A 288,358-nucleotide genomic window follows, 5' to 3' on the forward strand; every position below is an offset into this window, starting at 1 on the left:
GCATTCTTTTATCTTAGAAAACCTTGGTTACCAACAAGACACCACTGATGTCTAGAAGGGCTGGGAAAAGATACTAATGAATCAGGATCCTTCAGGCAAGTTAAGAGGGCTTGCCTGCTTTGGGTGACAAGGAATGAGTGCTGGATGAATCTGGGATAGAAGAGAAGTTTGTCAGGCTGAACACAGAATCCTAGGGGAGGCCAGGGTCTGACCATCAGTCTCTGCCTTTGTGTAGGTGGTACAATCAATGAGCTACATTTGTTTGTTTCTGTTTAAAAATCCAGAGACAGCTAAACTTTGAGTTTAGTTTTAATTAAACTACCAAAGAACTAGCAAAGAGCTTGCTATGCAAGTTAGTTTGCTCTGGGTAGGCTGCCAGAGTGATACTCAGGAGTTTGGGGTTCAAGTGCTATTTATGTAGGAAAATGTGCTAACCCGGTTTCTCCTGCCATCCAGCCCCTCATCCCAGTTCTGGCCACCCGCTGTTTCTCCCAATTCTAATCTGCATTCCTATAGCCTACTTCCAGTTTTCTTACCCAGCTGGTCCTTGTCTTTGTCCCTGGACTGTGTGTCTGAGTCTTCATCTTACCCTAATCAATCCCAATCCCAATCCCAATCCATTCTCAGTTTCCCCTCCCAAGGTCCTCATTGCAATTTTCATTCCCAAACTCATTGCCCAGCCAGTCCCAGTATCCACTCCTCAGGCTCCCAGTCTAAGCTAAGTCTTTCCCCGACACTCATTCCACAAACTCCATTATCTCCATCCAGCTCCCGGGCAGTCTCTTTCTCTCTCCTGCTTTGTCTTTGTCCCTACCTCTATTGGTCTGTCCAGCCACAATTTATCCCTAACCCTCCAGCTCTCAGTTCTAGTTCATCTAGTACACCTACTTCTTTCCAACTCCTAGTCTTTCTCACCCAATTCTTTGAATCAGTCTACCCTTCTCAACTCCAAGTCAAGTTGCTTACCGCTCTGCTTTCCCACCAACCTCCTCCCTCAGGGTAATGTTACCTATTACACTTATTACCTATTACCATATTAAGGGGACTTAAAACATAAGCACCATCACATTAGAGCTCATTAACTCATGCTAAGTGCCCTATGAGGATTGCAAAGTTATGGCACTTCAAGTGAGGTTTAACTCTGGGTCATGCTACCTAGCCCATGTTAAGGTAACTTCAGTTACTGCATAGAGCTAAAAAGAACAATCTGCAGTCCTCCAGATGCACCCATCCCAGCCCTCCACATCCCTGCTCCCCCCCACCCTCAAAGGAGGGATAGAGCATCCCTGCTCACCAGCCCTGCAAGTCAGAACTGTGCAGGCGAGAATGGTATTAACTCCTTAACGTGTAACTGCTCACAACATGGGCTACCTTTAATATTTTCGAGCATTCCACAGATTTAGTATAATTTAAGTGTAATATGTAACTTCAACCCTGTATTACCTGGGCACCAGCAAGAGGAGCATTGATATCACAGAAGAGACAACCATCATGCTTTGGATTCCTCTGTCTGGTGCTACAGGAATTTCTGACAGATTGGCAAAGCATTTGCAAAATGTATGTGAAAGGAATGAGCGTGTTCAGTACAAAATGGATCTTCAGAGACTTTAGCCGCCAAACTCTAACAAATGTACACTCAGCATTTGTGAAGTGAGATATTCAAAGGTTTTTTTAGTATCAGAAAATCTTAATGCCATCTCTGCCCATAAGGATGAGTTATTCGGAAAAAAATAAATCTGGTGCTTTCATTTAGTCTCTTAGGACACAAAACAACCATGAAATCAAAAGGCAACATATTTATTGTCACAAAATATAACTGAGGCAAAATTTCAGTGGAAATCTATAAATATCTTATCATTTAATATGAATAATGGAAGAGATTTTTCCCCCAACCCTTATCCTTGTTCTAGCCCCTTTATGAGGTAAAGGTAAAGAGGCCAAGACATTGTAAAAGTCAGTGAAATCTCTGGATAACACCCCCAGATCAGGATGTGAGGACAATAGCTACAGGTAGTGCTTCTCACAGGACCGAGACCAGGGGAGTAAAAGGATACAGGGGGTCACATCTGAACAGGATGAAACAATATCTTGAGGGCATGGTGCCTATTTCTGATAGATATTTGAAGAGTCTGTCTTTGTCTTAGAATCTGGCAACATTGTATGGCTCATCATGTCAATAGGGTGTCTTTGAACTGAATTAAATAGAATAACTAGTGCTGTAAAGCATGTCAGGCATGCAACGGCAACTGTGGAGTTTCTGGGCAGCTGAAGAATGCTATGATAACTAGATAGCCAGGAGCTATTCCTGACTGTGAAGCAGAAGTGAACTGGAAGAGCACAAAGGTAGCTTAACACCAACAAATGTATAAAACTCTGGTTTATGTCCCTGAACATATCATTAACCGCTTTTGTTTAGCAAGAAACTTCCCTGACATCCATGTCATTGCAGATGTATAAGTTATGATGTCTGCATAGCTCCTTTTATTACACTCTGATACTACACTAATTAAGGAAAGAGTTAGGATTAGACAGACCATTAGTCTGATCTGTGTACCAATATTCTTATTGTATATGAAGATTATTCTTCTAAACAGGAATATCTCAGACTTCAGAACAAACCTTTTTGCATGTTCTGTTAGGAAACATTAAAAAAGTATGTTACAGACTCTTCATCACTAAATGATAACATCTAAACAATACTTCACTCCTTAACACACCAATTGGCTACTAATTGGCTACTAACGACCCACAATAAATATAACATTTCGAGTAATACTAGCTATTAATAGCTTCTAATTTGATTAGTGAATTAGTCCAGAACATATTATTCAGAAATATTTACTAAATATTTTGAATAAGTAAATTTCAGGGTCTGGATTGTTTGCAAACTCTGGTTTAATTTTTTATATTCCTCATTTTTTCTGTGTGTTTGCGGACATAAATCACGTTACTGTCAATCTTGAATGGATTATGAAACCGTTGGAAAAAGGAAAATAAAACCTGAAGACTAGATGATAAACCGTGGCGTGAACTTTAGAAGATTTTTGTAAATCAATAACATTTTCATGAATGAAAAGCGGTAACAATTAACATTAATGTAGCAAAGAGAATGAAGTGGAAGCTGATTTTTCACTCTAATAGAGCACTTCCCCCATAGACTGAACAGGTATCAATTACTTTGCAATTAATTCTGTTAAGTAAATGATCAACATCAGTAAACCCAGCTACTTTCAACTTCCTATCTAATTTTAATTACGCCACAACAAATGAAGTTAGCCAGAGAACAGCATGAAAAATGCATAGGCAACATTGTACATAGTGCAAAATAATGTGAAAAAAATGGTTTCACATTTTCCACATGGGCATTCTCTAAATGAATAAGAGGAAAATAATGATGTGTAAATTAAAAATGAGTGAACAGATTTTACCCTGTTAACTTTTCAACCTTTGTAACGTTTACTTTGTCTATTACTAGAACATTAATGGCAAATTTGTTTGCTTACTGGAATCAAAAATTTATTGAGAATACATACAGAAAAGTAACCACACAAATAGTATACCCAATAACCTGCTCATGGAAAAAGGCTCGGGGATTTCACAATTTTGTTTTTACTATTGGGCATCATCTACAGGCAAAGCTGAACTGAAGAAAGTTATGTGAGGTCAGTGTCCCACGTATAGAAGATTTTGTTTTTCTGTCCCAATAAATCTTTGTTAGAACGTCCCTTTAAACATCTCCAACCTAAAACAGCAGAAAACAAAATTGAAAAGGAAAAGAAAGAAAAGAAAAAGATCAAATAAACATGTATTATGCATAGAGGTTATACACATTTATATCAGTTATATTTACAAGTATACCACTTCAAACATGTATAGACAGAGTCCTTTCTGAGTACAAGACTGTGTCCATTTATTTGTCAGACAAATTAAATGGTAAGTGTACAAATATACTAAAATAAAATGCAAGTAGCTGTTTGAGAAAATGTCACAAAGATAAGTAGCATGGGATGTGTGAGAATTAATATTATAGCTAAATCTATATTGTTTTTGGAAACAATAACTGTTTTTTATATCTTTCTAAACATCTCCTCGGCCATCTGATCCAACCTGTTTGACACTGCCTGACTGCTGCTGTCCTTCTCCTATTGAAAGTCTGGTGAATGGAATGATTTTCATGGAAGTTTTCTTCAGGGAATACCACTTATTATGCCAGGTTGCCCAGATAATACCATTATCAGTTCCAGAATCTTTCTCTGAGTACCTGCCACCTGAAATGACAGTTGCAGCAGATTATTTAACTGGTTAATGAAATAAGTTATATTCACATAACTATATCACGTGACATATCTGACAGCGATAAACTGGATTTAACATGTATCATTGGCTACATCTCTCCAGTAATCTAGGTTCCTAAAATTTATTCTATTACTCCTAACCTGTGGCTATCTTAAAACAGTTGCCTTTGTAAAAAAATATATATATATAGATATAGATATACATATACACACATGTAAAATAAATAAATTAAAATATCCATGCCTGTCTTCATAATTTAAATCTGTTGTAAAAATATGAACTTAAATACATATAAAAATTAGTATCTAAAGAATATTCTACCTGGATAATATTTGCCATTGAGGTGTCCAGCATGACATCTATTCATCCACCATCCAGATCCATCCTGTTCAGCACAATTTCCTTCATACCTATCATTGTCATTGTCAAATGTACTGAACTGCATGGCATTATGGGATGTAAAAGCCTTGTCACCTGGTTGCATTCCAAAATCAACCCCATCAAAGGCATCCCCAGCATCACCACCAATATAGTAGCCATAGGTCATTCGGAACTTGTCATTTTCAGTTCCCACTTTGAACATGGCATAGTCAGCAGTCCTGTTAAAAAATGGTAGTGAAATTGTGTACAATGGATTCTCAAATCATGAACATTTAGGGAGAGGCATCAGAACTTTAGAGATCGTAAATGAATAACTCCACCTTTTAATTAAAATGATGTTTTCTTGCTTGAAGACAATGCATTACATTAATGAATCATAATGATCCTTTATATACCTGCACAACAATGGACAGCCAAAGAGAGATATTGTAGGCTGTCTCATTGGCATGTAAGTATTGCGTTGCAGTAGTGTTCAGGATGTCTGTATTAGATACATAATCAGTCAGACATTATCTATATTGATATAAAGTGGGAGAGCAAAATACTCCTAGAAGGAAAAATGGCTTGCATCACCCAGGACCTGTCTCACTGTCTGGAGGAGAAAATTGTGACAATGACAGTCTCTGATTTTCCTCATGTAGCTATCTCAGGGGATGTTGAGGGTAGTTTGGCATTCTAACCTAGGGGAAAATGGGCACAACCTAAATGTTCCATCTGGGACTAGGAGAAAACTGAAGAGCAGCTTGGAATTTTCAGGAGCATATACAGCAACTTTTTTGAGGTAGGATTATACTGCCATCATGTTTCTAGGCATTTTTTTAAAAGAAGGCAGTTCCATAAAGAGAGTAGTTTGATTAATAAATCAGATCAGTTTACTAATTTTTCAGAATTCTGTACAAACTGATTCCAGAGTATGATCTGGGAAAGGAAGCAAATGTCTGTGATTGTTTCAGTAAAATCAAGGCAGATTATAGAGTGGATTTGAAGTTGGAAATTTTAGAAAATTTTTGTGAAATACCTTTTTTGGCCATCCCAGTCCTCCAGTTCTATTCTTAAGGCATATGGAATAGGAGACTGATGGGTTATTACATTAATCTTTTCATTGCCCAGCCAGAACTCTGTTTGGTCATCTGGTGACAAGTGTCCAAATCCTTCTTTGTACTGAACCCAATTTTTGTTGAAATCCTCACTCCCATCAAGTCTCTGGAAAAGAAATAGCCTTAACCAAAGCCTTCTATGTCTTATTTAAAGAACCAACATTATCTGATTAGGATTATTTATGACACTAATTTATAAATAACATACTCTCTGGAACACTGTCCATCCATTGCCAAGTGTGTCAATCTCACAATAGACAAGGAACTGCTCTTTAGCTTTTAGAGGTTTGATGAAGTAAAGACCGCTTTTTCTGACACCTTTGTTTGCAATATCTTGGCAATCTGCAATAAACAATATACCCATTAGCATTACTGTATTACTACAGTCGTTCTTCTTTTAAACATGGATCTAAATATATCTGATACAATAATAATTTTCTTGCGTCTTTTTCATATAATGATTAGAGTGATCTTAGCCTAAATCCTTTTATTCTTATTCTCAGAAGTCTTACTGAGGTTCATGGAACATACATAGACTGAGCACACTTTTACGCCTAGTAAGAACTCAGTTGAATGTAAAATGTGATCTTTATTTTAGTTTCTGAGCTATAGCAAGGGCATTTTGTAGGCTAATTAAAAATACATTTTTTTCTTGAAAGGAAGGACTGGCAGGCTGAGCAGAAATATTATACCTCTGTAAAGGCACAGTCTTCTTCCACAAAAGTCTGTAAATGTAAGGTATACTGAGATAGTCATTTGGAGCTACACAGGGCAAAAACGTGCAAAGACCTGTCCAATAGGCACTTACATGTAGTGCACAGAACTAATTCTTCTATTGAATAAAACACAAAGCACCCTAATTAAGAATCACCTGTATGCCTCTACTTAGCTTTGCAGACTCCAGACGGAAGCACTAAAATGTCTGCAGACTATGCTTAAAGTAACCATTTTTGTAAGCTGCACAAGAAACATTTTCTGTACCTTTTCCAGTTGCTTCCAGTATTTGGACAGTGTCTTTGCATGGTTCAAGACATTTCACTTCAAGCTGTACAATCTTTTCTTTCAGTTGTGTGATCTTATTATTATTTAAAATATACATATCTGTCAACTGCCTGGAGATAAAATATAACATTTGCTTATTACATCAGTTGTTTCTTATTGAAAATGATACATTTTTCCTTGGAAACATCTTACTCATTGAACAGGCCTGTCTAAAAGGTGCGGTTTAATTTGATATTGGAACAGTCCTTTAAAGGCAAGAGACTCTTTTAAATATTTTTGGTTAAAATGTGGTAACTGGCCACAGCCCTTCACTGGGGACAGTGGAGAGTTGCAGCATTCCACTAAAAGGTCAAACACTCTGCCTCCCAGATGTACCCATTTCCATGAAAAGGGGAATAGTTTGTCACAGTCAGCATTTGGCTGGTGAATAAGATGAGGGAGCCATGGTTTTACTTACTCCTCATCTCTCTGTCTCTGCCCCCTACTTTGTAATAGTCTTAACCTGTTCTGGAGTGAGAGCAACTGGGTAAAGTCTCTGTACTGCCCTAAGCTCAAGGACATATATGCTGGGAAGCCTTTGAGCAGGCTGTACAAAAGCAGATAGGCCCCTTCCTCGCTTTCATTGCCCTTCTATGCAGTTGTATAAGGGCCAGCCATGGCCTAATCCTTGGTAAATACCTGTTGGATATCCCTATATATAAACTTGTTTTCTTGAATTTTCGTTTTGTTTTATTGAATTTGTGTAGGACTGAAATGTTATTTACCCTGCCAATTGCAAAGCTTATTTTCTTGCAACTCTCTTGGTGCTTCAGTGTCCTGGGAAATATACTTTCTTACCTCTTTTGTTCTATCTGGTACTCAGTTCTACCAGGGAAGAAGCATTCTGGTCTTGATCTAACAGAATACTTAAGCACATGCCTAACCTGAACCAATTTAACCTGACAAGTCTTTCTTCTTGTGTTAAAACAGCTTGGCTGAGATAAAGTACAATTAAACATAATAGAAACCCTGTCTTTTAAGGTTTGGAGGACACTTAAACATGTCTTATGTTTGCAACTCTTCTCTCAAATATATAAGAGTATATTCATGCAGTTATAGCTTGATATCGGTTTGAAATCTCCTAGTAAAATTAGGTGACACAAATGCATTTAAAATGAAAAATTACATCAGCAGTTATAAAATCTAGACTTGCTGTATACAAACCAATTGTGAAAAGTAATATTTATATGGCTAAAGTCATTCCTGCTATAATGTTATACGTCAATGATTTGGGTTTGATAATATAGATATTAATTATAATTCACCTATTGGTAAAATGTGGCAGGCTAATTATGAGTTCAGTTTATTGAACAGTATGGACTTATGGATGATTATCATTCAGCTTAATATTTATTTGGGATTTCCACCACTGAAACAGAGAGCAGAATTTAGTTCATGTTTAAAGAAAATTGACCAGTTGATTAAACAAGCATTTGATAAGTTCTCTGTTACAGAACAGATTCATGCTACTAAAATCTTTTAAGTTAAACTGAAAAATTTGTAATGACTTTTACTAAAAATTGTTTAAAAACAATACTCAAACTCTGTCATATTTTTAGAGACTGATTTTGCATTCCATGCACAACCCATAGGATGTACAGGGAGTTTCCAAAGAATGCACGATGATGTCCTAATTGTGGTTTGCAAAGCAGTTATGAATACTACTACTATCTTATAATAATATAAGCTTATCTTTATCTTTATAAGCATGGAAAAAGAACTTAATGACAGCTGATAAAAGAAAGTAAATAACTGCTGTGCATTGTTAGGTGATAGCAGAGAAAAATACCTACTGTATAACATCTTCATTATTTACAATAGTTGCTTCATATCTTATAAATTCTTCAACTATTTTCCTGGATTTTTTAATTAAATCATCAATCAAATCTGTAGAAGAAGCAAACATGTAGAAAATAATAATGCAATTAATTGTAAAAATAAGGAAGCTACATGAATACCCTTTTTTTCTAATTCTATCGTTCTTTTTATATTCTTACTTGGATGAACCTGTTTTTCTTCTGGGTAGATGTTGCGAATATGGTGGATCACCTGTTCTGTTACTACAGTGCTGTTATCAATTTGCTGCAAGAGTTTTTCAATGGTTTGAAGATCCCGATCCACAGAATTGTGATAGTCACTCAAGAAGTCTGCAATGCCACATGTGGTTGGGCAATAGCTACCCTGTAGGGAAAAGAATAATGAAATGTGTTCATCATCATTATCAGAAACACCTAGGGCTAAGTCTACTATGAGGCAAAACAGGTCAGCCAATGTTTGGGGGAAGAAAACATCTAGTCAGGATTTAACTAGGCAACTGTGGACAAATGTTACAAATAGAAGCATGTTTTTCCCTTTGCTGCAGCATCTGAAGCTACAAGACACAGTACTCTCGTACTGAATATAAGTATGTGCTATTATTAATAATTGGTTTTATAGCACATTAGAGAACAATGTATGCTTTTATAACATAATACAGTTTAATAAGAATTTAAAATAATGCACCTTAAAATAATTTTACAAATAATAATATGTATCAACAGTAATGTACAAGAGAAGAATCATAAATCTACTTACAAATCGTTCATCTAAGATGCAGCAATTATCTTGGGTAGGTGGATACTGAGGGGGAGAAACAACAATGTTATTTTAAGCAATTTTTCTTCTCGTACTTTTCAACACTATTATTTTCTAATAGTAAGTTTGTAGTTTCACTTACTCCTGTGCAAGAGGAAAAGAGTAAGGACAGGAGAGACACAGTAGCCCAGTTGTGCAACATCAGTCCCATTGCGTCTATACTAATGTGTGCTCCCCGCTGGTTTGTGCAGCCTGTGGCTGAAGGGACTCTATCCCTGTGAGCAGGGTAAGACTGAGACAGCCAGCTTTATGGGCCACTGGAATCTGATCTTGCTTGCTACACACCACTGGGGTTTAAGGGGCAGGCCAGGGGGTGGGAACAGCAATGCAATAGTTTGGGGTGGGGCTACTGTGTGGGAGAACAGCCGCTCAATAACTTTATGGTGGATTTCTAGAATTTTTACACCAGCATCTGCTCCTCCCTGTTTTAGCAGCAGTTTGCCATTCACCCATGCCACCCCCTTTGTATCCAGGCTGTTCTTAGGGTCTGTAGAAAGGTAAAGAGAAGCATGAAGCAACCATGTCCCGTAACACAAAAGTAAACTAATACATGCCTGAACAGTACTGAAATGGTACCTGAGATGAGTTGATTAGCTCAAGGACAAGCCGCAGTAATTCTTAAAGATGACCGGTAAATGTTAGAGATGACAATAATTTAACAAATAACAATGAAACCTCACTCTTATCAGCAGATCTCAAAGTGCTTCAGAAGGGAGGTATCATTATTTCTATTGTACATATTGAGGAAACAGAGGCACAGGGCAGTGACACGACTTGCCTGAACTCATCCCTGGAAGACAATGACAGTAGAGAACAGGGACACTCAGCTCTACTACAGATTTCCGATTTAAACATCATTTTATCTATTTGTGCCTCAGTTTTCCAAAATAATAGCAACAATGTGTCCTTTTGCAAACATCATCTCTGTTGCTCCAAGTACATCTCTCTTCTTTTTTGCCAGTCTCATCTATTTGGGTTACAGGCTCTTTGACCAAGGCTAATTTTTTACTTTGTGTTCCTAAAATGGCTAACATAATGGGGCCCTTATTTCAACTGAAGTCTCTAACAATATTTGACCAGTGAATAAATGGCAGAGAGAAGGTGGCGTATTAACTGGGAAAAGAAACACTAAGTTCTGTTACTGGCCTACTATATATATATATATATCATTAAAATGGAGATAATGATGCCTACCTCCTTTGTGCTTTGAAGTCTATGGACAAAAACATAAGATAGAAGCTTGATATTATTTTTGCTATGGCCTGAAACGTGAAGGTTTATAACCCCTATATTTTGTGCTCTTTAATATAATCATAGGAAAGAAAATATCTAATCTTTTTTTGTATCCTCATAAACTCTATGCTAACTGGTTGTATCTTCATAAACTCCAGCTCACAGGTTTTAGAAGGACATCGCACTATGACATAGGTGGTTGTTTCTCTTTCCCAAATACACACAGCTGAATATATATAGCTAAAAGCCAAACAACAGTTGTGATGTATTCCCCTAATTGCTAGTATAGAAGCGGTCAGGCCACTAGCAGCTATAGCTTATGAAGAAAAGTCATTGTTTACAGTCTCCCATAATTCTTTCTGTTGTTACTTTGTAATCTCTGATGACTTACTGGAATAAGGAGAATACAGAAAACAGAACATCCATAGCTATGGAAAGCACAGATAACAATAGACACAGATAGCAAGAGTAGTTCAATGACTAGGCAATAAGCCTAGATACATCTTGTGAAATAACTAGATAATCTCTAGTCATAACTATATATTCTAAAACAGTGATTCTCAACCCTAGGGTGCCTTGAGATACTTTTAGGGGGGCTATGGCGGGGCTGCACAATGTTAGCACTGTTAGGTATGCAAACATTATTCACAAGATGAACCCAGAGTTTTTACATAGTAATCCACAGTGTTAAAAACATTTTGACCTGTTGTGATCTAAGTTCTTTGAACTAGAAGAATTGCTCTATTAGTTTTAGATTAAATATATCCTTCCCTTCTGACATTCTACCCAGCTCGCAACTCCCCCAAGAAGCCCTCCATGACAGAGAATGGGAGATATTATTTTGTCTTTCATATGTTCTAGGCATAAGTTTCAGGGTACAGAAAATATTTCAAGGGTCTGGACTGCTGATGAAAACTGTTAGAGGCAAGGTTCAATGGAAGACAAGGATAGTCACAGCTATGGAAGGATTTCCATATTAGGTGAGGGATTAAATAGGTTGGGACTTTTCAGCTTGCAAAAAAGACACTTGAGACATGACAGTTTACAAAATATTAAATGGTACACAGAAAGTAAATGGTGATTCATTATTTACTCTCTGTCTCTAGTACCTCTCACAATACTACAACTAGGGGCCATAACATGAAACTCTTAGGTAGCAGGTTCAAACCTAACAAAAAGAGGTTGGTTTTCATACAGTATACATTTAAACTGTGGAACTCATTGCCACAGGATTTTGTGAAAGTTGGAAGCTTAACTTAGTTCAAAATGGGATTGGACTAGTTCTTGGAGGAAAGATCCACTGGAAGATATTGAATATGGTAGACAGTAGTGCAGCCTCTGAATCATAACTTTCAAACTTATCAATGCTGGAAGCTTCAATGGTAAAGGAGCAGGGAATGGGAAATTCTGGACATGATGTATTCACCTCCCCACTCAACATCTACCCTGCCACTGAGAGAGGCAGGATATGGGGTTAGATAAAACTTTTGGTCTAATCCAATAAACAACATTTCTTTTGTGCTTATGTAAGAGTTATTACTTTAAAATATTTGTTACCTGAAAATGTTTTTCAGGATATAATGCAACACTTCTTAAGGAAGTAACTTTTAACTGCTACCCCACTAAGAAAGCAGTCATTATTGTAATTTGATGCTCATAGGCAATTTGGTTGATTGAATTCAGAAACAATATGATTGTCAAAATAATTCCTACTGAAGACATTTGAAAAACAAATTTTCAGTGAAAACCTTGCATTTCCTCACAATTATACAATTAGTATATGGAGCTATACTCTATTGAAGGATGAATTTCATACTTTTTGTAGGAGTATTATATATATGGGGTTTTTTAATAGTGCTATTTTGCAGCTCCCAGTTTATTCCTTAAATATTTACAACTCATTACTTACCATATTTTGCAGCCATTTATGTAGTCATGCTATACCCCTGAATAATTAGCTCCGTTGTATTTATGTCTCCTATACTATTTCTCCTGAGCTGTCATTTTGTATAAACCTGGAAATGATTATTCCTCCTGGTTTTTCACTTGTTCGAGATCTGACATTGTGCATATTTAGCACAAAGGCTATTTAGTGGGTTTTCCTCCTGTACATGTCTCTTTCTGTTAGCTCTGGATATATGAAAATTGATCTGTTTACAGAATTAATATTTTCTTAGGGAACGGATGATTCATGTTTTTAGAAATCTATTTGTGCTCGAGTGGGTCCCTAAAATGACTTGGCTGTATTGATTTTTTGAGCAATTTTACCTTTCCTGTGGTTTATTTACTGATTTGCCAAGACATGATGAATGATTGATATAATGGAGATAAACAAAATGTATTTTCAAATTCAGACTACCTTTTTTATGACAGCAGAGGTGAAAACTATTTAAAAAAGGCTAGCTAATTTAGTTCAAAAGATTAACAGATAAAACCAAAATTTAGTTCAAAAGATTAACAGATAAAACCAAATTCCCCCCCGCCTCCTTATTTGTTAGGTAAACATTGTTTTTTTTCAGTAAATAAGTCCTTGAAAAGCTATCCAGCATTTTCCCATTAGCAATGTAAAAACTTTATATTTAGAAAACAAAACAAAACCAGGAAATGCAGCAATGTTTGTCAAGTAGTTACTGAAAGTGAGGACTTTTAAAAATTCTCTTGGAAAAATAAATGTTTCTACTTATTTATCTATCTTAGATTTATTAATTTGATCTCTATTCATTGCAACTGCCTGTTGGAAAATGCCTATTGATGTAGGTTCCCAGCTAACATAGTAGCGAATGCTCGAAAATGGTCCTCAGAGCTGAATATGAAGAAGCAGTGTTATTTTCTGGCTACTTTGGGGACATATTCTGATCTAACTTTCATCGATATAAATCTAGAGAACACCACTGAGGTCAACAGCATTATTTCAGATTCTTATTTTAAAACAGATGTCAGATCCCAGCCTTTCACTGACACACCTTGCTTCTGATCTCAAGGCAGTGCAGCTTGAATAATTTATTCTTTATTTCATTGAAAATTTGAAAAATCAAAAATCAAATAAAGCAAAAATGTTTTGGATCAACCAAAGGCTAATATTTTTAACAATTGTGGATTAATTGAAAGCTATTCATTTTGAATCAAATGAAACTTTATTTGACAACATATGACATAAGACAATTGGATATGAAAGATTAAATTCACAAGGAGACTTAGTTGTCATTTACAAAACATAAAATGTCGTAGTAGCTATGGCCCAGTGGTTTGGGCTACCAGCTAGGGCAGGAGTGTGAGGTTTTAATCCTTTTTCTGCTGATTCTGGGTAGGGACTCAACTCTAGATTTTCTAACTTCTATGTGAGTGGAATGTAGGGTATTTTAGGATGGATGCCATTTTTTCCTGTAGATGCTGTTCCCTTTTTCATAAAATAAATACATATTCAGTGGATTTAAGAAATCATATAACTCTTGTTTGGTGGTCAGAGCATGAAGATGGTATGCTCCAATGGATAATTAATTATTTTGTTAATTATTTTGTTAAGTATTTTGTTAATTTATATACAAGGTGGAAAGGCCTCCCTCTGTTTCAGGCAGATAAGTGATTTCTACCTCCTAGCTGAGAACTTTAATAAGAAACAGGAAAATTCTGCCTTCTTCTTAGTTTGTGAATGGCAGCACTTTGTTGCTGTAGAACAAATAAAAATACTTCATTTTAGAAATTCCAAAATAAGCCATATTTACATTCCCAAATTCTTTTGTATTTTGTTGAATTTTTGTTTTGTTGTAATGAAATTAAATGGAATAGATTTTGTCATCCCCAACCTAACTGTTTTGATATAACTTATTCACCAAAAAAGGTTACCTGCTTTCCTATATCATCTCTGATGTCTACTGTTCCTGTTTGGAGCACTAATAATTTATAATGAAAAAAATGCATAATTTAAATTGCCAGGTTGAAAATAGGAAGGGAAATGGAAACGTTTGTGAAAAAAGTATATGTGGCCAGACAAAAAGACAAGAAAGGTGACCAGAAAATTCCCTGCCATTTTAAGTATTGTGTAGCATTCAAATTCTAATTTTTGTGTGCTACAAAACAATTTGTTTGAATTGCTACTTGGTTTAGAAATAACCAGGGGAAAGTGAAAATGGAAAAAGAGGTTTTTGTGTCATTTCACCAATGTACACTTTCTCTTTCAATATGTAAATCTGGGGAAAGAAGTAAAGGGCAAAATTTCTTGGCCAATTCAGTAGACCATTCCCTGAAGCAGATATACCTCTTCAAACTGCCTGCAAAAAAATATGAATCTACAAAAAAATCAACTGTCAGCTTGGTTCCAAGTGGTAATGTAAAATATTTTTATTTCTTACTAGTAAAGAATTGTTCCCTACCTTCATGTCACAAATAGAGCCATTTACTATATGATATTGGTGCTCTTCTACTCAAATTCAGGTGGGAAATTTTCATATTTCTTTCAAAAAAAATTAAGAAAAGTGTGGAAGTTATTAATATAAGCATACAACTTATGTTGGGCGTATTTTTGAGACATTTTATAAGGTATTTAGCTGCATTAAAGTTATAAACATTGCTACTAAAAGATACTGTAAAATCTCCTGGGACAGTATTTTTGTGTAAGTATACATGATGTATAACATAAGATAATACACTAGTCTTTCTGCAGGGTTAATATTCTTTAAAGAGATTCTCAAGGTGTAAAAAGGTTTAAAAATGTTAAAATACTATTATTTTAACTTACATATTTATTAGGAAAGAAATCATTGCAATTGAATATGTCTTTCTGTATTCTAAATCATTCATTTTCATAGCAAGAAATACTTCTAAGATAAGTTACTTCATTATTGTAAGGTCTTTAATAGACTTTGTGGAGTTGAACCTAATGTGTTATAAATTATCATAATTCTATGAGTAAGAACCTATGTAAATCATGGTGTTGTGGTTTTTGAGGAACTGAAAAATGGCAATCTCTTCAATAGTTGCGAAAAATGATACTGGCCATGATTTCCCAGAAAATCAACCAAACAATTTAATAAAGATAAAATGCTGGCTGTCTAGTGGAAGTCAGCAGCCCTTGATCCATTGCAGGCCAAATTTGCAGCCTGGCTAGGAGAGAAAGGTGGCAGCTGACAGGGCAGCATGAAGGGTAGCAGCCAAGATGGCAGCTGCCCCCTCATGCCCCTCTGCCAATCAGGGCTGAGGGGTGGGGCTGCATGGAGGGCAGCTAGAAGTCAAGATGGCAGATGCTCCTCGTTCCTTCTTCATCTGGGGCATCTCCACCAATCAGCACCAGGGTGCAAGGCTGCCACAAAATGACTGCAAAATCAGCTCTTTGGGCCATGACCAAGCCACGAAAATTGTTTCCTCTCTCCACCAGTTAGATAGGTCCTTGTCGGGAGTAGGTCCATTATGGCCTTGTCCCTCTCCTACCCAACACATTACCAGAGTATATCATCAGTGTGAAGTCAGTGCTGCTACTGCTGATTTCCAATGTTGTGCCCTTGTCTGCCATGCCTTTGTATCTTTCAGTGTTGGGAGCTGGTTATGTTAGCTGATGGGGTTCTGGCCTTTCCCTTGGAGGACTCCATCCTGGGGCACTGCCGTCCCTTACATCCCACCCTCACCATGTCCTGAATGTTACACATCTGGGTCATCGTGCCCCACAATTGCATGTCAAACACTGTGAATAGTCACCTTCTCGTAGGTTATTGGGATGACCACATATGCAGCTGTCTTAGCTGGATTATGTAAATAAATATGAAGACTTTAAACTCTGTACCCCTCTACTGGGCTCAACTCACTAAGCCCAAATTCTTCCCAAAATTAACTCACTAAGGATCAGTTGCTTCGTAAGTTGAAAATCAACTCATCCATTCATTCAACATACAAAACGCAATCAACCTTAATTAGTTCATTAAGGGTCCAAAGTCCAATCAGCTCAAATCAATTTGAAACTCCATAGACAAGCACTACTACCCTCATGGTGAACCTGAGCATAATTACCTCATGGGGAAGTCTCATGCCCTAAATCACATGGAAATTTCTGCAGAAGAACCATTCCTCTCCTTAAATCAATTTCAACCACTCCTGGGTTCATCCACTGGAGCAAGCAGGAATTTTTGACCAGGGTATCCAATCACTTTGGAATTCCTTTAACCATCAAAACCACATTAGTTAATTTAGCAGATTTACCTGTAGTTCAGACCTTCCTTGCAAGATGAGCCTTCCAGCTATGCTGTTGGGAGTCCTGTCTTTCACTTCAGGGATCTGGGGTCCTTTTACCAAGTCAGCATGGCAGCTTGTTGGCATTGGCTCCAGCTTTAGTCTTCACTGCTTGAACGCTTACTTGGTCAGATAACTTGGACTCAATGGAGCTGTGCTCCTGTGTTCTTACAGTGGTCCTCCAACCATTCCTGCGGGCTGTCTCGCTCTTGCTGCCCGTGTCTAGCCATGGGTCAATAGAGATTGGAGAGCCCTCCTGCATTTCCCTCTCTGGGAAACTATGGTCTTTCCTTCCCTGCCCCTTTCCAGGGCTAGAAGTAGCTGGTTCAGGGCTTCTACGGCCAATCTGAAGGGCTGCAGAACCACTATGGGATGCTTACTGCATCTGCTGCATTTTCCATCATACCTGCAGTGAATATTAGTTGATTACAGTCTCTGGAGTTTCATCTGTGCACTGCCTTTCTCCCCTCATAGTCCCTATTTATGAGTTTTTTATTTGTCCATGATGGGCATGTAATTAGGTAGCTCCCAGGTCAGTGTGTAGCCTACTGTGCATGTATGTATGCATACATCTACACTACAGGGGTAATGAAATCACAACGTGTGCACAAGTGCTAAAAAAGTCTATTTATACAGCAGGAAAAGTGCCTTTAAGTGCACAAAGTATAAAAGAATTGTGTGCAAGGAGGCTTCACATCACTTGGGCAACAAGTGGGCATGCTACTGGTGAGTTCTTTGAAGCATTCTTCACTTCTGACCTGGGTCCATTTAATGTCACTTGTGTTCTCTGAGCTGGTTGCTTTTCCTCCAGATGCTAGTTCTTAGTCTTGCCGTCCTTGCAATGGTTTTAGTTGAATATGTAGACAAACTGAAGTTAATAGGATGTGAAATTGCATGTTAACTGTTTCTGTTTTAAATGAAGTATGAATGAAAAGGGATGTTACATCATTTTACAATTATTCTTCATTCTTTAAATCCCTATGTGCACTATAGGGGTCACAATGCTACAGTAATGGTTTGCTGTGCAAATCACATTTAGTTTGTATATACCCAACTAATCAAAAAGTACTAGAAGAAGGAAATAGGTTTTTACAGAAATGATACTGTTCCATTTTTAAATTGGAAGAATGTACCTCTCAACTGTAAGTGTATTTTGTTGCTGGTTCCTTTATTGTTGGATTATTACTTAAAAACATCTAATTTTTAAAATTAAAATGTAAAGTAAAGAAACAAAATGTTTACATATGAAAATGCAATACCTTATTTTTAGTATTAGCAATTCAGAAGAACTGGGCCATTTGGAAATCTGAAAAAATTCTTTAGATCCTTGCACATCTGATTACTGACAAGTCTTGTCAACTGGCCACATTCAGGATGGAAAAACTATATTTTGCTACATCAAAAATATCTTATAACAATATATGACATGTTTGTGTGTTTGCTAAATCAAGTACTCATATTTGCTAAGGATCTTGTAATGCCGCATAAGGGCATACTGCTGAGATTATATTGTATATGCCTAATACTATAATATAGGTAAAGGTTCTCACAACATAATCTTTAATGAAGCTTTGTGAGACTTTATGATATGGGCCTGATTCTCTAGTGTTTGCAAAGATTCACACAAAATAATGATTAACAGGAGCTTAGTGAGACTGTGTTGTAAGGGTCTGATTTTACAGAGTTTGTAAAGGATCTTACAACACAAGCCCTTAATGCAGATTACTGAGATGGTATTGTATAGGCCTGAACCCACAGTATTTCAGTATCAGAAATCATAGAGAAGTCAGGCTGGAAGGGACCTCCATAGGTCATCGAGTCTAACCGCCTGCCTGAGACAGGATCATCCCTATCCAAACTATCCTATACAAATCCATAATATAATCTCTTAGTAAAACTACTGTGCACCCTGACACAACACAAGACCTAATACCCTAAGCTGCTACAGGTAAAGCAAGGGAACCACAGCAGTCAATGTCCTGTTTCTGTAAATGTACACTCAAGCAATTCCAAGTACAGAGAAAAACAAAATGCTAAATTTACTGAAGAAAAATGCCTCTTAATCATGAGGCTAAAGAAATGTTAGAGGCCAAGTTTTCTTCTTTATGGAACTCAATTAAGGCCCAATCTTTTGCTGGTGTAATCAGAGCTCCATTACTTTTATTCTGATGTAGAAGAGGGGTTGACAACCTTTTACAAACCGCTGGTCAGAACAACCCAGCTCCACATGGGCCAGGTGGGTTTGGTGGTGTTTATCAATGGGAAAGGATTTTTGTTTGCTCCCCAGCAGTAGTGCACGCACAGACCATGGAGAATTATGCCAAGATCAGGTATCTGCAAATTGCATTTATGCTGACACTTCTCCCCACTCCCCACAGATGCAGCAAAGGCACAGCTAGAAGCTGTCAAGCTGGAAGCTGCACCCATGATGCAGCCAGGGAGAGTGGACACAGGAAAAGCCCCCTGCTGCTGCTGAATTGTTGAAACCACCTGGCTATGGGTGGGAGCTGGGAAGGCAGAAAGTTATAGCAGCAACGTGGGTACAACTGAAAGCTGCTTAGCTCCAGCTCAGCTCCTTGGCTGCCTGGCCCTCCAGACCAGATCCCATGGCTCTGGGGGCTGGATTGGCCCTCAGGCCATATGTTGCCAACCCCAATTTAAAGTCTGGTCAACAGAATGGCAAAATCCATAATTCACAGTCTTAATTCTTAGGAAACAATTATTTAAATTTCATGTATTAAATGAGTACAACTCCTGTCATTCTCTATTACAATAATAATTGAATATGATTCTACAATTTAGATATCCATAAGAAAACCATAACATCCAGGTGAAGCACCACAGATATGAAAGATAAGAGCCTAAGGGTTGCATCACCATCAATGCAAGTGCATCCTAGTGCAATTAACAAGAGTTCCAGCATGAAGCAAAGCCAGCTACATACATGACATTTTGATCTCTACTGCAGAAGAACAGATTAGGTTTAGGTGTCACTCTGTGTACTACAAGGACAGTACATCTTACTTAACTAAACACTGTCAGTTTAAGCAGCTTGTCATACACGGGCTATGTTCCCATATCCGTACTCTGATAAATATAGTCACTGTTTAAACCATTCTACTCTCAGAGCCGCACATTTAAAAAAAAATTGAGTCATCTCTTTATTTACGGTGCTGATAGCATACTTCATGATAAGCTGTTGCTTGTCAGAGATTCCACACCCCCCACATCCATGGAGGTGAGGGGGAGAAACATGGAGAACTCATGTTCATTGTTATCAATAACCTGTTTTTAAAAGTCCCCTCACGCTCTTCATTCTTACCATCTGTCAATTCATGTAACAAACAATATTAGTATTTTTCTTTAAATATGATTAAAGTCCAAAGAAATTGAGAGAATATACGTTTAATAACAAAATAACTGTTATATAAACCAAAATGGTCAATATAGTTTATGCTTACAAAAGATTGAGCATCTTATTGCTTTGTTATAGCTGAGGTTTGTCTAGGGTACTAAGCATGTAACAGTGTTGAATTTGGGTGTGTTAATGTTCCTATACAAAACAGTCTTGAGAACAATTTCAACATTGGTATGGACTTTTTAATATATGGTAGCTTAGTTTTTATTTTGTTTTAACGTGCTATATTTCAAATTCTGTCTCATATTGATTTACAAAGAACATTTAGACAGTTGATTCATTTAGAAGGGGTTAGTTCTTAGACTATCTTCAAAAGAGAGATTGCAGTGTATACTTTACCTTGAGTGGAAGAGCAGTGAACTCCATTTGTTAAACACAAATGTTCACTAATTTGCAAGGGTAAGATAAATAATAAATTCAAATATTTGCTGAATATTTTGTAATTACTTGAGGCCAGAGTCTACAATAAACTACTATTTGTTAATAACTACTGATATAGTGGTCTAAGATAGGAACAGGCTGATAGCACTAAAGGAAGACAGCAACATTTACTGCGTATGATACTGAAAATTAGGTTTGTGGAACAACTTTCAGCAGTCAACAGAGATGAATGTTGCAAGCTTAACAAGAATCCCAGAAAAACAAGCTGAAGATGTTTTCTTATACTTTCTTCAATAAGGAACACTGACTATCCTTTTTTAAAAAAAATCAAGATTTAGGTTTCCTTTTTCTGATCCAAGTGATTAGCAGATTGTTTCTAGTAGAAGGTAAATTGCTGATGGAGTTAGGCATTTTTATGCACTCCTGTTTATTTACAAAGATTATACAAAGTCCTATTTCCCTGGGTGCAGAAGGAATCAAACCAAAGTAGACAGCTGCTTTGCTCACAGTTCCAAGCCTCTTTCAGCCAGTACTATACCCAAAAGCTATCTTTCCCCCAAAGCTTCCATGTCTGTGCTTTGCTCATTCTCTGTGTCCTGCTGTGTTTCTGCTGCTTCTCACACACAAAAATAGATGGTTCCACCAATCAGTAGCCTAGCCTTTGCTTTTGCTTCATCAGTATCCAGGAAAACTTAGTGGATTCCATGATTAAGCTTCCATTGAAGCCTTGACATGTGCATGTATTTTGAATAATGGATCCTATTATTTTCCCCCTAAATTTCAAAGGAGCTAAAATTAACATAGTGATTTTAATAGTAGTAACTTAAGTAGTGATTTTTATGGAAAATAATATTTGGGTAGAATCTTCAGTGAATGACAAACCAGGGAATCATCATACATAACGGATGCTGCAATGTTGTCAGTTGTGTACAGCATTATGTAATAATATTGCTTTAACTTCATGTATTTTAGGACATGAAGTTATTGTCTTGATGTTTCTAGATATTTCATGTTTATAAATGCCTCTATATTTCTGTTAGATAGCTTTTGAAATACCAAAAGTTGAACCTGTTGAAACAGCTGGGGATTTTTACTATGATCTGTACCAATTATTCTATAGTTTCTCTATTCCGCAACAGTCAATCTATAATTTATATACTGTAGTATTTCTTGTGAACTACTATTGCAGACAGGGTAAATTTTTTACTGATTTTCATGACAAAAGTTATTTACAAAGTTATTGCAACTAACATGGAGATTTCACTGTTTATTGTTGTTGACTTCTGTGGAGCTCAGTCAGTGGTGGTATGAAGTGCAAGCCACACGAAGATAAATACAGGAGTGGCTCTAATTGATAAAAGACTGACTCTGAAAAGATGAAAGCAAATATGAACATGAGTCACTATAAACAAATCAGTGAAACCGTTTTGAAGATATACGTCAATGTGTTTCGATTTATAGACAAAAAATAGAGAAGTTTTTAAGTGTGAGAAAAACAATATTTCTTATAAATTATGCAGCATGAAAGTAGCATGCTTATTGACTATCCCAGAAAATATCTTTTAGCCAAATAGATTTTTCTCTCTCAAAAGTTAGTGGGAAAGGTGGTCCATATTTTAATTTAGAATAAAACCTGTGTTTTAGCTGGTAGAGCCAATGGCTATTGACTCCTGTTAGACATGAGTGATGTTGACCCATGCTGTTTGACTATAACTACAAATAGAGGTATGTCTCTTACCACTACCAGCACTTGCATGTGTTATATATCACTGCTATTTTCCTAACCAAGCAGTTACTATTGGGCTTCAAAAATAGCCATGTAGCACCATCTAATGTCTTCTATGTGCAGTGTTACTTCTTCTGAAGTTTTAAGTCAGGAGTGTCAGACGTACAGTCCACAGGCTGGATCTGGCCTGTGGAGTCATGTCCTGGGCCTGTGGGTCTCCAACAGGGGACAGGAATTTCGGGATAGGGTGATCAGGGACAGGGCCCACCATGCAAATCTGAAGCATAAAGCCTTATTGACCATACAGGTCAGTGGCAAGAGGTGATCAACAGTTGCACTGATCCCTGCAGCTCCCTGACACTGCACACACTGCTGCCACGAAGGCACCTGGATCCAAACCATGAGTAGCCCTGTGCTCCAAATTTGGCTCAAGAAGCTGGCTTTCATACCCCTGTCTTAAGTGATTCATGTAAAGACTCAAATCCTGAATCTGAAATGGGGTAATGTTTCCCTTGTCCTGCATGAAAACATCTCTTAAGTAGCTTAAAAATTGTAAACAAACATGCTAATCTATAGCAGCTGAAAGTTCAGTGGTTGTCCAAGCTGCATGCCAGTTACAATCCAAACCAGTATACTTGTCGCAAAGACAATGCCTTTTTGAAGGGCATTATTTTCAAAATGAAACTTTTCATGCAGCACTATGATGTGGCTCAATTCTCAAACTAGGGATTATGATCCCAGTTTGGGCTGTGGCACTTACAGTTGAATTTGTAAGCTCGATGGCAATTCAACTAGAAAAGTCAGGCCTGCATTGGAAGTAGGGTTATAAATCATCTAAAGGAGTAGTTGCAAGCCCCGGAAGATGGAGAACAACTAAACTAGTGGCTTGGGCACAGAACTGGGAGTCAGGAGACCACAATTCTGCTCCTTCAGAACCATAACCTTTTAGCCCATTACTTCAACTCTACCCTCACATATCAGAAACAATCTGATCCTGACTTGAATAACTGACAGTTACTGGTATAACAAGGATGCAGCTTTCTGAGGCTGAGTAAAGATTTTGTAAGTCATGATATAGTAGATGGTGCAACACAGCCATCTATTGGCCAGGATAGTGAATACAATATTAACATCCTCCACTTGGGTTAAGCGTACATTTTAAATTCCAGAAAGTCTCATTCTTGGTGTGGTATCCTGACCTATTAAAATCTGTGGGAGTTTTGCCATTGATTTCAGTGGGGACAGAATGTCATCCCTGATTATTTTCATATTCTATGAAATTAGTGCATTTTAGTTTTAGTGACTAGCCTTTCTCTTCGGTATTTCTCAGCCACAGATGCGAATAACTTTTAAGGTGAATAAACTCTTGTTAGATCCTCAGATAATTATAGTGTGTCAGATAATAGCCAAGACCAAACACTACATCTGAATATGGCCACAAGGTCTGTGACCTTTTCTATCTAATGTAGACTTCATTACAATATCCATGCATTTCTCACCACTACACTAAATGGTTGCAATGTGTTCTACTTTGGAATATGACTGTCTGTATTGCTGAGTGGCTGGCAAGTTTGTATCAAAATGGTGGTTTTTCAGGGTGAACTTTCATTACTAAATATAATAACATGCTATGATCATATAGACACTTAGCTTTTTTGATTTCTGGTCTGATTTCCCAGACTGCATCTTTTCATCTCAGTCATCTAATGGTCCCACTGGGTGTGTCTACATAAGATGCTTTACTGCACAGTAGACCAATTTACTGCTAAGTAAGCATCACTGTCTACATGTGCAGATGCGTACTGAGCAGTAAACTGGCCTCCTCTGTGTTTAATTAGCTACTAGTCAGGCAGCAGAAGCCCACCCCAGCAGGTTTCAAAGTTGTCCTGCTGCTAGGGTGTGCTCTGAGTTCAGACCCCGGGCTGGGACAATGTTCCCTTGCCCTGCCAGCTCCTGAGGGCAAGAAGCAATATCCCAGCCACCGGTCCACTCATGGAGCTGGGGCTGGGAGTTCCCAGGGAGAGCTCCGTGCATAGCCTGGAGCTTGCTGGGACCTGGCCCTGGTCCTGGGACACTTCTCAGCCAGGCCTAGGTTGCGCAGAGAGGTCCCAGACCTGCACCCCAATCCTCCAGTGGGGCAGCTAGCAGCAAGTAGGACATGGGTGGGACAGCTCCCGACTGCCCCTGGCTGGGGGAGAGATTCCCCATTCAGCTGGGTGCTCGCTGCTAGCTGCCCCACCAGTGGATCGGAGTAGGAGGCTGGGACCTGCCCCTCCCCTACAGCGTTTTCCCAGAGCTGTGGGGGACTCTTCCCAGCTTCATTCCCCAGATCAGGGCACAGGACTGGGAAACAGATGTGAGGGAGAGATGTAGACTGGGGGTGGCTGGGACCTGCCTTAGATGGAGACAGATCTTGGCCAGCCATGCAGAAGCCCTGCTGAGCACAGAGCTTGTTCCCATGTGCACAGGGCAGGAGAACTCTGCAGCAGCAGCTCTTCCATCCCATTCACATTAAGACCTCTCCCAATGTACACGGGGCCAGGAAGCAGCGGTCTTCCTGCCAGCCCCTGGGCTAGCACCCAGGAGGAGCCTGGAACTCCCCCTGGCTGCTGCAGGGAGCAGAGCAGGATGGCAGCAAATCTGCTCCCAAGAGGGAGCACATGTAGACATGGTCCCCAGTAAGCTTACTGTGCTGTATTCTTACTATGCAATAAGCCGACTTCAAATGAATTGCACATGTAGACATGCCCACTGACTATGGCGGGCTTCCTACTACCAGTGTACTGGAAAAGATGTATTAGGTTCTACGCCTTTGGCAAAATGATCCTCCATTTTTTCCTCTGACCAATCTTCATTATAGTTTTACATTTACTTTGTCAAGAGTTTGTTTTCCTTATTTGAGCATGACTAACATTTTTCAAATATTTTTAAGGTTTTATACACCAATATAAATTACTCCTGAATTACACAATTACAGAGCGATCTGATTGTAGCTATGCAGACTAGGCACTATTACTGTACTTCACCATAAGGTGCTGGAAAAACAGGTAATAGCCTTCCTGCATGCAGGAAACAACTACCTCAGGAGACATGACACATGCCATTATAATAGCGGGTCTCTGTTATCTTGCTGCTATTTTGTTATTGTATTTGCTCTAGTTGCCATTTTAAGTTGTTCTGCTTTCCTTGCTGTAGACTGCCTGAGCCTTTCTTGGGAAGGGCAGCATATACATCACATAACTTAATTGTATGCCAAGTTCAGTATAAAGCTGAACTTTGTCTCTGCTCCTTATTTATACTGGTGTCAATGTGTTGGATATAAACCCCGAATCTGGAAGGAAAGAACTGTTGTGATAGACAGTCTTGTGGGGTTAAGGCTTAAGTACCTGATAATGAGTTGAAACAACTAAGTCCATCCAAATTAGTAAAACTCCTGCTTGTGTACTAAGAAGTATGCAGAACACTGGCAGTTAAGAGTCTGCAGTTACCACTGGCACTGGAGTTTGTTTTATGCTACATTTTCCATTATCGTTCTATAAAAGGGCTCAATGTGGCGTTTTTGAGGTTTCTAATATTACCACTTTTTTCCATTTTAAACTGTAGTGGCTGGTACTGAATAATCAAGAACAAATGCATGCCTTTTCCCCTTAAAAATAATTTTCAGCAAGGAAAATTTTGAACCTTAGAAAATCAACTGTGCAATTAAGTTCTAAGAGTCAGGTATAATTACATATTTTCCACCTTTCCTCAGTTGTGTAGTTTCGTAGAGGCATGTTATATAGCCTCTTAGATCTCCATCAGGTTTTCAAACACATTATAAATAATTTTAAAGACATTTTAATTTAAATATTTTCCACATGGCAATGTTGTACTCCAATAAAAACAAGTTCTCATCATTATTTCCTTGCAATTGTTTTTCAGCTTCACTACCAACCAAGACACAAAATAAATCACTTTTCTTAATATTTCATGGCCTGGCATAAATTTATTTATTCCATTTATATGCGGTCCTTTAACAAAAGCTCAGGGTGGCTCACAATAAGAAAAGAGAAAATGTAAAGTTTAGGAAAAAAAGTTGATTTTAAGGTTGACCTTTTTTATACATGTGTTCAGGAAGTGGGGAGGGAGGCACTTTAAGTGGAGTGGCTCTGAAAGCCATTCTCATTAAAATGCCCTGAGCAAGCTTTAGCTAAAATGCTTCTGCCACCATTTTTAAGTGTGGGGACGCTGATACATGAGACGCTGGAGTCTGTTGGAGTGCAGTCATTACCATGCTTCAGCAGACTCGTTTAATGGAGCCTGCTCTGACGCGCTGTACTTACAGCGCATCAGAGCAGCTTTGCTGCTTATGTATAGGGGCCTGTGGTTTCTGCATTGGACTAGGGTGACAGTGCTTTGGAGTCAGTTATTGTCATAGCATAGCTTCCCATGACTTTAGACAAATTAGCTGGGGTTTTGTTTACACAGGGCATTAATCAAGAATATCTATCCTGTTTTCAATTAACACCCATTGCTTAAGTTCTCTATGCAAACAAACCCTCTCTCAGTTTACCATCTGCAAATAGGGAACATCACCTAGAGGGGGGAGCTAATACAAACTTTTATTTCTGAAGGGCACAAATATTACACTGGATAGCAGAAAAAACAGATTTTTTACAGTAATATTTTTTCCATTCACTTGCATTATTAAAAAATTAAGTATATTACTGTGTTTGTGCATGGAAACTGGGAAGTGAAACTAACTGAAGAAATGTGAAACAGGCTAGTTATCCAAGGGCCGTAAACTGCTTGGCTAATACAGCCCACACAGAGCTGAGCACTCTCTCAAAAATCTTCCAAGATTTCAAAGTTGTTCTGGAACAAACCCAAGACAAGGTCTTCTATAAAACCCTTGCATGCAAGTGACCTAGCATGTGGGAGACCAAGGTTCAAAACCCTGCTTTAATAAACATTTAATTATTTGTACTTAATGGTAACATTAAGGAAAACCCTTCTTGAAGTGGTCACTAGCCTGAGGCTTGGGCCCATTAGAAGTCCTATATTCAAATCCCTGTGTTGCCTACTTCAGGACAGGGGTTGAGCCCAGACAGGTGGCAGAAATGAGAGAAAAATCCTCTCATTTAGACCAGTTACAGCCTACAGCTGAGAAACCTTTCCTGTGAAATCTGGCACCCAGTCCCACAAAAAATGTTGGTTTCAAGAAATCAGTCTTTTTGGAAACAAGATTCCCAATCAAACCCATTCCTTTATTCCCTCCCCATGACCAGTATACTTGGGGAATGCTTTAGCACAGTGGTGTTCAAACACATGGCCCTGCCAGCTGGTTGAGTCAAGTGGGGCTGGTCTATGGGCTGAATCCCTCAGAGCGCTCAGGTTGGTTCCTAAACGGCCCAGCCGCACCCTGTGCTGCCTTGGCTCAGTAAACCCAGTGCAGGACTATGCCCCTAAATTGGGCTCCACAAGTCCAGCCCAGGCCCATGCCCCTCGAGTCTAGGCTAGGATGGGTGCCCTTAGGTTGGGCCCACAAGTCCAGCCCAGGCCTGTACCCCTAGGCTGGGCCCCGTACTGCCTCAGCCTGGCATAGGGTGGCCATCTCAGAGGACAGCCCGGTTGTCCTCTATTGATATGAAACCGGACAGCTTTATGTCCTCTATTTTCTCTCTTCAAGAGAAAAATCTAGGACACAGAGGTATGGGGTTTCGTATTAACACAGGACAGACCAGCAGAACACCTGACTGTCCTCCGAGGGCCACCCTAGGCCCTGGCAGGAGCAGACCCCAATGCCTCAGCCCGGCCCTGCGCGCCCACAGTGGGCCCCCCGCCGCCTCGGCCTGGGCCGCACCTCGGGGCGCCCCATGTGGCGGCCCGCTACCCGGCTCCTCTCGGGTCTGGAAATGTGGCAGCAGGGCAGCGGCGATGGAGGAGCCTGTGCAGAGCCTCGGGGCGCCCCACTGGCTGGACGGCGGAGCGCGCTCCAGAGGGAGCTGAGGTGCAGGCCAGCAGCAGGGAGCCGCGGCCGAGCAGCCCGCGCTGGGGAGGCGGATCGAGCCCGCGGCTGAGTCACCGCCCCCCTCTCCGCCCCCGGAGCCCAGCCCGGCCTGGCCTGGCCCCGGCCCCAGCCCCAGCCCCGCCAGCGGCGGAAACACCATGAGCCGCGCCGCGCTGCTGGGGCTCCGCGGGCTGCGGGCTCCGGGCCGCCGCGCCTGGAGCGCGCAGACCGCCGGGGCCTGCCCACCGTCGCCGCCCGCCGCTGTGAGGATCGGCTGCGCCTCGGGCTTCTGGGGAGACACGGCGGCCTCAGGTAGGGCCGGGGCCTGTGGGCAGCGCTCGCGGCCGCCCTCTGCCGGGCTCGTGCCTCGGGGGCCGCGCCCCGAGGGGCTTGGGACGCTGCGGAGCGGCAATGCCAGGTCTTAAATATAGAAATGATCCTGTTGGCTGGTCCAAATGACCGATTTGCTGAAAAAAAAATCCAACCCAACTCTGGTGCACTGAAAAAGTGTGCAGATAAGTACGTAAAGAAGTCGGCCTCTGATTTACTTTTGGTTGCTCCTCGCTCTTAACTGGGCAGGGAGTGACAATGGGGTCATCCAAGTTGAAGCATCTTTTTTGGGGCAAGCAGTCATAAGAAAGGGTTGGTAGCAAACACAAAAGTTGGATTATTGCTTCTCAGCCCTTTGCAGGCTAAGATTTAGCAGGGGCGTCCGGATCCCAAGATCTCCGGGCTGCACATAGAATGCTTGCCAATGGATTTGGGAGTCATTGGGGATGCATGGGGGGTGCATGCGGGTGCATGTGCACCCGTTGAGATTGGCTGTGCAAACCCCGGGAGCTCCAGCCGTAAAACTGGAAGTGCCACCGGAAATGCATTTCCAGTTTTGCCACTGGCTTGGGGATTGTCTGCTGGGGAATGCCCCCTCCAGTCAGTGATCAGCTACTATCCCCCCCACAGCAATCTGGTGCCCCCCAGACAGGAGGCACCAGTCGCCCATGTTGGGAGTACAAGCAACCCCCACATAATGCTGTTTCGCTTAACACTATTTCATGACAACATTCATTTTAAATTGATACCTGATCCCACTTAGTGCTCAGCACATTTTGCTATATAACATTCACAGTCGCCATCGTGGGTCTTTAAAAACACTTGCAGTGACCATCTTGGGTCATCAAATACTTTTGGTTTTGCTTAATGCTCATTTTTTCAGGAACCAATGAAGAGCGCTAACTGGGGGTAGCCTGTATTTGAAGTGCCAGGGTGAGAGCCTGGGGTGGAGGATGTTTGTGGGTTGTAGCGCCATACATGGTGCTTAGAACGATTGAGTTCTGCGTGCTTGATCGATGTAGTTTTTGAAACAGCTGAGTTTCCTATGATTTGGAACTGATTTGGCTGATTTGACCTGGAACACAAACTATATTAATTAAAAAAAAAACCCCAAACCCAAAAGTTAGCTAAAATGCTCTGAGAGTGACTTGGGTTTTGCATACGCTGCATCAATTAACTGTCTTAAAAACAGTCATAGGTTTTTGAACACTTTTACTGTTATTCATCAGACATTGCACAAGCATTGCAGTTATCATACCAGTAGGATAATTATTGTACACCTGGTAACACTGCGGTGGAGCGGCACACATGCTGCACGGTCTAGGGGCTGCACGGGAATCCTCGCTATCACCGACACTCTGGCCCCGGTGGCCCCCAGCTCTGGTGTTACTTTGCAAAGCAAAGGAGCGACAGCCAAGCACTACCTTTCCCCAGTGTTTCCCCAGTGGTGCCTTGAGGCTGGGAACCCACTAGCCTGTCCAGATCAGTAACTTCCCCCTGGCAGTCCAGCCCTGCCTAACAGAAGCCCTTGGATTCATCTTTCACCAAGTGGTTGTGTTTGGTGTCCTTTTTCCACCACCAGAAATAAACCTAAGTGCCACTGGGTCAGATTAATAGCAGTGTTGCCAACTCTCATGATTTTTGGTGTTGTTCTTAAAGTCTATGCTTCAGGAATGTGAAAAACTTATAAAAGAAAGCTAATTTTTTCCCCATCCCTAAAATGTAGACTTTAAGAACAATGCCAAAAATCAAGAGAGTTGGCAATACTGCACTAATCCATCTGGCTCAGTAGCCTGGCTTCACCTGTGGCGAGGACCAGGGTCTCCTGTGGACAAGCCTGTATACCACCCTGGTCCCACTAGCTGCCAGGGACCTCAGGTGGTGGCTTTTCCACAGAGCCATGGCACAGGCATGTATCTGGCATGCTTCATAGATGCCCCCAACACCTGTCCCTTCTGCCAGAAGAGAGACACCCTGACTCATGCCTGCCTGGAGTTCACCAGGCTGCAGCCCCTTCACTACTTCCTTCAGAACCTGCTGCTGAGGGTCTAGCTGCACTTCTCCCTACACCCTTTTCTTTATGTACTCTGCAGCCCCACCACATCTCCGGATCTGTTGGTCAACCTCCTTCTGGCCCTGGCCAAGCTGGCTGTGGGGCCAAGATCCTGTCTCTGGGCAGATAATCACTGGGCAGTGTCCAGTGGCTCTCTGGCCTCACTTGGGGACCATGGGGTGCTGTCCGGTGTGCTCTGCTCCATGACACACTAGTGTCACCCCTTGGCACACTAGTTTTAAATCTCTCACCCTCATTCCTGTCCCTGTTTTGTCTTTTGTTGTCCCAAGCATTCTGTTGTTGCCTATCAAGTGGCCTCCCTTCATAAGGGAGTAGGGTGGTCATCATAGAGGTCAGTCCAGTTGTCCTCTGTCCTCTATTGATACGAAAACGGATGCCTTTATGTCCTCTATTTTTCTCTTTAAGAGGACAGAGTAGCAGAAAGCGGGAATGTCCTCTGTGATGGCTACTCTATAAGGGAGGTATATAGTGTTCCCTTGTGGGCATTGGTCCAGGGACAACAAACAGATCTGGCCCTAGCCAAGATTGCAATCTGTGTGACCAGGTAGAAGCCTCTGCCCTGGGGGATCCCCAGGGGCTTTGGGGCTATTTTTCTGTCCCTTGTCCATTCACATCTCTGGGCAAAGTTTTACTGAGTCATGTCCACTGGCTCCCTGGACTCATTTGAGAGCCAGAGTGCATTATCTGGTATACTTTGCTTGATGTCCCCCTTTGTGCGCTTGCTTTGAACCTTTGACCTTCACTCCTGTCCTTGTTTTCTTCTTTAGTTGTCCCCTATAATCACTTGATGTGCATATAGTGGCCTCCTGGATTAAGGGGGGCTTTTAGTTTTATTTGGTGGACAATGGCCCATTCTCCCAATGCTCATCAAATAGGCCATTTCCACCCATGACAGAAGTAGATGCTAGAGGGAGAGCGAGATGGAGCTAGAGGGATCTCCTCTAAGGCAGTGGTCTCCAAACTTTTTTGATCGTGCACCCCTATCAGTAAAAATTTTTTGAGCGCACCCCCCCAATATATGTATACACATAGAAATAGAAATAGAAGTTCTAATATTTTCTTCTCGCACCTCAATGGATTGTCTTGTGCACGCCCTGGGGTGCGTGCACCCCACTTTGGAGACCACTGCTCTAAGGGTCTCAACATTTTTAGATACAAGGCAACTGAGGTAGACTCCAGGAACCTCTCTGAAAATACTAGCTCTTAGTTTTCACTACTTTTTGGCTACAGAAAAATAATAGAGCAGTTTTTCTTTCAGAAAGAACTCAGAATGGCTGCACCTAGGGATTTCTATTTGCAGTCTCTGGGATTATTTTATGAATCTCATTTGCACACCTAAGAGTGCTAACATTGTGTGGCACCCCCTGACACCCTTGAAAGGATTGCAAGGCACCCTGAGAACCACTGCTTTATTCATTACTCTCCCTGGTATCCCCCATTATTGGTTCAGAGTAAAGGTGTCAGGAGAAAGATCTCCAACTGTTCTTTTCAACAGCTAAGTAGTGGCAATAGCATTGCATGAAGCATTACCCAATAACAGCAGTATCTAGGCCCAGTTCTACAAACACACATGTATGTCAGGGCTTGACTTTCACAATAGTGTTACTGATCTCAGTGGGGCAGCTTACAGGAGGAAATTAAAAGGCAGGGTTGATTTGCATCTTATGGACTAATGCACATACACATAGGGTTGGATTAATCCTTTAGTGGCCCTTAGGCAAACAAAGTTGTAGGCTCTCACTTAATACTATATATTTATATTACTTTTTTCACTTTATATATAAAGTAAGCCAAACTGGGCCCATTCTTCACTTGGGGCCCTAGACATGTTCCTTGTTTGCCTGTGTGTTAATTCGGGCCTTTATACACACATGCTTTCTTGGGCTGAAGATTACTCGGTCATATGCACAAGATTTGGCTCCACAATTCTCATGGTTATATTGTTGTTTTAGGTTTTGAAGTATCACTTCCTGATTTGAATTTTTTCTTTTATACAATGACTTTTACAGTAGAAGTTGACTTACCAGATAATGGTGATTTAATTTTTTTTTCTATTAGTTCCTCAGCTTCTCTATGGAGGAAAGCTTGATTTTCTGGTGTTTGATTATCTCTCTGAAATTACCATGTCACTGTTAACTGCTGCGAAAGCCAAATCTCCAGTAAGTAACTTTAAATAATGAAATGTAATGAGAGACAGAAATTAGAAGAATTGTCCGATTTATAGCATGATTTATTTTGCTTAGTTTTATATTTCTCCATGTTTCGGGCATTAAAATATCATTAAGTTAAAGTATCATAGCAATGTGATACATGTTTTAAGACACAATCTTTCCAGTTATTCAGAGATTCAGGATATAGAACGGTAAAGCTTTGTCAGCCAAACATTACAATATAGACTTCAGCATACATTTATGGGAGACTGCATATGTGAGTAGCAAGTTGTAGGGTTGGATATTTAGTGTCCATGGAAAATAGGAAGTATTTCACATTGCAAAATTTCAGTCTTCATGATTTGCATTTTAGTTTGATGCATCTATCAGACTTGTTTAGAATTATTGCATATTTATTTATTCGTTAGATTTATATCCCACCATATCCAAAAGGATCAGAGCAGCTTATAATAAACAACTACCCCACAGACAGGATTCCCCAAACAGCACCCTGAAATTCCATTTTTATACTAAGAAATAGCAGCAGTTGCAGTTTGTTAGAAAACTGCTGTAAGCTACACAAGAGAAGGGGAATTTATCTCAAGTTTCATTATGGTTTCTATTTAGTTTATTATTATTATTCCATAAATTGTTGTCATTTCTAAATATTCAAAAATGTATTGTCATATAAAGGAGGAATAAGAAATCTTTCATCATTTATATAACAATGTATGGGGATGATTTTGCTAAATGTTACATGTTTTCATTATTCCAGTACTTGCTCATTCCCTCACAGGGTCAAGCCTATTTCTATCAACAGGTGTTTTTTTACTACTCTAAATGGAAACAGCATGGAATCATTAAGTTCTAATCCTGATGAGGTTTATGTACATGCATAATTTTAGTCACATGAGTAGCCCTGTCAAAAACAAACTCCTCATCCCTCCCTCCAAAAAGCATTGTGGATTGATTCAAGTTTAGTGTTAAAAATAATACATCCAATTTCATGCAGAACCTCTTGTTGAATTGCTGGTTTTGAAATGTCTATCTCATATTGTAAACATGTAGTACTGAGAAGTGATTGCATCATTTTTTCCTGAATGATTCAACAGACTAATTAAAATAGTTCTATTTAATAACTTTATTAGATTCCTGTGAAGTTTTATTCATGACAACTTGTCTGATATTTATTTCAACCTATGTATTATTGATTTAGGAATTTTTGTATTTCTGAGAAAAATCGATTTTTTTCAGGTTTCACTTAAAATGAAATCCATCATTTTTAATTATACAGTGACATAGTTTCTATAAAATGTGCTGTTTTTCATTCTTTCTCAGATGTAAGAGCCAATAAAAGAAAAGGGTGGATTTAGCCAAAATAATATTCTTGAAAATAAATTGTGTAACATTTTATTATTTCCAGGATTTGGGTTACACACCTGATTTTATTTTGACTGCAATGGCTCCCTATATAAAGGATATTCATAAGAAAGGTATGCCTTCACACACAGACACATAGAAAATTGAAAAACTTAATTTGCAATTTCTTTTTCTCCTTAGATGCATTTCTGTGTAGCTTCACTGTTAACTATTTATAAAGTTGAGTCAGAAATAGTTTTGCTATGTCACGACAGTTTTTGTGATTTCCAAATTTTTGTATCATCCCTATTCAGGATAAAAATATTATAAAGTTCATGAACATACAGCCTGAAAATTAAAATGGTAATTGATTCATTATACTGTTTTGTTCTGATTTTTTTTAAACATTTTTTATGATCAGTTACATTTGTAGCTGCCAAATGGAACTTTTAAAAAAGCCTTCGATCTAGTATCCTACAGTCACCTCTTGGCTAAATTGGCTAACTGCGGCCTCAACCTCACCACAATCCTCTGGCTGGGGAACTGGCTCTGCGGTAGGACCCAGAGGGTGGTGGTCGATGGGAGCCAATCGTCTTGGTGCGCTGTGACCAGTGGGGTCCCTCAAGGCTCTGTCCTAGGGCCTATACTATTTAACATCTTCATAAATGATGTGGACATTGGTGTCAGAAACAGACTGGCCAAGTTTGCCAACGACACCAAACTCTGGGGTAAAGCATCCACACATGAGGACAGGAGGGTGATCCAGGCAGATCTTGACAGGCTCATGAAATGGGCGGATAAGAACCTGATGGTGTTCAACACCGAAAAATGCAAGGTTCTTCACCTTGGGAGGAAAAACCTGCAGCCCGCTTATAGGCTCGGTAGTGCTATGCTGGTTAGCACTACAGATGAAAGGGACTTGGGGGTCAGGATTGACCACAAGATGAACATGAGCCTTCAGTGTGATGCTGCAGCTAGTAAAGCGGGCAAAATGCTGGCTTGCATCCATAGATGCTTCTCAAGCAAATCCCGAGACGTCATTCTCCCGTTGTACTCAGCCTTGGTGAGGTCGCAGCTGGAGTACTGTGTCCAGTTTTGGGCTCCCCAATTCTAAAAGGTTGTGGAGAAGCTTGAGAGGGTGCAGAGGAGAGCCACGCGCATGATCAGAGGTCAGGAAAACAGACCTTATGATGAGAAGCTGAGAGTCATGGGGCTCTTCAGCCTGGAAAAGCACAGGCTCGGGGTGATCTTGTGGCCACCTATAAGTTTATTAGGGGTGCTCATCAGGAACTGGTGGAACATCCGTTCACCAGAGTGCCCTAATGGATGACAAGATCGAATGGCCACAAACTCTGCCACGACCGATTCAGGCTGGACATAAGAAAGAACTTCTTCACTGTCTGAGCCCCCAAGTTTTGGAATAAACTGCCGGCAGAGGTGGTTCAAGCACCCACTTTGAATGCCTTCAAGACACATTTGGATGTTTATCTTGCTGGGATCCTATGATCCCTGCTGACTTCTTACCCCTGGGGCGGGGGGCTGGACTCGATGATCCTCTGAGGTCCCTTCCAGCCCTAATGTCTATGAAATCTATGAAATATTGAACATATTGATATATTTTGTTTTTAACAATTGCAGAATTTTCTGCCAAAAATATTTCCTTATGAAATTTTTAAAATGACCTTTTTCCTATTAACAGTTCTAGTTTCAACTAATGTTTCATTGAAAAATTCAAAATCAGTTCTCATTGTTTAGATTAATAGTACTTTATTCCTGACAAACTTAGACTGCTTAATGTACGAGTATTTTGCCAGACAGCATCTCTGCATGACACACTAAAGCTGAAATATGAGAATAAAAAACTATAACGCTATATTTTTCCTTAGCTCATCATACAATTACAAACTATGCTAGAGTAACTAGTTGTTTCTGCTAAAATGATCTTGGTGAAATATAGATTTCTAATTATTAATAGGCTTTGAATTTACACCAGTGAGAACTCTTGTTTAATTCTTTAGGAGTAGAAATGGTAGCACAACAGGATAGTTCATCACTTTTGGAAGCTTTTCTTTAGAAATATTAAGCTGGGAAAAGTAAGACTACGAATGCCCCTCCTCATCCCCACCCCTCCCCTAGACCTTACATTCTGAAGAACTTGTGATTGCTATGGAAGTGGTTGTGATATAAACTACTCTGTGAATGTGCCTACATGACATATTTACTGCGCGGTTGGCTAATTACCTGCACAGTAAATCTTGCGGTGTCTACACGTATGCCCCTTTTAGGCTAGAGTAAACTAATTTACTCTTTAGCAGGATAGTACTTGTAAAAACTATTCACAGCAGTACACATGTATAACTCCACAGCAAGGCAAATGTAGATGCTGGAGGGGCTGGCTGGGGCACAAGGGTGCTTCATTGTGGGGGCTGCCTGCTGGCTAGACCCACACTGAAGCTTCTTCATGTCCCAGCCCCATCTGCAGCACATTTTGCTGGTGGGGGAAGGGGAGGTAGGGAGGCAACCCTGGGCTGGCAAGCTGAACCCCAGACCCCCCTGCCAGCCAGAGCCGTTCTACCCTGGCTCCACGTGCTGTGCTGTGCTGTGCATGAATAAACTGCAGAGCTTGTTGCTCTGGAGTTAATTGCTCCCAGGTGCACATTCAAACAGCATGCCCAGGAGCAATTAACTCCAGAGCAATAAACTTTGTAGTTTATTCATGCACCATAATTACATGTGTAGATGCGCTCCATTTTGGCTCAATATAACCCATTTAATCACAGTCTAAATGAAATTGGTATTTTTAATACACTTTTATAATTAAAATTGATGAGATGCCTGAGAGTATGCAGAGATGAATCCTATGTTTCAGGATGTTTTTGCGGGGTTTTTATGTGAATGATGGTTTTAACTCTAAACTCTTTGTCTTGCTCAGGCGTTCGTGTGGTTAGCAATGCTGGTGGAGTGAATCCACTTGCATGTGCTGCTGCCCTCCAAGATGTGGCAAAGAGAGCCGATGTTGATTTGAAAATAGCTGTTGTTGCTGGAGATGATCTAATGGGCGAGGTATTTTACTGATATGTTTTATGGCTCACTAAGAGTGTGGTGAGTTTGACTGGCTTTTTATGCTGCACAAAGGTGACATTTATTATAGGTGGTATTATTTAGCACCTTGCTTTATCTAACTCCTTACTCATATTATTGGAAGGTATTTGATAATTATTACTTGTTTTTATCTAATCTTTTATTATATTGGAAAATCATTTCTAACCTTAATCTATTTTGTATTTGTCATGCACAAAAGTTACATGTATATTATGTGAATCAGATTGTACTCAAAGGAACTAGACATAACTGCTTCCATAATTGCTGACAATGATCATGTTTTCCATTTGTTACTCTGACGGCATTGTAAGAACCCAGTCATGATTAGTGTTTCAGTTCTTTAACAAAACCAACTCACTTTAATACAGACAAACAATAACATGAATGAGCCTAGAAGCTCATACCTTTGAGCAGGAATTCTATCTTAACTTCTGTCTGTAGTTCAACTCAGTTTTTCTAAGGATACTAGTTCCCATTTGATCATCTTAAAAAATAGCATTTTTTGTGAGATGAGGAAAATGTTTAGAAATTAGATACAACAGAAATTCAAATGTCCTGTTCAAAATTCAGAAACACATCCTGTTTTTCCTAGTTATTTGTAAATGATAAAACATAAATGCTACATAATGATGAATGTTGGGCATTAAGAAGGAATGCTTTTTGTAGATCAAATGTTTTAAAAGAAAAGTTTAATAATAAAGTCCAATGGTAAAACCTAGCCCTACTGAAATACAGAGATGTTCTGTTATCTATTTTTATGGGTCAAGAATTCACCCTGCATATACTCCAACTCAAAGCTGGCCTGTGGATAGTTGTGTGTGGCATGGAGACTTTCTGGGGAATCCTCCCCCTTGCCTCTGGCAGTGTGTCATGCTACTGTTGTTGTTTTGAAGATGCCTTTGATGGCACGTAACCTGGCCTGCCTCAGATCTTGTGATACTGGGTTCAGCAGAATGGAACAGATGCAACCTCAGATGCATCATTTCTATAAGCACTGTATGGCAGAGCCATATCCATTTGTATATCAGAGAGAATCTTGCTGCCATGGAGAAAGCAGGATATAGCTTTCAGTCAGTGGTTCCCAAAATGTGGTCTAGCGAGTATGGTCTGCAGATTACACTTTTCCCCCTCGCCTTTTAATTATAAATATGATCATAAGAATAGTCCACAAGAAATTCTGAAGTTTTACAGGGGCCCTTTGACCTCTGTGGTTAAATCCAGACCCTGCTCAAGTCTGAGTTTTGCCATGGACCTCAGTTGCATCGATATGTCACCTGTGGTATGTTGCTGAGGTGACTGTCGTGATTGCAGTTTGGATATTTCTAATCTGCAGTCAGCATTTTAGCTTACCTAAATTGTTGTTAGTTCATGATTCAAATAAGTAAAACACAATTATGTAGGAATATTTTTATTGTTCAAACCTTGTGATTGTGACCCAAGAGAAATTCTCCCACAGTTCATGAACTGTCAGCTGTTGACTCCAAACTGAACTGATATTGAGACAAGGGAGGTAGCACCTTAGCTTCCCTTCTAGCTTCTTTGCTAGCCTTAGGCTTTCTGGCTTCACAGGCACCATGATCGAGCAGAGGTACTTCTTTAAAAATGATTTCATTTTGTTCAGTTTTAAAGGTTTTAAGGACATTTGAAGAAATTCTAACATAATCAGTTGATAAGTTATTTGGGCTTATCACAGCTGAATTAAATAGGACACTGATGTTGAAGGGGACATCTACGTGGCACAAAGCCGTGTCATTTGAAGATTCTCCAAGCTAGCTGTGAATGTGCTAGTTTGTGTACTGAAGCTCACTTAATGCAAGATAGTGTTGTGCAGAGTTAACTAGTCCAGGCTCCGTGCTGTCCTAACATGGCTTTTAGTTCTGGAGCTTCTGGTTCTGGTTCTAGTAGTAAATGCCAAGCTACCTCGAATATCTCTGTGCAGGGAGGCTTTGCACTGTGTAGATATATACAGAATCTCTTTTCTCTGTCTGCACAAAAGCTCTAAGGAAACAGTTTGAATCTTTCATTGGATAGTATGTGTTAACCCAGTTTACATGTTGCTTTGTATTTAACAGCAATGCATTGCCTGGAGTAACTATAAGATGGGCATTTTGTTGTTGTTTGATGTTTATTAAAGGATTTATATTAAATGCCATAAAATATTAATAGATTTGGATGTTTTAACAGAAAGATAACCTAAAAGGAGCTGGTATTGTGGATATGGAGAGTGGGAAGCCATTTCCTGAGGGTATTCACAGCATGAATGCATATCTTGGGTGAGATACTTTAACAAGTTTTTTGTATGGTATTGATTATGTCTGCTAATTTCATTTAGATTATTTTAGTTTTAAAGTTAAATGATTTAATGTAAGATTTCTTTATATATGTTTTCCATATTTAAAACAACCTCCAAAATCAGATTTATTGTCTTTCTGGTTAGTAAATATTTTAGGATAGCGCTTTACCTGTTGTGATATTTTTTTGGGCTCATATCTTCCACTATTCTTCCTCAAATTTTAGTTCAACCCAAAATAAGTGTAGAATTTAGTATATAAAAGGTATGCACCACTACACCTCCTTAAGCCATGTTTTTTAAAGTAAATGGCAATTAATTCTTTCCTTTGTGCTTTATTTAATGCTGTTGACATGTTAGGCACATTCTGAACATTCCTACTTGATTAGACCCCTTAGGGACATAGTTGTGAAGAAGTCTAGTTTGTAAGTCCCATGCAACCTTAGCCAGGAGCTAGGTGCTGAGTTATTCCATCCAGCCAAGAAGGCTGTTGCACTTGAGCATGTGCAAGTAGCAGAACAATAGACATCTAAGTAACTTTATAAGTGAAAACTCAGCCACCTCTAGATTCTCAGGTGCTTAAGCAGTTAGGCTGGATTTTTGTGCGGTGCTCAGTTGGACTTAGGTGCTTACATTTCAGCTAAGTTACACTAATATTTTTAGGCACTTATATGTATTTGGCATCTATTTGGGGGGTGGATTTTACCTTAAGTTTTTATTTTATTTTTTTTTCTTGCAAGTACTGTTTTTTTCTGTTTTGAGTCTTGACAGACAAAAGTCTGTTTTGGGGGAGGAGTATTTTTGGTTTAATTTTCAGAGTAAACAAAATATAATGTAATTTACACAGAAGTTAGGGGCTTGATCCTTGTTTGCTTGGTAAATGCTGTGGTCTAGGTCATGAAGGTTAGGGTATATTGTAAATGATCACTCCTGGTCTTTAAATATTTGAACCCAATGTAACAGAAACAGAAGAGACTACATCTATATTATTTTTATTATTTTTTTCTGGTGAAAGCTGCTAAAGTTTTAACCCTGAGTATCTGTCCTAACAGGACAGGTATAATGTAAACTGCAGTACTATTTCCCATATAGGTCCACCAATTTACCTCTATGTCTTGTAGGATTAACTGCAGTAGAGTAGTTAGAGTTCAGGTTTCTCAGCTATTCCCCAAGAAAATGTCACTCTAGTCATATATGTTTTTAAAAAAAATCTGCCCACAATTAAGTATGGGAGAAGCAAGGGGTTTTTGGAGATATTTTTTATTGGATCAACTGTAAAGCTGGGAGAGATAAGAGACATGCCCTTCCTCAGGTCTGGGAAAGAAGCAGGTGCAGCTATATAACAAATAAAACAATGGCTTCTATTTAATTCCAGATGTAAATTAAGACAGTTACTTAAAGCAGGGGTGTTCAACCCCTGGTCCATGGGCCAGATCTGGCCTCCAGCACCTTTTCATCCATGTAGGTCTGGTTTGCAGGGTGGTTTGGGACCTGATCCTAGCACATTAGGCTTGGTGGAAGCAGCAGTGGGGCTCTAGAGCCTGGTCTTGGCATATAGACCCAGGCAGAGGTGGTATAGGTGTCACAGGGGCATGGAGGTGCCCTGTGACTTAAAGGATAAGAGGAGAGTTGTCAATCAGCAGAGCAGCACAGCTGCGGGTTGCTGTGGCAACCAGCCGGTAAGGTGACCGGAAGGGGGCAGGGCCGGGCCCGTTATAACAGCTCAGGCTGGAGCCCGTGGGGCAGCTCCCCTCCGGCCACTGCACAAGCAGGAGCTCTGCAGCGGAGAGCTGAGCAGCAGAGCCTATGGTGGCAGTCTGACCACTGCAATGATGCGAGGGGAGAGGGAGAGACCTGAGAAAGATATTGGTGAGAGCCGGCGTTGCGTGTGGTTTGTGTTATAAGCCGGTGGGCTTTTTGCTTGTGTTGTAGCCGCGTGGCTCACGGCTTGTTATGGTTACACCGGAGGACTGGGTGAGGCTGTAGGGATGTGAGGAGGCCTCACGGGGGCTCCCCAGCAGCTTGGGGGTACGCGGTGCTCAGTGGGGCACAGCGAGTGGTGCCAGTGGGGCATAGCAGTTTGCGCTGGAGAGGCGCGGCAAAGGCCCCAGAGGGGGCAACGGGCGCGAGAGGCGCGGCAAAGGCCCCACAGGGGGCAACGGGCGTGAGAGGTGTGGCAAAGGCCCCAGAGGGGGCAACGGGCGCGGGAGGCGCGGCAGAGGCCCTAGGTGGGCCACATATTCGATCAAGCCACTCCAAGGCGGGCGGCAGGTTTCATTGACAGGCACCCAAGACAGGTGCAGGTTAAAGAGTGGTCTGGAGGGTCCCCGTACCAGCAGGGGAGCCCTAGGGACCAGAGGGGCCAGGTAAGGCTCCGGCCGCCTGAGCCTTACAGGACACACTTGATGTTAGGGTCATCATCGACAGAACTTTGAAGGGGCCAGGTAGGGCTCCGGCCACCTGAGCCTACCGAGACACACTTAGTTGGACAACCATCATTGGCAGGGGTCAGCAGGGGCCAGATAGGGCTTAGGCCGCCTGAGCCCAGTTGATATAGAGAGTTAATCCAGGTAAGGGGGCCAAGCCCGGGGGGGCGCCAGAGAAGGGGCGCGGATTGCGGGTTAGGCCCAGGGCGCCAGAGAAGGGGCGCTGATTACGGGTTAAGCCCAGGAGCGCCAGAGAAGGGGCGCTGATTACGGGTTAAGCCCAGGGATGCCAGAGAAGGGGCGCAGATTGCGGGTTAGGCCCAGGGGCACCAGAGAAGGGTCGCTGGTTACGGGTTAAGCCCAGAGATGCCAGAGAAGGGGCGCTGGTTGTAGGCCAGCCCAGAGGGTGCCAGTAGGGCGCAGGACCAGACAACGTCCAGGAAGACATCCAGGAAGAGCGGCAAGGCTTGGGGCGTGCTATAAGGGGAGGTCGGAGGCATGCACTGCCCATAAGGCTGGGGTGAGAGCACCCCATTTTGGAACAGAGGTAATACCAGCACAGTGTTATAGGTGCAAGTAGGCAGCTTCTCATACTGAACCTAAGATCAAAGACATGGCGGGCGAGTTGAGGGTGCTGGATTGCCTAATTGGCACGGCAGGGGGGCGCTAGCGAGTACACAGCCGCTCATAGGTTCCCACTCCATGACAATAGGGTTGTGCAGGGCCTGAGCCTGGCACATGGAGCTTGGTGGAGGTGGTATGAGCCCCTGGGTCTGATCCCTGCACATGAGGGTGAGTGGAAGCAGTGTAAAACCCAGTGGGTAGAAGAGTGTGTTTATTCTGTGAAAAGTGTTTTTCTACTGATGATTGTATGTTTCTGTCCTTTATCATTTTTTTCTGTGTAAGTTCATTCTGGAGCTGTTTAGTTTCACCCACATAGATTCCATGAGACACTAGGTTTATTGGATGAAATTATATCACATTCTGGGATAGATGTGTAGGATCTGGGGCTTCTGATAGTTCTGGTGTTGGAAATGTTGATTGTAGTGGCAATGGAAATGTGTTGATAGTTTTTGCATTTATTGTTAAGGCAGGATTGTATTCCACTTGATATCTGTATGTCAGCTGGGGTTGGACAGGGTTTGGAGGTTGTTTGGAAACAAGAAGCAGATGAGTTGGGAATATTTCTCTCAAAGTCTGAATCTCTTCAAGTATAGGCCGTAATGGAAGAGCTTTCTTATAAATACCCACGTGAGAAGATATGTGACAACCATGGGTTTATGGTCAGCAGAGGTTTTCTTTTTGCATTGTAATTGGTTATTGTGGTGTATTTAAGAGGCTTGTTCACAGATGTGGCCTTTTTCTCAGTTTCAGTGTCCTTGCTGGGTAAAGGCAGTTTTTAAGTTAGTGAAGTGGATGTCAGAGGTGTTTTCCTCAGAGCAGATGCAGTGGTATCTGAAGGCTTGGCTATAGATTACAGCTTGCTTAATGTGTTTGGGATGATTGCAAGTTTTTCAGATGCAAGTGTAGTGGTCTGTGGGGTGTTTTTTTGCATATACTAGTTTATAGGGTGCTATCCAAACTATGGATTGTGGTGACTAGAAAGTTGATTAGTGTAGGAATATTCCAGAGAGAATTTGATACAAGTTGTCTGAGCTGTGGTGGAAACAAATTATAGAATTTGAGATGTACAATTCAGATGATTAAAATGTCATCTATGTAATGGAGGTGTAGTACATGTTTGATGGTGCAGTTTTCTAAAATCTCTGTTCAGTGTGGTTAATGGAGGGGTTGTCATGTGGAGGTGGGGAGAGGCATGTACCCGTAGTTGTGCTCATGATTTGGAGGAATTGTCAGTTGTTGCAAGTAAAGCTGTGGGTGAGAGTGAAGTGCAGGATTTGTCCAATATGTTGTGGTAAAAGGAGAGTTTTATTCTTAGAACTCTGTTAGGATATAGTGTTCTTTCCTAGTGATTTGTGAGTACAAAAACTGCCTGTCTAGTGAGCTTCCCTCCACTTAACATGAAACAAAGGAGTAAGTTAGATATAGCCCCAAACAAGCAAAAGTTAAATTGAGTGTTGGGCAAAAGTCAGTAATGCAATGAAGGGTGGTGTGCACGGCTGTGCCCAACACGGTTTGGTTGCTGGGATGAAGCACTCACGTCTATTGAACGCCAATTCTTAGGGCCAGACCACTTGACTTCCTCTCACTCAGGCTCGTAGGGAATACCCTCCAACTCACCAGTTACCTCTTGATCTTTTTAGAAGAAAGGGAGGAGCCTTGGCTATTTATTTTTTTGCTCTCATGAGTATGTTGAGTTGCTGGTCCTCAGGGCTTCTCCTCCCTTTACACCCCATCCATGCACCAGCCAGATCTGGCAGGATTACCAAGCTGCCAATCATCTGGTAAAAGGATAACACAGCTAATGGGTTACTTAATTAGCCATGCTTTTTTACGGCTTGTAGTTTCGACCAGTTGAGAAGGGACTTGATAGTGGGCTACCGCTATATCAGAGGAGTGCATCAAGAGCTCAGTGAACAACTGTTTACTAGGGGACCCCTAGGGAAGACCAGGACCAATGGATACAAACTCCTGGAAGGCCGCTTCAGGCTTAATACCAGCAGAAATTCCTTCACAGTCACGGTGTCCAGACAGTAGAATAAACTCCCTCCAGAAGTGGTGCAGTCACCTATCCCAGAGGTTTTCAAGAGGAGACTGGACAGTCACCTTGCTGGGGTCACTTGACCCCTGTTGTCTTCCTGCTTAGAGCGGGGTGAGGGGGGAGCTGGACCTGATGATCTGTGAGGTCCCTTCAAGCCCCTAACAATCTATGAATCTATGAAAATCCACTTCCAGCATTGTCTTAAGTCCCCCACCTGGAGGCACCTAGGTCTGTTCCACCCTTGGGTGATGACACTTTAGTCAATTGTAGCATAGCTGCTATCTCCTATTGACTTATTTTATGGGGTCCACTGGCTAGACAGTCTATACCTGAGCTCTGCACAGAGTGCCCGGGGTCTTTCCCCTCTTAGTATAGCCTGACAGTGTCGACCCCTTTTGCTGGCCCCAAGGCACACTGATCAATTATGTCCCCTTTTTCTTCAGTATTCTAAGGGATTACCAGCCCAGACTTAATGCTTCAGCCCCCAATAAAGTTCTTTTAGCTTTCAGTATCCATGACCGGTGGGTTCAGTCTCGAATGCCTTTAACCCAAGCAAAGAAAAAAATCGCCATAACCTTTTTTAGCTTGAAGTTCATTTGATATTTGTATCTTCACTATTAAGATGATTTAGTGTGTTTTAAATATGTTTTTAATTTGTCTTCTGGCAAAAAGGGGCCTAGGTTTATTCATGATGATTTAAGGAAAACACTTTAAGAAAAGCACCTGGCTAAATTTTTCAAACTGTCCATTCCAAAGGGAGACATTGTGATCCAGGCCAAGTACAGACATTACACATAAACTGGTTTAAGTGATGGCAGATTGATCTAAACCTGTAACATACTGCAGCACAGGTACCACAGATGGTATAGGCAGCTTGTGTGTGTATCTATAATGTAGTAGGTTAGGGAAGGAATAGGCAGCACAACGCCAGATAGGGCCGGAAGCAGAAAGAAAAAGCATCAGATCAGACAGGGAGCACACAGCAAGAAGAAGGATGAATGGCAGATCGGGTAAGAGAATGGGATTGGAGTGTCACTGCGAGGCATGCCTGTCAAATTCTGATGCGCTTGTCAAAAAGGTTGGTGCTCACTGAACTAGATGATCTGCATTATTTTGGAAAGTGATATAATGGAGGATGCTTTGAGTGATAGAACATTAAAGCTATGACATCCAATTATTTGTTACAATGTATTTTAAAATCTATTATTTGGGGGGCAAATGTAGATTAAGAACTCAGACTATTTTTGTTTTTTCATTTCTTTTTATAATGTTAGAGCAAGACCAATAAGCAGAGCTCTTGACCTTGGAGCTGATATTGTTGTGACTGGCCGATGTGTTGACAGCAGTATTGTATTAGGACCACTCATTCATTCTGTAAGTATGGACTAATTTTAATAAATAATCTTAATGCTGTTTTCATAGTATTGTGAACACATCTAAAAATATTTAGTAACCATGTACTTTTTAATTTAGTACATGCATTTTGATAAAAATAGTGAGGTCATATAGCTTTTGGGCCATTATTTGACATTAAATTAATTCACCATTGGGTACATGACATTTTTTCCAGCTTCATTTAATACATAAATTACAGTGTTCTTACTGCAAGTTTAGAAGTCAGTTGGAAACTTTCTTGTCCCATGTGGGATTCATTGATCGAATAATGTGTTTTAGTTGAAGTACTTAAATAGCAACTTGGTGAAATCCAGGTTCCATTGATATCCCCTGAGAAATTTGCCATTGTCTTCAGTAGAGTCCAGATTTCTTCCTTGCTCTTTTCTCTATTTAAATTGTAACATATAAGGTTGAAACAAAAATTTCCATTTACCACAAGGGGGCGCTAATAGTTTATTTATTTATAACATACTCATGAATTCTTGTACTGGTCTATTTTCTATCAGTCAGCAATTTTATTTTATTAAGTTGAGCTTTTATGCAACATGCCATAGATTGTTCAAATTTCAAGAAATAACACAAGGCAGGATGTATGGTTTTTTGAATATTTGAATAGCTTATATATCTTTATGACCACACACCCTGGAATGTTTAATTTTCTTATTGATGCACAGTAAAATAGTGCTAGGTTTGTGTGAATATATATTTTAAAAATAGTTCATTTTAAAGTTTACTGCATTTTTGACCCCATGCTTAGAAAATATTTCCTAATGTCTAGCTAGACTTTCCATTTCAGGTTTAAGTCATTACTACTTGTTGTTCTATTCATAACAGACTTAAGTGCATTATTAACTCTAAAGTAGTCTGTGTCTTAGTTGGGCATCTGCTATTGTCTTTTCTATTAATTCTAAATGAGAAACAATGAATAGTTCATGTTATGTTAAAATTTGATTGATAAATGCGCTAGCCCGGTAAAAAAATACCAAAGCCATGCCAGTTTTTAAGGAAGATTGTCAGTAGCCTTCTCACTAGCAATTTTGAAAGGTTAGAAATAATGTATTGACTTAAGTGGCATGGCAGGAAATATATGCTAGACAGTATTATTATTTATGCCTTTAATACACTCAAGTTCTGAGGTGGGCTAGTCATTGATAATTCAAAGGCAAAACTTTAAATTCTTACTGTTTTTACACGGGTGCGTAAGACTGAGGAAGATTAATATAGTATTTTGGCAAAATAGTTCTTTGTAGCCACAGTTATATAGGGACGGTTGTAACCTCCATTAACCAATGAGATGGTTTTATGGTTTATTGTAGAAATCTAATTTAAATGGTTTATTACTCAGAATATCCAGTGAATTTTCTTTTGTGTACATATATGTGTAAAATTTGTGTGTGTATGTGCATAATGTAGTTGTATTTTCTTTTAGTTTGGCTGGAACAGGGATGAGTTTGACTTATTAGCAGCTGGCAGGTAAGTAATAGGTATTAGAAATGTATAAACTCATTATCAGTTAAAATAAAGTGAAGGCAAGTGAACGTCAATAGATAAAATACCTGGGAGCTCATATTACTCAATACCTTTGTTTGAATGCTGCAGTTTACTAATAGAGGTCTTAAAAATATATGCAGTTTTGAAACCTGAATTTTATTTAAAAAAAAATGTAAGAAATGAACACAAGAAAGTTTATACATAATGTTTTTCTGTCTCTTTTATGATAAAAAGAAGTATAGCGTGTAAAGTTAGGTTCAGGAATTACTGGATTCAGTCTGATGAACTTGTGTTATGAAAGAAGTCAAAGTAAGTAATCAGAATGTCCCTTGCAGTTTAAGAAAAACACATGGTACTCTTATATGATGATCTCAGTGAACCTATTAACATTATTTTTGAACTCTTTATTGCTTAAGAGGTAAATATGGAGGGTGACTCTAGCTCCATTAAAGTCAGCTGCTGTTGACCACTGGTTGCAGTTAGACCACTATTTTATCTGTAATCCTTTTCTATATAATGATATCCTAGATACAAAAAATAGGGTTAGTTTATTTTTGAGACACATAGTACATACTCACTAATGAAGAATACTATCCCTTTAGGGTGCAATCCTTTGAATCAGGGCTGTCCAGCTGGCCCCCAAAGTGTTAGCATGCAGCCTATGGGCTTTGGCCTGGCTGCCTCTCTGCTCCTCACCGTCCATCCCCTCCTTTGCCAAGTGCGGTCAAGAGAGGGATGGAGCAGGCTTATAGGGGTGTGCAAAGCCAGCGGTATTTGATTTGGATTTGGATTCGGCCCAATTTGGGGGACAGTGATTCGATTTGCTGATTCGGATCACTGTCCTGATTTTGATTCGGCAGAATCCGAACCTGCAGATTCGATTCTGATTTGGAGAATCAGTGATTTGGCCATAGACGCAGCTTTATATGTTTTTTCTATATAGCTCAAGGTACCAGGCACGGCTTGTGAGTATTGAGATGGTGGGGCAGATGGAACGTCCAGCAAGAGCACAGGGGGCAGGGGGAGCCCACACGGCCAGCGGCAGACCGGGAAGTGGATTGGAAATACTTCTGGTCCACTTCCAGGTCTGCTGCTAAGTACTCAGGGCCCCCCCCCCCCCCCCCACACAACTCCCTGGCTTGGTGATCAGCTGCAGGGGGACCCCGGGTGCCCCACCAGATCCAGGAGGCACCAGTCACTGACTGGTCCACTTCCGGGTCTGTCACCGAGCGTGTGGCGGACCCCACTGTGCTCCCGTGGGACGCTCCATCTGCCCCACCATCTTAGCGTTCACAAGCCATGCCTAGTACCTCGAGGTATGTAGAAAAAACATATAAAACTGTGTCTATGGCCTAATCATCAAATCTTTCTGAATCAAATCAGAGGCTTCCAATTTGATTCAGAGAGATTAATTGGTCTCCTGATTTGATTCAGAGATTTGGCTGCTGAATCAGGCCAAATCTCCGAATTGAATCAGCGACTGAAGCATTGCACAGCCCTACTGGCCTGCTCACGCTGTGTGCAGCAGGGGGAGTGCAGGGCAGCCCACATGGTAGGAGGGATTTGAGGGGAGGTGCCCTCTTGCCCATGTAGCATGCAGTCCCCTGAGTCTGTGGTATGCTTGGTGTGCAGCCCTACCAGGTCTGTTGCCCCTGCCTGCCCAGAAGTTGGACAGCTGTGCTTTAAACAATAATGTTGTTGGGGTTTCTTCATTTAGTTATTAACAGCATGATAGATACAAATATTGTGTTCAGGCTAAGGTTTTCAAAAGCGAGTACTGATTTTTGGGTGCTAAGCTTGAGACGCATTAAAGGAGCCTGATTTTGAGGAAGTCTTGATTTTTCTTTTCCTCTGAAGATCAAGTCTCTTAAGGTTTCTTACACTGGACATTCAAGCTCCTTAGTTAGCTTTATAAATACTGATTTACATCTATCAAACAGCATCAGAGGTTAAGATTAAGGAGAGGGTCTAAAGGTTTTTCCTTATGTTACTTAACTGCTGAAATTGTACTATTATATTTTTAGATTGGTGACAGCTTGTTATTCATCATATTTAGTCACTAAAGTCTGTTTTGTTTTCTAGTCTTGCAGGCCATCTCATTGAATGCGGTGCTCAGAGTACAGGTGGAATATTCACAGACTGGCATGCTGTACCAGACTGGTAGGGAGCTGTGTCAATAGCATAAACGTGTGTGTGTTGGAGTGACCAAAGAAAAATAGCCACTGAGTCCAAGTTTTCTGCTGTTTCTGTGTTCAGAGTTTTCTACCCCATGTCCTCTATTCTTTTGGTCTTCTAATATTTTTCCATTTCAAGACACTCTTGTAAAATATTAGTCTTCCTTACTGCCCTAATCTATCCTGATTATCTAGAGCTCACTGTGCTCCAATGGAGTCTTATTGCTGATTACAATAGTGGGCATTATCTGCCCATTTGTTGTTCTGTGCATTTTTTTTTCTATTTTTTTATTTTTTACTTTTTGGAAAGAACTGATATCATTCTTTTTGTCTTCATGCTTGATACTGGTAAGTTAGACATTATTTTGCCTATCCCTCAGTTGAATCACCAAGACTTTTTCCGCTATGAAATCCATTTTAGTACTGAGAGTAGTGTCTTTGCTATGGCTTTTGAACTCCTATAGCTTTTATGTAGGAAATGACACTAACCACATCAAAAGAAATATTCAGCATCTTGTCAGATCTTCTTTTCTCAGACAGTTGTTATTCAGATATGTCTTCCTACACCTCAGGATCCTATTTATTATCATGACTACTTAAAAATCAAATGAAAGAGTTTACTTTGATTCTATCATACCTGCTAGGCATCGAAGTGTACTCAGGTGCCTAAGTGTGATTCTGTTCAATTCTATTTGAGTCCCTGAAAATGCAGTAATAGATCTACTTTCATTATACCCCATCTGTTGAGAATGAGTTAGGACATGAAAACAGTGAGGAGAAGCAACACTTGCCCACCTTTTGTACTGACAGTTTTCCAGGGACTTGAGCACAGTGGAATAGGCTCATACTTAGGCACCTAAGTCCACTTATGTGTCTAATAGGTGGGAGAGAATTTGACCTTTAGGGTTCTTGGTAGCAGGACATAAGGCTGATATAGCCTTGCAGGACACGTTGGGAAATTTGGTCGTCACACCAGACGACAAAGCTAACATGTTTAACAATTTCTTTGCCTCTGTCTTTCTAAGTAGGGACCAGAACAGCCACCTCCCTGCTGGGCCCCCCTCGGGCCCCAGGGGAGGCACACCTGGGCCAAAGGTTAGCGAGGAACTAGTTAGGGAGCTTCTGGAGGGGCTGGACGTATTCAAGTCAGCCGGCCCAGACGATCTCCACCCTAGAGTCCTAAAGGGATTAGCCGAGGTCATTGCAGGACCCCTGGCACAGCTTTATGAGCACTCGTGGTGCTCTGGTGTGGTCCCAGAGGACTGGAAGAGGGCCAACGTGGTCCCCATCTTCAAAAAGGGGAGGAAGGAGGACCCAGGAGACTATAGGCCAGTTAGTCTTACCTCGATCCTAGGCAAGCTGTTTGAGAAAATTATGCTGGCACACATCCATGAGGGGCCAGCAGGGGACTGCATGCTTAGGAGCAACCAACATGGGTTCATCAGTGGCAGGTCCTGTCAGACCAACCTGGTGGCCTTCTACAATCAGATTACCAGATCATTAGATGCAGGGGTAGCAGTGAACATAGTCTTCCTGGACTTCCGGAAGGCATTCGACACTGTCTCTCATCCTGTTCTCATTAAGAAACTGGGGGACTGTGGTATCGACACAGTCAATTGGGTCGCCAACTGGCTGGAGGGCCGCACCCAGAGGGTGGTAGTGGATGGGTCCTTCTCAGCCTGGAAGGACGTGGGCAGTGGGGTTCCGCAGGGCTCGGTCCTCGGGCCCGCACTCTTCAACATCTCCATCAGCGATTTGGATGAGGGGGTAAAAAGCACCCTGTTCAAATTTGCTGATGACACTAAGGTGTGGGGGGATGTGGACACACTAGAAGGAAGCATCAGGCTACAATCAGACCTAGACAGGTTACAAAGGTGGGCGGATGTGAATAGGATGGGATTCAACACAGACAAATGCAAGGTGATGCACCTGGGGAGGAACAACCGGCACCATACCTACAGGTTGGGGAACTCCCCTCTTGTCAGCATGGAGGCGGAAAAGGATCTTGGAGTCATAACTGACTCCAAGATGAACATGGGCCGGCAGTGTGGGGATGCAGTCAGGAAGGCCAACCGTACCTTGTCATGCATCCACAGATGCATCTCGAGCAGGTCCAAAGAGGTGATCCTCCCCCTCTATGCGGCACTGGTCAGGCCGCAGTTGGAGTACTGCGTCCAGTTCTGGGCGCCGCACTTCAAGAGGGGTGTGGACAGCATGGAGAGGGTCCAGAGGACAGCCACTCGCATGATCAGGGGACAGCAGGGCAGGCCCTATGAGGAGAGGCTACGGGACCTGAACCTGTTCAGCCTCCACAAGAGAAGGCTGAGGGGGGATCTAGTGGCCTGTTATAAACTAGTCAGGGGGGATCAGCAGGCACTGGAGGAGTCACTATTCCCCTGTGCACTGCCAGGAGTGACCAGGAATAACAGTCACAAGCTGGCAGAGGGCAGGTTTAGGCTAGATATCAGGAAGTGCTACTTCACAGTCAGGGCAGCTAGGATCTGGAACCAACTTCCAAGAGAAGTGGTGCTAGCTCCTACCCTGGGGGTTTTTAAGAGGAGGTTGGATGAACATCTTGCTGGGGTCGTTTGACCCCAGTATTATTTCCTGCCATGGCAGGGGGTCGGACTAGATGATCTACTCAGGTCCCTTCTGACCCTAGAAACTATGAAACTATATTTATAGGCATATCCCCTCGATGACTATATCAAACTGTACTTTGAAACTGCTGTAACAGGGCACCATCCCCAGGGTGGTTGAAAACCCCTGGAGGCACTCCAGAGTCTCCTTTATTCTGATTTACTTCTGGAAACAGTCTCCCCTTCACTATCCTGCCATGTCTTGATGGTTCTTCTGGTTCTCAAATGGGAGGTTGCCCCAGGGCTTTCCTTACCTTGTCTTCACTCCAAAGAACACCAAGATGTGAGGATCTCCTCTCTTAGTGTAGGGGTGCTACAGGCTAATTCCATGGCTCCATAGCATCCCTACACTGTGCCCCATGCCTTGCAGATGTTACTGTTGTCACTGTTGGGGCTTCGGCCTCCCTAGCCTCTTTTCCCTTACTTTAGCTAGGCCATGTAGCTTTGTCCCACTGCATTGGGCCTGGCTTTAAAGCTTTAGCTCACATTTACACCAGGCCCCAGGTCCCTGTGTGGCTGCTGCCTAGCATTCTCTCTCTGCTCACTTTGGGCTCAGTAACTGCCTGAGCCTTGAGCCTGCCACTAGCAGGGCTCAAGGCTATCACATGTCTCTCAGGCATTAATGGAACCTCCAAAAACCTCCCCTTATTGTTCCAACCCAAACCGCTGGTTTAAACTATAACAGGAACGCTAAGCCCCTGGGCTATAACAAAGAAGAAAAATTAATACAGGCACCATGACTACTTACCCCATGTCTCTTTCTCTCTGGGTTGCTCTGTCCTGTGCCCCAGCCTGTAGAGCTGTTTTCTTTCAGTCTCTGGGACATTCAGGAGCCCACAATCAGCCACAGCCTGGGCTGGCTGTCCCCCAGCTGGCTCAACCCAGGGCTTATATAGCTGTGGCCTGAGCTCTTTCCTGGTCATGTGATAGCCCCCAGTCAGCTGACCAGGCTGCAGGTCTACCCTTTAACACCTGCTCTGCTGGCAAGCTATGCTCTGTAATCTCTGTTCTTAAAGGGGCTGCCCCACTTCCTAGTAACAGGGCTAGAGTTCCCTGTCACACTGCTTAAAAACTCCATACGACTGGGATTCCAGAAGAGCAATTTGTTTTATGAAATAAGGAGCAAAAAAAAGTATGTTTTCTCATAAAAATGCTGGTTAATTCTTTGTTTCTGTGAGGATCTGATATCATATGACAGAACTGTGTGGTTTAATTCAAATAGGTTTATAATATGTAACACTACATTAAATATACATGTACATAAACTGTATTAAAGGAAAATTAGCTTAAATCTACGTGTGGGTCGGTTTACCTTATGTATAATGTGTGTGTGTGGGTGGGTTTATTAACAAAACTGTGTACAATGTGTCATGGTAGTTAAAGTCAGGATGTTATTGTCATACTGGTGCTGATTGCATTTCCTTATGGAGTCCAACTCCCTGCACTGATGCAGGATTTGCTGTTCCTTAACCAGTCATTCTTCAGTGACATTTCTGGTTATTACAGTAATGATTAAAATGCAGTCACATTATCTTTGCTGTCAGTACATCACCAGCAAGTTTGCAAGGTTCACTGAAAGATGCAACAGCAGCTGGCAGATATGATTATACATCCTATAGTATAATTCTTACCTAGTATAGAAGAAACTAACTTTTTAACAGCTTTTTGAAAATGACTTGTATAATTTTGGCTCAACAAAGTCCTGGCTGGAATGATCTAGTTGGGGATGGTCCTGCTTTGAGTAGGGGGTTAAACTAGATGACCTCCTGAGATCCCTTTCAACCCTAATTTTCTATGATTCTAATTAAATTAAACATAATGTCTGTGCAATGCTGAATTATCTGCAATCAACTACCAAAACTCAGGAAATATAAGGGACCTCTATGTTGCCAGTAAGACATGATTTCTGTGTACATCTGCATGCGCCTTCATAGTTAATGCAAAAACCTCTCCAGAAAACCTCTATCAGAATTTTACCGCTTGGACTTGAGTTGTTAGAGCCCTTATCTTATTTTCTCTGTAGACTATACAGTAGGGCTGGGTACAAACATTAAATTTATTGTGCGTTAAGTGCACATAAAGTGATTTACAGCAGTAACAGACCAGACACATAAAACACTTTAAAAATGGAAGATCCTGCTCTAAATTAACCCTGGATGGATGTGGCATTAGACTAAAGCCCTTTAGGTTAGAGCACTTAATTGAATATCTGTACTATATCTCATCTTGAGTCAAAGTAGGTTGCATTCCCCCGATATCCCAAAGGCCCCTCTCTCTGGGCAGCTTGCTAGCTTCAACTGGTGCTCATCTCCTCTGGCTTAGCAAGACTTAAACCTGCCTCCATGCTGTCCCAGAGAGGAGACAGAAAAGGCTCTATCTTTCTACACAGCCAGTCAGGGAGTGGGGAAATAGAGCCTCTGTGCCATGCATTCTCCCCCGCTCCCCTGCAGATTGCTGGATTGGGGCTCCTTCCCCTCACTCCCAGTTGCCAGTGTGACGAAAAGCCAGGCCAGGCAGTCTCGTGCTGTAGCTGTCAAGAGCCTGGGGCAGGTGAGGAGTGGGAGCCCCCATGCTGCGTGGTGCCCCCAGATTGCTAGGTAGAGTCTTCAGGGGGGTCAGGCCGGATCTGCACAGTGGGGGTTCTACCCACCCAGGCCCAGTTCCCAGTGCAGGTAAAAGTTGGGCCAGGTAGTATCATGCTGCAGCTGCCAAGAGGCTGGGGTGGGTGGGGGAAGGGAGCCCCCCATGCCATGTGCCCCTGCCCCCCCAGATAGCTGAGTTGGGTCTTGGGGAGAGGGGACTGAGCCTGGTCCATGTGGTAGGGGGCTCCCTCCCCTCTGCCCCAGCTTCTTGACAGCTGCAGCCAGCAGCTGCAGCATGAAAGTGCCTGGCTCAGCTTTTGGCCATTCCAGGAGCTGGGAGTGGTGGGAAGGCGCCGTCTTGCTGAAAAGAACCAGTCTAGCCCCACCTGAGACCCAACCCAGCAATGGGAGGTGCTGCATGGCATGGGGGCTCGCTTCCCCACTTCCCCTGCAGCCACTGCTGACAGTCACCAGCTAATGGAGTGTGGGGCTTGGGAGAGGGGCTGCTCCAGCAGCTTTCTGGGGTTCATGTGGGAGTACCCCTCACCTGCGGGCCTTGGCCAGCACGGGCAGGCTCCACACTGAACAGTGAAAACAGAGAATTGCTCCATCTCTAACTTATAGCACTTTAAGTAAAACATGATGGTTAGAACATTTTCCCAAGGAGCTTTTTGAACATCCGTACTTAGCTTACATGGCAATCTCTCTCTCTTTCTTACAAACACACAATCAGGCACATAAAAAAATGGATTTGCTTCCAAGTTTGCATGTCATATTCTTATAGTATAGTTGGGCAATCTATACCCTGTCAACTCCTGAGAACAGAACATCCAAACGTATTGTTGAGAAGGAGTGAAAGGCATGAATTTGCCTAATCTGTAAACAAAAACAAAGCTGGAAGTTGTAGATCAAGATTTAGACCTACAAGCCTCTTGTTGATTGTTTAAATATATACAGCAAGCTTGAACATATGTAAACAAAGCTATTTAATTTAAACTTAGTAAAGCCACCGAAATCAGAGTTAAAGTCATCATTCTATCCTAAGTTATATTATGATATTTGCTTTAGCATTACAATAGAGCACTGGATGTGATACAGTTGTCCATGTGAAGCTTTACACTTTTATGAAAAATCTGTTACTAGCTGCAGTTGGAGACAATGTGATCTTATTTGGCTGCATAGAAGAGGGCTGAAATAAAGTAGTTCTTACAATTTTAATGTGGGTCTTTTGTAGCAGATGAATGCTTTGCTGTGCAAACTTACCCTTCTCTTAATAGTTCTTCTGTTTTTTATGAGCTGTTGAGAGTAATACAAAGTATTGAGGCAGTGCCCTAATTTTGAATTGTAAATTTATAAGCTGTTCTAATCGATTGAGGTTGGATTTCATTTTGTTGTTGTCTCGTTCATTATTGGTTTGCAGTGAATACAGGCACCAATAATTACACCATTCCTTTTATATAATTATGGCTTTATATTTAGTCAGAAATTCACTGACTGGTGTTGAGATATTTTTAGCAAACTGTTCTAGAGAGTGTTTTATGCTGTTACTGAACTCTTTGATACTATTAGCACTCCTGTTTAACATATTATGCACCATTGAAAGCAGGACTATATCCTGAAACAAAGGGAACTATTATGGTAGCAACATACTGAAGATGTACATTCCATGTGTCTGTTTCATTTAACCAAGGCAGTCCTGTTCCTGATTATTTGGTGGCTAGAAAATATTTGAAGAGCAAAACTAAATCCAGGAAAGAATTAAGTAAATCTAATTAGGAGAGTAATTACTTTGAGATGCTGATAATTACTGCCACTTTGCCCTAAGTCAAGAAGTTAAGATTAGTATGTAGCTCTTTTGGCCATAACCATACTCATCACAAATCATGGAGAGTCAAAGAGCAGTCAGTAGTTGCTGAGGGCTGTCTGCACTATCAGAGCCTGCTTACAGCTATAAAGGCAGAGACCCTCTCATGAAAACAAAGCATAGGCCAAAAGGAGGAGTTTTCCTGCTTGTGTATCTGTGTCATCTCCCCAGGCAGCATGAGCTAAGCTGATGTAAGCAGCCGTTCGTCAGTGTAGCTGAATCTACACCAGGGGTTTTACTGGTGATGTTGTATCAGTTGGGAGGGTGGGTATGGATTTTTTCACTTCTAGCTGCCAACAGAATTTTGCAGTGTAGACCTCAAATGTTATATCTTTCACAGAACACTTTTTAGTCTAGTCATGGATCCTGCTGTAAATGGACTTGTGACAGATGTCCAAAGATCAGGCTTTTTTGACTAGCTGTGGTCTACTGGGGCCACAGTGCACTGAATGCCACTTTATACTCATGTAGAATAGCAGAAAGGGAATTGACCCATGACCTTGGTTCCTTTCTTACTTCACACTACTCTCTTTAGACACTCTACCAATCATTTTTTTCAGTCAGATTTCTGAAGAAAACTTACCTTTACATGGCAGAACATTGAAGGATATTTCCTTTTAAAAAAAGGAAAAAAAGAGAATTATTTTTACCTTCCTGAGGGCTCATCTATTGTTGGTACTGCTTGGGATAGAATCCAAACCTAATTCACTGATGTACATTTTTTCTGGGGCTGGTAAGCCATATGTAAGTGTATACACATAAATACATTTGCCAGACTTCGCGGAGTACTCCAACTGTGGGTCAGTCTCCTCTCCAGTGAAATACGGTAGAATCTGGATCATTTGTTTCTGAGTGGTTTGCAACTTGCTTAATTCACAGCAGGTTTCTGAATTAAAAATAAGCCATTACTGTGGCTCCTTCTCTCTGCAGCTGAAGCAGTCTAGTGGTTCTGTGCACCTGATTAGAAAAAGTCACCCTTTGAAATTCAATTCATAGCAAAGAGCTTGGGTCACCTCCGCAGTCTGTACAGCTGTTTGCTCTGGCTGTCTATATCCCCAGGTACTTTGTAAATGCACACTTTCATGTAAAATAGATGGGTTCCACTGTATAAAATGAACCAGGAGGTTGTGGTTCCTCCTCATATCATTGCAAAACTGAGATAGTGGAAGCAACCCAAACACTTGCATGGAGAGGTATCATTTTCTGCTTTCTCCTGGTGAACACTTTAATCAATGACAGAACACTTTAATCAATGACATGTCAGGGACAAATAAGAAAATCCCACCTGTGCCACCTACAGATTAAGGGACTTAGTTTAAAGATGAAAAGCTTCATATCAGCTGGGTGGAGTTTAGAGCTATTAGAATAGCTTGCAGGAGGTCAGATGCCAATGGATCAGAGTTTGCAGGAGGTCAGATGCCACTGGTATTTATGGATGAAACCAGTACTTCAGGACACTGTTCAGCTTATGCAACTGGAACTCAGCATTCTCATCATCATGAGGGGAGAGTGTTCCACTGCCTGCCAGTCACCTACAGTGGGATCTAAACTGACAAAAATTTGAAGAAAGAACAAACAGTAACTTTATAGTATAAATATTGTTCTTTGAGATGTTTATAGTTAATGTAGCTCTCATAACCACTCTCTAGCCCTTTATAGCTGCTATAATTTTTGAATTGCCAGGGACTTAAGGGTGACTATAGCCATCCTGGCATTTGTGCCCTCCTGTGGTTCAAGAGGAGGCATAGAGTGCATTAGGCCTTTGCAAATAGAGAAGTATTCAGTTCGGATTTGAATTCGGCTGATTCAGAGGACAGTGATTCGATTTGGAGATTCGGATCACTGTCCCGGATTGATTTGGCTGAATCGGCTTTGGAAGATTAGGTGCTGATTCAGAGAGATTCAGTTATTTGGCCATAGACTATAATGGGGAATCATTGAAATACCTATAACTTTGTCATTTTATGGCAGATTTGGATAAAAACTGCAGGAATGGTAGCCTCTTCTGAGGGCATGAAGTCTGCCAAGTTTAAAGGAGATAAATGCAGGGGTTTATGGGAAACTACACCTCTAGGCGCTGACAAGCAAAACTCATGAAATGTGTGACTTTGTGTGTGTGTTAAGGCACAGTGGGATGAAATTTTGCAGGGATGGTAGCTGTTTTTATGTCCCTCCCCAGAGCACTGTAATTGGAAGGGAACTCAGGGAAAGTCACTGGCCAGCTACAGATGTCAGTCTTGCCCGCCCTGCTCCCTGTCCCTCTTTTCAGTTTCTGTTCCCCTGAAAGACTGCCTTCTGAGTCTCCAAATTTTTTTCCAAAACTTTTCTGAATCGATTTGGAGGCTCTGAATTTATTTGGATGGTTTTTTTGGTCTCCCGATTCAGTTCGTACTCCATGATTCAGCCTCCAAATCGGGCTGAATCTTCTCCGAATCGAATCGGCCACTGAAGCTTTGCACACCCCTGGAGTGCACAAATGACCCTCTTTGGAGCTGCTAGTCAAAATAATCTGATCCTATGTACATAATGCATGTGCACGCTTGCAGTGAATCCACACTAACTACAAGGTCTCAAAGGCCAACAATCACTCTGTAAGGAAACTAACTGTTCTTTTTGGAGGGTTTTTGGAATGTGCTAGTTAGTATTTTCTAACTAACATTCTAAAACAAGTTTTGGACAAAGTAGGTTGTGCTTTATTAAGGTTAGCTTGTTAAGTTGAAGTTAGTAGGGAGCTTAAGCTTCCTTAGCTAGTATGCTCTAACAAAGAACTTGCCATGTCTCTACTAGTTTTAGAATGTATCAGAACATGTCCTCTAACATGTTCTTAAAGAATACCTTTAACCTTCTACAAGATGCATCTCCTTTCATTTCTTGCTAGCCGAAATGCCTGATAGGAGAGAAATGGATGAAGTTCTGGCCACAGTAGGTTTTTTTGGATTTTGTTTCTGATGTTTTGTTTCATTCAAGCTACCAGACACCATCTCAATTTTACAATAAAAATATTGAGAAAATACATGTGTGAGGCAAGGATTTCTTGCCTCTTACATCCCTATCCGTGATATTTTTATTGGACCAAGTACATAGTTGGTATAGAGTCAGACAAGCTTTCACATGCCAGACATTCTTCATCAGGTCTGAGGAGCGAAAGCCAGCACAGAATAGTTTTTGTCAGGTCTGAAGAGAAGAATGTCTTGCATATGAAACCTTGTCTAATTCTATCTCAACTATGCAGTTGGTCCAGTAAAAGGTATCACTGTAGAAAATCCTTGCCTGTTGTATAATTCATGACCATTGCAACTACAACATCAGTACAAATTTTATATAATAGACACAAATATTTTTAAGATGCCTTCTTGTAAATCTAGAACATATATAGTGACTTAATATTATCTCATTCAACACAAGACTTATGAGACAATCAACAATTCATGCCACAATTTCATCCAAAAATTTGTCTGCTTTTTCAAAACTTATTTATGCTATTTGCTTCTGTTGTGGACTTTGGCTGTTTCCATATTTGAGCGAATTGTTATGTCAAGAAATTGCAATTGTTTCCTTTAAATTTAACCTCCAACCTCTTGTTTTAAAATTGCTTCATCAAATAGCATTACTGAAATCATATTAACTTCCCTTCAGAATTTTGTGTATTGCTATATAATGCTTCCTTCTGTGAGATTTTTCTTGTAATCAAACTATAGTTTTAGGCCAAAGTAATTCTCTTAATAATGGGTATACTATGAACCTTGGACTCCATCATTATAGCTGTCCTTTGGCAAAGTTCAATTACACCACAGACACTGAGTATTTCCTTTGCTATACCAATGAGGATTGCAACAGTTTGCTAAACTGGGTAATGCCAGATCATTGCATCTTGGGTGATAAACATCTGCAATCTGGATTTTTACTAATTCAGTCTGCCAGGGCCTGGAGCAAGTGAGGGTCATTTTTCATGTAGCAGTGTTGGCCAGGGAGGGGAATGACCAAAGTGCCAGAACAGGTCAAACCCAGGGCAACTTCTCTGCTAGGGCTTTGTGAGCTGTGACCACAATTTTAAGTTACTGTCCCATGATAGAAACCCAAGGCAGGGGGGCAGTGGATCAGTCTAATTATTTTCTTGCAATGAATCCCCAGAGTTTAGTCTGTAAAAGGACAAGGGTTTACTCTGTAATAGGGCTGGATAGAAAACAAGAATTCCATTTCATTTCATGAAAAAATTTTGAAATTTTGACATTTGGTTTAATTCTCATGCAGATAAAAATGAGACCTTTTGCATGTTTTTCATAAAACAGCAGAGAGAGAGTCACAGAATAGCAACTGCTAACCATAGATGTTGAAGAAACATTTATGTCTCTGCTCTAGATCAGGTAGAGCAGAGTGAATGTGTGTCTCTTTCTCTTTACTAAATTAGAAATCCCAGAACTAGAAAAACCTTTCATTGAAAAATTCCTGCAGAGCTGTAGTTTGTATCACTTTGTGAAATTGGGGATGACTAAGCTCATATTCTCTTTACCACCCTTTTATCCATTATAAGTGCTTATATATCACAAAAATATTTCCAGTGTTTTTTTTGAAAACCAGGCATATTTCTGATCATGCCACTGTAACCCAATGATGTTATGTATCACAAGCTAGGAATATCTCATTGCCCAGATATGACCACATCAATTTTGGTGACACACCTTACAATTTGTTGATTTATGAACTTATTTAAATATTTCTCCATAGGTTTTTATCTGTTGTACCAAGTTTGCTTGTACTCTTCTATGTGCTTTCTTTGTCTGTTGTACGAGCTTGCATTAATTGTGTCCATCTCAGTGTGTTTTTTAATAGATTTCAAATGTTTTGATGTACTCTATTGCCTTCTACAGATCTTTACTTCTTAATTTCTTCTGCCCCAGGTCTGCCTTGTGGTCAGCATACCATATTTTCTTGCATACCACATGCCTGCAAATAATTCACACACCATGTTTTGGGAAGGCAGAATGAAAAAAAAAAAGGACTTCTCTAGAGTTATGGCTGCATAAAGCAGGGACAGAACCCAAACTTCAGCTTGCACAACATCCCTTTCCTATTCAGGTAAAACCTTTTCACAGTTGGAATTGGCAGCAGCTTGGCTGCTCAGCCAAAAGCTGAGGCTAACTGTGGATGAAGACTGGAGTCCATGGTTGTATCTAGGATTTTGAGAAATGCCAAAACAGCTTGCAGGGCTGTGAAATTGGAGAAGAGAGAATAGGGCTAGCAAACAGGCAACAACATTTCTGAACAAAGGATTGCTTGATCTGGATTAGTGGAATGTCAAGACTATTAAAAAGGGGATAGGGACATTAACACCCGTGGAGTGAAGAGCTATTAGCAGGAATCCAGTAGATAATAATGAGCCATCAAGTCAATTGACTGAATCAGTGTTGTCTGAATATAAGTGCATTGCTGCTAGGCAGTTGGTTTTGAACTTCAGGCAGAGCACTGTATGTGTGGAAGCATTATTGTTAAAGCATAGTTCCCACGGAGCGCTGAGTACCAGTATGCTTTTAGAACATCTCTGCAAGGAGATAAGATACCTGTCTCACTGTTTCCATATATTATGTATTACAGTGTATTCTGTTACAGTCTAGCAAATGATTGCACATGAGGACACTTCTTTAGTTTCTTTCTTTTTTCTTTTTAAAATAACCTGAGAAATTCCATTAATTAATGTGTTTAAAAGGAAATTGAAGTTGCCAAGTGAAACACTCAAAGTTCCGAAATACTTATTTCTGTAGACTTTAGAGACATACTACATTTTCCCTTGGTCTAGTTATTGAAGTCAAATAAGCTTTTCTGGTATTTATTTTCACTACTATTCCATATCCATATCTTGACATTTTGTTTTTAATAGCCAACAAAAACTTCTATCATCATACACACTTGATTCAACCTCTTACCAGCAGAGTTTGTGACCAGTGAAAACCCTTTAGTACATTGCCTGGGAACTAAACAGATTCAGTTAACTTATATTGGAATCAGGAATGAAAATGTGGCTCAATTTAAAAAAAAAAGAGTTTCTTCTAAGCAACCTGCGTTTAGGTAGAATGTCTGCCCCTCAACTTCAGAGACTCACACTGAATGACATAAGCAATTAAATTTAAACAAAAAATGCAACCATTCCAAGTATTGCTGCTGGGCCTGGTAAGTGTTGTGTCTATTATAAGGAGACTTGCACCCACAACTAGAGTAAGGATTCTGGCTGACAGGATTTCTTAACTGATTCCTGCACTGCCCCTTTTATTCTGGGAGCTATGCTGGGTCTGACTAACAGGCAATAATCCCTCTTAAAGGAAGTGAACACTTATATTTTGAAGAATTAGATTTGCATGGGTGCTTTGAGAAGGCTAGATCCAACCTTCAGGAAGGGTGTTTAATATCTCTGTTTTATGTCATTTATTGTATTCAGTACAGAGAGGCAGCATGGTATAATGATGTGGGGCAATGCACTAGTAGCCAAGAACTCCCTAGTTCTAGTCCACCCTCTCTCACTGACTTGTTTCATGGCCTTGGGCAGTCACTTTGTCTTCCTGGGCCTGTTCCCTACTTGTAAAACTGGGCTGCTACCTCAAAGACCAGATAATGAAACATCTTTCCTATTTGTCCTCTTATATTACCCTATTTTCCAAATGTGGTACAATGTTAAACTTCCTGATCTGTAACTGCAGTTTGTCTCTTAATCCTTTTTCTAAATAATGGAGTTATGTTTGTAGCTTCCCATTGCTAAGGAATCTCTCCAGGCTCCCATGAACTTTACATATGTCAATTAAGAGGTCATTGGTTTCTTCGCTTACTTCCTTTAAAATGTTGTGTCTATATATTATCCAGACTTTGTCCATCTAACCTTTTTGCAACCAGTTTTGTTATATGTACAATACACTACCCATATTAGAGCCAGAGTATAAAAATAAAATGAACAAACTGTTTTAAGGATGCACTTAGGGCCTTGATGATCACTGGCTTCAGTGGGAATGCTCATACCCACACCACTTAGCATTAGACCTTTAGAAAGACTTGGGGGAAGAGAGGGTGGGCTGCGGCTAGTTAGTTGCTTTAATTCTATCATTTACTCTTTTCCTGTCTTTGGAAAATTTTACTTGGGCAGATCTCCACCTTCTTGTGGCCTTTTTAAAAGTTATAAAAGCTTTGCTTTAATTTCCGATATCTTTTTGATCACTGCTTCTACTCAGAAAAGTTATTTAAAACAAAAAAGAGCATTTAAAACGAGTTAAGTAGGTCTTTAGATTTCCTCCAGATACCCATGAAGAGCCCACTGCACTTCAGCAGTGATGGCACTGTATCTGTTAACGCCTTTTGTTTATTTCTTGGTATTTCCCTGTGCAATTAGATTGTGTTGTTCTTTGTCAGAGTGCTTTCCCCCCCCCCCTTGCTTTGCATCACATTTCTCTTCCCTTTCGAGTTTTATAATCTTATAGGGCAGAATTTTGTCTTAGTAATTGCTTTAAATATCTTCTGTTTTCTGTTATTACTTTTACAATGTGCAGAGAATTGCTTTAATGGCTTGAATTAATGCTTTGTCTCCAAGATCTTTCAGTTTATCTTTTACTGCTATAGAATTACTTCTCTCTATCTTACAGTCTTGGTTTTCCCTCTTCTTTCCATTTTAACTGGTCTACCATAGTAGTCAGTGTCTTCCCAGTCAAGCTGTATGTCCAGTTCTTCATCTCCATTTTCTTTGGTCAAAAGGTCACATCCTTCATCTCCATTTTATTTCTACTGTGTATTTTCATGAGTCTCTATTACTTTACTACTTTTCCTACATCTCTAACCACTTGTTTAGCATCTCTGTCTATGGCTTTTTTTTCACCCCTCTTATAGTTAAAGTGGGTGTCTGTTAGGGTTCTGTTTCCAGTTTCATCAAAATTGTATTGCTAAGCAATAAATAAGATTATTAAATGAGTATGTGTTCTTATTATCTTAGCTAGTTTTATTCTGTGCAGTGTATTCAATGTTTACCTGAACTTGTGTGTAAGAAAATCCTCTGATGTGTTCTGACTGTTACTAGTTATTGATATTTTGTCATTATCATAAAGAGGCTGATGGCAGTTGCTACATGTTAATTGATTAATGATACTTTTTTCCCCTCTTACTCTGAACATTGACCTTTTTAATGTTTTAATTCTTTAGGCATAACATGGGGTTTCCCATAGTTGAATTTTCTTCTGATGGACACTTTATTATATCCAAGCCACCAGACACAGGAGGCCTAGTCTCTTTCGGTACTGTGGCTGAACAATTGGTGTATGAAATTGGCAACCCTCAACGTTATCTCTTACCAGATGTCACATGTGACTTTTCTCAAGTGTCCATTACTGAAATTCCAGGTTAGTGCTGCTGCAAAAAGAGGACCCTCATTTTGAGTATAAAAACAGTCAATAACAGTTTTATGTTGGCATACTAAGGTACTTAACATAGTTTCCACATTTTCTCTACAACTTTATTTAAGTCTGTTCTTTTGAAACACAGTTCTACCACACAAGGATTCACTTTATACCTATTTTTTTAAATTTATATCAACCCATTAAACCTGCTCCTTGACTAGCCCATATTTTATCATAATTTATTTTCTTAAAATAAATATAACACTCTCACTAGGTCTATAAACCGTCTATTTCTGCAGGACTTTAATATTTTTCGATGCGTTATTGTGAAAATATTCTTTCAGATTTCATTGAAGTTTAATTCCAGTTCACCTTCCTTTTGTTATTGATCCGCTTGTTGTCTCTCTCTCTCATACACACACACTCACACACAGACACTCACACGGACATACACGAACACACACACAGATGCAAGCAGGTATAGGAAGTCACTACTGAGGGCATGATAAAGGTTACATGATAAAGGTTTGTTTTCAATCCACTTGACTGAGTCACCTTAAAAGGAGTCATAGCTCAATTTAAAAAAAACCTATGTATATAACTACCCTCTAAAATATTATCAACTATGAACTATGTCAACAGAAGCAGAAATATTATGTTCACTCTAGCTTTACTTTTAAGTCCAAATCTGAATGTCAGACTACAAGATTAAAAGCCTGGATAAACAACCTAGTTAAACTTCTTTAAGTAATTTGTCTTTTTAATTGTATTTCCCATCTATCGTTGAAGGTTTTTTCTACAGCTTATTCACTATAGCATTTTGAACATTATAAAATTCCAAAGGTTACATTTTAAGAATAAGGTTAACTTAAAATTATACAACATAATCAAATGACAGAATGTCTGATAAGGCCAACTTGCTTCTTTTAGTAACTTTTTTATTTAAAAAAATAGAACCCTAACCTTCCAATGAACTTTTAGCTTGTAAATGACCCAATATGACACATTTGAACTTAAAATGAACTTTCACATGAACTTTCAGTTATTCATTCTAGAAATATAACAGATGTAAAATAGGCAGATTTCTTAAATATTTTTAGTTTGAAGTTCTTTGACACATCTACCAGGAGGAACAGGGAAGGCCAGCTATTTTTTCTGTTTACATTGCTCATTTTATTGTACCACAGTGTTAGTTACAACACATACAATTCAGGTTTGAACTAAAAGGTTCTGCGTTGTTTTTGTTGATAGATATTGTGGGTTTTTTTCTTTACCTGGTATAAAAAACCTGCAGATATTTAGTCTGATTACAGAGATACTGTTTTATAATAGAAGGGAGGCAAATAATTTAAACCAGCCTTTCTGAAGGACCATTGTTATTATTTTGAAAGTGATGATTAAGATGATTATTCAAATACAATTGTTCTTCCAGACATGTTAGAAGAAGTTTTATCTTTTTTTACCTTAATCCTCTGTTTGTAGAAAGTCTTTAACTATTCTGCTAAACAACTTTATGCACCTATTTGGTAGAGCTGAGCTGCACCTTATTTACATATGCATAAGTTTCCATTATTGTGTTTGATTTAATACTGGTGTGAGGTTAGGGACAGAAGTTACACATGAACCAGTTTAAGTGAACTGAAACAGAACAGAAGTTCATTGCCTATAAGCCACTTTCAAAATGGCCAAAACCAGTGTAAGATAAACCTCATTGGTTGTAGTATCAGACTTAACTGATTTAGGTCAGACTAGTTTATGGAACTTCTGTTTTATATCCCTTCCCAATTCAAGTTAATTCACAGTCCCCCAGCATCCCAGAATGCTTTGTAATCCCGAGATGTGCTGTCTGCTCCAGTATTGCAAAACTAAGGCACTAAAGCCTCTGCTTCCTGCCAGCCTGGTGGGATGTGGGAGGGCAAGGGAACAGATCTCAAGACCCCCTACCCCCCAAATCCCACTGTCTGTACAGGACAAAGGGAAGGAAAGCCCCAGCAGTGGGAGCTTATTGTCCTTGCAGCAACCGGCAAGCAGCTCGCTGGCCTAGGATCAGCTCAGCCCTGCCCCCTCTCCAGCCCCTGGCTGTGAGAGGCAGGGGTTTGGGGGGAAACACACCAGCTCAGCTGAGCACTGGCTTCCCCAGCTGGGGTCTGCCCAGTGCTGGTGGGGGGAAGCCCCACTGGGGCTTTTCACTCCCCTACAGCCTGGCTTGCCAGGCTGGAATGGGCTCATAACCACCCCTTCCCCAGCCCCCCTGCCTTTGAGAGGTAGGGGAGAAGGGAGGGGAATTCACGCTCTCCCTGGCCCCCCAGCATCTGCCTGGCATGAGGCAGTGAAAGCCCCTACCAGGGGCTTTTCATAGCCCGGTGAGCCAAGTGGGGAACAGTTCCACTCCCTCCTGGTGAGGAGGCAGGACTGAGCTAATCCCAGCCTGACTTGCTGGGTTGTGGCATTATGAAAAGTCTCCAGTGGGGGCTTACTACCCCATACTAGGCAGACCCCGCTGTGGGGGTTTGTGCCAGGCTGAGCCACCTTCCCCTCCCCACCCCTCCAGTTTCTCATAGGGGTGGGCCTGAGCACATGCCAATTTGGTGTGCCATTGGGCTGGATTTAGCTCTTAGGCAGCTGGCCATGATGGGTGGTGCATGTGAGCACTCCCCCAGGCTCCTGGCCTTGGCTAGTTCAGGCTTCTGTCTCTCTTGGCCACCCAAACACTGAACATCAGTTCAGTTTGTTATCAGGTCAAACTATGCAGCTTTAAAAAATCTGCAGCTTTTCAGCTGATTCTGTCCTGGGCTTTTTGAACCTCTGTACTTAGCCCTGAAGTCAGTGGGAGCTTAGCCATTATAATGGTTCAGTAGGAGATCAAGCCCTAATACGTGGCAGTGTTTTGTCAAACTTCTTGTTGATGTTCCTGTGTTCAGTGTCAAGTTCATTATTTTTCCTGAAATGTGCTCTCTAGACTATTAGTAGCAAAAGATTAGAGCTAATTTGGATCCACAATTACACAACTTTCCTCCCAGCTCTATCCATGTTTTATACAATTTCCCTAAACAGACTTCCATACTCTTCTAGAGTTTATTTCTTAAGCAGCTCAGCCATCTTCACCCAATCAGGTGTATGGCAATCAGTTGTGAGGTGTTTTGTTACCTGTGGCTTCACTTTCAAATCACTTTCAGTCAAGGCGACTGAGGAGGCGTGTCCTCAGTCCCAAAGATCCAAGAATTTTATCTTAATACACCCTTTGTAAATATTTTATGCATCAGATATAAACAGCCCAATAGGTTACACCTGTGATTTATTGAGAATTATACTTATGTGTTTCATCTCCTGCTATCAAGTAGGAGACAACAATTGCTCAGAGTCCTAAGGCCATTTTGTATATTAAGCAGTCAAACTCTGTTTCTGTTAACCATTACAGGCATTGAAGGTGGAGCAGTGAAAGTTCATGGAGCAAAAGGATCACCTCCTTCAACATTTTATAAGGTATTATTTTTATTGTATTGATAATGATATAGTATGAAGTGCACTTGATGTGAGAAATTTGATATTTTGGAGGAAGAGGATATACCATCTTCAGGTAAAACTCTTATTTTTTCATTTTTTGAGAAATAGATATAACTAAGGTTAATTTATAAGCCTTTGAGGAAGACCATAATGCAACATGGTAGTGTAGGCTAACATTGCATTTTAAATAAAAATGCTGTTTTTAGTCCCAGTGTCTTGTTTAATGAGGGCTTTCAGTCATTTTTAATTACACACACATCTACTCCTGCTTCAGTGTAAAAAGTTAATTTGATGATTCTTGGAAATAAAATTCTGTGTACATAATACACAGGGGGACTGTTAAAAAGAATGAATTAATGTTTGAATAGGTTTTTGAGATTCCTGCTTAGAAAATGCTACGTAACTGCAATTATTTATTTATTTATTACTGTAATCTACCAGTGGCGCTTGGAAGGGTACAATTTTGGGGCAATTGTATCAAAGTGCATACAGGGCTTAATCTTATTCCCATATAAACCAATGGGAAAACTTCAGGTGACTTTCATGAAAGCAAGGTTGGTCCTATAAATTAAAACTCTTGGTGAAGTTTGACCACAGCTGAGGTTATATGACTGAATTCATTTTGAAAAATACTTTTTTTTTAGAAAACAGTTATAATGTAAAAAAGCACATAGTATTGTTTGTAAAATGGTACTGCTTATACACATTTTTAAAGTACATCAAGCACATTTTAATTTTCTGTCAATTTGAAAGAAGAATGTATTAATTTTAAAGTATGACAACTATATAACATTTATTTCAGATTTTAAAAAGAATATTGTATTCAGAGTAGAGAAGGTATAGTTTTGGCCATAGTGACTGCAGTGTAGAAAACAAAGAAATCTTTAAAATCATTAATTTTGAGTATATTTTAAATTAATGAATATCCCTATTTCATGTTTCTCAGTTACTCATACACTTTTCAAGTTTTTCATTTGTTATATTCCTAATAATAATTTTGTTAGCTTTATGATGGAACGTTTTGTTGTTCTTAACCATCAGTAATTTAGCAATGTAATCAGTAACTAATTTTTTCCACAATATCACTTAGTTAAAAATGCCTTGAATTCATAATATGTATGTATGTATATAATTTCAGTTGTTTGTACAAAATATCGTGTTCTGCCCTTCATGTTTTCAGTCTCTTGCATATTAAATAAGAACTTCAAGAAGCACAATGTTAAAATAACAACTTCCACTTGTGTTATGTGGTCTGTACTTGGGAGAGCAAGTCTTTTTGAGATCTGGAAAAAAATGGGTTTTGATCACTGGGAATACCTTTAAAAATAATAATTGAGAGGATTTTGAAATAATTTTTCAAAATTAGAGCTAACTGGTCCTAATTGTGGGCTAACCATTTCCTATTTAGGAAAAAAAAAGAATTTAAAAAATAAAACACATTCTAAAGATTCTGGACTGGCTGTATTTTATTTAATACAAAGTTAATGTCAAAATTGTACTGAAGTTCCTCATCATAACTACTACTTTAAGCTGTGCATTTTTTCTTTCAAACCAAGGAACATTTTATAAAATCTGGAAGATTTTTTTGTAGTAGAATGTGCTTTATAGATATTTTTTCTTTTTTGAACTTTTTTTTTTGACAGTGTTCTTCAGCAGTCTTCTTAAGGTCCAGTTATCACTACTAAAGTTTCATCTCTTCACTTTTACACCTATTTAGCCAAAGCTAAAAGTATCAACGACTAATAAAATATGCAGCAATGAAGCCCCATATTAACAAATGAGTTACAATAAATCTCAATTAATTCCAGCCATATCTACCGTACAGGTACATAGCTCCAGATAGCCAGTTAAATTAAGAAACAAATAAAAATATACATAAATCAAAAAGACAGTGCATATTTAACCCTTTTTTCTCATATAGAGTATGTTACTTTTCAAGACAATATAGTAAGAATAATAATTCTACAGATCTCAAATATTAAGAGACATGTTTAGAATATATACTATAACTAAAATAATAGTCTGAAATGTCAATATTATGTTAGTAAAATTTCCTCACATATTTTTTTCAGTTCTATAGAACATTGTTTACTCAGGTGCTAAGTTAACATATGGATGGATGGATAGATATTTTGTATGCATCTGCGTGTGCACGCGCGTGCACTCACACACACACACACACACACACACACGTAGCTTGGACTTTTATTATAAGATGTATGAAAAAGAACCCAATATATACATTTTGACTAAGTGATGATTGGATGTGCATGATAACAAAGAAGGCGCATACCACATGCAGAGAAAAAAATTCTGCTTCTTTTCCTTCTGGATGTATTGGTAATTACTGCCTGTTGACCTTTTAGAGTAAATCAGGGGCAAATCCCTCATTTTTATAACCTTTTATCACTAGGTAAATGCCACTTACCTTGATGGTTACAGAGCTACAGCTGTCTGCCCAATAGGTGGGCCGAAGGCAGTGGAAAAAGGAAGGCGAACAGCAGAAAGCATTCTGAAAAGGTTAGTATACAATACAGATTCACTTTATTTTGCCTTTTAAACATAAAATCAAAATAAATTGGTAAACTGTACTAATAAGATGGCAGTTGCATCAATCTAAGAGGATGCCTAGAAGATGGAATTATTTAAAATGGTTGGAGATATCAAGACATAAATTGTGTAATTTAGAACCTGTTTTTCTTTTACCAAACTCATTATAGAGCTATGAAATATCAGTAACATTATTTATCAAAAAACAGGCAATAGGGCAAGAAGTTAGATGTGTTTGTTTAGGCTGGTGGTGGTGCTCAATCTTTTTACTCGATGGGCTGGATGGGTAGTGCCAGATCTAACCGTGGGCCAGATGATGGTTCTGATCCAGCACCTGGGGCCAGCATGGCAGCCACTATCCAGCCATGGTGGGAGGAGGTCAGCCTGGACTGAGCCTAGCTCAGGAGGGGGAAAAGGAGCTCCACTTAGCCCTGTAAGGTAGAAAAGGGGGCATGGTTCAGTCCCAACCCAGCCCCACAGGGGGAAGAGGGTGTGGCCCATCCACACAGGGGGAAGGAGATACTGTCTGGCTCCGCAGGGCACACGGGGTTTGGGAGTTTGGCACTATATTAATGGCTTCCTATGGCCAAGTTTCTGGACCCATGGGGAGCCCTGTGGTACTGATGCAGTGGCTCTGTGGGTTGCATTTGGCCTACAAGCTGGAGGTAGAGCATTCCTGGTTTAGATAACCTTACTGGCCAAGGCATATGTTGAAAGTTAAGTCAATAGTGATGCTTATCTACTTTTGACTAATGACCAGTTTCTAGCTGTAAGGCAGCGTGGCAGCCTTGCTATCCATTTCAGCAGCTCAGTGTATTTCATCTATTTTATTTATTCAGGTATAAAAATTGAACTGTAAGTGCCCGTCCAGGGCTTTGAGTGCCTGATCCATATATTTAAATGCTGCAGCATAATATACCACCCATGAATATATCCATTTCTACTTCAGCCCTCATATTCCTCAACAGCTTTGACAAAGAGAACCTCTGTTTTTTATAGGCTAAAACCAACACGCTGAATTCCATCCAGTATATTATTGGAAGCCAGTGCAATTCCCAAAGCATTGAGCTAATGTGCTCCTGATATACAGCTCCTCTCAATAAACTGTCTTCAGCATCTCTTCAAATTCAGCTTGTGACATATATAATTATTATTCTTCATTCCTTTTCTTTATTCCTTCCTTCCTTCCTCTCCATTGTTCAAAATGAATAATTAAAAAAATGTGTAAAGAAGTAGCCATTTAAAGCACCCTTTAATGTGCCTCAAGAAGTTAGTTTTAAAACATTTAATGCATTTGCTGCATTCTAGTGCATTGTAAAAGCTCGAAATGTACTCTTTAAGATTACCTGTATGTTGTAAGTACACCAAGTAAGAGAAGATTTCGGCAATCCTCAGAAAAGGGAACAGATTCCATTAAAATCAAGAACTTTCCCACAATAAGCAGTGGTGAATGGTTTAAAACTCTGGTTGAATGAGAAATTAAGCTAGCCACAACAAGGAATTTAGACAGGAAATCAGGATAGTTATAATACCCTTTTACACAGGTTCTCTGTACAGCATAAGTGATTTTAGTGCTAAAAAAAACTGCAAGTCTGGTCAGGGATGAGTCAGGGTTCCCAGCTGAAACTGCTAAGGACTAAAATTGACGCACCAAATATATTTTAAATTTTCATGTCTACAGTTAGTTTTATATGTTATATTTAACTTGTCTTTGGGAATGTGCTACGTTCTGTTGCTCAGCACATCTGACCACTTTTATTTTGGTGTTTAGATATAAGGTTTGATACCTAATTTTAGGCATCAGTTTCAATTTTCACTAACAATAAGTGGAAAAGAAAAATATCTTACTGTCCCCGACGGGCCTTCATAGATCTCTACTAGTAGTCTGGCTCTCCGTTTTGGTGACCACCCTCTTCACCGAGTGTTGGTGTTACTGGGTTTGGTTGTATTCCCGCTTCGCCAACCCCGCTTCTCGCCTGCCACGACTTTGCTGTTATCCCAGTGAGGCGGGGCTAGTTCACAGGTCCCTCGGTGTCTCAGGTCAGCCTCGTCGGTTACATACGGGGTTCCTGCCACCCCTACACCCCAGCCTCACACCACCTGTGGCCTCCACATCCCTGCGCCTGTTCAGTGATGTTCCTGCAGACTTCTATAATGGCCTTCCCCGCCTGTATAGGTGTCTCAGCCCTACTGCAATAGATAATCTCCACCACCGATCTGTCACCCTACACCATAAGCTGCGTACTTCCTCAAAGTGACCCTTCTATATGTACTCCCTCCCTGACTTATCACCAGCACCCTCTGATAGTGCCCAGGAGTAATGCCTCCTGGATGGATATTTCGTGCTGTCCCCTTATTCTTCGATCGATGCCTTCTGTTCTCGGCGGTGATCCCGCCCCAATCTTTCTCTCATGCCAGGTGATCCTTCAGCCTCACACCCCTCTTTGGTGCTTCCCGCACCCACTGCCTCGGCACTTACTTCCTGTGGCTCGGAATCCTCCTGGGTGGCCTTGATCCTTCGTTGCTCACCCGATCTGGTGCCTCGGGCTCTATCTGCTGGTGATCCAGCCGTTTTGCCTCTTCTCTGGGCTGCCGGACTCTCCAGCATTCCAGCTCTTCAGCGTCCGTCCCGCTGGGCTAACAGCAGGGACGGCTCTAACAGCCATTTGCTTCCCTCTCCATCCGCTGCCTCTGGAGCAGCAGCTGCCATTTTTAAATCCCCCGGCCGGCGTCTGATGTCACCATCAGCTGCTGGCCGCAGCTGTACATAGACGTGGCTAACGAGCCGCACGGGCTCTCCCTCCATTGCGGCGTCTCTCTTGTCCCACAGTGTACGTGTAGATGCTGACCCAGTTGCCTGGAGCATGAGCGTGTTTCAGTGTGGGGGCTGCCGGCTGGCTAACCTCTCAGTGGAAAAAACTTGTGCCCCAGCCAGCCCCTCTGCAGCACATTGTAAGTCTTCTTGGCTTCCTCGGGTCCCGGGACACTTACCTAAATATAATTTAACTTAATTTTATCTATTTAAGGTAATCTTACCTATATAATTTAATATTAAATTCCTTTATTCTGGTGCCATATAGATACGTCATTGAATATAGACAGAAAGTGTCTTTTAAACTGCTCCATGGGTATGAAAGATTCTATCAGTCCAAACATAATTTCCATGGTTGAATTGGTAAAATCTCTTAAAACAGTGGAAGGAGGTGAGAGTACCAGATACTGTGATGCTCTTCAAGTGCATTGACCTCATCTGTCTGATGTATTGAAGAGGCACTGAAGCTATTAAATGGAAACTGTGGGCGTTTTATATGTTTTTTAAAGTCTCTTGTATGGTATGCTCAAAAAATTGACATTTTTTCTCTCTCTAATAATGCTGCCTTTTTCTCATATTGTCAAAGTTTTATAATGTATTACAATTTCAATGGAGGTGGAGTTTACATGACTATTTCTGTTTTATTTAAATACTGATTGTACACCAGTATAATTGAATATGTCAAGCTTTTTGGAAAGGATTAAGTATCTCTTTTCCAAGCTGTGCAAAAACTAAGAATTATAGGTCCAGTAATGATATATTATTTTGAAGACACTAAAAGCTGTCTTATGCAATTGTCCATGTCATTAGGTGAAACTGTAGAATGATTTGTTGAACATCATTGAATGAGCTTTAGAGTAAGTGTCCTGTGGTCATTTTAAAATGCACTGTGGCTTAATGCGCATAATCATGAGCCATTTGAATTAGAGCGTCTGTCAAAAAGCCACTCTAATTAAAATGCCCCACCGCCATTGCCAACACATGTATAGGCAGCTTCCTAAGTGTCTAAATCCACATAAGTACCTAATTGGTGGAATAAGAGCAGGCCTTTAGAGTCAAGCAGTCAGGACAAATTTTGGAAATACCTCACTTGACAGTGGGCACATCTACTCATTGGCTCCATAGTAAATGTCTCGTTTCTACATGTGCAGCCCTATTAGGCTGCAGGAAACTAATTAATTCCACAGCAAGGTAGTATTTGTGAATACAAGTACTACCCTGCTGTGGAATTTTTCAAGCACAGCAGTGTACGTGTAGATGCTGACCCAGCTGCCTGGGGCATGAGCGTGTTTCAGTGTGGGGGCTGCCTGCTGGCTAACCCCTCAGTGGAAAAAACTTGTGCCCCAGCCAGCCCCTCTGCAGCACATTGAGCTGAGTTGGAGCAGCTCTGGATCTCTTAGGCCTCCTGTCAGCTGGTGCTGGTCCAACCTGGCTCAATGTGTTGTGGTCTCAGGTGCACATTCAAATAGTACACTTAGAAGCAATAAGCTGGGGTTAATTGGGGTTAATTGCTTCAAATTAATTGCGTGTGTAGATGTGCCCATGTATAGCTGTATCATTTGAATTGTATGTGTAGATGCATCATTTGAAATATGGTATAGCAATGTATTTGTTCAATGAGAGGTATTTAAATCCAAACTTACATAAAATTCAGAGTTTACATCCATGGGCTGTACTGGGATATTGCATATCATTCTTATGAAGTAGTTGGCTAATAAATAATTTTTTGCAGGACTCGCCTTATTTTCAGTCAACTTGGGTATGAAGATTACAGTGCAGTTAACATACAGATTTTAGGTTCCGAAGAGACATATGGACCGCATGCAAAAAAGCATATAGATGGTGTAAGTATTAATCATTTTAAAAACTGCATTAGTCACTTTGAATCTTTATGTGTTCTCTTTTCTAACTGTAAAAGAAGTTATTGGAGGAAATTTCAGAGCTGCTATCATGTAAAAATGTATGTTTTTTTTTTTTATAGAGGTGGTTAGCCATGTTAGTTGGAAGCCAGGCACCGGGTAGTACAGGGTGGAACCTTGTGAGGCATGGGCCTCACACAGGGATTCATTTCTAGTGGCGGAAAGGTTCCATTTCCACCGCTAGAAATGATTCTGAAAGAGGGAACAGTACAGCTGTTCAGCTGGCAACTGCCCTCTCTCACTTGCTCCTGGTGTCTTCTTGAGACTTGGATGGTCCTAGTGTTGGGTAAGTTTGGAGAGTCCCCTAGTGTGGAGAGTGGGGGAGGACTTTGCCCAACTGTTCAGCCTGCTTAGCTCCTGGGCATTGGGAACTGAACAGAGTGAGTGGCACCATAAGTCTCCACACTGCTCACCTGACCACTTGCTGGAGTGTGCAGCACTAAACCCTGGTTTGAGGAGCTGGCAGGTAGCAGTGGGTGGCTGCTCTTCTTCTCCCGTTCTATAGAAGAATCAGGATCAGATGCCTCCAGCACATTCTCCAGGCAGGGGTGACCCTAGTCTCCAAAGGTACAGGAGTCCTTCCTTGATGTTTGATTCTTCTTGGTCCCTGGGAGGAGTCAAACAAAGTGTACAGGCAGTTGTTCTCCTGAAAGAAACTCGCCTCAGGGCACCTTCTACCTGGTAGGACTTGGGTTACTTTTCTCCTAAAAGTGCCATTTTTGTTCTGGGAGAGACTATGTATGTGAATGCCTGTACATGCATGGTTTCTACCAGGGGAGCTGTAATTCTCCTGGTATAAATGTAACACCTGTATGTAGCCATGAGCTTTCATAGGCAACAACCAACTTTGTCAAGTGCTAGGAATAGACTGATGCTGGGAATGCAAAATTAAGACTACTTGTGCAACTACAGTTAGCCTCCCTTGTGAGTATGCATTTTGTTAGTCTTAAATTACATGTTCATATTATGTACCACAACACTTGCATACAGATATAAATGGGATGCGTTGTTTGGCAACACCGTGTCTGTAATCTCTTTTTTTTAAATTGATATGTGAAAGTCTAAAAAAAAAAGGAGTAAATCTTTGTATTTCCTATTATACATTTGTAGTACAACTTGTTACAAAATGGTAGCATCTAACTTTTTTTTGTCAGCTGTAAAATTTTATAAAGCAGCAAGGTATATGTCAGACAACACTCAGTTCTATGAATCTAGCGAGAAGACCTGCACTTTAAAATTGCTAAATAAGTACAGCTGGTGAGCTGTTTATGAACTGTTAATTTTTACGGAAGAAATTAATGAATTTATCATTGCATCTGTTAATTTAAATGCTTGGATTTAATGTCCTTCTGCAGTGTAGTTCCCTCCCCACTGAACTAGCTTTATAATGGTTTTACAGCTGTCCAATAATTTTGTTTCCCAGGATCATACATAGTCTACTTTAATCTGATTTTTTTAAATACACAGAAAACTGTATTAAAAGAACCTGATCAGGGTTGTGAAGTCAAGCATTCGAAAGTTATGAAATTTCAAGGAACTTTAGTTAGGACACTGTACATATACATTTTGTTGCAGTTTTGAAATGCATGATTGCATACTATTTTATTAAACAACATTCACCTGAAAAGAGCTACTTGATAGTTTGTGTTATGCCCATTGTTAATTGATGTCTTCCCGCCCATTGTTAATTGATGTCTTCCCCCACTATTTACTGTGTGCCAGGAGTTTTAAACCTTTTTAACAAGTGTACCCCTTTTGTCTCAAAGTTTCAGCTCATGTACCCCTTTATATTTTTTTCTTGTTTTTAATGTTATCTATTATGTTCTTGGCTGCTGCTGCCCGCCTTGAGTGCAGCCCCAGGAAGAGCCCAGCACTGCCCCAGCCCCAGCCCGCAGCGGCAGCCCACCATTGCCCTGCACGCAGATCTGGGGGCACATGCTCCCCATGACCCCCCTGGTGTGTGCAGCGGCAGGAGCTGCCACACTGCCCCCTCCTGCCTGTAGCCCCCAGACAAGCTGCTCTCAGCTCCATCCCATGCCCTGCCCTGGCGGTACAGCACCTGCCCCAGCCCCACCCCCACTCCCTTCCTCGCTGCAGGGGCCTCAGCCTGCTTCCCACCACTCCCCTTCCCTTACAGACTTACTAGCCGGACCCAGCTGCTCTCCAGGCTGCCGGGCTGTGTACATGCACAGGGCATTTATTGGCCATGTCAGCCAAAAAAAGACAATTGCCGATACTTGTACATGCATTCTGTGTACCCTCTATGACCTTTTTAAGTACCCCTACGGGTAAATGTACCCCCGGTTGACAACCATTTCTGTATGCTATTCAAATTCTTCAGTTTCCTCATGGATTTTTTGATTATACTTATCATTGTAAGAAATTAATGCTTCAAATCATTAATTTATATTCACAAACCTCCTGTCCCACAAGAGGAAATAATTATTCTTATTTTACAGATGGTAACTGAGGTACAGAAAGTATATGATCAGGTGTCCATTAGTTCTGAGAACCAAATTTGAAATTGATTTTTTTCGGAGAGATTAGCATTATATAATGTGTACATATTTATAGTTCCTATTGACTTCATTATCCTCTGGGAGTACTCACTACTTCTGCAAATAGGACAGCAGTGGCTCGAGTCAGCCTCCCAGAAAAGGAGGTTCACACTATTTCTCACCATAAGTGAGAAGTTTGGTTTGGACAGCATGCCTTGCATCATGTGGCAACTCCTAGGCAGAGTTAAAAAAAAACCCCAAGCCAACTTTCCTAAATTGCTGACACTACAAAACTGGTTTTGTTTTATATTCCCTTGGCTCATTCACTAACATCTTACAACATCTCAAACAATATGACTGTACACCTTTATTCTTCCCTTAAACACAGTCTATCATGCATTCAGAAGCAGGGGTTGTGTTTTAAAAAATTTTTGATCAAGTCAAGTGTATTATAATGCATTCATGCAAAGTGTCTGAACTGAGGTTGCTTATGCAACTGCAGATCTGGTATTTTCTAAAATTGAAGTCCTTTATTTTGCAACATTAGTAATGCTCATTTACCATCCTTCTTTCTGTGAAATCTCCATGGTTTTTGAACACCGCCCCCCCAAAGAAATATATCAAATTCATTCTTAGGACAGTAGATGGTCATCAACATGGTTCATCCACAGGGTTTGAACCTTTAGATTTGACCTTTAGATCACTTGATAGGCATCTGTGCTGTGATATCAGTATTTGTTTGTCATTCTCCATCCTCTTTGGATAAGTACTGGAGGGAAATAAATATTTTGCTCCTCCTCTTCCATCTCCCAAAGTCCTTATCCCAATCTGCATCTTTACCCCCTCAGGTCCAGATCTTAGTTCCCCTGCCTTTAATCGGGCAGCTTCCTCCTCAAAGCTGCCAGGATCCAGCAAGGGGAGCAGGCACTGAAAGCACAGCATAAACAAAGCCGTGGCACACGTTCCATTTAGGACATATATTGTGCCAAAAAACTGACTCATTAAATACTTTACAATATTTTAGGAAGTTTCAAAAAGATTTTACCAAGTTTTGGACATGAATCTGAGTGTTTCTTCTTAAGAATATTATTTGAGGTAAAAATTGAATTCCAAAGGACAAGGCAGGAAACTATACAATTTTTTGAAGTTTGGGGAATATCCAACATTTGTTTTCAGGGGGTGCATCTACACGTGCTGAACTGTACAGTAGACTAATTTGCTGTGGTATAAAGTGTCACAGTCTACACATGTGACTCTATTAGACTGCTACAAACTAATTTTCAGCCTGTTAAGGTCGTACTTTTGGGAACAGTACTTCTTACAGTGGCAAAAATAGCCTTGCCTAAATGCACATGTGAACACTGACCCAGGCATACATTGTACCCAGGCTGCAAGGGGCCAGAGCCCTGCCTGCTGCCTAGCTGCACAGCTCTGCATGTGAAGCACTCTTCGGCCCCAGCCACCTCCTCTGCTGCCCAGTGCTATGACCCAGAGCTCAGAGCTGACCCGTTGAGCCTGCTGCCAGCCTGGGGCTGCTCCACCTTAGCTCAAACTGCTGTGATCCCAAGTGGACATGTAGATGCTGTGCCTGGGAGCCATTAACTTTTGTACAGTTAGCCTCATCTTAATGGCACATGTAGATGCACCCAGGATAACTGAAGAAAAGAATTAGAAAATCTTTTAACAAAAAGATGGATGAGAATTATGTTACTGCTTTGTATTAGTACATAGTTGGTGTGTCTAAACACGCACTTTACGGTGCAGTAGACTAATTTACTGCACAGTAAAGCATCACCATTTACACATGCACAGCATTTGGGCCAGTGTAGACTAACTTATAGTACCATAAGATAGTGCTGTCAGACAGAGGTATTGTCTGATGGTGGAGTATATTACTATGCTTAAATGTATATGTAGACAGTGACATCAGAATTAGATTACTCCAGCTCAAATTGCACGAGAGTTTATCCAGTTGCATTAATTGCATGCATAGACATGCCCAGTGGTTGTCTTTTTATAGAGTTTCAGCTGCGGTAATGACAGTTCATCTTTGGAAGATTCCTTATGTTTAAATGTACTAGAGCTATGCATATTAAGTAAACCTTTACTTATGACTATTGAATTCATTATTTATAATATTTGGAAACAGGGTCCCCGGGAAGTGGTTATCTGGCTTGCTGTACACCATAAGCAGAAAAAGGCTGTGGAAATCTTCTCAAAAGAGATTGCACCAGCTGGAACTGGAATGGGTAAATAGTCCCATCTCTTTCTCTAAGTATCTGGCTCTTACTTTTATTTTGATCATTAATATTAAGGTAGCGCTTATAATATGTGCCTCATTGTGTTGATTGTGGCAGGCCACTTGGGGTGCCTACCACTTTAAGAAATTAGGCAGCCTGCAAAGCTGCCAGCAGCTGTGGACCACAAAAGAGTGGGACCATGCATGTCCGGAGACCCAGAGAGGGGCCAGGAGAGATTGGGTCTATGCAGGTCCAGAGGCCCAGAGAGGGCCCAAGGGCTTAGAGTGTGAGAGGACGAATGAACCCACAAGTAGAGTGTCTGAGGAAAGCTGGGATCAGGGCTAGTGCCCAAGGCTGCACCCAGGAGTAGCCAGGATGAGTGAAGTGCCCAGGTGTGGGCAGAGAGAAGCCACAACCAGAAGTAGTTATGATGAGCAAAGTGCCTGGGTTGTGGATAGAGAGTGCCACACCTGGGAGTAGCCAGGATGGGTGAAGGGCCTGAGGTTGGGGAGAGGGTCACACCTGGGAGTAGCCATAAGAGGCAAAGTGCCAAGGTATGGACAGCAAAAGCCAGCTCAAGAGTGAACTGTAACACCTGTAGGGCTGAAAGGGAGAGTGGGACTAGAAGGGTCCAGAGGCCCAGCAAAAGGCTGGGGAATAGTGTGAGGCCCAGTGAAGGGTCAGAGGCCTAGAGAGAGGCCAGGAAAAGCGGAAGACGAAAAGTGTCCCAGAGGAAACCAAAGGGGTCTGTCAGCCTGGAGAGGGACCGGGAGAGAAACCGAAGGGCCTGACAGCCCAGGGAGGGCTTGTGCAAGAGACCGAGGGGTCTGAAGGCCCAGAGAGGGGATGACTGAGGCCAAAGGGCCGGAGGGTCCAGAGAAGGGCTGTGTGAGTATCAAGGAGGAACATCAATGGACATCTGCAAGGCCTGGGATGTGGTGTAGGGGCAAAACGGAGCCATGCAATTGGCCCACAAGGCCTTTACCACCAACCTGGTGTTCATTACGATAAGACCAGAGCAGCCTCCCACACTCTTTTTGACAATTAACATCAAGGCATGGTGGGTGAGGGCAGGGCAGACTGCCTGTAGAACAGGGTACAAGTAATTTTTTTGTCTCCAGGGGCTTTATGGCCACCCCTGGAGATAGATCATGGTGTGACAGAGTACTTTGTAAACCCAAAGTTAATATGCTTACATGTTTTAGTTAAAGTGAGGTCTAAGACACTGACAAATTTATAGATGTTTATTTTGTTTGGAGTCACCTTTTCCTCCCCTGATGCTTCTCAGCCTTCACTGTTGCTACTTTCTTTTCTTGCTTTCATCAGCTTTTTAATGTCCTTGAACACACTAATTAAGGTGATGGCTTTATTCTGCTTCATTAAATTACTAAAATGACTAATATTACTAAAACGACTAATTTGTTAATTTACATAATTATATTTGATGATGTGCTGTTGCCTTCAGGGCTAGTGCCCAAGGCTGCACCCAGGAGTAGCCAGGATGGGTGAAGTGCCCAGGTGTGGGCAGAGAGAAGCCACAACCAGAAGTAGTTATGATGAGCAAAGTGCCTGGGTTGTGGATAGAGAGTGCCACACCTGGGAGTAGCCAGGATGGGTGAAGGGCCTGAGGTTGGGAAGAGGGTCACACCTGGGAGTAGCCATGAGAGGCAAAGTGCCAAGGTTCTGAATGAATTAGTCTGTAACACCCCTGACAGATGCTACATTTAAAGTGTGATTATGGAGCAATGCAGTAAAGTGTGTTCATGCAGCAATAAATTGCAACATGCTGTATGTTCAGACAATTTATCATGTGATACCCAGTTGCAAAAATGGCAATCCAGCAACAAAGTCTAAATGTAGACTATTGTCTTGTTTGTATTGCACTTTAATTTGAACGCATAGCATGTTATACACAGGGGCCAGTGTTTGGCCAGGTCCTTCAGCATCCCAGGGTGGACTGCTTTTTCCCCCAGCCCTTTTTCCTGCAAGGGACTCTCTATGACTCATGCTAAACTCTGCTGCCTGAACTCTGCTGCCTCAGGACATGCTTTTCTTGCACACAATAGGAGTACGTTGGGGGTAGAGGAAAAGCATATACACAAAAGTATGTTTATAAGGTGTCTTGGAAGAGTTTTAGATCTGCTGCTTTCATCTCCCCAGGTTTGCACAGGTATCCCCTGCTTTGCAAAAAGGTCAGGGGAGCTCAGCTGGTGAGCTCAGAGCTCACTTTTCATTAGCAGCATACCTGCAGGTGTGGGAGAGGGGCTGACAGCCCCTGCCAGCAGCTCTGCAAGTGCTTTTGTTGGTGAGCTCTGGCAGAGCAGGTTCCCAGGGAACTTTTTTCTCCTTTGGATAGCTTGCCCTGTGAACATGAAGCAGGTTGTGTGGAATAACAGTTTCCATTGCCTGATGGAAATAACATCTGCCAGCGGCTGAAGGTGCCACCCTGCTCTGCTATCTGTATGGCTTCAGATTAATGAAGCTAACCACCTCTTTCTACCATAATTATATTTCGCTAGCAAAACTGCATCACATATTACCATTTTTCTAATGAAATAACATTAATGTCTTCAGGACCTGTGTAACCTTTAGGATGGTGAAAGGTTTCTACTAAGCAACAAGCATTTGAAATTAAAACAGCCTTTTGTGAGTGGCTATATACTTCTAATTTGTTTAATATGGTGTGGCATCTGTTTGCTTGTGGGATCACAATTTTATCTTGTAATTTAGCATTTGCTGCATTGGTAGTAATGACAATGTATGAATGATTCCTTATTTATACTGCTTGAACATCCAAACTGAATTCCTGGTCCTACACTTGGATCTATCCTAAAGGCTGCTCTCTCTTTGACTGTGAGATTATATCTAGTGTGGCACATGTCTAACATAAGGCTGATCAGCTAACATATGAATGTAATATGATTCTATGGTGCAGGGATATAGGTTGTAGCCATGTTGGTCTAAGAACATAGGCAGACCAGGTTCTTTGGGTAAATCTGATATATTTTATTAAACCAACTCAAATATGGAAAAAAAATTTTTAGCAAGTTTTCTTCTTTGCAAGCTTTTGAGTACAAATACCCTTCGTTAGGCTGAGGAAGCATCTGCAGTTGGTCTGTGCGATTCCATGATGGAATGAATAGTGAAGAAGCCAGAAGCTGGTATGCATGCAAGAAGGCCAGTCAGTGAAGATGTCAATTGAGGAGTCAATGGATGAGAGAGAGGTTGCGGGGGGCAAAGGGGATGTAGCTGGTAAATAGTAGAGAGGTACCTGGGGAGTCAGATGTTAAGCAGGTTATAATGTGTTATGAATCCAGTATCTATATTTAGTCCATGATTTTTTGTATCCAAGTAGGTTGATGGAATGAAGTTCGTAAGATTTTCTGTGAAAGGTGTTTTGTAAATTCCCTATGAGAAGTAGAACTGAGAGATTGGAGAGAGAGTGTTTTTTTTTGTGAGAAATGTGCCCCCACAAGTAATTGTGTATTCTTATCTTTGATAGATTTCTGATGTGTATTCATTCTGGTATGCAGCTGTTGTTTGGTCTCTCCTGCATATTTTCCATCAGGTCATTTGGTGCATTGATGAGATATATTACGTTTCTGGAGGTCCAGGAATGCTGATGGTTCTGAGGTGAGGTGGTGGAGATGTACCAGGTTTCCTTGCGAACCTCATCACCAGAAGGAAACTTCCTCAGACCCAGAACACAACAAATGGATCCAGACCGTGCCATACCAAGAAATGTAAAACTTGCCAACATATTTCCACCACCCCCACAATTACTACACCCCACAACAGAACCATCAGCATTCCCGGATCTTACACCAGCATTCCTGGATTATCAGTACACTACCGTCCACTAACAAAGTTCAGCTCTGTGGCCAGTTTTCGCTAGCTAAAACTGGTTTGCTGCCCAACTGAAGTGTCTCCCAGTTGCCCTAGAAACCAGTAAAGTGAAAAAAAAACACATATGCCTGGTAGAAGTTAATAGCAGGTCTTTGTAAAATATTATTAATTTATACAAGAAAAAATACATACCAGCTATACTGTGAGCATAAAGAAGTACAGAGAGTCTGTATTTGAGAATTTGTTCTGAAAGTGTATTGAGCCTATTTTAAGTGCTGTTCAGGAAAAATATCATATACTAAGATAGCTCATGTTACCCCTGTAATTTAATTTAAATCAACTGGTATTCGCTTCCTGTCCTAATGTTTCATAAAGGTTGTCTGGTTTCTGGTAAACCAAATGCTAGCCACAGCCAACCTCAGAAGTACTGTACTTACTTGCATACCCCATGCATCTTTCCCCACAAAATTAGCCCTACAAGTTTGGGGTGCATGTTTTAAACAAGAAAGACAATTTTTCTGTCCAGGATAGAAGCATAGAGATGCTATAATGGCTGCTGCTTCTCTTCCTTCTATCCCTGCTGGTGAGCCAGATGGAAGGAGAGGTGGAAGGAGTCCTCGGCAGCAACTACAGTATTAACTCTTTCACAGCTCCTGCTGAATTAGCAATAACTTTTGGCTGAAGAACAAAAATCTGCTGTTAATTCAGCAGCAACTGAGCAGCCATCAGTGGTGAAAGAACAGGTTAGGGACTGTTTAGAAAAGAAAAGCTGGACATATTTAAGTCCATGGGCCCAGATGGGATGCATCTGAGGGTGCTGAGGGAGCTGGCTGATGAGATTGCAGAGCCACTGGCCATCATCTTGGAAAACTCAAGGAGATCAGGAGAGGTCCCAGATGATTGGAAAAGGGCAAACATAGTGCCCATATATAAGAAAGGGAAAAAGAAGGATCCAAGGAACTACCTACAGACCACTCAGCCTCACCTCAGTCCCTGGAAAAATCATGGAGCAGATCCTCAAGAAATCCATTACTAAGTGCTTGGAGGAGGAAAAGAAGGTGACTGGGAACTATCAGCATAGTTTCACAAAAGGCAAGTCATGCCTGACGAACCTGATTACCTTCTATGATGATGTGGCTGGCTGTGTGGGTGTGGGGAAACCTGTGGAAGTGACATACCTTGCTGTTAGCAAGGCTTTTGATAGGGTCTCCCACAACATTCTCACAGGCAAGCTAAGGAAGTATGGGCTGGATGAATGGACTGTAGGGTGGATAGAAAAATAGCTGCAGCATCATGCTCAGAGGGTAGTAATCCATGGCTTGATGTCTAGTTCACAACCGGGATCAAGTGTAGTGCCCCAGGGGTCAGTCCTAGGGCTGGTTTTGTTCAATGTCTTCATCAACAACCTGAAAGATGGCATACAGTGCACCCTCAGCAAGTTTGCAGATGACACCAAGCTGAGGGGAGTAGTAGATATGCTAGAGGGTAGGGCTAGGATTCAGAGTGACCTAGACAAATTGGAAGATTGGGCCAAAAGAAATCTCATGAGGTTCAAGAAGGACAAGTATAAAGGCCTGAACTTAGGATGGAACAACCCCATGTACCAGTACAGGCTGGGGGCTGTCTGGCTGAGCAGAAGAGGACCTGGGGGTTACAGTGGACAAGAAGCTGAATATAATCCAACAGTATGACCTTGTTGCAAAGAAGGCTAATGACATACTGGGCTGTATTGATAGGTGTGTTGCCAGTACGTCAAGGGAAGTGATTATTCCCCTCTATTCAACACTGATGAGGCCAAATCTGGAGTACTGTGTTCAGTTTTGGGTCCCCACTACAGAAAGGATGTGAACAAATTGGAGAGAGTCCAGCAGAGGGCAACAAAAATGGTAAGAGGACTGAGGGACGTGACTTATAAGGAGAGGCTGAGGAAAATGGACTTATTCAGTCTTGAGAAGAAGACTGAGAGGGGATTTAATACTACCTGAAGTGGGGTTGGAAAGAGGATGCAGCTAGCAAGGGATGGGCAAAATGTGGCCCACCAGGCCATTCTATCCAGCCTGCGGGGCCCCTAAAACATTTAGAAAATTAATATTTATCTGCCCCTGGCTGCCTGTCATGCAGCCCTTGATGGCTTGCCAAAACTCAGCGGCCCTCCACCCGAAATAATTGCCCTCCCCTGAAAACTGTTCTCAGTGGTAGCAGATAACAGAAGGAGCAACAGTCTCAAGTTGCAGCAAGGGAAGTTTAGGCTAGGTATTAGGAAGCATTTTCTCACTAGGAGGGTAGTAAAACACTGGAACAGGTTACCCAGAGAGGTTGTAGAATCTCTATCCTTAGAGGTTTTTGGGACCTGGCTTGAAAAAGCCTTGACTGGGATGATTTAGTTGGGGATGGTCCTGCTTTGAGAAGTTGGTTGAACTAGATGACCTCCTGAGGTCCCTTCCAGCCCTAATTTTGTGTGATTCCATGCCTGTGAGAGGGTAAAAAGTACAGCTTTGGCCTGAGCAGGAAAGAAGGGGGAATAAGTTGAAGAGTAGGCTCTGTCTCTGCTCCATGCAGCCATGAATCTGGAAAAATACTTTTTTTTTAATCCTACCTTCCCCAGACAAGATGTGTATCTTATTTGTGGACATGTGGTATGTTAGAAAATGTATTATTGCATTTCAGAAGTGGGCAGAGGATTCCTTTAAATGTTGTAGTGTTTTCTAAAATGTTGCAGAGAATCTTGCTCTCTAGCTTTAAAGTAATATGATAATTTAGAAAACTTGCTGAGGATCTCTTACTCTTTCTTTCTCATCTAAACATTAAAGTCTGATAGTGGTTCAGTTTCTATAATACAGTTACAGTATCATAGAGTATGAGGTCAGAAAGGATCATTAGAGCACTTTACTTGAATTGTGACTTTTTAAATTGATATTGTACCCATTAGGCAGCTAACTTGTTTTATTTTGGGTTTAATCAGGATTTTCATGTTCAGTAGAGAATTTTAAGATTTTATTTTAAGTAATTTAGAGCTTGGCCAGCTTATCTCTGGGGCATAGACCTTTTTACATATTTGCTCAGTTTTGCACCTCTTTAGTATAACTTGGTTTAGATCGTATTTACATAATACATGGCTTTTAAAAATATAATTATTTGAGTTAACACCAAACCTTTCTACTTTCAAGAAATATTTAGCAGTTAATTTGACATTTTACTTTTGTCTGTTTTGTAGTTGAAGGGTTAATACTATCTTGGTTTTTCAGTGCATTAGATGTTATATATTTATGTGCACATATGAATATACAGTACAGTTTCTTTTTGCCCTTACAGTTGTGAAGAGATAGACTTAATCTAGAGTTTGTTGATTTTAAAGTTATGTTTATAGAGGCAGGGGTCAGTGAATGGTTACAGCCTGAAAATTATAACTTCTTTTTCTACCAGTTGAAACACAGTTATGCTAGACTAATAAGCGATATTTGTTTATATAATTAGAGAGCATTTTAAGTATTAAGGATTTTTCATTTATTTAGAGATGCAATTTTCTTACAGAGAGATTTTTGTTATTAAAATAGTATTTTGACTATAAATAACTTAATAACATTTTTAAAACTATAATTTTTAAACAAGAATTCATAGTGGTAATTGACGTGGAGTCATTCTTTTGTTTTGTTATTTCAAATAAGATATCCATTGTTTAATGGAATGAACATGTATTCAATTAGTATCTTAGCATTCAGCAGTATAATATAGCTGATTGGTACATAAGTTATGTTCTAAATATGGTTCTTGCTTTAAAGGAAGAAAGGCTGATTGGATCTTAAAACAAGTCCATGAGACTTGAAGTTCATGCATTTGTGTAATTCTTTCCAAATTATTAATCTGAGTCTCTTAATATATAAGACACCTATTGTATAAGTGAACCCTGTTTGAAAGCTGCAGACTTGGGGTTTTATATTTTTCAGTTTCTTCCTTTCACACAATTCTTAGAGAATATAAAAAGCTAAAATGCTGAATTACTCGGGATGGCAGTGTGAGAATAGTGTATATAATTTTCAAGATCCTTGATGCTAACATGAGCCATAAGTGGCCAATTCATCCATGGTAGGTAGCCAGCCAGCCTCCTAGGTGGTTTTAATACCAGAACTCTTGGAGAAGAAACAGGCAGGTATGTTTGTATTTAAAATCAGAGGAAGCGGTAGGCAGTATGAGTGAATGATCAGCTTGGTGTACTGGTCTTATTTTTCAAAAGAACCATCTGAACCTCTAAAATTTTCAGTGGTAATTATGCGCCTAGGAACTTTGCTGTTGTATTATCTGAAGAACTAGAGGTAAACTGTTTTTGAGAACAGTATAAATTTGGGATTGCCTGGAGGTACCCAAACATAAAGAACATTTATTAATCCTCTTTCCAAGTAGAGGTGTAAGGCATGATTTTTGACCGTCTAACCTAACAAACTTTCCTGGTGTATATTTATAGAAGCACATTATACCAAAGGCTGTTTCCAAACTCAAAGTCCATATCCTTAATAATGCTAAAATCATTTATTATTTGAGAAGGATATTTCTAAATTTAAGTATGCTTTGTACTTATGCCATCTGTGAACATTTTGTCAGGCTATTTGATGCAATACTGTATTCCAAGTGCCAGTACATAAGTGGGGAAATTACGAGGTAGACTTTTATGTCATTTTACATTGCATGTGCATCTGAACTTCATGTGTATAGAGAAAGGGCTAGTGGTGGGACCTTAAGTGTTCACTTTTTATCATAGGGGCGTAGGTTGTAGCCGTGTTGGTCTAAAGACATAGGAAGACAAGGTTCTTTGGATGAATCTGATATCTTTTTATTAGACCAACTTCAATAGTTTGAAAAAAAAATTTAGCAAGCTTTTGGGTTTAACTGAAAGCTTGCTAATTTTTCCCCCCAACTATTGAAGTTGGTCTAATAAAAGATATCAGATTCACCCAAAGAACCTTGTTTGCCACTTTTTATAATGAGTGCTTTAGGGTATCTATAGGACTAAGACAGCTATGTGCTTCACCAACAGTATTTACATTAAACTCTCATTGGACTAAACTAATGTAGACCAGAACCCAAATCTTTCTTCTCCCATATGAACAGCTTAATCACCCTCTTTTTTCCTTTGCCCCAGTTAATTTTTCTTTTTGAAAGTGGCAGAAATTTAAAAGGAGGGGAAGAGAGTGCTATCACAGAGTGCTCCTTGTCTTTTATGGCAGCAGGAGAGCAATGGCTATAGCAGTGAATCCAAGGAAATCTTACAATTTTGGATGCCTTTCCTTATGAGAGATTACTGAAAATGGCAACAAATATGAATCCTTTCGGCCCCAAAATTAAAAAAGGAAAAATCATCAGAGTACTTTGGTCTGAGTTGAAATTTTGTCTCATTTATATTTTTGTCATGTTTAAAGAAGAAACTTTGGCAAACAGCGAATACTGACTGCTTTTTTGATAGTAACAAGTGTTCAAAAAGGAAAAAAATGCATTGGAGTGTTTCCCTTATTTAATTATGCATCTAGTCACTGTGCCCTCTGCTGTATTTATTAACATAATTGTTTTTTTCTTTTTGTTCTTTCTGCTGGCATTTATTACTTTATGTGTTGTGTGTGCTTGTGTAGATGACAGTACTTCCCACACAAAGTACCTTTCCTCCGTAGATCTCAGAATGCTTTGCAAATATGAACTAATTAAGCTTCACACTATCTAAGAAAATGGGAAAGTGTCATCACTGTTTTACAGATGGCTTTTCAATGTAACACAGGGAAGCAATGCAACACTAACAAGTTGAAATCAAAATTTAAATACTTGTTGCCTTGTTCTAATATTAAATATAGTAGTCCTTTTTACACAAGATAATACACTGGTGATAATAACATAAATGGCAGGAGGTGGTGCTGGTACTAATGCCTCTGGCTAAAATTGCTTGAAACTTGCATTGTAAAATTCTGTTTCTAGTGGTTTATAACTTGGCTAAGTATTATAAACCACTCAGATCAGAATTTCCCAAGCTGGGTATTGCCTGAGGCTGGATTTTTGGAGGTTTTTCAACTAATATGCTTCAGACATTTCAGAGAATGAAGTTAGGGAGAAATATGTTACAGTCATTGTCATGAACCCTGTTGTTTTGGAGGTTCGCACTGTCATGAATGTTTTCTTGTGTTTTTATACTGATACGGCATGTGTGGTCTCATTGGAAAGCCCACATTGTGCATTATCCATTTATGTTACTGTTACTGCTGTATAGATTATGTTGTACTGTCTATGCATAGCTTTATAATTTTGGACATGTTTCAGCCGAGGAACTGAGGCATGCACACTTAAAGGCAATGCCACTCCCAAACACAGGCAGAAAGAGACCTTCTTAGGTTGGGCACCCAAGGCCTTGTCTGCCTGAACTGAGCAAATCAACTGTATAGCAAAGACATCTGAGAGAGAGGGTGCATCAAGTCTTGGAACACCAGGTGTCTGAGGGAGAAATTTCTGGAGGATGCTGCTGACTCATGAGTAATTAGAATAATTTTGAGAGAGGGCTGGCTATGGAGGCTTTTTAAGAGTCTAACTGTGGGAGAATTGTGGTCTTTGAATCTCAGGTTTTGGAGGTTCAGGGTCTCCAGTGGTCAGTCCGGACTCTGGAAATACTGGCAGGTCTCTTGGGAAGACTAATGTGTAGCCAGATGAGAGGGTAAGAAACTGTTCTTATCTTGTTTTATGTCTTCAAGACTGTGGTCAAGTTTTCTTATGTAATTCTTTTCTTCTGTATAATAAATGGTTTTGTGGTTTGTCTCCTTTCCAGTTGCCTGTGAAAGGAGTGATCTCTAAGCAAGTGATACTCCAGGATAACCTTTTCTACAGAAAGAGGGGCCTAACATTTCTTTTACAACCCAAAGGGGAAGCCACCTAGGGCTGGCCAAGATTTACCTTGCTGGAGCTGTGAGGTCCAGTATTGGGGCAGTAGAACCGAGCCTGCAGGAATAAGGAATTATCTCAGGGCAAACTTGGTCTGTTCTGTGGGATGAGCTCTGGAACAACAGGGAGAAATTTGAGACTCTGGGGTCCCTTGCAGATGGGTCTGTGACACTCAAATATATTACTGTCATATAGTTGAGAAGCTGTAGAGTGTTCTTCTTGCCTTGCAACTGAGACTGGAGACATGTCCCTAATGTTAGGGGTGTTCTTTTTTTACTATCTGACTATTTGTGTGCCTTCATAATCCCATTTTCTAATTTATAAGTACTTGACTTTGTAACCGTAATAGCCAGTAATATAGTTCTTTGAATTTAATATATAAAGATTGATTTAGGACTAATAAAAAATATGGATACCTGTAAGAGGAGAAAGTATTTGATCTTTGGGTCAGCATGTAATTACTGAAATAATTTTTTGTTGTATTATGATTTTATATTGTTTGATAATGTGTAAAGAGAGACAATAGTATAAAATATGTGTTGCATAAGTGCCTACTGATTTGGAATTGAGACTGGAATTCCATATGAAAGAGGCAGTGTTAAAGAAGATGATACAGGGCATGTCTACATGTGCCGACTGAAGGTGCCTTAGCCCAAATTAAGGCACATTAAGGGCTCATGTCTTAATGTGCCTTTAAAATGGTGATTTAAGGCTATTTCTCCCCAAATTTGATACCTGCAAAAGCGATGATGTTAAACAAGAGGTTTATATAAGCTGAAGTGCATTAACGCATCTGTAAACACATTAAGGCGCATTAACGCTGTGTATGGACTGACTTGGGACTAACTTTAGTCCCACATCAGTCTGTGTGCATGGCATTAATGCACTTTAACATGTGCACATGTAGTCACTAGTCTAAATTGTCTTAATGCACATTAACTGTAGGCATGCTTAAATGCATGTGTAGGCATGCCCACAGTGTTGCTTATGTTTTGGAATCTGCTTAAGTGTATGCATTGCTTAGCTGTGTAAAAGTTGAAGGTGTTAGATCTGTAAGAGATACTGGGGAGCGGCACCTTTTAAAAAACCCTGTTGGGTAAACCATGATTATGAAGTCAGTGAGCACACTCTACAGACCTAATTTCTTACATTTTCTATCTCTGGGCTGTCCAGCTTCTGGGCAGCTGGGGGCCACAGACTCTGGAATCCACATGCTGCAGGGGCCACAGACCCAGTGACTGTCTACTGTGCTCACCATGCAGGGAGCCTGGTTCTCCTCCTTTCCCAGCCACACCCCCCTGTAGAGGCTCTGTCATGCCCCCCACTGGTTGTAGACAGTGGGAAGTGTCTTGCCTTCCTCTCTCCCATTTTGCAGCACAGACAACCTGGCTCCCCCCTGCCATGTACACAGACCAGCTCCCTTCTTTGCCATGAACAGTTTGGGCACTCCAGCTGCTGGGACAGGAGCAACTGTGGGGGAGTGCAGGGAGCGGCAGCCAGGTGGGAGCTCACAGGCTGTATGTTAACCCTTCAGGAACTGTATGCGGTGCATGGGCTGCCAGTTGGACAACTCTGTTTTGCTGAATGTTTATTTTCTAATCTTAAGTTTTTTCTATAAAGAACATTTGCAAATAGAAATTTGATTCACAAGTAGTGCTACGAAAACATAATTTCAATATTTTTAAATCCAGTGAAAAAATTGAACTTACAGCCTCTGAAGGTGGTATTGAAGAAACACCGATTTCTTACTCATTTTTGCTCTTTGGAAGGAAAATTCAGTTGAGCATTATATTTAATTTGTGACTATGGTTGGAGAAGGACTTGAAGATCTGAAGGAGAAGCAGGTACTTGTTGCCTGAAACTGTCTTTAATATTTCTTCCAGCTATACAGTTAGTCCAATAAAAGATATCACCAATACACCCTTGTATCTTTCATATTTCCGGGACCATCATAGCTATAAGAACACTCTAGTCTTAATGTATACTTTAGATGAATTTTAGTTGTTTAATTGTTTGGGATTGCAATGAGGCTATCCTAATAAAGTTGAAGAGATAACGTTAAACAAGAAATATATATTATAAAGACAAAACAAATGTTCTTATCTGTATTACTGTAAAAACATAAGAGCATTCATCTTGAAAAATTGAATTATTGAAGTCTAGGTCACTTTTATCATTTGTTTTATGGCTTTTTATTTCTCTCTGCTTTGAAAATGAAAATAATTTGTTTTACTTTTTATTACAACTTGTCCCCATAAATTTAAATATGGTATTACAAAATTTCAGTTACAAAAATGCTAGGGTATGTTTAAATATAAATAAGATTTTTTTAAAAAACATTTTAAGTTTTCTAAATATTTTTATAATATTACTTAATTTTTTTAAATATACTTTTTAAAATTTAATGAAGCTATATTATTTGGTCCTACTAAAGACTGAATTATTTTTTAGGGCCAGATTCTTGCTTTCATTATGGCTGCCATTTTTTTGGTATCTTAAGATTGCATTGGGAATTGGTCTGTGCCAAGCTGGTGTGACCTGCATAATATAGGTCATAGAAATTCACAGGCCATAATAATTCCTGCACTAAATTCAATATCTATTGGTTAAGGTTTTATGACAAAGAGGGAAAGCCAGGTTTCTAGCTTTCATTGAAAACATTTTTATTTACTTATTTTAAGTTAGAGTCGTACCATTTATATAATTTGAGATTTTTTAAAATAAAACTGAATTATGCAAATGACAGTAATTTCAGAATTCACCAGGGTGCAGAGTACACTGGTATGTTTTAGTTTAGTAAAGGGTCAGTAGTTAACAAACATTTTTCTAAAGCAAAAACCATGTGCTGACCCTTTTTTCACATTAAAATGACCGGAGTTTGACACCAAAATGACAGCTGGTTAATACAACTTGAGATTTTAAAGTGCTTGTGTATATGTAAATATTATGACTGATCTTATAAACGTGTTGGAAGACACTTCAAGAAATGTCCTAGTTGTAACAGTTTACTCCAGTCCCCATTTTGTTTGAGGATATCATTAAAGAAGATGTTTTATCTGTTGGATTCAGAGGAAATGAATAGAATAATTAAGAACAAATAATTGATCTCAGTAAACAAAGATTATACTTACGTGCTTGTAATGTACACTATTTTCATAAGTGCAGTTCAGTGCAGAACACTGGATTTCAGATTCTTGTAGCTTGATAACTTAAAAAATTAATACTTCAAAACTAAATACTGTAACTACATTGTTATACAGTTCCCTGAAGTGTGCTGCAAATACATTGATAACACTTGGTTCAGTCACTTCAACTCTAAGGGAAACATGGAGGAGGAGGAATGCCAACTCAATTAGCAGGGCAAGAGAAAGGGAATTTTTAAAGAATAAATATGTGATGTGAAATTTTAACTGTACAAACTTTTTCAATTATATGTTTTTCTAATTATTAAAAACTTTTTGATGGTGATTTTTACTCTGAAAGTATTTTACAGAATAATGCAATTATCTAGCACCTACCATTTCAGTATCATGAAATATTTTGTTGCAAGATAGATTTGTATGAAGAGCATGTTGTTTGTGCCATAAGTTTTATAATGACTAATAAGATTAAAGAGGGTGCATTTTCATGAGATGTTTACTAGAGAGCTGCCTAATTAGCTATGCAGTAAAGTTTCTGTGACTACATTTGTGGCTCTATTAGGTTGCAGGAAACTAATAACTCCGCTGCAGGTTAGTACTTGTATTTACAAGTGGTAAATCCCGTGGTGGAGTCGTTTAGTGAAGTGTTTCTCAACCAGTGGGGCACGAAGTTTGTGTAGGTGGGACTTCAACTCATTGCCAGATTGAAAAAATCAGTTGTTTATACTTCAAATAAATTTCATAGATTTCATAGACATTAGGGCTGGAAGGGACCTCGGAAGATCATCGAGTCCAGCCCCGTGCCCAAAGGGCAGGAAGTCAGCTGGGGTCATAGGATCCCAGCAAGATAAGCATCCAATTTGCTCTTGAAGGTGTTCAATGTATGTACTTGAACCACCTCTAATGGCAGGCTGTTCCAGACCTTGGGGGCTCAGACAGTAAAAAAATTCTTCCTTATGTCCAGCCTGAAATGGTCTTGCAGTAGTTTATGATCATTTGACCTCGCCATCCCTCTGGGCGCTCTGGTGAACAAACATTCCCCCAGATACTGGTGATCACCCCTGATAAACTTATAGGTGGTCATCAGATCACCTCAGATATCTCAACTGATATCTCACACAGTTCAATTTTGTGGGGTTTTGTGTTTATCATGGTGAGACCAGGGTGTCACAGGATGGGGCCCCCAGGGATGGCTGTGATACCCCCAGGGCTCCTTGACCATGCCAGTCCTGCCCAATGGGCACCCTCTTTCTCTCCTACCACATCTTGTTGGTAATTACTATGAATAGGGAGGCTGCCCTTGAGTTTACATTGGCCACGGTCCTGATGGACCTCACTGAACCCTGGGGGTTTTTGGACCCCTTTTGGGTCTTGCACAAAAATGGTTGCCTCACAGGGCACCTTCAGCCTTATGGGCTAGATGCGTGGCTCCAAAACCACCCCTTTATCACGCTCCCCTGGCGCTGGGCTCGCCGCAGCCCCTTCGTCTCCACACCCCCCTGGCACTGGGCCCTCCACAGCCCCTTCATCACCACACCCCCCTGGTGCTGGGGTCCCCACACTGTAGTGGGCCCCCAGTGAGGCTTCTTCCTTCCCCAATAGCCTCAGCTTGATCCATCGGTATTATAAAACAGCAACCAAAAACATGAGCCCTTGGGCTATAACAGAACACAAAAAGTTCAGGACTTTGTCGCTTTAAAAGAGTCAAACTTCTTCTCCAGCACTAAGTGTCTAGTAGGTAAAGGTACCTGGTGAGCTTCTGGAGCCCCATTAGTTCTAAGTGTAGCATATCTGGCAACTGCAGCATCTCTGGGCAATTTGTCCCTGGAGGCTCCTTTCCCTTTGGCTGCTGGCAGGTAACTGTCTCTTTAGTCCCAGCCCTGGAGTTTGTGTGCCCAGGTCCCGGCCTCTTCCAGTCAGCTGACTGGCTGCAGGTGCAGGCTAATTTCCTCCTTAGGCCTGCTGCCACAGTAACCTGCACCTGTGGGTTCCTGCCTGACTGCTCGGGCCCTCTTTCTGGGCAGTTTCTGCCCTTAAAGGAGCAGGGACCTTAGTGCCCTGCGACACAGGGTTTTTTTACAAGATGGTTGGTGGGATGTAAGGTACCGAAGGTTGAGAACCTCTGCTTTAGTGCACAGCAGCATGTGTAGACACTGAGAGGGCTGCTGGGACACTAGAGTGCTTCAATGTCAGGGCTGCCTGCCAGCTAGCCCCACACTGGAGTACCTTCATGCCTCAGTCATCCCCTCTACTGGACGTTGAGCTGGGTTGGAGCAACCCCAGCCAGCAGGCTGAGCCCGGGGCTTTCTGCCAGCCAGAGCTGCTCTGACCCAGCGCAATGTGCAGTGATCCTGGGCACACATGGAAACATTGTACCCAGAAGCAGTAAACTCCAGTGTGAACTGTGCCGTAGTTTATTGCGTCACATTAATAGCATATGTAGACACACCCAGAGAGTATGAACTAGAGGCAGTAAGCCAAAATAAGACAGATGAAATATGATATATAAAACAGGGTTTGAACAGGTTAAAATAGTCTGTTGTATAGAATTTATAAGTCTCAGGTTTCTTAGGCGGCCATAAAACATACCTAGCAACTGTTTGATGTAGCTAACATGCAGGCAGTTCATAATATAACAATTGGCAAAGTGCCCATCGAGAATGATGGGTGAGCAGTGGGGATGGAGCACCACCACCCACCTCCCCACGCTGCCACTGCTCTGCATCCGGTCATGCTCAACTCCCCCCTCCCTCCACCCCCACTCTCTGTGTCCAGCCCCATGCACCCCCCCCCACACCTGACACACACCCACCTAACCACACGCCACACCCACACACCACATACCCACTAAACCACACATCACACACACACCTATGTGCCCCCCCACACACAGGTGCATGCCACACACTCAGCCACATGCCTCACACACCCACCCACAGGCCACCAAGCCACATGCCACACACACACAGCCACACACCACACCCATCCAGACACCCACCCCCCAGCCCTTCTGATGATAGCAGCAGGCCACCATGACACCCCTCCCCTTACCACCCCCCGGACCAGCTCCTTGCATGGCACCCTGTGACCATGCACCCCACCCTCCCCCCCAGCCAGCGCATCTCACATCCACAGCTGGCAGTCACTTCCCATAGGAGGATGGGGGTGTGGCCACAAGGTACCTCATGGGGAGCAGGTGTGGGGAGCACAGCCCACTCCGCAGCCACATGCTGCAGTCAGGAGGCACTACCTGTGTGCCATGCCCCAATGCACACTCTATGGCCGCAGCCAGCCACACACCCCCAGCTGCATGCCACCCACACCTAGCCAGCCACATGCCCCATGCACCCACCCAGCCAGCCACACGCCCTACCCGCCCACACACTCACCCAGCCACATGCCACACACACACTGAGTCACACGCCACACACACTCACCCAGTCACACTATACCCTCCCATCCCCATACACCCACCCAGCTACGCGCCACACCCACCCAGCCACACACACACAACACCCAGCCACAGCCTGCATACTGCACACGCTCAGCCACATGCCACCCACACACCCAACATCACTGCCTGGCTCAGCCCGTCCTGTGGCAGGACACCGTGCCACTGTCAAAGCAGAAGCAGCGAGGTGGAGAGCAGGGGTGGAGTGGAGGCCGCAGCTGCAGTTGCAGCCACTGCTGCCCCTTGCATAGACCAGGGGCCATGTGCCCACCTGGGCTGCCCAGTGCCACCTCTGGAGGAGCAGCTGAGCTCCGAGTGTCCCATGGCCTAGCCCAGCTGGGGCTGCATTCACTGTGATTGGGGCCTCAGCCGGACTGGGTCCTGGGGCCATCAGAGCCTGGTGGCTCATGAAGGGGCGTATCACCAGTGAGTGCAGGTCCCCCTCCTCTGGCTCCCCCGCAGTGTGCACAGTGGCAGGAACCACCCGCCCCTGGCTCTGGAGGAGCCAATAGGCTCCCATGGCCCCACAGCCCGGTCTGGTCTGAGCACAGCCTGCCCCCCACTGAGATCAGCCTGGTGCAGCCTCAGCCCCAGTGCCCCCCCAGCCCTTCCGGTGATGGCAGAGGGCCACCATGACACCCCTCCCCTTACCACCCCCCACACCAGCTCCTTGCATGGCACCCTGTAGCCACACACCCTGCCTTCCAACCCCCCCCCCGCCCAGCACATCTCACATCCACAGCTGGCAGTCACTTACTACAAGAGGATGGGGGTGTGGCCACAGGGTGCCAGATGGGGAGCAGGCGTGGGGGGCACAGCCCACTCCACAGCCACATGCTGCAGTCAGGTGGCATTACCTGTGCGCCCCCTATGCCAGCTCCCCATGCACCCGTGTGCCATGCCCTACTGCATGCTCCATAGCTATAATCAACAGGTGATCCCCATATGGGGTGGGGGGGCATGGCACCTGGCTGGACAGAGTCATGCGGGGAGCAGGTGTGGGGGGTGTGCCCTGCCCCATGGCCATATGCTGCCTGTACACCCCACACCCGCTCCCTGTGCAGCCCCCACATGGCCTCAAGCCACACCCCCTGCCCCAGAGCACATTTTGGTCCCCACCACCTCCGCCTCACTTGCCTGTGTGTCTGCCTGTCAATAAGGCTCTGAGTGGCACATGTGCAGTTGGCCCGGAGCATTATGGATAGACAGACACACAGCCAGAAGTGCTATGGTTTTTATTATATTAGAGTGGTGGAGGAGGCTGTAGGGGTTAATAACTAGAGAGTTATCCAAATGGAAGATGGGTTCTAGGCTCTCCTTATCCTGAGGGGACTTACATGTGCACACATCTTTCACTACCAAAAAAAGTGCCTTACATTCACCAGGATATATGCTTATCTTGATGGGGTTCCCTCTTTTCTTCTTTTGGAAATTGTCCACTGAGCCACAAAGGATGCATAATTAATGGGGACAGAAGGAAAGTAAGCAAGAAGAAATATAGCTCAGTAGGCTAGTCAGAAGGGCGTCCCCTCTGAGGGGTCTTGGCCCTGGTTCCAATACCGTGATGATAATCATGTCTTTTTTCAGGTCTGTATGTGGGTAAAGTCCTACTCAATATAAACTGTCATTTAAGGAGATTGTGTTGTGTATTTTTTTCACCCACTTTGTCTCCGTGAGAATAATTAAAAATAGGGCTGGATGGAACCTCAGGAAGTCATTTAGTCCAATCCCATGCTTGAGGCAAGATCATCCCTGTCTGAACCATCCCAGAAAAAATGTTTGTCTAACCTGTCCTTAAAACTTCTACTGCCTGAGATTCCACAACCTCTTGAGGTAACTGGTTCTCACATAACCTTCACAGCTAGAAGATCTTTCTAATATCTAACCTCCATCTCCCATGTTGTAATTTAAGTCATTACTTCTTGTCTTGTCCTGTTCTCAGGAAACGGAGAACAAATTGATCACCATCTTCTTCATAATAATTTTTTGTATATGAAAAAGCTATCAAATCCTCCACCCCTGTTTTTCTCTTCCTTAGACTAATTCTGATTCTTCTGACTTCCTCATATATCATGTTTTCTAGACTGTAACGGTGGGCCTCTATTCCCTGTTATTTTGAGTAAGAAGGAAGGCAGCATTAAGTGGCTCCAAGAATGCTGGCAGTTAAATTGTGTGTTTAATGTGCTGGCAGTTAAAGGTGAAGCCAGAGCCTAGCTATCCAGACCTGTGCTCTGTGGCCAGCCTGGCTCTGTGCAGCAGGATTGCCGCTGGTGCAGCCCTGGGAGGCCCCCAGGTAAGTCTTCTGGGGCCAGCCCAGTGCTAGTGCACCACCACAAGCTGTCCCTGGGGAACCAAATGTCCATGCATGTCTCGACATGACCCTAGAAGCAACTGGTGTTTCAAACTGAATCTAATCTAAAAATCCTACAAGCTCCCTTTTGGAAGCAGATAGGGATGTGAGATGTGCTAGTATTTCTCTAAATTTTCTACAGAAAGATATTATATGAAGACCTGGTTGAAATGCAGTGCCATCTCAATTAAATCAGTTTAGCAATGTTGTAACAGGGGGCTCTCTCAAGACCGGTCTACCAACAGCCAGTCCACCTGTTTCTGGGCCAACTGCCCGCCTTCTTGTCTGCCATGCTTTTTTGATATATAATTAAATTTTCTTAATTAGGCAGGAGGCTGCCCATTTCTTTCGTTGATGCCATGGGGTGCTATCTATGGATCTGTTTGTCCCCTACACTGCAGCCCAAGCCTCACAGATAGTATCCACAGTTGTTAATGTCACCAGCCCCACTCTGGGCCCCAATATTCTCTGGTCTAGACCCCTACAAGATCCCTCCACTCAGGCAGCTTATTCCACCCTCATTCTGGGCTGCCTAGCTTCCTGAACTATTTCCCCTTTCGGGTGTGGTCCCCCCAGAACCTTTGGCCACATAGGCCCTGGCCTCACCTCCAAGGCCAGTCCGAAACCCCAGCCGTCAGCTCTGGGCATCCTTCATGGTGCGTCCCTGGCCCTTTTGGTGCTTCCGGTCCTGGTCCCAGCATTCACCAGTCAAGGGTTTTCAAGTCAAGTCTATGAGCCTCTAGCTCCCTCTCTAACTTGGCCCTTCTATGGTGTAACCCACCCGGTTGTGGGAGCTGGGGTTATTAAGACAGCCTGACCCACCTTTCACCAGGCATTTCCTGGGGGCTCCTGCACTACTGGGAGCCTCACCAGGCCACTAGGCCACCCATCCCCAGCAGGGTGCAGTTTTAAGTCATGGCCAGGACCAGGAGCCTCCAAACCATAACCTTAAGCTCCTGCCCTTACCTCCAGGATGTTGCATGCAGCCAGTGTTACTGTCTGGCTTGCCAGCAGTGAGCTGTTCTGTTTATATAGGCAGCCAGAGATCTAAAATGGCCTCTGCAATCAAGCACCTGCTGGCTGCTTGGCTCAGTTCTTAAAGGGGCAGGCACCAACAGTGCCCTGCCACAAATACATTTATATTGCTTTTTCCAAATCTTTAATAGCCCTATTTTTTCATGCTTTACTGATCAGTTGCAGATAGAACTGACCAGTAAAACTATTCTCAGTGGTATATATCTGCATTTTACCATAGCTGTACCTACATGTCATAATTATGCTACAAATAAATAACAAAAGTTATGCACAATATAACTACAAAATTCTAAAATCAGTTCTCTGAGTTTTCTACAAGGTCTAATGCAAAGCAGCACTGCATACTTTTGCTACTTGGCATGTCAAAATTGTGGCTGAACTGGTATATTCAAATTATCAGTCATCCTCATAATTCTTTGGTTAGGTTGCATGAAGTAGTTAATAAATAGGATCATAGATTTGCTTTCTGAGCTGATTCTTTTCATATATTTATGTTTTCATGAAAAAGTTTACCAGTCATTTGCAATATATAAACCATAGTACAATTCAAAGCCATCTCTCTTTCAAAGCATTATGTCTTTTTCTTATAAATTAATGATCTGATAGGTGTTAAAAATCATATAAGATCCTTTCCATAGTTTCTATTTGTGAATATATGAGACCTCTTTCAGGTTGTTGCTTTTTGATTTTCTTTCTTTTTTTTTTTTTTGGTAAAAATCTCAGTTTTTTAAACTGTCTCACAAAAATACTTAATTTAATATTTCTAGTAAAAGTTAAATTCTTTTCTAGACTTTCCCACCATTTGCAAAGTGTTGGGCACAGGAAGGTTTAAGAGTAAAACAAAATTGAATTCAAATCTGTTACACTTGTTGCAAAAAGTCTTTCTAGAATTAACTTGCTTGTTTTATCTTGTTTTCAATTTCTAGCACCTGGTCTCACTGCAATTGCTGGAGGGCGTCCAAGCGTGTAAGTTGATTTCTGATTACTCACTAGTCTCAGAGTCTGGGTATAGTACTCCTCCCACCATTTAAAAAAATTTCAATAGCATCTTGTGTTATGTCTACTAACTGGTGACAAAGGAACAGTTATACTACAAGATATTTGCAACAATTAGCAGACCTCTCTAGCCAGTTTTTGGGCACACTATATGTACTTCTACTGCGGCCTCCTATAAACATTCAGTTTCTCTTGGGAGAGTTGCTGCTCTCCCAGGAGGAACTGCATGTATAGATGTTCAGGTTTTTGCTCCCAGAGTAAAAATGGCTGCTTCAGGAGAAGATAACCAGGGAACAACCAAGGTCAAATCGTTCCCAGGAGAGTTTCTCTTGGGAGAATGAATGTTTGTACATGCCGTAAAACTCTAGTCACCTTTATGCGAGGTAACTCTAGTACTTAAAAAAATTGTTCTTAAAGCGTATTCTACTGCATCATTAGCACAAAAACAATGAAGCAAGTTAGAATAGAGTAATTCTGAATATACCTATTTTAGGTCACAATTTTTTATATTTTAAATCTGTTAAAATATGTAAAGATTTCATAGATTTCATAGACATTTGGCTGGAACAGACCCTGGAGAATCATTGAGTCCAGCCCCCTGCCCCAGGGATTATAGGATCCCAGCAAGGTAAACATCCAAATGTGTCTTGAAGGCATTCAAAGTGGGTGCTTGAACCACCTTCGGTGGTAGTCTATTCCAAACCTTGGGGGCTAGGACAGTAAAGAAGCTCTTCCTTATGTCCGGCCTGAAACGGTCGTGACGGAGTTTCTGACCGTTCGATCTTGTCATCCCTTGCGGGGCTCTGGTGAACAGATGTTCCCCCAGATCCTAGTGAACACCCCAATAAACTTAAAGGCAGCCACCAGATTACCCCTGAGCCTGTGCCTTTCCAGGCTGTAGAGTCCCATGGCTCTCAGCCTCTCATCATAAGGTCTGTTTTCCTGACCTCTGATCATGCACGTGGCTCTCCTCTGCACCCTCTCAAGCTTCTCCACACCCTTTTTGAATTGTGGAGCCCAAAAATGGATGCAGTACTCCAGCTGTGGCCTCACCAAGGCGAAGTACAATGGGAGAATGACGTCCTGGGATTTGCTTGAGAAGCATCTATGGATGCAAGCCAGCATTTTGCTTGCTTTACTAGCTGCAGCATCACAGTCAAGGCTCATGTTCATCTTGTGGTCAGTCATGACCCTCAAGTCCATTTCATCTGTAGTGCTAACCAGCATAGCGCTACCAAGCCTATAAGCATGCTGCAGGTTTTTCCTCCCAAGGTGGAGAACCTTGCATTTTTTGGTGTTAAATACCATCAGGTTCTCATCCACCCAGTTCACGAGCCTGTCAAGATCTGCCTGGATCGCCCTCCTGTCCTTGGGTGTGGATACTTTACCCCAGAGTTTGGTGTCATTGGTGAACTTGGCCAGTCCATTTCTGACACCAAAGATGAAGTCATTCTTTGTATTAAATGTACATGTTCACACTTTCATTCTTATTCATGAGAATAGTTGTGAGAAAAATCAATAATATTTGAAACCCTTTTCAAACTGACACTTAATATGGTTTAAGACATGTTTTACACTGCCCTTGAAAGTGTGTTTGTGGCATGTACAGACATATCTTTGCAAATCAGGTTGACTACCTGAGTACATTAGCTCTGTTGACACAAGTTTCAGCCTGTGAGTAAGTACCCAAGTTCTCAGGCCTATTTCAAAGGCTGTGTTGTCACAGCAACACTGCTATTAGTACTGAAGATGGCGCAACTAAAGCTAGTCAGACCTCAAAACAGTGCACATGTACCAGCTGCATTAGATTTGCCTCAAAAAATGCAGTGTCACTAGCCTTTACGAGATACCAATTTACCCTTAGCCCAACCTTTCTTACACAGATCTTGTCATATATAATTGTTTGTACTTTCCTAGAAAGAAAACATTTCCAGAAGGTGTTTTTAGAGTTTTTCAAAACTGTTTCTATAGGAATATTATGAAACATATACTGCATTATTTCTGTGACTGCACAGTGTGGGGAGAATTAAAAGCAGGGGTTAAGCAGTTGATCTTATATGATTGGCTAAAGCAGCGGTAAGCAAAGTTTTCTGGTGGCAGGCAGGAATGAACCAGCTCGGATCTGAAGTAGGTTGGTGCTAGGACCCAGCCACTCCCATGACCACCACAGCTTCTCCTCAACCATCCAGCTGCAATACTGCCAAAACCTCCCACTGTCCCACTGTGGCACTGCTGAAGTCCCTTGCTACTGGAGTGCCCCAGCTGTGCAGGATGTAGGTTGTCAACCCCTTGGTTGAAGGGATAGCCAAAATAAAGCTTTCATATTTAGTTAAATTATTTACCTCTATTACTAGCAGCTTTGATGATCACTGTAATGATAGGGATATTATTTAAAACTTGTGAGAGAGAGTGATTTTTTTAAAATATTTTGCTTGTTACTTTCCTAATGAGACTCATGCATTAGCCCATAACATTTTCTATAAGCATGTGAAACACCACACAGCAGGGGTTAGCAGCATTTTCCGGGGGTTGGAGGGGAGCACAATAACCCAGTTTGAGTCAGAGGTTGACAGGCATTAGTACCAGGCCACCACCACCATTGCTAATACCCACTGCTCAGCTGCAGGGAAGCATGGTGAAAGCCGTGCTCCACTGGAACCCATGCTGCCCGCCTGGCATGGCATGGGCAGAGCTCCCACTGTGCTGGAGCCCCAGGTGCCTGTCTCTTGCAGGGTGCATGTCTCACAGGGAGAGACTCTGCCACCGAATGCTGCTAAAGCTATGACTCCATGGGCCAGATCCAGCTGATGAGCCATAGGTTGCCAACCCTTGCCATTAAGCATTGAGCAGAAATGCAGAAGACATAAAAAATTTGATTGACTATCCTTGATGTCATAAACACATCAATGATATTATTTCAGGCTGTCCCACCCTTTTTCACTCTCACCTTCTTAATGAGTATGGAAGTTATAAGGAATGACCACATTTTTCAACTATATCAAAATTGATGAAAAAATTACTACTAACCTTGGCTACACACTTTTAATTATGGTACTTTTGAATTGTCCAAATACTTAATGAACTGAAAGAGGTATGACCAGTTTTTTCATTTGTTATTGTTTACATAGTTATATATTATTTGTTTTGTACATCCAGGTCTCCAGTTTTGAAACCATTTTTCTTCCTTTATCCCAAAAGAAATGTTAAGGTAAGCACTACTTGTTAGAGGTCTCATCTTGTTCTGACTGCAGCAATGGGAAAAGCAAACCTGATTTCAATAGAAATAGGATCAGGCATTGTAAAGCTGCAAGATTTACTGTAAATTGTACTAAAATATATTTTTCCCTCAGATGATTATAGCATATATTTGCATTCCATGTTTTATAATATGTTAATGAAAATATTCAATGCTGCCATCCCATGATACAACTTATTGCTACTGGGTACATGTCTGCATGTGTGCCCAAGCTGGGACAAAGCAGCTCTGGCTGGCAGGGGGCCTCAAGGCTCAGCCTGCTAGCCCAGGGCTGCTCCCTACAGCAAAATGTACTTCAGAGGAGCTACCTGGGGCATGATGGTGATTCAGTGTAGGGCTAGCTGGCAGACAGACCCCTCACTAAAGCACCCTTGTGCCGCAGCTAGTTTCTCCAGAGTTTACATGTGTGCTGCTGCAGTTTTTTACTTTGCATCAGGATAGTACTTGTAAATACTAGTAAGGTATTTTATTCCAGCCTAGTAGGGGTGCACATGTAGACACCAAGATGTTTACTGTACAGCTAATTAGTCTACTGCTCAGTAAATGTTTCATATCGATGTGCCCAGCGTTAGTCTCAGTCCGTTTGAGACTGCAGTTGAAACTACAGATACACTTTTTCTTTTCCAGATGACTTATGTGATAGCTAGTATCCAAATGACAGTACTAGCATTTCATGATAAGGTATCCACACTGAAAATGCAGCTGATGTAAGAGTATTCTGATCAAGAGGTCTTAAATTCCACAGTACTAATTTTCCAAATGCTGTAACAAGAGAAAGAGGCAGCAAATTTAACCAGGGGCTCATAGGTAGCGAATGCAGAAAGTAAAAGATGGAACAGGTCAAAACATCAGCAGGATAACAAATTTATATTATTTACAAAATTTGCTTAAAATTTTTTTGCCATAGTAAAGATATCTTTTTAATAGAGAAAAAATAGAAGGCAGATCTAACACAGCAAATGTGACAACATCTTCTTGTGTTTCATAAATTAGAGGTTTATCATTTTATGTTGGAGAATATTTTTCCCCTGATCTTATGCAGTTGTCCCAACTCCAGCAGAGATAACTTAAGCTTTTATAACTCCATAAGGTTTCTGTTAAAAGACAGTATTTTTGAATGCGTGCTCTTCTTCAGTTAGGAAAATTTAAAAAATACCTCCCAACCCTAGTAAATCTACCTAAAACAAGGATAGTTGTTTGAAAATATTTTATCAGTTATGCAAACAATGAAATAGAACAACACAATTTGTCTTTATGGTCTGTTAGCATCTTCCTTAATGTTTTGTTTCTGTAAGGTCTGTATTGGTATTTATTTTTCACAATGCCTCAGCCACATTATTTTTTACTTTAAGAAAACACATGTACGTAATGCAACTGAGGTTATTATTTCCCCCGAAAAACAAAGTATAGAGAGAGTGATAACTCTGCCCATGGGGCTAAATGGTCTGATGTCTTCAAGGAAGAGATTGGTTGCTGTCTTATGCCAAATTGTGGAGGACGTTTGGTGCATAATGGATACAGAGCTAAATAGTGTAAAATTGTGCCAACATGGCACAGATCAAAAATATCCTGGAAGACAAACTTGCTCCAGGACTAATGGAATAGACTTTGCAACATTCTTCTACAATTCTAATAATTCTAGTAGTAAACAAGCCAAGGTTGATCTGATTCCTAATAATTGTAGTACCTGTTAATGCATAGATTTTGAGAGTAGCCCATTGATTAAACTTATTCCTAGCTGCTCCCATGAAAACATCATTTGTAATTCATACTTGTCTTTCTCCACTCTGTAAAGTAGAGGTCATCTTATTCTCTGGACTAAAAAGATGAACTATGTAATCTCATTACTGCAGTATTTAATATTAAATAGTGCTATATCTAGATGCAGGATTCATCCCTAGAATCAGCACTCTTTCTGAGGTGTTCAAGAGGTATAGTTTACCTTCCTTTTTGTTCCTTTACTTATTAAAGAAAAATGTAACTAGAGCCTTCTAACTTTATCTAAAAAGGACTAAAGCCTTGGAAAAATTATTTTTCCCATTCCTTCTCTGTCATGCAGCAGATAACAACTGATTAACAATCAAAATTGTATAATTGGAAGATTACAAACGAGTAACTGCCCACGTAAACAGAATAGTTTCAGTAGTTAGAGATTATTTGCATTTTATGAGAACTTCCAGGCAGTCGTTGAATCTTCTTTGCACATTGCAATTAGAGGCAGAAACTTCTGCAGATGTTTTGGAAGATTTTAAATATCTATTATAGGATCTGCTCGATTCTCACTTATATTTATGACATTTCTAGTAAGTAAGTGTTAATACAGTTTCCATTGAAAAACACATAAAGGAAAGGAATTCTATTACATTGTGCACCTAAATAGAAGTTTTCTAGCCATGTAAGTAGCCTTTTTGGCACTTACACACAGGTTGTGATTCTGTTATTCCTTTAGTCAGAAAACATGTATGCATGTGGACATAGACTGAGCATACACAGTAGGCTACTGTAACAGGGGGCCTTCCCAGGGCCAGTTAGAAGGTGGCCTGAGCTACCAATGTCTCCTAGCAAAAAGGAACGCATACACCCAATGGAAGGGCGGGGCCATCACCAGGGAGGACTATACTACTGCAGTTGCTCGGAGATGCAGGGGGGCACTCAGGAAGGCCAAGGCGGAGATGGAACCAGGACTAGCTTCCTGGATTAAGAACAACAAGGAGTCCTTTTTTAAATGCGTAGGGGGTAAAAAGAAGGTTCTGGGTAATGTGGGGCCCCTGCAGGACACGTTAGGAAATTTGGTCGTCACACCAGACGACAAAGCCAAGATATTTAACGATTTCTTTGCCTTCATTTTCCTAACCGGGGACCGGAACAGTCACCCCTCCTCTGGGCCCCCCTCAGGCCCCAAGGGAGGCGCATCTAGGCCAAAGGTTAGTGAGGAACTAGTTAGGGATCTTCTGGAAGGACTGGATGTATTCAAATCAGCTGGTCTGGACGATCTCCGCCCTAGAGTACTGAGGGAATTGGCTGAGGTCATTGCAGGACCCCTGGCACGGCTTTACAAACACTTATGGTGCTCTGGTGTGATGCCAGATGACTGGAAGAAGCCCAATGTATTTCCCATCTTCAAAAAGGGGAGGAAGGAGGACCTGGGAAACTATAGGTCAGTTAGTCTTACCTCGATCCTGGGAAAGCTTTTTGAGAAAATTATTCTGGCACATATCCACGAGGGGCCAGCAGGGGAGATTATGCTTAGGGGCAACCAACACGGGTTCATTAGTGACAGGTCCTGTCAGACAAGCCTGGTGGCCTTCTATGACCAGATCACCAAATCCTTAGATGCAGGGGTAGCAGTGGACATAGTCTTCCTGGACTTTTGGAAGGCCTTCGACACTGTCTCTCACCCTGTTCTCATTAAGAAACTGGGGGGCTGTGGTGTCGACACCCACACAGTCAATTGGGCTGCACCCAGAGAGTGGTGGTGGATAGGTCATTTTCGACTTGGAAGGATGTGGGCAGTGGGGTTCCTCAGGGCTTGATCCTCAGGCCCGCGCTGTTCAACATCTTCATCAGTGACTTGGACGAGGCGGTAAAAAGCACCCTGTTCAAATTTGCTGATGACTAAGATGTGGGGGGATGTGGACACACTAGAAGGAAGCATCAGGCTACAATCAGACCTAGACAGGTTACAAGGGTGGGCGGATGAGAATAGGATGGGATTCAACACTGACGAGTGCAAAGTGGAGCACCTGGAGAGGAACAACCAGCACCATACCTACAGGCTGGGGAACTCCCTTCTTGTCAGCATAGAGGCGGAAAAGGATCTTGGAGTCATCACTGATGCCAAGATGAACATGGGCCGGCAGTGTGGGGATGCAGTCAGGAAGGCCAACCGTACCTTGTCATGCATCCACAGATGCATCTCAAGCAGGCCCAAGGAGGTGATCCTCCCCCTCTATGTGGCACTGGTCAGGCCGCAGCTGGAGTACTGCGTCCAGTTCTGGGCGCTGCACTTCAAGAGGGATGTGGACAACATGGAGAGGGTCTAGAGGAGGGCCACTCGCATGATCAGGGGGCAGCAGGGCAGGCCCTATGAGGAGAGGCTACGGGGCCTGAACTTGTTCAGCCTCCAGAAGAGAAGGCTGAGGGGGGATCTAGTGGCCTGTTACAAACAAGTCAGAGGGGACCAGCAGGCACTGGGGAAGTCCCTGTTCCCCCAAGCACTACCAGGAGTAACCAGGAATAGTGGTCACAAGCTGGGAGAGGGTAGATTTAGGCTAGATATCAGGAGGGGCTACTTCAGTCAAGGCGGCTAGGATCTGGAACCAACTTCCAAGAGAAGTGGTGCTAGCTCCTACCCTGGGAGTCTTAAAGAGGAGGCTAGATGTACACTTTGCTGGGGTCGTTTGACCCCAGTACTCTTTCCTGCCATGGCAGGGGGTTGGACTAGATGATCTACTCAGGTCCCTTCTGACCCTAGAAACTATGAATCCACCTGTTTCTGGGCTAACTGCCTGCCTCTCGTCTGCCATGCCTTGATGAAAACTGATTAAGATCTTTATTAGGTGGGAGACTACCAATTTTGAACCCCACTGTTCAGGGGAATGTCTGCAGCTCCGTTCCACTCCTACATTGAAGCCCAAGCCTTGCTGATGGCATCCCAGGCAGCTAAACTCAGCCATTCCCTTTGCCCATTAGCTGTGGTCCCCTGTCTGGGACCTTTGACTCCCCCTTAGGCCCTGGCCCCATTTAAGGCCAGTTGGGACCCTGAGCCTCTTTGCTCTGTAGGCATCTCTTGCAGTGGGCCCCTGACCCTTTTGACCCCTCTCTGGGTCCTGGCCCCAGCATGTACCAGTTGAGCTGCTTGCCTGCTTTTACCCTCACAACTGCACTAGCAACTGAGCCACAGGCTTTTCTGAGATCTCAAAAGCCTGGACATTACCCAGCCAGGAATGTGCAGGGGCTGGAGGTTATTAGGCGCTTCCAACCCACCTTTCACCAGGGAGATAACTGGCCTGGCATTTTATGGAGCTCCCACACCACCAGCAGTCCCACCAGGCCTCCCTTCCCTGGCAGGGTGTAGTTTTAGGTCATGCGCAGGACCTGGAGCCTCCTCCATCTCTATTGCCGCAGCCCATAGATCTCCAACTTGTTCCTGTTCCTCAGCTCCACCAGCTGATGTCTCTCTCTCAGCTGCTAGCAGCAAACTACTGGTTTACCCTAGTTGTAGCCTGCTGTCTAAAGTGGCTGCTGCAATTAAGCACCTGACTGCTGCCTGCTCTGGCCCTTAAAGTGGCAAGCACCAACAATACCCTGCCACAGCTACACATGGCATTTTAGGAGCAGAGAATCAGAGCAGCTTAGAATGTTTTGACAAGTTTTATTTAAAAAGAAGAGGAGAGGAAAGCTTTGATGTATAGGTTCTAATGTGAAATATGGCACGTTTTAATTCACATTCTCCATGATGTGGCGAAATGCCGGGCTAGCGGCTCCGGCACCGCTTAGGGGAGCCGCGGGCTTTGCGGAGTTGTGCGAGCGCGCGGCTTGTGGGGCGGGATTGAGGTAGCTCTTAGCCGCCCTCGAGTTCGCCGAGTTGGCACAAGTAGACGACTTAGAGTAAGTAGTTAGTGTCTCTTAATCTATAGGGTGTCCGTTGGTTCACGAGGTTCCAGAGCCAGCCCTTGCGTTCCAACAGTGGAGCTAGTCCAAAGCTAGGTGCGGCTGCCGACTCCTTAAGTCCCAGAACTGGTCAACGGCTCATTGATATGGAATGTTAGTCATAAAAGTTATTACGGAGTAGATATAGAGTAAAATAAAAAGATTTATTCACTCACCTGGCCCCACCCTCTTACAAGTAAGAGGGGAGGCCGGTTGGAACAAGTTGCAGTAAATACAAGTATAGCGAGCGTAGGTATGCTGTCTAAGCTACGATGAGAGGCAGTCGAGAAGCGGAGTCTCCGATGTTTCTTCAGTTACAGTATGCTGGATACTAAAGGGGTCTGTTGGTTCACGGGGTTCCAGAGCCAGCAGCTGCCGACTCCGTAGTCCTAGAACTGGTCAACAGCTCATGAATGGGATATTCTATAGGGTGTCCGTTGGTTCATGAGGTTCCAGAGCCAGCCCTTGCGTTCCAACAGTGGAACAAGTCCAAAGCTAGGTGCGGCTGCCGACTCCTTAAGTCCCAGAACTGGTCAACGGCTCATAATTGGGAAACACAAAGCAATACTGTAACACAGTGAATCGTTGTCAGTTGTCGGATTTCTGAGGCCTTTATCTTCGCTGGGATATGCCCAGGCGGGGAGGCTGAGAACCGGTCTGCGGGGTGATCAGGCCCACAGAGTTTTCCAGTTGTCGTCTCTGCTGCTTCCTGCTTTTTTGCCTCTTTTATAAATGTTTGTTGGACTGCCTCTATGACACTAACTATAGTATACAGATAGGATAATTTTCTTTTACATAATTATTGCTAGGCAGATTTTCTACATAAGTTTCATTTCTGCAAATCCACACTTTTAGATAAATGAAATTTACAGAATGCGCATGTGTAGCTTAATGCCAGTGGAGAGAAGTACAAAGCGTTCATTTTGATTAACAGTCTACTTCAAGGTTACATAAATGTGAGAGTGCTGCGCGGCAGTTACACAAAAAAAAGAGAAAATAATATAAAGTCTTTGCTAAAAACTATAAGATAGTTACACATGACACTTAGTTTAATTTACATATTTAAACACTGGATTTCTAGTTGTGTGATTTAAACAGTTTAAAAATGGGTATATTTTTCAGATCAATATTTTCTTGAATGGACAGCAGGTAGAAGCATTTGAAGAAGATCTTACATTTACATCAGATGCAGTTGTTTCATTTGATCAACAGAAGACTGAAGATCAGTTAAAAGGTATCTTGTCTTTAATATCTCTGACTTTTCTTTTCATTAGTCACTTAGTCTTTATTAGGTTTCTTTTCCAGATAGGTCTACTCTGCGTTCAATATGTGTGGTGATGTCGTCACTGTGTTGTATGCACAGGGCATACAGTGAGAAGTGAAAACAAGCCAGAATCTTATCAAGAGATGAGGCATAACCCCACATTTATTAGAATGTAACATAAAACATGCAATATGAAGAGAAAAAAAAAAAACAGTAAGGTTATTTGCTTTACTCATTCCCATGCATATTCATCCGTTCATTTATGCAAAATAAAAAAAGCGTGCGCACACACACACACAGTTAGACAGTCCTGCAAAGGTTAAGGTATTACCAAGTTCTAAAGTTGCTCAGGTCAGTCTGGTGGCTGGCCAAACTGACCATGAGTGATGGAATCAGGTCTAGTTGGATGTGCCCAAAACTCCTTCTTGCAGTTGGAAAAAACCCAAAACCCTTTCTTTGTGTTCTTTCTTCATAGTGATAGGTGTCCATATAAGCCTATGGATTCCACTGAGTCAGATGCAAAGGTCAACCTCCTTGTCTTGTTGGCAGGTTGGGATTGGTAGGACATGATCTTCTGCTTTGTGGTCTGCAGTCTTCATGGGGGGGTCATTGCTTGCAGTCTTCAGCCGTCAGGGTGAAGCATGATCTAGTATTTGGTAATCCTGAACTGTGGGCTTGACATTGCTGCAGCCTTTAACTGTTAAACCACAGAGGGCTATTTTCACCTGCTGCAAGAGGACCGTCTTCCTTCACATTGTAACAAAAGAGTGAGTGATGTATGTATGTGACCTCTTTCCACATATGCCAGACATACCACAAATCTTGCATAAGCATTTTCCTTATACTAAATTTAAGTTCTCAAATCATGAGATCAATAGGTCAAATACGTCTAAAATCATGAGACCAATATGTCCAATATATTTATGCTAAGCAATAAGAAATTTAAAAATGGTGGTTAATTCCAGAACACTAATAATGACTGATCAAATTATTATAAAAAAAGTAAATCATAACAAGACTAACTTTATCTTAATGGTTAAATATTTCATTATACAAAAAGAAAAAAACAACAATATAAGCAGTCAAAGCAGTTATAGGTACTGTAATACAACTGCTGACTGTAATGCAGTGTAGACATAATTGAGGTACCTTTAAACTAGATAACTGCTACTAATAGCCAGGCTATCTGTAGCAGCACGATGTTTAGCATAAGCTAATCACCGAAGTATTTATCTAGTTTATTCAATGGATTGTCTAGACTATTTTCAGTATTTAAACTAGCTTATTATGAGAAATGTTTGTACACAAATTTATATAAACACATTGCACTCCCAACATGTTAGATGCTTGGTCAGGAACAAACTGCCCAATTGGGACAGTAAATGGGAGCACTTACTGCTTGAAATAGGATTCTGGTGAAAGGAAAGAGAGAAACTAAGGTGCTTTCAATGGAAGTTATGGTTTTAGAACACAACGTGTGTATAATTCCACTCAAAGGCCATTTACAGACATTCAGTTTCTCCGGGGGGGGGGAATCACCGCTCTCAGGAGAACCATGAATGTACAGATGTTCAAAATTTTTCTCCCAGAGTAAAAATGGTTGCTCTAAGAAAAAAAATTAACACAGAACAACCAGTGGTAAATCACTCTTGGAAGACAAAGGTCTGTACAAGTTACCTTTCTGAGAGAAGCCACAGCAGAATCCTCCAGCATCCCAGGGTGCTTTGCTCCCCCTTTCTTACCTCCAGAGACTGTTTCGTTCAGACTGAACTCCACTGCTTCAACCAAGCAGGAAGCAGAACACCCCTCCTCCCCCCCAGAATCCAATGTTGTGCTATAGGGAGACACACAGGCTTACTCTGCAGTTTGGGTCAGCCAATCAGGGCAGCCCTGTGCACTGCTCCCATTTGTCACCAGGCAGACTGAGGGAGCTGGTTGCACAGCATCAGCACTGCAAGTTCTCTATTCTTCAGGGGTTCAGCACTTAAATGTCTGTTCAGGAGTCTCCAGGTAAGTTTTTCTACCAAGATGTGAAAGGACAGGCCCTGAGGGCAGCCATGGCACCCACTAGGGGCCACACTAATCCTGTCCATGTTCCAGGTCCTCCATATACCCCCCTTTTAAAATTTTCTTGATATGCCTTAGTGTTCTTTCTATATTGATGAGGAGGCTGTCTAACCAAAATCTCCCTGGTCCCTAACCATCTCAACCAAACTCTGGTCTCTGGGCCCTCCATCAGCTAACAGAACCTCATCCGTTTCCTGGGGGTGGCTCACTTGCTTACTTGGAACTTCTTGTGCCCTCCTGGTACTACTCAAACTTTGTGGTTACAGCTTATGACCCTAGTGGCTTTAATTAAACCTTATGGGCTCTAATCATCACCTCCAGCTCCCCCATAGGCCTACTTGCTTTGGCCTGGCCTCTTAGTCTTGACCTCTTGTCAGCCACAGCTGCCCATGACACACTGTCTTAGCTCCAGCTCTCTCGGCTGCAGCCCACCCATGTTGCCAGCTCCTGGCTCTGGCCTTCTTGAGTACAGCATACATCTCTCCCTCACTCTCCATCATGCCCCTAGTAGACCTAAACCTGGAATGCCTTTCAGGTCCCCCTGCTTGGCCTCCTAACCATCCCAACAGCCACAAGTCAGTTGTCCAGTAAAACAGAAACAATGCAAGCAAGCTGCTTTAAATAAAACATTCAAAACTCTGGGTCACCATGCCACTGCAGAGGCCTCTTCCCCACTCATTGCCCCCCTCTGAACCCTGGCATACCTGACCTGGCCCACAGCTTCCATTCCTTACCTGCCTGAGCTGGCAGAAACTTTCCTTCTCACAGAGTTTAGGGCTGCACTGGTCTCTCTGCCTCAGGAGCCCAGACTTATATCCCCTGAGCTCGTGCTCTTCTGGTTAGGTGCTCTCTTCACCAGCTGCAGGAAACTGTCTCCCTGCATAAGAGAACAAACCCAGGAGAATTTTCCCAGGTTATTTAAATGCGTGTACAGAGCCTCAGTGAATCATGAATCCATTTAGGTTGTGTCTCTAGCTGGAGGTAGATGAGCACCATACAGTCCTGGTTTTATCTACTTGAAATCCTCCATTTCAAGGAAGAAAAAAGAGACTATAAGGAACAGAATAAAAAAATTGACATAATTATTACGTATCTTGTTAATTCTCATTTATAGTTTGACTTGAGAAAAGAATGCTTGGTTTTTCCTGTATTGATAATAGTAGTAAAGATTTTATATAGAACTTCTTATAAGTAGCTTTCAAAATACTGTCAAGATCAAAAGCCAGATTTTCCCCTTTAATTACATTTACTAAGTTGAAATAGTATTTTTGTATTAAAAATTTACCAGGATGATAGTGTTTGGAACAAATCAGCACCATTTAATCAGCCCAAAAATGTTCATAAGCCTTGAAGTATTAAAGTATAAACCTTAAGCGGATTAAGAATTCTTCGAGAATTTAATATTAAGATAGGGAAAAAAGTGATGGGGTATTTTTTAGTGTATACACACACACACACACACACCGCCCCCCCCCCAATCTTTGAGCAGCATGAAATATGTACATATATATGGGTTTTTTTACCACAGATGTGGATCCCACTAGCAGAAAACAATTTTCTTTTTCAGACAACATTACTATTTTTCTGTGTTGGCTAATTTTTCCATATTGGACTACTATTCAGTAAGGGTGCCTGTAGATGTACAGGATGCCTGCTTTGATATGCTGCAGTTACAGCACATCAGGGCTGTCTTGATTGGCTTGATGTGCAGCCACCTGTGGGCAGCCAAGTGGGTGGAAGACAGCTCCACTGGGAAGCTGTGTGCACTGGCTGGGCCAGAGCCGGACCAGTGTCTTTGGGAGGCATGGGGCAGGTATGAGCAGGAGCATAGTACAAGCTGCCCTGGGTGGGAGTTGGTGGAGCTTAGCCCCACCAAGAGCACTGGGGGGGGCCAGATGGGAGGGCTGCACTAGGACTTGCACCACACCACCCAGGGGAGCTCTCCTGAGTGTGTCCCCTACCCCCCCCACCCCTAATTGGCTCCTGGGAGCTAATGCACAGGCAGCTCCCCCCCCCAAGTATACAAGAATAAGACTTTATTTTTAGCGGTTACACAATCACCTCTATACACACTAGTAAAAAACCCCATAAAAAAAATCAGGAAAAAAAATTATTGTTTGAAATAAAGTTAAAATATGTTGTAGTAGATGTTTGATTTTTTTAATAATTTTTTTTTTTTTAATTTATTTATAATTTGTTAAAATTGTATCTTCTAAAAGCATTTATGTGCATGACTCTCAATAACTCACCAAAACTCATTAAGGGGCTTGCCAGCTGCAATAATTTCCCACCCCTGACCTGGGGGACAGACATTCAGAAAGCCTGAGCCTGAATTGATTCAATCTTTGCAGGTTAGTCTAACCTGGATAGGCAAAATCCGTTTTGTAACCAGACAGACATCCCAGAAATGCAGGTACATACCTGCAGTGGCTCGGGCTAGAAGCCGGGGGGCTCCCTTCCCTCACACAGTACTGAGCCGAGGAGGGGCATGACCATCCTCCAGCAGGACACACTGATTAGCCTAGCAGGGAATTGATAACAGTGTTTATCACCCAATTGAGAAAACAAGGGAGGGACATTACCAGCTATCTGTTCATTCTGCCTGTTGATTCAGCACGGACTATAGCCACATGTGGTCTGCTAGCTAATACACAGACACCTCTTTGCAAGGCAGAGGGGAGGGGGGGATTCCTGCTTAGCAGGAAGTGGTGAGAGGGAGTGAAGTGAGCAGTCTGCAGTCCATGCCGGAGCTGCAGCCAGGGATCAAAGTGAAGGGGCCAGTGCTGTCCTGGTATTGTAGTACTTCCAGGTCTGGTGCCAGTTCTCTGCAGAGGGAATTCCTGTCCTGTTGTTTATTTTAAGGGTCACACACACAAAAAAAAGTTTCTATTAGCATGTTTGGCCAGTATGGGCCATGTGCTTTAGAGCCATGTTCAGTGTTGGCTGCATTTAACCAGCTTCCTGGTTGTTTTCCATTACTGGTCCAGGCTGCTTTTGTCAGCAGTTTAATGATAGCCAATATATTTAATGAGGTTTCTTTGTATGTGAATATAAGACAAGGAACCTTTCCCCCCCCTCAGTGCTGACTGGGGGGATAACATTCTGTATTTGAGTAAAGGTGGTAGAAGGCTCCACCTCTCCTATTTGAGCTGGGCTACTGAAGCATGAAGCCAAAAAGAGAACAAGCAAGAGGAAGTTTAACTCCATATGTTCATGGTTAGGACAAATAGCTACAGGAGTAGAAATTTGGGTTCTAGGTTTTTGCTTCTAGGGTTATTTTTCCCCTCATTTTTTTTTAACCCAATTGCTGTCTAATGTGAGATGCATAAACAGTCCTCAGTGAAGCTTCCAGGGCCTACATTACTTGCAAATTGGATGGTAATCACTACAGAATGAGCATGGCATGGCTCAATATGGCACTGCCTTTTATTGTAATTCAGCAGTACCAGCACGCCTTAGAAAGCTCATCTCAGTTTTGTTCTAGGTCAGAAGTACTCCTAAAATAGTAAAGACTAAAACTTAGCCATATTCCATTATACATCTTTCAAAAAGTGAACAAGAACAAGCAAGTAGAGTATTTCTGTAACATTGTCAATTGAACACAATGTCCTAATCTGCTTAATTGTTATATTAAAGTATGGTAATACAGAAATGAGACTGTCTAAAAAATTTGACCCTAGGAATAAGATTTCCAACATATGTTAATTACCAATATCTGTAATTTGGACATTATTTCCCATTATTTCCTTGGAATAGAGGAAGCCCACAAAAGTAAAAAAAAAAAAAAAAAAACACCCAGCCAAATAAAAAACAGAAAAAAATAAATCAATCTACATTCAGTCCGTTAGGCATAAGGGCATACTTTCTGCAATACACAAACTTCTGTTGCATAATGAGGCTGAAGAATACCTTATAACAATTCTTTGGAAAGAGATCTGGGCAGACACATTGCAGTTAGCATTTGAACAAAACTTTTTTTTTTTTTTTAAATCTCTGTTAAACATATAAGGTATGGTTCTCTTGTGACCTTGCATTTCTTTCATCTACTTCCCCAAGTGTTCAGTCACTGGCTGTCAATAGTTTTTTTTATGAGTTAGACAATAATCACTTTTCATTTCTTTTTCATTAAAAGTGATCAGCAAACTGCATACAAGCAAATTCTTCAAAAGTGTTGGTGAACAAAAGTACTGAAAACATTCAGGACTAAAGTATTCCTGATGTCTTATCCCACTTAATAATGTGTGTGTACCAACTGTAACTATAGCAACATGCTGAAGGCTGGTGGTATTACAGCTTTCCTTTTCTTATCCTATTATTTAGGAGACATAATAAACAGTTTCCGAAAATGCTTTCTTTTATACAACTGGTTGCGATGTCCCAAGTGATTTCACTGCTAAGAATTAAGCTAATAAGGTATTCTGGTAAATAGGCCGCTATTGTGGTAAATAGGCCAGTATTGTGTAATGTAGATTTAAGGGGTTGCATAATATGTATATGATTATGTGCTCAAAGAACAAGGGACATGTTCTCTAGGATTCTGAAAAGTGTATAAAACTCAGAAATAAAGCTACGTTAGAACAAGTGAAAAAAAAAAACAACATAAGATATACTTGGAATTAACTCTTATATAAGCCAGAAAGCAAGTTGACTGCTATAGGGCTCACTTAAAATTAGAATAAAATTTAATATCAATCATAAGAGGCATGCTTTTCAAAATAGAGCGATAAGCTATAAGGTGACCAACATGAAGTTCATAAGACGAATTTCTGTCTGGTACAGGCCACAACTGGAGATGGAATGCTAGGCTGAGCTACATTAACCTGCTCTAACATGGAAGTTCCTGTGCTTTCCACAGACTTATTTAATCAAATTAGGTTAAAGTGAAAAAAGAAAATTGAGGAGGGAAAAAAGTAGTGGCTGAATTTGACCTGTCCCTCATTAAAGATGAGATTTTCGTCAAAAATAAATATATTTATAGAACTTGTAGCCATGCTAGAAATGGTGGGAATTCATAGTATGCAGATGTTACTTTAATGATTGTAGAAACTGAAGTCTTTACTATCTTCCCTAGTGACAGAATTGTTTACAGCCTTAATAACATATACAGTAAATCTGAGACTACCACTCAGGCCAGTCACTGGATTTTCATTAAGCTCTGCTTGCCATAGAAATACAAGAACTTCAAGTTTGGATATTTTCAATATTTAGTTGAATTCAAGATTCTCTTAGAATTTCCTAGGTATGTATTTTTATGACATGTTAAAAGCAAATATTGATGTTACTGATATGCAAAACTGTATTGGATGTAAGATAGTTAATGCAATAGTCTCAAAATTGAGCAAAATTGATAAGGAAGAAGTTGTATAATGGACAGTTCAAGTCCAAATGAAGAGTACACCATTAGTGAATTATCCTGAGTTGGAGATTTGCAAGTATAAAACAACTCTTGGATCCAAACGAGTGTGGCCATATAATATGTGGACACATCTGCAGGAACACCACATATTGCACATTCAGCTGTTCTCTGTGCTGCAAGGCAGCAGGGCAAGGGGGGTGGGGTTGACCCTCAGAGGTAACCTGCTGCACACAAGAGGGTGCATGGCACAGGTGTTCCCCATAAACAGCTAGTGGTGTACAAGGTGTCTTGTCGCTAGTTATTTCTGGCAAACCAGACGTCCACATTCGTGTGAATGTGGCCTTGGATGCCAGATTCTCAGAGGGGTTATATGCATAATTGCTATTTATGACTGAATTCCCCTCTGTTTATATTCTCATTTTTTACCAACACACATTTAACATGACCTATTTATAAATAGCATATGACTTTATACAGGGGGCCTGCTCCAGGCCGCTCCATGTGGCCCGCCCACTATTCCTGGGCTAACCACCTGCCTTCTCATCCGCCACACCTTGATGTTCATTGATTAATAGATGTCAATTAAGCAGGAGGCTGCCCATTTTCTGCCCTGATGCCAGAGGGGCACTATTTGTGGCTCCTTTCCTTCCCTACACTGCAGCCCAAGCCTCACAGATGGCATTTTGATGTTCCTTTAAATCACCAGCTCCCACAGTGGGCCCCAGAATCCTCCTATTGAACCCCACCTGGATTCCTCTTCCTCAGGTGGCCTCTTCCACCATCATACCAGGCAGCATAGCTCCCTGAGCTATTTCCCCTTCAGGTGTGGTCCCCACACTAAGACCTTCAGCTCATCTAGCCCTGGCCCACCTCTAGGCCAGTCAGGACCCCAGGCTCTCAGCTCTTGGGCATCCCTCACAGTGGGCCCCTGGCCCCAGCATAAGCCAGTCAGGGGAAACTCAGACAGACCTGAATCTGTGCCCCTCTTCTCATTCTCTGAGGGTCCATCCTCTGGGCCCTCCAAACAAAGGGGTCACCCCAACCTGCCTTTCACCAGGGCAGTAACTGGCCTGGCATTTCCTGGGGGATCCCACAAGGCCACCCACTCCCAGCAGGGAGCAGTTTTAGGTCATGCCCAGGACCAGGAACCTCCTATGCATCCCCTACAGCTCCTCCCTTACCTCCAGATAATATCCACAGCCCTCCAGCCAGGCAATGTTGTTGCCTGGCCCCCAGCAGCAGAACTGCCCTGTTTATATGGGCAACCCTGAATCTAAAATGGCTGCCCTCATCAGGCACCTGGCGGCTGCCAGCTCCAGACCCTTAAAGTGGCAGGCACACACAGTGTCCTGCCACAGACCTACACAAATGTGTTTGAAAGTCTAATTTAAATCCATTGCAAATACTAAACTTAAGGTGCATTTTGGCTTGCGCCTGTATGTTCCAAGGAAGCTTAATGGAGACTGGGAAAGATGGAGAAATGTCAGCCTGACTTAGTTAAGAAAGGAGAAACCATTGCCCATTTAATAATAGTGCTAGCAGGATATGCCATATTGTGCTCCCAGTATGTGAAGATATCAAGTGTTAATGAAACAGAAAAATATGTGAGTATTTGTTGCTTGCCAAATGCCATCTAAGTACTGGGAATGCTTAGGGAGATCAAACTTCCTAAGGCATTTACAGTCTTTAGACAGGCAAAACTTTTGTTGCTTTCTCAAAAAATAAACTGTCCTTAGTAACAGCTCTAAGTTTTGGATCTTGGTATATAACATGAATTATTTTGCAGATGTGGTTGAAGTTTTAACTGTACTTCTCTGGTTTAAAGTATAGTTGCTGTGTATGAGACTTGGACAAAAAGTGTGGACTGTAAAGTGAACGAATTCAGCTACATTTTTTTTCTGTCACCATTTGGCAAATAAAGTAGGGAAGGGTTTTTTAATATGTTGCTTGGTTATCATGAGTGTGAAGGACTAATTGTGGATCAGTCATATAACGATTGATTATGCAGGTTAAATCAATTTGGGTAATAATAATAGGAAACTTCAGAATGTTTCCTAGTTCTGTTTTGTTTAAAGGGATGGTGTCAGAGACTACTTGTGTAAAATGCTGTTTAACAGTAAACTTATGGTTAATAAGTTGGGTGCCAATGTAAATGTCTGGCACAAATATTTAAAAAATGTGCTGCTGTTTTAATATTTCAGGGGCCGTTACATGTAGTTGTCTTTTCAAAAGTTGAAAACAGAACAAATACCTGAAAGAGAGATGGTTTCCATAGGATTTGTAAACCCACCCAAAACAATCAGAGAGCTTTGAAGAATGATCTGAGGCAGTTACACCATTGGGGAGTAGCTCGTGGCATTTCTGATTCCTAAATAATGTTCTTGAATTAGATAAGTACAACATTGATCATCTACATCCTAGGAAAGTATCGTATCAGAGGCCCGCTAGTGGTTGTCCTGGAATTTGTGTGCCTGGGGCACATACAGTAGAAATGGCGTTCATACATTCCCAGTTGAAAACAAACATCCTGGGTTTATTTTATTTTGTCATATAATTTCAGGTTCTTGAGGCTGGTTGATGATACTGTGACTTGTTACAGAAGCAGACTGCATTATCTATGATGGCTTCTCTCTGGCTTTAGAAATTACATATACTTAGTTCAATCAAATTGACTTCGCTGTAATTACACTAGTGCAAACCAAGTTAATACGTCAATCATCTTAAATCACACTTGAGAAACTTTTGTATATGCATGTTTTGGAGCAGAAACTTGAAATCTATAAGAGTAGGCACTTACCTTGTGTTGTCTCCATGAAAATCTCTCCCAATTTGGCTAAATTTATAAACATCTAAATATCTCAGTAAATAGTGTTTGGCAGCTCAGTGCTCCCAGTGATGCTAGCTGGATGATGCTGTTTCAGCCCAGGAAAGCAGAAGCTCAGCAGGACTTTCTTTGCAATTGTTCCTCTTGGCAGCCAGCAACAGTGGTTGCACCAGAAATAGTAACAGAAAATAGACTTTTTCTCCTGTGCACTCAATACTCTGCTTGCTGGCACCTAAGCACAGAGGAGGAAAAAAATAACTGGAAGACATAACTGTGAAGGGAGGAGCTGGTTACAGGCACAGGGTGGGACTGGGCTGACTGGGACTAGAGTAGGACCATGGAATTGAGGGGTGGTGAAGTGTGGGACTGGTGGGTGGAGCCCAGGCATTTGAGAATGCTGAATCTAGACCAGGGGTAGGCAAAATGCAGATTCAGCCAGTGGCCGGACTCCGTTTCCCAGCAGCCCCTGCCTGTGTCTCTCCGGCTGCTCTCTCTGGAGACCCCAGGAGCAGCGGGGCAGTGACAGCGCAGGGCCAAGTTGTCTGTGGAGACTAGCCCAAGCAGTGCCTGGCTGGGCAGGGAGTTGCGCTGGGGCTGGGGCTGGGGCCAGGGCCAGGGCTGGGATTTTGCATCAGCGACAGTGTGGACCAGAGCCAGGGCAGAGCCATGATCCACTACCTGCATGCTCCTGCCTAGGACATGTGGACAGTAGATCATGGCTCAGCTCTGGCTCCTGCCTGCTCTGTCACCATTGCAAGATCCCAGCCCTGGCCCTGGAGCAGCTCCCCACCCAGCTATATGCCCTGCCTGCAACACTTAGGCAGGTCTCCATGGAGACCTAGGGAGCACAGACGCATCACAACCCCATGCTGTCACGGCTCTGCCACTCCAGGGGACTCCATGGAGACTGACAGGAGAAAGGGCTTCTGGGAAACGATGTCCACTGTGGGCCCAATCCAGCCTGCAGGCTGGACTTTGCCCACCCCTGGTGTAGATCAGAGACCACCTGAAAGAGCCAGCAGTGCAGAAGAGTTCGGGCTGGGGTCAAAAGAGATCAGTCTCAGTGTGGGTGAGGGCAGAATGGTTTTATTCACTATCTGTGCTCCTCCCCAAACCTGAATATAACATAGGGTTCCTGTGTTTTGATATTTATTCTTTTGTCAGCAAATAACCGAGGCCACCAGTAGACAGTCCGTTGAAGGCCTGATGGGATCAAATCTATGACCTGAACAATCATGTCTCCTGCCATGCCACATGTATGTTGGAAGGCATGATTTTGAGAGGGATCAGATCCAAATTGTCATAACTGCCAGTGTAGAGGGAGCCCAGGGTCATTTTCCTGGGCTTCCCTTGCAAGGTGCCTGATAGTCGATTGATTGTCAGCTGGGTCCAAGGACCCATGGGGCCAGTTTGAGTGCCTGTGAGGTCTCCCAAGATGGCCAGTGATCAGCAGACCAAGAGTCAATCTGCTGACAATCAGCTGATTGGGAGCACTCCAGTTCAGTGACGATTGATAGATTGGGAGTACTCCATGGCTCAAGCCAAAAGGCACTCCCATTTAGCCGATCATCAGCAGGATTAGGACCAGAATGGGCTGCCCAATTCAGTCCTGCTTGCAGGACTATCAGTTGATTGTTGACCAATGAGGACCCTACCAGCCATATGTTTGATATAAGGTGTGTTGTTATTACACATACACTTTGTGGCTGGATTCCTGTTTCACTGTACCATTAGTAACCTGAACATGTGGCTGGGTTACACTTTAAGCTGATTAACTGATTATTGCATCTTACATATAATATATGCCGTGAGCCTGAGAGACTTGCAAAACATGGTCTTCATCTCTGTTTGGTGGCTGCCCCACATTGGGTACCAACAGACATTTAGGGAGCGCACTCTAACTTATGTCACTTTATGCAAACAACAAACTTTTGCCTTTTGGTTGGGTGGGGCTTGAGCTTGCCTGCACTGTCCCTGGCAAGCAGGCAGGGGAACTCCAGCAGTCCCCAGGGAGGCTGCCAAACCACCCCTCTTTCCAGCCCTGTCCCTTCCCCTGGCTCCAGCTGGAGCAAAGCTGAGCCAACAGATGTGTGTTGCTCCATTTAATAGGTTCAAGTAGAGGGTGGGAGAAGGGGAGGTTCTCTTCCCCCATCCCTAGCTTGGGTCTATTGACAGCAGCACCGCTCAGCTACCAGCTTGGCTTTGCTGTGGCCAGTGCTGGGGGCATGTGAAACGGAGCCCCTTTGCCTCGCACGGCTCCCCCAGCCACCCTGGCAGGGTATTGTGGGGAGTGGGCTGGGTACCCTCCTCCCTGCTCTGGCCATGGCAAATCCTAGCCGGCAGCTGTGTGCTGCCACTGTCAAGATGCCTGGGCAGGGGGTGGAAGAAAGGAGCCCCACCTCTCACCTTGCAGCAGTCCCCCCCCCAGCTACCCCTTGGGGAGCCAAGTTGGGCCCATTTGGCTCCCTTCCTTTTGACAGTGGCAGCACACAGCTGCTGGCAGGGATTTGCCATGGCCAGAGCTGGGGCAGGGGGCTGAGATGGAGCCTTGTCTCACAGGCCCAGCCTGGCTCCCCACAAAACCCCAGCCGGGGTAGCTGGAGAGAGCCCATGAGGCAAGGGGGCTCCATTCCACCATGCCCTTCCTCTCCAGCTCCAACCATGGCAAAGCCCAGCCAGCAACTGTCCTGCCCGCTCCCCGCCCCACTTACAGCCCTGGGTGTGGGGCTGGGCTACTGTGAGCATCAAGCTAGCTCCTCAAAAGTGCAAAAAATTAAGCTGTGAGGGAGTCTAAATGCAAGTTCCCTAAGGCACTCTGCTCTATAGTGCCTTCAGTTTATAGCTGATTTATGAAGTTTTTTTTTGCATGATTGCCCATTTTAAAAGTGCACTGCAGCCCTGAATGTGTTATATCACACCTGTAGAGTGCTTTTAGGGGCCAGTTCGCACAAAAAATGTAACTTGTGCAAGCATCTGTAGATTATGACAGCCCACTGCTGCTACCAGTTAGTCTTTAGCTCAGCTGGCAGAAATCTAGGTTGTGGAGTTAAGGAGCCCACCCCTGCCAGTGACCCAAGTGGATGCCAGTAATTTTGTATCATGAAATTTCTGGTTTTATCAGTTTGCTTTTTTTTTTTTTAGAAACTTAGGAAGTTGCACACAAAACAGACTGTTAAAAGAATATTAAAAGGATCTTGTGTTTATGCATTATGATATAGCCTTTAATTATATGATCATATAATATCCTCAGGACCCCTGCTTTATTTAGTGCATAGAGTGGACAGTGCTGTGAGGATGAATCAGGCTTTGTAGTACATGTACATCACTTCATTTTTCACAGGTTGTCATTAGTTGTGGCCCACTATATGCTCAGTCTGATACAGCTGAGGATCTGATATGCTGAACATTTACAAATGCAACTGAAAAAACAGGGAGCTGTGTTCTGAACAAATAAAGTGCTAGTGCAAGTGAAATTTTCTGAAAAAGTCACCCCAGGAGCATCATAATTTGAGCACCCAAAATTGCTATACAGTTTTAACATTAATTTCTCTGTGAAAGGACTTCAACTCTATCAACATTTAGAATTAATTTCTTTGTATATATTATTAAAAATATATTCTGTTTTCTTGTATTTTTATGGAGATCTGCCAAGTGGTCCACATACATATCGCTTAGAAGATCTTGCCTATACCAGAAGTGGAGACAAAGGAAACTCTGCCAACATAGGTATTTTTATTTTCTAATTTATAATATAAGGTAAGATTTTCAACAGGAGTTAGGTGCTGAATTACCAGTTCTGCTTTTGAAAATTTCCCCACAACCTCTGATTCTTTTCTTATTATTTAGATGCTGACATGAGAGTATATACATACTGTCATATCGAAAATCATCTTCTCTTAATGAAATATATTTGGCTCACTGTAACTTATTGGAATCATCAAAGAAAATCTTATCTGCTTATTAAACTCATATAAAATACTTGTAGATCATAATATATACAGATACTCTGTCAGATGAATGTTATTTATGGTTTCATAGACAAACACTCAAAAGTGCTTTACGTGGGGTGTCTACGCAGCCTAATTTCTCCTCCATTGTGCGTTATAATGTGGTCTCTTGTTTATGTGATCATATCTTTTCCCCATAAATTGTATATTGCATTTATAAAGCTAAATATTTGTGATAGTATTTGATAGTCTGAAAGTTCTTTTTACATGTAAGAAATTGTTTTGAATCACCTCTTTTGGTCCAAGTATTTTATTTCAGTGTAATTACATGTATCCTCCTCCTTGCCTTATTTATTAATTCCTTCTATTCCTTACTTCTGCATGCATCAAATGGCTCTCTTATTTGTTGGAAGATGAGAGAGTGTGATGTTGAAATCTCAGTATGAATTAAAGGTGCGTTTGGAATTTGATTTGCTAACACCTGTCATGCTAAGGCTAATAAAGTAGGCTTTGTTTATTTAAAAGGAATACAACCTTTTCATCGTTGTCTATAAAATTGTTTCCTGTTCAACAATGATGGAATTTAATATTTCTGTTTAAAAACTGCATACATGTGCATGTTAGCATTATTAAACTATTAAAAATAATGGGTATGATTAAAGGACTTTCTTAAAATATACAGATAAAATATTTTTAATGACATAGATGGTAAATCCATGTCCTACTAAGCTTACATTAACTTTAGGTCTACAGACACCTATATCCCAGCATAGGTCACCAGATTAGCATAAAACACTAATGTCCTTCTGCTTGATTCATCTCATTGGTGAACATCAGCTTCTCTATGGAGTTACATAGACCTTTTTTGGAATTGGCTATAATTTGAGAACTGTGTGTTCATAGATATGTTCCTAATTCATTAAAAGAAGGAAATAACATAGATTCACCTTTTAGTCCCATGATTGACTGACCCTGGGAGTGTCTAAACATTCATTAATTTGCTTTTGCTAGTACATATTAAATTGAGTAACTCTGGGCATCTATACACGTGCTTTGGGGTGGGGGATAGGGAATGCCCTAATAGAGCAGTTCAGGCTTCTCTGATGAAAGCACCCACAGTGTCATGTATATTCAGTGTCCTGCACTTAGTGAAAGTGCCCCCACTGCCATTTTGAAGATAGGGATGCTGAATAATGATGTGGAGGCTGCTGGAGCACGTTAATTAACACACACCAATGTGGGCTAATTCGGATGCGTTGGAGCATACGTATGGCACATGTATAGGTGCCCTCCATTGTGAGGGACTAGAAAAAGGTGCATTAGTGAAAACACATTTTTGTGGCACTTTAATGCTCATTAAAATAGGCTAATGTGCATTAAAGTGCACATGTACACCTGCCCCCTATCAATATCCCTTTAGTGCTAATTGCAATAACTTCTTACTGTACATACTTCAAACCATGAGTTCTGAGAAGAGGAGATTCACATTTCCTTTCTTTGTCCTTTTCCCTTTTATTCTTATCCATCTTTCATTGGCATGGACAGTTACAATTAATACCACAAAGCCTGGCAGCATTCAGTCATGTCACTCATCAAGTTAGTTTCCTGCTTAGGGATGGAAGCCTGTTGCTGTAAGTTTTGATTAAAGAGAGACCATATGTATAGCTTCAAATAACTGGATGATCTCAGGTCCATTTTGAATATTAAAATCTAATTTGTTTTAGTAATTTGTTTTAACTGACTGTCTCGTGTAACAGGTGTGATAGCACGTCATCCTCTCTATTACCCGTACCTAAAGAAAACTTTAACAGCTCAAGCCCTAGAAGATTACTTCCAGCATCTTTTAGAGAGAACAAACCCTGAAGAAAAGTTAATCACAAGGTATGTGTGTTCCTGATTTGTCCAAATTAGCTCATTGAGGCATTATAGCATAATTGTAAACTATTTTAACAGAAAAGCTAACAAATGTAGATTTGCAATATTTTATGTTATCCAAGGTTGCTTTACATAGTGGGATTAAATTCATAGGCTAAGAAGTAGCCACTTGAAAACAAATCCATTATAAGGCTAGATGAAGAACAATGATTCTGGGAAATTTCAAAATTACAATATTTACTCAATTCTAAGATGAAGTCCCCCCATTTAATATGGCAAAATTGCACCTTGTCTAAGACTCTCTTACAAGGGCAGTGGTGGGAGACAGGTGGCTGCTGTGGCTTGGGCTCCAGCCCCTACTTGGGGTTGGGGCCCTAACCACAACTCCTGCCTGCCTCTCCATCTTCCCCTGCTGCCTCTGTGTTTCACTGTCTCCCCCCTGAAGTCTCTTCTCTTCATTTCCTCCCTGTACCATGCAGCCTCTGCTCCCCTGCCTGCCCTACTCCCTCCCCTCCCTTACCTTTTCTCCATGTCAGCACGCTCTGTGCATGCTGCAGCCTGGGACACTGATCATGGCTCTAGCCCTGCCCTGTAATAGCAGTGCACAACCTACAGGGCTGCTGCAAGGGCAAGGCTGGGGCCATGCTCAGTGCCCCAGGCTAGAACAGGGATGGAGCCTGCCAGCACGGAGCAGAGGCAGGGGTGGCAAGAGTGGGGGAGAGCAAAGGCTGGGGGCAGGGGTGACCCAAGGCTGTAAGGGGTCAGGCCAGGGTCAGAGGTGGCAGTGGGGCACAAGCAAGGGGCAAGCCACATGACTTCTACACCACCTGCCCCCCACTGCCTACCCCCCCCTTCAATGGTGGGTGGTATGAATTAAAGACAACCTTCCAATAATTAGATCATGTACATGTAAAATTATAACACATTTATACATTTTCCATGCATAGAATCTAATTATTGGGGGGTGAGTTAAATTCAGGGCTGTCTTAGATTCAAGTAAATATGGTAGGTTCTTCTGCAATATGTAAAGAAAACTAAACATTTTGAAAATGTCCATGGAATAGCAGCTGTGCACTCTCACACCAGTGTTCAGAGTTTCCAGTGTTTGGTGACTGAAGAATTTGCATTCCAGAATCTTACCTAAGTTTTTTAAGAAGCCACATTATCCCATACTTCAGGGCCTCAAGTTTAGCAAACTTCAATAGATTAGGAATCTGTTTCTGTCTAAAATATTTACTACCTGTAAAGGTGGCAATCCTGCATTACATATTACTGTCTGGGCATAGCAAATTCTACCTGAAACCATCTAACTTTTGGATGGCTTGAGAGTAGTGTGGTACAACTCAAGATCAGGACCCTGCCTTACAACCTACTGTCTCTGGCCTGTAAATTCTGTGCTGTGCCTTTAGGTATGACTGTGCCAGAAGCAGTACAGCCATGTTTGTATTTAGGTTGGGTCTCTTTGCATGGCACTGCCTTGTGACATGTTGACATGCCCTCAAAGGTAGAGGGTGCACTCACTCTTAGGCCAAGTAAAGATGTTCAAAAAGCCTGAGGTGGATTCATACTAACTTTCATGGCTTTTTCTAAGCACCCTAGGTTAGTCTGGGAGTGAACAGAACTCACGTTCACCCTTTGGGGTAGGGGGATCATGAAGGCAGCCTGCAGTAGCCAAGGTCAGCAGCCTGGGGGCACTCATAGCAGGCTGCCAGATAATGCAGAGCCCAGCTGAGAAGCTGGCCACCTCTGATTGGTCCACATGGCACCTCTCCGCAGTCCTGCACCCCCGCCAGGTGTCTGCTTTCAGCAACAACTGGGGGATGGAATAAAGCTTCCCTGCCATGTGGGCCACCCCAGCTATGCTGACTTGGGTATGGGGGCTCAGCACCAGAGCCACGCAGCTGTCCACAAGGCTAGGAACTGGAAGTCAGGGGATGGAGCCCCCTGCCCCATACCCCCCAGCTTACTGACTCAGGTCTGGTGGGGGGCTCCACATGGTGGGGGGGCTCCATTCCCACACCCACCGTGCCCCCCATTCCTGGCACAGCCAAAGCCATGGGGCTCTGAGCCACAGCTTATGCCTGCAGCTGTCAGGAAAGTTGGGCGGGGTGAGGTAAGGAGCAGAGACCCTAGCTGCATGGATTGGGCCTAGCCCCACAGACCCAAACCAACAAGCTGGGGCGGAGGCCCATACTACTTTCCCCTGCTTCCTTCCTCTCCCCTCCCACTAACGGCTGGTGGGGGTGGAGCTGGAGAAAGGGAAAGAAGCTGCACTGGCCCAGTCAGTGGGGGCAGGGGAAGCCCCCACCATGAACTCCCCCAGTTATTCTGGCAGGGTGGTGGCAGGGGCCTCCATGCCCCCCCGGCCCCTCCTCCGCCTGGCCTGGCTGACAGGTCCAGGCACGATGCTGGCCTGGGGAACAGAAGCTTTGCTGCATCCGTTCTATGACAGCCTGGGGGTGGGCCATACCCCTGGCACTGAGCCAGAGGAGAAGATAACGTGCAGAGGCTAGCCCACCTGCCCTGCAATGAGTGAGTTACCAGGGGCCCACAAAGGAGTCTGGGATGCCCGAGGACAGCGATCTAAGTAAAGTTGGGAGGGCAGAAATTCGATAGACGGGTCTAACCTAAACCGATTAAATCTTGGAAGAAAGAGTGTGAAGAAGAACTTCATAGATAGGATCTTTGTCGGTGAATTGACTAGCACTGTCATGTGTGAGGAATGTGAAAATAGTTCCACAGTAAGAACCTTTCATTGATCTTTCACTTCCTATAATAGAGGAGATGGTCTCAAGAACTGTGCCTTTGGGAAGGACAAGTAAAGGTAGAACTGCACAGGAGGTGGATTTTGGTCTCTACAGCTGCTCTTCTTAGGCTGGCCTCCTAGCGGGGGTGGTGCAGGCAGCTACCCTGGAGATCTTCAAAAGGATACTGGATGCACACCTTGCTAGGTTTATTTAACTACAGCAGTCTTTCCTGCCCAGAGCAGAGGGGCTGGACCCGATGATCTTACAAGGTCCCTTCCAGACCTAAACTTCTGTGAATTCATGATATTACATCTATCCAGATCTATCTTAGACCAGGTTCCATCATTTTTAAACCAGTCTATATGCACTGAGCTTCTGTTCTGTTACAGGTTTAGACGTGTTTCCAATCACGTATACCCATTTATGTGTAATAACTTCACCTAGCCTTACTCACCATTTAATTAACAGTGACAAATGAATTTACTGAAAAATGTCTTATGTTAAATTTACAACTATTTTCATCTGGAACTGAGCAAAAAGGAAAAAATGAGAAAATGATACACGATGAATCTGTTACAAGAATTGCCATGTACATCAAACAAGTCAAAGCTTTGCCTTTTCTGCTTTCCTAAGAGAGATTTGCTTGTTCCTCAGTGCTGTTTACGTTCACAGACAGATGTTAAAATGTTGCTGGGTTCTGGATAAAAACACTTTATTTTCATTAATTAGATCATCTGTGTTTGTTTTCTGTCATCTTCTAATGTTGTTATAATGGGGCTCTGTAAGCAAAGTGAAAAACTAGGGGAGGAAAGAACGGGTCCTTTTGTAGAACACTTGAGGATCATGAGGATTATGGTCACATGCTTCAGATCTGAAGTTTCTTTCAGACGGTAAAGTTTTAATGAATGTGGAAACTCAATAAAAAACAACAATCTTGCTGTTTAAAGAGAAAATGTGGGGGTAAAAAAAACATTATTAAGAACCAAAATACCCTATTTAAGCATAAACAGTTGGCCTGCTCCATTAAATATTAAAGGTTAGTATTCCATTGCATTTTTAAAGGTGGCAAAATAAATGTGTGTGCAAGATGTAGGGGAAATTCTTTTTGATAGAAATAATAGCAAGCTGTAAAGTTGTGGGTGTTTCAGGTATCATAGTAATAAAGGCCTTATTTCTAAAACTACGGGCAATTTACTTTTTCCACATACAATCACTTCTTGAATTAAATACACTTATTCCTTTTAAATGTGATATGCAACTTCAAAATGGAATAGTGAGACAAATTTGGATACAGTTTCTGACAACAAGTAGAAGATGAGTATATGCACACTAAGAAACTATTTCTAACCTTAGAAAAAGATGGTACGGTTCAAAGTTCTCTAAAAAAAGAGTGTCTGATCAGGGATACTATTGAAAACAGAGTGAATGTGTGTTGGGTATTGTAGCAAGTTTAAAATCATGGAACTTGGAGATGGAAAAGATTTTATCATTTTATCCACCTTCTTGCCAGTGCAGGATTATTTGTGCACTGCTAAATGTTTAATGCTCTGGATTTAGTCCGGTGCATATTCAGATCCACTTAAAGAAAGATGAGAAATACAGAACAAAAATGTAGAAAGAAACTTTAGGCCAGATCTAATTCCACCTATTAGGAACCTGATTGTGATCTTAATCCACTGCACTCAAGTGCCTAAAAAGAGTTAATGCAGGATGTGGATGTGTCCTCCTGCTTGCTGATTTTTATTTTTATTTTTTGTGGCTGTCTTAAGGCTAAAGTGATGTGTTACAAATGTAGGTATGTTAATGTTTTTTCAGAGACTTGAGCAGTGTGGAGTAGGATCACATTTAGGCAGTGACGTCTATTTAGGTGTTTAGGAGGTTGAACAGGATCTGGCCCCTTGTCTTTCCCTCTTAAAGAAATAATTAAATTCTTTCTGTCTCCTAGACTAATAAAATAGTTGTGTCCTGTTTTAACTAGATCATTACGTGCCCTTTCCTGCTCTGTTAAGCCAATATGCTTTCAGGGCTGCCTGTTAATACATCAGTTCCATCTAACTTTCATCACCTTTAATTTTGCATAGTTTGGTTTTATATATTTTCAGAATAGGAGAATATTAGAATTATACAAATAATAAAATGGTTTATTTGGACTTATGGTTAAATTTAGAACACAAGATTAAAAACAGTTACAATTTTGAGCTTTTCACTTCTCTGATTCAGTGAGAATACCAAAGTTAGTCTGAGGTTTTCGGCTTGTTTTTCTTTTTTGGTGGTATGGTTATTTTGTTTGTGCTACTTAAACATGTTCCCATATTAAAACATACAAAATTTATCAGATGCCTTCTAGCATCTAAAAAAAAAAAAAAGCAACAAAGAAAGCAAACCTGATATATCTACTGAAATGCTAAACCATCTGTTATTTCTGTCCACAGATTTAATGCACAGAACACAATAGCAGGTATATTCACACAACCCGCCTACTAAACAAACATCATAACCTAAAATTTCATTTCCTCCTTAACCCCTATGAAGAAGACTGCTTTCTGTCTCTTGATATATTATTTTTTAAATAAATATACATGCAAAGAGCATCATGACCAAAGTTTACAGGAACTTCACAGGAAAGTCTGATCTCTGATGAATACCTGCACATAGTACTTTAAAGGAAGTAATTAGGGAGGCACCCCATTGTGCCTCAGTATAGGAGCTCAACTTGAACAATGAATTTTCTTGGTTTTATTACTTCCTGTCCCGGTGTTAATATGCTTTGAACCAGGTTTTTTTGGTTCATTTTCTGCTCTTTTAAATGCAGCTTTAAAATGTTGAGTGAATTACACAATTACATAATTTTTCTTAGCCGTAGTTTAGATTTGACTTTATTGTCATATTCAGAAAATGCACTAGATAACTTATCTATTTTGGTTGATGCATTATTACTGAACATTTTTATAGCTTCTTTTTATTTTAAAGTATTTGAACCTTCCCAAGCACCCCCATAAGATTTCCCAAGTGCTTTTATTTGTGTCTCCAAATAAAATTCTTCATACAGTTCGTTATTTAATGCAGTCTCTCGTACTACTCGTGAACACAAACAGATGGACACGCATATTGAACAGGAAGGGGGGAATTTGTTCTTATTTTAATATTTTATTTTATATCTACTGTTCTTTGTTTCCATTATTGTAAGCTGCCCTTAGTCTTTTTTTGGAAGGACAGCATATAAATCAAATAAAAACAAATATAATTTCTGAAATGCTAGCATGAGCTAAAATAAATTAGCCTGAATATTTATGCAAAGTATTTGAAATGAATGTGCCATAAACTACTGTTCTGTGTTAATATCTGTTATTTATATTACATTCTTCCTGTGTCAGCACTGGTGCATACTGTAGAAATCAGTTTTTTTCCATTCCTCTGTCATTTGCTGTTGCTTCCATATGCATTGTAGTGTGGAGATCAATTTCCCAGTAATGGGTTTGCTTTAACCCTCTTTCTCACCTCATTTGGTAGCTTTGTGCAGGAGTCTGTGTATTGGCATCCAAAGTCCAGGTTCTACACAAGTGTGGTTCTGATGGAGTTGAGCTACTGGTTGGTGATTTTTCTTAGATGTCCACAAAAGATTACCATCGAAAAGATATTTGTCTTTGAAGGTATCTATAGTTGTCTGTTTTTTGGGGTTTTTTTGTTAGGTTTCCAATTTTTAGCCCTACACTAGCAGTGAGATTGAGGTAAAAAATTTCAGTTTTGTTGTGGTGTTGTATATCTGATTTTCATATGTTGCCAGTGCTGTTCCTGTCTTGATGTCTCCAGTGCCTTAGTTAAGCTCTACCAGGTAGGGACCTTATCTGCCTTCTTGATGAATTAGCCTTCTGTTGTGGTGTTGATGTTTAATCTCTGGATTTCAGGTATATTTTCCATGGCAAAAAGTTTGAACTTTATTCAGCCTATGGCTTTCTCTCAGTTTTTCTGTCTCTGTAGTTTTCTAGGATCCTTCACTCATTTTAATGTCGTCAACAAAGTCTAGGTCTTTTAGGCAAGTGCCATTTAGCCAAGGTATTTGCTCTGTGTTGTCTATACCCTTCTTATGTTTCAGTCTGTGGCAATGCCAGGCAGCAATAGAGTGAAAATGCAGCTCTGTTTCGCTTCTGTGTGCAAATGAAACCCACTCTGATGCCTAGTTGTTCTCCCCGAGAGGGTGCTTTGCATAGCTGTGTATCATCTGGATGATGACTTTAGCTGGAATTCTGTAGAGTTGAGAGAGGTTCTTCAATACAGGTCTATGCAGACTGTTAAATACCTTTTGAGAATTGATGAAATTCATGCTGAAGGGAACCTGCCAGTCTGTTCCCTCTTCTGTCAAGGACAGGTGGGATGATCCTTATCTGGACTGTACATCGTCTCTTGGGGATGAATTGAATCCATTGTGTTCTTAATGCTTTGCATCCATTGCTTCTTTCATCCTACATAATATTGCATGTGGCTCCTCTCCAGTTGTTTTAGTACAGTACTATCCCTTTTTCAATATTTTATGATTCCATGTTTTCATTGGTTATAGGGGTCTCTTTTCCTCAAACTTCAGTGGACACCTCTGTTACTTTCATATGCGTGGTGGTGATAGGGACTTGCAGTATTTCTGCTATGATTAGATAAATTCTCAGTACTTTTGTTTTTCAGTTTCTCAATACCAGTCTATTGGATACATACTTGTGTCAAGTTGCTCCGATTCAGTGTAGGACTAAGTCTTCTCAGACCAACTTTTGCAAGTCCCATCTGTTTTTTTTTCCTTTCTATTCTGTTTTAAGACTTATGTTGTGTATCTTGATGTTGTTGCCAGTCCCAAGTCCAGGTAAAAGGGCTAAACAGGGCTAGTCACCTAGCAGTAGAGACAGATGTGGTCTATTGGATTTCCAACACTCGCCTTCTAAATTGGCTTAAATGGCTGCATAGAAGAGAAAACTAAAAACCCATTATGTATTATGAAAGCTCGTAATGAAAAGGCAGTATATGAAAGTTAGGACCCTGAAAAGTTTATTGCTGACAGCAAGTGATAGCCAACAATAGTTCAGTAATCCAATAGTCAATTATTGGAATTGAGAATGATGTATAAAAAACAGCAAAGACCTTGTAGATCTTGAGGGAGAAATAAAACTGTGGACCTGAAATCCTGGCATCAGTGAAAATAGCTTGACAGGTATGGGAAAAAATGCTGTCAGAAAAAGAATTGCCTGTATTCAGATTGCAGCAGTGACAAGTATCCAGACAGTAACACCCACCATGGAAGTTTCTATGGAAAAGTCATGCATTGACTGGGAATCTTTCGAACAATGCATCATATATGCCAGATTCTAAACCATATTCTTAGAGATGTCAGTTGTTTAGTGCTGACAGAAGAACATAGAACAATGTTGAGTATAAAGATAAGTTCCACAATTGCTTCTAAAGCATGATTGACAGAATACCAGTACCAAACTTAATCCTTTTATTGAGTAAACTGCAAACCAAAGCAGAATGTGACATCCAAGGAGTGGAAAGAGAAATGGTGAGGCCTAGGCTGGGAATCATCAAACCAAACCAACAAGAGATTAATTCAATTGTACTTGCAAGTACCCGGTCTCTCCAAACACATCCTAAAGATACTGGTATGTTGAATTCACAAAATGGTATGTGCATCACTTTGAAAGCCAGGTCATCCATCCAAGATGCAAGAGCGTACTGAGCAGCAGATAGCAGCAACAATCACAGCCTTTGCTCTGTCAAACTGAAAATTAAGAAAGATTGACTTTCCATAGAAACAGAGAGTGGCAAATAAAATCAGGAATTCAGAACTGTAAATTTAAGACACTGAGGAATTGCAATTTGAACTGAGGATAGATGTAAGGCACTGTCAAAGTGTTTGTATAAAGGTTATAATTTTTTTGCACAGTGAGGCCCCCAAAAGTACTCTACAGCTGTAAACTAACAAACATTCAAGGCTGATCACACGAAAATTTAATCCTCCTTTGATGAGTTAGCAGATGAAGGCACTGTAAGGCAAAGTACCTTAGTGAACCTGTGTACCAGTTCTTGGGGAAGGTGACATCCACCTGCATCCTTTTGTACAGGGCCATGTTCTAGCCTAAGGCAGGCAGAGCTTGTCTCCTCTGCCTGCCCGAGCACCAGGATGGCCCTGCCTCTGGTTGTCAGAGACAGCCTCTCATCCCAGCTCTGTTTTCTTCCTCTGGCCAGTTGAGAGCCACAGCCTGGCCAGGGTGAGGGAAGAAGCAATGGTGTCTCTGCCTGCAGTGCCCCTGGGACTGGGGGAGCTGGCAGCCCAGCTGGATGTGTTGTAGGGGAAAGGGGTCTCTCCCCCCTGCAAGTTCCCTCAGGACCATAGGCCACTACAGCCTATGAGATCAGAGAGCAAGCAGGAGGGAGCCTTCCCCCTGTATTGTGCTTAGCCGGGCTGCCAGCTCTCCTGATCCCAGGGTTCCTACAGGGAAGGACATCATCCCTCCTACCTTCCCTCTGGCCAGGCTGTAGCTCTCAGCTGGCCAGAGGTAGGAGGTGGGGCTGGATTGAGAGGCTGTCACTGACAGTCTGGGGACTGAGCCAGCCAGGGCCCTGGGGAAGGCAAGCTGCTGCTTGGCTATGGCTAGTCCTTGGCTGCTCTCCGGAGTTTCTGGCAGCTCCCTGAGCCTGCAGAGCACACTGGGAGGCATGCAACAGCTCCCCCTGCCTCCTGGCCTTCTCAAGTGCAGGGAGGCTCCGAACCACCCCCCAACACACACGCCAAACAGCTGTTATGTTCAATCGCGTTGTAGCTTTTAGTACTTTGTGTAAAGTGCAAAAGTTACAGCATGATCGTAAGTGCCTTTCTGTCCTTTGTATGCACCCAAAGGCAGAAGAATGTGAGATACAAAGTGGATCTGAAGAAAAATATACAGTGCTCAGAAAATTTGATTCAAGCTGTAACAGGGACAGCTAGATAGAAACAGAACAAGAACTGGTAAAGTCAAAAGATACGACACCTCACTGAGGAAAGGAAGCACTAAGGAAAAAAGCCTGAATGCCAAGACCAACAAAACACAGGAAAACAATTGCAGGAGAATTATGAGAAAGCAGACAAATCAGTGATAAGCACTGCAAGGAAAGATAAACATAGGTATGTTGTAGATCTAGCAGTTGAAACCAGTGCTTTATGGCACAGGTGCCTGCTGAAGGCAGAAGTGGTGAGGGGTCCAATCCTTTTTTCCTGCAGAGCCTGCCCGCCTCTCTTGCAGCCAGAGGTGAGCTGACTAGTAGCTGCAATGCATTGCATCAGGATGTACACATGCAGGAGGTTTGGAGGTTTTTAAACTCATTTAAAAACCTCCAAACTCCTGCATATGTACAGTGTGCCTCCATTAAGCCACACAAAGTGACATTTTCATCACGTGTACATGGTAATGGTGTCATGGGTACAAACAGCCTCATTGTACAGTTACTTCTCAGTAACTGACAGCATATCAATTGCTGATTGGATGACAGCCAGGATTAACCACAGAAAATTCAGAGATTTAAAAGAATCTATAGAATATTTTAAGTAACAGACCATGAAACATTTAAAAGTCTTTACCCATTGTTCAGATTTGGTTCCCAAGCTAAAACTTGGTAATTTGCCTGTGAAACAGATACAGCTGTTTCTTCCTTTTGAGAAAACAATCTATTTTTAAATTTTAACTTGACATTATCAGTCAGGTTTTTACATTTAACATTTGTTTTCTTTTTCATTTCCAACAGTTTTGCATTTTGGATAGCATCACAGTCCTTACATAATCTCTTTCTGCATGCTGTGTTTCACTTGATGTTACTTCTGTACAAAACAAATAATCTGTATCTGCTGTAAACAAACATTTAATTCTCTTACCTTTACAGATATGAGTTACCAGGAATAAATGGATTAAATTTTGTTCTGAAGAATTCCCTTGGAGGTGGTGGTATTGCATCTTTAAGAAGTGACCCACAGGCATGTATCTAAGCATTGATTTGATATAGTTATTTTTTATGGCTACTGACTGTATAGACTATTTAACCAGCTACTGAGATGGATAAATAATCTTCTGCCTTTGTTTTTGTAGCTGCTTTTTAATTTCAGATAAGTATGTCAGGTTAATTTTTTGTAAGTTTGGAAACTGAGCAGTGCACTACAGTGCAAAGTGGGACTATTTGCTGGAAAAAAATGTGACAGTTATACACTAAAGTGAATTTGAAAGCTTTATGAATGATGAAACTGGCCTTGTGGTGTATTAGCTCTGTTTTTTACATATCAGTGAACTCACAGAAAAAGTCTGTCATATTTTTGGAGAGTAAGTCTTTGCTAGACAACTATTTTTTATGAGCATATTGCTGTATAAAATGATCAGAACCTCAGATGGTCATATATTCCTTTAATACAATTCCTTTGACTTCCATGGAACTGCATATTAATTCATATCATTTAAGGATCTTCCTCCATAGAGCTCAATTCTGACTAGTTCAATACTGTTGAGATGAAGGTAGAGGCACTGTTAGTCTTCTAACTCCCACTGCATAACTGCAGGATCTAGATGTTATTACTAGCATTCTTGGGGTATTTGAATCACAAGGGGTTGGCTAATCAGGCTGTGAGTGGAGAAGGAGTCCTACTTTCTTGTGAACCTGATGGAACACATGGAAAACCAATTTGCAGCTACTGCAAGACATTCTCATTTTGTTCTCCACCTGTCTCCCAGTGCCACTGTGGCCTTCTGCTTTACTGCCTCTAAAAACTTTTTTAGGCAACTGGGATAACATTTTGCTAAGAGCTAATCAAATCCTATGAACCAAATTCAAATCTACTGTTTTGATATTATATGCCACTTTATCATTCTGCAAATATGATCCAGATGGTAGAAATAAGGCTGACTCATGTGTGGATTGGTTTTGTGTTATTTGGATGCAAAAAAGAAAAAAAAAATCAGCCTCTCTGAAAACCAAAATTCCAGAGATTAAATGACATATCAGAAACATTTCTTAAACTGAGCAGAAGACCACAACAGTACATGTGATATTAAGAGCCCAAGTCTGTCATTCTTAGACTGAGAAATGCTTTGTTGCAAAAGTAGTCTCACAGAAATTGACAGGATTATTAACAGAACAGGATACTCTTCAGTAAAAATAGTATGGCAGAAATTCTGTGCCAAATAAAGAAACTATAATGCCAAGAGATTTAGCTCACTGAACTCTGATATGCAGTAGCCAATAAATAAATCAACTGGGAAATCTCAGTTCAGTCTACGGAAGCTTAAATTGTTGCAAATCTCAACTTCAAGTAAAAAAAAATTGATTCAGAAGACTGTGTACTAGTAACAAAGCTAAACGGGGAGAGAGAGAGAGAGGACAAAACAAAGTGTGTTAGACATTATTCTTCTAATCAGATATTCGCTTGGCCTGCAAAATTAAGATCCAGGCTTTGAATACCCCCAAGTTCAGGGATGTTGTATAGTGCAGAAGAGATATCTTGTTTGTTTAAACAATATTTCTAATAAAAATATTTTGTAGGGTAGTTTTGCAAAGTAGTTTGTTGAGATGTGAATACATAAAAATGTTCTTTTCTTCATATGTATCACATGATAATAAAACCTTTTTTAATTCTCTCTACAGGGCAAGGCATTTGGGCAGATGCTACTGGAATTTCAGATAAAAAATGTTCCAGATTTAAAGTCACTGATAGAGTAACAATTATGGAGTACATTCATTTTCAAAAACTTTGACTGAATACATACAAACACTAGCTTCTGAGACAAGTTAAAAAAGACACAAAAGAAAGTGGTGACAGTTATCTCTCACAGACTTAAATATACAGTACAGATAAGTGAACGTTTTGAGTAATACCAGACAAATAGCTTTGTGACCGATTAACGTTTCCTGTCTAGTTAGTGCATTGGATGAAGAGTTAATTTATTTCCTGTAAGATGTAATTAATCAAATTACAAAAATAACATATTTTACTGAGATAACCAAACATTTGCTTTCCCAAAATGAAAACTTCCTTCCCTTCCAGTTCTTCTTATTCTCTTCCTTTAGATCTTTCTTTGATAATTAAGAGGAGTGATACTGAATACTGTCAGCTACCCTAGCCTACCATTGTCATGCTTACCTTCAGTCTACCCTGTGAACCTGCAATAGATATCCTTTATGACACTGGAGCAAGTAGATAACTGGGTACTCTTCATCAGAAGGTCAGCATTCACCAACAACTGCCACACTATGGTATCAGAGATCAGTTTTGCTTTATACTTAGGGCAGTAATTAACTTCAGTTTCCCTGTTATCACCACATAGAGACTAACAGTCTATATTAACTGTTAATGGTGACCACTGTAACTGCAAGGTTATCTGCAGTGATAGAAAAAAGGCAAGTATTTTTTACCTCTAGTATCCTAGTTGATAATACTCCATCAGTTGAACAGCCCCAAAGTAATATACTTCTTGGCATGAAGCTATTTTGAAATGCTAAGTTAGATTTTTCTGCCTTATTTTGTCTTTTGTAAGATACTGCTGTACAACAGAGGTGGTGAAATCCAGCCCTATCATCACTGAAAATTTCCCTTGTGTTAGGGAGTCCCCAACAGGCATTCAGCCAGTTGAGAGGTCTCTTGCATTGCCCTTCCCCATAACCCTACAAGAGAAAAGCGTGCTGGGGGGGAGGAAAGAGCCATGTCTATGCACTGTACTCCAGTCATCATCACTTTCCATGGGAACCATGTCCAGCTGGTAAAAGTTAAGACAGTGAATAGAGTGACCTGTTCTTTATCAAGGTTGGTACTAGGCAGAGTGTATCAAGTTCCCTATGGCAGTCAACATAGTGGAAATTCAGGCCCAATAATTGTCTGCATCTCCTGCCACAAAGACAAGTAAATCTTTACATTAAAAGAAGATCTTAGTGGAAAATATATAGGTTTTTTTTATTCAGAAATGTGTTATCCTGTTCTTCAGAAAATAACATATTGCTGTAGTTGGTTAATGCTGAACAATGAGTTGTTACTAATGCTGATGAACCCATAATGATATGGGTAGGTGTCATGTAAATTCAATCAAAAATCCCTGCCAGCGCAGCTCAGCCCTGCTCTATAATATTACTACTAATTATGTGCTAGTTTAGCAATAGCAGCACTGTATGTTAAATTGTTCCAGTTTGTTTTGAGGTTTTGAACTTAACTACTTTGAGAATATTGTTGGGGACATGTTGGTGTCACAGGCAATGACAAAAAAGAATCTCCCATTCGATTGAATGGGGCCATGATTTAAACACATATTATTTTCACTTGCAACCTAGGCAGGAAGATATAAGAAGAAAACATACGAAAGAGTGTGTCAGCTAGTAATTTAATATTTTTGGACATAATATTATTTGCACATCACTTTTAAGTCTGGGTTTCATGACAAAAAAGAAAGTTACAGGATTGTCATAGACAAAACATGCTGAAGTCAAAAGAACTTTTTGAAGAAAAATCAGTGCCCAGTACTTAAATTGTTTACATTTGTTTTGTCTTAGAAAAGTGTTAAATAATTGTCATTCATAATTTGAAAGCACATTAAGAGGTATCTAACAGCCAAGTTTTTTTAAATTCATGGAATAGTAGACAGAGCAGGATGAGAAGGACCATTGGCCAAATCCTTAGCTGGAGTGAATGGTGTCACTGTTAAAATCAGTGGAGTTATACTGATTTAGACCACCTAGAGAGTTGCCCCAAGACCTTATTTTAATACTTTAAATAGACATGTTTTGTCATGTTAATTATGGCTCTGCCAAACACATGCAACTTATTCATCTGCTGTTTTAAACAATTGTGTAAGTGCATATGCAACTACTTTGATATGAAAAGTAAACTTCTAAAAAGGATAAATGTGTTTAGTATTGACTTTCTTTTAGTATATTTTCAAATTGGAATTGAGTTTTAAAGTGGTTTTGAACTTATAATTATGGGGGGTTGCTTACATTTTCTAGATGTTTATGCTGTTTCTTTTCCCCTTAGGTTTCCTACTAAACTCTTTCACTGTTGGTCGTTAAAACATAATAATTGTAAGACAAAATAATATGAACATATTCATCCCTGTCGACAGAGAGCCGTGAACATACACAGCTATTCAAAAGAGGCACAGTTTATTCAAGAATTATTCCATACAGTATTCAAGTTGTTTGGATAGGGGGATGGACAGGAGTGCGTATCTCTTATCTCTGATGGTGTTCATGCTCCTTTCAACACAACAAAACCATCCTTGACAAGGATGACTTTTATTCAGGGGTTTCTTTTCGTTTTGTTTGTAACATACCGGGTTTCAGCAAGTAGCTTTATTTACTTTCAAAACACTGCACCATCCTTTGGGGATGTAACTGAAGATTACTCATATCCAAAAGACTTTATTTTCCTTAACATGAATTTGCACTTATCTAACAATGCAGACTGATCCGAAATAGTTATTAAAACTGTATTTATTTCTTTATCTAGAATGGAGACTAAGTAATTGCAAACACAGTTTGCTTGGGGAAAGATATAAATGACCTCTGGTACTTAGGATGATACGTGTTATTTGTATGTTAAATAACTTATCTGAGTGACTTGCAGAGTAGACTTCTTGTCAATTCAAGTAGCTCAGCTATTCTGAACAATGGAGGAGGGCTTTACTGTCAAGCAATAAGGACTGTTCAGCCAAAAAATAATAATTTTTGTACACTATACTCAGAGCCAAAATGCTGGAACGGGAGTGCTCCTCAAATTGTTGAGTTTGGACAGTGCAGTTCAGGATTTTCCTTCATGCTTATCCTTGTTTTAAGAAACAAGGTTTTTTTGTGTAGTGGGGTGTTAGAGAAAGTTTCACTTCTTGCACTGGCAGCAGAGGCTTTACTTTCACTCCCAAATTCAAGATTTTTTCACTTCACTGGTTTTCAAACACTTCCACAACAATTTTTTTCAAAACCTCAGGGCTGTATTGTGTCATGGGGTAAACTGCCTTTGTATTTGTGAGTATTGTATCCTCAGAGTAGAAAACCCAGAACTGCCCAGTTTTGCAGCAGGTTTCTGTAACCACACATTAACATGTAAAGAAATTGTTGGGCACTTTCTCATGCTTGAGGCTGTGGTTAGATGAGAAGTGGAAACTGGTAAACTGTTTACATTAAAGCAGTGGAAACACCTGTGCACTTACTCTTATTTTCTTTTAAGATTGGATTATTTCCACTTAAATCAATTTATAATTGATTTAAAATAATTTAAAATAATGTTTCAAACCAAAATATGTGTGCATAGCATTCTGCATTTGTTTGACTTAAATCCATTTTTAATATGTTTCAGTGTGATTTTTGTGTGACTAAAGCTTTCTTCCTTTTTCCTTCTCTCTAGTGCTGGCTATGAATGCAAGGCAGAGATTAGGCTAACTAAGTGTACAGAGATTTCTTTAACTTCTTGGCAGAAAGCTGTTTAATCATCCTTCTCGTGCAGGGGGATTTGTACCCTCTAGAAATGGCTTCTGTTACAAAAGTAGGAATTGCTCAGATCAGCTATGGCTCATCCCATCTCCAATATACAAGATCAAATCAGAAGCCTTAAATTGTCTTTAAGCTTTCTGCCCTTACTGTCTCCTATGACAAAAGTAATTCTCAAATTAAATCATCAACAGCCCCTAACATTCAAACTGAATAGTCTGTTAATCTTTCATGTCTAATATATTTAAAGGTAAAATTTTGCCAGAGTTTGCCATTTTTGCTGCAGGTCAATCTGCCCACTATGTTATGCACAAAATGACTGTTGCCCTGCAAGGGCTGTTTAAAGTGTGTTTCTAAAGTTAGTTTAGGATGTGAAGTACGTCTTTAATTTTAGTCAGCTAGAATTTCCAAAATAAGGAAAGCAAACATCTTTTATTTTATCTTAATAAAAACTGAATGAAGGAAAGACTTATAGATGGGGGGGGGGGTCTTGTTTTGCTCTCATGTTAGTTGAAAGGAATAGGAGAGCAGAAACCAAGACTTTGTTGCTCTCTAATATATTTTTTCAAGGCAGAACCTCAAATGTGTTATCACCTGTTCAAAACTGATGTAATTGACAGTTTCTTAAATAACCTGCACACAGATAAAAATGTACTTTAAAACTCTCAACTGCATAGTCTGTATCAACAAACACTTCTTTGAATGTTTTCCCCCCAGAGATGCAGAGGCACTTTATAAACATGAACGAATTAAATCTCCCAGTACCCTCAAGATACTAATCTATTATTTATATCTAATCTTCATTGCTGCACTGGTGATCTGTGTCTGGGCTGACAGCAGTGTCACTCTTAATTGCCTCTTGGGTGACGTCTTTCCTGCTCAGGCCAGCGGGTTTCCACAGCCCTCTGCGTAAGCTAGTTGGTAGCAGAGGTGAAGCTTTTTCATGTTTCAGGTGTTTCTTTGATTTGTAAGATTGGGTTACAGAGGGCGGTAAAACCACTGCCTTCATATGTTGCTCTTTTGAAATTCAGAAAGATCTTAAGTCTCCTCTTCCCCTGGGGGGACCCCACTTCTCTCCTTCAGTTTCACCTTTGGTTTCCTTCCTGGATTTACTTGTAAGAGACCCTGACAATTGGGGGATTAAACTTCATGGCATTTCAAAAGCAAACAAACACTGCTTCAACTAAACAGGGCCATCTCCAGGCTGCAGTCTGACCGCAGCACAGCTCATCTGTGTCTTGCCTAAAGAGAAGGCTGCTTTGAAGGGAAATAGAGCCCCGGGAGCCTTCCCCCTAGTTCAGTGATTTTCAGCCTGTGGTCTGTGGACTCCTGGGGCCCCGGCCACATCTAAGGGGCATATAAAAGACAACTATGATTAATCGAAGGTATATGAATACCTGCCCTTGCAATTCAGAGAGGTCCACGCCTCCATTTGAAATTTTTTTTAGGGGTCTGCAGATGAAAAAAGGTTGAAAACCGCTCTCCTGGTTTTGCAAATGCCTGGAGTGAGGGTACCAAGGAGAAGCCGGGCAGCCACATGGAGGCTGCCTCCTTGGCCAGCCTTTGAGTGGAGGGTGGTGAGGGTGTACTTGGGGGGTGGGGGTGTCCCTAGACCAAAGTGTGTGTGTGTGTGTCCAGACTAGGGAGAGAGAAAAGGGTGCGTGTGTGCCCCCAGACCAGAGAGAATGAGACAGGACACCTGTGTCCCCGCCGGGCAGAGGCACCTGCCACCCTCCAAGAGGACACCAGGAGCGGAGGGAGTGCCCTGTCCCCCTCCTCCCGCCGCCCCAGACGGAGGGGCCCGGGGCCGGGAGGGGGAGCCAGGAGCTGCGGCTGCCGCCCATGGGAAGCGCGGCCTCCCGGGGCGTCCGGGCGGCCAACAATGGGGGCTGGGGACAAAGCGAGGCGGGCCGGGCCAGGTGAGATGAATGGGCCGCCATCCATCACCCCGCGCCGCCAGCCCGACGGGCCGCCGGGGGCCCTTTGTCGGCGTGCCAGGGCCGCTCCGTGCGGCTTTGTGCCGGCAGCGCCGCATTTGCATGGCGGAGCCGGCGCGGGGCAGTGATGAATGGGCCGGGCCGCCCCGCGCCCCCGGCCGCTCGGACGGAGGAGCAAGTGCGCGCCCGCTTGCCACCGCCGCGCCCGCTGCGGAGGCCAGCAGCTTCCCCCCGGGCCCGGGCTGCCAGGGGCCGGGGAGAAGCAGTCCGTGTCTCCCGGGCTTGCTCCGATCCCCCCCGAGGAGGCCACCCCGGCCGGGCCCGGCGCCCGAGCGGCGTCTCCGTTGCCGCACAAGCGGGGCTGGCAGCGGCGCCGCCGCCTCTTCTCGGGCGATGGGAGCAAGTGCGAAGGGAGGCGGCGGGAGCCAGCGCCAGGCGCCCCGGGGCCCTGCCCTCCGCTTGCCGTGCCCGCCCCCCCTCGCCCCTTGCTTCCAAGCCCCTGCAGGCGGAGGATGGGGCTGGGCTGTTCTCCGCGGGGCAGATGACAGAACAAGGAGCAACGGTCTCAAGTCGCAACAAGGGGAGTTTAGGCTGGATCTTAGGGCAAACTCTCTCACCAGGAGGGTGGTGAAGCACTGGAGCAGGCTACCCAGAGAGGGTGGGATCTCCATCCTTGGAGGTGTGCAAGGCCCACTGGCTGGGAGGATCTAAGCTGGGGATGCTCCTGCTTGGATCTCGGGGCTGCGCTGGATGATCCCCGAGGTCCCTTCCATCCCTCCAAAGGCTTCAGGCGGCTGTGGGGGCCCACCCAAAGCCTTCCAGTGCCCCACGCGGCTGCCCGGCTTCCCCTTGCCCCCTCCCCAGCCGGCTAGGGGAAGGCCCCGGGGGCGCTCAGCTCTGCTTCGAAGCAGCCTTCTCCCCAGGCCGGGGGCGGGCCCGGTGCCCAGCCTGGACGCGGCGCTGTTTCGCTTCCGAAATGTCACCAAGCGCATCCCGAGGCCCGTCGCATCCCGCAGGTGCCCCGCGGGGTCCCCCGGGCTCCCCCGCCCCCCAGCGCCGGGCACCCCTCTCCTTTGCGATGCGACCCCGCCCCGCCGCGCCTCGCCCAATGGGGGCTGCCGGGCCCGGCCCCGCCCCCGCCGGGGGGCATAAAAGGCGGGAGGCCGGCGTGGTCGCCCGCAGTGGCGGCCGCGGCAGGCGCAGCATGGACGGCTCGCTCGCCTCGCTGCTGCTCGACAAGCTGCTGCTCCTGGCCAACCTCAAGCTGTGGCAGGCGGGCGCGGAGGGCGGCGAGGCGCGGCCCGAGGCCCTGCGGCGGGGCGACCTGCTGGAGGTGCCCCGCACCCTCTTCACGCACTACGGCATCTACCTGGGCGACAACCGCGTGGCGCACCTGATGCCGGACATCCTGCCCGCCCTCACCGCAGACCCGCGGCACGTGGGCCGGGCCGTCACCAACGCGCGCCTGCTGCTGGGCGTTCTGGCCAAGGTGGCCAGCATCCGTGTGGACACGGTGCGGGACTTCGCCTACGGCGCCAGCATCCACGTCAACAGCCTGGACGCGCTGCTCAAGAGCCCGGCGCTGGGCGCCGAGGAGGTGGCGGGCCGGGCGGAGCGGCTGCTGGGCGCCTGGCCCTACAGCCTGCTCTGGAACAACTGCGAGCACTTCGTCACCCATTGCCGCTACGGCGCGGCCGCCAGCCTGCAGACCGACAAGGTAGTAGCGGGGAAGCTGCTTTTCTTCCTCTCCCCTCGGGCGGCCCAGCCAGGGCTGGCAACACCGGGCTCTGCCCCGTGCCCTTGCCTGCCAGGAGGCCTCTCCAAGCCCTTTCAGGTCCCAGCCTGGCTGTAGCACCTCTCTAGGAGGCTTGCCGACCATCTGGGATGGCCCTGGAGTCTCCAGGAATTGGAAATCCATCTCCAGGAGACTGCTGAGAGTTGGGGGAGGAGGGTTGTAAATGCTAAGGGTGTTTGTTAAAATAAATATTAAACATTGAATCTAGAGTGTATAGTAGGCCGGTGGATTTTAAAAATCCAATAGTTGTGTGCGTTTGCCTTTCTGATGTAAAGTCATTAATGTCATTCCAGGGATCCTGGCTTTTCCTAATTAAAAAAAACAACAACCTCTTCACTTTAAAGGTAACCCCAAATTAAATGGGGGGGGAGAGAGAGATATGAAATGCTCTTATTTATCTATTCACAAAAAATGTGGATTTGGGGTAACCTTTTTTAACGATAAATTGGGGATTTTTTTTAAACCAGAGAAAATCAGGATCTCTGGACTCATTGCATCACATGATGAAAACTCCCAGATTAGATTCAAAGAGTTGGCAGTCCTACTCTGGTCACCTCTCTAGTCACCAGCTCTACACAGACATGGGCCCTGAAAGCATAGTCTGGAGGCTGAAAGCTGTGAGCTGAAGGAGAAAGGCCTGCAGGACTCCAGGATTTTGGTTTTGGTTTTTTTGGCGGGGGGTCCTGCCAGTAGGCTCCAGGTGAACGTGTCCTCTGTTGGCAGGGCCTGTTGATAAGTAAAGCAGGTGCCCAGGGTTTGAGGAAGCTGGTAGAGCCCCCATTGGCAAGGAAGCTAAACTTTTTCCTTTTGGGATCCTGATGCTGCAGCCCTGGCAAGGTAGTAGTCAAGCTCCTAAAGATCTGCACAGCTGTAGCTGACTGAAGCCCTTATGTTTTTTCACTCTGGCCTCTGTTTGGGAAAGGCTAGCAAGGTGGTAGAATCTCTATCCTTGGAGGTTTTTTAAGATCCAGGTAGACAAAGCCTTGTCTGGGATGATCTTGTTGGGGATGGCCCTGCTTTGAGCAGGGAGCTGGACTAGATGACCTCCTGAGATGGAAAATAAGGATTGGAAGGGATGATACTGTACCCCTCAGCTCTTTGCCCCTGGAAACTGCCCCTGTCCAGAGAATCCAGTACACTGATTTCTTCCCTAGTGCTCTTCTGTACTTTAACCCTGTTGAACTCTTTGCCTTCTGCAGCTCTGTGAAACATTGAAGATGATCATTCGGGACCAGAGGAGCATTCTTGTTTCGGTGCTCCTGGGACTGGCATCTATCATGTGCCTAGGTCTGGCACCATCTACCACCCTGCCCACTATCTTTATTCCATTTATCTTGTGGATGGCTGGCTAACGGAACCAACCACCACCTGTACATAGAACATATAGTATTAATTTGTATTTATAAAAGCACATATTACTTATTGGCGTTGTGTAAAGAGAAAAATGTAACATAACCTTGTGTAATGTTTTAAAATGCATCCTTATCCAGAACACAATGCACAAGAATAGCTTACTGTGTAAGCCAAATGAGCAGATTTCCTGAAAATCTCACCGGAAGGTAAACTTAAAACCCCTTTTAAAGCCATGAAAGAACAGGGACGTGATAATTTTGCTCTCTGCTTTCTGTTGTAAAGGTTCTTGTGAATGTATTGTATATACATTTTTTTTTTTTAAACTACTTACTCATGTTTTATCACTATAGTAAAGATCAGTTTCATTCTGAAGCTGGATGGAATCACTAGAAGTGAAGGTAGCTGAAAATAAGCTATTTTAATTTCACTTCTCTAAATAAATCTGTATTCAGGGAAATTGTTATTACAAATTTAAATTGTACTAACTTTTAGCAATGTTGCTTTTTAAAAATTCTGTCTTGGTAATAAACTAAATTTTATTCTGTGATTAGTAAATGCCTAGCCATGTATTGTGCTTCCCGTACTAGCTTTTCTGGCTGAATCACTCTCATGCGTTTCCTTTGGGAAACCACTTTCAAACCACTCGTCTGCTTTAATTGCACAAACACTTTGTACTATCCCAAACAGTTGAGTGTTTTTTTCAGTTGTGTTTTTAATTGCAAGGAGAGCTTGCAATGCCTCATTTTTTTTCTTGCTAACGTGTCAATAGTCATTATAAATCATTGAGTGAGAGGTGGCAGCAGTTCAGATGATGCAGAAAAAGCAATTTGGCTGGGAACCTATTCCCAGTTTTCTAGAGAATGTGGAAAGAAGCCATCTAGCTCTTTATTTCAACTGTAATGGGACCACTGGGTGCTTTGCAGGCAACTTTGCACTTCTTGTAGCTTTGGTTATCACATGCCTTTAAAGCTGTATTACCTCTTCAGAAGTTTAAATATACATTTGCCTACAAGCTTACAACTCTTGAGTATAACATGGCTGCTTACACTCGCTTCTTTAGCTCTAAGGCCTTTCTTCTGTAACTACAAAACCTTACTTTAAATCTAAGCTTGTCTAATCACTTGTTTCATTTTATATTGCTATATTTTGACATCTACGAAGTTTATTGCAGTTTAAAAAGCCTGTAGAGCTTCTGAATGCCTATGTGTCCTTGAGTATTTTAGTATTGTGTCTTTTTTTTCTTATTCTAAGGCAAACTTAATGCTGTCTTCCTAACCTCTGAATCTGAAACAATTTTCTTTTCTCAGGAGCCATTCAATATATTATGATGAATTGCAGGTAGTATTCCATAACAAAAAATGCAACCTGTAGTTTTGCCTTGCTAAACGAATACTCTTGTTTTACTAGTATTGTAAACCATTTATATGACGAGGACTCTTCATTTTTGTTTTTCTTGAAATTTTAACATAATGGAACACTACTGGTACTACCTAATACAAAGTTTATCAGAATAGAGTAGAGTAAAGTGGCTAACTGCAGCACAAGTGCCATGGACAGCCTCTGTGGGTGATGTGGCTGATTGGGAAGGGAATTGGAGTGGCCCTCTGAGAGCGTGCAAGGCATAACGTGTGGTTTCCCTGCCAAAAAGGCTAGCTCCCCACTGGGGTAGTATGGTCTATCATGGCTCTGTTTTATAGTATGTAATTCCTGATTTGATTCCCACATGGAGTTTTGTAAAGATGGAAATTCTTATGAGTCACTTCAGCTCATCATAACAATGTTGGTATAAACAGGATTCTATCAGGAGGTAAGCAGACTTGCAGTCATCCTAATATCTAATGACTGTTTAGTCAAATAGCTAAATGTACCTTGGGTATATGTGGCTTGTAGTTTGTATTGTGCAAGAGAGATCAAGTAGGGTGCCCAGAGCATGTGTTACTTGTCCAATTAAATCTATTGACCTGTTCCATAAACTCTCTTTCAAAGTATTTAACACTTCAAAGTTTATAACGCTTCCATGAAATGATCCCGAACACTTGCCCTATGCTGTCATTGGAGATGGCCAACAAATGTGAGTAACAAAAGGGGATTTCAGTTTCTTCACATCTAGGATTTTCACTCAAGTCTTAACTTTGTTCTTAAATTTAAGTATCTGCTTGTATAATTTTTACCAAGGCCATGCACAGAAAGTATAGGTCTACAATACAAATCTCTGTTCAGAGCAGGGAGTGGTGTCCTTGTCACCTTTTTTAAATCACAGGTCTGTAACAGCCTGTGAGCTGGATCTGGTCCATGGAGCCAGAGGGCTTTGCCTGTGCCTCTGCCTCGGGCCTGAGCAGCAAGAAGCTGTGCTGGGAAACTGAAAGCTATGCTCACACTGGTGCTTCTCTTTTTTTCCTTCCTATTTCATTATCCCCACTTTTCCATCCTCAAGGTTGCAGTGTGGACATACTAACAGCTGGAAGCCGGATGCTTAGTAGTGGGGGAGGGGAGGGCAGATGCAGGGAGAAGTGGCAGAAGTGTGGACACAGCTTCTAGTTGAATGGCCCTGGTGTGGGCATCTACTGGCTAGAACCTGCTTGCACCACAGCCAGAGCAGGGGGCTGGGAGAAGCAGTGCAGGCACAGCTCCCAGGTACCTGGCCTCAGCATGGGCATGGATAAAGCCCCCTGACACTTATGTACTGCATAAGCTACCCAGCCTGTGCCAGACAAGCCAGGTTGTTTTGGCTTAGGGCTTGAAATCTGGCACCAGCCAGCAACCTTGCAAAACAGCTAAACAAAAAATAAGCAGTTTTGGGCAGAGCTTTGCAAGAGGTCCAGGCTTAACCATGGATGGCTAGCTAAAAGGAAAGACCTTAACAAACAAAGGAGAAAAGTCGCTGGGAGCTTTCCGTATTTTGAAGAAAAGGCTTTGCATCTAATATTCATAGATATGGGTAGTTGGGGATGGGGTAGAAAAGAAACTGAAATACAGAAGTAATACTTCCAATTTACAGGGGTCTCTGCATACCTGTTCTTGAGGCATCTCAAGGTGTCAACGTGGTATGTTGTTGCTGGGAAATATTGCTAATGTAGGTATAGATTCAAAAGGACACACTTAATTTCTCTTTATAAGAGCAATACAAACACTTTATCAGGTTATTTCATGTTTAAACTCTATTTAAAAGCAAAACTAGATTGTTAAAAGAAGACGTACTTGTCACTGCTGCGTATTTTAGCTTGAAATACGAAAATAAACTAACAAGTTTTCTGAATGGGTGCTGGAAGGAGAGGGACGGGTATGGCCTGAGCCAAAAATGGTCCCCAGGCTACCTTGGATGCCTGATCTAGCAGGCAGGGCCACACTATCCAGCCCACAGGGGTAGCTTTTGGCACCTGGGTGGAGCCCTGCAGGGTAGATGACATATCTCTGAGGGCTAGCTGAGCACCCCTGTTGTAAACCATTGGAATAACTACCCCAGGCAACGTTTTCATTAACAACCTGATGCTCTGTTTCTGCCTTGCCAACTTCATCCATCGCTATTTTGTTATGTCAGATATATCTGTGCAGCACTATAGAGAATATACTTAATACCCTATGTATGATACTGCAGATATGCTACACTCTGGATGACTTATGGCTTGTTCTGCTAAAAGACTGAGAAATCTAAAACAGGCCCTAAATAAAATTGAGATGCCCATCTTCAAAATTTTGATCTTAAGAAAACCTTGCTCAGTTGCCCTCAACATTAGAGAAGCAAAGCTGCTGTAGAATCCTGCTTGACTACAGGTCCCTTGGCTTTTAGGGTTCTTCATAGTCCCATCATAGTCTAAACTGGATTGTTTCAGCACCGGTGTGATGTACAAATTGGATGCAGAAATGTGGTGCCTGACCTGACAGACATTCACCTTTGATACTATGGTCTTGTGGTCACAGCACTCATTTAAAAGTGGGAAACTAGATACAGCATTCTTGTTGCAGCCTGAGGAATGGACTTAAATCTACATCTGTCACCACCCACAGGGAAGGGATTTGTGACTGAGGGCATTGAAACTGGACCTTCCACTTTTTGGATCAGTAATCACTCAGCAACAATTTAAAAGGTGTTTCTCACCAGAGACCTTTATTTTTCAAAAGCATGGATGAAGATGCCAGCTTTTAAGAGAAGAGTCTGAGCTCTGAATTCTGAGTGGGTGAAAGTGGCTCACTGAAGCTTTGAGTCCAAACACTGCTGCTCAGGAAAGGGTTTGGTTTGAGAGAGACTTCTATTAGCTTGTTCTAGGAAAGCCTCCATTTAACACTCAGATTTTGTTGGATTACCACTGAAAGCCTCTTTCCACATGCATTTGTCAGGGGTAACAAAGATATAGCCCACAGGCTAGGTATGCCCATAGAGCCCTATCACCCAGTCTGTAGGCTGCCTGTGGGTCTCTGACTGGCTGCGTGTGCTGCAAGCAACATACAGTGGCCCTGGCCCTGCTGGTCTGACGTATTGCTCATGGCTGCTGTGCCCCCACTCTCTAAAGCCTTCCCAGTGACTGCCAGCAGCCGTGGAGCACCCTGCTGACCCTCAGCACAGGCGGAGGTAAGTGAGGCCCATGGTGAGAGGGGGTTAACCCCAGCCAGCTGTGAGGAGGTGGCTGAGTGGAGCCAAGGAGGGTCTCATCCTGCCCCGGCTCCTACTTTGCTTAGCCCCCCAGGGAGCCTCGCAACTGGAGTCTCACGAACAGGCTGCGCAAACAGGCAGAGCCCATGGTTGCAGGCTCCACGCAGACGGAGTCTCTGGCTCTCGGCTGCGCCGGGCTGGCTTACACTTTTTCAGGCTCTGGGTTCCTTGTGAGGTCTGCTCCCTTTTGGGGTCTCCAGCGTGCCAGCTAGAGGAGCTCTAGGCCACAGAGACTGTGTGCTATCAGGGATGGTGAGCAGGAGATAGAATCCTACTGTCAGGCCCTTCACCCTCAGGAGGTGTAGGGTAGTCCAAGGTCACCTTCCAGCACAAGGGAGGATTCGGGGACCTCCCATTCTGTTCAGCCAAGCGGTTGGTCCAAGGTGATCAAGGGCCCCAAGGCCCGCCGCACCAAGGTCCCCACCCCACTGAAACTTTGCAACAGGTATGAACCTCTCGCAGCCCCAGCTGAGCCTGCTAAGTTGCCAGCTCCTGTAGGCAACACAGGCTCAACTGTAGCTACTGCCCCCGCTCTCCCTAAGACAAAATGCAAAGTGTTTGTTGTGGGAGACTCCATCCTGAGGGGGACTGAGGGGCAATCTGCCACCCTGACCCCTTAGCCCAGGAAGTCTGCTGTTTCCCAGGAGCTCGTATCTGAGACATTGTGGAGAGGATCCTTGATCTCCTCTGGCCCACTGAACACTACCCTATGTTCCTTATCCATGTGGGCACAAATGACACAGCTCAGAGCAATCCCACCTGGGTCATGAGGTGCTACAGGGATTTGGGAGTGGGGCTTAAGAGGTTGGGGGCGCAGGTGATATTTTCCTCGATCCTCCCAGTTTTGGGCTATGGGCTGAGGAGGGAGAGGAGGATTAAGGTAGTGAACCAAAGACTGCAGTGCTGGTGTCATCGTGAAGACTTTGGCTTCCATGACCACAGTCTGCTCTTTGGTGAGAGGCACTGAGCTGCTGGGAAGGGAGGACCTCCACCTCTCTCCTCTGGGAAGGAAGCTCTTCTCAGCCAGACTGGCTGACGTGCTTCACTGGGCTTTAAACTAAGCCTGCCAGGGGATGGGGGGACTACTGCCACTGCTGGTCCGCTGAGGAACCTTTGCAAAGCCAGCAGGCCAAGGCACTAAGGAAGCCCACCCCTGCCCGAGCCTTGGTACAATCTGTAGGCAAGGCAGGGGCCCCCAAGGGGACACTTGCATGCCTATACACAAATGCCAGGAGCTTGGGGAATAAAAAAGGGAATTTGTCCTCCTGCTTAACCCAAATTGTTATGATGTCATACGGATAAGAGACCTGGTGGGACTCCACCCATGACTGGGCCACGGGTATAGATGGCTATACCCTGTACAGGAGGGAACTAGTGACCAAAAGGGGTAGGGGTGTAGCTCTCTATGTCAAGGAAAGCTACGCATCCCTGCAAGCTGACATTGGCGCCCAGGATGACTGGAGACTGCCTGGGTTAAAATCCATGGGGAACACAGCATAGGGGACTCAATGGTGGGAGTCTACTACAGACTTCCCTCCCAGGATCAAGAGCTTGAACAGGAGTTTGCCAGGGAATTGGCTGAGGCTGCATGCTCCTGGTGCATGGTTGTCATAAGAAACTTAAACTACCCAGACATCTCGTGGGAAGAGTGCTCGGCCAAATCTAAACAGTCCCAAAGCTTTCTCTCATGTGTCGATGAGCTCTGACTTAAGAGCTCTATCTGACTCATCTAGGGGCTGACAAGAGGTAAAGCGCTCCTCGACCTGATACTGGCAATGGGGGACGACCTAATCAGTGACCTAATGATTGATGGGAAGCTGGGTGACTGTGACCACAAGCTGATCACCTTCACCATCCTCTGTAAAGCTGGCAAGTCAGTCAGCAATACAGAAGTCCTCGACTTCAGGAAAGCTAACTTTGACAAACTCAGGAGCTTTGTCACTGAGGCCCTAAAGGACCATGACCCAAAGGGGAGGGGAGTTCAGGATGAGTGGTTGCTCCTCAAGAAAGCAATCCTGGATGTACAAGCTAAGTCTATTCAGTCTTGGAGGAAAGGCAGCAAAAGGGAACAGCAGCCCGCTTGGCTCTGCAGGGAACTAGTGGACCTCCTGCGTCTAAAAAGAAAGGCCTACAAAGGATGGAGGACTGGATCCACCTTCTAGGAGGAATATTCTGCACTGGTCCAGACCTGCAAGGAATGAACCAGGAAAGCCGAGGCTGTGATGGACCTCCAACTAGCTAAAAGTACCAAGGACAATAAAAAGTCCTTTTTTAGATATGTGGGGACCCAGAGGAAAAGCAAGGGTAACACTGCACCCCTGCTAAACCAGATGGGACAATGGACAACCAACGCCCAGGAAAAAGCCAACTTGCTTAGATGGGTACTTTGTGTCGGTCTTTAACCAGTCCCAAGGGACGCTCCTGCCCATTATGGGATGGGAAGGCCTGGATGGGGGAGATTCTTTACCCTCCATCAATGCTGACCTTGTGAAGGAACATCTTGAGACGCTGGATACCTTGAAGTCAACTGGCCCTGATGGGTTACACCCCAGGGTACTCAAGAAGCTGGCAAGCATCATAGCTCAGCCCAAGGCATGGATCCTCGAGAACTCCTGGTGCTCTGGCAGCAGTGGTTCCCAATCTATGGTACAGGTACCACCAGTGGTACTCAGACAACCTGTTAGTGACACATGTTAACAGATTTATTATTATAATTACTTTATATGACAAAAACTTGCTTGTCATACTTAAGGTTGAACTGAAAAATTGCTGGTGGTACTTAAGGTTGCATCATTTTAAATTGGTGGCGCACAGTCTGTCAGAGTTTGAGAACTACTGCTCTACAGTATTTTAAGCTGGGTCTCTGTAGCAGGGGCTGGAGTCAAGCCCCTGTTATAGACCTGCAGTACTGGCAAAGTTGGCAAGGGACTTACCGGGGCAGGTCCAAGAAAGTGGGATGTCCCTGGTGCACCAGGCAAGAGGGACTGGGGTGGAACCTGGGAGACGGGCAGGCCCCAGGGGCACAGGAACACATGCCTGCTCTGATTGGCCTGGAAGGAGACTGAGCTGTTGAAAGAAGATGCCAGACGGAGGTCAGCATTTGGCATCCCCTGGAGTGGGAGAAACACAGCAGAACCAGAAGCTGTGCAGATCAGGGAGGAGGAAGGTCTAGGTAGCCAAACCGATAGGAGTCACTGAGGCCCAGGCAAGCCCTAAACAAGGATCAGAACCACCTCTGGGAAAGATATGTAAAGCGGATGATGGGGCAGTGTGGGTCGCTCTGGCCACTTTAGAAATGGGCAAGGCAGGAGACATTTCCCCAGGACAGCTGGAGGAGACTGCTAGAGTGTAGGAAGGTCAGACTGATAACAGTGATGGGATTTAGTGCCAAACTGAGGCAGGAGGAGGCAAAGGAGGGATTTGCCCAGTAAGCCCAAGGAGAAGAGGAAGAAGAGTGTGGAACTTATTTATGCAGCCTAACTGAATTATGATACAGTACCAGAAGTTATGAATTTTGAGTGAATTTGAGTCTGTGGTTAAGGAATATGTTGTAATTTACTTTATCAGTGTGACTGAATTACAGCTGGGAAGAAGCAGCACAGAGGGGATTGATTTGTCATTAGGAATGACATTGCAGCCTTTACTTCAGCACCTCAGAGGGAATTAATTTTGTAAAGCCTGAAGTAAGGTGGAAGGAAGGCTTGAGGAATAATAAATACGTTAATCTAAGGACTAGTTAAATGAATTTCTAAGTTTCATGAGGGACGGCATTCAGCAAGAAAAGAAACAACAACCAGCGAGCAACAGACCAAAGAACCCAGAGGAGTCCAGAGTGCAGACCCTGATAGGCATCCCCATTCCAGACCAACGGGGATTTTCCATCACAGGCTTGAGCAGAAAGGGGCATGGTGTAGGGGAGGTGGAGTCCTCCAGAAGAACTGTGACCCTGACAGACAGATCTTCACCTGAAGAGTCATCCAACCTCTCCAAGAGAATCAAACCATCAAGGCATGCTGGGCAAGTGAGAGAGGGTGACAAAAGTCTGGTATTCCAGCAGTCAGTCAAAAGTTTAGGCCTGCATACAGTCTCTTGCCGTTTGAGCTGTTCCACTTTGTTTGATAAGAGAGGCTAACATGGACATTGATGAATAAAGTGGATCAGCTATGCCATGATGTGTTGTGGCCCAGCTGACCCACTTCTTTGAATGAAACCCATTGTCCTGCCTGTTGATGATGCAAGAACAAGTGGTGGTTTTGGGTAAGCAGTTGAAAGCAGGTCTTTCTCTGCTCACCCAGGCTCACTCCTGAGATCCCTGGGGGTGGGGGTAGGTGACTGGAGAAAACCCCACTTTTCTCACTTACCCAGATGGATTCCAGGGGAGGAATCTCTTTGCAGGGAAACATGGGGGACCAGGGATTCCCCATTTCCTGTGTTTCCATGCTAGGATCTGTGTAGGCTTTCCCCACTTAAGAAGCCTGCCCTTGGAGATTGTGCATGGGTCTCTGTAATTAAAACTCTATTGTTTAGGTACTTAAAATGCTAGTCTAGGTGCCTAGTTCATCATTTAGGCACTACTCAGATCCCCAGTGCTAGCCCTCAGCTGCTGCTTAATGCTATAGTCACTTAAGTTTCTTTTCTAGGCACAGCTGGAGCGATGAAATGTAGCCATGTTGGTCCAGAAATCATGCAAGAGGCAAGTGTTTTGTGGGTGCTATCCTTTATTGCACCAACTGCACAGCTGGAATAATGACAAACAGGGTTTCAAAAGTAAGGCATTCTTCATCAGGTCATCATGATGGACCTACAGCAGGCCATTGTGACCTAATGAAAAATGCCTTGCATTCAAACCCTTGTCTAAACCCCAACTTCCCTACTTATGGAGAAGTGCCCTGAGATTTCCTGGGGTGCCTCTCTTTAAGCAGAGAAAGCCTTCAAGCCCTCAGAGCACCTGCCCAGGTTGGCTGGAAAGTGTGATAAGCTCAGGCTGTCCACACTTTCTCACTACAGAGCTAAGAGATGTCTGCCACAGTAAAGCAGTACAGTCTTTTACTACCTTTTCTTGCACCACTGATTTTCCTCTGCTGTGATATAACAACGTGTAGGGATGTCTATTTCTCACTATGTGTGTGGCCATAAAAAATGTTATGGCCGCGCAAATGAGACATCAGGGAATGTCTGTTTCCTCCCAGAGGGAAGTGGAGACTGACTCTATACATGAGTGGTAAGTAAATTACCTGTTTTATGGGAGACAGTGGTTAAAATCCCTACTCCAAAAAATATTTGATTTTTTTAATACCAAGTGAAGCAGCTCTAATGGGAGAGAGAAAGCAGTTCACCACATCAAGAACAGTAGCTTAGTTGTTAGAGGATTCACTTGAGGTTTGGAAGAAGCAGGTTCCATGGACTCCTCTGTGGATCTGTCTACATCTGTACTTTAATGTGCAGTAGCCTATTCTACTGCGTGTTACAGCATCATGTCAAAAACAGTGCTAATACACTAATGCACAGTATACTTAGTCTAATTCACTTTTGCTACTGCACATTAGGGCAGCCTAATGCACCTTTTGCATGTAACATGGAACCCTAGCCCTGTTACCAGAAAGCAGGCCAGTCCCTTTAAGACCAGAAATTTCTGGGCACAGTCTGCTGGCAGGGTAGGGGGTTAAAAGTGAGGTCTGCTGGCTAGTCAGGTGACTGGAAGGGGGCAGGCCAGAACTATAAAAACCCTGGGCTGAACTGGCAAAGGAGTTTGGTGGCAGAAGGGGTGAACTCCCGATGACTCCCAGAGAAGCTGCAGCAGCCGCACAAAAAGGAGCATAGCAGATGGTAGGAAGAAGCACAGAGCCACTGAAAAACGTGAGCTGGCATACTGCCCTCCTCAATTATATTTTTGTGGTTACAGGACATGGACTTACTGTTTGTGTTTGACTGGTAAACCACTGGTTTGTGGTTGAGACTGAAGGGGAAGAGGAGGCCTCATTAGTGCATTGGGGCGCAGTCATAAAAGGCCAAAAGGGCCCAATGCACTAGTATGTGTAGCCGTATAGGGCCAGTAGCCCAGAGCAGGCTGCAGGACTTTGAAGCCAGGTCCCAGTGGGTGTCTTCACTAGTAGCCTGAGCTATAAGGGCCAAGCCTGAGAAGGCAGAAGACCCAATAACTTGGTGTAGTGTGACAGGGGGACAGAAGGCCTGGTGCCATAGCGAGTGCAAAAGGAGGGCCACAGGCCCAGAAAGTTTTAAGGAGCTAGAGCCTTAGAGTCAAACCCTAGCCCTCACCATCTGCCGTAAAGCTGGCAAGTCAGTCAGCAACACAGAAGTCCTTGACTTCAGAAAAGCCGACTTTGACAAGTTCAAGAGGCTTGTCGGTCAGGCACTTAGGGACCATGACCCCAGGGAGATGGGAGTTCGAGAAGAATGGTTGCTTCTCAAGGAAGCGATCCTCAATGCACAAGCTAAATCTATTCCAACACGGAGGAAAGGCAGCAAGAAGGCACAGCAGCCCTCCTGGCTCTCCAGGGACCTAGCAGACCTCCTATGGCTAAAAAGGAAAGCCTACAAAGGATGGAGGACGGGATTCACCTCCAAGGAGGATTATTCTGCACTGGTCCGGTCCTGCAGGGAACACCAGGAAAGCCAAGGCTGTAACTAGCTTCAAGCATCAAGGGCAACAAAAAGTCCTTTTTCAGATATGTGGGGAGCCGGAGGAAAAGCAAGGGCAACGTTGGACCCCTGCTAAACCAGATGGGGCAACTGACAACTGACGCCCAGGAAAAAGCCAACCTATTAAATAGGTACTTTGCGTCAGTCTTTCATCAGTCACACGGGACGCCCGTGCCTGCTATGGGACAGGGAGATCCGGGTGATGGGGATCCCCTACCTTCCATAAATGCTGACCTCGTGAAGGAACACCTTGAGAAGCTGGATACCTTCAAGTCAGCCGGCCCTGACAATCTGCACCCCAGGGTACTCAAGGAGCTGGTGAGCGTCATAGCCCAGCCCCTGGCACGGATCTTTGAAAACTCCTGGCGCTCTGGTGTAGTGCCCGAAGACTGGAAGAAGGCCAACGTGGTGCCGATCTTCAAGAAAGGGAGGAGAGTGGATCTGGCTAACTACAGGCCCATTAGCCTGACTTCTATCCTGGGGAAGATCTTAGAAAAGTTTATTAAGGAGGCCATCCTTGATGGACTGGCCCAGGCTAACATCCTAAGGGATAGCCAGCACGGGTTTGTTGCGGGTAGGTCTTGTTTGACCAATCTCATTTCCTTCTATGACCAGGTGACCTATCACCTGGACGAGGGAGAAGAGATTGATGTCATATATCTTGACTTCAAAAAAGCTTTTGATCTGGTATCCCATGATCACCTCTTGGCCAAACTGGCCAGTTGTGGCCTTGGCTCCACCACGATCCGCTGGCTGGGAAATTGGCTCCGTGGTGGGACTCAGAGGGTTGTAATTGATGGCAGTCACTCATTGTGGTGCCCTGTGACCAGTGAGGTCCCTCAAGGCTCTGTCCTTGGACCCATACTGTTCAACATCTTCATTAATGATGTGGACATTGGAGTCAGGAGTGGACTGGCCAAGTTCGCCGATGAGACCAAATTTTGGGGCAAAGCATCCATGCCAGAAGATAGGCGGGTGATCCAGGCTGATCTGGACAAGCTCAACAAATGGGCAGACGGAACCTGATGGTGTTTAACACCAAAAAATGCAAGGTTCTCCACGTTGGGGAAAAAAACCCTGCAGCATCCTTATAGACTCGGCAGTGCTACGTTGGATAGCACTACAGAAGAAGGAGACTTGGGGGTCATCATTGACCGCAAGATGAACATGAGCCTGCAATGCGATGCTGTGGCTAGTAAAGCGACCAAAATGCTGGCTTGCATCCATAGATGCTTCTCGAGCAAATCCTGGGACGTCATTCTCCCCTTGTACTCGGCCTTAGTGAGGCCGCAGCTGGAGTACTGTGTCCAGTTTTGAGCTCCATAATTCAAAAAGGATGTGGAGAAGCTTGAGAGAGTCCAGAGGAGAGCCACGCGCATGATCAGAGGTCAGGAAAACAGATCTTACGATGATAGGCTGAGAGACATGGGATTCTTTAGGCTGGAAAAGCATAGACTCAGGGGTGATCTGATGGCTACCTATAAGCTTATCAGGGTGACCATCAGGATCTGGGGGAACGTTTGTTCACCAGAGCGCCCCAAGGGATGACTAGGTCAAACGGTCACAAACTCCTGCAAGACCGTTTCAAGCTGGACATAAGGAAGAATTTCTTTACTGTCCGAGCCCCCAAGGTCTGGAACAGTCTGCCATTGGAGGTGGTTCAAGCACTTACATTGAACACCTTCAAGAGTAAATTGGATGTTTATCTGGCTAGGATCCTATAACCCAGCTGACTTCCTGCCCTTTGGTCAGCGGGCTGGGCTCGATGATCTCCCGAGGTCCCTTCCAGCCCTGATGTCTATGAAATCTATGATGGGTTTAGGTTGGTACTCCCAGTTAGAGAAAGATGGGGGGGCAAAGCCCATAGTGGCTGAGAACCCCAACATAAAAGTACAATAGGCAATTTTCTACTTGTAAGAACATCTAAACAATATTTACATCAAGATGTGGCAGGAGAATAAAGGCAGAATAGAAGACAAAAGACAGAAGTGAAGTATTAAGGGACTTCAAGGGTGCCGCACATAAGCCACTAGAATGCTGCTGGGGATGGCAACCTGTTAAAATGTAGTACCTCCTATTAGAAGCAATAAACTTAATGCACAGTAGCAAAAGTGCCTTGATGAAAGTATAGACATATCCTGTACATGGTAGATTTAAACCTCAGTCTGTAACATCCCAAGCAAATGCTCTAATCTTGGTTATTCTGTAGTATGGCAGATTCTCCCTCTCTTTTCATGGATAGGGCATTTGTACCTAAACCCAGGGGAAATTTCACGGCTCTGGACCCCAAGTGGCATGAGGAGCCTTCCTGACCAGAGAGAGGTGCGTATTTCTGACTAGTTGGCCACATAAATGCTTTTTATCCTTCCCCTTTGCCCTTGAGGGTCTGGGCTTCATAGACTGTTACCAAGTCATCCCTTAACCTTCTTGTTCAACTAAACAAACTGAACTTTCTGAATTTTTCACTATAAATCCATGTTTTCCCCATCTTCTAACTACCCTCACCACTCTTCTCTGAAACCCCTCTCCAATTCTTCAACAGCCTTCTGGAATTGTGCAGATCAGAACTGGACATTGTATTCCAGTAGCAGTTAAACCAGCACTAAACAGAAAGGTGGTAGCCCTCTCCATTCTTACCGAGTTATTTTTATACATTAATATTTTTGTTAGTCTGTTCAGCCAAAAAACCCTGGTCAACCATGACCCCAAATTCCTTTCGGAGTTCTTCTTTGCAGAAAAGCAACTTCCATCTGGCATATCTGGCTACCATCTTTGTTCTTAAATGCATGGCTATTCTTTTGGTTGTACTGAAATGCATATTAGTTTACCAAGCTCCTTGGATAAGGAGCTATAAATGATGATTTTTATTTTATCTTTAAAGGTGTAGACATGTAACACAATTATTGTGGAGCAATAACATGATTTTATCCTGTAATAAGAAGTAGACATATCAGCAACTTTTCAAACCTAGATACCCACTATAGGTACCTAGGTATAGGTGGGAAAGCAGACTAACACTTATCTAACTGCTCCCCAGGGTGAAACTGACTAGCACCCCCTATCCCCCAGGGTGACTTGCCATGCGCCAGAGTGGGTTCATGCTTATGGGGATGCACCCTCTGAAGCCAATTCAGCATTGGCTAAAGAAAGGTTGCCAAACTTCCCAATCCTTGCTACAAACCAAAATCTTGAGGTGACCAAGAGTTGCAGGACACACAACTTTTGATATATCTGTACCTCACAGTCAGTGGTCAGTGCATATTACCCATGGCTTCTCTTTCTTCAGAATCTGCATTTCAATTTTCTGGGAGTTGCAAATGGCTCAGAAGTCCTGGTTTGGCCACCCTTATGCTAAAGCCGCAACTTCAGTGGAGTTGCACACAGCTGGATGTCACCACTGCCAAATTTGGCTTTCTGTATATGTGTAATAAAAATAAGCTGTGAAAAAGTTTTGACAAATTACAAAAATATATATATTGCCAGAATAATCATACCTGGCATCTAAAATACTCTTAGTTTTACTAAAGCATTCTGGACAGATGCTGTATTAAATGTGAAATCCCAGAAATCCAGGGCAGATTCCCAATTTTTAGTTTCTTTAAAAAGTCAACGAGTTTAAGTTTGTAGATACTCTTTTCTCCTGTAATTTAAATCCAGGGTCTTTTTTTCTCTCCATCTTGTCAACGTTGATTAAATTTAAATACAAAAAGAAAAAAAAAGTGTTTTATAAAAGCAGCATTCACTAGAAGCAAAGAGCTCCAGAAAAGGTGGCCTGGTTCTTATTGGTGATTTTATAATACTTGTAAAATGAAATTCCATTTAATTACATTTCTACCCCACACCAACTCCCTTCTGTTTCCTAACTTGTAGTTCTAATGTATTTTCCCAACCCTGACTGTACTAATTGTTAACGTTTTTAACATTAGTATTTTCTGTTGTTTCTATTTCTTTCACCTCTCTTTCAGCATGCGCACCCCACACTTTTTAAATACTTTCTCTCAAATAGAATCTGAACCCAGTATTGTTCCAATTCAACTTAAACATTCAAATCTATAATAATAATATTACCACTACTACTTCTAAAAATAATAAATTTGAATGATGCTTGTTGTTGTCTGGGAGCATCATAGAATCATAGAAATACGGTTGGTAGGGACCTTGTAGATCTTCAAATCCGACCCCCTGCCTGGGCAGGAGAAAAAACTGGGCTCAAATGATCCCAGCTATGTAGGCACCAAGCCTCCTCTTAAAGACCCCCAGGGTAGGAGCCAGCACCACTTCCCTTGAAAGTTGGTTCCAGATCCTAGCCGCTCTAACGGTGAAGTACTTCTTACAGATGTCTAATTTAAACCTACTCTCCAACAACTTGTGGCTGTTATTCCTTGTTATGCCAGGGGGTGCTAGGGGAAACAAGGTCTCTCCCAAACCCTTCTGGTCTCCCCTAGTGAGTTTATAGATGGTCACCAGGTCCCCCCTCAGCCTTCTCTTGTGAAGGCTGAACAGGTTCAGGTCCCAGTCTCTCATTCTAGGGTCTGCCCTGTTGTCCCTGGATCATTTGGGTGCCCTCCTCTGGACTCTCTCAACATTGTCCACACCCCTCCTGAAGTGGGGCGCACAGAACTGGACACAGTTCTCCAGCTGTGGCCTGACCAGTGTTGCATAGAGGAGAAGGATCACCTCCTTGTCCCTGCTAGAGATGCACCCATGGATGCACAACTATTCCAACTGTGACCTCGCATTGTCAGCCCATGTTCATCTTGGAGTCAGTAATGACTCCAAGATCCCTTTCTGCCTCTGTGCTCTCAAGAAGGGAGTTTCCCATCTTATAAAGTGTGCTGCTAGTTACTACTGTCCAAGTGCAGCACCCTGCACTTGTCAGTATTGAAACGCATCCCGTTTTTTCTAGCCCACCCCTGCAACCTATCCAGGTCTTGCTGCAGTCTTTCCCTCCCTACTAGCGTGCTCACCTCACCCCAAATTTTGGTATCATCAGCAAATTTAAACAGGGTGCTTTTTACCCCGTTGTCCAAATCGCTGATAATGAAATTGAACAGCGCGGGCCCAAGGACCGAGCCCTGGGGGACTCTGCTGCCCACTTCTCCCCAGGTCAAATATGACCCATCCACCACCACCCTCTGAGTTTGACCCTTCAGCCAATCTGCAATCCATCTGTGTAGGCATCAGTGCCACAGTCACCTAGTTTTTTAATGAGGGTAGGATGGGAGACGGTGTCAAAGGCCTTGCTGAAGTCCAGAAGGACTACATCCACGGCAACACCTGCATCCAAGGCTTTTGTGACCTGTAGATCAGTTATGGATCTACATCCTATTGTGTGAAGCACGACATGAACAACAAAACCATCCTGTTGAACAAATAATAAAATGGTCTGAAGAAACTAAGTTCATTCATCCCCAGCTGCAACTATGTAAAGATTGATCAAGTAAGCTTTTTCTACATTAATCCACACCACAGAGTTACAAGCATCTGCCTGCACATACCAATGTTGGCTGAAGTTACCAGTATTTTGGTCCACATGAAAAGTCTTGTTGTTGACACTAAAAGTAGCAATCGTTGTAGTTTACCAGGAAGCTTCTCAAAATGTATATTGTGGCTGTCAACCTTAAAGACAATTGCCTAAATCAATGGTAAGTACATTTTGCACTGAAGATTTGAATTGTTTTTCCAAAGGCTACAGAAAAATGTTTGTAGTCTCCTTAAAATCAAAATTCCTAAATTTTATAAGCTTCCCCTTTTAAATAGCATATCTCCATCTAGTGGCTAACTTGGAAATTATATCTATTACAATTTTAGTGTCACAGCAAAACATTTGTAATTAAAATCCCATCCTGATGGTCTACCCCTGCCTATACAGCAAAGCCCATGATTGCAATTGATTTAATTAAGAACTATTTTTTGATTTTAGTAACAGCAAATTTAACATGATGAAAATTTGAAGGGGAAATGTCCAGGATTTTTTGAAGTTTCTCTAGATTTCTTTCTTTGATCTCTATTTTCTGTAATATCTATTTGAAGACCTAAAGCAGACATTATGGTATATGGACAACTTACTTTTACTTTACTGTGTCTTTCTTGCTGCTGCCTACAGCTATGCATCTTCATAATTCTTTACTACCAGTTTTAATTGAATTAGGCTTTCTATGAACAGCAATTACTATGTATGACAAGTTGAGGAACAAGATAAATGGGCAAGTTACACTGATTTAGACTCTTACTTCCACCCATGAATTTAGGACTATGCCTTCCAAACTACCACAGAGGTATAAAAAGCCTTAGGCAAGGAAGCACCAGTTGTATAACCAACCAGAGCTGACATCATCAATCTTAAGGTTTTCAAGACTTTCAGACTTGACACCTATTTAACAGCTATTTAAATTAGCTGAAATTTAAGTCAAGTACTAGGACCCTAAGGATGATTTTCTATTTACTGCCCCAAAAGATAACAGTATCATTGCTTACTCTTCTCCAACTCCCTGTTGAGACATTTTAAGTATTTCCGCAATAAACTCCAGTGTAAGAGGAGGGAATGTTAAATCCCATTTTCCAGTAACTAACTGAATATGTTCTACTGCATAATGACTGAACTGCTCAGTGGGCAATGCAATATCAGATATTTAGCCTCTGTAGCAAGCTTCTAGCTAAATCAAGGTCAGCTAGGATCTGATCCTGGTCATTCCAAACTATAGTCTGATGCCTGTTTGTTTTTTATGGAATGAGTTGGTGGCCTCTGTATAGTTTTTGGTAAGCATATTACAAAATGTTCACAACAGCATTAAGTGAAATCCTTTTTGACAAGCTCAGAAAGGTAAAGCTAAATAGTAAACGAGACCTGACTGACTACCTTATATTATTTAGCTGTGACCTCTACAGCAAATTCTGAGATATATTAGTAGGATATTAGAAGAAAGAGTATTCTGAAGTTGTTTATGCTGTACATATGTAGTGGAGAAAAGACTTTTACTTCAGGGGCCTTTCGTTTGGAATCTTACACAAAGCACTAAAAAGTAGGCAAATAGGTTTAACAGCCACTGTACAGAAATGGAGAATGTCATAAGTCAACCATTTAGAACTTCACTTAAAATGTCTAATATTAAAAAATAAATACAAAAAGTAAAAGCACTCTATAACCATAAAGAAGTAAAAAAATGCACAGAAAGTAGCTAAATAAAGACTTTCCTATTTCCTTATTTCTTTAGCTCATCTTCTTCCTTTCTGTCCTTCTTCCCTCTTATTTTTTGGCTCCCATTTTCTTTTCTCTTCATCATCCCATTTCTTTTTTTACTTTTTCCAGTTGTTTAAATCTGCTGCTTTGCTTCTGTGAGTTGTGTTTTTAGAAAACAGTGGCTGCTTTTATTGATAGATAACTATAGGAATAAGAGCTGTTTAAGGCAGATAGACAAGGGGGCAATACCTAACAGGCGTCGTAAATCCCAGAGAAATACAGAAGCCAGAAGTGTCCAGCATGCTGATAAGAGGCTGAACATCAGAGCGATGAAGCTGAATATTGCACTTGAGAAATAACAGTCAGACTTATAACATCTTTGACAACTTATAGATGGATGTTTTAAAAGCCCTGCTTCTTCCTGAAATAAAGTTACAGGATCAAATTCTGCACTCAGTTATATTAGCATAAATCTGAAGCAACTCCATTTCCCTTAGTGAAATTACTTTGAATTCCACTCATATAAGTGAGTGTAGAATTTACCGCAGGATCTATTCACATATTTCCTTCACGTATATAGGTTACAATTAATATTGCCCATTCCCATTCTTAACATATAGAGATCCCTAACTTGATGAATGGGTAATCAATCACAATAAAAGATAAATCCTTAAATATTTTTTTTCTAATTTCCCTTTTAATACCTGATTTCCATACTCGATCATTAAAAACTACTCTTTTAAAAAAGAAAACTGAACAAAAGTAAAAGCATGCTGTAAGAAAGAACCTAGAGGCAATATTACTGCCTTACTTAAGAGGATTCCACTAACAAGACATTTGTACCTACTTGTTAAATGGAACCTAAATCAAACGTATTGATTGACTGAAATTAAGTTTCTTTTTAGGCAGCTTACTATAATTAGATTCACCATCACATTATGTCTAAGTTTTCTGTAGACTTTTGTCTAAACTTCAAAGGCTGTCTGCTTCCTTTTAAACTATTTGCACTACCTTCATATCAGACGCATCAGGGAGGAGAAAGGCTACCTTACCGTCTCTTCTAGCTTCAGGCCATATTAAAATTCACTGGAAAATATGTATGTTTTTATTAAAGTGCATTACAATTGTACTAACAGTCTACTCCAGGAAAATGTATGTTGAGACTTGCTGACATTCCAATAGTACAGAATGGATGTTAAAAAATGTTGAGGACCTTTGTTATAGTTAGTAAAAATAACTGACAAAGAAAAAAAGAAGCAAGGTTTGTTTGGCAGTGGGGGCATGTACACATCTTTAGTACTTCCAAATATGAGGTACTAAAGAAACACGCATTAGGCTGCCTTAATGCGCAGTAATGAATGCACACTGTTTTAAAGTGATGCTTAATGCACAGTAGTCTATTTTACTTTGCCTTAGCCTAACTGCACTTTTTCGTGTGATGCAAATATGTGAGAAGCAAGGTCAAAGATACTGGGCACGTCTATATGTATGCTTTAATGCACAGTGGCCAATTTTACATGTAGGTGACCCAGTATCTTTTACCTTGCTTCTTACACATTCACTGGAGCATCATATGCCCTGGACCCTACTACAAGGAAAAGAAAAGCCACTATCTTATTGATACAATGAAGTAAAATACATGGGATAGACTACCTACAATAGTCTACCTATATTGCGCACACCTTAGATCAGTGAAAGTTATTAAACAAATGTGACAGATCTGGTGGTAACTAATTTAGGGCCTGCTGGTATTAGTGAGAGTTACTGACTTGCAGATATGGCATTCATTTACAGATTATTTCAATAACATTTCTAACTAATCTCTGTACTAAATACATTTTGCAGAGAGCAAACGACTCCTTCGTAAAATGGCCCCTTTGCACATGTCTAAGCTTATCAAGCCTAAGCATTCAAACAACTGCACTAAGGTCCTGATTGGGCAAAGCACCTAAACCAAAAGGTTATGCACTTTACCAAATAAGGTGTTTTTCCTAACTGGAGTGTTCTTTATTCATCCTCCAAATAATCCTCCATCAAAACTAGTGGAGTCAAAAATAGCTTTAGTGTGGTGATTTTGTTCTTATTTCTAGTGCACAGGTATGTATATACAAACAGCCATCCTACCTGGTAGACTCCCCTAGAGAGGGACATGGAAGTTCAAACAACAAAACTGTAGTAGCAGAAAGGTAGTTGAAGGTTAGCCACTGACCAATGAGAGGAGGGAGAACTGCAGCATCTCTCTGAAACGCCTAACAAGTAGGAAGAGAAAGAATAGAAACAAAGGAAGGAGAAAGTGAGAACGTTAAAATAAAGAGGAGGGGGTGGGAAAGGAATGGCAGATGATGTGACTTGGGTTTATTTCATAAAAGTACACAACTGTATCAAGAATTTGAACTAATGAGCTTTAAAACTGGTTAATAAAAATATGGCTTAGTAAGCTGTTTGGTTGATGATTCTGTTTAGTTCTGATGTAGATGTTCACCATGAGATAGTTATACATTTTTAAAACACTGTTGTGACCTGTTTGATCCTTTAACTCAAGCCATCTTTAAAACAAAATCTCACAACAGATTTGTATGATTTGTTGACTCTATCTTGTAGCTGTAGATTTTAAGATATGCATGGCATTGCTTTACTGTTTAAAGAAAAGCAATCCAAATCCTGTATGCTACAAGCAGCAGACAGGAATATTCCAGAAATGTTTGGTACAACCCAACATAAATCTACACCTCTACAAAACACAAAGGAAGTTTTGTTTTTTGTTTTTTTAATTAGAAAGCAACAACCTAGCATACCATAAAATAGCAATGGCAACCATGGCTTACATAACTTCCTGTCAGTTAGCAGTTGAGACTGAGCTAAAGTGCCCTACGTTTTATGTCTGGACATTAGATACACCAGCTCCCTCTTTCTGGAGGTCTCACGGCTGGGCACCTGAAATGAGAATTCATCCTTAGAAGTGATGATCATGGACCACATCCGTTTCAATCAAAGCGGATGCAATATGGGCAGTGCAGTCCACATTTTATGAATAACTGAACAATGCATGCATGGTTGAAGGGGAGGGGGTGAACTAATTGGACTGGACTGGCAAGGCGGAGGCACTGTAAAATAAACCCTGAGCTGCCTGGCATGAATTTTAGACCAGGAAGAAAACCCAGACGGGTGCCCCATGCCAGCTCCTCAACCCCGGCACCTATGGCAGCCATTCTCAACATTTTGAGACTCAAGGCACGTCTGAAGGCAGCGCTCATGAGACCAGAGCCCCCTGTCTCTTCATCTGCATTTGTTTTTCGGGCTACTAGGGCCAGTTCTTCAGCGGCCAAGACCTCCAAAAAGCCCCTCGCTGGATTCCTGTTTGAAACCTCCCAGCTTCTCGCGCGCCTCTAGCCCAGCTAACCTCGCATGGCACCGCCCACAGGCTCTCCGGGCGCCCCAGGGTGCTGCGGCCCCTGCCGGGCAACCCCAGCCCTGTGCTCGTTGCTGACGGGAGCTGCGAAGTCCAGCATCCAGGACGTGCAGCATGCACCGGTCTTCGAAGGCTAAGCAGGAGGCGTCAACGAGTCGCGCGCCCGCAGGGGGCAGCACCTCCCCTCATTGGCTCGTCCCGCCCCTGACTGCCAGTTGGACCCGCCTCCTTGGCCAACGTCCGCGCTGATTGGTAGTCGACGCTGTCAGTGCCTTCCCTCTCCCTGGCGGGCTGTAGAGCCAGTGGCGGCGGCCTTCCCGCAGCGCCAGTGTCACGCGCGGGGCCCGGGGACTGGACGGGAGGCAGTGGGTGAGGCGCGGAGCGGCGGCGTGTCCCGCCCGAGCGTCCCTCCCTGCCCCTCGGCCTCCGGCCGCTCCCCCTGGAGCGTGGGGAGAGCAGCCGTTAAACGGCTCGTGCAACGGTCTTGGGGCAACCGCCGGGCCGTCTCAGCCGGGTGCGCGTGCGGCGCCGCTGAGGGGTTTGAAGCCGGCGGGCGCCGCCGCTCGTGACGCCCCCCCAGCCCCCTGCCCCAGCTGCCCCTTCCCGCTACGCCGCAGTGAAGTGACCTCCCCTCCTTTCTCTCTTTTTCCCCGCAGGTCCCGGTCGACTCCTCTCCTGCCTGGAGTCAGCGGCGCGTCCCTTAGCGTGTCTCTTGCCTGCCCTGTGGGCCTTCAGACGCGCGCGTTCGCTGGGGAGCCAGGCCACTGGCGGCTGTTTCTTCTCCACAGCCCTAATTTGGTGGCTGGGAAGCACGGTAAATGTAACTAGTGGTGCCAGGTCTTAAAGATGAAATGATGGTATTGGGAGCTCAATGTTTCATATTTGCCGAAAAGTTAACATACGCTATGAAAAATGTGCAAATACATACACAAATAAGTCGTCTGATTATTTACTTGATATTGCTCACTGTAAGTCAAGAGGGTGAGTGAGAAGGGGACACTTGTGCACACGCACACGCCGCAGCAGCAGGTGATTTGAAAAGCGCCTGGCACCACAGTGCATGCGGTGGCAGGTGAAACATCACGGGTCTGGGTCCATGAAGGCAGTTTTTCTTCAACGTTCCTGGGTATAACTGCTTCTTTGGCCTGGTTTAGTACCTACTGAGGTGTTTGGGCTTAAAGCCCACTTTATGGAAATGGAAGGCTCTTCCCAAACTTGCTTCTGCAGCTGTATGACTGAGGGCAGGTGAAACTTGGGGGCATCCAAACCTCAAGCCTCTGGGCTTGCGCCTGCACATAGATACTTTAAGTCTTTTGGCAGGCATCCTGAAGCTCCTGGTGGGGGTAGAGGATGTTTTCCAGTTATAGGGCCACTTATGGTTCTGGACTGACTCACAGATTTGGACTAGACTTGTCTTGGAACATGAAAAATTTCTTTAAAAAAAAAAAGTGGCAAAATGTGCATTGGCGCTGAAAAAATGGCGGCGGCGTGCTTTTGAACTAAAACATGGGGGGCGTTTTAGTTCAGACATGGACTGCTGCCATTTTCTGCGCGCTGGTACGGATTTTGCCACTTATACAACTGCATGCGCTGCAGCGCAGTGCGCATCAGCTTGTGGGTGGGGTACCCTCAGTTTATCGAGTCTTCTCTGGCTCATCCCTGCACAAAAATGTATGTGTATAAATGCCGTAGGTTATTAAAGTTGAAACCATTTCTTTTTTTGGAGGCAAGTAGGCACACGGAAGCGCTGAAGCACGCCCAAAAGTCAGTTAAGGCTCCTGGAGAGTGACTTGGGTTATGCATATGCTGCATCAATTAGCTGCCTCAAATTATTGTACATTTTGAAAACTTACTGTTATTGATCATACATCTTGAAAGGGTTGAAACTTATCATACAAATATGATAATTATCATACACCAGACAACACTGAATATAACTCATTCCTAGAGAGGAAGTGGTCACTGGTGCTACGTGGAAGTCCTCCTGCCATCATGACTGTCGTTGCTGACCCATAATTGCCAACACTGATCTGCTTTCATAGTCATAGAGTGGTAGAGAAGTCGGGCTGGAAGGGACCTCCAGAGGTCATCGATTCCAAACCCCTGCCTGAGATTGGATTGTCTCTACCCAAACCATCCCATGTGACTCCACAATCTAAACTTTTTGGAAAACCACTGGCAACCCTGACACAACACAAGACGTAAGACCTTAATGTGCCATGGGTAAAGCAGGGGGACCTTGAGCAGGGGGTTGGACTAGATGACCTCTTCAGGTCCCTTCCAACGTTAATTTTCTATGATTCTATGACCGTAGCAGTCATTGCCATGGTTCTACAAAAGGTAGTTAATATACACTAAGATGGTCCCAGGTAGAGGGCCATGCATGCTCCTTGCTACAGAGGAAAACAAAAACCTCCACAGACTACCGATCTGATCATGCCATAAAATTCCATTATAATCCCAAATATAGCGATCAGTTTGACCCTGAATGGTTTCGTTGCCTGTCCTCTTGATGATCATACTGCAATGGAAGGGGGAGGGATGGATGGACAGTAATAAAAAATGTGACCTATCTTTGTGTTAAGCTATTTTGGATGTGATCTATGTAACATGGAATATGTTATGTATATTATGCGTATTTTCTTAAACTTTCTGCCCATACTTTTTGGTCAAGCAATTAATAAACTGTGTGTTGGGTTTTGGGTAAAAAGTGTACTCATTACAACAGAAATAATGCTCTTATTTTGAGTTCTCCATTTAAAAAAAAAAAGGATTTTGTACAACTGAAGGGATCCCCCTAGTTCACATCCGGTCTCCTGCTATCATAGGTAACTATAGCATCATAAACTTTTGGTTAAGGAAATATGCAAGGTTGATTGTTTTCCAGCATACTGTTATAACACATAATAGTCGCGTTGTGTCAAATTTGATGGAATAAGAGGAGAAAGCCAGAGATGTTAACAAAATCCTGTCACTGTACACTATTAAGCAAGGCTTGTTTGAGTATAGTTGGCCTACTAGTCCCATGGAAAACACAGTAGATAATCCATACCAAGGCTTGGAAATCTGTTAATTAAGATACATGAAAGAAAGAAGCAAAACAAAGTGTAAACCATTTTGAAATAGAGTGGTTATGCAAAACAAGCATTATAAAAACTTATCAGGCCTCTGCCATGAGGAGATATTAGATGCTTATTCTGTCAAACAGTCCTTTAAATTTTAAATTGACAAGTTTAAGGGTGGTGGTTACTTTTCTATTTCTGAGAAAATGTAAGAAAGGGGAGAAATTACACAGTAGAAGAAAGAGGAGAAATTATGCTGTAGTAGAAAGGGAAAATTCAGTTTCTGTTGATATTCTCAGAATACAAGGTTTGTCACAGTCTTTTGGCTGGCAAATGGACTGTGACCACTTGTTTTGTAGCTTGGCTCCAAAAATCTACTCCTGCCTGATTTGCTAAATTGTGTTAAGGGAATCAATGGGCTTAGAGAATCAAATTATTTACGATACTCATTACACAACATTACACAGTTAAGCAGGAGTTGGGGTTTCAAGCAGTAAGACTCAGGCCTGCTTAGCCCCATAGTAAAGAATCGTTGTTGTATTTGATTTCTAATAAAGCTAGAAAAACAAGAAGAAACAGGTAACGTTTGAAATACTATTGATTAAAAATTAATTTTTAATGATACCCAGTTTCCCTTTCACTTTAGTGGTAAAAGGAAGTCTTTCTGTGTCCACAGTGTTTTAAGGGATACTTTTCTCTTTGGAGAAAGGAGAAAACGTTAGTTGAGATGAGTTAGTGTTGATTACAGCTAGAGTTGTATCCTGTTTTCTTGAAGACAGACATGTGAAAAAGGAGGAAAAATATGCAAAAATAGAAAATGCAATTGCTTCTGTTGCTCACTCCTATTTGCAACATTGCCGCTGGAGGAAGAGAAGCACCACATGTATTGTTACCCAGACTCATTCTAAGACCGGGCAAACTTGAACCCCGGTTTCTACTTAAGACTTTTGGTCAGATCCTATTCTGCCTGTTAGCTAACTATTTTCTCTCCTCTTGAGTCCTTGAAAAACAGTTAATGCAAATGGTAGATGGCTCTTCCTCCTTTAAGTTTTTGGTAACTTAGTTCTAAGGCTAGGGTGATGGTGTGTTATAAAAGTAGGGTTTTTTCAGGGATGTGAACAGGGTAGAATAGGATGATCCTCGACGTCAAAGTCCAGTTAGCTGCCTAATAGGTGGAACAGGATTTGGTTTTTTATTTTGAACTGCCCTTAGGTTATCATCAGCACCAGGAGAATTATTACTTAACAGATAATCTTGGGTGAGGGGGTAGCAGGCATGATAATGAAGCTTGTTCTTTTATGTCTTCCAATTCTGGCATCCATGAAGAAGCCCCTATTATTTTGTCTCTTAATTCTGCTTAATTTTAGCACATCATAACTCTGATTTTGCTATCAAGCTCCTTAAGTGGTATCAGTAGGAATTTCTGAATGGTTTAATTACATATTTTTGTTTTAAAATTGCTTTCAAAGCAACACTTGATAGGAAAAATTGGATAAGTAGGATAAATCTCAGACAATAGTCCTTGTTCCTTAGCTGTTTAAGGATTTATGACTGGAGCTACTCTTACACTCAGTGGAAATTTTGCAAAGAAATGGGGCAAATGTTCATTGAACATTAATCCATAATAAGACAAATTCTGAGCTTGATAAGCTGTAAATAATAGCTGTTGAGTGTATTTTAATTTTAATGCATAGTTCTGATTTGATACATGTGGGATTAAGATTGGGAGTTAATGCATGTACAGCAGTAACTACAGGCCTGAGCTTTTCCATGAGAGAAACTAAACTAATATAGAATTATTTCTGGCAAAATTTTGGTTGCTATTTTGGATGGATAATTTTGAAATTCTGTGAATGTGAAATGATATTATAATGTTTGGTTGAAGACACTGCAGAGATGCATGAAGAAAATACAGATACAGTTAATGGATGTGGCAAAGTTCGTAGTGGTATTCAGAATGAAGCTGCTTTGCTGGCTTTAATGGAAAAGACTGGCTACAGCATGGTTCAGGAAAACGGACAAAGAAAATTTGGTGGTCCTCCACCAGGTGAGTATATGAATGTCAGGACAAATTCTGCTGTGAGTTAAATCTGTTAAAGTTTTTAAAGATGACATATAACAGACAAAATGGCAGTTTAAAAATACTCCACATTTGCAAGGTGACTGAGAGAACATTAAGGAAAAGACCTTAACATGTGGATTTTTTCCTAAGTTCCTTATTAACTTCCTAACTTCACAGTTGCTTTTTTGGAACTGATAATTACTTTACTAATATTGTATAATTTGACTGGGTTTTTTTGTTTTTGTTTTGTTTTGTTTTTTGCATAGAGCTACTGCAAAAAACCAAGGAATTCTGGTATGCATAGATAACATTTCATTTTTTAAAACCAGCATAACTAGTTTTTTTTTTACAGATTTGCCTTAAATTTGATTATTTCTAAGTCACAATGAGAGTTGTGTGTCATACTCATGCTTCCCCATCAACTAAGAAGAAGGCAGAATTTCTCATTGGGACAAATATAATTTCTAGAATCATAAAAATCAGAACACTAAAATCTAAATGCTATTAATAAAATTAAGGGAGTAATGGAAACTGCATTTATGCATAGAAGTCTTGACTTTGGCTTATCTTCACAGCATAGGCTAGAAGCTTTTTGTAGGTATTCTGGGTTCAGGTTAGCTAATATGGCAATGAAGACAAACTGTCAAAACAGCTTATTTTTTGTGCCTGATAATGGTTTTCATTTTATTTGGTATCAGAGAATTACAGTTTTTGAATGGCATAAGATCCAGCCATGGATCAATTATATGCATTTTAATGTAGGATGTAGTGGCAGTAGCATTTAATTTCCTGAGCTCTTTTGTGAACATTTTCTTTGTTGAATTTTTTTTTTTTGGTTTTGTATCTGGCCTTGTTTTTAAAGCATAACAAAACTGAATTTCTCACTTCGTAATACCTACAAACTAAAATAAATACTGTTGCAAAATTAGTTCATACACATTTAGAATAACAAACATACAGATAGGACAAAAAGCAGTAAAAGTATTTGTTCAGCTCTCAACAACTCATTTTAGAAACAGACTTAAAATGTATCCGTAAGTAGAGTAAGTATAATTCACCTGATCAAAGAAATAGGACAAAACTTGCATGTGTTGAAAAATATACTTACAAAAATGTATGTAATGCAAATTTTGCTTTAAAAAAAGAAAAGACTTTGTATGTTCAGCCATATTGGAAATACATTATTTATCAAAACAATGTCAGCACCATAATATATAAACAGAAGGGAACAACATGACTGAATTGCATTTGACACAGTGATCTACTCTTTCAGAGACTGAATATAGTACATATTTTACTATAGTTCCTAATTGTTGTATAATACTAGGCTGACCAGTGAAAGTGCCCAAAGATGTTGTTAACTGTGTCGTTTTGGCTTTGCTCACATGAAACCATTTTAAATGCAACTTTAGTTCTTTGGCACCAACAACAGCTCTAAAATTGCAGCTATTAAAAGAACCAAATGTAAAATACATTAACACTGAGTATCTGGTAATCTCAGGTGTCAATGTCAAGGAATTTTAGGATGCACAAATAATTCTGTGGGAGATGTGGGATAACCTGAATTTTCTGTACAGTATGGAATGTATTGAAATATGCCACTACATTGTTTTACTCGTTTTGAAAAAGCAAAATGAGTAATACATTTTGGTAGATTGTGTAGCTTTGTTTTTTTGAAAACAAACAAATGGAGCAGCAGCATTTTACTAACTCTGAAGAAGGGTAGACTAGCTAAACAGATGTCCAGTATCAGCCAGTTTTTTTGAGAGTATATTCAGAAAGAGAGAACCACGCAGGTTCTTTTAGTTTCTATGCAATTGTGGACAGAACTGTCTAACAAATAATTGTAGTTAAGCAGCCAAGTAAAAAGTATGAATAATGGTCTTGTGTAAGATTGAGAATTTAGAAGTAATAAAGAGATAAAAATGAAACGTATGACTGCATATGTTAATTCATTTTGAATAATCAAGTGTGAACTGAGATGGAGGTGCAGGAGGAGTAATTAATTTGACATGATTCTGTGGAAGAGGTTCTGTTTTATCTTGATTCCTTTTATCTCCTTTTAGTACAGATAAATATTGTTGCAAATATCTCTATGTTCTGTTTTCAGAACATAAGTGTTTTGGTGCATCATGTACCAGATAACCCAAATAATCATTGGTTTTCGATAACTGTGTTTTAAGATAATAGAATACCTCATAAATTCATGGGGTTCAAAGCTAGACCACTATGTCATCTAATGTGCTCCTTGGTATGTCACATTCCACTAAATTAGTGCTGTATTAAGCCAGACAAACTGGGTACTGTTTGTCTTCAGAAAAGTGAAGACTTCAAGAAATGGGAAATCAGCTACTTTCTTGGTAGTTTTAATAGGGAGTGTAGGTACATATTTGCCTTGTTATCTACAAGGATCGGTCAAAAAGTAATGCCTCCCATTTTTTTTTCTCAGCCAGATATTACTGAAAAAAAATTAAACTTGCATAGAAAATTTGTACATCATTGCTGAATACACAGCTATTTTTCAGTGGCATATCTTTCTCCATCAGTGCCTTATTCCATCTGTGAACAAGGACACATCGCAACAAAGCAGAAGTCCTTGTTTTTGTGTATCCTTGTCACACAGTGTCCAGCCCTTTGCTGTCATCCTGAAAATACTGTCCTCATCATCCATCCTTCATCTTCCAGGCCCTGTGGAGGAACCAACGCATGTGCAGCATAGTCCGTTTAAACGAGGAGATTTCCTCTGTGGGTGTGCAAGCTGGTGTGTGGGTGAGCATTGTTGTGCAGAAGCAGCATCTCAAACATGTTTCTGTCAAGCTCTGCATGCAATGTTTCAGTTTCTTCAGGTTCCTGATCTAGTTCTTTGAGTTTACTATGGCTCCATTAGGGAAAAAAAAAAAATTTCCTAGTGATTCTGTAAGTTTTAGAGATCTGAATGTATACATAACTAATGCAAGAGAAACTGAAAACTTGGTATTTCTGAAATAGACACTAAACAAACAAAATAAACATAGCAAAAAAGACAGAGTTCACTTCTGTATCTTTGGTAGGATATATCTGGAAGCATTTGACACAGCTTTATCTAAGATGTCATCTGACAAAGGTTTGGATTGATTTCTAGTGTCTATTTTTTGTGTTCTGAGATGTGTCCTTACAGTAGATCATAGCTTAAAAATGAATTTATTTTGCACAAAGCATAATGGCTGTAATTTAGCTTTGAAATATCTTTTAGAATTATCCTCTGAATTGTAGTAAAATTGCTTTTAAGTTTAATTGATTTATTGCAATTATGGGCATAGGTGAATTCATATTTGGCTTTTTTAAGATAAAATTGGAATAATAAGAGTCTTCTCTTATTTTCAAACTTTGAAAATAAGAAGACAATCGGTAAGTTGATGTATCCTGTACATTATTATTATACGAGACTTCTTGTTTGATTTTTTTACAAATTCTGAAAAAGATTGCGTGAAAGTTAATTCAGATTAATATATTGATGGAAAATTTATTTTAAGGTTGGGAAGGTCCTCCCCCACCCCGGGGTTGTGAAGTTTTTGTGGGGAAGATTCCTCGTGATATGTATGAAGATGAATTAGTCCCTGTTTTTGAGAGAGCTGGGAAGATTTATGAATTCAGACTGATGATGGAGTTTAGTGGTGAGAATCGAGGATATGCTTTTGTGATGTATACGACTAAAGAAGAAGCACAACTAGCCATCAGGATTCTTAATAATTATGAAATTCGTCCAGGGAAATTTATTGGTGTCTGCGTAAGCTTGGACAACTGCAGATTATTTGTTGGAGCCATTCCAAAAGAAAAAAAGAAAGAAGAAATCTTGGATGAAATGAAGAAAGTTACAGAAGGTGTGGTGGATGTTATTGTTTATCCTAGTGCCACTGACAAAACTAAAAACCGTGGCTTTGCCTTTGTAGAATACGAGTCTCACAGAGCTGCCGCTATGGCTAGAAGGAAATTAATCCCAGGTAAAACTCCAATTTTATTATTATATGTGAAACTTTAAAATCAAATATGCATTCATGTTTCCAATCTTTAGAGCTTTGGTTTTTACAGAAAAGATTTTGTGTTTCATAGTATTGTGAGAAATATTAAATAGTCCCACTTTTATCATGGATCCAAAGAGGACAATGAATTTTTGCTGTATGAGGAATGAGTATGTTTCAAAAAATTTTAAAATATATTTTCAAAACTTATTCTAAGCTGTGCTGAAAATGTGTGAATGTATATATGCTCATACAAAGACAGTGGTGGGCATGTATCATATCAGTTCAATTTGCATCCAAATGCATATTTGTACATGCAAGCACCCAGCTTTCCCTTGCATACCAATTTCCTGCATATTAATATTTTCAAAGAGCAAATAAAAACACTCTCTTTGTTTCTTTGAGTAGAATAATGGTTCAAATGGTATGGAGCTATAGTTAGAAAAAAATAAAAGAAGGCATTAGCTATTTTAGCTTAAGTTCACTGGAGTGGTTCTTATTAAGGATTTTTTTTTAATCCATTACCTTTATTTGATGCAAGTCAGAGATAGATGTGTGATCTGAATAGGGATTTTTTTTCTTGATTTGAAGCTGTTAATAAGGCTGACAAAAAGGAAGCGAAGAAAAGGATGAACATAGATAAGAGAGGAATTAGCAGAAGCCCAGGGTTAAGGAGAGAGGAAAGGAGTGAAAGAAGTAAAAGGCAACTGGAAGGAAGAGGAAAATGGCACAGCTGCAGAAGCAAAAGAAATATAACACCACAAAAGCAGGGTGTGAAATCATGCCTCCATTGCAATCAGTAACAAAACTCAAATTCATAGGAACTAGGATTTCACCCAAAGCCTTATGTCAGGCACAGACAAGAAGTAATACTTTTTAAAAATCTGAATAATCTTTTTTAAAAGAAGTAAAGCAGCCACATTTCAAATGTACAAAAAAGACTGATACTCAAGATTTTTATTTCATTAACATCATGTTACTCATTTCATTGAAGAAATTAAATAGAATTCACATTAATCCTAATTGACACATTAATTATTGTTTTTTTCAGGTATCAGTGTAGTGTGAAATACGTTATATAACCACTATCAAATTTTATGATTCCTTGCAATAGAACCACACACATTTTGTTAAATCAGTCATCTTTAACAAAATTGGCACATGTCATGATTAATAAAAGCAAACTGAGTTCAGATTACTTGTGGTTTTTTTGGCAAAGGTTTTATTTGTATTGACCTAAATAATTTTAAGTAATACCCAATTTATTTAATCAGGTAAATGACTGCATATAAACATTTAACGTTGTTCAAGTTTATAATAAATAACATTGCATTATTCAGTATTTAGCTTTTTTGAGGAATTGTTAATGTAAATTGTATTGTCTTTTTTTTAAGTATAATCTTTTTTTTACTATAGGGACATTTCAGCTATGGGGTCATACTATTCAAGTAGACTGGGCAGACCCAGAGAAAGAAGTTGATGAAGAAACAATGCAGAAAGTTAAAGTGTTATATGTAAGAAACTTAATGATCTCTACTACGGAGGATACAATTAAAGCAGAATTTAACAAATTCAAGCCAGGAACTGTTGAACGTGTAAAGAAACTGAGAGACTATGCTTTTGTTCACTTCTTCAACCGAGAGGATGCAGTTGCTGCTATGTCTGTAATGAATGGAAAATGTATTGATGGATCTAGTATTGAAGTAACACTGGCAAAACCAGTCAACAAAGAAGGCACTTGGAGACAACATCTTAATGGTCAGATTAGTCCAAACTCTGAGACTCTCCTAGTATTTGCTAACAAAGAAGATGGACATCAAAAATCTTTAGGAAAACCACCAAGTCTTACAGTTCGCCTTAATGGTCAGCACAGTCCAACCCCCCCTGAACTTGAAAGGTGTACTTATCCATTTTTTCCTGGAACAAAGCTTACTCCAATTAGCATGTATTCTTTAAAAGCCAACCACTTCAATTCTGCAGTAATGCATTTAGATTATTACTGCAACAAGAATAACTGGGCACCTCCAGAATACTACTTGTATTCAACAACAAGTCAGGATGGAAAAATACTCTTGGTTTACAAGATAGTGATGCCTAACATTGCAAATGGTTCTCAGAGTTATTTCATGCCAGACAAACTTTGCACAACATTGGAAGATGCAAAAGAATTGGCAGCACAGTTTACACTGCTACATTTAGGTAAGTTTGAAAAAAAAAAAGACTTTTAATTAGCTTTTATAAACTGAAACTTAATTAGCATTTACTTGTTCTGTGTATATGTAGCCTATGTAAACGGTGCTACGGCATCATGGGGTTCAACCAGGGTACTGCAGCACTTTGGGGTTCCTTGAGATCCTTTCAAGGGTGCCATTCACTGTTAGGTGTTCAAACATAATTCACAAACTAAGCCAGATTTCAAATAGGAAATCATAGTGTTAAAAAAAACCCAACTTTTGTGGTCTTTCTGAGTTCCTTGCAACAAAAATTTGTTCTATTATTTTTCTGTAAAAAAAGTAAAAACTAAGAGCTGTCAGTTTTTGAGGCGTGTCTTGAGTCTAACAAGGTTGAGAACCATTGATTTAAATCGCTGGTTCCCAGCCTTTTTTTGCTGCAGTCCACTGCTGGGAGCAGAGTGCAGCAGCAGCAGCCCGAGGGTGGGGGAACTCCTGGCACACAGCACAGCTTATCCATATGCACAGCACAGCACCGCCGGCATTGCCCCTGCAACCTTCATTTGGGTCGCAACCTGAGGTTGGAAACTTCTGATCTAAACTAAGGACATCTTTCTTGCCATCCTCACTTCACCATCCTGGAGTTCTGCCTGGGTGTTAATGTTGTTCATGTTAGATGAGAAGCAGAATGAAAGAAAACTTTGAATTCTGCACTTGCAGGGGATTTTTCTGCTCTAGTTTCTCTAACAATACAGGCTGTTTCTTAATGCATGTTTCTGTTGATCTTTTTTTCCTCCTTTCAGTATTGCTGTTTTTCTCCATTTTTCTCTTGTACTTTAGGTTCCAAGTGAATTACAGTAATTTTTGTTTTATTGCACAACACATCTTGTTTCTAAAAGATGATACTTAAAGTCTTGTGTTTATAGAAGATGACTAAGGAAAAGAAGAGTGGTCACATATCAGGAAGAGCTACAACTGTTCAGAAGAGTCTGGACATATATCTGGCTCCTAGGACCCTTAATTAGTCTCAATTTATAAGTTATCTTCTTGTGTTTCAGCTGCTTCAGCAGCTTGAAGACAAGAGAACTGTCTTTGAGGTAGCTGGGAATTTCCTAGCTGAAGGGTATTTACATTACACAAAACTGGCATAGCTGGACACTGGTACTTTCTGGTATAGAAGTGGAAGGATTTATAGCCAAAGTTCCCCAGGGCACTGCTCTAAATTATGCTGAAGGCTAAACTGAGGATGGAGATAGCAAAAAGGAAGATTATGAGGTCACGTCTTGTATCACGAGTCCTTCATTCTGTACATGCATTGGTGATACCAAAAGGCTATGCCTGTATGTGGAATGCCATATAGGGCATGTTGAGAACCTTAGGTTTATTGAAATGATGACCATTTAGGCACTAAGGGACAACATTTTTAGCAGGTATGCCACAAATAGGCCCTGCTCTCTTCCCAAGTGTTAGTGTGATCCCTTTGCCCTGTCCAGTTCCTTTGCCCTGCCCAATCTGCCATTCTGCTTTTCGCCCTGTGCTTTCTGCCCAGTCTGCTGCGCTGTTTCCTACCTTATCTGCTGCTGCCCTGCCTGCCCTCTCCCTTACCTGCCGCATACCAAATACAGAAGCTGCCTGTGTCACTGGTGGCATGCATGCCATGGGTTGACTTCTGTATTAAGGTGTATAGGACAACAACAAAAAAAGTTCAGCTGTGTTCAGTTGAAATGGAAGATCTGGAAGGAATCCATCCATCTGATCCCTCTGTTCAGGGAGTCTCAGTTCTTGAAAAGAATGATTAGAAAACTTTTGCTGATGCAGCCTTTGGGTTAAGAGTGCTGCAATTTACTCATTTAGTGATTTTTTTTTTTATACACTTCTTTAAAATGAGAAGACATAAAGTATATATTCATAATTATTTTACTATCCTAACATCTTACTTCCATATATGTTCCATTTTAAGGTAAGACTGCATGACTGCCAGAGAAAGGGGAATTTTTTACTTCAAAGTTTCTTTTCATTCCTGTGTCTGTCAGTCCAACCCACTGCATTAATTGGAGTTCTTCTAATATTGCTCTTATGTTTGTGGTACTTTGTAAATTGATGAATAAATCATTTACGTTTTTCTTGTACTTTTTTGATTCCAAGTGGTAGTGTAGCATCCACAAATCCACAGTGTTATTTCTTGAACGTTAGCTTCAAAATGACTGTGTGGATCCTTTTGCTTTTTTATTGTGTGAGATGCATCCTGTTGGTACAGTTTAGTTTCTCTTTTTCCTTTTTTCCAAACTTTTGGTTTTTATTTTTCATTCATTTTTGTTATTATTATCAGCTAGATAGGAAATGCTTGAAATGTAAAACTTATTACTCTGGGATTAATATGTTCTATATGAATAATGATGATCAGCTTTGAAGAAAGATACTTTCCCTTAGTATTTAGGCCTATAGGGTAGAATTCTGCTACTCTGGCTGCTTACAGATGTGGAAGGAAAAAACTGCTATACTTTGAGTTTTGTGCACCCCTGCATCGAATGTAGCACATGCCCAGAAGAAGCATCGCAGTAATTTGACCTAGCTTGCCCAATGTCTGTATAGATCAGGTGCTTCAGCAGGGCTTTTTGATGCTTTTATCTAATAGTTGGTTGAATCAGCTTTAGATGAAAGTGCCAAAAAGCCCTCCGCTCTATACAGACGTTGGAGAGCCAGGTCAAACTAATGCAGTTCCTATTCTGGTAAAGTGCTGTTTAGGTCTTTTTTGTTTTGGTTTCTTTTGTTTCTTTCCCATGTCAGTCAGTGCCTTGTGTGCGTAAGGGCCCTACTACATGTTCAGATTAAAGCTGGATAGAAACCAGCTATAAAGTTGTTACATATTTTCACACACTAACTTTATAGCTCGTTGGCTGTTTTATAGCTGGATAATTTTGTTGTGTGATAATTACTTTGCATGTGTGGCAGGTCTACATTTATTGCATGAATAACTAGTTAATTATGTGATAATTACAGTTGTGGCTAAGTCTTACTTTGCACGTGTGGTAGGTCTGCATTTATTCCACTATTAATCAGTGAGCCCACTGTCCTGCTCTCTCCATAATGGAACAGATTATGCTGTGAAGAACCCTTAAGGGTCAGGCATTGCGGCTCTTCTAGGTTGCCATGCAGGATCATTTGCTTGCTTCCTTCTGTGATCCAATTCTCAGACTTGCAGTAATTTTTCCAGTGCCTGACTAGATACAGAATTAGTTCAGCTCATTTGTTTTCAGTTATGTGAATTCCAAAGGAGTTATGATTTCTATAACATCAAGCAATAACCTTTTGGTGCATAAGCAAGGGGAAAAATCAAGTTTTCAAAAACACTAATAGCTAAAGTAAGACATTCTGACTTAGATTTGAAAACTGACAGAAGTACAAAGTGCTGCTAAAATGACACAGCCCATAGATCTGATGCCTCCTTGGAAGCATATGTTCTTGGGGAAAATGAGACTGCAACTTTTCCCCCTCCTTTTATACGTACTAGTAAATGCCTGTCAAGAATGACAGGAGGGTGGGGAGGCAGGGGCTGAGATGGAGTGCCACCACTTAAAGCCCCATGCTGCCGCTGTTCTGCCTGTTGCTCTCTGTCCTGTCTGGTCCTTAGTGCCACTTGCAGGGAGCGGGGGCGGAGCCGAGGCCGGTGCTGCTGGGCCCAGCTCCCCCACTCTCTGTCTGGTCCTTGGCGTGGCTTTGGAATCATGGTGGCACCCCCCCATGCTTGGAGCACTCTGATTGGCTGTTTCTGTAAGCCAGTTAGAATGTGAATAAAACCTTCCAGACAGACAGACAGACTTAGGTGTTTGTAATATTAGAATGTTGGATGCCACAATCTCCCAGCAGCTTTTTCAGAATGAAGCAGTTCAAAACTTAAAACTAATGAAATTGTGTCTGAAACCTCAATAAAGGAGGCAAGAGCAAGGAATTGTAATATGCGCAGCAGACCAAAAAGCCTCTGAAAGCCAGCAATTTTAGACATTGAACTTGATCCTAAGTCCCTCTATCAGTTTCTTGGCTTACTGTTACAGTTTCTAAATTTCAAAATCGTTTTATCCCACAACTGCTTTGAAGGACCCAGGGCTGCTGACAGACTTGGAAAAAAAAAAAGAAACACAGCGCTTTACTGGAAGAGGTGTAGTGTCAGTTTGATGCAGCTCACCCAGCGTCTGTATAGAGCATGCGCTTCAGCGAGCTTTCTGGTGTTTCAGTAGCTGAATCAATCAGTTATTAGATAAAAGTGCCAAAAGGCCCCACTGAAGTGCACAGTCTATATGGACGTTTGGTGAGCTGGGTCAAGCTGATGTACATACAAGTAAAGCACCATTTCGGAGTTTTTTTCCCATATTAGGCGATCCAGCATTCTCATTAGGGTAGGATTGCTCCTGTCTAAACTATTCTAAACAAATGTTTGTTTAAACTAGTTTTAAAAACTTCCAGTAATAGAACTTCTACATTCTCTCTATGGTAATTTGTTCCAGTGCATAAGCAACTTCGTAGTTAAAAGTTCTTCCTAATATCCAACTGAATTCTCCCTTGTTTCAGTTTAAGCCCATTACTACTTGTTCTTGCTTTTGTAGAAATGGTTATTAATCCCCCCATTCAATTTCTCTTCTCCAGACTAAATAAACTTAACTCCTTCCACCTTTCTTCATCTGGCATGTTTTTTAATTTTTTAAAGACCTATAATAATTGTTGCTACTGTCCCCTGGACCTCCCTTCAGTTTGTTCACATCCTTCTTGAAGTACTGTGCCCAAAGCTGGATGTAGTACTTGAGGCCTCACCAGTCCTGAATAGAATCCCTGGATCACTTCCTTTTACTAGCATAACATGCACCTGTTAAATAATTGCAGTGTGCTGTTAATTAGTTAATAATTTTTTAAAAGATAATTTTTACTCAGATTCAGCTTGTGATCCAGACCCCTTTTTGCAGTACTAGACATTTGTTCCCTGTTTTGCATTTGTTTGATTGTATTAAGTATAGTACTTTAGGGTTGTCCTTATTGAATTTTATCTGATTTATTCTGGATTACTTTTCCAATTTATCAAGGTTACTTTGAAGCTTAATCCAGTCATTTTTGTGTCTGCTACTTTGCACATGTTGGGGTTATTTGGAAATTTAGTAGCCATATGTTCAGTCAGTCCCATCTTCCAATTAATTTCTGAAGATATTCAACAATATTGGACCCACTACAGACCTCTGTTGATACTTCCTCAGAGTTTGACATTGAGCCATTGATCACTACGTTGAGCACGATTATCCAAAAGCTATGCATCCACATTATAGTATTTTAATTTAGACCATATTTCCTTAGTTTGCTGGTAACAATCTTGTGGAAGATGGTGTCAAAAGTCTTGCTAAAGTTGAATTATTCTGCATTCCACTGCTCTCCATCTGCCCATAATGCCTGTCAGTTTGTCCAAGAAGGAAATCAGGTTCGTTAAACAAGCCTTGTTCTTGACAATCTATGTTAGCTATTCCTTACCAGTGATCACCTTATCCTCTAGGTCAGGGCTGTCCAACTCTAAGCCTCCAGGGGCTTAACCAGTGGTGGCTACATGCCCATAGACATTCCTTCCTACTCCCACCTGCATCATGCGGGCATCCTCTCCACCCCTACCCAAATGCTCCACTGTGCATCCACACACTGCAACATACAGGCACACAAGTGTGTTTTCCATCTCCACCCAAACCCTTGCTGCACAGGGTGTCCCCTGTGGTTGTACCATATGGGCACAATCCCCCACATGTGGCTTCTTTTTCAAACTGTCCCCTACCCCTCCAGGCAAAGCTCCATATTCCCCTTCAGCTCCTCACACCATTTGCCACACTTCCTGGCCTCCTGGGGAAGGGGCAGGAAGCAGCAGCTGGAGGAAGGAGGTGGAGCCCAGAGACTGTCCACAACAAAATGATATGGGCAGCAGTGGCTAGGCAGGAGGCCATAGCTTAATCCCTGCAAGCTACCAGTTGGAAAGACCTGCTCTGAGTGCTTAGAAATTGGTTCTTTGTTATGGTTTGATATATTGGGACATCAAAATTTGGATGACTGGTCTAATTTTGAGGGTGTTCCTTTTCTCCTCTTTTAAAGATAGCGTAGTCTCCTTTTTCTCATGTTCTGGAACCTCCCTCACCCGGGGAGGTGAATCTACATAGGTCAGGCTGGTTTGAAAATATCAGTATATTAGAGTGATCGCCAACCTGTTTTTTCCCTACTCTAGGCTGATTTACTTAATTCCTAACCTTGATGCTAACTGCCTATTATCAGGCAGTTAACCTTTTTCTGAAGATTGAAGTAAAAAAGTATTTAATAAATTCAGCTTTCCCCACATTGTCCATTGGTAGCTTGCCCTCCCCTTTCTTTGGTCTTCCTTTTGCTTCTAACATGTTTTATAGAATTTTCTGTTGCCTCTTATATCTCTTCCTAGCTGTGTCTAAGCTTGTCTGAGCTTTCCTATTCCTTTGTTCCATTTTTCTGAGCAGGGACAGGGACATCCCCCACCCCCCCCCGGGATTCCAGACGGACCCAGGGGAGGTGCAGCCAGGCCCAGGGTCAGTGAGAACCTAGGGAACTTCTGGAGGGACTAGATGTGTTCAAATCAGCAGGTCCTGACAATCTCCACCCCAGAGTGCTTAGGGAATTGGCAGAAGTCATTGCAGGACTCCTAGCACAGCTTTATGAACACTCATGGTGCTCTGGTGAGGTGCCTGACAACTGGAAAAGGGCCAATGTGGTCCCCATTTTCAAAAAAGGGAGGAAAGGGGACCCAGGAAACTGTAAGCCCTTTAGTCTTACCTCAGTCGTGGGGAAGCTTTTTAAGAAAATTATCAAGGAGCACATCTGTGAGGGGCCAGCAGGGGAATTTATTCTTAGGGGCAATCAACATGGGTTCATTAGAGGCAGGTCCTGTCAGACCAACCTGGTGGCCTTCTGTGACCAGGTCACAAAAGCCTTGGATGCAGGTGTCGCAGTGGACGTAGTCTTCTTGGACTTTAGGAAGGCCTTTGACACTGTCTCTCACCTTATCCTCATTAAAAAATTAGGCATCGAGGCCTACACAGTCAGATGGGTCACAAATTGGTTGGAGGGCTGCACTTAGAGACTGGTGGTGGACAGGTCATTTTCGACCTGGAGAGATGTGGGCAGTGGGGTTCCCCAGGGCTCGGTCCTTGAGCCTGCACTGTTCAATATCTTCATCAGCGATTTGGACAAGGGGGTGAAAAGGACCTTGTTCAAGTTCGCAGATGACACTAAGATGTGGGGAGAAGTGAGCATGCTAGAAGAGAGGGACAGGCTACAACTAGATCTCGATAGGTTACAGAGGTGGGCAGATGAGAATAGGATGGGTTTCAATACGGACAAGTGCAAGGTACTGCACCTGGGGAGGAAGAACCAGCAGCATACCTACAGGCTGGGGGACTCCCTTCTAGTCAGCATAGAGTCACAGAAGGATCTTGGAATCACTATTGATTCCAAGATGGACATGGGCCGCCAATGTGGGGACGCAGTCAGGAAGGCTAACCACGCTTTGTCATGCATCCATAGATGCATCATGAGCAGGTCCAAGGAGGTGATCCTGCCTCTCTGTGCGACATTGGTCAGGCTGCAGTTGGAATACTGCGTCCAGTTCTGGGCGCCGCACTTCAGGAGGGATGTGGCCAGCATTGAGAGGGTCCAGAGGAGGGCCACTCACATGATTAGGGGACAGCAGGGCAGGCCCTACAAGGAGAGTCTACAGGACCTGAACCTGTTCAGCCTCCACAAAAGAAGGCTGAGAGGAGATCTAGTGGCCGCCTATAAACTTGCCAAGGGGGACCAGCAATGGGAGAGTCCCTGTTCCCCCAAGCACTACTGGGGGTGACAAGGAACAACAGCCATAAGTTGACTGAGAGTAGGTTTAGGCTAGATATCAGGAGGCGTTACTTCACTGTCAGGGCGACTAAGAGCTGGAACCAACTTCCAAGGGAAGTGGTGCTCACCCCTACCCTGGGGGTGTTCAAAAGGAGGCTAGACAGCCACCTAGCTGGGGTCGTTTGACCCCAGCATCCTTTCCTGCCCATGGCAGGGGGTCGGACTAGATGATCTGCTTAGGTCCCTTCCAACCCTACCGATTATGAAACTATTCCCCCGTGCCCTTCATGCTTACTCATCCTTAATATTATGGCCAAATCTTATTTTTTGTAAGCTTGTATTTTATTTTACAAGTGATTTCAGAGCCTATGTTTATCTAAGTGAGTCTTGCTATACAATTCATCCTAGTCTTTCTTTACATCAGGAGAGCACGTTATTTGTCTCTGTGTGCAACACTACCATGAAACTCACTGTTTACAAAGTCTAATCAATAGCAAAATGTAAACAAGTGGAGAAAAGTAAAGGAAAGTAATTATTTCCTCTAATCATTTTCCATTATGGTAATTATAGATATTAATTGGAACAATAATAGGAAATAGTAGGCATACTAGGAAGCATGGGGAATATATAGTCCTTGCGTAATTTAATAGTATAATTTTAATCAGCCTCTTCCTGATGTCAGGGTAATAAACAGGTTTACGTTTGAAAGATACTGTGCTGAGACTAGAGTTCTTTTTTTTGTGTTGGGAGAAAGCAAATTAAGTTTTCATGAAAAGCTAAAGGTGTCGGAGCCTTTGGTCACATTGATGTGCAGAATAATTGATTTTTGTCAGTGCAAAAACTGATACCTATCTGCTAAAATCCACAAAGTTCATCCATGCAATGTGTTATGTAAAATGTTATGGTATAAGGTATTGCATATTTTAAGTGCTATCAATTTTCTTACTTCCTTTATTTCAATTAACAGTTATTTGATGATATATGTACAATACTGCTTAATAAGAGGCAGTACAATGTTTCACCACATGGTGTCACCTAAATATTTTGAAAACTAGCTAAGAACAGATATATTAAGTGTGATTTTGCTGGAGGGTAGTATACGGTGTTTTTTAGAGTTGATATAGGAATTATGTGAAATATGGTGGAGGACATCTAGAGGTGATCTGTAAGTTGTAAATATATGAGTGTAAGTGTGTGAAAGATGATCTAAATGGGTCTAAACGCCAAGGATTCAGGATACAGTATAGGAAAGTGCAAATTAAAAAAGGGGAACAAATAAAGCAGGAAAGAAAGTAAATGCACAACAAAGGAAAGGACCACCTATTTCTTTAGTTTGAATCCATCTTCAACAAGAATTAGAATGTCTGTCTGTCTCTCTCTCTCTCTCTCTGAGCATTTGCCTTCAGTTCTGTTGGCAGGATCATTATTAGATGTTACATGTTTCACCTGGCTAGGAAAACATGAAATACTCCCAGCTGTCACCTTTGTAGATCTTTAACCATAATATGGATATAAAAAAGAGAGCATTTTTCTCAAAGAGCAATTTTTGCACTATCTTTTCATTCAGATATTGTTAGTAAGCATTCCACTGCTTGGAGAAGATTTTACTTCCTAGGATTCATTAAAAATAAAAGCAAAGATATGTATTATAGTGATGGACTGGCCATAAGTCATGTATATGCATGGTTTGTTACTGTCACTTGATGTTAAAGGATGTCTGAACTCCTACTGCTTACCTCCACACAAGTCTAAATGAGGGAGACCTGCAGACAGGTAGAAGGTATTTGTCCTCAGGCTCCATGACTGGTTTTGATAGCAGATCTTATAGCCATAACCAGTAGGCAAGTATCTGTGCTTTCCTATCCTCAAAATACAGGGACCTGTAGGGAAACTTAAGCCACCTGTAGGGAATCTTTTGTCTGTGGCCTGGAATGACACACTTTGGGCAGAGGTAAGTGGGCACTATGACCTACCCACAGCCAACACTTCTCCCTGCTGTGGTACAGGGAGAGTGCTCATAGCCAGACACCACCATGTCTGTGGGCCAGTTCTGACCTGCAGGCCATAGTTTGCCAGCTTCTGTGTTAAGCCATCTGTATCTACAGGTACTAGGTCTTGATAGCCAAGATGCTACTCTGCATTATTGTATTAACTAATCTGGGGCAACAGACTTCTACTCTGAGGTCAGAGGCAAATGATCACATGGAAACAATAAAAGATTTTTGAGCCTAGCTGCTGTCTGGTTCAGCACATCCACATTACATTAGGGGCTAGTGATTCAGTATTCCCAGTCCAGCAGTCCCAAAGAGAGTCAATATGTGGAGTTCTTGAGTCATAATATCACTTTGTAGATTTCCAGGATTTGCTAACATGAATGAGAGCCAGTACATGAGCTTTCCAATATTAAACAATGACTCCCTCAGAGTGCCACTACAGGGCATTAAAGAGTCTTTTGTTGAATAGTGAGCATGTCTTAAAAGTGCAAGCCTAATTTCCCTGAAGGATGCCTCTGAAATAGTTTCTCCAGCAATTATAGGTGTGCATAATACTCTGTCAAACAGTGCTTTCCCACTGCATCTGAAGGGGATGTGGAATCAAGATAAACCAAAATAAAAAAGGATTACTTAGATCCTTGAGCTGTCCCAAAAAGATGCATGAAAAGTTCATCTGAAATTCAGTTATTCTGAGTAGTTAAATCCTAACCTTATAGAGAGGAGCTGCAGAAAGGTTTTTACACAGCTAAGTGAGTGGGCAAAAAATGGCAGATTACTTCAGTGTTGACAAGTGCAAGGTAATCCAGGGAGGGGTGGGGGGGGGAAGAAATAAGCTCAATTATGCACACATGATGCTGGTTTCTGAACTAGCTGTTATGACTCAGGAAAGAGACTTTGGAGTCATTGCAGATATTCTTGAAAAACATCAGCTCAGTTGGCAGTGGCAACCAAAACTGCTGATAAAACGGTTGGCATAATTAAGAAGGAAATTGAAAATACAACAGAAAGCATCATTCCATTTTACAAATCTGTGATGTGCTCACATCTTGTATACTATATGCCAGTGATTCCAAAACTTTCTCTCAATATGACCTCATTTGTGCCCCCATTTCCTCAGCATGACCCATCACTCCCAACCCTCAGCTCCCTATCCCCCACCCCACACCTACCCCTCACTCCAGACACAGAGCCTTCTGGCCCTGCTGGTGCCCCTCACTCCCAACCTACAGTGCCCTGCCCGCCACCCCCAGCGGCACCTGAGCCCTGTCTGGCTCCCATGGGTGGCAGAAGCTGCTGCGGTCAGAGCACAGAGCTCAGCTCCCAACCCCATCCCTTTTCTGCAGGCTGCACAACTGAAGTGGAGCTTATGCTGAGGGGAGGATGTGGACTGCCTGCTGCTGACTCAGGGCTCCCTACCCTGCTGCCCTTCCCCCAGGGGCCTTTGCAGCCCATTAGGTGGGACCCAGTATGGGAGGGAGTGCCATGTTGCCATGGCCGCCAAGCTTAGGATGTGCCCTCTGCCTGGCAGCAGTGGGGGCACAGCTCCGCGCTGCTGCTGTGCCTTATTTTGGCAGCCATGGCAGCACAGTGCTCCCTCTCATGCTTGGTCCCACCTGCTGGGTTCCATGGAGACAGCTCCTGCCCTGAGCTGGTCTGGCCCTGCTACAGTCCCCGCCCTACTGTGTGTGCAAAAATCTTGGGGGTGCATATGTCGTCCCCCCCACATTACCTTGGACCTCTGGCCCCCTCCACCTCTTTGCCTGTGCTCCCCCACCCCCCAATCCTTTGTCTTCTAGCCCTTTGCCCCCATAGACTTACCTAGAGGAAACTGCAGGAGCTGCTCTCTACCACTGCTTGGTTGCCATATGCATGTGTAGGAACACATGCATTTGGCCCCCCCCTGCCTCCAATTGCCCTCCCCTATTCCCCCCAGTCCCTTGCAGGCGGGAACTCTGACAACCTGCAAGGGGGTTTCCCTCTTTTTTCTCCTTTAAAAGACAAAATCCAGTGTTTTCCATAGCGAGCAGAAAACCCAGATTCCTGTTTATCATAACCCTATCTACTGATGTTGCAACCTCATTTGAGGTCACAGCCCATAGTTGGGGAATCACTGCTGTATACATGTCTGGTCTCATCTCAGAAAAGGTGTGGTAGAATTAGATAAGGTACAGAGAATGGCAACCAGGTTGATCAGGGTATGGAGCAATTGTCATAACAACAGAGACTTAAAAAGGCTAGGGCTCTTCAGTTTGGAATGGAGAAGGCTGAGGGAGGATATAAGGAGGTCTTTAAAATCATGAAGGGCATGGACAAAATGAGTAAGGGATGGTTATTTGCCAAGTGCCAGAATATTAGGAATTAGCAGGAGACAGGTTTAAAACTAACAATAGAAAGTACTTCTTAATGACGCATGAAGTTAATTTGTTCCATCATCCTTGTATCAAAGGACTGCCACCACTGTCGAGTTACCTTGTGGACCTCATTGGCACAGGAGATTGTAGAGGCAGATAGTATAGCCAGGCTCAAAAAGGGACTAAATAAATTCATGGATGACAGATCTATTATGAGCTATTAAACAGAACGGTCAGGCTATATCCTTTGGTGTCTCTAAACCATTGATGGTGGATGCCATGGAGGGTAATGAACAGGGAATAGATTACTCTAGATATACCCTATTTGTATGCTCTCTCTCTGTAAACAGGGAGTGCACTAGTGTATGGCACAGGCCCTGCAGGCTGCACACTGCACCGGTGGGTGCTCTTCCACCGCAATGCACTGCACATGTGGGCTTGTGCCCCTCTTCCCCCCTGCACCTCATGTATAGGGGGGCAGGCATTGTGACACAGTGCCCCACCTTACCTTCAACTCCCTGCTTGCTCCCCTGGGACACTGCATCACCCAGGGGCTCTGGTCTTCTGGCTTCCCTGGCACCACAGGCTGTGGCTGAGTCAGGCAGCAAAAATGGGGAGATGAGGGAATGCCCTAAGTCCCTGGCTGCTACTGCAGTCAGAACGGCAGTGGCAGCAGCAACTGCATGGGAGTCCATAGGCTACATGTTAACCCCTTGTGGGCAACCAGTTGGACAGTTCTGCTCTAAAGCATCCATCCATTCCTGTCACTAGGACACAAGCCTATTTGTTACATATTAACTTAGTGGGCCTATGCACACCAGAAAACTACAAGCCCTCTTCTTTTGTTAGAGGTAGATCTCTAAGTGTGTAACAACAAAATTCTTGGGATAACAAAAGAGAAAATGGACTGGAGTGAAGGTCATGGGTTAATAACAAGGATTCTGAAGGGGAACACTGAGCAGAGAGCACTGGTTCCACCTTGAACATATCCAGTGAGCCTGTGGAGGCTGCCCATTGAAACTGTGGATACTTTCGTAGAGGAGTGCTGAAAATAGTTTCATAGTCACCTGGGTTCCCCCAAGCCAGGGCTTCCTTCCTGGTTTGGTAGATAGTGAGTTTGGCCAGAGCCAAGAAGAGGTTAACCTGGAGATCCTGAGATTGGGTGGGGCCACAGATTAGGAGTTTGTTAAAGGTGTGGAAAGAAGTGCAGCGAGGACCTCCAGAGGAGACGGTATAGAGACTGCAGCTGGGCTCACTCAAGGTAAATGTTCATCAGGGTCTCCCTCCCTTGACAAAAAGGGCAGATGTTGGGGAGTATCGCTGCACACCAGATACATTGGTGTCTTGTGTGATTAGGGTAGAATGCAGGCTGGTTCACTCAGGATTATGGCCTTTGCTGCTGTTGGATACTTAGCTAGATGGATCCTTGGTCTGACTTCCTATGTTTTTATTTGTATTAGTTTTAGTCCCGTATCTCAACTATAATTTAATCTTGAGGACAGCAGAGAGAGGAATCATTGTTGCTATTGAGTTAGAAATGTAAGAGTAGAAACTGGCATTGAATCCTGCTTTCAGCCTTTACTGAGTATTTTGCTTTCCAAATTCAGATGCTGCCCAAGTTGCCTTTTCTTTGAGCATGGGTAGGGCCCCTCCATTTTTCTTTTTAAAGGATCTGTTGTAAGAGCTTCTGTGACCAAGGTGCACGAAACTCAGTTGACCTTGTCCAGTAAGGGTGGCAGACTGTGTTTGTTTTTCTATTACAGGTGATTCATTACATCTACACAGACATGTTTTGAATGTTGCCAAGATTGATTTTTCAGAAGATCTAATCTGTTCACCCCATTTTTATGATATGATACAATATGATATGGAGGAACCTTAGAAAAGGACAGATATGTATAATGCAGTTCATACCCTTAAAGTCAGTTGAGTACAACTTTAAGAGATTTTAAGAAGCCAACCTCATGCTGTTTGGGTTCTGTAGAAAACACAGGAAATATGCTAGTAAAAAATTCTGTGGTGCCCTCGAAAGTCATGCCTTTCTGGAGAGTATGGTTGTGTAAAACAACCCCAGCTTTGTGTCTCTTTGAGGTGGTTGAAGAAAGACAGATTTTGAAAGAATCATTGAATTTATGGTTCTTTGCAAGTGTCATTCACAAAGAAAGGCTCTGATTATAGCAGATCCTGCAGATTTAGTAATTAATTCATATTTCTGCGAAAAATAGTATCAGAAGTAAACTAATTGGACCAATGTATTGGGTTTGAAGTAACCCATTTTACAAGCACTGGGGGGGACCCCATGTTCCTGCAACCTTAGATACATATTTGTAGCATTTAATATTCTTTATATTGTACAAATTATATGATTTTTTTTTCCTGAATAAACATCATTGTAACGCATTTGGTTACTTGCATGCACACAGGAGAAGCTATTGTCTGTGTGCTGATATATTAAAAATGCATCTATGCTTTCCTTGCTTCAATTTTGTAGTAATTTTTCAATTGCAGCATTTGTGCATAGGTAGCTGGTGAGCTTTGTCTTCATTAACAAAAGAAGCCTACCCACAGATTTTGCATAGGATGTGTTGTATAATTTTAAGTGACAGTGCTGATCTGTTTTGGGCAGAAGTGTCTTTTACTATATCTGTAATAGCATGGTGAAGCTTTGAACTGGTTACATGCTATTGACACTACTGTAATACAGTTTTTCTAAAAAATAGTAATTGCCTTACTTTTTCATGCAGAATCTGGGCCTCAGATTTTTGACTTTAGCCATGATTTTCCTGATTTTCGTTATTTTACTAAAATAAAAAATGTAATGTTTTGTATAATAAGTAGAGGTATACCAGTACATCCATATTGTCCATATTGTATTGGCATCGATAAAAGGAAAATTGATGTTATCCGCTATTGGCTTATTTTGGCTGATGCGGTTGATAATGTTGTCAATAAATACTGTGTGCATTTGGTCAAGAATCCAGCCCAGCAGCTCGGAGAGCAGCGTCCGGCTGGTAAGTCTGGGGAGTAAGGTGTGGGGGAGGGAAGGGGCCTGGCAGGAAAAACAAGGCCTCTGGGGTGAGGAAGGGAATGGGGCTGGGGCAGGGGCAGGCACTGCCCAGCTGGGGTGCGGCATGTTGCAGAACAGAGCTGTAGGCAGCTTATCCATGGGGGGGAGTGGTGAAGAGCAGGGGCAGCTCCTGTCGCTGCACACCCCCCCAGGGGAGGCATGGGGGGCATGTGCCCGCTGGGTTTGTGTGCGGGGCAAGAGTGGGCTGCCTGCTGCAGGCGTGGGGCCAAGGGATGTTCTGGCCACTTTCTGGTGGGGGGGCTGGGGTGGGCGGAGGTGGGGCGGGTGGCAGCAGCCCTGGGTGGGGGACTCTGGCGAATTTTGGGGTGGCTGTAGCTTCTCCTGTAGCTCCCCCAATGCTGCCACCTCCTGCCCACCCTGCACACGCCAAGCACAGCCCCGATCCAGCCCCGCCACCAGTAAGAGACTGTCACCATCCCTGTCCCCAAATCCACAGCAGGCAGCCCACCCTTGCCTCATGCATAGATCCAGGGCTCCCTATGCCTCCCCCAGGGGTGTGCACTGCGGAGAGAGCCACCCATCTCCCCACCCTCCCGTGCCTCCCAGATGAGCCGCCTGTGGCTTCCCTGCCCCAGCCCTACTTTCTTCCTCAGCATGGAGGCCTTGAATTGCCTCCCCCCACTGCCTTTTCCCCCCACAGACTTAGCAGCCAGATGGTGCTCTCCAAGCTGCCAGGCTGCATATCAGCAATTAGATTGGTATCATCCAGTATGGCTGATTAATAATCGGCCATTGGTATCAGTCCAAAAAGTCTTTATCATTGCACTCCTAATAATTAGTATTCTTAACCTTTAAAACTGAACCATTAACAAATCCTAGAAGATTCTGTATAATTAAACATTTAGCAGTTTTTTTATACACTGTGGTCACACTTTTATGTGTATACTTTTATATGCATGTCTCCTATCTCTTTCTAGAAATATTTGCCTTCAGTAATTTTGAATTGCTACAGGTAGCATCACAGACTGTATTTATTCTTTTATCTATATATCATTACACCTCTAGTAATCAAGGAGTAAATCCAAGTAATTAGTTGATACACATGTTTGTTTCATACTTTTCTTTGCATTTGAAATATGAAATACCATACTTAAAGATAATTCTGGTGGAAAATAAGTTATTTTTAATGAGGTTGATTTTATGTTCACTAGTGGGATTAAGCTTTTTAATTTCATTTAGTTGATATGGTTTCATCCCTTCTAGTTTTTCTGGTGCAGCCACTGTGTGAGGACACAAGCTTTGATATTTTTGTACCTCTTTACTTGCCTCCTTCTAGAGTTTTGCCACAATTTGAATCTTTAAAAATGTAGAAGAGTCCCCTTAGGGATATACTTACCCTTCGTAAGTGGTAACCATCAGTTTTCTCTGGGAAGAAGGCTTTGCATTGAAATCGTGTCTGGTTTCATCTCAGCTATACAGTTGGTCCAATAAAAGATAAATCCTTACCTCTTACATAATTCCGGGAACATCATGGCTACATCGTCACTCTAACACTGTCATTTCCAGGTAGTAATTTTTTTACTGTATGAGGATTTGTTAATCTCATAATTGAAAGATCTTTATGTGCCCAACAGTCTCTGTCTTTCATTGGTTATTACAAACTTAATAATCCTACATCATTGATATTTTGGTGAAGGATTCCTGAATGATATAAGCAAGGTGAGTTTGCCTTCTTTCAGTATTTTATAGAGTACTTATAAAATGTATGTTGTTATATTGTTTAGTGGAGACTTATTTGAATTTTATGTCCCAGCGTTCCCCAAATCTTATTTTGATAACTAACTGAAATTAGAGTCACTAGGCAAGTATTTAAACTGTTCGTAGTTCAAACTAAGAATTTTCCAGTAGTTTAAATAAATTGAAAATCTTGTGGAAGCAGTAACACATTGTTTAGTCATAACAGGACATTTCTGTTCAAATATGGTCTAAGATGTGAAGTGAAGAGCAAAGTACTGTACAGAAAATGTAGATATTATTGCACAGCTTAATTTATTGAAGGTTGTTGTGTTTTTTTTCCTTTTTATGATGCAATAGTAATGTGGCTAGCAGACCTCTCTACCTGTGCGATTCTTCTGAAAATTGGAACTCTTTTTTTTATTAATCTCTCTGTTACCCCTAGTTTTCTTACAGAATCATGGAGCATTTTTAGTAATAATACCTAAGGTCCAAATATTAAGATTTTTTTTACATTTGGAGTGGTGTTTGGCTTCTCAAATAACCCATTTGATTTCAGTGAAACTGTTACCTACTCATGAATAAGGATGTCAAATCAGGCCTGTGATGTATTTTTCATGGCAAGTGTGAAAGTATACACCACATATATCAAGAAATCAAAATCCTGTCCACTTTGTCAGAATATATATGTAGAATTCTTAAAACATATTTCTCTTTCGTTCTCTTACTTCTGTCTATACTGAGAGGATGATATATCTTTCATGAAAGTAGTGGAGACAGAAAGAAACTGAAACTTCAGGAAACTTCCCTACGTAGAATGCACTGGAAATCTCATATATTCAGTTATTTTCTGTCTTCACAGGAGACAGTGATATTACACTTTTGCCATTTCTTTTTGTTTCAAGAAAAGTATTGTCCATCTTGCTTGCTAGTGTCCTCCAGCAGGGCTTATTTTCCTCCAGCGATGTTACCAGGAGTTGGCTATATTGTTTAATTTTTGTATAATCATATTACTCTTAATGAGCTACCACAAAAATGAACCTTATAGCCATTGTAGAGAACTAGAAATCCATATATTGTTTTGACTGCTTAATGAGCATTGAGAATAAATTTTGTTGTCATTGTCAATATTGTAGAAGTGAGATTTCGATTTCCCTATGGGTAGTGTTCCGCATTTTCAATTTTTACCAGTTTTCATTGATAAATTCCCTGGTTATTTTTGAAGTGGTTCAGTTTTTACTGATTTGCACCCATTTTTCAGTTCAAATCCCTGTTAACTGGCATGAGTGGGGAATGGCCCATGTATTACTCATGCCAGTTAACAGGGATTTGAAATGAAAAATGGGTGGTGCTGGTAAGCTAAAAGTTCTGCTGTGATGGTTACCTGAGTCACAGGTTTCTGGCCGGACATGGAGGGGGGAGGGTGGGCAGTGGCTGCGTGCAATGTCGGGGGCAAGGGTTGGCAGGGGCTGGGGGAGGGTGGCTGGAGCCTCTGCCCTGGGGGCACAGGACTCCCAGCTCTGACCCCAGGTGGGGCAGAGCATGCCACAGGAATTGCTTCTGGGGCAGGTGGGTCCGAACTGCACCCCAGCAGCTCCATCTTCAGCCCTGCCCCAGGTGCTGGGAGCTGCTATTGGGGGAGAGGCAGGTGGGGGAGCCTGGCCTCATTCCCTGCAGCGGGCGCTGCACCCAGCTGCTCTGCATGGGCCAGTGGAGCTGGAGCCACTGCCTGGGGGTGTGCAGCTCCTGGCTCTAACCCCGGGCAGGGTGGGAGGTGCCGGGGTTGGGGGCCCCCCCACCTGGCTGTGTGCCACTTCTCCTTCCCCCAAACGCCAGGGCATCCCTCCATCAGGCTGCTGCAACAGGTGGAGGGGCACAAATGCAGCCAGGGAAGAAAGGCAGATCCATGTGCTTCCTGCTGCTGATTTGTGGGCATGTGCCCCCATAAAGAGCCTGGCCCAGGCCCCCCAGCACACAGCTCTCCCAGGGAGCGCATGGCAGCAAGAGCCGGTCCCCCCCACACCACATCCACTGACAGCTCTCTCTGCTTTGCTCCTGCTGCAGCCCCGGGAGCAGCCAACAGGCTGTGCTGCACCTCTTCCCCTGCCCTTCTCTAATCACAGTCTTACTCCCCCTCCCTCTCTGGTGGTTTTACCCTGATTTAAACTGATTTTTTCCTTTTCTTCCTTTTATCTTGATTTCACCCCACTTTTTATGTTTAGAAGATAAACCCTGAAAAATTCCCAGAATTTTTTTTTTTTAAATAAAAACTGAGAATGCGGAACACTACCTATGAGCCAGAAATCCACCCTGCGATCCACACATTATGGGGCCCTCAATATATAGATCTCCTTTCTACATTCAGAAAAGCAGGGAACTATTTTTCTGGCAGTGCTTATGTCAGAAGTCATAATCTAAGGGTCTTGAAGAAAGAAGACACGTCATGCTCTTCTGGATCCACATTTTACCAAAACAAGCGGTATGAAAAACCTTATAGAAACTTTTTATAGATCTCAGAAGCCTCTACAGCTGAGGGTGGAATCCATGAAATTGTAGCAATGGGACCTTACTTTCTGAGAACAAAGAGGAGGCACCATGGGTAAGCATTATGAAGATTCATGGTTTTCTTAAGAATCCTGGGGAATCTTCCATGTTTGTAGATGGCTGTTCCACAAGGGAGGAACACTGGGTGCTGATACACACACAGCTCCCTGCTATAACTCATGTCACTTTGCAGGGAGCACCGTGAGTTATAGCAATCTCCTGGACCCAACATTCACTGTTAGGTCTCAGGGGTTGGGGATCAAGATGCAGTTTAGAGTGTCTGCAAGTCTGTAGCTGCCGCCCCTAGCCCCACCTCTCTCCTCCCCTCCCTCCTCCCATCTCTGGTGCTGTCTTCAGAATTGGAGGTGGGGAAGCTGGGAAAACCCCTGAGGGAACTCCCTCCCCTCCCGTCTCCCCCTCCCATTCTGAAGACAGTGTTAGGAACTGGGCTGGGCTACACCAGCTGAGCCCTGCTCCCAGCACGGGCAAGCACAAATTAGTAAAGGCATTCTGCTTTGGAGGGTCTTCATCTGAATCCTCATGTAATGAGGGTTCAGATTGTTACGGGATCTGGCCCTTTTAAAGTGTTCTGCAGCTGTACGTTTGCGTTTGGTCATGGCTGTAGAGTGCTTCAGGGGGCCAATTGCGCGACAAAATGTCACTTGTGTCAGTGCCCTTTGTTTCTCCCTGACCACCTTCTCCCCATCTCCCACCATCAACCAGTTAATTTCCACTCTGCCTACCTATCCGGCTTGTCCAGGTTCACTTGGATCCGCATCCTATCCCCTAGTGTGACTGCTTTTTCCCATAACTTAGTACCATCTGTAAACTTGGCCAGTGTGTTTTCCACATCCTCAGCTAAATCACTGATAAAGATGTTGAACAGCAGAGGGCCCAGAACTGAACCCTGTGGGACACCACTGGCCACCTCCCACCAGGATGATACAGACCCATCCACTAACACTCTCTGGGTATGACCCCTTAGTCAGTACCCAGCCCACCTGACCATGGACTCTGGCAGCCCACAATCCCCGTTTGTTTTTATAAGAGCATCATGGGAGACCGTATCAAAGGCCTTTTAAAAATCCAAGTATATGACATCAACCATGTCTCCCACATCTAAGCGGTTTATTACTTGATCATAGGAGGAGACAAGGTTGGTCAGACATAACCTGCCCATAACAAAACCTTATTGGCTATCCTTCAGCACCATGCCTTCTGCCAGTCTCTCACAAATAGACTTCTTGATAATTTTTTCCAAAATGTTATCCAGTATCAAGGTTAAACTGAACAGCCTATAGTTTCCTGGATCCTCTCTCCTCCCCTTCATCAAGATTGGCACAACAAGTCTTCCAGGACCTCTCCTGAGTACTATGATTCTTCATATACCTTGACCAGCAGTCCCACAATGACTCCAACAAATTGCATCAGCACTCTTGGGTGTAATCCATCTGGTCCTTCTAACTTGAAGACATTCAGCCACTCTTAAGAGCTCCCTCACCAGTTCAACACTGACCATTGGTTGGCAGTTGCACCCCCTGCATCCATCCAGTATCTGACCAGGTGGATGACCACTATTTGCATGCAGGAACACCAACACAAAGTATTCATTAAAGAGTTTAGCTTTCTTCTGACAGTCTGTTATCAGCTATCCTGTCCCATTCTGCAGGGGCCCCACATTTCCCTTGGTCTTCCTCCTGCTTCCTATAAATGAGAAATATGCGAGAAGCAAGGATTGTTTTTTGGTAATATTTTCTATTGGACCAACTGTGTAGTCAGGGCAGCTTGAAATTCAAAATGTCACGTATTTATTTTCTTTTGAGGCTTTTAATAGAGTTTCCCAGGGTTTCATGAACTTCAAGTAGGGGTAACATCAACTTGAAGATTCAGTTATTCTCTGTCACCACCGCTGGACCCATGTAGGAGAATTTGGAGGAAATAAACGGGTAAGAAATCCAGACTTAGTGATAAAGGGCCAGATTCATCCCTGTAATAATTTGACTTCAGTGAGGTTGTACTAATAAGTAAACTGGCACGGTTTCCTCTACTGATATAAGGCCAATACGTCATCCAGACAACTTCACTCCAGAACTTCAGGAACAGTCCCACTGATTTCATTGTGGCTACTGATGATATTGGCAGAATTTGACGCACCAAAATAACATGTTAAGGATGTGTTTTTAATATCTGTAATACCAATAGTGCAGGAAAAGTTGGTAATATCAAATTGTATGATGTCCAATGAAATATATAATTAATTGAAATTAGTGTAAACTTTTGAAAGTGTTATATAAAAGTCTATTTAAAGGTTTAGAGCAAGGCAATATATACATGTACAAATAAGGTAATGAAAATATTGATGGTTAGAAAGGCTGGCAACCAGATATCAGACTTTTTTAGTTAGTCTGTGCAAAAGAGCTTGATGATTTTGAGTCAGGTTTTGAGCTGAGAACTTTGTAGGCCCAAAGGTTGTCTGAATAGGGCGCAGTGAAGGATCCAGACCTTTCTAAACTCATAATTTATTGATGTATATGTTTTTTTCTACTTTCCGTCATAAATATTACTTGTGGAAAAATTACATTTGGGAAGATCTTTTAGGATCATTGCTGGAAAAGTAAATGTTCTAATAATTACCATTTTTTAATTTCTTCTATTTTTTTTTCTGAACTAGGTCCTTTCTGATGTTCCTTGAGCGTACTCTACTGCTGTTCTTGTTCCTGTTGGCTAAACATTTATTCTCATTGACTTCATTACATTAATACTTGCAAAAAAACAGAGGTACATCATTTACAGTATTATGAGGCTACAGCAGTGTAAACATCAGTTTCATCTTAAACTGCCTTATTATTTGCGGTTCCTTAAGGGGATGGAAAATGTCCCATGCTTGTTGGAAGCCAGAAGGTTGTCTTTATTTTTATTTTTCCTACAGCCAGTGGTGCGCCCTGTCTCATTTGAGCCATTTTGAAGAGCGTAGTTGAGTGTTTGGAAAACCCAGAATTTATTACCATAAAAAGAAAAGAATAGCAGTGTGTCGTACAGGGGAATTATTAAAAAATAAAATATCAGTGTTTGTTGGTTAATGATTTGGCACAGTATATGTATTATAAACAGTTTCCTTTAAAGATTAGTAAAATACATTGTTAAAATGTATATATTATAGTTACTGTTTAATATAAAATAGTTTTTGTTTTGAAGAGGTATTTGTTGAAAATATATTACAGGTAATACTTTAAACTAGTAAGTGAACTAAGAGTCAATAAAAGATAAGATTTTCAATAGTATTCAGATAAAACATTAGTAAAACTATACACTTATAACACCTACCTCCCACATTTCTATAATGCTGAGGAGAGAATTGTTCCCCTTGCAAACAATAATTGTTAGACAAAATGAAAATGCACTTCTATTACTCTTTATTCAAGAGATAAAATTATTACATTTCTATGCCAAATATAATTTCAAAAAATTAGTATCTTAGCAAGATAAACCACAGTTTTGTTTTTGAAAAGTTAGCAAAGTAGAGATCAAATTTTTCACTTGAAAGGTATTTCCAGTAAAAGATCTTGTGCTGGTGCAATGTTGTATTAATGGGAGTCAGGCATTTTTAATAGTTTTATGTCACATGCCACTAAAACAGGTTTTTTAAGATGATTAATGATCAGCACAATGCTGGCTGAATTGCTGGTATCATAATGTGTGGACTTAAATAAAGTAGAAAGTGTTTTTTGTGTTTCAGTCCATTGTGTCTCACTGAATTAAATCTCCTTTGGTAAACATACATACACTGTAACAGTTCATATTTTTATTAACTGACTACAGTTTTCCTCACAGCTCAGTAAATAGTATTTCCCCTGTTAGTGTCACACAGTCTTCCAGGACAGTCAGCGTTCATCCATACACATCAAGGCCTTATTCTTGTCTAAACTATCCCATCACCAACAGTGGTGCTTGCTTATGGCAGCCATGTTGAACAAGAACTATATATCTTTAATCAGGCCTCATTCTTCTGAAGAAATAACTTTTAATAGTAAAAGTTTAATTTTAAAAATGCAGATTTAGTATTTAATTGGATCTACACAACTGATTTTGATGAGAGAAATTGTATTTCATCCTATGTAGTGAACTTTTTCATGTTGCGTGGTAAAGTGCTTACATTTGCTGAATTTGTCAAAAGATAAAGTTCAACAAAAGTTTGTGTTTTTTCTTGCCATGATTAAATGGATTGATCTTTTTTCTCAATATGGCACATCTAATCTGTTCACATTTCCTGGTCAAAGTATGGGCCAGTTACTTTGCTGTATATCTTAATTACTTGGCTTTATATTTTAATCTGTGCCAACATTGATTGGAATCTTGCTACCAAGGATCACTTTTTGTATTGGAGACTAGAAATATTATTTAACTGTGAAGAAACATTATGTAGCTAGAAAATGATGTAAAGGTAAGATTTTAAGAAACTTATTTTATTTAACTCCAAAAAAATTACAGTTTACTATTGTGGTCCTTTGCATATTTTAGTTGAATGCTGGTTTTAGGAATAGAGTAAATTATCTTTCATTTGTGATGTTAATTTAGTTATAGTTAAAATTGTTAAACTGTACTTGTTTTATATTAGCTGTATAGTAATTCTGTTTGAAATAAATGTTGTGATGTTTTTTAATGTTAAAATCATGGGTTGTTTAATTTCTGTGCTTGAATTCAAACATTTTGACATTAAATTTATGCTGTTTATGAAAGTGTTTGTTTGGTGTCCATATGTTATTTGTAGAATATGCAACATTATTGATAATTTTATTTTCAGACTGGGGATTGGATTTTGAGCCTCATTTTGTTCCAGTTGAGGTGGTGGCAAAACCTGTATTGATTTCAGGGAAGGGAAGATATGACCCTAAAGACCCAGTTCAACAAAACAGCATGCTTTTCTGAGTAAGAATGGGCTTAAGCAAATACTTCAGTGCTTTAGTCAATTGAGAATAAAATTATTTTTTTTACAGAAAGAGATAAATAGACTAGCTCAGTCTGGTTCGGTGTGCTGGATGAGTGGCACAGGGCCAATCCATACTGCTCGCCAGGGACATTGCTGTGGGCACAGAGCTGCCATACTGCCTGAATGCATGGGGCAGGTGCCACTTGCTGCTATGTGGATATCAGTGGCTTGATCAACAGGTACTGCAGCGGCGGCTACTTTTGCTCTGCCTCCCACTGCTTGCTCCCCCCGCCCCCCCCCCCCCCCGGGTCAAAGGTAGTGCCTGGGGAATCTGACTTTTTCCTACTGCCTCCCCCCACCTCCTTTTTACATTACTGGGGCTTCTCGCACATTGGGAAATTTGGCAGTGCAGAGGCAGTGTTAATTGCCACCAGAATCATGGCAATTAAGCTGTCACTGCTCACCTGCCACCAAATTTCCAAACTGATGGAGAGCCCCATGGGCTGGATAACAAGGCGTTGTGAGCTAGATCTGTCTTGTGGTCTGTAAGTTGACTATGACTGGACTATTTCTTTAACTCGACAGGTTATCATGTGTCACTGATGAAAGGTTAAGTGTAGCCCAACCTGAATACTCTTGTTTCTTTGGTCAGTAAAGCATAAAATATTGCATGGAGGTGTAATTATAATGATTAACATTTTTTTTTTCATTACAGGAGTAGCAGTTATGGCTAGTAAACAAATTAAGAGTTTAAGTAAAAAAAAGTTTTGGCACAAAACTAAAGAAAAAAATACTTTGCCTTTAAAGTATATTTTTTCAGTATTTTTCAAAAATGAGATGGATATCTTTGCACAGGGGTTTTCAGATTCTGGAGCCCAGATTTCTTAATTTTAGCTACAATTTGTAATTTTTCAGGTGTCTTAGATTAGCTTCTCAGTATTTGAATCATTTTCATGATAATCTTGTTAGCACACAAACATTATTTAAGAAATCAACTGCATACAAAAATACTAAATTTTATGCATATGCAGGAAACCCATACTTTTCTTAGAAGTTGATAATATCTTTATTAATACCTTTTACAAACCCTTCCCTTTATGATAAATATTCTATAGTACTAGATTTTACCTATTTACAGCATTATGTACAAAAGTATAGAATACTTTGTATTAAGTTAACAAAGGGAGATTTGCCTCTATATAGTAGAAGGCCCTATCACGTATTAAGAATTATTGGCTGTGAAGGCAGATCAGAAGCAAAAAGGGTATGTTTGGGTTTCATATAAATAGGATGGCCAGCTGAGGGGTAATAGGATTCAGGACTGCTCCACCTACTCTAGGATGGTTGGGTTATGAATTACCCTTATATGCAGCCTATAGGATAGAATAAGATATGGGGATTGCATTGCAGCCATGTGGAATCTTAGATTTGAGGGATTTATCCTACGCACTCTGATGAAAAAGTTTAGCAGGCTGAGGTCTAGCCTGAAGTTCTTGTGGGAAACAAATCTGTGGGGTTCAATGTGACATTTAGATGTCTTTTTCACCCTAGAGGAAGGTGGGGATCTGGGCCTGCCAATATATTTCATTTTATTGGGTGTATATTAGTCCCTGTGTTAACTATTACAGTTTTATAACGGCTTTATTGCAAAGATGGATGGCTGACTGTACTGGAGGAGAAAGTATGAGGCTCTGAGAGAACTGGGGGGAAGAGTAGAGAAAGAGTAGTCCCAGAGAGGATGAAGTGGAGTCCGAGGAAGGACAGAGGGCACTACAGTGGCACAACACAGGCTTTTTGAAGCTGAGTAGTGTGCTGTGCTATTGGAACAATGGCATCCTGACAGCACCCTCCCTTCCCTCATTTTGAAGAAGAAAACAACCCTCTTTTCACGAGCTGACCAAACAAAAAGAGGTCTTTGAAATGGGGGTGCTACAGATCACTAGGAGAGCAGGAACAAAGAGGGGCCATGGTCTAAAAACCAAAAGCCTTGTCCATTGTGAAGCCGTACCAGGGCTGGCTTCAGGGCGTCTTTTACCAGCTGCTAAGCACTTAAAGGTTTTACAACTTTATTTTCCGTCTCCATCCTTGAAAAAACTTTGTATTCTCTTGCCTACAGCACACATCCTTTTTGTAAAAAAGAAAAAAAGGCTGCTGGAAATTGGAGTGAGCATTATGTGTGTGAAATATGGTAAGAACAGTTTCTATCACTTACTGGGTAAAAACAAAGTCTCTGATGTACAGGGAGCAGAATAATGACCAGGCACGGTTCCCTTGTTGTGGCTTCTCAGTTACTTACTGCAAAGAAAGATATTTTTATCTTCCTTCTTCCTTTCAAAAAACAAAGTACATATTATAGGGTGCACTGCATATGAGAAACTATGGTACTTTTCAGGTAAGCCATGTATGTTCATTGCAGCAAAATCCCTACAACCTTGTTGGGCAGGACACGTGGCTAGCACAGTGACACACTGCTTGCATACTGCCTAGCCCAGGAGCTGTGAGAGTGATGGTAAGCAAAATATCCCAACAACCTACACACCTGTAGATGTCTAAAAATATATAGTACATAATAGTTTTTTTTAAAAAGGAAAATATCTATTGTTAAAGAGCATGCATTGCAACATTTATGATAACAGGAAACTGTATACCAAATACATTCTGTTTGGAAAAAAAGGTTCTGCAGTGATAAGTTGAAGAGCCACTTGTAGCTCAGGAGCCATCATCTAAGCATCACTAGGTTAGATTGATTGAGGTGGACTAAGTCTGTCTCAGAAAGTGTCTTATAACTGACCAAAAGGCCAGATTAAAAAAAAAGACGACTTGGGCCTTAGGCACCTGGAAAATGGGCATCTAAAATCCAACATTTTGGTAAGATCCTGGCTTCAGAGCTATGTAATCAAGGAGGTACCTAAACCTGGTTAGGTATCTCTGTTTTTTTACTTAAACTCAGGTCTTCTCTAAGCATCTAACTGTTACAATCCTTCCTTGGATCTAAAAGCTTGGCAGAACAGCATCTAATAGCCTGAGGGGGCAGATCCAAACAGGTATGTTGACAGCATACCTACCAATAGCAGTGTATTCAATATAAAACACAGTTGCTATGGCACTTTACACTTTAATTCAAAACAAATGTTGGGCATTTTATATAAATTCCCAGTGGTCAGAGCACTCATCTAGTTGGGAATATGAGTCGTAAAATGCAAAGAAAAATATGGTGCATCTACACTAACAACTAAAATACAGATACCAACATGGGTGCTGATAGAATAAATGGAATTTAACGTTTTATAATGCTTATAGTATGTAACAGTTGAATACCTGTCCCTGAATGACTAGGTTTTTGCCTTTTATGTCAAACTAAGGAAAAGAAATCAAGGAATCATGTATATTAATTTTTTCCCCAATAAAATAACTTACACGGACAACGTTTTCACTGCCTGTAATGCACTATAGTTTTGAAATGTTTGTCCTGTGTATAATAAAAATATATGACAGGCGTGGCAAGGTTGCTGTCCAAATATTTCTAAAGTTTACAAAAAGCCCTTGTCAGCAGTAGATGATAATATATTAAGCACAAGGCATACAGGAAAATATTTCATGCTTTTTCTCATCCATGCTGCTTTTTAAAAGAGCAAATTACTAAACTTTATAGCTGATGGGGTGGAGGGTGGGGGGAGTATAAATAACATAAGTACTATTGTAATCTTTGCAGACAGTACATATGCTGACCCCAAAGGATGACCAGAGAACAAAAGTGTAGCTTTTTTTTTTTAACTCTGTACTAAGCAAAGCAATTTGTTTGTGTAGTGGACTGCTTTGGCCCATTCTGTCCTTTAGGATTTCAGCATTCTTTAAAAACAAAACAAATGTTCATAACTTCTTTTTCGGCTTAGAAAAAAAGATGTCATGGGGTTGCTGCAGTGGTAAAGTCTATGTGCATCTCTCGGTGGCAAAGAGACATCTGTAATGATTTGCTGTGATATAGGCAGCTTTCCCATACAATATTTGTGCTTGCTTCAAACAGTTCAATTTCATGAAATTGTTTTTATGTATTCTATAGATTTCATCATTCAAAAATGATTCTTACAAATTCTCCCTCTCCCGTTTCCATAATCCTGTAGGCCTAGATTCTAAAATCCTCCATACGTAAGAGCTCATTCTGAACATTCATCACTTTCCATAACCCATAGCATGGCTGGGCAAAATGGCCTTATCCTCAGATTAGTAGAGATGGTAAAATGAGTGGTACTCATAAATAATGGAGGGGGGAGAAACAGGACAGAAGTTTTTAGAAAATTGTTCATTTGTTGACAAAAGTTTAAGTTAAATATATCAATAGCTTTGACTTTTTAAAAATGGTTTACATAAGAACAATTGTTCCCCAACTCATTGATTCTTGCTTCCAGTAGAAAAATTAAGAAATAACTGCTGGGAGCAGATTTGTTTCTTTGCAGCCCTCCATGCTCTTATATAGTAGAAAAAAAGAGGGACAAAATGAAAGGATGTGGGGGGCAGGGACACTATATCAAGTATAGAAGATTTATGGTAACCAATCAGAGTAAAGTTTGCTGTTCGATACAGTTACTAACCAATTACTTGTCTTTTGACTTTAAAAATTAAATCTTCCAAAATTGCTATCAGCCAATCTAAATTTAGAGATTTATGTCTTGTACAATTATTCAGGAAGAATCATGCAATAATTATCAATCAGAAACCAATGCAAGCCTACAGGGAGTTATGAAAATGAATACCAACTAAATAGTTTTTCATTGCCCTGCATTTGGATTACTTGAGGCAATCCATTTCAGATCAAGCTTAATTATAGAACGAATGAAATCACATTTTAGGGTTTTCTCAAGTTTTTTTAATTGTACTTTATGATATTGTATTTCCTTTTTTAAGAATCACATCAATTAATTGAACAATCATTAAATTCACAATTTGTGCAATTGATAAGTAACATGTTTCTCTGATGTTTTTTGGTAAGATTTCTGTAACAACACTAAAAGAACTGGTGGACAGATTAAAATACAATCTAAACAGACATCTGGTTCATAAAATCAGGCAAGCTTTTAAATATTAATATAGTAATTAATGAAGATGCCAGTATAAGCAGATGTCCTACAAAAATGAAAATGTTCTTTCCAAACAACCTTAGTATAAATAAAATAAGATGTTTTACAGTTCTTTTTACAACTAAGTAAGATAATCATATTCTCTAAATGTACTTCAGAAATAGAATTTTTCTTTATATAAGGGACTATTAAAAGTGTTCTCTACTAATTATAGGTAATAAATATACTGAAGTAAGAAATTGTATTCCCATTCATATCCTATTGATGAATGAGTTGTAACAACACTTCCTCATAGTGGATGCTGTATGAGTCTGTAAACATTAACACAGAGGGGAAATTTTGAGGACAGATACATTATAAGATCCCATGTACATTTTTTTTTCTTTTTACAAATAACACAGGGGAGAGAGACTTCTTATCTAGAGATTTCTTTACCTTCAGGTAACAACTTAGTTTTTAGTTCAATACATTATCTAACAAAGACACTTACCATCATAGGAAAGTAGGAGTGAAAGGGACCTTACAAGATCATCCAGTCCAGCCCCTTGCTTAAGACAGGATCATCCATGAATAAACCATTCCAACCAAGTGACTGTCTAATCTGCTCTTGAAAACTTCCAAGAATGGAGATTCCACAATTTCTGTAGGTAGCCTGATCACCCTCACGGTCAGAAAATCCCTCCTAATTTCCAACATACATTTTCCCTAAAACAGCTTGAGGCCATTGCTACTAGTCCTGTCCCCTATAGCCACAGAGAAAAGCACGTCTCTATTCTTTCTGTAATTGCCCTTAAGATATTTGAAGGCTGGAATCCCCATTCAGTCTACTCTTCTCCAGACTAAATATCCCAGTACTTTCATATTTTTCTCATATGTTTTGTCTCCTAAGCATGGACGACTGGTGCCCCCTCATTCTGGAGGGTCCCCCAGCAACTGATCGCCTACTAGGGGGCTGGGGACAGAAGGAGAAAAAAATGGAGGGGAGTGGCTGAGCACATGTGCACCCTCACCCCATGAGAAAGTCTGCAGGGGAAGGGGTAGGGGAGGAAGCGAGATGGGCCGACACCAGGCAGGGATCAGGATTGGGGCTGGAGCCCACTGCACCCATGCAGATGCCCTTTTCCCCACAGCAGGGGTCATTGCATGGTGCTGGCGTCCACCACCCCCAAGCCCTGTACTCACAGTGGCCCTGGCCCCGGTCCAGCCCCAGCTACCGTACCCCACTGTTCCCCGCACTGACCCCAGCCCCTCACTGCCCGGGGAGGCCCAGAATTGGAACAGGCCTAGCCTCGGCTGCACTGCTGGGCTGGAAGAAATGGAGCCCCTGGGATCCCTGTCCCGCCTAAGTCATCCCTGGCAGCTCCTGCAGTCAGAGTGCCATGGATCCAAGGGGGACACATGCCCCCCCCCCCCCGATCTTGCATGGGGCAAGGGCAGGCCGCAGCTGCAAGGTGAGCTGGGTTTTGCCTGCTCCGTGTCTTGCTGCAGCCTTTGAAAGCGGTGTGGCACAGCCCTATGTGTGTCCCGCTGCTGGCCAGGCCAGGCAGCGAGGCACAGGGTGGTGTGTTGCACCACTTTCAAAGGCTGCAGCAAGGTGCAGAGCAGGTAGAACCCAGCTTGTGCAAAGAGTGCGGGGGGGGGCACGTGTCCCCCACCTTGGCTCCCTGGCACTGCAACGCTGCAGGAGCCACTGTGTTCCACTTGTCCCACAACCTGGCCTGGCTGGGGTTCCATTCACCGTGAATGGGACCCTGACCAGACCGGGTCGTGGGGCAGTTGGAGCCCAGTGGCTCACCCAGAGCCATGGCATATTGAAGCCAAGAGGTTGGGGGAATGTGCCGCCCCTCCTCCAGCTCCCCCACAGTGCGCGCAGTGGCAGGAGTCACCAGGCTCCAATTGCCCTACAACCCAGCCTGGCTGGGGTCCCAGTCACCGTGAGTGGGAACCTGGCCAACCCGGGTTGTGAGCCAATCCCCACAGTGCAGCAGGGAGTGAGGCGGGGGTGATTGATTCGCCCCTGCCCCTGTCCTGCTCCCTCCTGTATTGTGGGGGTCATGATCTCTCCCCCCCCCCCCCCCCAGGAAGAAACGTTACTTACCTGCCTGCTGTGGTGGGCTGGCTGCAAGCCTGGCGTACCCCTCCCCCTACAGCAGCCTGCAGCCAGGTTGCCTGGCAGCTACCTGGAAGTGCTGCTAGCACTTCTCTCAGGGGGGGCGTGTGTACCCACTACGCGTCACCAATGCTCCTAAGCCCCTAATCATTTTTGTTTCTCTTTACTGGTTTCTCTCCAAACTGTCCATGTTCTTCTTGAAGTGTGGGGCCCAATAATGATGTTCTGTGTCTTTGATGCTTGAGAAAGCTGAAAACAGTGAAAGAAAGAGATTTATGGATTTGCAGATGCAAATTGTATTTTAATTAATATATAGGCCATGGAGCCTATAATTAGAAATATAAACTGAGAATACCTTTATTAAAGGCAAAGTAGGTACACTAGGTACTAGACTACACTGATGAGACTGAGAATAAAGAAACTTAAGTAATAAGGAAACAGACCTGCTAAAGTATTATTTTAGGTCAGTTCTAATTAATTGTATTTGATTCTAATTCACTCCAGTCCTTTTAATATAGTTTATTGCATGACAGTGCCATTTCTGATCCTGCTTTATGGCCCAGTCTAATGCCCAGATTTTGAGATCTGCTAAGTGACCAACAGTCTACCTAATGTAAAGAACATGGATTTTCCTCTGCACGAGCAGAATCACCATTTTTCTATGATATTTTTATGCAGAAATTTTGAAAATGGTGAAGTTCTGAAATGCTGCTGGCTGCTTTACTCGGAGTCCACTGACAAGGTTTTTTGTTTCTACTGAAAGCTCTTCAACTTGAATCCAAAATCATCCCTAGCATTGGAGGGGTCAAATGATTGGAAGCACGTCCCAGTCTCATACATTATGAAAAGTTGCATAGTTGTTTCAATTCCCACTGAACGTGGGTCAAAACAGAGCAAAGGATGAAACAGGATAATTGCATAATCTTGATGTTCTAGTGTTTAAACCAGCTCCGTGTGGCTATCTCCAAAGTCGACTTCCAGTTGACTGTAGTGCTCAAGAAATTCTACAATTAATTTACAAAAATGAACTTCATGGATAGCACTCAGGATCCTGCTAACCAGGCCCATATCAGTGGCGAGCAACGAATGGGGCTTCTCAAAGAGGAACTCACAAAAGCATATTTGTGATCAACCACAGGAGATGATGGGCTACGTTTGCTGGCCATCCTGTCTATTGAGAAGGCTGTGGCTCAAAATATAAACCTAACGCAAACAATATCAGAGTTTGTGGGAGCAAAGATGCACAGAATTGTCTTCTGAGTCTTGGAAACTTGGTGAACAAAGTTTTTTTTATTGGTTGTTGTTATTTATTAATTTAGTGTTTAATGTTTCGTTTATTCATCACAGTTATTTTTATGGCATCATTTATTTGTGAATAAAATTGAATTGAATTTTATGTCATTTCTTCTTTTGATTTTTTTTTAGTAAATTGTAAAAACATTTTGAGATTACAGCTTTATTTCTGAGATGGGGGGTGGGCCAGAGAGATAGGATGCCAAAATACAAGTTCGCCCAGGGCATCTTTTCCAGAAGGCTGGCTCTGCTGACTGACATACATGTATTTACTCTCCTGAAAAAGATGCAGTATTACTCGGGGTTATGTCCCAGGTTACAGCTATGTAAAGCAAACTCTTTGCCACTTTTCTGCCTAATACTGTACTTTTCTTTCCTTATTTCTTATATTAAATTGAATAAAACATTCCTCAGACCATTACCTTTTTTTGGCAGGTCCCTTATATCTCATCTCTCATCATTACAGACATCTTTCCCAATTTTGACCTCTTCTACATTATTATGCCTATACCTTCTGCAGTAGATACCTCCACATGCAATACTGCCATACAGAATGACCAAGATGCCTAGGACATACTGATTTTTCTTTCAGATAAGTATAAGCAAAGAAAAAGCCCAAGGCTGAATCAGTTCAATCTTTGCAGGTTTCTCTAAACTGCATAGACTGAACCGATAAGCAACTGAACTGATGTTCATTTTTCACACAAGAAAGGAAGCCAGACCCCTGCAGTGGCCCATAACAATAGATGGGGGGGCACTAGAGCATGCCCCCCAGGCTGCTGGACACTGCAGGGTGGGGAGGCTTCTGATTCCCTAAGCCATGCCCCCTTCCCAGCCTTCAGCCAGTTGAGGGGGAAGGAAGCCCCCGGCAGGGCTTGGCTCCGCCTCTAAACCAGGGAGCCAGGAGACATGCCCACTCAGCCTCCAGGTTGGATCGGGGAAAGCCTGCAATGAGGCTTGGATCCACACCCCATAGCTGGGAACAGGGCTCCCCTAGCTGTGCCACCTTCTCAGCCTCCTGCCTGGTTGATGAGGGAGGGGTGGAGGGGTGGGGCTTGGCTTGCCCCTCCCCCCAGCCAGGAGCCATGCCCCCTTCTCAGCCTTTGGGTTGGCTGAGGACGGGAGGGGAGAAGCCTGCACCAGGGCTTGGCTGTGTCTCCATAATTGAGAGCCATGCCCCTTCTCAGCCTCTGGACAAGCTGAAGGGAGGGGGATGGAGAAGCCCACAGGGGGGGAGGCTTGGCTCCACCCCCAAGAGCTATGATTGCCTCAGCCTCTGGATGAGGCAAGCCCCAGAGGAGCTGGCTGGGAGGCTTCTCCCAGTCAGCAGGAGGCTGAAGACAGGGTGTGGCTCCTAGCTTCTGGCTGTGGTGGTGGAGGAAAGCTCTGGTGCATGCTTCCTCTTGTCCCCTCCCCCCCTCCCAGCAGGCCTAGAGGCTGAGAAGGGAGCATGGCTCCTGGGGGTGGAGCCAAGCTCTGATGCAAGCTTCCTGCCCGCCCCCCCCCGAGCTAGCCAGGGGACTGAGAAGGAAGTGTAGCTCCCAGCTTCTAGCTCTGGGGGGCAGAGTCATTCCCCCCACTGCAGGTTCTCCCTCCCAGGCCAGCAGCACAGGGCTGAGGGGCTGGTTCCCTCCTCCCCTTTTCCCCCTACCAGCAGCACCTGGCTGGGGGTCTGGTGCCTGGCCAGAGGAATGGGTTCCCCCCAGCAACCCCTCAGCCACTCAGAGGAGTGATAGTGCTCTGGCTAGGGAGCAGAGGGACAGGGCAGACCCTGCTTGCTGAGCAGACAGCATAGTCCAGGGCTGCAATACATCCTGGGATGCTGGGGGACTGTGAGTTAACTTGAGCTGAGAGAGGATCTGGGACAGAAGTTCCCTAAGCTGGTTTGACTTAAATCAGTTAAGTCTGATACTACATCCAACCAGGCTTAGCTTAAGCCAGTTTCAGCCATTTTGAAAGTGGTTTAAGTGCATTGAACTTCTCTTCTGTTACAGGTTTAAATCAGTTTCTTATGACTTAAACTAGTTTGTGTGTAACTTCTGTTGCTAGCCCCAGTCACTGTTCTATGCTTTTGCTTGCTAAATTGACTTTTTATCAAATTTAATTTTGTTCTCAGTGTCATATATAAATCGTATACAATAGCCTTCAGTTTGCTACACTATAAAAAGTTGTATTCAAATCTGTGTGGCTTTTGTCTGTTGTTTCTTCCATACTAGTTCTCATTGTCGCTTCTTTAAATATGTTAATCTGATTAGTTACACATGAGCTCCTCATTGTAAATCCATGTCAATTTTCCTTCATTAAATTGTTCTCTGTTCAAATATTGTTCTAATTTGTCCCTTGTTAGTGATTCTAGAATATTCCAAACAAGCACATGCAGCACTGTTCTAGATAGAAATATTATATTCGCAAAGCATTCTTAGTGTGGACACAGTTTTCCTGGCATAAGGGCTTCAGTTTGGACCACTTATGTCAGTCAGAGATGGCTCCTTTTTACACCCCTGACCAACATAGCCACATGTTCCAAAGTCTGTTGTATAATCTGGGCCTAAATTCCAGACATAATGCTATCTTAAATACATCCTTTACATTTAACCTGGTGAATTTCAGGCCCGCAATATAATATTTCCCTATCATTTCACGTATACAATAGCAAATATATTTGAAGGAGAGAGTGATGGTCACCTTGAATTCAAAATGGGTGACAAGCTACACATTTGGTTTGTCTGTCATTATTTATGAGAGAATGGTTAATATGTCTACATCGTATATAATAGCTAGAAAGTTTTACACTGTGTCAAGCGATATCCACAGTATAATTTGAATTGCTTATTCTAATGAGAAGATGTGGGGGTTCATTTTTTTATAATGAATTGTCCCTTCCTTTCCTATACTGTTAAATTTGCTGACTTAATTTAGCATGGGTTAACTAAAAGGCAAAGAAGTATACTTTTATTAAAGTGCTGGTTAAAATGGTCAGAAGGGTATTTAATTTAGATTTTAAATTCCCCATCTACAACTTTAGAAGCAGCATGTAAAAACAACATCACTTGACCAAATGGATCAACAAAAATACTGCTTAAAAAAGAAAGAACTCCCAGGCTAGAGACAGACATTACACATAAACCAGTGATCAGAAACTGGTTTAAACCTGTAGCAGAACAGATGTTCAGTGCACATAAACCAGTTTGAAAATGGCTGAAACTGGCTTGAGATAAACCTGGTTGAATGTACTGTCAGACTTAACTGATTTGGGCCAAACTGGTTTATGCAATGTCTGTCCCAGACTTTTTGCTGGTTTAAGTTAAATCAGACTCCCTGCAGCATCCCGGCATGCTCTCTGGTCTCAGCGGGGCTCTCTACTTGACAGCAGGGCTGGCCCCTCCCCTTTGCTCCCTGGTTGTAGCTCTGGCAGAGATTGTGGGCATCTGCCTGACTTCCCCCTGGTCCCCTCCTCACCACTCCCTGATAAGCAGGAATTGTCCCCTCCCCTCTGCCTTGCACAGACACCTCTTAGTGTTATCTAGCAGACCAAATGCTGGCTACAGTCAGTGCTGTGGCAGATGGGACAAAGGCAGAATGAACAGGTAGCTGGTAATGTCCCTCTTAATGGGATGATAAACACTGAGTTAGGGGTGATAATATGTTATCAATTCCCTGCTGGGCTGGTCAGGATGGGGGGAACCCCTCCCTAAACAGAGTGTCCTGCTGGAGCCTGGCCATGCCCCTCTCAGCTCAGCAATGTGGAAGGGAAGGGAGAGCTGCTCTAGTGCTCCCTGAGCGTGAAATGCATGTGCCTGCATTTTTTTCAGTCCGGAGGACATGTTTTTACAGTTACAAACTGGTTTAGCCTAGCCAGGTTAGATTAACCAGCACAGATTGAATCAATTTAAGCTCAGGCTTATTGAATTTCACTTCTAGAGTAGTCGAATAAAACTGCGATGGGGTGCATCACAGCACCAACAGTGCTAATAGTGACATTTAGAAGTGACATCCATTCCTCTGCTGCATTGTGAATTCAGAAAGAAAGTCTGAGTTAACTGAGCCAATTGTTGGAATTAGCCATTAGTCCCAGTCTTAGACAGAAAAGTGTTAAGTAATTTTTTACAGGAGCAATTGTTAAATCATAGCTCAAGGAAAAAAAATAAGTATCTTTTGCCCTTAGATCTACAATTTTCAGTTTCCAAGGCTCTAGTTTTAAACAATTCTGAAACTGAAGTACAGGACAAGACAGGCTATTTCTTAAGCAGTAATTCATGCTGGGAGAACATTATACTGGTGCTTTATAATCTACATTGGTTATCAGTGGGTTCTGGCTGAAGTTTCATGTATTGTCTTTGACTTACAAACATTTAAATGTGTTTTGTTACGTACCTTAGAGACTCTCTTTCCTACCACCTTTGAAAGACTATTCACCATTTTATAGCAGCTGAAATAATTGGAACAGTTCCCTCCTTGCAACAATAATGGCAGCTAAGCATTCTGAGTGAGGCAGCCTAGGCTTTGGACTTCACTTCCAATCTCACTGTATCAAAGTCCAGATGTGATGATATAATTGACAGGTTGCAAAACTCACTTATTATCCAGGCTTTCCAAAAGCGAGGATATATGGATCTACCATTTCAGAGCTCGAGAGAAAAATCCCAGAATGAAATGCTTGTACAGAAAATTCTGCAGTTGTCTATTAGCTTAGATACTATAGTGGTAAGTGACTATTTAAAAGACCTAGATCTGAGAAATCTTGTGTGTAAAAGATTCAGGAAAGTTATGGGTTTGTTATAAAGAAGAAGCACTGTGCCAGTCTGAAATTATATAAATGCACTTGAAATGATCTTGAATTATTTCTAGTTGCATAGCTATGACAGAAAATTAATTTTCCAATGCATATATTTCCATTGTTACTTTACCAGGGAGAAACCTGGTCTGTGTACACACGTTCAGATTGTCCAAAACAACTCATCCAGGTTTGTTTTCGTGAGAGAAAAACTGACCTGTACAGAAGTTCAGACCAGGTGCATCTACACAAGATGCTTCTGACAGTGGTTAATGAACATTTATTTAGTACTTGTATTCGCAAGTACTAAATAAATGTGCAGTAATCGGAGTTACTGTGCATTAGCACCAGTGAATGTCTTTTAAGTGATGCTACTGTGCAGCAGCCTAAAAATACTGCCCAGTAATGTATTACCATTGTTGGTGCTGTGACGCACTCCTACGCAGTATTATTTGGCTACTGCACAGTCAATGTCTTGTGTAGATGCAGCCACAGAGAAGCAAAGAGCCTGTAGTGTGGAGGCTGGGCTACCAGACATCCCTAGAACCCACAGCCCAGAGTGCTTTGCAGGCTTTTTTAAAAGTGAATGTAGGCAGGAATTATCAGGGTTGGGGAATGTGTATGTGGGGGGTAGTTGTGCTGTGCATAGTTCTCCAGCCTTCCACCTACCCCCACTACTGTGTTGGAGTCCAGCTAATGCCGGGCTGTGTATGCTTATATGCCTCCTGGCACCAAAGCACACAGGGGGCGCATCTAAATAAGCGTGCATGTGTATTTCCCTGGGAACAAATAGCAGCAGCATATACTTGTGCCACTGCTACTTGTCCTCGGGAAATGCCCGTGCACACACATTCTGGCACGTGGCAAGTTGTCCTGGGTGGGGTAGAGGAGACTGGGGCCAGTACCTGGGCTGGCTGCAGCAACCTTACCCATGGGCCTCCCAGGGCTCCAGTGAGAGTGATCTGGGAGCAGGGAGCCTGGCTGGCAGCCAGGGTGTGGCTTCAGCTGGCCAGGCTCTGGTTTCAGATGGTGCACACTGCTGCCATTTGCACTGCCCCACTTTTTTCTAGTGTGGTTTTTTTATACTGGGATCTCCCTGTGTCAAACCAACCCCCCACGCTGCTCATTAGAAGCATGGGGGTAATCTGCATACACAATGTGTGCAGTGCGACACATAGGTGTGTAGTATGGCATACTGGACATGCGTGCTTGTCTGGATGTGCCCAGGGGGCATGTTCTGTTCCCTGCTTGGCTGGGAGTGACACATGCTCTCCGTCCCCCTGTGGGAGAGGGAGGGAGAAGCAACAAATACACTGGCAGCCTGTATAGACGTTCTGTCTCCTGAGACCTATCCTCTGGGAGCCTCTTCACTCAGGTTGTTCCCGAATTATTTTTCTCCCCAAGTGGCCATTTATACTTGGAGAGAAAAATTATGAACTTCTGTACACTTGTGGTTTCTCCTGAGAGAACAGTTTCTCCCTGGAGAAAGTGAACATCTGTCAAAGCTCAGCCTCCTGGTTTCCTCCAGCTCTTTATTTAAAAAAAAAGAAAAAACTATGTAGGGCATCGAATAGTATCCTATCATATCAATACTTTAAAAATAATGGAGAAAAGGGAACTGTCCTATTAAAAGAAAAGAAAAAGAAAAATCTTTTACTGAATACTAGAATATTTTTCAGTGCCTTTAAAAAATGCAATATAAGACAGAGACTAATGGTGACAAGGCTGTGCTGTAGTCCTGATGATGAAGTAGGCAGTGAATGCCAAGATAAGTTAAGTTTCCTTAGTGCCTGATATTAATTCAAATAAGACCTATCTTGTGTGTACAAGTTATGATGAGTAGTCCTTACAGACTCTGTGCATCCAGAGAATGTTCAGTGGAGCTCAGAGGGTGGTTGTACAAAGGTCACATTGCATCCTCTACATTGCTGACTAAGTGTCATCCCAGTCCACTAATACAGCTTTAGAGTAGCCTAATTTGTGATGACATGAAAGATGGATGCTATGGAAGGAGGAATAGATGGTTGAGTAGCTGCCTAATACAGTCACATCTGTGGCTGGCTGGCTACCTTTATAACTTCTCTCATGAGGACTATAGCAGGACAGTCTATTCCCTTTAAAGGCAGCAAGAACCATACCAGACAGTCCTGTTCCAAGGTACAATCTCTTTAAGGATATAAATTTTAGCAAAAATGAGAAGATTAAATTAGGAATGATGACCAGGTGTGAATCAGGGAGCTTTCTTCTGTATCTTATAAAAGGCAGCCCTTGGGTCATTTAAGAGAAGCTTATAAGATTTCTAAGGTCTGAGGCATAGTGGGCTGAGGAAGCTTGTTAAGAGTAAACCACAGTCTCAGGAAGGAGAGCCATGTAGGCACTGCTCTAAGGAAGAAGTTTGAGCCAAGGATTGGAGTTTGAAAGACTCCAAGCAAAGGTATCTCCAGAGATATGGGATGCTGTGTAGGAAGAGGCCTTGCAAAGAAAAGAAAGTGGGTTTGAGTTCTGGGGAGATGACCCAATTGTTTAGGATTCTCAGGACCAAAAAGTAGAGGATGGATATATATTCTTTCTGTGCTATAGTCTCAAAGTGCTATAATGACCAGATGCTGTCAAAGAAAGGAAGAAGAAACTCACTGTAGCCCAAGAATACTGGTAATAGAGATCAAGAAAAAGGCTGAGGACTATTGTCTGTAACAGAACAGATCTTTAGGAAAAGGTCTTTGTCTGTTGCAGAAGATCAGTGTTGATATTTTTCTTTGATGAATCTGTAAGGCATAGAGTTCTATGTGATTGTCAGGCAGGCTCAGTCTCATCTCAGTAATTGAACTATGCTGAGAGTTGGGAGGAATGTCAAAGAAGAGGGGATGACTTCTGTGACATGTTAAGAGTGGAACTTCACCTTGCTACAATGAACTTAATAAATTATCCTTCCTGGTAAACTATGGTAAGTGGATCAATGAGAGCCACTTACACACAGTGATCCCTGGTAATGTCTCTGAAGGCCAAGAGCTCCTGAATTGACAAAAACACCAAAGTGCACAAAGATAAAGATATGGACCCTATTTTTGTCATGTGAAAGAAAAGCTATGGCACAATTTCTGATATAAGTTATACCAGTATGGCTCCTCATGTCATACATGTGCCTATCAATGTTTCTGTTAGCTTCACTGGAGCTTATTGCCAGTTGAAAATCTGGACAGCTGAACTCAAGAAGTTATCTCAAACCTGTGTAGCAGCCTGGATTATGGTGTGTGTTTTTGTTGAACAATTTCAAGAAGGAAAATCTCATTCATTAACTACTTCACAAATATTGCTTACTATGCTGAAGGAGTTAGAGAAAAAAGCAGATTTCAAACTAAATAGACACTTGATAAATAAACTGAAGTAGGCTGATACACCTTGTTAATAGCAGAAACACTGATACAGGATTGCCAACTGTCCATTAATTTACAGACAGTCCTTAAAAAACACAGCTAAACTTGTTCATTTGTAAAGTCTGTAAAAAAAAATTGCTATCCGTAAAACAACTGAGCTAGATTGGTTGAGACTGGATGCAAGTGTTGATAGAGCACAGCAGTGCCATCTTGTGCCTGAGAGGGAGTGCAGCTTGGGGTCCTGCAGGGAGCTCTTGTGGCACTCCACTCCCCCAGCCATTTGCTGCTGCTGCATTCCATTGCCTCCTGTAAAGCCTGCTCACCCAGAAGGCAGACAGGACACGCATCCCAGGCAGTCTGAGGCACTAGGTGAGACAGAGAGGGACAGTGCAGCCAGAGGCTAGCTAGGCTAGAGGAGGCTAGACTGAGGGGCTAGAGGAGAGGAGAGATGGTAGGTGAAGGTCTGTACCAGGATGTGGGGAGTGGGACCAATGAGGGTAAGACTGTGGGGGATGGACTGGGGTGGGGACAACACAGTGTGGGATTTGGTCTGGGGTACCAGGTTATGGGAGTGAGTGGTGGGATCCCTGGGGTGGTGACAGGACGCTGCAGTCCAGTAAGCTTTTGCCTTGGTGGTGGTTTAACCCAGATTTAGGAAGTTGGTGTTAAACTCCTGAACTGGAAACCAGCCCTTGTTACTCCATCAGGGCCTGGCAGAAGGGTTATATTTGTATAATGTAAAGCATCTGTCTGTACAAACATGTTTGGTTGTGTTTTGTCAGTAAAAAGTTTGCAGACCTTCAGTAAAAAGATATTTCTTGGTTTGGCAACCCTAACACTGAATCTCATAAGTTAGGTACAGGTCACAATGTATGGTGTCTTCAGGAGGCTTATGTCCAAATTAGTCTATATGACAGGTACTAAAATAGACATATAAGGTAGAACTTTCAAAAGTGAATGCCTTAACAGAGCTTATATCCACAAAAAACCTTATGTAACTAATGTTATATTAGGTGCCAATATTCAGCATTTGGATATCCTACCCCCTGCTTAGCTTCTGTCCAACTCTAGAGGCATCTAAATTTCCACCAGCTAATCCCCTCTTTCTGAGCAAATCCCCCTTTTTGCTGCTAGACACTCATTCCTGTGCACTCATAATCTTGGTATCGCCAACCAGTACAGCGCAACTCCTCAGACAGTATCCTACTCAGGTACAAGATAGTCTCAGGTGGTCTTTCTTTTTGAAACTGTTCAACTTTGGATAAAATATTTGCATTTCTATAACCTCTTGGTTAGGGTCATCCAGGAAATGCAAGTTTCAGTCCCTTCTTTAATGACTACTGAAGTACTTTATGCAAAGATGATAGAATGTGACAGATGAAAAAATAATTACATGATTATTCCAGTAACCACATTTATGGATCATGTCTAATCAATGCCAATGAATTAGCTACTAACCTTATTTATGATTATGCTGGTTTAAAACAATGAGGAAAAAAAAGAAAGCAGGAGTGATTTTTTTCCCCCTGTAAATCTTAGAAGTATTTGGCTTAACTGCACTTTTAAACAGTGGTTGGAATAAAAAAGAACAAATTTCCTGCCTGAATAAGAATAGTTATGCCTTGGGCAAAAGGGAAAACAGAAGTGTCTTGATTTCCAAAGACACTGTTGTTTGTATTTTTTTGTAATGTTTTTGTGCTGGCCAGTAAATCAGGATACATGTGCTTGTCTTTATATAGAAATAAACACATAAGATATTTTTAATCACAATAATTGAAGTAAAAACATTTGGAAATGGAAAAATGGGGAGGCAGCCAAACATGTACAGAATAAGACATCTGGGGCTTGTTCCAAAGCCCACTGAGGTGGACTCCCACTGACTGCAGTGATCATTAGTTCAGGCACCCTAACACGTGCTGTCATGTAGATTAAACACTGGTTGATGGACCATAAAAAAGTAATAGCACTGAATCAAACTGGGGAGAAGTGATTAGTGGGGTGCTGGTGTTATAAATGCCATAACTGACTGCTTTAACTGGAAGAGGTAAAAAACGAGATGTTAATAAAATTATATTATTAATAATATTCACAGTGATTCCTCAAATTGGACACCTCGCAGCTGCTGGACAAAACTTAGGAACAAAATATAAAAAAAGGAACCCAGAGCATTAAAGCAAAAAAGATCTTCGGTTTGAAAATGTAAAATTTAGGACAGTATGTGAAAATACTCCAAAATCAATGTGTTCAAAGGAAACTGCATGAAGAACAACAAAACAACTGAGGATCTAGAGACAAGGCAAGGTTCTGAAAGGTAAATATTCTTAGTTTTCTGAACACTGATTAAATAAGGAACTGAGAGATAACATTCTTTGAAGTAAATAGTTATAGTTTTAAGCCCAATAGTTCAACTGAATTATTTAATTCAAAATCAATCCCTGTCCAGCAAGACAGAAAGAAATCTTTTTAAAAGATATAAAAAAAAATTGTTTTTAAATGTAAATGATAATTTTCTTCATTTAAAACTGTGTATGAAATTTAATTTCTTTTTGTTTACAGGTGACTAGTTCTTTACCTTTTCCCATTTTATAGGCTTAAACTGCTAAAGTGAATATCTGTGCTTGTTTCTTTAACTTCCTAACTGCTAAAGGAATTTAAATTTACATTTAAAATTATACTAAAAAGTTTTGCACTTCAAATGTTCATCTGCACTAGAAAAGTCATTTTCAGAGCTTCATTAACATCACTACTCTGAGAACAATACCAACTCCAATACAAAACTGATGAGAAAATAGCTTGTACTGTTTTCCTGCCCAACACCACTTTTCAATAGATTGAACTTCCAACACTGAAATGTTTCAACCAGGTTATGTTCCTCTTTCAGAGTCTGCGGTTTGAATTGTGCTCTTCTGTGTTCCTAGCCCAGCTCTTCCAAAGTATTCAGAAAACCAAGTTAGGCACTTGAATACCTTTGAGGGTCTGAGCTTGTGTGTCCCTGGTCTTACTTTGTAAAATGAAGATAATAGTACCTCTTAACTCACAAGGGTGTAAACACTCTGTGGCTGCATCCAGACAAGCACAACTGTGCAGTATGTGGTGCACAAACACGTCTGCAGTGGTATATACTGTACATTCAGTTGTTCTCTGAGCTGCCAGGGAGCAGCGTGGAGGGGTTTTTTTGACCCCTGGATATCCAGGGGTCAAAATAACTGCAGAGAAAGAAAGCGAAGCAGCGCATGCATGGGCAGCATGTGCCACTAAAAAGTGGAGCAGGGATGCCTGGAGCTGCACTGTGGCTGCTGGCCAGTCTCCGTGCAGCAGAATAACTGCTGCTGCAGCCCCCAGAGACACCCAGGACCCCAGGTAAAGCTGCTGGGACCAGCTCAATGCTGGCTTCAGCCTCCTCTAGCCCACATGGGGTAACTTGCTGTGCACCAGAGCACGTGTGGTATAGGCATTCCCTGGGGACAACTAGTGATGGTGCAAGGTGCACCACTGCTAGTTGTCCCCAGGGAACCAAATGTCCATGCTATGTGTGGATGTGGTCTATCTAGTATTTTGTTGCTAATGGGAGCTGTGTGAATACCTAACTCCAATAAAGGAGAACTGATATTTAAGGTGAATCCTTACTTGTCCAAGTCACCAATTAGGTACCAATACACAGCCTGCAGACCAGTTAAAGAATAAATGTTATTCTATAGATAAAAGGTTAATATGAATTACCCCAACTACCTAGAAAGACAGGAATGGCATTTCCAGATTATTGCCTGGATTTTCAACTTTCTAAAACTGAAGATCTGGCTTTTAAAAATTGGTTTGATTAAATTCTGACTTTTTTAGTATGTGTCACAATTAAAGAATTTTAACAGCCTTTCATACGCTAGACTTCTTCAATAATTAGTCCTTTTCTTATTTCATGTTATATTTCTTTTTTTAAAAATCCAAATGTTTGTTCAAACATGATTATGCTACAACAATCAAAGGAGCTCAGTATGACAGTAATGACATCCCAGAATTAATTTTTACTGAACAAAACCTCTACATGGTGGCTGATTCATCACTTACTGCGCGAATATCACAATTAAAAAGAAATATCCATCTTGAAGTGGTTGCTGTTTAATTTGTCTGTAGTACGCTAGATAAGCTGGATTATACAACCTGAATATGACAGTTTCACAGTTAAATTTTAAGTAAGTTTTAAGTATTCAACTCTTCACCACAAATAGTAACAGTATGTGGTATTGAAAATCATATATATTTTTACCCTATAGACATATGTGCAGACAATGGTCCTGTGCACAGAACAAGAATCTGTGTTGTCCTGCCATGAAGTGGCCAGTGGTGTTCCTCAGGGGTCTGTGCTTGGACTGGTGCTTTTCAACATCTTTAGCAATGATTTGGATGGTGGAGTGTAAAGCTCTCTGGCCAAGTTTGTGGACGACACCAAGTTATGGGGCAGTGTGATCATGTCAGAAGAAAGGTTGCAGATACAGGTGGACCTGGACAGACTCAAGAGTTGGGCAGACTTGAACCAGGTGAAGCTTAACACTTCCACATGTAAGGTGCTTCATCTGGAGGAAAACAACCCTCAACATACATACAGGCTCGTTTGTGACAGTTTGACTTGCACCACAACTGAAAGGGACCTAGGGCTAATGATTGACTGTCGTATGAATATGAGCCATTAGTGTGAGGCAGTGGTCAGCAGGGCAAATAACATGCTGGCATGCATCAACCGGTGCATCTCATGTAAAACTAAGGAAGTGATACTCCCACTGTACTCAGCACTGGTGAGACTGCAGTTGGAGTACTGTGTCCAGTTCTGGATGCCAAACTTCAACAAGGACGTGGAAAAGCTTGAGAGGATCCAGAAAAGGGCCACCTGTATGATCAGGGACTTGTAAGGCAAGCCATGCAAGGAAAGGCTGAGCGACCTGGGCCTCTTTAGCCTAAAGAAGAGAAGGTTGAGAGGGAACTTGATAGCGGCTTACCACTATATCAGAGTAGTGCATCAGGAGCTCGGTGAACAACAGTTCACTAGGGCACCTCCGGGGAAGACCAGGACCAGTGGATACAAACCCCTGGAAGGCTGCTTCAGGCTTAATACCAGGAAAAACTTCATAGTTAGGGTGTCCAGATTGTGGGATAAACTCCCTTTAGAAGTGGTGCAATCACCTACCCTGGAGGTTTTCAAAAGGAGACTAAACACTCAACCTTGCTGGGGTCTCCTAAAGTTGTCTTCCTGCCTAGAGCAGGGGGGCTGGACTCAATGATCTGCAAGATCCCTTCCAACTCCTAACTATCTATGAATCTATGAATGAAAGAATATTAAACCATTAAGCAGAGCTTTGTAGTCTGAGAAAGGCCGAGTGTATTCCTTTCACTTGTTCATAGTACACTTCCATCTAGGGCTCTTGTTCTTGGTGTCAAATTACTCTTCCTATAGAAGAAACTCATGGGAGATGTGAGCAAGGTGGGTAGAAAAATCAGTGTGTCACCTTGCAATATTCCCCTGTGGAAGGAAATTCAGGAATTCAAGCTGTTAGAAGGCAGTAATGTCTTCTAAACTCCTCTGAAGATACATGTAGCAGGGACTCTTTCAGATAAATAGATGCCAGTGTTATTCTGGATTCATAAACTTCTGTTCTCTTCCCACCTCCACCTTTGTGTGGGTCCATTGTGTGTGGGTCCATTGCTCACTTCAGTACCAAGGGAACACAGCTTCTTCATAAGTCATTCTGTCATTGGCTAAATCAACCAGCTGCTGCTCAGTACCAGCAAAGAGATGTGTGAATTAATGATGTTTTAGTGGAAATCTTTGAGATGATCAGTCTGGTACCTTATGGAGAAAGAAACGGTCTCTGTCTGGTGCCACAGGGAAAAAAAAAGGTTTAATTTTTATTCTCTAGCAATGCAATTTAGGTTGGCTACTTTTCAGTTCGAAGTGTTTCAGGCAGCTAGGTTCTCAGTTATCCTGTTGTGCATTTAGAGTAAGTGGACTGACTCCTCAAAAATGAGAGCACAAGCTAGCACCTCATCCAGTAGTTATTTTGAGTCAAGAGAGTGTCAGGGGATTTAACATGTACTTTTAAAATAAGCAAGGTTTCTTGTTCTGTTTTAAATTCTAATGCACTTCATGTGCTTTAAGAAAATTGAATGTCTTAAAACATCAGGTAAAGGGAGATTTAGTTGTAATTGTGTAGAATTATGCTAAAGGGAAAGAAATAAAAGTCCAAGTTAATGAAGAGCACTGGAGTCAAAGTATTGCTATATTAACTCAATTTTAAGACAAGGTTTCCCACATTTAATATGGGAAGAAAGCCCCTAGTCTTAAAATTGAGGTCAAGGGAAGTGGGGGGGGGGAGGGCTGCTGTGACTCAGGCTTCAGCCCCTACCTAGTGTCAGGGCTATAGCCACTGCTACTGCCTGTCCCATATGTCCTGCTGTCTCTGCATCCCACAATCTCCCTCCTGTAGCCTCTTCTTCACCATCTCCACCCCATGCAGCTTCTGCTCCCCTCCTGCCCCTCTCACCCTGTCCCCACTTACCTTTGCTCCACACTGGTAGGCTCTGTCCACACTGCAGCCTGGGGCACTGAGCATGGCCCAAGCCCAGCCCCATAGCAGTGGCACACAACCTGCATAACTGATACTGGCTGGGTATAAAATGTTTAGGAAGGACAGGCAGGGGAGAAGAGCAGGACGAGTTGTGCTGCATGTAAAAGAGCTGTATGATTGCTCAGAGCTCCAGTATGAAACTGGAGCTAGGCTTGTTGAGAGACTCTGGGTTAGGGTCAGAAAGGAAAGCAACAAGAGGGATGTTGTGGTGGGGGTCTGCTAGAGACTACCAGACCAGGAGGAAGTGATGCATGAGGATTTCTTGAAACAGCTAGTGGAAATTTCCTGATCACAGGTCCTGGTTCTCATGGGGGACTTCAATCACCCTGACATCTGCTGGGAGGGCAATACAGCAGTACGCAGCCAATCCAGGAAGTTTTTGGAAAGTGTTGGGGACAACTTCCTGGTGCAAGTGTTGGAGCGGTCAACTAGAGGCTCTGCTCTTCTTGACCTACCTGCTGCTCACAAACAGGGAAGAACTGGGGGGGAATGTAGGTGGATGGCAACTTGGGCAGCAGTGACAAAAGATGATTGAGTTCAGGATCCTAAGGGAAGGAAGGACGAAGAGCAGCAGAGTAAAGACTCTGGACTTCAAAAAAGCAGATTTCAGCTTGCTCAGGGAACTCATGGGCAGTATTCCCTGGGACATAGGCAATGCGTAGGAAGAGCACGGGGGGACATGTGCCCCCCCAAGATTGGCCGCTGCTGAAGCCGCTGCCAGCTTCTGCGGGTGGTAGCTGCTCACATCCGCCCCCACCACTGACGTGGCCAGCAGCATCTGCGGGTGGCCCCTGCTCACCACCCCCACCCCACCAACACTGCCAGCAGTGGCTGCAGGCACTCCCCACTCACCGCTGGCCAATCCACCCTCCCCCCCTGCCACCAACACCACTGCCGGTGGCTGCAGGCAGTCCCCACTTGCCACTCACCAACATGGTGCCCCCCAGTTGCGGGAAGCACCAGTTGTTCATGCCCTGGTAAGCCAGGCTGAGGGGAAGAGGAGTTCAGGAGAGCTGGCTGTACTTTAAAGAAGCTTCACTGACAGTTCAGGAACAAACCATCCTGATGTGCAGGAAGACTAGCAAGTGAAGCACAAGACCAATGTAGCTTAGCAAGGAACTCTTCAGTAAACTAAATCACAAAAAGGAAGCTTATAAGAAGTGGAAACTTGGACAAACCTCTAGGGAGGACTATAAACGTTTTGGTCAGGCATGCAGGGATGAAGTCAAGCAGGCCAAGGCACATTTGGAGTTTCAGCTGGCAAGGGATATGAAGGGTAACAAGAAGGGTTTCTACAAGTATCTCAGTAACAAAAGGAAGATCAGGGAAAGAGTGGGTCCCTTACTGAATGGGGGAGGCAACCTAGTGACAGATGATATGGAAAAGGCTGAAGTATTCAATGCCTTTTTCACCTCAGTCTTCACAGACAAGATCAGCTCCCAGACCACTGCACCTGGCAGCACAGTTTGGGGAGGAGGTAACCAGCCAACAGTGGTGAAAGGACAGGTTAGGGACTATTCAGAAAAGCTAGAGATATACAAGTCCATGGGGCTAGATGGGATGCACCCGAAGGTGCTGAGGGAGTTGGCTGATGTGATTGCAGAGCCGCTGGCCTTCATCTTTGAAAACACATGATGATCAGGAGAGGTCCTGGATGATTGGAAGAGGGCAAACATAATGCTTATATTTAAGAAAGAGTAAAAGGAGGATTGAGGGAAACACAGACTGGTCAGCTCCACCTCAATCCCTGGAAAAATCATGGAGCAGATCCTCAAGGAAACAGGGGCACTCTGGCCTGGAGTGTAAGATAGCACAGGAGTTTGTGCAGGTGGGCGAGCAGAAGGGGCTCTAGTCCACACCTATAGGGAGTGAACTAGGAAAGCCAAGGCTATAACCAAACTCCAACTGACTACACAAATCAAGGACAACAAAGTCCTTCTTTAGATATGTGGGAAGTCAGAAAAAAAACCAAGGGTAACATTGGACCCCTGCTAAACCAAATGGGGAAGCTGATAACCAACACCCAGGAAAAAGCCAATCTGCTTAATGACTACTTTGCATTGGTCTGTTACCAGCCCAAAGGGACCACCCTGCCTGACAAGATGCAGGATCACCAAGGTAAGGGTGCATATATGGCAACTATTGGCATAGATCTTGTGAGGGAAAACCTCAAGAGGCTGGACACCCACAAATCAGGTGGTCTGGATAGATTGCACCCAAGAGTGCTAAAGGAACTGGCTGATATCATAGCGCAGCCACTGGCAAGGAGTTTCGAGAACTTATGGCACTTGGGCAAGGTACCTGAAGATCGGAAGAGGCCCAATGTGGTACCTATCTTCAAGAAAGGGAGGAAGGAAGATCCAAGAAACTACAGGCCAAACAGTTTGACCTCAATCCGTGGAAAGATCTTGGGAAAAATCATCAAAGCAACCATTAACTACAGACTAATGGAAGGCAGCATTCTGAGGGATAGCCAACATGGCTTTGTTGTGGGTAGGTCTTGCCTGACCAATCTCAGTTCCTTCTATGACCAGGCGACACATCACTTGGACAAAGGAGAAGTTGATATATATTTGGACTTTAGAAAAGCCTTTGATTTGTGTCCCATGATGTCCTTGTGGCAAAATTGGGGAACTGCGGCCTCAACAACACTAAAGTCTGATGGCTGGGGAACTGGCTCTGAGGTTGAACCCAGACAGTGGTAGTTGACGGAACCGAATCAACATGGCCCATAGTGACCAGTGGTGTCCCCCTTCCCCCCCAAGGCTCTGTTCTCAGACTATACTCTTTAACGTATTTATAAATGATCTGGTCTCTGGTGTTAGAAGTGGACCAGCTAAGTTCACTGATCACTTAGTGATCAATGGCCCAATGTCTAGTTGGCAGCTGGTATCAAGTGGAGTACCCCAGGGATTGGTCCTGGGCCTGGTTTTGGTCAGTATGTTCATCAGTGAATTGGAAGATGACTAGAGTGCACCCTCAGCAAGTTTGCAGATGGCACCAAGCTGGAGGAGTAGGAGATATGCTGAAAGGTAGGGCTAGGATTCAGAGTGATCTAGACAAATTGGAGGATTAGGCCAAAAGGAATTGCATGAGGTTCAACAAGGACAGGTGCAAAGTCCTGTACATAGGAAGGAACAATCTCATGTACCAATATAGGCTGAGGGCTGACTGGCTGTGCAGCAGCTCTGCAGAACAGGATCTGGGGGTTATAGTGGACAAGAAGCTGAATATGAGCCAACAGTGTTTCCTTGTTGCCCAGAAGGGTAATGACATACTGGTCTGAATTGGTAGGAGTGTTGCCAGCAGGTCAAGGAAAGTGATTATTCCCCTATATTTAGCACTGGTGAGGCCACATCAGGAGTACTATGTTCAGTTTGCCCCCCCTCACCCCCCTAACTAAGCATGTGGATAAATTGGGGAGAGTCCAGTCAGTGAAGGGCAACAAAAATTGTGAGGGGCTAGGGGACATGACATATGAGGAGTGGTAAGGGAATTGGGCTTATTTTGTCTAAAGAAAAGAAGACTGAAGGGATTTAATAGCAGCCTTCAACTACCTGAAGCAGGGTTCAAAAGAGTATGGAGGTAAACTGTTCTCAGTGGTGGCAGATGACAGAACAAGGAGCAATGGTCTCAAGTTGCAGCAAAGGAAGTTTAGGTTAGATATTAGGAAGAATTTTCTCACTAGGAGGGTAGTAAAACACTGGAACAGGTTACCCAGAAAGGTGGTGGAATCTTCATCTCTGGACATTTTTTAGACCTGGCTAGACAAACCCATGGCTGGGATGATCTAGTTAGGGATGATCCTGCCTTAAGTCGAGGGTTAGAATAGATTACCTTCTGAAGTCCCTTTCAACCCTAATTTTCTGTGATGGGGCTGTGCTCAGTGCTCCAGGCTAGAATGGGGACAAAGCCTGCTGGCATGGAGCAAACATAGAGAAGGAAGGGGGAACAGAGGCTGAGGTGGGACAGGGTGCAGAGGCTGGTGAAGGCAGGGAGCAGAGGCTGGGGGAAAAGAGGGACTAGAGGCTGTGGAGGGCAGAAGTGGCATGGGGGCAGGCACAGGCAGAGAAAAAGCTCCTTGAACCTTCCCACGCTACCTGCCTGCCCACTGACTGCCCCCCCACAGCGATGAGAGATATGAATTAAAGACAACCCTGTAATAGGAAATTATAACATGGAAACTATAACAGATTTATCAAATTTCCATGTATAGAATCGAATGGGGGGATCATCTTAAATTCAGGGTTATCTTAGATTCAGGTAAATACAGCACTTTATCTAGGGGTACAAGATAGAAGCTTTTTCTGGGAATTTATAGAGGGACAGTGTATAGAACAGCAGTCTTCCACCATCAAGCTTTTTCTTGCTTGTCTCATATGTTTAAATGCTCCACATGAAGTCAGTTGGCATTACATGTTGCTTAGCAGGAGTACTCCAAGAAGCATTCATAGGCATAGCTTTAGCATAGTTATTACAGATGGAGCCTTTTTAGCTTGATTCTTAGTCCTCATTGTGGACAGTGCTGCCTGATAATTTGTACTGCTACTTTTTACATTTAGTCTTCATTTATTATATCACCAAACATACCCAAGCAGTTCTGGATGGTGCTGGAGACTATCACTCTTCCATTTCTCTGGGTATGAACAGGCGTAGGCAAACGAAGCGGATCAGCTGTACCGGCACGTGTCTTAGCAGAGCTAATCCACTTTATTCGGTGAAACACATCACCCACTATCCTGTATGGTTTGGGCCCTACCCTCTGGGGAGCAGCTGGGCCCTGATGCTGTAGACAACACTTGGAGTGCACTTCCTCAAATGGAAGAATCTTGGGGCCAATCCCTGGGGCAGAAGACAAACCCTAGAGTTCCCCCCATTTGTAGACGTGTGCCCTAAAACAAAGTCCCTGGGTGCAATTCTGTGTAAAAGTTGAAACCTAGTTTCCCTGTTTGCCTGGGAGCAAACATGCACCTAGGAGCTCTTCTGCAAATGGGGGACCCCAGCAGACATTCCCAGGACCTCAGGGCCTGATCATGTGCACCCCAGAAATGGGAATGGGAATTCCCAGGGGGTGCAGGATCAAGACCTTGAAGCCCTGGGATCTCCCACTGAAGGCAGCGAAGAGTATGGACAGCTCTGTGTTGCCCACTGTAAACAGACATGTGGGGCAAAACAGCAGCAGAAATTCATACCACCTATGTCAGAGCCACACATTTTGCGCATTTGTGGTGCAACAAGGGGTGTAGACATCTTGTTGTTTGGTCTTCATGCTGCCATAAATTTTTTTATGGTGGCACAAAGGTGATGTCTGTTTATAGCCTCTGTTTCTCTACTACCACCCCGCCCTATGCCTGCTGTAACTTGACTTCAAGATCTGTCTGTACAGTACAGTGAAAGAGGTTATCCTACACATTTCATAACTGAAAAGAAAAGAAAAAAGAGGAAAACCCAAAACTTTGCCGCCTTTGGATTTCAGGTTTAAAAAATGTAATAATTCCCTTCCCAGTAATAATTCCCTTCTTTCAATCTGGTGCATGTGTCTTCATTCTGTCATTCTTCCCTATTGATAAAAGCATCTTGTAATCTCTTTGTCAAAATCTCATCTATGCAAAAGACTGGCACAAATCTTAAACTGTGAAACAGTCTGAAAATACGTTGTAAATGAGATGTAAGTCATTCGTAAAATTCAAGCCAGCCTTTTGCTCAAGGATGAATTTTGCTTTCTGTGAAGCTGTTAATCACGATCATGATGCTACTGACTACCCAGATCAATGTTTTTTATTTCACAGAAAAATTTCCATTGAAATCCTGGTCCCCTTCCCTCCTCTCCTCAAACCCCATCAATTTCAGTGAGATAGTATTTCATCCCCAGTTTTTATTATTCACTAGCTTTAAAAAAATATTGCTTCAAAACTTGATATATATATTTATGTCTTCCCCTTGAAAATACTTCAGAAAAGATAATTCAGTGCAACATCTAATTAGCTATTACATGCATTTTCAAAGCAGTGTGTGCAAAAATCTCATGTATAAATAATGTGGGTGTTTTGACAATTTCCATAATCCACACCTGTAGCTTTCATTTAATATTTTTGTCTTGACTTTATATTGATAAAATTCACATAAAAGAATAGCAAATATGGGGAACCTAACCTCTGCAGAATATATCCACTATACATACCAGCATCTCAGAAAATTGCTTTAATTCAGAACAATCCATATATTGGAATATGCATTGGGGTGGAAAAAGATGGCTTTGTTGTCTCACATCAAACTATTAAGTCCATTTTATTACTCAAAAAATGAAAAGATGAGTTAGGCTCTGGAGCGGTGAGAGACGTGCGGGTGAAGCCCACTGCGCCCCCGCTCCCCTGAAGCCCCCCAGACACCCCCTCAGCAACCGCAGAGCCTCCTGCTGACCCCCAGCACAGCCGGAGGTAAGCGGGCTCGTGGTGGGAAGGGGTTAACTCCTCGCTCCCTGGGATGAGGCAACTGCCTGAAGCCCGGCCGGGTCAAGCCCCCGCCCAGGCCCCTACTTGGCCCAGCCCCCCAGGGAGAGAGAAGAGAAGGAGTGGGGTACTCACCAGTCCCCCTCCTGTAGGGCAGGGCCCCCCAAATCCCGGGCAGGGCCCCCCTGGCCTGAGAAACCAGCATTCCCCAATGACAGGCCCACTGCGCATGCGCGCAGTTTAAAAGGGCCCGCCAAACAGGGAAAAAAAGCTCAGTTAGGCTCCGGAGCGGTAAGAGATGCGTGGGTGAATCCCGCTGCTGCCCCACTCCCCCAAAGCCCCCCAGACACCCCCTTAGCAGCCACAGAGCCCCCTGCTGACCCCCAGCACAGCCGGAGGTAAGCGGGCTCATGGTGGGAAGGGGTTAACTCCTTACTCCCTGGGACGAGGCGGCCGCCTGGAGCCCGGCTGGGTCAAGCCCCCGCCCAGGCCCCTACTTGGCCCAGTCCCCCAGAGAGCCACACGACTGGAGCTGCGTGAACAGGCTGCATAAACAGGCGCTCGAGTTAGCGCGGAGTTTGCGCAGGAGAGGGCGTGGGAGGGCATGAGACCCTGCCTGCAACCCCCCCAGAGTAGTCAGTCCCAGCTGTAGCCAGCCTACCAGAGGCATGACATGGATGGGCACGCGCTGCACCCCGAGGGTCCCCTTGGGCTCTGCAGCCCCCCCATTGGGCACCTCAGAGACGGCCACCCAGATGGAGCCCATGGCTCTGGGCTCCACGCAGACGGAGCCCCTGGCTCTTGGCTGCGGGGGCTGCCTGTCCCTTTTTCAGGCTCTGGGGCCCGGAAGCATGGCCACCTCCCCTTGCGGGGTCTGCTCCCTACTGGGGTCTCTGGCACGCCAGCTGGAGGAGCTCCAGGCCACAGTCCAGAGACTGCGCGCCATCAGGGACTGCGAGCAGGAGATAGATTCCTACTGCCAGGCCCTTCTCCCCCGGGAGCTGCAGGGGAGAGCTCCGTCTCCCTCCGCGACTAAGGAGGACTCTGGGACCTCCTGGTCTGCCCAGTCAGGGGCATGGACCAAGGTGGTCAAGGGCCCTAAGGCCCGCCGCACCAAAGCCCCTCCCTCGCCAGAGCTTAGCAACAGGTTCGCACCTCTTGCAGCCCCAGCAGAGCCTGCTCAGTTGCCAGCTCCCGCAGGCAACCCAGGCTCAACCACAGCTACTGCCCCCGCTCTCCCCAAGACAAACCGAAAGGTGTTTGTTGTGGGAGACTCCATCCTGCGGGGGACTGAGGGGGCAATCTGCCGCCCCGACCCCTTAGCCCGGGAAGTCTACTGCTTCCCAGGGGCCCGCATCCGAGACATTGCGGAGAGGATCCCACAGCTTCTCCGGCCCACAGACCACTACTCCATGCTCCTTATTCATGTGGGCACCAATGACACGGCTCGGAGCACCCCCAGCCAGGTGGTGAGGCGCTACAGGGATTTGGGAGCGGGGCTTAGGGGTCTGGGAGCTCAGGTGGTGTTTTGGTCGATCCTCCCAGTCTTGGGCTATGGGCTGAGGAGGGAGAGGAGGATCCACATAGTGAACCAAAGACTGCGGAGCTGGTGTCATCGGGAAGGCTTTGGCTTCCATAACTACAGCCTGCTCTTTGGTGAGAGAGGCAGCGAGCTGCTGGGAAGAGATGGCCTCCACCTCTCTCCCCTGGGGAGGAGGCTCTTCTCAGCCAGGCTGGCTGACCTGCTCCACCGGGCTTTAAACTAAGCCTGCTAGGGGATGGGGGGACTACTGCCACTGCTGGCCCGCTGAGCAACCCTTGCAAAGCCAGCAGACCAAGGCACTTAAGGGAGCCTACCCCTGCCCCAGCCCTGGCACAATCTGTGGGCAAGGCAAGAGCCCCCAAGGGGACACTTACCTGCCTGTACACTAATGCCAGGAGCCTGGGCAACAAGCAGGAGGAGCTCATCCTCCTGCTCAGTGCAAAGAATTATGACGTCATTGGGATAACAGAGACCTGGTGGGACTCCACCCATGACTGGACCACGGGTATAAAGGTCTATACCCTGTACAGGAGGGATCGTGTTGACAAAAGGGGTGGGGATGTAGCTGTCTATGTGAAGGAAAGCTACATGTCCCTGCAAGCTGATGTTGGTGACCAGCATGGACACCTAGAGACCCTCTGGGTAAAAATTCGTGGGGAATACGGCACAGGGGACACAACGGTGGGAGTCTACTACAGACCTCCCACTCAAAGTCCTGAGCTTGACCAGGAGTTTGCCCGAGAACTGACTGAAGCCGCTTGCTCCAGGACCTTGGTTGTCATGGGTGACTTCAATTACCCGGACATCTCGTGGGAAGATCGCTCAGCAAAATCCAAGCGGTCGCAAAGCTTTCTCTCGTGTGTGGATGACCTCTACCTGACTTAAGAAGTCTATGGGCCAACGAGAGGCAAAGCGCTGCTTGACCTGGTACTGGCTATGGGGGACGACCTAATCCGCGACCTAGTGATCGATGGGAAGCTGGGTGACAGCAACCATGAGCTGATCACCTTCACCATCCGCCGTAAAGCTGGCAAGTCAGTCAGCAACACAGAAGTCCTTGACTTCAGAAAAGCCGACTTTGACAAGCTCAAGAGTCTTGTTGGTCAGGCCCTTAGGGACCATGACCCCAGGGAGATGGGAGTTCGAGAAGAGTGGTTGCTTCTCAAGGAAGCGATCCTCAATGCACAAACTAAATCTATTCCAACACGGAGGAAAGGCAGCAAGAAGGCACAGCAGCCCTCCTGGCTCTCCAGGGACCTAGCGGACCTCCTGCGGCTAAAAAGGAAAGCCTACAAAGGATGGAGGACGGGATTCACCTCCAAGGAGGATTACTCTGCGCTGGTCCGGTCCTGCAGGGAGCAAACCAGGAAAGCCAAGGCTGCAACTGAACTCCAACTAGCTTCAAGCATCAAGGACAACAAAAAGTCCTTTTTCAGATATGTAGGGAGCCGGAGGAAAAGCAAGGGCAACGTTGGACCCCTGCTAAACCAGATGGGGCAACTGACAACTGACGCCCAGGAAAAAGCCAACCTATTAAATAGGTACTTTGCATCAGTCTTTCATCAGTCACACGGGACGCCCGTGCCTGCTATGGGACAGGGAGATCTGGGTGATGGGGATCCCCTACCTTCCATAAATGCTGACCTCATGAAGGAACATCTTGAGAAGCTGCATACATTCAAGTCAGCCAGCCCTGACAATCTACACCCCAGGGTACTCAAGGAGCTGGCAGGTGTCATAGCCCAGCCCCTGGCATGGATCTTTGAAAACTCCTGGTGCTCTGGTGTAGTGCCCGAAGACTGGAAGAAGGCCAATGTGGTGCCGATCTTCAAGAAAGGGAGGAGAGTGGATCCGGCTAACTACAGGCCCATTAGCCTGACTTCTATCCTGGGGAAGATCTTAGAAAAGTTTATTAAGGAGGCCATCCTTGATGGACTGGCCCAGGCTAACATCCTAAGGGATAGCCAGCATGGGTTTGTTGCGGGTAGGTCTTGTTTGACTAATCTCATTTCCTTCTATGACCAGGTGACCTATCACCTGGACAAGGGAGAAGAGATTGATGTCATATATCTTGACTTCAAAAAAGCTTTTGATCTAGTATCCCATGATCACCTCTTGGCCAAACTGGCCAGTTGTGGCCTTGGCTCCACCACGATCCGCTGGCTGGGAAATTGGCTCCGTGGTCGGACCCAGAGGGTTGTAATTGATGGCAATCACTCATCGTGGTGCCCTGTGACCAGTGGGGTCCCTCAAGGCTCTGTCCTGGGACCCATACTGTTCAACATCTTCATTAATGACGTAGACATTGGAGTCAGGAGTGGACTGGCCAAGTTCGCCAATGACACCAAATTTTGGGGCAAAGCATCCACGCCAGAAGATAGGCGGGTGATCCAGGCTGACCTGGACAAGCTCAGCAAATGGGCAGACGAGAACCTGATGGTGTTTAACACCAAAAAATGCAAGGTTCTCCACCTTGGGAGGAAAAACCTGCAGCACCCTTATAGGCTTGGCAGTGCTACGTTGGATAGCACTACAAAAGAAAGAGACTTGGGGGTCATCATTGACCACAAGATGAACATGAGCCTGCAATGCGATGCTGCGGCTAATAAAGCGACCAAAACGCTGGCGTGCATCCATAGGTGCTTCTCGAGCAAATCCCGGGATGTCATTCTCCCCTTGTACTCGGCCTTGGTGAGGCCGCAGCTGGAGTACTGCGTCCAGTTTTGAGCTCCACAATTCAAGTTGAGGGTAGTCACTGACAAGGACTACTCTGTCTATTTCCCTTTTTCCCCCTAGTGTCTTCCCTGTGCTGTGAGAGCAACATATTCCAGGGAGTATGGGACTAAAGCATGAGTCTAAGTCTATTGGTGCACCCCATAGAAAAACTTTTACCAGTGAGGCTACTCCGAACTTCTCTAGCCCAGCTTATCTAGCCCATGAGCTTCTGATAGGCCTGAAAATGGGAGCAGGACAACAGCCTCAGCTTCAAGTCAGAACCATGTTAGCAGATTTGGGTGGATTAGGTATTCTTAGTGGCAGATTCCTGGAACATGCCACCATCTCAGTATTGATGAGCTCCATGTGTATGAAAGCAAATTTGCTAAGATGACTTGAATGTGCTGTTTTAAAAACAAGACAAACCTACAATCAAGTGCTGAATTTGTCAAAGGACAAGGGTAAGAGGGGAATAGTGCATACATGTCCTACACTTAACTGTCTTTGACACTCTTACAGCCCTTGACATTATGGCTTGCTGGCTCACATCCTGCTTTGACCTTACAGTTGGGTTTGGGTCAGCCTGAATGGTGATCATTGCTGTTGAGTATAATTAATTAATTGGTAGGTTTTATTAACCAAGATTTGCATTGATTTTATTATTGGTTTATATTGCAAAGGAAATGCCCTGTGCTTTAATCTGTTAATGCTCATTGAACATGTTTATGCAAGACACTATGGTGACGTAGCTCTTTAGTATTATCATGTAGTGTTGGCAGGTACTAACTGTGATGCCACTACTACTGTGCAGTGGTGTCGGAAGCAACCCATGAGCTGCTGGGACTGAACAATACCAATTTCACAGCTGGGACTACACAGTACCAGCTACACAACCAGGGGCATGTGTACACGCGCCCAGTGAGACTAAACTAAAGTTTTAAATGTAATTAAAACATCCCTTTTATTCAAAACTGTATTTTGATTGTTTGCCATTATTTAAACATTTCAGAATTTTTGGTGTCATTTTAGAGTATTTTGCAATCTATTATTACTTCCAGTATTTTACAACTCATTTTTCCACACAAGAAGTGATATACTTAGTTAAACAATGAACTCAAATGTACAGATGCCTGAAAAGTGCACCTAATTCACTCTGTAGTGCCTTTCTTTGTAGAAACAGGGCTGATTCTTCAGACAGAATTACTATTAACTTTAGTTGAGCGCTTTTCCTTATTGGGTCTCATCTTGTAATCTTTAATGTGAATATTCAGGATTCAGTGGAGTTGACAGCAGAATCCAGGCAATAATATATTAAACTAACCATGGTAGTCACACAGAATTGATTCTGCTAGCCCATAGACCAGCTACTTAAACTCTGCAGTTGCAGTACAATATGATGAGGGATATGAAAGGCATATCCACATCAACCTAGGATTCAGGTGCAAAGTTGCAGTGCCTCTGCGCCAGTTATTTAAAATTGAGGTATCACAGTCTCGGTGTAAGTGGAAATCTATGGCTTCTACATCCCGTGTCTTCTTTTTGCTGGCTCTTTATAGCACAGAGAGACCTTCTGCAATTCAGAGCCAAGCATCCCTGGCTGGCTGCTCATGTCAGGTATAAGTGGAGCTGAAGCCGAAATGATCAGTAGGCTTTTGTTTTGGAATGGGTGACCACATGAGGTTAGACTTACATACTCTGAAAGGAGCCAAAATTTGGTATTTAGCAATGGCATTAATACTGTCCCTGGTACAGTTGTTTCTATTTGCTTCCTAGTCTCTAAGGGATGTAGGTTGTAGCCATGTTGGTCTAAAGACATAGGCTGACAAGGTTCTTTGGGTGAATCTGAAATATTTTATTAGACCAGCTTAAATAGTTGGAAAACAATTTTTAAGCAGGTTTTTGGGTTCAAAAACCCTTCATCAGGCTAAGGAAGTTTCAGCAGTTGGTGTGTGCTCTTCCTTGATGGAATGAAAAGTAAAGAAGCCAGAGGCTGGGTTGGTATGCATACAAGACACAGTCAGTGAAAATGTAGATTGAGGAGTCAATGGGTGAGAGACAGGCTGGGTGCGGGGGAGAGAAGGGTGATGAATAGTGGAGAAGTACCTGGGGAGTCAGACGTCAGGGAGGTTATAATGTGTCATAAATCCAATGTCTACATTTAGTCCATGAGTTTTCAGGAGGTTGATGAAGTGGAGTTCATGGGCTCGTCTCCTGGAAGTGTTTTGTAAGTTTCCTTTGAGGATCAGGACTGAGAGATTGGAGAGAGAGTGGTTTTCTTGTGAGAAATGTGCCCCCACAGGTAATTGGGTATTCCTGTCTTTGATAGATTTCCGGTGTGTATTCATTCTGATGCGCAGTTGTTGTTTGGTCTCTCCCATGTATTTTCCATCAGGGAATTGGTGCATTGGATGAGATATATTCTATTTCTGGAGGTGCATCTGTAAGATCCAGGAATGCTGATGGCTCTGTCGTGGGGTGTAGTAATTGTGGGGGTGGTGGAGATGTGTTGGCAGGTTTTGCATTTTGTGTTATGGCACTGTCTGGATCCATTTGGTGTGTTCTGGGTCTGAGGAAGTTTGTTTATAGTGATGAGGTTAGCGAGGTTCAGTCTTGTTTGAAGGCTAGGATAGGTGGCTCTCTCTGGAGGACTGTCCTTATTGGGTGAAAACGTTTTTAAGATTGGTGAAGTGGCAATCCCAGCTGTTTTCTTCAGCGCAAATTTGGTGGTATCTGAGGGCTTGGCTGTATATCACAGCTTTTTTGGTGTGTTTAGGTTGATTGCTGGTTCTGTGCAGATATGTATGTTGGTCTGTGGGTTTCTTGTATAACGAGGTCTATATTTTATCATTCTGGATACTGATCATCGTGTCTAAAAAGGAGATGTTGGTGCTGAGGTATTCTAGAGAAAGTCAGATAGAGGGATGGTGATTGAGTTCCATCAGAAAGTCAACAATCAGAGATTGCAGGTTTTTGGTCCAAATGATGAAGATGTCATTGATATATCTTAAGTATAGTAAGGGTTTGATGGTGCAGTTCTTGAGGAAGTCTTTTTCCAGGTGACTCATAAAAAGGTTGGCATATTCTGGGCCATTTTGGTGCCCATAGCTGTTCCTGTCATCTAGAGGAAGTGTTGGTTATTAAAGGTGAAATTGCTGTGTGTGAGGATGAAGTGTATAAGGTCAGTAATATATTTGGGTCTGTATTCTGAGTTGTAATCTTGTTCCTGTAGATATGTGTGGCTTGAATGCCATCCTGGTGTGGGATATTGGTATATAGGCTGGTAACATCCATGGTGGCTAAGAGGGTGTTGCTGGGAAGGTGATCTATGTTTTTAAGTTTCTATAGAAAGTGTGTAGTGTCTTGGACAAAACTTGTTCTGTGGGTGACGATCAGTTTTAGGATTGATTCAATGATACCTGATACTTCCTCAGTTAGGGTCCCATGGTTGGATATGATAGGTCTGCCAGGGTTCCCTTGTTTGTGGATTATAGGGAGCATGTAAAAAGTCCCCAGATTAGGTAGTGGGGGGATCAAGGTCTGTAGTTTTTCTTGTAGTCCTGATAGAAATGATTTGATGGTATTGTTGAGTTTCTTGGCGAAAAGGGGAGTAGGATCTTCTTGTAGTTTTTATAGTAGGTGGTGTCAAAGAGTTGTCTGTTGGCTTCCTTTATGTAGTCTTCATGGTTTAGGATGACTATGGCTGCTCCTTTATCTGCTGGTTTTATTACTATTTGGTAGTTAGATCTTAGAGATTCTATGGCCTTTTTCTCTGGTAGAGAGAGGTTGTTATGGTGTTGTTGATTATTTCATTGTTCATTCTTTCCCTGAAGCAGTCAATGTAACGGTCAAGGTTAGGATTTCGTCCACTGTGAGGTGTCCAATCTGATGTTTTTGGGGGTTGATCTGTCCTCCTAGTCTTTAACACACTTTATCCTCACAACCTGTACACTGAGCTGGGGGAGGTGCTATTATCTTTATTTACATGTGAGAAAATGTGGAGAGAAACTAAGGCTCAGATTTAAAAGGTAGTTAGAAATGCAGATGCCTTTGTCCAAAATCACATGGCAAATGTGTGGCAGATCTAGAAGAGATGACATGTTTACACTACTGGGACTTACAACATTTTTGCACATCAGTGAACATTACACTGAGATCCAGAAAGTTGTTTGTAGTAGGTACTATTTCACTGCCTCAGCAGTGATGATAAGGGAAAAAAAAAACAAAAACCATTTAGGTCAATTAGCCTAGGTCATGTCCCTATTTGTCTACAGCCTCCTTGCTGCCAAAATATGCTGTGAAAGGACCAGTGGTAGATTTATAATGAAGATTCCTTTTATTTAGTTACCTCCATCTATATAGTACCCCACTATATTTCTTTTATTTAATTTTCCCCTCTCCCTCTCCAGCACATGATCCTGAGTATGGATGAGTGCTTACACTTTCCATTAAGGTTCCTGGTAAAAGACTCTCAGGATAAGGCCTTCAGTGAGCAAAGTCTTATTACAGTAATAATTTCTAAACTTAAAATTTTACCTCTGAAATCTCATGGATCAGGCTTATAAATGATGATGTAGGGAGTTAATGGGCTCAGAAAATCTGTCCTCATTCCTTGCAAAATATATATGTTGAAGGTAGCTTGATAGATTAAATTTGATGAAAAAGGAATATTTCCATTTTTAGTGGCAGTAATAAGGTTAATCATGATTTAGTCATGCTGAACTTTGGAACTGATAGGAATATAAAATGCAATTTTAGAAGGATTCTTCAGGGAGTTGGTGTTAATGCCCACCCATTAAATCATGTAACTTAAAATTCAATTACAGGTCATTCTTCTGGACAGAAGTAAAATCACTTTTGGAAGGTCATATACATTTAGTAAAACCTCTGTAATTCTTATTACCAATGTGTTGTTGTCCTTCCAGGTGAGAAAATTAATACCTGAGCATCTTGAATTAAACTGTCTTCAAAGGAAGAGTCTTTGCAAAGGTAAACAGATTATTTAACAGTTGTAAAAAGCATATTCTATATATATATATTATTTATTATGAGAGGAATAAAAAGTAGTACATGTTAAGCCTGCTTGTCATACCCCTAACACTTAAGCAATACTTAAATGGCAAGGATAATGTCGACTTTGGGGTTTTTTTTAGCTAAGGAGATATTATAGAATAAGTATGTCTAGTTCAATAAATGCTAAATCAATTCCACTGTGTTGAAATTTAGTCACCCTATGTTTTGGCAACAAAGAGATTAAAGTAGGACCAGAGTGAAATAGGAAATATTCTATCCGACTCTGTCACAATCTGTATTGTTAAATAAAACATTTTTCAAATTGCATTCATTTGAGGTATTTATGTCATTTCCACTCTGGCAGTCTTGAAGATTAACAGCAACATTTCGCTTATTTAATGAACCTGACTCCTCATCTGTTGGCTTTTCATGCTTAATGGGCATCAAAGGGCCAAGGTTAGCTAACTGATTTCTCTGGGTATAAATCATGAAGCAGCCCTGAGGAAAATGTAATTTAGTACTTGGCCAGAAGACTATGATCCCTCTGCTAACACATTCTGTAAGGAAGCTAAATGGTCAGCATGGATACAAGAGGTCATCTTAATTTCTGCAGCCAAAGAGAGCTTAGTACAAGAACCTAGAGATGTCACCTTCGCATCTCTCCTTTGTTGGTTCAGTGACTGGGATATGCACCCAGCTTGAAATAGCCAGAGGTTAAGAATACCCAGGCAATGCCAAAGGAAATTCACCAGGGAACAGATGTAGCCATTTTGTTTTAAGGTGGACTATAATTTTCTGTTTAAACATTTTTGATTTAAAAAAAAAAAAAATTGTGGAAAGTGTCTACTTCACAGTCCTTGGTGAGGCTTAGATGTTTGAAGCTGCATAAAAATCTTAAATAAAGGTGCTTTCTGTTAATCCTTTGAGTGGATTTTCATAAAGCTCTCTGAAATAACTGAATTTTTTCAGGGTTCAGGTGGAATATTAAGATACCGCAGTACCAAATGAGTTTTCATTTTGTAAAATTTATACTTAACTCTGGCTGGATTAATTCTACTCACTGATTGAGAAAATGACCAATTAATGTTGCTTATTGTCATGTATTCTGGTGCATGCTACTTTAAAGCAAAGGACTAGACATTCACCTAGTTCCATTGGTCAAAGTCTTCACACTTAACATTGAATGATTAGTCATGTTTTGAACTATTCTTTTTTGCATCATAGCAGATGTGATATGAACTTGACTGTCTCTATATGTATTTCTCCTGCCCCCCTCCCCTTGCTTCCTCCAAGCATTTCAGAGTGATTTGAATTCAAAGCAGATTCAGTTCAGGCACTAGGTCCCAACAGTCCAAATTAAGGTAAAATCCAATTTACATTTATCTTAGAGAGTATTGGCTGACTAGAACTTCAGGATTTGTTATAGTCCTGTATAGAACTGTAAGGGGTTGTGACAGAGATGGAGGGCCTCGTCATAAATATTCAGAGATATACATTAAAGCTTTGATCTAGACTTGTGCCATAAGCCATCCTGGTTAATCCAGTTATAAATGAATACCTAGTTACTGGAGCTGAGAGTCAAAGGAGGCTGGACATGATGCTAGCCAAGTGCTGTTGACTAGGCCTGTGCAAAACAGCAAGTATTCACTTGGGATTCAGATTTGACTCACTGTCCCGATTTGATTCGTACATTTCGGATTTGGAGATTTGGCGCCAATTCAGAGATTTGGCCATAGACTATAATGAAGAATTACTAAAATACCTATAACTTTGTAATTTTTTTGCAGATTTGGATGAAAACAGCAGGGATGGTAGCACCTTCTCAGGGCATGAAGCCTGCCAGGTTTCAAGGAGATAGGTGCGGAGGTTTCTCTGAAAGTGCTCCTCAAACTGTTGAAAGCAAAACTCATATCACTTTTGTGTGTTAAGGCAGAGCGGGATGAAAACAACAGGAATGGTAGCCCCTCGTGTGGGTATGGGGCCTCGCTGCATGCCTTCCAAATCTCTCCGAATCGATATGGAGGCTTTCAATTCAATTTGGACTTTTTAATAGGTCTCCATTCGGATTTGGAGATTTGGCCACCAGATGGGGCTGAATCTTCTCCAAATCAAATTGGTGACCGAAGTTTTACACAGCCCTACTGTTGACTGCAGCAATTTCTGGGCTTTAACTGTGCTAGCTCAGATGAATCAGTAGGCTCAGCACAGACTTTTTGTTTAATGAAAACTTGTTTCAAGTTTTAAAATATGGCAAATCTAGAAGTATTAATTAATAAAACTGAATTACAAAATTAAAAAGCAGCATTAATACACTCACATGTAGCTATGTTTGTTCTAGTTATTACTGCTATTCATGTACAAGCTGGGATATTATTGAACATCAGCTCATTTTTTATTTCAGATTATGTTATCTGTTCATTACTTAATTTTCTTTCAGTGGTCTGTAGGCAGGTATTTCCCTTCTCAGTTCCCTGCTTAGATTCTACCATGATGGAATCTTTACCTTTGAAATTGTTTAAGAAATATTTAGGAAAGGATCCTCACGAAGTTGTTTGCCTTTCATCTGTCCTCTCAGCCATTTATGCAGAAGTAGTGTTATCAAGACAAAGTTTATTTTTTCATGTAACTACTTTATAATTTTAGATATGATATTCCAGTTATGAACCCAGATTCCTGAGAGTGACTTATGCTTGGGATATATAACTATAAAATAAAAAGACATCTTTGTGCTCCATAATTATTTTTCTTTAGCAACTTTTATATTAACTTTTCTTGGTTTACAAATCAAAACAAGATTTTTCTAACTGCCAGCACTTCATGATCAATCTGCTATGGAGAAAACAAGCTATGTTCTTCTTTTTCCTTTCATCACCATCAACCATTAAGATTGTGTAATCATAAGTTAGCTGATGTATGATAATCTTTGTGCCATGAGTAGTTGTTTTAAGCACATTTCTCTTTCTCCTTTAGAGTTTTTACAGGTCATGCCAGAAGTTTGCAGTATTATTTTGCTGCCTTAGAAAAACCATACTGGACTGGGTTGGGTTGTTTTACCACAGGTTCAGGACATAATAGATGTGACTCTTTCCCCAGTGACATCCCCTGTGCAGATGTAACAGTCAGTGCAGTTTATCCTGTTGATCAGAAAAATAAACCATTTCCAAGACAGGCCAGCATGACTTCATGAAGCTGGATCCTGTATTCATTACAGGCAAAAAGCAAATTGAACTTCATTCAATTAGTACCTTAATCAGGAATAAAGGGTCAGTTCCTTTTCTGGGGCTTCTCCTACATTTAGGAGTGAGCAGCTTTATCCTTGGGTATGATGATAAAATATGAACCATAAAGATGTACTTGTACCATAACTGTGCATTCTTACTCCTTGTCATGCTCTCTCTCTCATCTCTCTTAAGCTGGAATGTCTTTTGCTGTTTGTATCCAGTCCGTTTGTCAGTTAGCATAAGCATAAGCTGCAATTTGAATGGTTTAACAGCACAGTGTTTCAGAAATTGCTCATTTATAAATAACTTTTCACTTGCCTTGCAGCTTCCAGGGACAGAGATAGTATTGAATGTTAGAAATCCAAAGAAGTTTAGTTAGACCTAGCTTAACCTGCTGGTGTTACAGAACAAGTGGTACAGTATTTAATACATCTTGGACATATCCACACATGCAAGCATGTGCGCTTGCACCAGCTCAAATAGAAGCGGTGAAAATTTGAGACAGGGCTTTTTGCTTCAGCACACATGCTCAGACATGCACTTTGGTATGGAGCAAATTGTGCCACTTGGGGCAAAATAACCCTGCCTGGCTCCTCCCAGATCTGCAGCCAGGGGGAGCTAGAGCCCTAGGCCAGCACCCATGTTGTCCCCAACAGTATAAAAAGCTACCCTGGCAAGTGGGGACAGCCAGAGCAGGGGGAGGGAGCCTTGGGGAGGGCTCACGGGGGGATGAGCAGGCTGCAGCAGGGGTCAGAGGGGTTGGAGTGGGCGCAGCCATTAGACACCCCCCATGGTCCCCTTCCCCCTCCTCCAGCCCCCCCAACCTCCTACTCACCAGCACTGGAGCCCTGGTGCTGAAGCATGCAGCCTGGCCAGCCACATGGCCCCTCACCCTGGTGTTGAGCCAACTGTTGAGATGCTCTGGCAGCCAGAGTGTCTTTGTGGAGGACCCAGCCTCTGGTTGCCTCAGGGAATGGCTCTGCACCGTTTTTTTAACCTTTGATTTTTTTTAGACCCCTTGGATTGTCCAACTGATCACTGCCTTTGTCTCGCTCTCTCTTTATAGTGGTCTTTTGTTTTATTTGTGGAGGAACATGGATTTGGGGGTATTTTACAGAGTGACTTTGGGATTTTTTTTTTTTTTTTAAACCAGAGAGTAAGTTGAGTGAACAAGACACCCCTGCCTCTTGTCACACTTGTTGCCCAAAAATGTGCACATGACCAAACCTAGTCACAGTTTGTAATGCCATAAAAGAAAGGACATTTCTTCACTTATTATATGCCCTGTGAATTCCCTTATTGCATGCCAGGGATGCATCCAAGCACAGATGATGCTGCAACAAAAATGACTTCTACTTGTATTTCATGTGATGCATACATGCAAGGAAGTGTATAAAGCTCCCTACTTACATCACACTTTCCAATAAGTGATTGTGACAGATATGTCCCTTTGGGGTCTGTCCACTTGTGACTCTGCCCACCTGTTATGGGCTAACCACCCACCTTCTCATCTGCCACACCTTGTTGTTAATTGCTTAATTAGAAGATGATAATTAAGTGGAAGGCTGCCCATTTTACTGACCCGATGCAAGGGGGTGCTATCTGCAGCTCTTTTCTTCTCCTACACCACAGCCCAAGCCTCGCAGATGGTACTCACATTGGTTAGTCTAGGCCTTACTATACTCTGGCCCCCTTGTTCTCCCTGGGTTTTCCATGGCCCTGCTTCACTGGGTGCCTCACTGGGTGTTCATCAATACTGCCCCCCCTTCTCTGAGGCTTCTCACTGCCCCCCCCCCCCGGGGATAGGGTCTCCATGTGGCCATGGCTCCCCTATGAGGCCTCCTCCAACCCCTGATATCCTCACCCAAAACTCCAGTTTTGAACAGCAAACACAAAACACAAGCCCCTAGGCTATAACATAAAATTTAAGCCATCAAGATAAACACCATTCCATCCCTACCAGGGAATTCTCCACCACATAACAGCAATCAGGAGCTGCTCATGCAGTCAGGCTTCTCCCCTCTGTTGGTTCTGGCAGAGCTCCTTCTCCCTTAGTTGTTAGCAGGTAACTGCCAATCTGGCCCCACCACTGGGGTTTAAATGTGAACCAGGCCCTGCCCCTTCTGGTCAGCTGACCGCTGGCAGGTGTGGGTCACCAGCTAATTTTGGTTGCCCTGGCAACCAGCAGCTGGGGCTTCTCACTCACTGCTAGGGCTCTTTCCTAGCAGTTTCCCCTCTCTAAAGGAGCAGGATGCCTAAGTGCTCTGCGACAATGATCTATTATCTTTTATTGTTAAAATATTGATTATGATCTCTCTTGTTTAAAACCTTTATTATGGCCATCTAAATCTTGCCGCATCATGCTTAGCATTTTAAGTCCTACATATATATATAAGAAAAGGAACATCCAGTCATCCTGGAACAGCTGGGTTCACTGTGGCAGCCTTTGATCTTCTGCAGCCCTGGCCTCCAGAGATAATTCTCCTAATCAACCCAGGAGTAGTGTCTCTCCTGCCTGAGTTCACCACTTCTTTTCCTTTGTCATTTCCTGGTAAGGTTCTTTTCTCTTTACTTTTCCTCATGTCCTTGGGACAGGGTATGCCATTAGCCTTTTTGGTAACAAGGGCACACTGGTGACTCATATCCATCTTATTGTCCACTGGAACCCCAGGTCCTTTTTTGCACAGCTGCTGCTTAACCAGCCAGTCCCCAGGCTATAGCAGTGCATGGGATTGTCCTATCCTAAGTGCAAAACTTTGCAATTTTCTTGTTGAACCTCATGAGATTTCTTTTGGCCTAATCCTCTAATTTGTCTCGGTCTTTCTGAATCCTAGCTCTGCCCTCTGGTGTATCTACTACACCCCCCCCGCTTGATGCCATCTGCAAACTTGCTGAGCATGCAAACCATCCTGTTTTACAAGTTGTTAATGAAAATATTGAACGAAACCAGCCCCAGGACTGACCTCTAGGACACTCCACTTGATAATGGCTGCCAGCTAGACTTTGAGCCATTGACTACTACCCATTGAGCCCGATTATCCATCCAGATTTCTATCAGCCTTACAGTCCATTATTCCAATCCATGCTTTCTTGGTTTGCTTGCAAGAATGCTGTGGCTGGTATCAAAAGCCTTGGTAAATCAAGGTATATTATGTCCACTGCTTTCCTCACATCCACAGAGCCAGTCACCTCATCATAGAAGACAATCAGGTTGGTCAGGCATAACTTGTCCTTAGTGAATCCATGCTGACAGTCTCTAATCACTTTCTTGTCCTTCAAGTGCTGAGAAATGGATTATTTGAAGACCAGCTTAATGATTTTTCTAGGGACTGAGGTGAGGCTGACTTGTCCATAGTTCCCTGGATCCTCCTCCTTCCCTTTCTTCCCTTTCTTAAAGATGGGCACCATATTTACCCTTTCCAATCATCTTATTTGATCACCACGAGTTTTCAAAATAATGTCCAGCAGGTCTGCAATCACATCAGCCAACTGCATCTGGATCCATGGACTTGTACACAACCAGCTTTTCTAAATAGTTCCTAACCTGTTCTTTCACCACTGAGGGCTGGCGCTGCTTACCTTTTCTCCAAACTGTGGTGCCGAGTGCAGTAGTCTGGGTGCTGACTGTGCCTGTGAAGACCTAGGTAAAAAAGTCATTGAGTACTTCAGCCTCTTCCTCATCCTCTGTCACTAGGTTGCCTCCCCCATTCAGTAAGGGACCAACACTTTCCCTGACCTTCTTCTTGTTGCTAACATACTTGTAGAAACCCTTTTTGTTAGCCTTCACATCCCTTGCTAGCTGCAGCTCCAGTTGAACTTGGCTTTCCTGACTTCATCCCTGCATACCTAAGCAATATTCTTATACTCCTCCCAAGTTGTATGTCCAAGCTTCCACTTCTTGTAAGCTTCCTTTTTGTGTTTAAGCTTACCAGAGAGTGCTCTGCTAAGCCAAGCTGCTTGCTTGCCATATTTGCTATTCTTCCTGTACAATGGAATGGTTTGTTCATGCACTCTCAGTAAGATGTCTTTAAAATTCAACCAGGAATCCTTTCCCCCTCAGACTGGCCTTCCAGGTATCCTGCCCATGAGTTCCCTGAGGGAGTCAAAGTCTGCTTTTCTAAATTACAAAGTCCATTCTCTGCTGCTCTCCTTTCTTCCTTTTATCAGGATCCTAAACTCAGTCATCTTGTGGTCACTGCTGCCCAACTTGCCATCCACTTCTACATCCCCCACCAGTTTTTCCCAGTTTGGGAGCAGTAGGTCAAGAAGAGCAGAACCCTTAGTTGGTCTCTTCAGCACTGGCACCAGGACACTGTCTCCAATGCTGTCCAAAACCTTCCTGAATTGCCTATGCACTGCTGTATTGTCCTCCCAGCAGATATCAGGGCGATTGAAGTCCCCCATGAGAACCAGGGCCTGTGACCTGGAAACTTCCACTAGTCTGAAGAAATCTTTTTGGTATTTCTAAATATATCTTGTTTTGCAGCTGTACTGTTGAAACTACCTGGTATGTAGAATGATTATTATAGAAGACCTGACACTTGAATTAAAGTTTAGGCTTAGCTACAATGGGCACCACATGAGAGGATGAAGTATGTAACAATTTACACATTATAAAGGACTGTAGAATTGGAAATCATGAATTTGCACATACCTCACTTATTCTGTGAGTTTTATTCCAGTCACAAGGTGTCTTTTGGAAAAGTGTCACTGATAAAAATAACCAGTTAGTTCCATTCTATCTGTAGCTTTTAATCAAATCCCACTCTCATGCTGCTTTTCTTAAACGTTAACATATTCAACTCTTGAAAACTTTTTATAAAACAGATCTAGTCCCTAGATAGCTTTGAAGCTCTCCTTTGCACCTTTTAAAGGATTAGTTTAACTTAAACCTGATGGACTCAGTACTCTAGGGTCCAAATTATGCTCTCAGTTATGTTGTAAATATGAGTGACTAATGACGTCAATGGTATTACTGTCAATTTACATAAGCATATGGAAACACAATTTACCATGATGACAGAATTACAATAATTTTGGATAACATTTATCTTTCTCTACTTATACCTAACTACTGTCTGTACATTGGGCATGTCTACATGTGTATTCATGTACTTTTATTAATGTGCATCAAACCTAATGCCTCCATTGGGAGGTACTGGGAAAATGTGCATTAGCCTGGCTTAATGCATATTAACTAAAGTGAATGCTTTTTAAATTATACTTAATGCGCATTCACTTATTTTAAATCACAATAAATAAAAAGCATGGGTTTTATGTGGCACTTTAATGCACATTAAAATTAGTTAATGAGCATTATTGTGCAAGTGTGATGCTTTTGGCATGTGTAGGCCCACAGACCTTTTTTTTTTTGGTCAGCAGCTGTCCTGCTCTTGTACACCAGGTGGTAAAGTTATAAAGCTGTGATTATACAACCAAGCGACCAGAAAATATGGACAATTTCACTGGGGGGTCAGTGTTCCCTCTAAGCTGTATGGTGTGTGCAAGTGATCCTGGTAGTTCGGCATGAGCATGCCTGCACAGCTGTGCACACCACACAGCTTAAAGGGAACACTGGGGTGGGGAACACTTTGGTCATGTCTAAGTAATAGATATGTGATAATAATCTGCCACCCATCTCTGATTCTCCCTGAAGCCTTCTCAAAGATTAAAGGGGATGTTGCTGAACATCCATTTTAATGTTACAGCTTGATTTTGCAAGGTGTCCCAGCATGGTTTCTATTCAGGAAAACTGACTAGCCATTTTCCAGCTAACTCCTGAAGAGTTAGCTAGCTATTTCTCACAGCCAGGGTTGGAGAAGACACTGTTGTGCTAGAGATAAAGAGATTATCTATGGAAATAACTTTTATTTGCCAAATGTATTTCCTCACAGATCTACATTGGTCCTCCTTTCCTCTTGCTGCTTCAGAGGTTATGCTCACTTTTCAAAAGGAATGGAGGAATATTGGAGGAGGGGAAAAAGTGGGGAGGGGAGGGAAAGAAGCTTTTATCACCTCAATTCTGGAATGCATACATAAAGTCTCCCCAAAATACTACTGCTTTGTAGTAAGTTCTTTAACTATACGGCAGGGTATGCTGAGTTTCTTCAGTGTAGATTTGCAGAAGCAGTACATTCAGAGAGTAGAGTGTTATTTGAAAAATAACCTCTTCATTTTAGTCTTAAGTATTTTCTAACCTGACCCTCATGCTAGCAGATTTTTGTGTTGGGTTTAGTAGAATGTTGCGGGTGCAGGCAGGAACACAATATATTTTTAAGAAAAAGAAGGAAGAAGTCCTGGGTAGGTTATTTTTTCTTTTCTTTCTTTTTTTTAAAAGTAGCAGTAGCTTCAAATTTGCTCTGTAATTGGAAATTTTAGGAATGTTTCAGTGTGAAATGGATTAAGAAAATGAGTACTGGTATGGAGTTCAGAAGTGAATGATAAATTGCATGTATTTAGCTGTGCAGTTAAACCCACTGTAGTTATTTATCACTTGACTTTGCAGTGTATCCCTTAGCTGCAACCACCACATAGTTAACATGGGGTGTGTGAATGTGTAAGAGAGCCTGTGTGCCTGTAATCACGGAAGAGAGCAATTCTGAAAGCGGCTTTAGCAAACAGCTCTGAAACCACCCTAATTAAGAGTTATCATGGTCCTATTATAGGAAGCATTCAACAAAGAACATCTGATGTTGCTATGGGTACTCTTCTTTACTGTTAGTCAGTCTGAATCTACATTGAATGTACAGAACAGAGACCCTGCTAAGCCACCTGTAAATAATAGAAATCCTCAAGTTCTGTAATTGCACTTCCATTTTATCTTTAGGCAGGTTCTGGAAGACTTGAATTTTGTATTCTCCATGAGGTTTCTGAACTCTATAGTAGGACATGCCTATCTGAGATAAAAAAGACATGTAGACTAAGTGAGTAAATAACAAAACATTCCATTAATAAAGATAAAGTAAAAATCTTTTCTGCCCCTTCTCAAAAACATATAAGATTATTTGCACTATATCAAATCATACTATTCACAAGAAAATGTGTACTCTCACCAACTGTAGCAAGCTACAGGCAACTTTTTATGAAGTCATGTAGCAGTGGTACGTATGTGTGTACCCCAAAGAACAGATAATTGACCATGGCTAAATTTTCTTTGAAATCCTCCTGGACCTGCTGTTATTTTTTTCTTTTCTTCTGCCAGTGTTTTTCCCTGCCATGGCTCAACTTCTGGTTCGCTTCCGGCTTGGCACAGTGTCCTGCTGGCTCTGTTCATTCCCTGCTCCAGGGAAGTTTACCCTTCTGGCCTTGTGCCTGCCACAATGAGCTTTAGTCTCATCTCTCTTTCCAGGGCCATATTTCCTTCAAAATTCCCTTTATCTCCCCATGGCCCTGGGGTTCATTCCAACACGTATGGCTCAGAAGTTTTTGGTACTGTGGTTCTAGGCAGGGGTGGATCCAGGGGAGTATGTCAGTGTTCCCTACCTCCCCCCCACCACACACACACACACACACACACACACACACTTTGGTTGTGTGGTGCACATTCAGTGAGCTCTCTGAACCTACTGGCATGTCAGCACAGCTCCTTCTGGAGGTCTGCATGTGCCATGGGCTCTGAGCTCACAAGCTGATTGGTGCAGGCTTTGACTGGAGCTCCTGCTTTCACCCAGCTCTGGAGCCCATGACATGGTGTTGCCATTCATCCTCTCTTCCTAGGCCCCCACCTCAGCAACAGAGGAGACGTGGTGGCACTCATGAGCCCCTGGGCTTCAGGGTCATGTAAAAGCAAGGGATAAGTACTGCCACTCATCCCTCTTTTAATCTTTCTGCTGAATTCAGCTGGGGGAGAGAGCAGAAGCGGGGTGAACAGGAACAGTGCTCACCCATGGACTCCAGGGCCCTGTAAAAGCAGGGGCTCCAGACAGAGCCTGAGCCAGTCAGCTGGTGAGGTCAGAGCTCACAGCCCATGTGTAGATCTGGCAAGACCTGCATTGACTGCACTGGTGAGCTCAGAGAGCTCAATGGCAACCAGAATCATAGTGAAGGGAGTGTGTCCACAAGACAGAAGCACTGTAAGATAGATACTTAATTAGCTGGATCACGGTGCTCAACAAATAGCCATCAATGGCTCAAAATCTAGTTGGGAGGAGGTATCAAATGGGGCTCCCAAAGGGTCTGTCCTGGATCCAGTATTGTTTAATATTGGATCCATAATTTGGACAATGGGATATATTGCATGTTTAGCAAATCTGTGGATGATACTAAGTTGGGTGGAATTGTGGACAACGCTAAATAGGGTGGAACTGCAGACACTCTGGAGGATAGGACAAGGATCCAGAATAACCTGGATAACCTAGAAGTGACTTGTCCACTCAGTTTGGCAATGATGAGGCCTCACTTGGAGTACTTTGTCCAGTATTGGGCTCTACACTTCAAGAAAGATGTGGACAGATTGGAAAGAGTCTAGCAAAGAGTGACAGAAATGATGAGAAGCTTGGGACACATGATTTATAAGGAAAGACTGAAAGAGTTAGGGTTATTAGTCTGGAGAAGAGAAGACTGAGGTGGGATTTGATAGCAGTCCTCAAATACCTGAAGACAAAGGAGATGGACTTTTATCTGTTGCCATAGAGGACAGTACTTGGAACGCTGCCCTCAAAATGCAGGCACAGGAAATTTAGGTTTGAGATTAGAAAGAACTTTCCGATTATGAGGGTGGTCAAGCATTGGAACAGGCTACCTAGAGAAGTTGTGGAATCTCCATCCCTGGAAATTTTTCAAGAGCAGGTTGGACAGATACTTGTCTTGGATGGTTAATCAGGAATGATCCTGACCTGTGCTGGACCAGATGACGTTGTGATCTCGTGGAAGTCCTACTTTGCTATAATCCTGTGATTCTGGATCTGCCAATGGTTCTAGTGATACCAGAAAACTGGTGGGAAGTTTACCCAGGACAATCTTGATCCTAATAGTACTTGGGCTTCATATGAGTTTCTTTGCTTTCCTTGGTTGAATTCTGTGGCTTCCTCTTGATGATCATTTCTGTAATGTGTGTTCAATTGCAAAATTAGTACTTTTGCAAGTTAAACATATTTTTAAAATATTTTTATCATATCAACACTTTTGCTTCAAAATCCATTACAGTATTTTGAACAGTTTTGATAAGATTGTCAGCTTCTGTGTTGGACATTAGAGTTGTCTCCTCTATTATATTTTTTGTTATTTTCAAATTAGATTAGATGTCTAGGAAACATGACTTTTAAGGACTGGTTGAAAAAACTGGGTTCATTTAGTTTGGAGATGAGAAGACATAAATTCACATATTTTGAAGAGGGTGGTTTTGATAGAAGTCTTCACATACCCAATGGTCTGCTCTAGGGAGGATGGTGATAGACTATTTTCTGTAGCCACAGGAACAGAACAAGGAGTAATGGTCTTAAATTGCATCAAGGGAAATCTAGGTTGGATATTAGGAAAAACTTTTTTCACTATGGAAGTGCTTAAACATTGGAACAGGCTACACAAAGAGACTATAGAATCTCCATCCTTGGATGTTTTTAAGAACAGGTTAGAGTCAAACAGACACTTGGATGGTTTTGTTAGAGATGATCCTGTCTTAAGCAGGGAGCTAGACTAGATGACATACTGAGATCTCTTTCAGTCCTACTTTTTCTTTAATTCTATGAATTATATTGTTGCCAGCATCAGTAAAAGACCTAGCCAAAGCTGCCCATCAGTAAATTCTAAAGATAATTTCTGCCACAGAGAAAATTGATTGATACACTAACATTTTATTCCCTTATTCTGTCATCTTCCTTCCTATTTTAACAGTAAACCTAGTTCATATTTTTATCACTGGAGACTGATACCAAAAACAACTTTTCTATATGACCCCAATATACAGAATTTATCTATTGTAATAAAGGAGGAAAAATATCTCATTAAATGATGGATTCTGTCAACACTAATATGTCTGACCCTCAGCAGAAGGGGTGAAAACAAGCAGCTTCTAGAGACACTAATAGCAAAATTCTGTGTCCCTTTGTGCACCTACATGGGAGTTTTCTAGCAGTGTATGTGGCTTTTTGGCACTTACACAGCACCTGTGATTCTATTACCCCTTGTAACAGGCTGCAGGTTGGCAGCCAGGATCAATTAGCCAGCCAGCAATGGTCGCCCACGTAAGGGGCTTCAGACAGCAGGCTATTAACAATAATAAGGGGAAGTGACTGGCTGACTGGAAATAAAAGAGGAAGAGGAAGTAAGTGGGAGAAGCTAGAGTGGGAAATGTTTAGATGGAGAGAGGGGACTCTTTGAAGGAAGACTATAGTGTGAGAACTAGCCCATGCTGGGAGTGTTTATTTTGGATTGTTTCATATTTGCAACTGAACCTCATAGTGCAGAATAACCCTGGGGTTTTGAAGCCTGTATTGCTGGAACAAGAATATGGGCACTTTATGTGGATGCTTTGTTTTTCGGTTGAGCCCTGGGAAGCAAAGGAACCTAGGGTGTTGCAGCCTTTGGTTTTGAGTCCAGTAAAAGACTGCACTACTGGGATCAGATTGAAGGACTTGAGGACTGATCTGAGCTGGGCTACCTGCTACACCCTCACACTGTAACTTACTACCATGTTTTCCATTAATTTTTTCCAATGAATAGTAAGTGCAAGGGGACAGCAACTCAACTTCAACAGTAACACTAGAGAGTAGCCTGGTAATGTTGAACCTGTGAGAGTCCACAGGGGAACTCTGTTTGGAAGTCATAGAAATGAAGGTTCAGATCATTTTGGGGCAGAGGGCACAGTATCCTTGTCTACTGTTTTCTGGACAGTTCCCTAATCACTCAGCTATAGAGGCTAAAATATGGGAAGGCCCTTTTTCCACCTTTCAGTTTTGTACCTTTCATAGCTGCACATCTGCATCATGTACTGAGCTTGCTCCAACTATGCACACATGCTTATGTTTGCAGTGCAGGGGTAGTAAAATCACAGCAATAGTCACTCCCTTTTTGTCTCTTTCTCTGAAAGAACCAAAGAGGGTAACTTAACTATTCTATTCAGTTCTAGTATAATATTCTGCTTGTTCTTTGCCTACAGTGAGGAGCTTCAAGATAGAGACCATGTTCACCTATGAAAGAGAGGCCCTTTTGATGTGGTGAGATGCATTCTTTGGAAGAAAAAGAACTGTTTGGGATAGAGAGAGGTTTATGCTGGAACTTTCACTTTATCTTGCTGTGGACACATGATTTGTTCTTTATAGTCCCTTGATCTGGGATGCCCTTAGAAATAGGGCTGAGTGGACATTATAAATACCCTATTCTGTTGGTGACTTGTACAAGATGAAGTCTTACTTGTTCCCTGTGTTCCCTTTATAAGAGAGGGTCTGAAGTAGGAAGTGTTATGTATGGTGGTATACAAGTTATTAGATTTGTCAATTGCTTACTTGCTGGGCACATCTACACATGCCCCTGACTGCACATTTAGTACTTGCTTTAGTACTGCACAGTCCTGGTGGCACACAGTTATTTTTAGACGCTTTATCGCCATAGCTACGTTGCTGTAACAACAAGCGTCTCGTATAGATGCAGCCACTGATACCTGTTCTTCAGTTGACTGGATTTTGTGCATGTATATGATTTTATCAAAGCAAAATCTTCAGGAAATTGGCAATTACAGCAAAAGCACAATGACTAAAAAGAAATGTTGTGACAGTGTCATATTTACCATACTCTCTTTGAAGCACCTTTTTTTTCTTTTGGCAAGAGATATTTAGTTGACTTAATGACAAGGTTTATCACATTTCATTAGTGTGACTAGAATTGGATAGGACAACTTTAGAAGACTACTTCTTTCCTTGGGCCATGTGCTGGTAGTAATGTCACATTCTCAGGAATATGGGAGCTTCTTTAACAAATGAATAATATGCCTCCTTAGAGGGTTGGAATTTGTTTGGCTAGATACTGATTCTGTGTACAAAGAGGTCTTCAGACTTTGACAGTTGTTTCTTTGATCATTAGGGGTTTTTTTTCCCCTGTAAAGATACAGCAGAAATAGAAGAGGCTGAAAAATGAGCAACAAAAAATATTGAATTAATTAAAAGACTTCCATTTGAAGTGGGGTGTAACAGGTTGCCCTCCCCAGTGCCATCTTTTGTGTTATCTGTGACCTGTGGGGCGCCCCTGAAGTCCCCTTAAGGTTTCTCGAATCCCACTTTCTACTTGTCTGCCACGTCTTGATGGAAATATTATACTGATGTTCTTGTAAGCAGGAGACTGCCTACTGTACTTTTTATGTTGGGGTTCTCTGCCACCATGGGCCTTGACCCCTGTCTTTCTCTAGCTAGGCGTCCCCGTCTAAACCCACCAGACAGGTTTGACTCCAAGGCTCTAGCTCTTTAGTCTTGGGGCTCATGGCCCTCCATTTTGTTCCAATCTGGAGCCCAGCCTCCCTGGCCCAGAGGCTTGTCCCACAGCCGGGGACTGGTAGCAAGTTCAAAGCCGGGCAACGACCTTGAATCTTCACTGTCCCAGTTTGCACCCTAGGTGCACTGGGACACTCTGGCCTTTTAGGATTGCAGTTTCTGGCACTAGGGCCTGTGCACCCCAAGCACTGTGCCCTCTCTCTGGCACCAGGGTCCCCATGCTGTAGTGGGGCCCCAATAAGGCCTTCTCCTTCCCCAATAGCCTTACCCAAACCACTGGTGTTATTCAATAACAAAAAAAAATATGAACAAAAGAAATATAAACAGTCCTGTCCACGGGCTATAACTGCCACCAGAAATATATGATTACAGAAGGCAGCATGCCAGCTTATGTTTACTCAAGGGTTTGTGCTTCTGCTTCCCACTATTGGCTACAGTCCTTCTGGGGCTGTTGCCGCTTTTCCGGGGTCCTCAGTAGTTCTCCTTCTCTGGCCTTTGGACCGCTGACCAAGCCTCTCTGAGGAGCTCTTATGCACAGTCCTTCCCCTTCAGCTGCTGTCTCCCTACTACTGCCCAGACCAGGGTTTTTATAGTTCAGGCCTGCCCCCTTCTGGTCACCTGACTAGCTGGCCTGGCTCAGCTTTTAACCCCCACCTTACCAGCATGCCGTGTCCAGAAAGTTCTGGTTTTAAAGGAGCCGACCTGCCTTATGGTAACAGGGCTAGGGTTCCTTGTTACATGGGGCTAAGAAAAAAAATAAAGGTGGAGGAGGGATATACAGTAATCAGTTCAGAAGGTAAATTAGATATTCCTACTCACCCTTCCTCATGAAAAGTATAGGGAGCATTCAATAACATCAGAAAGCTTCCAGTTTAAAAGTGATAAAATGAAATGCTTTTACAGAGCACATACCTAACATGTAGAACTCATTGCCCCTAGATAGCATTAAGACCAATAGTTTAAGATTCACAAAGTAATTAGATGAGAACAGCAGGCAGGTGTAAAGTAAACTTCAGAGCAGAAAAGCTGCCAGATTTTTTTTTAAATTTATTTTATCCCACACAAATTAAGTCACAAAATCCAAGTATATGAACTTCCAGGGCCCCATTCTCCTATTTCTATTGCCAAGGAAGAATAACGCATTTGATATAGGCCATGTCATACAACAGGAACTTTGTGATTATATACTTTCTTCTCATTATTTATGTTCATTCTCATTTTCTCAGTCTCCCTAAAGGTTTTGATACAGATACATCTAGAATATCATTTGCAACCATCCCTTTTTATGGGTGATACTTCCAGGTTCCTCTTTCCTCTATATGTCTTGTTCCTTCCCCTGGATTTTATTGTTTTAGTTAAAAAGGGCTAGGCATATGCTTCCTCAGAACCATTAGTATTCCTCTGGAGTGATGTGAATAGGGTTGTTCCAAGAGCTTTTGGATTGTTTGCAGCCTGGAGGTGATTGTGCTGTCTTTCCCTTGTGCTTCTCCTTGTCAGACAAAAGAGCAAGGGATTAAACTTGTGAATAAAACCCAAGATCCCTTAGGCCTGTTTTCTGGCATTGCAGCAGGTCTTCAGTTATCATTTATTTTTTTCTAAAGGGACTGATTGAGATGTGAAAGGAAAGCCCACTTCTTACATTTGACAAAACTTAGATTTCTGAAGGTGTTTTGTCATAGCTACAATGTCTCTCTATTTCACTTGTGGCTGTCTCATGAAATTCTACATGTAAAGCATTAGTTCAGCTGATTTTCTGCTCAAAGGGAGGGTTCGCTCTGCTTTGGTGTCAGTTATACTGGCACAATGTAGTGTAATAGGCAGCTTACAATTAACTTTATGAAAGCAAGATATAACATAACATATATACTTGAATATAAGACAGCCATGAATATAAGATGATCCCCAAATAATTAGATTCTATATGCGGAAAATATATACATTTGTTATAATTTTCCAAGTGTAAAATCTAATTATCAGAATGCTGTCTTGAATTCACACCCCTCCCACTGTTACAGCAGAGAAAATAGTGGTTTGGGGGGTGGGGGTTTAGGTAGTCCCCTTGTGCTCTGTCCCCTCCCCCAGTTCTTCCCCTCTACAGCCTTCCTGCTTCCCTTACTATCAGACCCTTTCCAGACTCTTTCTTTCAAAACAATCAGTATTCTTCTGGGATCATGGGAATAGGGTTGCTTGAAAAGAAAAAACAGCTCAAGTGAGGGAAGGAACAGTGAGCTGCAAGTGAGGGAAGGAACAGAGGGAAGGCAGAACCTGCAGAAGACAAGCATAGAGCAGGTAGGAGACTGCTGTGGATCTAACTCTAGCCCTGACTTAGAACTTCATAGATTTCATAGATTTCATAGACATTAGGGCTGGAAGGGACCTCAGAAAAAAGAGTCCAGCCCCCTGCCCAAAGGGCAGGAGGTCAGCTGGGGTCATAGGATCCCAGCAAGATAAGCATCCAATTTGCTCTCAAAGGTGTTCAATGTAGGTGCTTGAACCACCTCCGATGGCAGACTGTTCCAGACCTTGGGAGCTAGGACAGTAAAGAAATTCTTCCTTATGTCCAGCCTGAAACGGTCTTGCAGGAGTTTATGACTGTTACACCTCGTCATCCCTTGGGGCATTCTGGTGAACAAACGTTCCCCCAGATACCGGTGGTCACCACGATAAACTTATAGGTGGCCATCAGATCACCCCTGAGCCTGCGCTTTTCCAGGCTAAAGAGTCCCATGGCTCTCAGCCTGTCATCGTAAGGTCTGCTTTCCTGAACTCTGATCATGCGCGTGACTCTTCTCTGGACTCTCTCAAGCTTCTCCACATCCTTTTTGAATTGTGGAGCCCAAAACTGGACACAGTACTCCAGCTGTGGCCTCACCAAGGCCGAGTACAAGGGGAGAATGACATCCCGGGATTTGCTTGAGAAGCATCTATGGATGTAAGCCAGTGTTTTGGTCGCTTTAGTAGCTGCAGCATCTCATTGCAGGCTTATGTTCATCTTGTGGTCAATGATGACCCCTAAGTCTCTTTCTTCCGTAGTGCTAGCCAACATAGCACTGCTGAGCCTATAAGGGTGCTGCAGGGTTTTTTTTCCCAAGGTGGAGAATCTTGCATTTTTCGGTATTAAACACCATCAGGTTCCCATTTGCTGAGCCTGTCCAGGTCAGCCTGGATCACCCACCTATCTTCTGGTGTGGATGCTTTGCCCCAAAGTTTGGTGTCATCAGTGAACTTGGCCAGTCCGCTTCTGACTCCACTGTCCACATCATTAATAAAGATGTTGAACAATATGGGTCCAAGGGCAGAGCCTTGGGGGACCTCACTGGTCACAGGACACCATGATGAGTAACTTCCATCTATTACTACCCTCTGGGTCTGACCATGGAGCCAATTTTCCAGCCAGCAGATCATGGTGGACCCAAGGCCACAACTGGCCAGTTTCGCCAAGAGGTGATCATGGGATACCAGATCGAAGGCTTTTTTGAAGTCAAGATATATGACATCAATCTCTTCTCCCTGGTCCAGGTGATAGGTCACCTGGTCGTAGAAGGAAATGAGATTGGTCAAGCAAGACCTACCTGCAACAAACCCATGCTGGCTATCCCTTAGGATGTTGGTGTTGGCCGGTCCATTTAGGATCACCTCTTTAATAAACTTTTCTAAGATCTTCCCCAGGATAGAAGTCAGGCTGATAGGCCTATAGTTAGCCGGATCCACTTTCCTCTCTTTCTTGAAGATGGGCACCACGTTGGCCATCTTCCAGTCTTCAGGCACTACACCAGAGTGCCAGGAGTTTTCAAAGATCCGTGCCAGAGGCTGGGCTATGATGCTTGCCAGCTCCTTGAGTACCCTGGGGTGTAGATTGTCAGGGCCAGCAGACTTGAATGTTTCCAGCCTCTCAAGGTGTTCCTTCACGAGGTCAGCATTAATGGAGGGCAGCGGATCTACCTCACCCGGACCTCCCTGTCCCGTAGTGGGCATGGGTGTCCCATGGGACTGATGAAAGACCAGCGCAAAGTACCCATTTAATAGGTTGGCTTTTTCCTGGGCGTCAGTTGTCAGTTGCCCCATCTGGTTCAGCAGGGTCCATTGTTGCCTTTGCTTTTCCTCTGGCTCCCCACATATCTGAAAAAGAACTTTTTGTTGTCCTTGATGCTTGAAGCTAGTTGGAGTTCAGTTGCAGCCTTGGCTTTCCTGGTTTGCTCCCTGCAGGACCGGACCAGTGCAGAATAATCCTCCTTGGAGGTGAGTCACATCCTCCATCCTTTGTACGTCTTCTTTTTAGCCTCAGGAGGTATGCTAGGTCCCTGGAGAGCCAGGGGGGCTGCTGTGCCCTCTTGCTGCCTTTTCTCCGAGATGGAATAGACTTAACTTGTGCATTGAGGATCTCTCCCTTGAGGAGGAGCCACTCTTGTTGAACTCCCCCCTCCCTGGGATCATGGTCCCTTAGGGCCTCACTGACAAGCCCCCTGAGCTTGTTAAAGTCGTCTTTCCTGAAGTCAAGGACTTCTGTGTTGCTGACTGACTTGCCAGCTTTATGGAGGATGGTGAAGGTGATCAGCTCGTGGTCGCTGTTATCCAGCTTCCCATCGATCACTAGGTCGCCAATTAGGTCATCCCCAGTAGCCAGTACTAGGTCGAGAAGTGCTTTGCCGCTTGGCTTCTTGAGTCAGGTAGAGGTCATCCATGCATGAGAGGAAGCTTTGCGACTGCTCAGATTTTGCTGAGTGATCCTCCCACGAGATGTCCAGGCAATTGAAGTCACCCATGACAACCATGGTCCTGGAGCATGTGGCCTCAGCCAGTTCCTGGGTGAACTCCTGGTCAAGCTCAGGACTTTGGGTGGGAGGTCTATAGTACACTCCCACCGTTGTGTCTCCTGTTCCATGTTCCCCATGGATTTTAACCCAGAGGGTCTCCAGTCATCTACCCTGGTCGCCAAGATGAGCTTGCAGGGACGTGTAGCTTTCCTTAACATAGAGAGCTACACCCCCGCCACTTTTATCTACACAATCTCTCCTGTACAGGGTATAGCCATCAATATCCGTGGTCCAGTCATGGGTGGAGTCCCACCAGGTCTCCATCTGCTTGTTCCCCAAGCTCCTGGTATTTATGTACAGGCAGGCAAGTGTCCCCTTGCCCACAGATTGTACCAGGACTGGGGCAGCGGTGGGCTCCCTTAAGTGCCTTGGTCTGCTGGCTTTGCAAGGGTTGCTCGGCAAGCCACCAGTGGTGGTAGTCCCCCTGTCCCCCAATGGAGCAGGTCAGCCAGTTTGGCTGAGAAAAGCCTCCTCCACAGGGGAGAGAGGTGGAGGCCATCTCTTCCCAGCAACTCGCTGCTTCTCTTGCCAAAGAGCGGGCTGTGGTCATGGAAGCCAAAGCCTTCCTGATGACACCAGTGCTGCAGTCTTTGGTTGATTACGTGGATCCTCCTCTCCCTCCTCAGCCCATACCCCGAGACTGGGAGGATCAGCGAGAACAACACCAGTGCCCCCAGACCCTTAAGTCCTGCTCCCAAATCGCTGTTGCACTTCATGACCCGGTGGGAGCGCTCCAAGCCGTGTCATTGGTGCCCACATGAATAAGGAGCATAGGATAGTGGTCTGTGGGCTGGAGGAGCTTTGGGATCTTTGCAATGTCCTGGATGCGGGCCCCCGGGAAGCAACAGACTTCCCGGGCTAAGGGGTCAGGGAGGCAGATTGCCCCCTCAGTCCCCCCTCAGAATGGAGTCTCCCACAACAAACGCCTTACGCAGCAGTTGCCTTTCCCTTTCCCCCTTAATTTTCAGCACAGGTACTCTATAAACACAATTTAAAGCACTACTTTTGTATCTATTTATATACATACAGCCTGTTCATGATATTAGTTTTAGAGCCAAAAGGCTCATAACTGATTATATAGTTCATTGGGCTGGGTCCCAGCAGAGTCACCAGTGTTTCAAGCTATGGTAACTCCATAGCTCAGCACTGCTCAACATGTATATGTACTCTAGATATCCCCCAAAACAGATCTGTATGCTAATTGCCTCCCCCTACTCACAACTGGAACTGGGTGTTCTCATCACAAGTATTGGGACTCTCCAAAAATATATATGCAGATGAGGCACAGAGCTGCAGGGTCCATCTCTACCACATAGGAGGGTGGTGCCACACTAATCATGCTACAGGGTGGGAGAGAAAGCAGCAGAACCTCTCAAGTTTGGTGACGTTTCCCAGACATTTAAGGCTTGTGAAGAAACAGGAATCATCGAAAATGAAAAAGAAAGGCACTGCTCAGCTGTGGGAGTGAAGAGGAAGTTGAAATGTATTTGGTGTAGCTCCCTGCACCATGACTTGAAAAAGAATTAGCTAAGGGGAACTGAGTACAATGGGTACTATATCTTATTGAGATGGGCTGCCCTAACTTAGCCTTGGGTAGGTTTCTATCAGTATATCACTTCTCAGCCTGTGGGTCAAGATCAGGATGATGGTTTGGTATGGCTGGAAGGCTTAGAAGGAATTGGTGGTGGTTGGAATAGCTGCGGCAGTGATGGCAGCAGCAGTGGTTGGAATGGTGGCAAGGAAAGAGATGGGACAGACTGCACCTGGTGAAGGACAGTGAATGAGAACTGGGAGAAGAAAGCGGTTCTGTGTAAGGATCTCTACAAGGTAAGGCTTTTGCTCAGACATTTCAAAGCTAGAGATGACTCAGCTGGATTTCAGCAGGCTGATGCTGCAGGTGATGTTGAGGGTTTAGGCATTTGATATAAATTGCCCAATCCAGATGCCAAGCAGCCTGGACTAGGAGGTAATGTTTAAGGATGAGATGGCATACTGAAAATTCTGGAAGACTTGCAAAGAATGTTGGGAAGAACCTGTCCTGGCACATTTTGATTTTGGGGCTGTTGAGAATATTCTTTCTTTGGTGTTCTCAAAATTAAGATGTATTGAGGAAGAAGAGGATATAAGATTTTGGCCATTGAGGCACTGCAAGAGAATGGAGAATGTGGACAAGGTTTGAGACCCAGATGGAGTATGGACAGGGTCTGGAGAGCCCAGGTATTACTCTTGGTGGGCTTAGTAGGGGCAGGCAGGGTACAACACCTGCCTTCAGTAATCATCTTAGGGCCTCACAAAGGACCAGTGTTTTACTATGGACAGTCAAATCTATGTATGAGGTGCCAGGAGGAGGAGCATTCAGCAGTGGCCTGCCCATATGAGAATTGCATGTCGTGTGGGGAGAAGGGTCATGGGGTGAGAGCGTAAGAAGGAACGGAAGTGCATTTTTTTGCAGAGAATTGGGTCATACATTCTGTGCTTCCACCAGATTATTTGTAAATCAAGTCAAAAGAATTCCAGGTGGGGAGAGTACAGCAGGGGAAAGTGGATGGGGAGCAGGGATAGCAAGGGGCACAGATGAGGGAAGAGAAAGCAGATGAGGCACAGGAAAATAATAGGTTAGAGGGGGAGGAAGAGATAGGGCCCACAAAGGAGGATGAGTTGGCAGGGTGAGGGAAGAAGAACTCTTTGGTAAACTAAATCACAAAAAGGAAGCTTTTAAGAAGTGGAAACTTGGACGAATAACTAGGGAACAATATAAGAGCATTGCTCAGGTATGCAGGGGTGAAGTCAAGAAGGCCAAAGCACAATTAGAGTTGCCGCTAGCAAGGGAGGTGAAGGGTAAGAAGGAGGCTTTCTGCAAGTATGTTGGTAGCAAGAGGAGGATAAAGGGAAGTGTGGGTTCCTTACTGAATGGGGCAGGCAACCTTGTGATGGAGAATGCAGAAAAGGCTGAAGCGCTCACTGCCTTTTTTGCCTTAGTTCCTGGAAAAATCATGAAGAAGATCCCCAAGGAATCCATCTTGAAGCACCTGAAGGAGAAAAAGGTGATTAGGAACAGTCAGTGTGGATTTGCTACAGACAAGTCATGCCTGACCAACCCGACTGCCTTCTATAATGAGGTGACTGGCTCTGTGGGTGCTGGGAAATTGGTGGATGTGATTTTAGCAAGGCTTTTGATACGCTCTCCCACAACATTCTTGCAGGCAAGCTAAGGAAGTATGGGCTGGATGAATGGACTGTAAAGTGGATAGGAAACTGGCTGGAGCATCAGGCTCAGAGAGTAGTAATCAATGGCTCAACGTCTAGTTGGCAGCCAGTATCAAGCGGAGTGCCCCAGGGGTCAGTCCTGGGGCCAGTTTTGCTCAATGTCATCATCAGTGACCTGGAAGATGGCACAGAGTGAACCCTTAACAAGTCTGCAAGTCACACCAAGCAGGGGTGTGGAGAGAGTAGTAGATATGCTGGAGGGTAGGGTTAGGATTCAGAGTGACCTAGGAAAATTGGAGGATTGAGCCAAAAGGAATGTCATGAGGTTCAACAAGGACAAATGCAAAGTCCTGCACTTAGGTTAGAACAGTCCTACGCACTGGTACAGGCTGTGGGCTGACTGGTTGGATAGCAGCTCTACAGAAAAGGATATGGGGGTTACAATAGACAATAAGCTGAAGATGAGCCAGCAGTGTGCCCCTGTTGCCAAGAAGGCTAATGGCATACTGGGCTGCACTGGTAGGTGTGTCACCAGTAGGTAAAGGGAAGTGATTATTCCCCTCTACTCAGCACTGGTGAGGCTACATCTGGAGTACTGTGTTCAGTTTTGGGCCCCCCACTAGAGAAAGGATGTGGACAAACTGGAGAGGGTCCTGCACACAGCAATAAAAATGGCGAGAGGACTGGAGGGCATGACTTATGAGGATAGGCTAAGGGACCTGAGCTTACTTTGTCTAGAGAAAAGAAGACTGAGATAAGATTTAATAGCAGCCTTCAAGTACCTGAAGGGAGGTTTGAAAGAGGATGGAGCTAGATTGTTTTCAGTGATGGCAGATGACAGAACAAGGAGCAAAAGTCTCAAGTGGCAGCAAGAGAAGTTCAGGTTAGATATTAGGAAGAATTTTCTCACTAGGAGGGTAGTAAAACACTGGAACAGGGTACCCAGAGAGATTGTGGAATCTCTGTCCTTAGGGGCTTTCAAGACCTGGCTAGACAAAACATTGGCTAGGATGATCTAGTTGGGAATGGTCCTGCTTTGAACAGGGGGTTGAACAAGATGACTTCCTGAGGTTCCTTCCAACCCTAATTTTCTATGATTCTATATCTTTATTAAAGTGCTTTTTCAATAAACATTTGATTTATAAAAAACATGTATACAGGATATGAGAAACATTAAGAGTTATCATTTCTCCCTTTCCCTTTAAAAAGAGACTCACTGGTGATAACAAAATATATCCAAAACATATGGAAAAATATATAGCATTACCAGGATAGTGATTTTCTGTTTCAGTCTTTTTATAGTCCTTCTGTCCAGTCATGTAATATTTTGTTGCAAATGGAATTCAGCACCATTTCCTCCTGTCTAGGCAGAGATTGATGTGTAGGTGCTACTGTTGTGCTTTATTACCATGTCACATGAACCCTAGCAAGAGAGCAAAATATTTGAAGAAATGAATCTTTTGAATGATCCTGGCAACTTCCTTAATTTGTCAGTCTTTAAGAGCCAAAGCTCCACACTTCTATCAGTAGCAATGCTACTGATATTAGTAATTGTTCATTTATTCATTGGGCTATTATTAATAAGCGTCAGATCGGAGGAGGGGTTGAGTTTTCTTCATGTGTTCTGGGTTTATGGAAGGAACTAAATCATACTGAGTAAACTTGAAAATCTGCAGTTCTCTAAGCCCAGAGTAGAACATGTTTTTAAGAAGTAATCCTGAACATAGGACCATACCTGCATAAAAGGACTTTTCAGACAAAAGCACATGGCTGAGAAATGGAATCTGCTGGCCCCAACTGTAGTAGGGGTCATGGAGCAGCTCTGTGTCTTCCACTAATGGGTATGTAGAAAAGGGTGGACTTAATCCATTGCTTATTCTCCATTTAATATTTAGGGCCCCAGAATGTATGCTATTTCATCCTCACAGCAGCGGTGCACCACCCTTGCTCAAGAGTATCCATTTTCCCCGATATGTTTTCCTTTCTCAAGTTTCATCTGGTATATAATCACAATTTTAAAATAGTAGGTGAAAATCCAAAAGAACTGACCCAATGGAGACATTTCTTCTATCCAGTCAGGTCACAGTCTTTCTAATAGCACTGTTGGGCCTTGAACTTTCTTTCTTTTGTGTGATTAAAATGACTGACATCATTCCTTTTCTCAGTCTAAATGGATTCTGTGGTGATAAGCACAAGTGTATTGTATGCTACACTGACCATATCTTGATATGTCCAGTGAACACTTGACCTTAGAACACTTGCTATTGGGAAGGGGAGAAAATGTCAGGAGTTTTGCTTTCTTTTTTTCTTAAAGTTATCTATTAGGCTGCTGAGTGTTATGGTAGATTGTACCATACTGTTAGTTGTTTCATTGCTGCAAAGTTTCTATAGGGGTTTTACAATATGATGCATTAGCTGAAATGTTTTAGAACTGAGTCTCCCTGAAAATAACTAGTATCAAAGACAGAACTGTGTATGTATCAGTCAGAAACAACAGTGTCTTGAAAGTGTCCCTCCTTTCTGGCATTGCAGGATTGTTGATGAGTCTACCTGCCAAAACTGAGGGTAGACAGCTGTCACTGGATTAGTTATTTGTACAGTTTGCTTTGCATGTAGGTTTCCAATCTATTTGCCAATACAGTTAATCTTGTTTATTTCTTACAAGTCAAAAGAATCTCTAAGAAACACTATGCATAGCAAATATAAACCATTTACTAGATATGGAAAGTGATATTTAGCATATTAATCTCTATTGTGTTGCACCCAGTGCACATTTTATGCCTTTTAAAAATGAAACTGTTATTATTTTTATTGGGCAATGATTGTGGGTAACTTTCTGCTGCATAGTAGCCCTAGGATTCCTGTTAATCTCACAGTATCATACTTGCTTTTGAATTTACTAAATAAGGTTTTGCACAACTTCCTTTGAAAGGTTTAATGTACAGATAAGAATAGCATCAGAAACCATCAATGTTTCTTTAAAAATTGTATTGAACATGGAAATATTTATAAGACTTCATTTTCCTAAGGAAAAATGTCATTTGCTGTTTGCTCTGTGCTGCACCTTTGCAATGCCTTCTATTGTTGTTGTACCTAAAGTATGCTATGAACAGACAAATAAAGACACAATATTTCTGCCTCAAGAGGCTTGTAGTATAAGCAGACAAAGCATGAAGGAAGATATGCAACCAGATGAGAAGACTAAGCAAATAAGATGCAGTGTGCATTTCAGTTCCATTGTTTTGTTTTATTATGGTAGCATTTAATTTAGGTGACCTGAATTGCTTCTCCTTCCTGATGAATTCTGAAGAAAGGCATGGAGGATCAGATTTTAGGGTTGCTTATTATAGCTGTGTTGGTCTAAGGACATAGGCAGACAGGGTTCTTTGGGTAGATGTGATATGTTTTATTAGACCATTAAATAGTTAGAAAAATTGTTCCTTGCAAGCTTTCAGGTACAAACACTCTTCTTCAGGCATAGAGAGAGTCTTGTGATGTTTTGTGTGCTATCCTGAGTAGAATAGAAGTCAATGTGTAAAATGCAGGTCTGTGGAAATGCAAATACATGGCAGTGAGGATCAGAAGGAATGGGAGACAATAGATGTGAGATAAGTGCGGGGCGGTGCAAAGCAGGGAATGTTGAACTGGTGATGGAATGTAGCTAGTAAAACACAGACGGGTTACCTGAGGTTACTGGATGGCAGGCAGGTTATAATGTGCCATAAATCCAATCTCTATATTTAGTCCATGATTTTCTGTATCCAGTAGATTTATGAAGTGAAGTTAGTAGGCTCATCTATGAAAAGTGTTTTGTAAATTCCCTTTGAGGATTAGAACTGAGAGATTGGAAAGAGAGTTGTTGTCTTGTGAGAAATGTGCACCCACAGGTAATTGGGTATTCTTGTCTTTGATAGATTTCCAGTATGTGTTCATTCTGGTACACAGTTGTTGTTTGGTTTCTCCTACATATTTTCCATCAGGGCATTTAGTGCACTGGATGAGACATACCACATTTCTGGAAGTGCAGGTGTAAGATCCAGGAATGGTGATGGTTCTGTTGTGGACTGTAGTTATTGTGGGTGTGGTGGACATACGTTGGCAGGTTTTACATTTTTCATCCTGCCATGGTCTGGATCCATTTGGTCATTTGGTGTGCTTTGAGCCATATGGGGTGCATCCACACATGCAAGCACGTGCGCTTGCAGCAGTTCAAATAGAAGTGGTGCAAATTTGAGCTGGGGCTTTTTGCCTCAGCAGATGTGCTCGGACATGCACTTTGGTGTGTAGCAAATTGTGCCACTTGGGGCAAAATAACCCTGCCTGGCTCCTCCCAGATCTGCAGCCAGGGGGAGCTAGAGCCTGGGGCCAGCACCTGTGCTGTCCCCAGCAGTATAAAAAGATGCCCTGTCCTGTCCCCAGCAGTACAAAAACCTGCCGTGGCCAGCAGCTCAGGGTTACTTGACCTCAGGAGTTTCTGAAGCCCAAGCAATTGGTATCTGGGGACACTAGCCCCTTCTGTCAGCTAGACTGCTGAAGCAGCATCCCAAATTCACTTTCAAAAATACACCAAAATCCACATTCTTCCACAATTAGAACAAAAGAGAGAGAGAAAGGGGGATTGATCAGATGGGCAATGTTTTATTGTTATATTTACAATGTTAAAGAAATTTGGAAGCCTATCAGTGTCTCTAGCATCATAATAAAATAAATCCTAAATATGTATATGTTTCAATGTTTGTTTTGGGTTTCCTTATTACATGGTGGGTGTGTGATGGGGGGATGTGGGGTTTGCAGGAGGGGGTGGGAAGGGGTGTGGGAGATGTTGGTGGGTGTGGAGGGATGTGGGAGGATGTGAGTCACTGTGTGGGTAGGTGTGGGGGCTGCTTAGGAGGGGTGGGTCCCTTGCATGAATGCCGCATGCCCCTGGTGGCTGGCAGGGCATGGCAGCACTGATGCCAGTGGGAGTGTGGTGGCAGTGGTAAATTGGGAGTTCCCACAGATGCCACCGGCACTGTTGGCAGTCGGGGGAGGGGTGGTGAGCAGTGAGCACTCACGGACACCACTGGCAGCGACAGTGATGGCCAGTGGTGATCAGTGACTGCCCACAGACACCACTGGCTGGGGGGGGTGGCAAGCAGCAACCACCTACAGGCACCACTGACAGTTTCAATGGTACCTTTTTTGAGGGGGTGCACCGCCATGCTCAGGGAGTGCATGTGCACACCCTATGCATTGCCAATGGTCCCCTGCCCCCCACAGGGCAGAGCACCCCCAGCACATGGACTGCCCTACCTGCAGGGTCCCAGTCCCCACCAGGGGCGACAGCTCCACCCCCCCCCCCGGTCTCCAGCCCCCTGTTCATTCCCCTGCTCTTTTCCAGCCTCTGGAGTTGAATCTTCCTCATAGTTTTTCATAGTACTTTTGAGTTTTTTGTAGTAGGTGGTGTCAAAGAGTTGTCTGTTGGCTTCTTTTATGTAGTCTTCATGGTTAAGGATAACTATAGCTCCTCCTTTATCTGCTGGTTTTATTACTATTTGCTGGTTGGATCTTAGAGAGTCTATGGCTTCCTTTGAGAGGGAGAGGTTGTTATGGTGGTACTTGTTGATTATTTCATTGTTCATTCTTTCCTTGAAGCAGTCAGTAGTTGAGTAGTTAACTTAGTAGTTGAGGTTTGAAATTTGTCCACTGTGAGATGCCCAATCTGATTTTTTAAATTTTTTTTTGGAGTTTTTGGTGTTAATCTTTTCCTTGATGTTGTTACCAAATGAAGTGTTGTTGTAAGTGAATTCATTTCAGTTGTGGAAATATTCCTTGAGGGTCAGCCTGGAATTTTCAGGCATTGAGATCAGGTTGTGTGAGGAGGGTAGGAAAGATGGAGACAAAAAGAGTCAATTAGTTGTTTGGCTTGGGCAGTTTCAAGGAAATAGTGGATTGAAAAGATCTGGAAACCAATATGAAAGTCAGAGAGAGCTTGTTCAGGCTTTGAGAGCAAGAACAAATGGTGGTTTAGATCTGATGTGGAATATAAAGAAAAGACAGTGAGAGGATTTGAAGAGGGACTCAGGATGACTAAAGCAGAAAGCAAAGTATTTACTTTTTGGTTCGGGTAATCTGGATGAACTTTTTGTGGTAAAATAAAATGGTAAAAGTCTTTAGGATTTTTACCAGGATTTTCTGGCTTCTAAATGTTTAAAAGAAAAAGAAGTGACTTTGAGATTATTCTTTATGCTGTTTTCCAAGAGACACTGGTCCAAATTCACTGCTGGACTAAGATAGTTTCGTATGGTTTTGCATGGATAGTTTTGCATGCAAATACAAAAGTTTATGCTTGTGATGAATTAGATTGACTTTGAATCATCAGGTTTCCTCTTACGTCTCTCCTCCCATCCCTTTTGCACTTCTTTTCCTACTTTATCTATTTTTAATATTGTTTTAAATTCAAACTTGGCACTATATGTACAGTACTATCATTTTAAAATGCAGTTTCAATAAACATGCCAACCTGGTATTCTACATTAATGTAAATAATGAATAAGGTAGCTAGAACAGCCAAGAAACCTTCAGCCATGTTTTTTTTAATTAATGACTGTGGCTGTTGTATTTTCTGTAGCACTTGAGTGCCACTGGTGTGTGTTAGATGTACCTTGAGCTTGCCTATCAGATATGGCTCTTTCAGGAGCTTAGGCAAAGTTGAGGGGCTCTTGGCCTTATGTGTGGATTGCAATGAAGTTTAGGTGGGAGCTAGGCACCCAGCTGCACAGACTGGGCAGTTCTGCACACACTCAGAAGGGAGGTTTTAGGTCCAAAATAAAGTGCCTAATTGCTGCAATTGTGGTTGCAGCAATGGGTGCATTTGGGATTACTTTTTTGGCTTTAGGTGCCTAGATTCTGCCTGAGTCCCATTTTAGCAGCTGGAAATATCTCTGTGGATCTTTCCCTAGTATTATTTATTTGTTCATCTTTAATTATATTTTTCACATGGAAAAAATCCCAGTGTCTTTTGTTACTATAGCTGGTGGTTGGATTCATTATGGACATAAAAGTAGATGGAGAGCGTGTTGGGTAAAACGAGTTGAGACAAAAAGTTAGATGAAAAGCAGTAGTCAGAATTTTTGTCACCATGTTATACTAAAAAGATTTGACATAACCTTCTGGTTTCAAAACACTAGGATAACACTTGAGCTGGAGCCCATATTTACAGTGATGTTCTTTTGATTAGAATGCATCAGTGGGATGATGGACTTATACATAAAGAGAATAACTAACCCTGGAGGCTTGTAATAATTTTAGTAAAACATCTGTTCTAGTTTTTAATGCCTTGCAAACTGTTTTATGATTTTCTTGCTATTCAGTTTTTGGGCTTAGTTCTTTTAATAAATTGTTTTCTGGGACTTCTCTAATGTTGTAGAATTTTGCTTAGTGTTTACAGTATTTATTTTCTCATCTGTTACTTCAAATGATGTTAGTTTATTTCAAGTTTCTGGCATTCTTTCCCAGGCCATGGCTGCAAGAGGACTATTAATGAATTACAGAAGGAAGAACATGGAGCAGTTCTTTAGAGCCTTAATTCAATCTCTGAGAAATTCTCTTACTTTAATTAAATGCTTCTATATCTCCCACCCTTGATTTGTTTTTATTTGGTTATTATTTAGAAAATAGAGTTAGTTTATACTGCCATTGGACAATTTTGGGTGAGTAAACCCTCTAAATACAAACTGGAAACAACATGTCTAGAGAGATGAAAATGTTACGTTAGTTATTAGTTCTGCTTATAATATAGTAGTGATTGGATACTCCAGTAATACCATCTTGAGATGATGACTTTAAAAAATTGTTTGCAAATTCTTTTGGGCTGATACAGTGTGGAAAGACTTCTGTAGTGGTTTGGAATGCAACAAAACCAAAGGCCTCATTTCACAGAACATTGCTATCTTCTAGAAGATTTATTTTTGTAGTTAAAAGTTAAATTGAATGGAGAGAGACAGCCCTGTGTACGTAGGTAGTACCAGGCTGCACAGAAATCTGCCAGATAATACATGAAGAATACATATCCTTGCTACCAGAACTGCATGTGTAAAGTTCTCTTGAAAAAGAGAAACTTCATAATGGTGGGGGACGTGTGTAAAGGCCTGACTTTTCTGAAATAAGTCCTATTCTGCAAAAGTTTGTCATTTCCCTATGTACCCACAAGGGACTGATTCCCTGTTGACACCAGTGGAGGTCTGCATGGGTGAACTTCATATAGGAAGGACTTTTGAATTCAGTGGGACTCAGTGCAGTTAGAATGGTCTAACTGGTTTACCCCATTACAAAAGTAGAGTGATAAGTCCTTATTCTATGAGTTAAATAGCTGGCACAGTCTCATGCCCCTATGTGGTGCCATTTTGACTTCATTTGAGGTGCATGAAAGTGAACTGGGTCTCTCTTGTCATTCTCATTGAAGCATTGTTCCTCTAATATATGAGATCCAGAACCATAAGGGTATTTAAGCATTTAGGGCTCAACAACACATGCGCTTTAATGCATATTAGCCTAGTTTAATGCTCATTAAAACATTACTAAAAAAACCTGTGCTACTTAGTTAATGTGCATTAAAATAGGGTAATTTGCATTAAGTGCCACTTAAAAACTGTGGGTGTTTTTACACATACTCCGGGGGGGGGGGGTGTTGGGGGGGCGGGGGGAGTGCTTTAATTAAAGTGCTGCAGCATTTTGTGTATCAGCATCCTCAAACTTAAAAATGACATCAGGAGTGCTTGAACTAAAGCTCATTTGATGATTAATCAAGTCTTCTCTGACACGGTCATGTACAGGCACCCTGTGCTCTTTAGTTTAATGCATGTTAAGGCAGGCTAATGCTTATTTTCCTTGTACCTCACAATAGAGGGCATTTATGCACATACCTTTTGGTTCCGCAATGTGCCAGGGATCTGTCACTCCAGAACAGGATCAGTTAATCTAGTCTGCTTTGCATGCAAGCTGACATGCACTCTGCTGTGCCATGTGCTGTTTTGTATGTGTTGAAATGCATGTCAGTGTGCAGAAAATGGCAGTGGTGCACTTTTGAACTAAAGCACCTTCTATGTGTTTTAGTTTAAAAGTGCACTGCCACTACTTTCTCAGTACTGATGCACATTTTGCTGCTTATACAACTGTAAGCATCACAGCTATTGAAAGCACCCAGCGCTATGGCACTTATTTGTGTAAAAATGCCCAGAGGTACTAGATTTAATGTGCATTAACTGAAGTGTGTTAATGTATGTGTAGATGTGCCTAAGTCTCATTAAAATGCCATTGGATCCAGTGGGTACTAGATGCCTAAACTGAGGATCTCACTCTAAGTTACTAACAAACAAAAAGTAAAAGCTAACGTTCTTGAAATACATTTGATTAACTTATGTTAATAATCAAACTGATTTGTGATTGCATTCAAGTAAATGTGTAAGTAGGATTTTTACTTTAAACCAATGAATTCTTTATTGCTACAGCTGTCTCCAGTTAAATGTGTGGAGAAGTTTCCACTGTTACATGGATTATCAAATGTACAGATAATGAAGTTCATATTAATGAGGCTTTGGAAGGACCCATGTAGGGATTTCTAGCCTATAAGATGAATTGTGTGCGTTATTCACTTGACATGGACAGTCAGGTAGCCAATTCCTTACAACTGATTCTTTCTTTTCCTGGTCCTTGCTTTAATGTTTCCTATTAGGCAAGACTTCAGGGACACAGACTCTCAGGAACTGTTAACATTTTGATTGTAGACGATAGGGGTAGTTACTAAAATAGGAAACTCTGGAGAAAATGTAAAAACTGATGAGTGATATTGAAAATTAGGACAGAATTCTGCTCACAAGTAAACAGCAACACAGCCTTATTTTAGCCCAAGGCTACCTACATTCCAGGATACTCCCATGTCTGATCATAGATTTCATAGACATTAGGGCTGGAAGGGACCTCAGAAGATCATCCAGTCCAGCCCCCTGCCTAAAGGGCAGGAAGTCAGCTGGGGTCACAGGTTCCCAGCAAGATAAGCATCCAATTTCCTCTCAAAAGTGTTCAATGTAGGTGCTTGAACCACCTCCGCTGGCAGACTGTTCCAGACCTTGGGGGGCTCGGACAGTAAAGAAATTCTTCCTTATGTCCAGCCTGAAATGGTCTCGCAGTAGTTTATAACCATTTGACCTCATCATCCCATGGGGCGCTCTGGTGAACAAACGTTCCCCCAGATCCTGGTGGTCACCCCTGATAAACTTATAGGTGGCCATCAGATCACCCCTGAGCCTGCGCTTTTCCAAGTTAAAGAGCCCCATGGCTCTCAGCCTGTCGTCGTAAGGTCTGTTTTCCTGACCTCTGATCATGCACGTGGCTCTTCTCTGGACTCTCTCAAGATCATGTTTGCCTGGATTAATTACGGTCAGCCAACAAAGGAAATAATATATTTTTTTCCTATGGGCTGCTAAGATCGACATTCCATTACCCTTTTTCAGGTAGAGTAGCAACTTATTCCACAGCTAGTCTCATTTAGTTACGTGGCCCGTTGTGGAATACAGTACTATTCAATATGAGTAAGGGCATCAGGGAATAGTCTTGTTTGGCACTGTGTCAATGAACATGATTATGACTAACTTTTTAAACATTTCATAGTGTAAAATAAACCATACCATTCCGTATTGCATTTGCATGGATGTAATGAGGGACAGATTTCTACCCTTCAATTGATATCAAACTTCAGTGCCCATCTATTTTACTACAGTTTCCTGATTGGGACACTCAACGCCGCATCAGTTCAGACGTTAGCAGGCTCCACCTCCCTCACCGAATGCATTAAATATAATGATCGAAATAATAAGGAATAACCAAGTGATGAGGTCATGTGGATGTACAGGAGCAGAATTTGGTCCTGATGATATTTAGATAAAATATGTTAGTGAATAACAGATTTCTTTTTTCTCCTATGTTGCAAATCTGTATGCATTATTGACTGAAGGAAAAAGGGTAGTTCATGACATAATTAGACACTGCTTAGAATATATTAGATTTACATAAGAAATTAAATGAAATCCTCTTTCAACTGTTTTAGTCAGTCAGGTTACTACATAACTAGTGAAAAGCAATTAAATAATACAGATAAAATATGAGCCACCTCGAAATGAAGTGATCTTACATATTTCATTTGAGGATGTACAAATATCACTAAAGGTGCTCTGCTGAGTCTTAGCTGATTTCCTAATGCAGGCTGCATAGGTGCCTGTCAGCTCATACTTCTCAAGATTGGACCCTAAGAAAAGTCCTTGAGACTGACCTAACTTTGCCCTTGGGGCCAAAATGACACCGTTCAGGCCTACTTTTGGGGACAGAAAAACTTGGGAAATTAGAAAGCTACATGTTTGATAGGGCTGTCTGAAACAGCATCGTTCCACTTCAACTTCCGTTTCGATGGAACAGTGTTTCATTTTGAGTTTCATTTTGAAAGCACTGTTCCTTTTCATTTCATCAAAGGTGTTTTGACATTTTGCCCATAGGCTGTTCGGCACCCAGCGCTAGGAAGACAGGTGCTGCCGCTGGCCCCAGCTGGCAGCACCAGCCTCCTGTGATCCAGCAGGCAGATTGGGGGCCTGCACTCCTGGGAGCAGTCCGGCATAGTCCCTGCAGCCCTCCTGGGGGTGTGGGCAAGCCCCCGATCTGCCTGCTGGATGACAGGAGGCTGGTGCTTCCCTGCACAGGCTGTGCCCAGTGCTGGTTTCCAGCCAGCAGCACTAGCCTCCTGTCATCTGGCAGGCAGATCAGGGGCTCACCTGCACCTTTGGTTTCATGTGCCCTTGTTTCATTTTGATTTCACTGTTTCAAGCTCAAATCAGTTTCATAATGAAACACAGGATGAAATTTTGCACAGCCCTAATGTTTGAACACCCTCTGGATGGCTACAGCCTAGAACCCAGGTTGTCTGCTTCTTTGGTATGTGGTCTCACCAGTCAACTACTGGGGCTAAAGTATGGAAGGGGTGGTCCACCTCTTTCCCCTGTGTTTTTTCCTGGATTTAAGTTCAGGTTTTGTACATACTTGGCCAATGCATAACCCTACTGAACATGCTCAGTCTGTGTAAACACTTACCTACCACAGAGTCAGCATGGAGGCAGGGCCAAAAATGCCCAGGTATGTGGCTAGAAAACTGCCAATTAGACACACAAAGCACAGTAAAATTCCATCCCAGGTATCTGGCCAGAAATCCTTGGTTTGTGTATAAGGCACATGAGATTCCAAGCTGTAACCCCATCTGTGTATTAGCCCAGGGCAGCTTACCTTCCAAAATTAAGTGCATTCAATCTGACATGGCTGCTTCATCTATGGATGACAAAATATAATTTATCAAACAGAAGAAAATTCAGTGTTTCCCTGGAGCATTGAATAAATTGAGGGCATTACAAATGGTCATAAACTGAGAAGTGAAACCTGCTTTTCTCACACCCAGTGCTATTTGTGTTCTCCTTGTTAAACTGTAAATCAAAATCAGTGGGAACTTCCTGGAACTCAGTTCTTGTGGCGCATGCATCTAACTGATATGATTTTATGTGCTTTGAAAAGTCAGTGTCATTTCTATGATATAGAGGTTAGTTGTTGTCAGCTTGTTTATAGCATATCTAATTTAGCTCAGTATGAAAACAGTTATTCATGGAGCAACCAGAGAGGCTGAAGTTTCACTGTATGAATAAATAAGGTTCAGAGTTCCTATATTTTCTGCGCTGTAGTTGCTTATAAAAGTCGGAGTCAAATTCTGTGACTTTTAATTGTAAGCAGCTCAACTTGACTGTTTTAAATTTGATGCAATTATGAACGAATCATCTTCTATATTTATGTTTAAGAAGTACAATAAAAAACCCAAATCAGTAAGAATGTATTCCTTATACACACATAAATAAGTCATCTGAACAAAGTTGTTTATCATTCGCTTCCAGACTGAGGTAGCCTTTTTTCATCCCAACGCATGCCTTAATAGCTGAATTAGTCTCTCTTCAGTGAAAAGCTGGCTTGATAATTAAAATGCTGTCATAGGCTAAAATGTATGGCAATTGGAATGACATTATAATAAGAAAAATATGGAAGTTTTATTCAGTTTTCTAGCTGTCTTAAATAACAGATGCTATCTAAGACTTCTGTGATATTACAATTCACAGAACTCAATCTAAGTCTATCACTGTAATTGATTCTTGGATGTATGATCTTCGTAAGTGATTTCAAATAATTTCCTTTGAAATATGATTATTCATAAGCATAAAGCAAGCTCTGGCACATTACCAGCCTGGTAGTTCTGTATCTAGTTTACAGCTTCCTTGAACCAGACAAGAAACTTAATTAAATCTCTACAACAAACAAATATTTGTCACTGTGACAAGATTCTCTTAGAAGTTTATGTGAGTTAAATATTGATTTATCCTTACTTCCTTTCAACTTCCTTTCATAAAACTCCTGAGAAACAATATAAGCAGCCTGAAAGGGGGGGGGGGCAGGATGAGGGAAGCAAGCTGCTCTGCCAAATATATCATCTTGACAAAAGAAGGAAAAAATACCTTATTTACTTGAATCCAAGATAAGGTTCCCCCCCATTTAACATGACACATAGGGCTCCTATAGAGAGAAGCCCCTCATCTTGCATTTGAGTACAAGTGTGTGTGGGGTTAGGGAGCAAAAAGGGAGAGAGGTAGCTGCTGCAACTCCAACTCTGGCCCCGACCTGAGCTCAGGGTCAGTGTTGAAGCTGCAACTGCTGCCCCATGCAGCCTCTGCTCCCTCCTACCTGCACCCTCCACCCCCACAACTGCTTGCCCCTTATTGTGGCTCTGGCTCCTGCCTAACTATGGCTTGGGGCAAAGAACACATGGCTGCTCCAGGGCTGAGACTGGGACCACCACTGATGCAATTGCTGCTGTATGGCCAGGCAAGGGCAGGAGTGACCATGTGATCCATGCCCTGGGCCAGTGGGGCCACAGCTGGACTGGGGAAGGATGGTAAGTAGCTGTGGGGGGAAGCAGGCAGCAGGGGTGCCAAGTGCAAGGGGCAGGTACCAGAGGGCAGGTGATGGCGGGAAGTAAGTGGTGGGGCAAATACCAGGAGGTGCAGGTACGGGGAGGTGCAGGTACATGGGGGGGTAGGCAGGAGGGGGACAAATTGTGGGGTTGGCAGCAGAGAGGCAAGTACTGTCGGGCAAAAGGCAGCAGGGGACAAGAGGCAGGAGTTGGGCCACTTGACTCCCCCACTGCCTGCCCCTTGCTTCTGCTTGCCCTGCTGCAGCAGTGAAAAGAGGGGCACATTTAAGATGACTCTTCAATCATTAGATTATAATTTGCCAGATATAGAACACATTTATACATTTTACATGTACAGAATCTAATTATTGGGGTGGGCGGGGTCTTCTTTAAATTTGAAGTTGTCTTGGATTTGTGGAAAGATGGCAAGGAAGACAAGAACGTCTCTGTCCATGAGCAATCTACATACTAAGGTAACGTCCAACATTAAAAAAAAAATACTTCCTTGAAAATAGTATACAACTTGGATGAAATTAAGCAGGCATGGGATCATGGATCATTTATTATTAGACATGCATTTCAAAATATTATTTATGTATTAATTTGTAACAGGAGATGCTGCTATGACAAGCAGTTTGAAAGTAAAAACATGAGGAGTATGGCTTTAAGGTGAGTTGCTGAGAGGCCAGAACAGGCAGACGCTAAGGATGTAACTCCAGTTCCTGGGGCAATATGGGATCCACAGCTGAGCCCGTGGAGACTGATCATTTACAGGGCAGCTGAACCCAAGAGGTCTGCTTATAAGAGTAGGAGGTGGCAAGTGTGAACGGGTTGCGTCTTCCAAGGCTAGGAGGGCACGGTAACTGCCTGCAGGTGGGGGCATGGTGGCGGTGAGTGGGGACCACCCACAGGTGGCTACACTGATGTTGGCGAGGGCAGGCTGAGCGAGGACTCCCCTCAGGTAGCCACAGTGATGTTGGCGGCAAGGCAGGGGGTGGCAAGAATCAACCAGTGGTCAGCAGCCATGTGCAGAGGCCGGCAGTGGCCAGTGGCAATCAGCAACCACCTGATCCTTCTTTTTTTTTTTTTTCTTTCTGTGGAGCCTGCCTGCCTCTCCCATGGCTGGGGAGCAAGCTGCCAGTGGGCCCTGAGCTGTGGGGTCCCTGGAGCTTCCCTCCACAGCAGTGACACTTTCCAGGGCCACCTGGACAGGCAGTTAGCAGGTGGGTGCTGCCCTAATTCACAGGCAGCACTGAGCCCAATCCAACTGTTCCCTGAGCCTGAGCTGAGGCAGCACCCACCTGGTAGCATCCCATCCAGGTAGCCCCAGTGGGCACCATGGCCATGGAAGGAAGGTCTTGGGACCCCCTGCAGCTCAGGGGCTGCTTGATGCACTGGCAGCTCGCCCCCCCAGCCACAGGAGATGTAGGCAGGCTCTATGAAGGAAAAAAAAAAAAGGATTGGGCCCCTCACCGCTTCTGCCTGCCTCTCCCATGATGGGGGAGTGAGCTGTCAAAGGCTGCAGCGTTACAAATAGCTACATTGCAAACTAAGCTACATGTGGATGTGGTTTAGTTTGCCAGCTAGCAAACTCATTTCAATTGTAAAAAAACCAAACCCCTGCAAATATACAGCATGATGCTATTAAACTCCAAAACCAGACAGTTTTCATCATGGGTACAAGTGCCCCATAACTCCAAGTAGCTGTATTTGTACTGTGCATTCTGTTTTAGACTACCCACAAAACATGACAGTGAAACCTAGAAACCAACACAGTAATATTAACATAACCCCCTGGTGAAGATGTGGTATATGTCATCTCTGTGCTGATCTGCAGAGGACATGATTTCATACAGCCCCAACCCACACAGCTTCATCTTAAGCTGCAACATTTCATCCCTTTTTTTTTTTTTTTTGGTCTGATGAGCAAAGACATTCATTCCCAGTGTGTTAAGCAAGGTGGCAGCTGGGACATTGAATCTTTGTAGCACTAGAGTAACTACTAATATTCATTTGGCTCAAAATCTTATCTCCTTCCTTAGCAATTTAGTATATTAGTGGTACTTTTATATATGCTCTTAAAGAAAAATATAAATCTTTCATAACCACTAGTTCCCAACTCACTGCTTTGTAAACAGCTATTGGAAAAGAGTTCATTTATCATTTGCAACCAAAAGTAACTGCTGTACATTGTCATCTCATTTCACATGCTTTTCTGCATGTTACACAGGAGCTGTATATAGCAGTAGTAAATGTATTGTAGAATTCTTAGGTATAATCAGAAAGTTGTAATGATATCATTTAATTTTCACAAAATGGTACTGTGAGGGAGTCTTAGGACAGTGATTCTGTAATAACTTTCTTCTTTTTTGATTTAGTTAGACTTTATTTTCTTTGCCTCATAATATAGCTGCTTATGGTTTTCTTTATTGGCTATAGATTTCTTAGCTGTGCTGGATTAGATCATTCCCCTTTCTAAGTTATTCATTTTTCTCACCTTCTTTAATGTAATTGGAATAATGAAATAGTGGTGACTTTCGTCTCCTTAGACTAGTGGTTTGCAATCTTTTTAGACTTGAGGCACCATTCTCCAGACCTGAAGCACACCTCAGAAAATACAGCTCTTAGTCTTCACTTGGTTTTTGACTACAGAAGAATATTAAAGCAGTTGTTTTTATGTTTCAAAGAACTTAGAAAGCCCACAACAAGTCAGAATATATTTAACACTATGGCATCCTATTTGATCTCTCTGGACACATCCCCACAGGCAGGGGAATGCGCTTGCAGCAGCAAAAATTTGGGCCACTACTTTTTGCTGTTGTGCATGCCTCTGCATGTGCACTTTGGTGCGGGGCAAAATGCCCCACTTTGGGCAAACTGCCCTTTCCCAGCTTTTCCTGGCTCCCGGCATGTTGGAGGAACTGGGGCAGAATTAAAAGGAGGGGAGATGCTGTGGCTAGCAGTCAGTGTCTCCCTGGAGGACCGAGCCTTCATGTCTGCTGGCGCACACTCCTGTGATGTGTGCCACACTATTTTCTTTTAATGATATTTTTTTTTGCTACTGGGATTTCCTGGAAGCAAATTTTGTCCCTGCATTGCAAATTTGCAGCATAGGGCATGTTTTAACATGTTGGGTATGCGGTTTGTGGTGCTGCAAAGAGGTTTGCGGTGCCACAAACCACAAGTGCTTTCACATCTGGATCTGGCCTCTGGGTTTATCTTGTGAATCACGTTTGCACACCTAACAGTGCTGACATTGTGGCACCCCACAGCAATCTGGTTTAGAATCACTGCCTTAGACTAGGGTTAGATTCTATACCTCTCTGTGGCAGGATGGGACCTAGGGGTGCCGTGAACTCCCCTAGCTCCCCCTACCTACCGTGCCAAATCGGGTTCAATGCACCCTTGCTATCTCACCTGCCACGTCTTTGATGGTAATATTGTTAAAGGGAGGCTGCCTTTCTACCCTCTTTGGCACGGTGCCTTGAGATGTCCCAGTCCGTGCCCTGCCTTCAGTGACATGGTACACTTTAACCTCTGGGGCAATGCATGGGCTCTACAGTCTCCCGGGCCCTCAAAGACTCTCCCTGGCTTCCCGTGCTCTTGCCACTCGCACCAGGGCCTGTCTCCGCGATTCCTGCCCACACCAGGGCCTTGCCTCATGAGCCCATAATCGAGGCTCAGGTGGCCGTAGCTGTGCCTGGCCTCCAGACCCCCTTCTCGGGTCCTACGCCCCCCTGGGGCTCCTCACAATTGAGGCTCAGGTGGCCGTAGCCGTGCCTGGCCTCCAGACCCCCTTTCCGGGTCTTGTACCCCACTGGGGCTTCTCACCTGCGCCCACACTGGGCTTCTCCCAATCGATACTGCCCACGTTGGGGCCGGGGTCAATACACCCCAAAACGCAGCACCCTCTCTGGCGCCAGGAACCCCCACACTACTGGGGAGCTCCTATGAGGCCTCCTCCAACCCCTACAGCCTCACCC

The 288,358-nt window shown here is 42.5% G+C and overlaps 4 protein-coding genes across 4 annotated transcripts; 3 read left to right on the plus strand and 1 right to left on the minus strand.

Moving 5' to 3' along the window:
- Positions 1–1,781: 1,781 nt before the first annotated feature.
- FGG (fibrinogen gamma chain) lies at positions 1,782–9,721 on the minus strand. The gene is made up of 10 exons (XM_090036446.1): positions 9,532–9,721; positions 9,390–9,434; positions 8,813–8,996; positions 8,609–8,702; positions 6,756–6,886; positions 5,983–6,116; positions 5,696–5,880; positions 4,618–4,895; positions 4,108–4,268; positions 1,782–3,742 (listed from the first exon to the last, which is right to left on the minus strand). Exons 1-10 carry the CDS (start codon positions 9,598–9,600, stop codon positions 3,728–3,730), a joined length of 1,296 nt encoding a protein of 431 aa, XP_089892572.1. The 5' UTR covers positions 9,601–9,721; the 3' UTR covers positions 1,782–3,727.
- Positions 9,722–28,407: 18,686 nt separating this feature from the next.
- LOC149870541 (uncharacterized) lies at positions 28,408–143,432 on the plus strand. The gene is made up of 20 exons (XM_090036447.1): positions 28,408–28,724; positions 32,875–32,975; positions 34,390–34,459; positions 37,258–37,388; positions 39,612–39,700; positions 46,080–46,179; positions 47,630–47,673; positions 49,774–49,851; positions 65,120–65,316; positions 68,732–68,796; positions 71,231–71,337; positions 75,912–76,023; positions 80,746–80,845; positions 102,491–102,530; positions 105,717–105,768; positions 112,591–112,702; positions 126,622–126,705; positions 128,684–128,807; positions 139,442–139,532; positions 141,188–143,432. Exons 1-20 carry the CDS (start codon positions 28,571–28,573, stop codon positions 141,260–141,262), a joined length of 1,926 nt encoding a protein of 641 aa, XP_089892573.1. The 5' UTR covers positions 28,408–28,570; the 3' UTR covers positions 141,263–143,432.
- A 4,654-nt stretch (positions 143,433–148,086) lies between these two features.
- LRAT (lecithin retinol acyltransferase) lies at positions 148,087–152,372 on the plus strand. Its single transcript, XM_090036449.1, has 2 exons — positions 148,087–148,663; positions 149,941–152,372. Exons 1-2 carry the CDS (start codon positions 148,151–148,153, stop codon positions 150,091–150,093), a joined length of 666 nt encoding a protein of 221 aa, XP_089892575.1. The 5' UTR covers positions 148,087–148,150; the 3' UTR covers positions 150,094–152,372.
- Positions 152,373–172,252: 19,880 nt separating this feature from the next.
- Positions 172,253–207,527, plus strand: RBM46 (RNA binding motif protein 46). Its single transcript, XM_090036450.1, is given in 8 exon segments — positions 172,253–172,360; positions 172,648–172,805; positions 176,939–177,100; positions 180,628–181,095; positions 182,530–183,312; positions 185,176–185,182; positions 206,627–206,737; positions 206,739–207,527. Coding segments are annotated over 6 exon segments (1,599 nt in total). The 5' UTR covers positions 172,253–172,360; positions 172,648–172,805; positions 176,939–176,949; the 3' UTR covers positions 206,818–207,527.
- The last annotated feature ends 80,831 nt before the right edge of the window (positions 207,528–288,358 follow it).

The sequence above is a fragment of the Crocodylus siamensis genome, chromosome 2 (genome assembly GCF_052110815.1).
Source record: "Crocodylus siamensis isolate JL-2025a chromosome 2, ASM5211081v1, whole genome shotgun sequence".
In the NCBI taxonomy this organism is placed as follows: domain Eukaryota; kingdom Metazoa; phylum Chordata; order Crocodylia; family Crocodylidae; genus Crocodylus; species Crocodylus siamensis.

What these genes read in the sequence shown, in the direction of transcription:
- LOC149870541 (XM_090036447.1), top strand. Translation starts at nt 28,571, where the DNA reads ATGAGCCGCGCCGCGCTGCTGGGGCTCCGCGGGCTGCGGGCTCCGGGC. An exon ending in TAGGACCACTCATTCATTCT is followed by an intron (nt 46,180 to 47,629) that starts GTAAGTATGGAC and finishes ATTTTCTTTTAG; the next exon opens with TTTGGCTGGAACAGGGATGA. An exon ending in TGGCATGCTGTACCAGACTG is followed by an intron (nt 49,852 to 65,119) that starts GTAGGGAGCTGT and finishes TTAATTCTTTAG; the next exon opens with GCATAACATGGGGTTTCCCA.
- FGG (XM_090036446.1), bottom strand. Translation starts at nt 9,600, where the DNA reads ATGGGACTGATGTTGCACAACTGGGCTACTGTGTCTCTCCTGTCCTTA. An exon ending in AGAAAAACAGGTTCATCCAA is followed by an intron (nt 8,703 to 8,812) that starts GTAAGAATATAA and finishes CTTCTTCTACAG; the next exon opens with ATTTGATTGATGATTTAATT. An exon ending in GACTGGGATGGCCAAAAAAG is followed by an intron (nt 4,896 to 5,695) that starts GTATTTCACAAA and finishes ATTTTTTAACAG; the next exon opens with GACTGCTGACTATGCCATGT.
- LRAT (XM_090036449.1), top strand. Translation starts at nt 148,151, where the DNA reads ATGGACGGCTCGCTCGCCTCGCTGCTGCTCGACAAGCTGCTGCTCCTG. An exon ending in CCAGCCTGCAGACCGACAAG is followed by an intron (nt 148,664 to 149,940) that starts GTAGTAGCGGGG and finishes TGCCTTCTGCAG; the next exon opens with CTCTGTGAAACATTGAAGAT.